Source organism: Stegodyphus dumicola, chromosome 5 (assembly GCF_044657685.1).
Source record: "Stegodyphus dumicola isolate Sdum_Otavi_A_Nest chromosome 5, ASM4465768v1".
Classification (NCBI taxonomy): Eukaryota; Metazoa; Arthropoda; class Arachnida; order Araneae; family Eresidae; genus Stegodyphus; species Stegodyphus dumicola.
Window position 1 is genome coordinate 113,669,298 of NC_140772.1, and position 288,358 is coordinate 113,957,655.

Below are 288,358 nucleotides of genomic sequence, written 5' to 3' on the forward strand. Positions count from 1 at the left end.
AAATTAGCATAACAACAATAAATTTAAAAGAATACCATGTACACAGCACCCTGTTTAAACTTACAAAAACATCTACGAATTGCACAATCTAGGCAACGAACGAACTACGCACACCTCGCTTTGACAAATTAGCATAACAACAATAAATTTAAAAGAATACCATGTACACAGCACCCCTGTTTAAACTTACAAAAACATCTACGAATTGCACAATCTAGGCAACGAACGAACTACGCACACCTCGCTTTGACAAATTAGCATAACAACAATAAATTTAAAAGAATACCATGTACACAGCACCCTGTTTAAACTTACAAAAACATCTACGAATTGCACAATCTAGGCAACGAACGAACTACGCACACCTCGCTTTGACAAATTAGCATAACAACAATAAATTTAAAAAGAATACCATGTACACAGCAGCACCTGTTTAAACTTACAAAAACATCTACGAATTGCACAATCTAGGCAACGAACGAACTACGCACACCTCGCTTTGACAAATTAGCATAACAACAATAAATTTAAAAGAATACCATGTACACAGCACCCTGTTTAAACTTACAAAAACATCTACGAATTGCACAATCTAGGCAACGAACGAACTACGCACACCTCGCTTTGACAAATTAGCATAACAACAATAAATTTAAAAGAATACCATGTACAGCAGCACCCTGTTTAAACTTACAAAAACATCTACGAATTGCACAATCTAGGCAACGAACGAACTACGCACACCTCGCTTTGACAAATTAGCATAACAACAATAAATTTAAAAGAATACCATGTACACAGCACCCTGTTTAAACTTACAAAAACATCTACGAATTGCACAATCTAGGCAACGAACGAACTACGCACACCTCGCTTTGACAAATTAGCATAACAACAATAAATTTAAAAGAATACCATGTACACAGCACCCTGTTTAAACTTACAAAAACATCTACGAATTGCACAATCTAGGCAACGAACGAACTACGCACACCTCGCTTTGACAAATTAGCATAACAACAATAAATTTAAAAGAATACCATGTACACAGCACCCTGTTTAAACTTACAAAAACATCTACGAATTGCACAATCTAGGCAACGAACGAACTACGCACACCTCGCTTTGACAAATTAGCATAACAACAATAAATTTAAAAGAATACCATGTACACAGCACCCTGTTTAAACTTACAAAAACATCTACGAATTGCACAATCTAGGCAACGAACGAACTACGCACACCTCGCTTTGACAAATTAGCATAACAACAATAAATTTAAAAGAATACCATGTACACAGCACCCTGTTTAAACTTACAAAAACATCTACGAATTGCACAATCTAGGCAACGAACGAACTACGCACACCTCGCTTTGACAAATTAGCATAACAACAATAAATTTAAAAGAATACCATGTACACAGCACCCTGTTTTAAACTTACAAAAACATCTACGAATTGCACAATCTAGGCAACGAACGAACTACGCACACCTCGCTTTGACAAATTAGCATAACAACAATAAATTTAAAAGAATACCATGTACACAGCACCCTGTTTAAACTTACAAAAACATCTACGAATTGCACAATCTAGGCAACGAACGAACTACGCACACCTCGCTTTGACAAATTAGCATAACAACAATAAATTTAAAAGAATACCATGTACACAGCACCCCTGTTTAAACTTACAAAAACATCTACGAATTGCACAATCTAGGCAACGAACGAACTACGCACACCTCGCTTTGACAAATTAGCATAACAACAATAAATTTAAAAGAATACCATGTACACAGCACCCTGTTTAAACTTACAAAAACATCTACGAATTGCACAATCTAGGCAACGAACGAACTACGCACACCTCGCTTTGACAAATTAGCATAACAACAATAAATTTAAAAGAATACCATGTACACAGCACCCTGTTTAAACTTACAAAAACATCTACGAATTGCACAATCTAGGCAACGAACGAACTACGCACACCTCGCTTTGACAAATTAGCATAACAACAATAAATTTAAAAGAATACCATGTACACAGCACCCTGTTTAAACTTACAAAAACATCTACGAATTGCACAATCTAGGCAACGAACGAACTACGCACACCTCGCTTTGACAAATTAGCATAACAACAATAAATTTAAAAGAATACCATGTACACAGCACCCTGTTTAAACTTACAAAAACATCTACGAATTGCACAATCTAGGCAACGAACGAACTACGCACACCTCGCTTTGACAAATTAGCATAACAACAATAAATTTAAAAGAATACCATGTACACAGCACCCTGTTTAAACTTACAAAAACATCTACGAATTGCACAATCTAGGCAACGAACGAACTACGCACACCTCGCTTTGACAATTAGCATAACAACAATAAATTTAAAAGAATACCATGTACACAGCACCCTGTTTAAACTTACAAAAACATCTACGAATTGCACAATCTAGGCAACGAACGAACTACGCACACCTCGCTTTGACAAATTAGCATAACAACAATAAATTTAAAAGAATACCATGTACACAGCACCCTGTTTAAACTTACAAAAACATCTACGAATTGCACAATCTAGGCAACGAACGAACTACGCACACCTCGCTTTGACAAATTAGCATAACAACAATAAATTTAAAAGAATACCATGTACACAGCACCCTGTTTAAACTTACAAAAACATCTACGAATTGCACAATCAGGCAACGAACGAACTACGCACACCTCGCTTTGACAAATTAGCATAACAACAATAAATTTAAAAGAATACCATGTACACAGCACCCTGTTTTAAACTTACAAAAACATCTACGAATTGCACAATCTAGGCAACGAACGAACTACGCACACCTCGCTTTGACAAATTAGCATAACAACAATAAATTTAAAAGAATACCATGTACACAGCACCCTGTTTAAACTTACAAAAACATCTACGAATTGCACAATCTAGGCAACGAACGAACTACGCACACCTCGCTTTGACAAATTAGCATAACAACAATAAATTTAAAAGAATACCATGTACACAGCACCCTGTTTAAACTTACAAAAACATCTACGAATTGCACAATCTAGGCAACGAACGAACTACGCACACCTCGCTTTGACAAATTAGCATAACAACAATAAATTTAAAAGAATACCATGTACACAGCACCCTGTTTAAACTTACAAAAACATCTACGAATTGCACAATCTAGGCAACGAACGAACTACGCACACCTCGCTTTGACAAATTAGCATAACAACAATAAATTTAAAAGAATACCATGTACACAGCAGCACCCTGTTTAAACTTACAAAAACATCTACGAATTGCACAATCTAGGCAACGAACGAACTACGCACACCTCGCTTTGACAAATTAGCATAACAACAATAAATTTAAAAGAATACCATGTACACAGCACCCTGTTTAAACTTACAAAAACATCTACGAATTGCACAATCTAGGCAACGAACGAACTACGCACACCTCGCTTTGACAAATTAGCATAACAACAATAAATTTAAAAGAATACCATGTACACAGCACCCTGTTTAAACTTACAAAAACATCTACGAATTGCACAATCTAGGCAACGAACGAACTACGCACACCTCGCTTTGACAAATTAGCATAACAACAATAAATTTAAAAGAATACCATGTACACAGCACCCTGTTTTAAACTTACAAAAACATCTACGAATTGCACAATCTAGGCAACGAACGAACTACGCACACCTCGCTTTGACAAATTAGCATAACAACAATAAATTTAAAAGAATACCATGTACACAGCACCCTGTTTAAACTTACAAAAACATCTACGAATTGCACAATCTAGGCAACGAACGAACTACGCACAACTCGCTTTGACAAATTAGCATAACAACAATAAATTTAAAAGAATACCATGTACACAGCACCCTGTTTAAACTTACAAAAACATCTACGAATTGCACAATCTAGGCAACGAACGAACTACGCACACCTCGCTTTGACAAATTAGCATAACAACAATAAATTTAAAAGAATACCATGTACACAGCACCCTGTTTAAACTTACAAAAACATCTACGAATTGCACAATCTAGGCAACGAACGAACTACGCACACCTCGCTTTGACAAATTAGCATAACAACAATAAATTTAAAAGAATACCATGTACACAGCACCCCTGTTTAAACTTACAAAAACATCTACGAATTGCACAATCTAGGCAACGAACGAACTACGCACACCTCGCTTTGACAAATTAGCATAACAACAATAAATTTAAAAGAATACCATGTACACAGCACCCTGTTTAAACTTACAAAAACATCTACGAATTGCACAATCTAGGCAACGAACGAACTACGCACACCTCGCTTTGACAAATTAGCATAACAACAATAAATTTAAAAGAATACCATGTACACAGCACCCTGTTTAAACTTACAAAAACATCTACGAATTGCACAATCTAGGCAACGAACGAACTACGCACACCTCGCTTTGACAAATTAGCATAACAACAATAAATTTAAAAGAATACCATGTACACAGCACCCTGTTTTAAACTTACAAAAACATCTACGAATTGCACAATCTAGGCAACGAACGAACTACGCACACCTCGCTTTGACAAATTAGCATAACAACAATACATTTAAAAGAATACCATGTACACAGCACCCTGTTTAAACTTACAAAAACATCTACGAATTGCACAATCTAGGCAACGAACGAACTACGCACACCTCGCTTTGACAAATTAGCATAACAACAATAAATTTAAAAGAATACCATGTACACAGCACCCTGTTTAAACTTACAAAAACATCTACGAATTGCACAATCTAGGCAACGAACGAACTACGCACACCTCGCTTTGACAAATTAGCATAACAACAATAAATTTAAAAGAATACCATGTACACAGCACCCTGTTTAAACTTACAAAAATATCTACGAATTGCACAATCTAGGCAACGAACGAACTATGCACACCTCGCTTTGACAAATTAGCATAACAACAATAAATTTAAAAGAATACCATGTACACAGCACAGCACCCTGTTTAAACTTACAAAAACATCTACGAATTGCACAATCTAGGCAACGAACGAACTACGCACACCTCGCTTTGACAAATTAGCATAACAACAATAAATTTAAAAGAATACCATGTACACAGCACCCTGTTTAAACTTACAAAAACATCTACGAATTGCACAATCTAGGCAACGAACGAACTACGCACACCTCGCTTTGACAAATTAGCATAACAACAATAAATTTAAAAGAATACCATGTACACAGCACCCTGTTTAAACTTACAAAAACATCTACGAATTGCACAATCTAGGCAACGAACGAACTACGCACACCTCGCTTTGACAAATTAGCATAACAACAATAAATTTAAAAGAATACCATGTACACAGCACCCTGTTTAAACTTACAAAAACATCTACGAATTGCACAATCTAGGCAACGAACGAACTACGCACACCTCGCTTTGACAAATTAGCATAACAACAATAAATTTAAAAGAATACCATGTACACAGCACCCTGTTTAAACTTACAAAAACATCTACGAATTGCACAATCTAGGCAACGAACGAACTACGCACACCTCGCTTTGACAAATTAGCATAACAACAATAAATTTAAAAGAATACCATGTACACAGCACCCTGTTTAAACTTACAAAAACATCTACGAATTGCACAATCTAGGCAACGAACGAACTACGCACACCTCGCTTTGACAAATTAGCATAACAACAATAAATTTAAAAGAATACCATGTACACAGCACCCTGTTTAAACTTACAAAAACATCTACGAATTGCACAATCTAGGCAACGAACGAACTACGCACACCTCGCTTTGACAAATTAGCATAACAACAATAAATTTAAAAGAATACCATGTACACAGCACCCTGTTTAAACTTACAAAAACATCTACGAATTGCACAATCTAGGCAACGAACGAACTACGCACACCTCGCTTTGACAAATTAGCATAACAACAATAAATTTAAAAGAATACCATGTACACAGCACCCTGTTTAAACTTACAAAAACATCTACGAATTGCACAATCTAGGCAACGAACGAACTACGCACACCTCGCTTTGACAAATTAGCATAACAACAATAAATTTTAAAAGAATACCATGTACACAGCACCCTGTTTAAACTTACAAAAACATCTACGAATTGCACAATCTAGGCAACGAACGAACTACGCACACCTCGCTTTGACAAATTAGCATAACAACAATAAATTTAAAAGAATACCATGTACACAGCACCCTGTTTAAACTTACAAAAACATCTACGAATTGCACAATCTAGGCAACGAACGAACTACGCACACCTCGCTTTGACAAATTAGCATAACAACAATAAATTTAAAAGAATACCATGTACACAGCACCCTGTTTAAACTTACAAAAACATCTACGAATTGCACAATCTAGGCAACGAACGAACTACGCACACCTCGCTTTGACAAATTAGCATAACAACAATAAATTTAAAAGAATACCATGTACACAGCACCCTGTTTAAACTTACAAAAACATCTACGAATTGCACAATCCAGGCAACGAACGAACTACGCACACCTCGCTTTGACAAATTAGCATAACAACAATAAATTTAAAAGAATACCATGTACACAGCACCCTGTTTTAAACTTACAAAAACATCTACGAATTGCACAATCTAGGCAACGAACGAACTACGCACACCTCGCTTTGACAAATTAGCATAACAACAATAAATTTAAAAGAATACCATGTACACAGCACCCTGTTTAAACTTACAAAAACATCTACGAATTGCACAATCTAGGCAACGAACGAACTACGCACACCTCGCTTTGACAAATTAGCATAACAACAATAAATTTAAAAGAATACCATGTACACAGCACCCTGTTTTAAACTTACAAAAACATCTACGAATTGCACAATCTAGGCAGCGAACGAACTACGCACACCTCGCTTTGACAAATTAGCATAACAACAATAAATTTAAAAGAATACCATGTACACAGCACCCTGTTTAAACTTACAAAAACATCTACGAATTGCACAATCTAGGCAACGAACGAACTACGCACACCTCGCTTTGACAAATTAGCATAACAACAATAAATTTAAAAGAATACCATGTACACAGCACAGCACCCTGTTTAAACTTACAAAAACATCTACGAATTGCACAATCTAGGCAACGAACGAACTACGCACACCTCGCTTTGACAAATTAGCATAACAACAATAAATTTAAAAGAATACCATGTACACGAGCACCCTGTTTAAACTTACAAAAAACATCTACGAATTGCACAATCTAGGCAACGAACGAACTACGCACACCTCGCTTTGACAAATTAGCATAACAACAATAAATTTAAAAGAATACCATGTACACAGCACCCTGTTTAAACTTACAAAAACATCTACGAATTGCACAATCTAGGCAACGAACGAACTACGCACACCTCGCTTTGACAAATTAGCATAACAACAATAAATTTAAAAGAATACCATGTACACAGCACCCTGTTTTAAACTTACAAAAAACATCTACGAATTGCACAATCTAGGCAACGAACGAACTACGCACACCTCGCTTTGACAAATTAGTATAACAACAATAAATTTAAAAGAATACCATGTACACAGCACCCTGTTTAAACTTACAAAAACATCTACGAATTGCACAATCTAGGCAACGAACGAACTACGCACAACTCGCTTTGACAAATTAGCATAACAACAATAAATTTAAAAGAATACCATGTACACAGCACCCTGTTTAAACTTACAAAAACATCTACGAATTGCACAATCTAGGCAACGAACGAACTACGCACACCTCGCTTTGACAAATTAGCATAACAACAATAAATTTAAAAGAATACCATGTACACAGCACCCTGTTTAAACTTACAAAAACATCTACGAATTGCACAATCTAGGCAACGAACGAACTACGCACACCTCGCTTTGACAAATTAGCATAACAACAATAAATTTAAAAGAATACCATGTACACAGCACCCTGTTTAAACTTACAAAAACATCTACGAATTGCACAATCTAGGCAACGAACGAACTACGCACACCTCGCTTTGACAAATTAGCATAACAACAATAAATTTAAAAGAATACCATGTACACAGCACCCTGTTTTAAACTTACAAAAACATCTACGAATTGCACAATCTAGGCAACGAACGAACTACGCACACCTCGCCTTTGACAAATTAGCATAACAACAATAAATTTAAAAGAATACCATGTACACAGCACCCTGTTTAAACTTACAAAAACATCTACGAATTGCACAATCTAGGCAACGAACGAACTACGCACACCTCGCTTTGACAAATTAGCATAACAACAATAAATTTAAAAGAATACCATGTACACAGCACCCTGTTTAAACTTACAAAAACATCTACGAATTGCACAATCTAGGCAACGAACGAACTACGCACACCTCGCTTTGACAAATTAGCATAACAACAATAAATTTAAAAGAATACCATGTACACAGCACCCTGTTTAAACTTACAAAAACATCTACGAATTGCACAATCTAGGCATCGGGCACAAATCAACAAAATAAAATAACTAAAATTACAAACAATTCAAAAAACAACAATAACAACAGAAATTCATAGTAAAAAAAAACAATGAACATAACATTCTACAAAATAAAAACAGTAAAATAAAATGCACTTACCATAATACATTCGCTAATAAAATTTCGCCAGTCACACAACGTCTGTGAACAAAAGTGCCCCGATTTTGCTATATCACATGTCTTTCTGCAATTCAAAATTTCGAAAGTAACGATAAAAACTTCCTCCAAAGTTAACTTACTACACGAAAACCACGATCCAAATCTTAAACTCCGCTGACAGCCACATACTTTACCAGTAAGCATTTAACTGAAATCCACACAAGAACTATCAGAAACGCTCTTCTTCATCCGCTTTCTCATAGCTGCTCCCCATTTCGGACTCCATTTTAAAAGTCCCACAGATATTCCAAAAATACACTTCGATCCTCATAAACACACCGTGAACAAAAGTCTCGTTAACAACTCCAACATCGTACCTTTTAATACTAAATTTATTTCCACACAATCTAAAATATGCGACTTAAATCTTGCCCTCACGCCTATCATTGCAACATAGGCCATTTGAAAACACGCACGACACGAACCAATCAACAATTAAACCACTCCAGCAAAAGAGTTTTCAACGTCAAAAGGGTTGCCATACAATACGCAATCGCGCCAAAAACCAGCGCAGAACACATATTGCCACAGGGCGCATATAATAGTAGAGCCCTAAAAACATTAATTATAAATTAAATTTGAAAGCCCTTTAAATATTCCACTGCATTTTAAATAGTATATTAAATTTTTATTTCTCTGTTTATAAATATACCTTTTTTGGCTAAAATATATTTGTAAGCACATGGTATATATTTTTGTAAGAAATGTCCTAGATGCTGAAGAACAAACTCTGGTGAATTTGTTAGACGATAGCACACTAAAATAGGACCAAAAAATTTAGTTCTAAGAATTCATTTACTTGCTGATGTATATAAGCCAAAATTGCATACCATGGCTAGAGTAGACTTTAAGGTACCCCTTGTATTATGGCAAAGTTGTTGTTTGATTTATCGCCAAGTTGTTGTTTCATTTATGGTAGCCTGAGTAGTTGAATGTTATGGAAACCTTATTGTGACGTAATCGGGTGCGTGATTCTGGGAAATTTTGAATCATGGGATGTTTTGTAAGCGTTTTGTGGTGTGTGTTAAAACCGTTTAGATGGGTTTGAATGGGTTTGTAGGAAGAAAAGTTCAGATGGTCACTATGTGAAGCGTTCGGTCAGAAAGAGTACCTGGTTTGAAAAAAGTCATTTGAGTATGATTGATATTTTGATTTTTACTTGGCTCTGGCTGTGCGAAGCGAATTCGAAAATCATGGTAAGTGAATATTTGCTTTTGGTTGTGCTTAAATGTATAACATGTTTTTCCTTTTTTATGTTATTTTATTGTTTGGTTTAAAATGTATTTTATTGAGATTATGTATTTTTTGTTTGCCTATATTGTAGACTTTGGTGCTCCCTTGACTTTTTAAGTGAAAATATATCGATGTGTACATGGACAAAGTAAAGGGAGTGCGCAATGCAAGTTTGTGCAATTCTGGGATTTTTTTTTAAGTGAAAATAGGTCGACGTGTACATGGATAAAGTTAAAAGAGTGCGCAATGCCATTTTTGTGCAATTCGGTTTTTTTTAAGTGAAAATAAGTCGATGTGTACATGGATACCGAGTTTGTGCAATTGTTTGTCTTGTTAGTTTGGCTTTGAGTAGCGGAAATCGCCAAGTTTCGCCAAGGGGTACCCTAAACTATACTTTTACCCATACCATAACCGTATGATGATAGCTTAGTGGTAAAATTGACGGTAACATGGTTTAACTTTTGGGGTCGTGAGTTCGAATCCCATATGCTTTTTCCACCCTGTCTGCAACTTTCTTAGCTTCTTGTTCCAATTTGATCTATGTTTGTGTTTCCTAATTTATTTCTATTATTATTTGCATTAAATATGTTTCATTTATGCTCTTAGTTATTTAATTTTTCCCCGCAATAAATTATTTTGAAAATTATATAATACGAATTTAAAGCATGCTCCATGTACATATATTAATGTAATATATAATATTCATGTATAATATTCATTTCATATGTATAATATTCATTTCACTTTTATGTGAATCAGGCACAAAAGATATAATTCCAAGTGCTGAGACTTTGGTATGTTTCCAGCTCTAAACTTTTACTATCAATTAACAGGTAACAATATAATGCCCTAAACATTTTTTTTTTTAAATCTTACTATAATAATTGCTTTTAAATTCAGTCCTCTCTAGCAGAAGCGCAGGAATTAATCAATTAAATATTGCCATTTTCTCTACCTAAAGTGTGTGTATATATAGTATAAAGAGAAAAAGCTTATTTTTATAACTTCTTCTATAAAAAAAGATTTTAATTAAAAATATTTTAATTAAAGATAATATTTTATGGATTATGCACAAAATATAACTGCGCATAGTACATTTACAAACGAGATTTCTAATAAATTATCCAGCTATGACCCTGAAGAAATTAAAAATGAAGAAATCGATGCTAAAATTTTATATATTACCTGCTTTCTTCCCAAATTTGGGCATATTTTAAAAATATACAATCTCACATGGCAGTCAGCGGTATTACAAGCATAGCAGATTTTGTGTAAATATTGTGAACCTTTCTCTATAGTTGCTACGTATTTTTAAAGTACCAACTATTTTTTAATTCGTTTAACTTTGCTATTTTATTTATTTATTTTCTCAGTAACAGTACATTTTAGTTTTAATAATATACATATATACTATTTCATTAATATTTAAGGCTTCTGGAAACGCAAAGAAATTTTTTTAATTTACTTCAGCTTCTATGCATTTAGTGATGTTCATAATATGCATTATAACCTTACTTATCTAAAAATTGCTAGCGTACTTTAATTTCACAGTTAATAAGCAGAAGTAAAAATTTTCAATAACATGGAATTTAAATATCTTAAGTGTCCAAATCCCGTAAGTTAAATACAGAGTCATCTGGTGGCAATAAATGCAATCGACCACCGAATATCCGTACGCGTAAATCCAACGCAATAGTGTAAACAATCTTCCGTCTGGGTATGCTTTTCTCCCGTTCGCAACGCAATAATGGAAACAGGCCTTTAAGGTCAGGCTGCCATTACTTGCAGCAAATATGCTCATTTTCCAAGTAATCATCGACCAGCAGAGCCCTATAAGAACGAGAGTAGTCGTCATTAACAGGAACCCAGGACTAACGGAACCCCTGAAAAGTAGAATATACAACCCTAAGATCTCCTCTTTATGGTTACAGCCGAAAACATCGCGGCGAAAACATCGCAGACGAAAACGTCGCGGAGAAAACAACGCAAGGCGAAAACGTCGTGCTACAAAACATCGTGGGAGAAAACATCGCAAAGAGAAAACATCGCAGCTCTAAAACATCGTCGTCGAAAATAAAGCGGTTCAAAAATTTCGTAGTTTAAAAACATCGTCGTCAAAAATATCGCGGTAAAAAATAAAGTATCTACAAATCATCGCATGACGATAACATCGTAGACATGCTTTTTTCAGGCTTTGATAACTGTAAATGGATATTCCCGTAATGATTTGTGTGGGCAAGATGGAAAGAAGGATAATATTTACTTTTATATTTTTTATTAATCAATAAATTTTTTGCTGAGGAAATAAAAAGGAAACTTAAACATAGAAAATTAGTGCAACTTATAGTACTTAATAAAATTTTAAACAGACATCGTTAACTAACAAAGGCCATTAATAAATAATTTTTTATAAAGTTTTTACTGGCAATTTTTCATGAGAAGTATAATCTATAAGTTACATTTAATTTTCTATGCTTAATTATTTTTCTATGCTTCTTAAGTTTCCTTCTTACGTTTTCAGCAAAAATTTATTAGTTAATAAAAAAATGTGAAAGTAAAAATTATCCTTCTTTACATCTTGCGCTCACAAATCATTATGAGAATATCCATTTACAATTATTAAAACCTGAAAAAACATGTCTGCGATGTTATCGGTATGCGATGATTTGTAGATACTTTATTTTTTACCACGATATTTTCGACGACGATGTTTTTAAACTGCGAAGTTTTTGAACCGCTTTATTTTCGACGACGATATTTTGTACCGCGATGTTTTAGAACTGCGATGTTTTCTCCCACGATGTTTTGTAGCACGATGTTTTCGCCTTACGTTGTTTTCTCCGCGACGTTTTCGTCCGCGATGTTTTTGCCGCGATGTTATCGGCGGACACCCCTCTTTATACCTTTAGCAGTCAGGGAGCCTGTATCAAACACATGAAGGGATTTGCGGCCTTCCACCATAAACCCTGTTCGAACCACTACAGTTTCATCACCGTAATCATGCTTTTCCAAGGTGAAGAAAGAAAGGTGTCATGTTCCAAACTCTCTCAAGATATAGGTACGCCCAAATAAGGGTCCAGGTTGAATTTCGACTCATCTGTATAAACCACGGTACTCCACTGAAGTCTGGATCACAGCAAATGTTGACTGCATCATGCTGAAAGCGCTCCCTTGAGTGTTGCAGTGAACGGCACGCAAATAATGGGTCTTCTGGAATACAGTCTTATCTCGTGAAGGCTTTGGGTAACCGTAGACCGTGAACTTCTGGATCCTGTGGTAGTATACTGCTCACCTGAAAGCTGTGAAGCTGTAACAGTTCTGCGTCGCAGCACTGAAGGTGCCAAATAACAATCTTCATTCATTGTTGTGGGTTTTATTCGAACTGGTCTAGGTCTTCTTGACATTGATCCAATTACCTGAAAGTGATTTCACAAATTGCAGACGACACTGGAAGCCATATTCTACAGCCACCTGCTCTTGTGACTGGCCCTGCCTCCAATCTACGATAATTCTTCATCTCATTCCGTCATCCATACGTTCGAGGTTACTCATTTTATACCTTATAAAATTACCGATACCTTATAAAATTTACCCAGCTCTTGCGAAAACTATGATGAATGTCGCGAAGAAGTACGAGCACACCAATCGCCGGAGAACCCAGGTGTGCTTATATCGCCTCCACAATCACTGCTTTGCAGACACGCACGTGCGCGCTTAAGTATTCGACTCTTGGATAAATGCATAATTCTTCGGCGGCATAAAGTGTCATGAACAAATTGAGAATTTTAAACTTAGCTATATGTAGTATATAAGTATATAATAATCACTTAGAAACTGAGCGTGAGGTGGAAGGGCAAACCGATTATTTTAAATTTATTATTATTTTTATTATTTTAAATTTTATAATTTTTTTAAATTTTAGCGTATAGATATCACATCTTTGCTACAAGGCAGAAGGTCTAGATTTTATTGCATTATTTAATTATGAAGCAACATGTCATGGATATTTGCTTTTATAAGACCTTAAAAAAAATGCGTTCATGATACAGTAAGGTAACATTTTGTATTAACTTTGGAAGCCTCAGCAGCATCAATCTATTTAGTTTTATTATAATCATGAAACATTATTAGAAAAAAGCATTAACATTTACTCAAATCGAAGACCTTAGAATAATTTTATAAGACCTTAGAAAAAATGCGTTCATGATACAGTAAGGTAACATTTTGTATTAACTTTGGAAGCCTCAGCAGCATCAATCTATTTAGTTTTATTATAATCATGAAACATTATTAGAAAAAAGCATTAACATTTACTCAAATCGTGCCTCACTAGCGTAGTATAACTATCATATGAAAACCATTAATTAAATAATGACGTATTTCAGAAAAATTAGTTATAAACATATTATTTTTTAATGCAGGAAAGAAAATATACAAAATTAAAGCGATTATTGTAGGATTTATTAAAAACTAAAGTTAATACTCAATCTTACGTGTATTATATTTAATTTGCTTCATAGTTATATCATGTGCGTTTCATCAAATTCATGTCTTTAGAATTCATAACATAAAAATTTATAATGTAGTGGATTTTTTACATCTCTCTGAGGAAGAAAAATAATTTAATAAGAATTCTAAAACTAAAATTATTCTGGAAATTCTGAAAATCGACAATGCTTAATTAGTTCTTTATGTGCTTTTAATACCCTAATTTATCTTTTTTATTATTAATGACATCAGATTGCCATTTTCACAATAAATAGATTTCTGTCATTTTTAAAGCTTCATAACACAATCAATATGACTTCAGAAATAACAATTAGTAAACATGTATTTCAAATTGTTAAAAGTATATTTCTTCCCAGTTTGGTCCTTGTTGAAATTCATTAGGTATTTTACAGCAAAGAGAGATTTTTTAATTATAATTACTTAAATGCGAAATTCATTTGTCAGTTGATGAATTTTCCATCTTAGAGAGATTTTTAATTATAATTACTTAAATGCGAAATTCATTTGTCAGTTGATGAATTTTCCAATTTTAATGGCGCCCACCAGCGGCCAAGCGGTAAAGTCGCTGAACACTGGTAGTTCGGTCCGAGGCTCGAATCCCGCGAACGGGCTAGCTGCATGGGCGCTTTCGTGGTTTTCCCCATGTGTAATCTGTACACGAGCCAGTTTTCTTTAGAAAGTCCTCCACGAAGGCATCCCTCCCCTTAGGCAGATAACCCTAGTGTGTTTTGCCGTAATCTCAATATACCATACCATACCATACTATCTTTAAGTAAGAGCTTTAATATGAAAATTCATGCCTTTCGACTTTTGTGTTTATTTTGTTCTAAAGGCAAAAATAATCAAATGAATCAATCTACTTCAGATCTTAACTATTTTATTTTTCATAATGAACTTTTTTTAAAAGATGAGTGCTAGTCTTTCAAATATTTTTTTAATACCGAATAAGCATTCTTTTTTATTATTTTTTGTCAGAAAGGGACAAGTGCAAATTTTTTTCTCTTCATAACAGAAACGCTTAAAAAGTGTGATGGCTTAAATGCAAAAGAAACCAGTTTCGAAGTGAAGTGAATTGATTTTTTAAAAAAGAAGAACTAGCGGCGAAGCTATCATCCTATAAAACTTCATTATTTACATAACTTCTCATCTTCTATTTCTGAGAGAGTTTGCACGATCCGAAGTTAAGGGAAAAGATTCCAATTAAAAGAATAAAAATTAACAATTAAAAGGAATTGTTCGGTGCGACATTTTATTCGAGGAAGCAGCGGCGAAAAAGAAAAGGCTTGGACAGAAAAAATAAAAGAACTTTTTGAAAAGGAAAGAAAAAAATATTTCCTATTAAATGTTTGAATAGATTGGAGCTGTGCAAACGATTTTGTAACAGGGAAAGGAAAACGGAACTTTTACTGCAGACGATAATCTTCATTTCCAGCTCAGTCGCTTTTCAAAGAATTAATTCTTAGAAAGAAGGTAAAAAAATATATTAAGCAAATAAGTTCAACATTCGGAAAGTATTTGAGCTTCTAGAATAAAATATAAGTTTATACCACTATAGTTTTATAAAAGTTTGAAAAGTATATTTACGATGACAACCGTTATTCTGAAATATTTCACGTGGAAGAATAGTTTCTAAACTTTATGTTTCTAAACTGTACCTTTTTTTAAATATCAGCGCATGCTATTATTTTTTCAAATCGAGTTTGTAATACATTCCATTTACCTTTTGTTGCCGAGGAAAGTACGAATTTTATCTTTAAATCTCAAGAGATTTTAAACTTAGCAACCATTTGAAATTAATACGTTTTTGAACTTTACTTTAGTTTCGATGCTGTAAATATTTTACTAATCAGATACATTTAATTCTTATTTCAATTTGACAACGACATAACACTCTTTTCAACCTAGTATGCAGCAGTTTATTTTCAATCAGCATCAATCTCCTACGTGTCTAAAAATGAAGTTTAAAATTTCCTAGCAAGATTTAAAATTTTTATCTTTTACTTTTTGCATAATGTAATAGTTAAATATCAAAAACTAAAAAAGTTAATATAGGGATAAGCATTATCTTTATCAGGATTCTTTGAGCGTATGACGTCACTGTGTCATATAACCTGCTTTAAAACAAGTACTACCTAAGAGAACTAAATTTAATTGTGTCTTCGTATCTTCCACTTCCTGTTCTTCTAAGCAAAATGACGTCATACATCATAACGTTCGGAAGAGCCTAACTTTGCCTGTTCTACCAGTTTTGGTCAGTATTGTCAAAAACCCAAGCTCAGAGTCTATTTACTAGTCCTGTTGTACATCGACTCGTTTACGGATATTATTCAGCTGCTATCAAATTCATATTAGCTGGCATATATTCTGTTCGGCGTAATGGCTTATATTGGAGGTATGCATATTGACAAAAGAGAAAAAAAGATCAGAGGAAAAGAAAGGTAGTATTTTAACTCACCAATTTAACTTGTAAGCTGTTCATTTGTTTCACAGAAGAAATTCGGTTATCACTTTACTAATATTTACAATTAGAAGACTATGATTTTATTGTTACTAGGTATACATTCCGAAACAATCATATAATTGTGTTTTTACTATAAGTGTGAATTCTAAAGTACTAGTAGAAAAGGTGAGCAATTTATGCACATTAAGAGAATAAATTAAAATGTGTACCAGCTCCGAGAAGGCGCACAATATTCCCCTTTTAGCCAATACATCCTGAAAATAGGCGAGTACATACGTATACTCTATATGCTCAGTGTCCATGTCTTCCCACGGCCTTTATTTTCGCAAGCGTTGGTGGTAGAGTATGAACTTCCGGTTAAAAAATTTCTAAATGATACACATTTTCATATTATGGAATTTTTTTTATGTAAAAAGTGAGCTTTTTGTAAAAATTATGAAATATAACGTTTTTTACACTCCCACGATCTCTACAACTATATTTAATAAAAGCGTTTAGTTTGTTGTGTTGCGCGGCCCCAACCTACACGCAACAATAATAGTGACTGCTATGAACTGTAAAGTACGCAAAACTCTTAAGAAGGGTTTAACTCCCTTTTTACTCTACTTTAGAAGTTACAGATGCGTGCACTTGACGCTCACAAACTACGCCGACCCGGCGGTAAAATAAAAATAAGAAACTAAAAATGAATAATAACAAGTTACTATCTACGAGGCTCTCTAAACGTAACTAACCTAACCGCGTTCTAAGATACAGCTGATATTTCAGCAAACTTCTGATAATTAAGTTGAAAGATTCAACTATCTGCCGAGGCAAGCACACAGTCCGAAACGCGCGGTTCTTCAAATTCTACCTAGCCACCTTCACGCTCGTGAAGCAAGAAAGCACACATTCGAACTCGTTTCCCTTCTATTTAACTCAAATTTACTTCCGCTGAAAATCTGAATACTTTGCGCGTTCTACTAAAATTTACATACTCTGGCATTGGCAATTCCAGGGGAAAGTAAGGCTTGACAGGAAAGATAGTTTAAACTTAAAATAAATGTTAGTTAAAATAAATATAAACCCTACAAGTTATTCTGTTAAATAAAGCCTAAAAATGTTTGAATAAGCTAGTGTTTTTTATTGACAGGGATAATTAATTAACGATGCATATATGTAAATTGTAAAATAATAAAGTGATAAAAATATGAAATAATAAAGTGATAAAATTATGAAATAATAAAGTGATTTTATAGTAGCATCCTTAAGTTCCGCTATTTGCAACATTTCTACAGTAAGAACCAGAAAAGTTAATCGCCGGCTGAAAGGCAAGCTAAATGTCTGTGTCAGTTGGTAAGTCTCTCAGTTCATTAAATTAAACAAAGTGTAAAGAAATATATAAAAATGAAATAAATTAATTTTATGACAAACAGTTAAATAATAAATTAAATAGAATGTAAAGAAATGTAAACAAAATGAAATAAATTAGGTTAAATTTATGAAAAATAGTATAAAGATAAATCAAAATACCTGAGATCGTTTTATTTAGGGATTCGGCCGGAATTACAGTTTTACTTTTAAGTTAGAGAATTACCGAAGTCGGTCTCCGCTTGGCTTCGGTTGAATTTAAGCCCTGTTCTTACTCTGTTTCTCATATCAAGTAAATTTTTTCCAAGGCCTCTTTATTAAAGATTTCTATCTTTGTATCAAAGGCGGGATTTATAAATTATGAATATAGCGCTATAATTGTAATGTCGCTTCGGTCACATCGATTTATTGTGTCATCATCAAGTTTTTGATTGAGAGGAGTGGTAACATTTAGCCACCGTGAAAAACCAAGGATCAATGGCCGATTTTCTGTATGTGAGATTCGGCATGATTAAATGTTAATAAATATTAATCTTACCGGAATCAGGGAAGTGTCATTAGCATATCCTTACATATTAGACACTTCACTGGTTTACCAGTTCTACCTATGAAGTGTAAGATGGAAGAAGGACGGACGATATTTCTGTAAAATAATGAGATAATATTGATATACGTTTGTTGTAAATAGTACATCTGTTATTAAATATGTGTTTTGAATAGTGAAGTAGTTACTTGCCAATGGTAGAATCCCATAATTTTGAGAGCTCGACGGTGGATTGAGTAATAGTTTCGGGATGTAGGCAGTTTCGAATTCGCAGTGCTTCCCTGTTTGCATGGATTGCAATAAGAATTGTTGGTTCGATTGTTTTTATTCATCTGAAAAGTATTTTTTATGTAATGGCGGACATTTGCCTATTAAGCATTGGCCACTCCTAAGGCCAGAAGTAGTAGCCATTTTATTGTGAAAGCACCTAATAGGAGGGCACTGTTGTCTTCAAAGGGAGGACAGTTACAACTATGCCTTCTCCTGGATTCAAACCCGGACCCTTTGGCAACACAGTAGACTCTCCCAATCACTATACCGTATGGGCGGCCATCTGAAAAGTAACGAAGGACTGAAATATTCGTGAAATAGGAAATTTAATCTTAAAACTTTAAATTTTGTTCTGTATTGCAGCATAAAGTAATTACTGTGTCTTTGTTGGTTAATGGGTTGATAAATTCAATGAAAACTTTGAGGATGTGTCAAATTTGTTAACACTAAACGAATTGAAAAACTAGTGTTGCGTGCTTTCAGGTTCGTAATGGACTGAATGCACACGGTACCAATGATAGTTTGATAAAATTTAGGGTTTACCAAACACTTTGCAGTTCTGGAACACTCCACAAAAATACTCGAACAGCTCTTCTCTGTATCACACAGCACAATCAGTAGTTACACTTCAAACTATTAAGAGCGTTAAACACAATGCTATGCAAAGCGTATTTAGAGCGAATACTACATAGAGTTATTTCAGTACTTCGGAGTCTGATAAGAAAACGGATGCCCTTCCCTGTCTTATGTATAATTTTCCCCCACTTCAAGCCGCGAAATCTCTAGTACCTTCCACTTTTCGAAATTACTGACAGGCATTTGAGGGCCGGGTACGGCTACAGTTACATATAGGGATGGATTTATTATTCATATACAGTTACCAATTACAGACGTGCCCTGTAATCTTAATTTTTCGGCAAAGCTTCGTCTCTTTCAAGCATTTCATGTTACATTCTACCAAAAATACTACAATTTTGGATGTATATTTGCTAAATTATTTACATACATGCAATATTAGTAACACTAGTTTAACTGGAAAAACTAAGTTATTCACTGAAAGCAAAACTAAAGTAAATGCGTTGAATGTACGTCGATATTTACTATTAAATGGATATGGTATTCAATCAATTCTGTTGAGTAAGACGAATTATTATCTAAACATAAAAATGCAAGAAAAAGAAACTGCGTGAATGTTTTCTAGTAATTAAAAATCTGCGTTCTATATGTAATATTAAAAATACTGCTTTACTAGAATATGCTATTAGTAAATGTAAATGATATTGCATAAAATAAGTCACTTCTTTATGGTTGTAAATCTTTAGAAGAATTTCAAGAAAAGCTTAAGTAACACAAAAAAAAAAAAAGCTGGATAACGATAACTGTAAATCCGTTAAGCCCAATTCTAAAGCCAACGTTAAGCCCTAATTCTAAAATGACGATAGTGAATGTAAAGAAACTGAAGCTAATGCAATAACCGTGGCTATAGCCAATAAGTGTCAAAGTTCCTTCCCTTTGGAAAAACCAGGTCCGAATACATTGTTCCTTCAAGCACAATTTAGAAATGCAAAAGTAACTGTAGACCAAATAAAGTGTGATTATGTGATAAGTTCCGTGGAACATGATATTTTATTACAAGTATCAGATATTTTGCTTAGTTCGTCACAAGACAGCAACTATCAGGAAATTAAGGACAGGTTAATTTCGTTGTATGCAGATTGGGAGACTTAAAAACCCAAAACTTACTGACTGAACTAAACCTAGCTGATAAAAGCCATCTCAGCTGTTGTGCGAAAGGCGTAATTTGACAGGAGACAAAGTAGCAGACACCATCCTAAAGAAATTATGGCTCCAGCATCTGCCTATTAATATGTCGAGAGTTATATCTGTTAGTGGCGAAGATTTGTCGATGGTACTCCCAAATAGCCTTTGCTTCGACCATAACCGTAAAGAGGGAGCTCACTGAAAGCTTACAAAAACAGGTTATTGACCTTAGCTTACAAGTTTCTACTTTTTCCAGACAACGGTACAATCTATCACCGTTACCGATCCAAATCAAGAGACAGGAGTTACTGCGGTAACAGGTTCAGAAATATCTATTACTATCATAAAATTTCGGCGACAAGTCGTTTAAATGTATATAACCGTGTAACGTCTCATCAGGATCACTGACAAACAAATCGAAGAACCAGGCTCGAGGCTCTCATCAACAACAAAGAGACAAAGGGTGTCGCTGATATCTTTTGATCAGCAACAGAGAATCGACCAACCAATTTTTTAATAGATACAGGAGCAGAACTATCCGTTATTCCACCATTACCTGCAGATAAGAGGAAATCGTCCCAAAATTAGAACTCTTTGCTGCAAATGGCACGAAAATCAAACATATGGCTCAAAACTACTCAAGCTTGATCTTGGACTCAGACGATCGTTCAAATGGCCCTTCGTAATTGCGGATCGATAAAAGGTATGGATTTTCTTGCAAAATTTAAACTTTTGGTAGATTCCAAAAATAGCATGTTGATTGATGGCACTACACTGTTAACAATTAATGGACTCCCTCTTTTCAAGATAAAAATAATATTCCAATTTTAAATGCCGTACATGATCCCTGTAAAATTATTATTAACGATTTTGCGGATTTGCTGAAAGAGCAAATCTATAAACGGAGTAGTTTAGTATACAGTTAGAAATCATAACATCGAGCCCTACATCGAAATCAGAGGCCCAGCTGTTTTTGCTAAGGCTAGAAAGCTATCGGCTGAAAAAATCAAAGCAGCTAAAAAAGAGTTTGAATTTATGTTCCAAATGGGTTTACGAAGACCATCCAAGAGTAACTGGTTGAGCTCGCTACATTTTGCTGTGAAGAAATCAAGTGACTGGAGACCTTGCGAGGTTTATAGAGCATTAAACAACGTCACGATTCCTGATAGATGTTCTTTTCCATTTTTAATACTGCAATTACATTTTAGCTGGAACGAAATTAGCGAGTATAGCATTTTAGAGAGAAACACTCTTTCTTCTCCATAGACCACATTACAGCGTACCAACAAATTCCAAAACTCTTTCTTCTCCATAGACTGCATTACAGCGTACCAACAAATTCCAGCTCAGGAGGAAGAAAAACCGAAAACAACTCTTACACCCTTCGGCTTGTTTGAGTTCTCATTCATCACTTTCGTCCTGTGGAATGCTCCTAAACGCTCCAGCGTTTCATGAACAAGGTGTTGAATAAACTAGAATTCGTATTTTGCTTTTAGCTTTTAATTAGATGACATTTTAATAGCCTCCCCTGATGAAAAAACTCATTGGCGACATGGATCAGCAGTTCCTTGAGAGGCTAAACGAATATGATCTGCGTATTAATGTGGCAAAATATAAATTCGATCGAACTAAACTTGCATTGCTGGGATATAAAGTGTCAGCTGGGACTTACACTTCTTTCAACGAGAGTTGATGCAATCAGTAATTTTCCGGAGACAAAGTCATTAACTATTTTAACACGATTTTTAGGTATGATGAACTTTTATCACAGATTCATACCAAATTGTAAAACCAAATTGTAAGAAACTACAACAACCTTTAACAGCATTGCTCAGTGGTATGAAAAAAATTGCAGAAAGCATATAAATTGGACGGAGAAAGAAGAAACGGCTTCCGAGCTTTAAAAGATGCACTTAGTCATGCCACTGTTAACTGATGTCTCCGACGCTGCCACTGGAGCTGTTTTACATCAGATTGCGAGCAATGAAAAAGACACCCTTGAGTTTCTTTTCCCGAACTTTGACACCGACACAATAAAACTATAGTGCTATGACAGAGAACTATTAGCCATTTATAGAGCAGTGAAACATTTCAAATACATCTTAGAAGGCTGATTTTTTACAATATAAATGGATTATAAAGCAATAACATTTGCCTTAGAAAAAGATTTTGAAAAAGCCTCGCCACGGCAAGCTAGACAAGTGTCATGCATTGGCCAGTTCTCATTGAAATCCAATTCATCCAAGGGCATGAAAATCAATGAATTATAAACGTTCAACGTTTGAACGTTTTTCAGCGTCGAACGATATTTGGATTTAATGAATGAAAAGTCGTTTCAGGTATGTACGCGGTGCTAAATAACACTTAATGCCATTTCATAAATTGTGAGAAAATTCAGTTCTAACTTCGGTTCAAAATTCAATCATGGGTTTTTGTGAAAACTCAAGTTTTAAGTTGATTCACTCGATAGCTCAACAAATTCCTTTTGGGCTTAATAATGACAGATGATTAATCTCATTAATATCAATTAATATAATTCCTTTAAAAGTATCATTAATGTAATTTCTTTAAATTCATGTATCTGAATTAAATACTCGCGATCATTACATTTAACTCTGCGAAGCCATTTGGGGTCCCAAAGTTTAAGAAACGCTGATGAATACGGATCGAAATATAAAATATCTTTAATAATTCTGTGTTATTATCGTTCAAAAAGTGTATATATTATTTTGGGACAATTTGTATCTGTGTGTTGGTGTGTACCTTCTTTGTTAAAAATTTAATAATATATTTATTAATATCTGATATTAAATTATTTCTTTCAAATAATAGTTTTTGCTAGCTGAAAAATCGTTAAAATATTTCAATCATTACCAATAAATATATGCAAGCTGAGATCTTATAGTTATGTTTTTAAGAAATAAAATATTTTAAAAACATACAATATTATTCTTGCAAATACTGGTATTTTTATAGAAGGAAAAAAATACAGCACAGGCAAATGCATTTTCTTGAATCAAAAGAAAACATTTCATTTCAATTCTTAACACAAAATAAATTGACATTTTCTAAAGTCCCTGTGACCTTAAAACCAGTTTCTCCATCTATTATTACAAACAACCGAGCCAGGAAGGAAAGCGCTTGCATAATTGCTTTCCAATTTTTTTTTTTTTTTTTTTTTTTTTTTTTTTTTTTGCTTTATCTTTTTTGGCCTTTAGAAGCAAGAAATGAATAATTATAAATTTATTTTTTTGTGTGTGTTTTTCTCATTAGACAAAATCTATTGAATTATTGAACTCCCCCCCCCAGTTCCAAACACTAGAGTTGTCTTTTTTATTTTATTCCTAGAGCAACAATGAAAATTCAGCTTTGGGTTATAATTGAATTTGTCTTTGTGTTATGTGTTTACATAACGTAATTCCCAGATGAAATATATTTTTTAAAGAATTAACGGGATAAATGTAAAAAGCAAGAAAAAATCATTGTTAAAATATAAAGGCATATAAAATACATGTTAAGGTTTTATGTGTTATAAATATTTACTACATACATATATGTATGCACAGTTTTCTTTGTTTTATCAATACAAGATCAAATACTTTTTTGAGTAAATTGCTTTCAGGTTTCCAGAAAATTCATATATATAATTATATATATATATATATATTCATATATATATAATTTCTTTATAAAGTGTTACAATTTTGAAATTTTAAATAAGTTATACTTCAAAACTAGGAAAAGAAAATGTTTTGCTATACAGTATAGTTGTACTTTTATGTAAATAGTTATATTCATTTCATTTCTGAAGCGCTATGTGTTGTTTTTGTTTGTTTGTTGCTATCATGTTGTAGATATTGTTATTCTGATTGAACTTTAAATTTGGATGATATATATAGAAACTCTTCTGATGGACTTGGTGACAGTTTATGTTACCATATTGGCGTTATTTAACTATTTTTCTCCAACCTTGTGACATTCTGGAAGTCTCTGAAGAACGAATTTTCCAAATCTGATTTTTTTTTATGTATATAAAAATGTTGAATAGCCTTACAAATAAAACCGCGTTTGAGCTGTGGGAGCTAGTTCAAGGAGTTAAGATCAGAATTGTGCAACTGCAACAGCTTGTTTCCAGTAAGTTTCCTTGCCTGCGATATTCTCCGCATTTTAAGGAGAATTTTCCTAGTTCTGTTTTTCTCTCCTTAGCTATTTAAAGTTGCTTATGTAGTGCGAGATATTATTTATTTCAATAATGTGTCTGATGTTCATCTGGATTTATCATTAAAATTATCTGTAAGGACATGTAGCTGGTACACAGTATTATTCTGTGCCAAAGGATTTTTAGTAAGTAACTTTGCCCCGTGAGAATTGTAAGAACTGCAAGTTCCCTTCAGCCCACCCGGACAGTGTCCCTATAATTCAATAAAAGGGGGCCCCGCCTTCCCACAAATCAGGGCAGTCAGCAACCTAGCCGCCCCCAAACAATAAAGAAAAAAATTAAAAATAAGTAAGCACATCTAACACAAAATTACAAACAAAAACCACAAACACAAAATCACAACACTGAATACCACATATATCGAAAACCCCAAAAAATACAGAATTCAGTTTTAACAGAAGATTCCAAAAAGCGCCCTATTTTCATTAATAAACTTAATTAGAGCAGTGGTATATGATTTAAAAACTTTAAAATTAATGATACTTACATTAAAAAAACAGTAATGTTAAAAATCTGTATAGTAGGAGCTGTTAAACCACAAAATGCCTAGCATCACTCTCAACCTGACAACTATTGCATAGTTTAAATCGATTGAAACAGAACGGAAAGCTACCATGTCCAGTTAAAATCTGATTAACGTCAATATTTTTCACGCATTTAATCTTGTTCGTGATTATAATTAGTTCTATAAATCCTTTGTTTTTAGGTTAAAAAAAACCACTGTGGTTTCCATTTGTTAACGTAAAACTCTTTCATTCTTCTAATAACAATTTTCTTCAAACCTGTTACTTCAATATCAATTGCATTGACATTTGAGACCGCCTGCTTGGCCAGGTTGTCGGCCCTCTCATTATCAATAAAGCCTACATGGGTATTAACCCAATGTAGCTTAATACTTAAATATGAACTCAAAGTTTCTAAATTGCTCTTAATTTCGACAATTAATGGATTTATTTGGGCGGGAAAGCGCATGGAGAAGTGACAGGCAGTCAGTGTAAATATTTAAAGACGTGGGTATAAATAAGGTATTTTAATCAATAATAAGGCTTGTTTGAACGCTTTACTTTCTGCTTGGAAAACTGAATTATATGTATCCAACTTAAACATTCTACAGTCCACAATTCCATAGTAAAAAACAACAACAAAGGCAGCAGCTATGCTCCCCTTCGACCTCAGAACCATTTGTATATATATATCAAATACATCAACAGTTGGATTACTTTTATCAAACTCAAGATCAAATCTGTTGCAAGGATGTATTAAATGAATATTGAATTTTCAAAAACATTCTTTTTAACTAAAAAATTTTCATATATTTAGAACTCCATTCGTCCAGTCCTGAATAAAATTTTTCATACTAAAGTTCGTATAAGACTGAGAGAGGCGGAAGCCCAGCCAACACAAAGACGGTTTCGGTAGGCACCGTTCTAAAACATCGGGTTAAAGCTAAACCCCAAGCTCTCTGAATAGTGTTTAACTTCATCCGTAATCTAACCTGTTCCCCTGCTCTGGAACCCCAAGCTCCAATTCCCTACATGATGACTGGGAGCAACTGTGCACCGTAAAGCATGTGAGCATAGCTAAAAAGAAATTTAATTGGTTGCAGATTAAAAAATACTCGTTTTAAGCCCATTCGGGAGGTCGCATCTATGTTCAAAGGATTTTTATATACAGGAGGGATAATTAATGTCTTGGGAGCCACGAACAGTGCACTAACCAATATTCAGGAATACCTTTTACTTTTCATCGATTTGGTTCAAAACTTTCCCGGAATTTTTTTTTTTTTCATGCATGAAACTTGTAATAGTTGAATATGGATATTAAAAGGCGTCAACTTTCTTTTTGAAGAAGATATGCACGTCATGATATCCCCCAGAGCAACCTAATTTATTCTGTAGAGCAAACGAAATAAAGTACCTTTTGGCCATTTTGCGCAGTGTCACATTTTGAGCAAACATGCTGAGCAAGGAAGCGTGGATTTCTTGGTTAGAAACAGATACCTGTCGTATCCCAAAAACTCTATTTGTCAATTGTCTCCCCTTTCGATTTCTCCTTCTAGTTTACCGTCCTGATCCATCTTGAGATGGATCTAAATGTGAACAGTTCCTCACAATTTAAGACATTCGAAATCAGGTGACCACCAGCCTGCAACAGATGATAAAGGCGGCATTCTATCAGTACTTCCAAGAATGGAAAGTACAGAAGCAAGTGTTCCATGTTCTTTTGTGTGTCATCCACTTTCTACTCCAATATGAGCTCTACAATAGGCTTTACTTCAAAACTGACTAATGTTTTGCATTTCAAGTAAACTTTCTTAAGTATTTCCCGCAAACAATTTGAACATAGCAGTACTACATATGCCATTATTCATAATATTATTAGAAGTCTTAGGTTAAGTTTTCTACGATTGAAGTGCTTGGAGCTTTTATTAATTTTTCGAAGCAGAACCTGAATACAAGCCATATCACTGTACAAATTGTAATTGAAGGCATTCATTACTGGGTTGACAGACCTTGAACATTCTGATATAGTTTATATCTGTGTTATTTAAACTATGGGTTGTGAAAATTTATAGTGGGGTCTCAAGGTAAACAAAAGTCCTAAAAATTCTGAATCGATGGTATATAACTAAATGTCGACGCTCTGATAGGGGACACGAAATTAATTTTGGGGTTCTTTGCATTTTTTGCACATTGCAAACTCAGTGTGCTGTCATTTGAAAACGCGTAAGATTTTTGTTTTTCAAATTTAATCAGAATCTCAGCCATTTAAAAGAAATGTGTTGCTACTGCCCCAAAATAATGTTTTATCTTCGTTACGTCAGTATGCTGTTCTTAGGCAAAGTATAAGATGTTTTTTGTATAGTTTCTTAGTCTTTTTCTTTTCTTTCAAAGTATAAGATAATTTTTCTTTCAAATATAAACTGCCCTTGATTAATAAATTAAAGGGTCGAAAAGCTCGTTCTTTATATCTGTTGTTAGTGATTAGCACCTTCACCCAAGAAATTACACTAGCTAGGCTGATTAAAACAATTGTACATTGTTCCTTTTCTATAATAACAGTTTTATTCGGTTTAAAAAATCAGTAGCAGTTTTTGTAGAATATAGTTGATTTTAATAATTTTTAATAGTAAAATATACTTTCTTATTGCGTTAACTATAATTTGGGTAAGATATTTACAGAGATATTACATATTACAGATATACGATTCCATTTTTTATCTATGAAAATGATTATAAATATCCTTTAAAAACATTATTTCACAAATTGTGAAGTTACTATTTGTAAACTTACTTATGAGAAATACGTAATTAATATTATTTTGTCATTCGTTGAACTAACTAAATTCTTTTAAATATACTAAGAGTTTTGATAGTAGGAAGCAGAATTTTAATATAAAATCATTACACTTTTTTTAAGTATCTACATGGATGCGCAACTGCTATCTGCACACATTATATTTTAAAGTAATCGCTTACTGTCATTTAGAGTCTAAAAGTCGGAAAAACACACAGTTGTCTAACTGTCAGTGAGCGCCAATGTCTCGACGTTAAAAAGGTCTTATCTAGGCGAAGCAAAATACAGGGGAAAAGAAAAAGGACAAAAAAGGTCCCTCGAATTCGAGATTTCTTCTTTGCTGCTCCTAAATAAGTTACTACCGAGAAATCTCTTTCGATCTCGATCTCTGTGTTACGCTGCTTTGATTCGAGACTCGTATTTTTATCTCGTATTTTCCATTACCTCGGCAAGACCAATAACCATTTTTAATGGGGGTGGTAACAAATTGCAAGCTGTAAAAAAGAATAATTATAATTTGTACACAAGGTTTTAAGATTCCTTGAAATATAAATGCGTTCAATGTACCTTAAATGTAAGTTATTTCTTACACAAATATCTTTTAACATCTGTCTTATGGTATACGTCTTTAAAACGTTTAATTAAAAATAGGCATGTACAGCAGCACAAAAACAAAATAATTATATTTGGAAAAGATATTATTATTATATCATGCAAAATCATACGATATAAAATGATATTAATTATATTTTCTATTTCTAAATTCCACTTAGAATGAAAAATTCCGGTGTAGCAGCAATCATTTGTCTGCTGGGTCAGAAAATTCAGTATTTTGTCTTGAATTCCGTTCTCGCTAATTTTTTAGTATGCTAGGTGAAATTTTCGTAATATTTCCATAACTATCGCAAATATGACCAAGTATGCTTAGACAACCCTATACGAAATCATCCCTTCTTTCTCAGTGCAGAAATGTTTTAATTGATTTGATAAATCGCAGTATAGTTATTGCCATTTATAACCCTGCATGCTCAGCTGGTGCCAAAACTGTGAAAGAAAGAAATTCAAACTCAAAACCTTGAACATAATGAAGAGCAAACAGTAATTGTCCTTCAACTTTAACCACTTGGTCACTAATCTTAAGAAACGTAATATATTTGCTACCAAGGAGTTAACTATAACATGTAGCAATGAAATATTGTGATCATTCAACACAATTATACTGTTGTGTTTAAAAAATTTATATTTCTTAGAATATATAAAAATAAAGTCATTAAGTGGAAGTAAGTTATTATTGCCATCATTGTCACACCCGGTGGATCTAATTAAAATTATATTAATTCTGGTGTTGTATTTAATTATGACAAAGCACACTAGGGCTATCTGCCTAAGAGGAGAGATACCTTCGTGGAGGACTTTCTAAGGGAAACTGGCTCGTATACACGTTACACATGGGGAAAACCACGAAAACGCCCATGCAGCCAGCCCGTTCGCGGGATTCGAACCTCGAACCGAACTACCAGTGTTCAGCGACTTTATCGCTCGGCCGCTGGTGGGCCATATTAATTCTGGAAAAGCATATTAAGGCCATATTTTCAAGGGAGGTAATGCCTTCATGGAGACCTTCATGGAGATGTAACGGACGACAGTGGCTCATATCTACATTACACATGGAAAAATCTGCTAAATATCTGGGCTGTCAGCCCTTTAAACTGCAGGTAGAGTACTCGTGGCAAACTGCAATGTTTCATGGCTTTAATCGTTAGACCACTTATAGGAAATAAAGGATCTGAAATCTAAACTCAGTAAAGTACTTTAACATATAACACAGAAATAATTCTATAAATATTTTCTCATATTTTTATTAGTTAACAGTGCATTATCATTTTGATCAGTTCTAGGGTAGGAAGACCTCGAAACTGAATTCAAAATGATTCATAATATTAGAATTATTCGTCGAAAAAGCTACATCATTGACATTAATGTTTTTCATTTATTCGAAGTATTTTAATTCCGGCCGATAAAATAATTGTTAACTAATTTTCTGCCATCCGATGATGACGTAGAAATGAGGAAACGTAGTGATTCTAACCAATTTTATAAAGTGAATACTTATAAATGAATTTTGCTTCAAAGAATGATAGTTTTTACCAAAGCCTGAAAAGAAAAACATACTGATCTGATCTGATACTGATCTGCGTGTGTATCTGAATTGAAAACTCGATATTGTGCTTCATTTCGGTTTCTTAATGCTACTATAACAATTACGTTTATAAAAATTTCCAATCAAATACATTCCTTTAGCTAAGGATTACCTAAAGATTTATGTGATCTAAATTTTACTCGAATGTTCCTTTAAAACACATGGGAAAAAAAGAAAGAAAAAAAAAGAAAAAAATAAAGAAAGAAAAAAAGGGACTGGATAAAATTCTGAATTATGGCAAAGTACATAACGGGAAACCATTTTCCTCTACAAATTGCGCCATACTTTTAGTGGAAAACTTTCTGAGGGAAACTGACTGCTGTTAGTATCACATAAGAAGAAAACCTTGAAATTTTCATGCAGCCATTCTATTAAACCAACAGGAATAAAGCCCAGAAATCTATTAATGTTTCACGATTTCAGCCACTCGGTTATTGGTGAGTCAAGAAAAAGATAGAAAAATTATCATTATTTATCAAAAAGAGTAATTCTAACTTAATGAAATTAGTAGTTTACGAACAGATGACTTAAAGTGCAATTGTCACAAAGGGAAAAATGCGTTAATACTTTACATTAAGATATAATTAATAAAATTCTAATTTTTTATAATATAAAATATGCTAATAAATAAAAATTAATATCGTTCCTTATAAAACTTTTTGAAAATAATTTTCTCAGTATACGCATTTAACCACGTTTCTGGAATTAAGAGTAATGGCTTGTATCCGAAATATTCACCGAATATTACCATAAAAATTGTTCGCTGCAGAGAAAAGCAATAAAAATATCGCCATTTACTTCAATTTAAAGAGTATGAATAAATACTTGGTCTCATTACGAGCATTAATGTTATCCGAATAACGGCACGAAAATCAAATAATTCGAGTTTTATCATTAATTTATCTGATATCGAATGCAATGCTCAATAAAAGGCAACTGCAGTCTTTAGTGTGTTGAGCAAGAAATTTTGGATTCATCCCGCAATCTTTACAATCATGGAGTATTGAGATAACGTCCTTGCGAACCTACGTCCTTACTCTTTTTATAGTCACAGTTCCATATTGAAGAAAAATATAATTAGAACCCGCAGTGTTAGACTTTGTTGTTAAAATATTAACAGCACGCATCAGCCAAATTTTATCCTGTAAGCAAAATTACCTGATGTCATAGAGCTAGAAGTTGCAGGGTTCTTGCTTCAGAAATGAACAATGGCAGGTCGACTACTAGTCGGTTGCCCAAATATTTAAAAAATTAATCAAAGCATAAATTAAAGAATCAAAGGCAAATCAGTTGTTCCTCCTCTTTTTAACTAAAGCTGAAAAGACACCGGTACAGTCGGCTCAGACGGTATAGTGGTTAGGGTAGCTTACTACGGTTCCGAAGGGTCCGGGTTCGAATCCCGGGGAAGACTTGAATGTTTGTACATGTATAGTGTCGGTGCGGCATGGCGGCACTTTAAATATGCGGCGAGCCGAATGTCCTCTCCCTCAAAATTGGGGGTGGAAAATAGAATTCCAACCTGTCTTGAGTAGGTTCTGGCAAACATTGTTCCATGTAACATGGAAATGGCAACAACAACAGAGCAACGGTAATAAAATCAAATGCAAATATGCATTTAAAACCAAGAGAGAAAAGAAACACGTCAAAATAATACATAAAATTAGGCAAAACAACAATCTTGTGTTTGACGTAGATCTATGACAAACACAAAGTTGTTGTTTTGCCTAATTGTATGCATTTAAAATATTAAGAATATGGGGGAAGGATTAGTAGGCAGGGGGAGAGAATGAATGGAATGACTTCTAAATCTAAAGCAGACAGAGAAAATATATTAACTGGGGAAGTACAAAGGCGTGTTTCTAGTAAACTCATTCGATACAGTGATTAGTGCTTTTGGCTGCTGTGTGATCGAAGGGCCTTCAGTTCGAATCCCGGATAAGGCATGGAAGTTTGCAAGTGTGTTATGTCTCTGCTGCTTAGGAGCCGAAAGTTCTCTCATGTAGTGTAATTTAGTTGAGAGAGCCTCGGACCATTCTCTGTATATTCTCCATCAAAACTGGGGAGGAGCTTAGTAGCTAGCACAGCGAGACCAATGGCGCATGACCAATGATGAATTTCTAGTGTCTCGTCTCATTTACACCTATATCTATATACCTATACCTGGTGAACGGTTTTCTAGCAATGCAACAAATTGTTACAGCTCTAAATAAAAATAATTATTCCTTAGATAAATTATCTGAGTAGTAAAGGCATCTTTAAAAATTTTGACACTTTTATTATGTCATGTAATCTGAATTTTCCTGTTCTCACAAGCTGTATCTCACTGTATCAACATTTATGAGACACAACCTCATTTTTCAAATTGGTTAGTGTCAAAAAGCTTAAAATATTATTCAGCTAAATAAGCGCAGACTGTAATTCATTACATTTACATAATAACAAGTGATAGCAGTGTCATAAAGTGTCAAAACACATGGCGGAGAGAAGAAACACAAGTATAACAAATGAACGCATTTTCATTTTAAAACGCTTATTTTAAGAAGCTTTATATTGCCCTAACTTACATATATATGTACTTGTGAAATGCCAGTTTTCGCATTTAGCAATTACTACTATATAAGAAACTACTACTTACTAGAACTGCTATAAGAAAGCAATCAAATGTATATGGAAATAAAAACAGGGGTCGACATCAGATTATTACAGAAATCAGGATAAGCAGGTTGCCTTAGCGGAATGTATTTCAACACGCCTTTAAATAAAACTCTAGTTAATTAGTTTTATCGCAAAGCCATAAATGTCGCCTGCCTGTTATTAATTTCCTTTAATTAAAATTAATTATAACTAATGGAAGCCGCAACAAATTTGGCTGTACTATGTTCATGAACCATTTTATGACAGATTATTTAATTCCAAAAACATTAAAACCTTGTTTAATGGTTAGTAATGGACATGGCAAAAGGATGCAGAAGCAATCTGAAACTCAGCTTAAACATAAGGGTCATAATGAGGCAGTAAAGGGTAATAATTTTAATTTTTCCAGAAGAAATCATTCTATCTGGTAACAAATTTCACATCTTGTAAAATTGCTTGTAAAATTCTCTCTTTATAGAGTACTGAACAAAATAAAAACTGAATTAAATTTACTTTGTAAGGAAATTGCACTCTCCTAACCGCCGCTTTCATGGTATGATTGGAAGCACGTCCAGATAGCGACTGGAATGTCAAGATATCAAATCCCGGTTGTTGATTTCATGTTTATCGGCTTCAAAAATTCTAAATGATTATTACAATTGGCGTCTGAATTAAATTATGACAGATAATAATTCGTTACCATCTCGATTTGGCGACTGGATCTCATCTAACCCAGTCTTCTTTTAATTCAGCGAGAATGTAAAGATTTTTCTCTCCTTTCTATGTACCTTCGTGGTGTAATTGGAACCACGTCCGGCTGGCAGTCAGGACCTCAGGATTTCGAATCCTCGCAAGAGTATTGATGCTTTTTATTTATTTGCTTCTTGACCTAACAAACACTAAATTGTAAATTGTCTGCTTCCGTTTTTTCGATTTAGTACTTTTATCATTTACTAATTTAAAAATCGATTAAAATGATGCAAGTTATTTTAAACTGAAATATAAGGTACGAATTTTTGATTTTTATACTAATTCCTTAGTACTGCTTATTTTAAAGCTCTAAAACTGATTTTATTCTATACATGTACTTTATTTCCTTGCAACAGATGTGCTTTAAAATTTATAATTCCAACTCTACGTTAAGTGTATTCATGAGACACCGATCATCAGATCGATATATTACTAGCTATAGTGCAGATTCTTCTCTTCTGCACTGAAATACGGGTATCTTTGTAATTTATTATTCTTTTACACGACTACATGGTTTAATAAATTTATATACTGGATTCTTCTTTATTTTAAAGCGATCATTAGGACTTTTATTACAAAAAATCCCTTAAAATTAAAAATATCAATTTAAATATAAATACTAATCTATTTACGACTTTATAAAAATAATATTTCATAGTCTAGTTAAAGAAATTGAAAAGATAAGACTCTCGAAAATAGCTTGGAAAAATGCTTAACTTATAAACAAATAAGAATCTAATTTGATTTAATAAGAGTTTCCACAATGTAACATTTCAATCGCATATAAATAGTGCTATATGTTAACTTTATCGTCTAATGTAAATTTGGATGAAAATATTTAAGGTACAGAGGATAAGAAATTATAATGGCAACGCAGATAAAACACAATATATGACAACATGCATCGAAATTCTATCTAAAGTTTCGATGCAACAATAATAATAACAATATTAATAATTAAATAGTCCACGTGATAATGTTAAAAATGATAATTTTTGTTAAACTCTAATATTATATATGGTATTGAATAATTATAGAAATTATAAAAGTCCGCCCCACTTAATTTGTTCCAAGTGGCAAAATGCATTATTATATTAAGAGGAATCGCAAATGTATTTATTTGTAATGCTAAAAAAAGAGTAACATTTACTCTTTCATACAAGAGAAGTTCGCCTTTAATCGATAAATGAATTTAAAAAAGAGTGATAAAATATTTTGGGGATTCATTTATATATATAATAATTTATTTACTAAGGGATTATTTAGTATAGTATCTCCTTTGATAAAGGTAGATAGAATTCGATTGAAATGAAGTAACATATAAGCATATTAAAGAAATGAATCTTGAAAAATTTTTAAATGAAAACATCAAAAAATGAATCAAGAATAAACACAAAATGGAAACTTTTAAAATGGCATAATTAAAATTATTAGAAGAAATCTATATTAGCCTCCTTGATCTGCCCAAATTCTTTCCTGCTATGCTTATAGTTATAGACTTTATAGAAGAAAAACTCGCCTTAAATGCAGTATATATAATAACTGCATTAAATTTCACAATCAACTTTTTAATCAAGTCAAAAGAATCCCAAAGGGAGCGCACACAAGTACATCCGTTTGTAATATCTGTTTTTATTCATTAAAGAATTTACCTTCCAAAACGATTTAATTTATTATGGCCTACTTAATTTATTATGGCCTTATTATGGCCTACGATTTAATTTATTATGGCAACACGATTTAATTTATTATGGCCTACTTACAGATATATAGATGATCTTATTACATTTAATAATATTAACAAGATTGAAAATACTGTTAATAAACTTACTGTTAATAAAACTGCCTTACTGTTAATAAAACTAACACTTCACAAAATGTAGTCGACTATCAAATCTTCAATTAATTATCTACAAAACGTTTCTATTGTATGACAGACCAAGAAACTTTTAATACTAACAAATTAATAAATTGATCTTCCAACATTTACAAGAAAGTTTAATACTATAGTAAATAAAATGCAACACATTACAAGTGCTAGTACAGATATAATAAATCTACAACACGAAATTCTACTAATTAAAATTCTTAAAAATAATCAAGTATACCTAATAACTTCATTAATCATTGTCTTAAAAGAGCAGGCGCTAAGTACCAATTTAAATCCTTTGGCTGATAGGGATATAATAATTTATTCCTAAACCTTAAAAGGCGGTGCATGTTGGATAACTATCAGTTAAAAGATTTGTAAACTGTATAATTACCGAAGTTATTGTATATAATGTAAAAATCATTATTTCTGGCATTTTCTTTATTACTGTTACTAAAAAGATGGGCCTTTTTCCAAACTTTCTAAGTCTGCTTAAAAGCTCTTGAGCTGTGAAGATTACTAGCACTTTTTTGCTCTTTCCGCTATGACAATTAGCCAGAAATTAGATTTTTTTTTTTTTTTTTTTTGTTTGTTTGGTCAGTTTGAAGTCAAAATTTCAAAAGAAGCCTCTTATGCTCGAGTGATCCACGACCTCATCTTTCCCGCATTCTAAAACTAGATTTCAAAAGTCCCCGCCTACAGAGTAACTCATTCTTTCTGTCCCTCCATTCACTATTCTGGTTCGTATTCCAAATTTCACTCTGCGTAGAAGAAAGTAACGGATTTGTCTCGTTTTAAACACAAACAAACGCATAAGTTAATTAATTCATCTTCTGGCCATTTATGTATATTATGTACATTTCCTTTTTATACATTATAACTAACATTAATTATAACTTTTTGTCTTATGTGAATATAATTTTTCATCTTCTCTTACTTGTTTAATTGCTTTTGCAAAGATTGCATTATGTTCATTATTTTTACAGTTTACATTAAGTTAACATGATTAAAGGCGAAGTTGTCGGGGGGCATTTTTCTCAAGTAAGGGAAATACTGCTACTCACGCTTACAATAATATCTTACAATTTTGAAATTTATTTTTAAACTTGATGGAACAGACATTTTTTTCGAATTCTATCCAGTGCTTTTACTTAAGTTCATCTTACTTAAGCTCTACTTACTTAGCTTAGACTCATTTTACTAAAATACCTTTTTGGCTTAATATTTCTTACTTGAGAAAACGACGAAAAACCTTCTCATTTATCAATTATTGTTAATTGAATAGAAGTTGTTTGTTCATCTTGAAAGGTAAACTAATTTCCGGTCAATGACGATAATTACTTGGTTTTTTATTGATTACATTTTCAATTTTAATTATGCCTTTTTAAGAGTTTCCATTTTCAATTTATTCTTCATTGATTTTTGATATTTCCATATTAAAATATTTCAAGATTCATTTTTTAACTATGCTTATAAGTAACTGCATTTCAATAGAATTCTAACTACCTTTCTCAAAGGAGATAAAATATACTAAATAACCCATTAGTAAATAAATTATTATTATACTACTTTGCAGCTCTTGCGCAAGTTTAGACAATTTATTACGATTAATTAAAATGTTTACTTAAATCTTTATATATATAAACGTGTAAGGCTCTTAAGTTTTACTAACGTTTATTTTGTTTTAAAATTATACTGTCTTCTTTTATTTTCCGCTTCCGGCCAGAATTAAATGCGTTAACATGTTTATGCAAATTTGTACTTGCTAATGCTTAAGTATTTAAGTTGTGGCTTTTCGCCAAGAACAGAGTTGGAGATAAAGTGAGCCGCCTTGCCACTGTATTTCACGCGATTTTCAATCAGTTGCTGTCCGCCTTAAAGGCCAGAGGTTTAGTCCTCTCAATATTTAAAACGTATTGTAGTTTTCAGCAGTTTGCGTACTGCGTGCGTAATAATTTAAAAGGCCAGTCGGGAGCACTTGTAATATTGTGGAAAATAAAGGCTAACCCTTTCTGCTTGTATCGTCCATTCCACACATATTTGAACATAGCTTGAGTAAGCTCCCTGTTCTCATTCAGAACACGCCATGTTCCCAAAGCAGATCAAGAGACATACGAGTTCTGATAAACTGTACACATAAAATATTACTCGAGATTCTAAATTATATTATTTAAGAAATCTATGTGTCATAAAATTTAAAAATAAGAGGAAATTTACTTATATTCTGAATTATACCTATGCCTATATCTATATCCATATATCGTGTAAGGTTTCTCCTAAATTTATAACAGTTATTTTTAAGTTTATGCACCTTTCCTATTTCTTCTAACTTCAGTTTACAATTCCTTACCAGAATGAATTTTTTGAATCGCGTTAAATGCAAATGAGAAGGTGTGGTATTTAAGTTCAAGTTCCGCCGACTTCAGGAGAGGGAATAAGAATTTCCGAACAGCGCGCGTCTGCCTTTTGGCTACGTCTCTCTAAGCTGTTATTAGGCTCGGCCGCATTGCGTGCCCTAGATAGCTTCGCTAGATAATTCGATATTTAGGGACCAACTAGTTTAGATTTGTGCTAGCTTCGACTAAATCTCTTTAGTTAGTCATTAGTTAGTTTTTCTTCCTTATACTTGTGAGTTTAACTGAAGGTTTTGCTGTACTCCCTGAGAAAGGGGCCTATTGTATATTTTTATTTTGAGCAATTAAGACAGTTTACCTCTGTCTACCTGTACCTGAGTTTACCTCTCTATTCCTGAACCTCTCTATTCGCTTAGCTGTTAACTAAGTTCCTCAACATTCAGTTCATACGTAAAAGGAAGGGACTCTACAATCTGTTAATACATATATGTATGCAAACACAAACATGCAATACGTACTTGAATAAAGATTTACATTGATTGGGAAATATCTAAAAATGTGTCAAATGTGATGCTAAGTATCAAAGTATTAATTATCCAAATATTTTCCAATTCGAAATATTCCAGATGATGTCAGAAGCAGATATCGATCGAAAATATTAGGATAATTAATACTACCATATAGGAAGTACCATTTTCAATACAGCTAACTGGTCGTTTCACAGCCAGGATCTTCCTTATACCGTACAGCCCACCAGCGGCCGAGCGGTAAAGTCGCTGAACCACTGGTAGTTCGGTCCGAGGTTCGAATCCCGTGAACGGGCTGGCTGCATGGGCGTTTTCGTGGTTTTCCTCATGCGAAACGTGTATACGAGCCAGTTTCCCTTAGAAAGTCCTCCACGAAGGCATCCCTCCCCTTAGGCAGATAGCCCTCGAGGCTTTGCCATAATCACACACACACACACCTTATACCGTACAGATTCGTAAAGTGGTTATTTCTGGGTAATGTTAATAATATTGTAAATCACATAATATTCATGATGGAAGGTACTTTAACAGCAGTTTGCATAAGTCATAATTAAATATATTCTGATATATGTGCTATCGAACTCGGTGATGACGAGAATAAATATAATGAAAACATGGCTGTAACAAACAAAAGGGCATAAAATAATATAATGCTATCGTTTTCTCGTATGCATTTAACTAGTCACAGTTACTTTTATATAAACATTGCTTTTATTACATTTACATTATTTTGAACTCTTTATATTACTGTTTCACATTTAGTTAAAAATTATACTTATTAACTTGAAACAGCATCTAAAAATAGTAAAGTAAAAATGGATAACAGGGATGATAAAATAAAGGAAATAAATCTAATACCGGGATAATCTAAAATAAGCTGTTTTACTGAATTTTGATTTAAAACGTTTGACCTCCTGGATATAGCTAATTTATGAAACAGATTTTCTGATATCCTTGAAGTTTAAAATCAACGATATAACTCAGGAAACTTCTTTGAAATGGCTGTTTTATAAACGAAATCGTATTTTACTGGATTACAGTTTCTAAACAATTAATATATACGATATTTGTAGAGTTAGAATAGTATACATCCATCTCAATTCTGATCGGCAGTTATGTTATATTATATTATTTTAATCAGATTGGTTTTCATTCCACCAGGGAAAAAGTGTCGTTAGTATATGAGATAAACGATTTTAATATAACTTCAATATAGCATGGCGAATACGCATTTCGCAGAGTACTGTTGTTCGTTACGGCAAGAAGTATTTAAAATATCATTCAATTATTGCAACAAATTAAGCGATTATTAAAAGATAAATATGTATTTAATAATTTATAGCTTTATTTAATTTTAATAAGACCCGCGATGTAATTTATAATACTTAATATCAATATGGGTTATAAATTTATATCACAGTTATCAATTCAAAATATTATAAATTAACTGTCTAAGTTATTTTTAATATATCCATCTGATAAAATTTATGAATATTTATTATTATTCTTGTAATCAATAAAATATATTTCGTGCTTTATACACCTCGGCGCAGAATAACCCTTTTCTTTCTTCATATGCTAAAAACTTTAATTATTTAATTTATACAGAAACAAATTTTCTTGGGGATATAAGAGAATATATCTTGCACAAAACTGTATGTATAAATCAACTTTTCAACACCTAGGAAAAAATTTTAGACTGAAACTGAAAACGAAAGTAATGGTTATAAGACAAATAAAATTTGAGGAAAATCTGATCCTCATATGGTAAATTATTGGAGCTGTTAACAAGGCGTTACTTGGACGTTTATTACATAAATTAAAAATTGAGTTTATAAAGTATACAAATCTGAAAAAATATATTTTTTTAAATTTTTCTTGAAAAAGCGATAAAATCCTGAATTACCATACTTTGAATCATATCAAAAACACAGACCCTCATTATGCTATATATAAAATTTTCTACTTAATTTTCTTAAAGCATGCACCACATAGAGGGTACGACAAGAATGTGTGTGAATAGGCAGTCCACAACAGTATGATAAAAGTTTTTAAACGTAGAGCAATCGCATCTGATTATAAAAATCCTCAGACATATTTAAATTAAAACCCTGTTTGAGGCAGCGGGGGGGGGGAAGATTTTATACACACTATATACATACATAAAACGTTAATGCATGCAACGTTAGCAATAATGTTGTTACAAATCAAAATTCATAAAATATATCAATAACCAGATCCATAATGTCGATAAATTCCATTATAAATGGCTTTATAAATATTCAAGTATTAGACACAATATTAATTGAAGTTATGCATGAAATAATACATCGTGGTTGACTTCAAAAAATTCCTTTGCAAATAATACTTATAGTATTAACAAAAACATTTCGTTTTCATTTACAAATATTTTATGCTTTAGCCACATTTACACAAGTTTTCGCAGTTATCATTGTCATTTCGGGCATAATTAGAATCACTGTTTAGCAAAGTTTCTCTTTGTGGCCCTGACGGTTTTAGGAAGTTTGAATTAAAATTGCTCATTTTTCTTTGCAAAACATGAGCAGAAATTTATCCTTAACAAAAGATTACTTGGGTGCTCTCATAAAATAGTGAGTTTTTTTAAACTTGTTTTTAATGATTATTTCAGAAGCAACTTTTATTTGTAGCTTTCCTTATGTGATTCGGCTCTTATCATTACTTTCACTTAATACGAAACTTAATACACACTGGTTTTCTTGAATAATTGAATCGGCAGAGGTAATTTTTGTAAAGGTAAACCATTCAACAGCGGAGTAGCGGTCAAAACGCTGAACATCGGTAATTCAGTGGGGTTCCTATCCAGTGAAAGGATTGCCTGTAAGAGAGTTTTGTTGCTTAACCATGTTTAACGTAAATACGAACTAGATTTCTTAAAGACTTCTTTATAAACACGTCCTTTCCTTTAGACAGGACGCGTTTTTGTCGACATTGGCTGAAGTTACTCCTGTTTTGGCTTTAAGGTGCACTTCACGTCAATTATTGACATTTGTGGTCCATTGATTGTTGACAGTGTTTGAGGTTATTTGAACAAAAGAGTAAAATAGTAAAATGAGAAAAAAGAAATGTGACATAGTTGTGATACTGTGAGGGATGACTGGAATATTGCAACTATTTAATGTACTCATCAAAGTTTCTTATAATGCTTATTGGAAGTCGAGTGCTACGAAGACGCCACATAGTTGAAGGCTACGAAAAACGTTTCTTCCTCATATGGGTGAATCTATTATGGCTTTACAGTACCAGAAAATTTTAAGTCCAAAAGGTTTAAAATCCCATTCATTTTTAATTCGATGGACAAGAAGACATCACAGTGTATGTCATATTATCTGGGCGTGATGACAATCAATTATCTAGTGATGTTAATAGCGGTAGTGAAACTTCAAGTGAAGTATAAAAGCAACAACTTTTAGTTTCAATTGAAAAGACACTTATTACCGTTTCACCATTTGAAACTAACACTTTTAACACCGTAAAGGTAATTAACGATAATAAATTACTTTAAAATTATTCATTGTCTCAAATATAGGCTTCATATTAATTTGGCTTAAAATTTCAAACCAAACAAATGGTGCCAAGACACATATATATACGGTAATTTTAGTTTTATAAAATAAGTAATTATATCGTTTCAATTATTTTAATCTGACCTAGATTTTTTCCTGTTCCAGTTGAACTATCATGTAGTTAATAAAAAAGTAACTTGTCGTATTTTGTGTATGACAGATTTATAGCTTTAGGCAATATTTCGCTACTGTGATTACGAAACATAGTATAAAATGCTGAGGAATACTTCGAAAGATTAAATAAAAATTATTTGGTTAATGAGTTAAGAAAATATAGTTTATAAATATTTGTTTATCTATAGCTCAGAAGTTTCTTCTTAAAAATTACTTAACCGTTGCTGGAGTTTTGCCCTTCAAAAGTAATTTAGCTTTCAAATGCGATAAAGAAGCTTTTGTTAAAAAATAGGAAATTTACCTTATTTGTTAGGAAATCTTCTGGTGCGTGTATGTTTGTTGTAGTAACACCTGAAAAGAGTCAAATCATTTTCTAAATAATTAAACCAAAAAAAAAATCAATTTTCACTAACATTAGTATTTTAAACAAGTACTCGTATATGACAATTAAAATTATTTCCCTGCTCTGAAGATTCATGAAAATATACTTACACTGCCACAGAGTATCAACGATTTGATCCGGTCACAAATATCACAATTCTGGACTTAAAGTCCCGTAGTATCTACTTAATTACGTGAAATTTTAATTAATTTCAGAGCTGTGATAGCTCTTTCAATTTTATAAACATTTTCTAAGCTTCAACGAGGTTTCTAAATTCCAGTAACAAAGATATCCAAAATAAGTCAAATCTAATCTGCTAATCTGTGGATCACAAGCGCATGTGACGCAGAGTCATCAAAACATCAAACGTATATTACAGTTTCCTACTCAAAATGTGAGAAATACTCGGACCATTTATGAAATATCAAAATCTATCATGATAATATGTTTCAAAGCACAATGCAGTAGCAGATATTTAGAAGTACATGATGAAATACAGAAATACTTTCCATCAGGAAACAATGCAAAAGATGCAACAGATATCAACTAAAACATTAAAATCATACTAGTTTGTGTAACAAATATCTTAATAGAGTTAGCTAGGCGTGAGAACTAATTCCATGATTATTTGCGATTAATTCTTATGTATCGAAACTGGTTCTTAAAAAGACCAATTATAAATTATGTAAATTACATTGTTAATGTAGCATAAATAATACAGGATTATTTAGTTAAATCATTAACACGAAATATTTTAAATGAAACTCGAAGTCCATTTCCTTTCAGATATTAAGGAAAAGAAACAAAATAAAAGATATGAGTGAGGTGGCTAATATTACTAATTCAACTTTAATGTTATTTCTGAAGTTAAGGTAACTTAACTTTGCTTTAGGTCAAAGCTTATCTTGCTTTAGTTATCTTTGCTCAGTTAGTGCAACGTTACTTCGAAATTTTCAATACAAGTTATTATTCTGCTTTTGCGTCGTTAGTTTGTTATTTGAATAGACATTGAGCGGAAAGGATCAAATAACTGTCAATCTAATCAACAGGATGGCAGAAGAGACAACATTAATTGTAATGCTAAGACAGTTTACAAGAAGTGATTACAAGAGGTTTTAAGTATTAGTAAATTATGCATGTAATTACATTACTAATTAGCTATTGGTAGTCGAAACACTTTAAAACTATTTTTAAGTATATTTAATTTTTAAAGTAGATCTAATTTAAAACCTTTTATAGATTCAGATATTTTTTTCATTTTATCAAGAATTGAGTTTTATCACAGCAAACGTTTCCAAGAAATAGAAAATATATCTATGTTCTTGAGACATATTAGGTTTTTGGAGGCCAGGAAATTTAAAAGATCAACTGTGCTCTCGCTGGGATTCAAGTGCATATCTTCCGCTTATCATCTGATTATGCTAAGTTGCCATTACGAAAGCATAAACCAAGGAATTGCTCCCTCCTTAAAAGGCAGATGCACGAGGTTCAGTCGACCACATCCAGATTTTGACAATTTATCGTTCATCATATTATAAATTATGCATTAGTATAGAGAATATTAAGTTGTTCGAAGCCAGAAAGCATGAAAATCAGCTGCGTTCTCTCCGAGATTAGAACTACGAATCTTCATTTGCAGTTTAAATTTGTTAATCACTCAGACTACGCAGTAGACAGATAAAAAGCAGACAGCTTTATCTGTCATTTTTTAGTACAAAGTTTTAATTACTATTTGAGGTTTGTTCGAATTTTGAATGATTCTGTGGATTTGTCAAGATTGTTTAATTTTTGAAACTATTATTGCCACTTAAAAGAGTGTATTATGCGCTTTAATATTTCGCAAAAATCATTATCATTCTTTATCATTCTATATGCTCTATTATTATTATGTTAATAGGATTATTATTGTTTTGTTAATAGTATTAATTTTTTTAAATGTGCAAGCGATAGCGTAAAACGTTAGATAAAAGCAATCTCCAAGCATTTTTCTTTAAATTTGCATTGTTTTTATTTACAAAAAAGACCGTTATCTAAACACACCAATATCTTAAGAGTTTTAAAAATTATTTATTGGTTTCTCGTGAAGTCAGAATTCTTAGCCTTAAAAGACGCCTTTTATTGTAAACCGAAATCAGAAATTAAAGATTCTTCATACTCAAAAGCATTTTCAAACTTATAAATTGAACCCTCGTCCCCCCAATGGCTCTTTAGAATTTCTAAATACTGAAAAATCAATGTTCTGTTTTACATTTTATACTTTTCCATTTATGTACTTATTTACTATCGGTCAGACTATCTTTAAAAGTGTTCTGTGTTACTAGCCGCATCTTAAAGTGAAGTCTCCGGAAATGAAGCTATTTCGTATTTTGGTTTTCCTATGAGTCTTCCCTCTCAAACTGTATTGATTTCCGAATAAGATTATGGAGGAGGCGCCTATAAAATTGTAATTCCACCGTAAAAGATTAATAAAATTGGTGATAGCACATTCAAAATTTTAATGCAACGGATCCAGATAAAACCCAGATGTCATAAAATATTGATATTACCGAGTTCGAGGGACTATCAAAAAATTAAATGTGAGCTACCGTTAGAAAATGAATAAACGTACATTCTGCGGCATTAGCGAATTTATACTGTTTAAGGATTTAGATCATATTCAACGGAACTTTATATACTGATGAAAAAGATTCGGGAAATTATTTGCAGATAGTTTACTTTAGCAGAATAAAATAAAACCTTTTCTCGTTATCATTTGATTTTTCTCTATTTGCATTCTTCTTTATGGCAGACAGTGGGTTATGAAATTTGCCAGCAGACGTAAAATAAAATGAGATCAAAGAATAGTGTCTGAAGTTTTATCGTTCCAGATATCTCTTATGAATGAAATTTTGATATAGAAATAAACTAATCCAATCAATACTTTGTGGAAGCTTTTATACAGCAAAGTATTATATGTTATAGGTCCCTATTATGTATGGATTTGTAATGTATGATTAGCAAAATTGCATGCGCCTAGATCTCTTATCTACAAACTAAGGTTTACTTAAAAGTGCAATGGGCATTCGTTGCATAAAAATATCAGTAGCTTATAGTGGGCTGTTACCTGTCATAATGCGGGAATAACATTTCTTCCAAATGAACAGGAAAGTTGGTAATAGCTGTATAAATGGGAACTTATAATGAACTACTATCTGTAAAACAAATTTAGCAACAAAGTTTTGTATACATTTGATCCTCACTGTAGAATTCTGTATTAAATACCGACTATGTACACGGAACACAGGCTGTTACAGAAATTCATCCTATGTAGTAAAGCACTCATATTATATTAACATATACGTGAAGATCTCCTATTAGCCCCTGCTTACTAGATTAGGAAGTGTCCACCATTGGCATGAATGCTTTACTGGAGTATTTCTGTGCAGAAATTTGGAAACGGTGATGTAATGGTGGTTTGAAAGGGGAAATTTTCGTTTTATCAATTACATGCAATTTCATGCTAAGTAGCTATTTATTCTCTACTTATATTACAGACCCTATTTGTGAATGTATTTTGAAACTTTTATGTGACATACTATAATGCTGTAATAAAACAGTAGTTCCTCTTAAATATCAATATGTTTCACAGCAAATCGTAAATACATGATGTGATGCAAACACTATTAAGATATTCCAATGGCTTAAGGAAGAGGTCAAAATGTTTTCTTAATTTGTCAATCGTACCAAAAATAGGGGAATACGATGCAAAACCCTGAAAGATTTAAATAAAGCGTAATATATAGTACCAGTAATCTTAAATCCCAATTTCTAACTATAAAAATAAACAAATTTTAAAGATGCAGAGACACCCTTAATGATATAACTACTTCTATATAACTGCTTCCAATAAGTATTTTAAATAGACTACTTTTCAGACCTATTAGAGAAGCTTTGAACCATTATTATATATTTTACTTTAGATTTTTCACCGTTGCAAACTTCAGTGCAGCAGTAAAATTTTAAATCAATTCATTCATTTATCTGTTTTTCGAATGGTTAGATTTGCGATATCATTTTCATTCCCTTTTATTGTCACCATTTCGCGTATTTTACTCTCTGTACTTTGGATGATATTTTAGCTAAATGCTAAGAAACATATTTTTCAAATTATTTACATATGCTGTATTAAAGCTAAAGGAATATATTTACTTTAATAAGATCTTAAATTCTAAACCTTCTTCTTCAATTAAGTTACAGTTCTTTAAAGCATAACTGCTGGTAACGCCTAATTTGTAACGTATGGTTGTGATATATTAATCATTTCTCATTCTGTTAATAGTTAGGGATAACGCTATCCTAAATTCAAAAGCTGCAAAGAAACATAAACACAAATTTCCATCAATTTACTTGTCTCAGCAATTTAAGGCGGAAAGAACCATAGAAAGTGAAGTATGTTGAGGATACTACAATAATATCTACTGTAATACAATATTATACGATACCTCAATAATCTTAATAAACAGTCTTTCAAGCAAGTTATCAGTTATTTTAAGTACATTTAAATTAAAATTATATTTCTTGAAAAGGTATTAGAGAATAATATTACGGATATTTCCTGCTTTTACCGAAAATTCCCTTTCAGTCACTTCGTTTTTAAGGAGTAAGTGTTATTATGGCAAAGCCTCGAGGGCTATCTGCCTAAGAGGGGGGATGCCTTCGTGGAGGACTTTCTAAGGGAAACTGGCTCGTATACACGTCACACATGGGGAAAACCACGAAAACGCCCATGCAGCCAGCCCGTTCGCGGGATTCGAACCTCGGACAGAACTACCAGTGTTCAGCGACTTTACCGCTCGGCCACTGGTGGGCCTCGTTTTTAAGGAAGGCATCTAGTTACTAACATGTTTTTTTTTTTTTTTTTTTTTTTTTTATCGAACAGCTCTTAAATTCCGCATCTTAAAATGGAAACTGCATCCAGCCCCCATTACGGGTGTCAACCCGGTGGAATTTGGTTCGCGGAACTTCCAACCGGATGGTCCAGGCGTTGGGTTTGGGCGCCCTGTGCAAGCCTCCCATGTAGCCTCTCTGGCTTTACTCTGTATAAGGGCGGACGTGGCCCTATATGCTAATTAACTTAATAGTAAAGGGGTGATGGCCACGTCCTCCGTCACTATCACTATCACTATCCAGCCCCCATTCACCTTTTGTTTGGTACAGTGATTAAAGAAAATAAAAATTTTAAGATGTGCATAGTAGATTTCCAGTATATATTGAAAGTGCACAAAGAACCATCTTTTGGAAAAATGGTTCATCTAAGTCTGTTTATCACACCAACTAAGAAAAATGACAAATTTCGCTATTGAACCTGACCCGCATTGAGAATATTATAGAGATTAGCGACGTCCATATCATAAAATAGCATAAAATATTAATGAATAATGATTTATCTATTTTTGTCTCCAAGATAGTGTATGCCTTGTACAAACTCCACCGACAGCACACCATCATCATTACTTCGACATTTGAACATAACATTCTGTTCATTATAATTTGGTTCAAAAAGGCGACACGAACAATACAGTTACTTTATACAAGCAGTAAATTTACCGCTCCTCCAGTTTTACAGTAAGCTGAAGTTAACTTTAAGATCAAGAAATGAAACGACCACACCGAATGAATTAAACCACATTTTCACTTTTTATCTTTCAGTTAACTAATTCCTATAAAAGGATTTAGAATCGTATTTAGAATGGAAAGCATATTACCAAATATTCCTAGTTAAAACATTCCCAGTATTCATTTGGTATACATACGTTCATACATTATTTAAATATTAATACTATATGATAAAAAATTATTTTTCAAAAATTATTGTTAAGAATTAAGAGATGAATGTTAAAATTAAAACATTTATTTCTCCAAACAAAGGAATAACCATTTTATAAAAATACATTGAAAAACAGCTTTTTGACGACAAAGGCGTATTTTGAAAACTTTGACGATCTCTTTTCCTTCCTTTATGATCATGATATTACTCTGCTAAATACATCCAACAATAATTCGACTTCTTAAAAACTGCACTTTCTCACAACCATAAAATACCAGCCAGAAGTACTAAAGCTAAAGAATGTAGACGCGTAAAACAAAGAAAAACCGGCGGTGAAAACATTAAACAACAGCTCTTAAAATAAAGCAAGGAATTAAAAAAAAGGAGTGAAAATGTACGAGCATAAATCTCTAAAACATAATCTATGTTGGGGGTTAAAGAGTGTTAGTTCTTTAAACATCGTCCGAAACGTTAAGCCCTGCGAAAAATATTTTTTTAATATTATTTATCCTTTTCAGAGCTTTTCAATATGAGTCGCCGAAAACTAGAAAACTGCGGATATATTTTATTTTATTTGATTTTCTCTCACTCGCGTGCGCTAAAGAGTTTAAATGCTGTCTTCACAGGCGCCGCGGGAGTTTTTAAGAACTTGAGGCGGAGAAAGGAGGGAAGGAGCAATTTTTGTCTTCGTTTTATCAACGGCCTGTGATTTAGTCCCGTGATCGAGTTTAATTTTCCCTGGAAAATTCTCTTTTTTATTTATATGCGCGTATGTTGTAAGAAAGGAAAGGAAGAGAGAATTCAAAGGCTTAATGCGTCTGTTATTGTTGCCATTCTGTGAATCATAATGAATACATTTATATCTATATATGCAGAAAGAGAGAGAGAGAAAGCTGCCTTAGCGAGTAAATTGTTCTAATGGGGGGGGGGAATGTATCAAAAGTAACGGAGACCACGTTTTCAAATCTTAAAGTTCGCGTAAGGTAAAAAGGAAAAGGAAGTGTTAATGCAGTTTAAGAAATGAGTTTAAACCAGCACTTCAACGGAAGACGTAGATTACACAGATCCTTTTTATTTATGCAATGGTTCTCTCTGACTGGAAATAAACCCTGAAGTAAAATTTAAAGAGTATCATATTATGTATTTCTAATACTAGCAGAATAAATAACGAAATAAATAAGAAGTTGCTGCAGTTTTAGGTTGCTGCACAATTAACATCTGAGAAAAACTCGAAACTGTTTCCTCTTCATCATCAGAGTGTGTAAATGAAGGAATTTAAATATGTAACAAGAATCAAATTTTATAAGAAACAGTTGACGGTCTCATCCTGCAATGTTGAAACATCTCCATCGATAGTGAAAGAGCTATATAAAAGTTTACCTTAAACGATACTGTTAGGGACCGATGAATTTGTCTTTGACTGAAATTATATTAGAAATAGTAAAATAGCGGAACCGTGTTGTTAGGCTTTAAATTTAAACTTTGATTTGCAATTGAATCGATAATGTATGTCTAGCCGCAAGAAGCAGATATTAATTTTATATTCATTTTGTTTATATCTTCGTTACTGATAGGCCTGGGTTCGAATATTGAAGAAGGCAAGAACATCTGTGAGTCATGTGGACACTCAAAATACACGATGAGTTGAAAGTTCTCTCTAGTGTTTTGTAGTAGGGGAAGAGTGGTGGGAGACTCTCGGATCTCCTCCCCTCGGGGCATTCTCTATCAAAATTGAGCCGGGGCTAACAGTTAGCGACATCGGCGATACCAAATATACCTTTGGGAATACACAGGAACTGTCCTTGTCTGTAATATTTTAGTTTCTGTAACTTCAAGCTGAATTTCAAATAATATTTTTATTTATTTTGCATTTTTCTAATTATTTAGTATTCTGATACCGAAAGGCAAAGCTAAGAGGATAATTCGTCCCGTAGTCTGAGAAAATTACACTGGCGTTTAAATTAATCCAAATTGAGTGTTACCTTATACTCTAAGATTGTCTAAGTAACGCGACTACATATAACAGTAACAGAAGTGATTTTATCGTATTCTCCTAATCAAAAATGATTTAATTTCTTTCTAAATCCTAATTCTTCATTACTTTCTTCAGTTGCAACGAGTAAACAACAAACCAATACTTTTACCAGCTATAAAGCAGTCAAAAGAGTACCAAAGCGTGTTTCAAAAGTAAATAAGTTAGAAAGTTCTAGTTATCTCTTTCATTTCTCTTTAAACTCCCTCAGTTTATATTTTTACTATATGCATATGTAATTTTCATCTTCTGGGCAAAGTTGAAGTGAAATAAGAAACAAAGGAAAACCAAATTGAAGTGGATTGTTAATCAGAGATGCCATTGCAATTAGTTACCTAAATGTCCTACAATAAGCTTCTAAATAGGTTAAGTTTTTTTCCCTCTTCGTGTTCCATAAAGTATACTACGAGGTTTGCACAGGTAAATTATAACACTAACAAAATAAACAAATATGCAATATCACTGCAAATGGAGAAAATGATAAAAAGTTATAAAGAAATAAAAGAATATTTAATAGTAATAAAAATAAAATCTGAAGACTTTCAGATTTTACATTACGCCTAAAGGGGCGTTTTATTAACGTTCTGAGAGTTACCTTTATTAATTATCATTTTCTTCGCACTTAAACCATAAAATTCAATTCAACACCAATATCGTAAAATAATTTTTAAATGAGCATTTCTTTAAAATTTTTGATACCCAGTCCCGCGCACAGGAGATAAAAATGTTTTTTTTTTCGTACAGTGTTACCATTCCTCGCTTTGAAATCGTTGAGTTTGTTAATCAAAAATTCTTTAATGTCTGACAAAATATGAAATAGAGGATAAAACAAATTCCAAATTTCAAATTAAGGCTTTCAGATGTCCATATTCTATGGAAGGTTACGTTATTCAAAATTGGATGTCTCTAGGTACCGTTGTTTTACCACAATGCTAGAAATATACATACATTTATACAGATTCAACATTATTTTATTTCTTTACATATAATACAGGACTGTAATATTTGGTGGCAACGGTTTGAAAAGTGAATGGACGCAAAATGCCAAAACGAAATTAATAGCCCTTCTGCGCCAACTCCTTTGGGCTAATAATAATAAATAAAAAATAAGTAAAGAAAAAATAGTAATAATCTAAACTTGGAATGAAATTTTGAAAAGCAGAAGTTGCCTCTTCTCCTTTTCGAAAAATTCAGAAAAATTTGATGACCAAGATACAGACAGGTGCTTTCAAGTTTCCTGAAGAAGCTTCCTCTTTTGGGCATGATGAATGTGCTTAACAACTTGATCGCCACTATCGCAGCTTCCCAAAGCACTTGAAGCAAGTCCAAATCGCTTTAAATAAATTACTATGTCCATTCAAAAATTGAGTTACTTTAAAATGTGTTAAAAACTGAAAAAATTTTATTCTGCGAAAAATTGTAGGAAAAAAACTATTGGTATTTTAGGTGAGGGCAGATATTATTCACTGTTCTAAATACCGATAATACCATTTCTATAAAATCACTTCCAGTGAGAAACACGAACATGGAGATATATTCAATGTGACGTTTCGTGGCTAGCTTTCTAAGAACCATCAGCTCTCTTATTTCAAGAATTTACACAATGCCCAGGAACGTAAGCAAAATGAATGTCGATATCAAGGTCTTTCAAGGTCTTAATAATAACCTGAATTTCAACAGCAAGTTTCTCTGAAACACTAATTTTCTGTAATAATTGTAGCGATGAAAGAGACAAGTTAGGTTTTTTGAAGATGGCAACGCACACGAGGACGGCCTGCTTAAAAAAGGTGATGACTTCGTGGACTACTTTCTGAGGATAAATGGTTTGTATTCATGTTACATATGGGAAAACACGAAAACAACCATGCAGCCGGCCGTTCGCCAACGTTCAAAACCGGGTAGAACACCTACCATTCAGTTATATTTAAGCATTCGACAACTAGTGAGACTTCTGTAGAGAACGAAGACTTGGGGAAATTTACTTTAACGCTTAACAAATTTTATCCAGAATAATTATGAGAAAGTCAGACACATACACTTAAAGATGTAAACTAGAAAAGTTTTATGAAGGGCTTTATAGAGTCCACTTGATTAACTCCTGTGTGAGAACTGTAAGAGAAGTAACTTTACAGAAGATGGGTTGAAAATACCCTTTATTAACTCTTTAAAACATACAATGCATCACCTCGACGCTAACAAACTACGCCTCTGCTTGAGCGGTAACTGGAATCAAAGAACTATCTAAATATCTGAAGATATGTACAAGTCATAGAACTAAACTACAGAGCCCAACTAATTCCCGTTTCTTAAACCCGCGTCGGAACTAGTGGGAGCAAGTAAATGTAGATATACCACGAAAACCCGCAATAATTCTGAGAGCAGACGGCTTACACAACAGAGGTGACGGTAATAGAATAACTCTCTTTCCTACTGAAACCTCGGTTTTTAAACTCTTTCTTCAAGATAGAATTTGCATTCCTTCACGCGCGCTACCAAATTTAAATATTCTGGCATTGACATTAGGGGAATGAAGGCTTATAGGAAAGAATAACAAATTAAATAAAATTGGTTATTTAAAATAAATATATATCCCTACAGAGTTAATACAACTTTAGAAAAGTGCAAAATAGATTCCATTTCAATAGCAATATTTAGCACTAAAAACAAATCAGTATTAACTAAATTTCAAGATATTAAACCAAAGTAAATTAGCTGATTTGTTAAAATATAGAAAGCGCTTTTATTTTTAATCATCAGCATTATTACTAGTTATCTTTCCATTGTGCTAGAGATGGAGTGTTGTTTTACTTTAAAGAGTTCTTAATGCATCTACATTTTTATAATACATGCTTACATGCTACCAAGTATTACTTAAAAGTGATATTTTATTTCCATTAAAAGTATGTCATACAAAAGGTTTTTATGAAATTTTCCAATACTTGGTTTCTATTGCTGAGGTCAAGATCTTCCACCATTAAGAATTACACTTACTGTAATCGGTGTGTTTACCAGACTTTTTAATGTGTTCCCATCTGTTTCTAGAAGAAACAGATAAGATTGGTAAAACTAATGGCATTCTAAAAGAAGCATTGGCATTTGCCAACAAAACATATGAAGGAAATTCGATATAACATTTCCCTACATATTGCTGAAGTCGCCTAAAACTTCTCTTCTTCTGGTAAAAAAATATTTCTTCAATGTGACATTTTTTATCTTGCTAATTAAATTTATATAGCCATATATAGTAATTATATATGCAGTTATGAGCATTTGATGTAATATTTATCAAAATTGCCTCGGTATGAATAACTAACACATTACTATTACAAATGACGTTTCATGTTTTTAGTTAATAAAATACAGATATCTTGAATAATAGTGTATTTGCGGTACTATCATTCTCACATGAGATTTTCTACTATGAAATCGCTGCTAATGGATGTGAGTCAGTATAACCACTGATGTTAGAGCGTACAGTTTCCAATCAGCATAAGTCATACAGCACACTCATTACGCCTATCAACGATTTCATTTCTTTAAAACATGTTTTCTGTCAAATTTTTCACTTTTAAGATTAAATGGCACAAAAAATAAAAAACGTCATGAATTCTGAATTGAACTAGTCCTTCAAACATTTTTAATAATGAAATACAAGTATTTCTGGTATACTCCAAATAATGATTAAGTAAACTAACGAGCTCTAGAAGACTGTATGTGGAACTACCCCCAGGCCTTAGTACAACAGAATTGCCAGAAGAAGAGTTTAAAAAACCCTTTATTCAATCAAATATAGTTGAAAAGATGTCCCCACGTGGACTTACATAAAGGCAACACTGCTCGCTTAACTCAAACAAGTAACATTGAAAAAATAAAATGTAATTAAATTAGCCTAACGGCTCACAGGATAATTTAACGCGCAGGAAGGCTCTGAATTTTAGAAGCTGGCGGAAACAAGCACTCAACGCCATAGAATCAAATCGTTAGGCATAACACGTTCTAAAATCACCTTCCAAAACCTTCGCTTCAATAGAACTTATTTTTACCTTAATTTTAAAAAACGCGCGCTAGCTAATTAGCATTTTTGCTAGGTTCTATTGAAGCTAATCTGGTTTTCTGCTTCTGGAAGCTAGTATTGAGTCTGGTTGTTACCTAGACTGAAAGGAAAGTTGCTTTAACTCAAAATTAATTGTTAGCCAAACTAAATAAATCTCCACAATCAATTTTAATTCATAAAGAGCAGAAAAATTGCATAATCACACCATCAAATTAAATTATTGTTAAAGAAAACTATGATATTGAAATAATTTATAGTAATAATAGATACTTCTGCCAACCAAAGAATATTCAAATTTATACGCGATTTCATGGAACGGATCATATATCGAAGCGTGTAATAACAGCGTGTTTTCGCTATTATTGAAAGGTGAATACAACTCTAAAATTATCTTTTTTTCGTATCATCTTTTGAGGATCATTTTAGGGTCAAAATAACATACTGACATTTTTGTATCTAGAATATAAAACTAGATATACGATAGAACTATCTAACTGGAGAAACAAACAAAAAAAAAATATTCAAAGAAGAGAAAAGCATGTAATACCTATGATTCCTAGAAGCTTAACTATTCTCTTACGCTACTTGAGTTCACAGTTATTTAGTGTTTTATAGTTGAAGCTCAAAGATTTTACAGGGCGAGTGTAGTTTAGAATCAATTGCAGCTTGACGTACAGAGGTACAAGTCAACAGCCGAGTCTGATTATGATTACTAAATGGATCATCGATATACGAATAACAGTGTCAGCAAAAATATCTAAAAAGAATTTTAAGAACATCGAAATTTTTGATAGATGGTTTTAATATTGATATTGTATGGCAAAATGCTGAAAATGACAACATCCATGATTCTAAAATATCAAGCAGCTAGAATGATTAAAAACATAAAAATTTGAATTCTTTTAATATTTTGAGTTAGTATTCCAGATAACAGAGTTAAACTGAAATGTTAATGAATTTATAATTTTATTTGTTCCAATTTCAGTTTTATTCTTGCTCGTATGTGCGATAAATTAAGATTATTTTCAATTTTTATTGATAAAGTTTAAATTTGTTTGGAATACGTATGTTTAAGTTTAAAACATTGAGCCTGAGTTAAAAAAACGTGGAACTATAAGGGTATTTACTTAATTAAAATAAATACTCTTATAGTTCCACGTTTCAAACATAATTGTGTATCTTTAGCACCTAGATTTTCTGTTATAACAAAATGGTCAAAAGGGGTAAAAAACAAGCAAAGAAATAAGATAAATTTGCGCTTATAAAACATTAAATCACCTGAAATAGATACCTATGCAGTATACTCATTTATTTAAACCTTCATCGAATTCTCTGAAGTATTTCATACCAGTGTTTGTTTACTGGCACGTTACACTTCTTATTAAACAAGATTTCATTACGTCATTCACTTTACCATTAAACAATTACGAATAGATCGTATTTAAACATTTGCTTTGCTTTTAAAAATAGATTAATCATAATAGAACACTCTAAATATGACCAATATTTACATCAGATTATTAGTAACTTATTAAATTTGAAAAGTGACATTTATTATTCCTATTTAGGAGAATTTAGAGCATTTATCAGAAGGACTGATTATTGATGCAAAATGCAGATGAGTCTTACGTATGTCGTGTATTTCTAGTAGAAATGAAGCAGAAAGACTCTCAGCAAGACTTCATAGTCAATAAATTACTCTAGAAATGCATACTTATTTTAACAGCCTAAATTAAAGTGCATAACGATTTCGAGCTATGCTGGAAATGTAAACATCTCTGTTTACTTTAATTTCTTGGAGAAAATTATTTTCCCGCAGTTAAATGAGGAGGTAATGTCACGTATCGGCATAGTTAATATCGATTTATCATTATCTGTTCCAGGAAAGGCTTATATATCCCTATGTACTGATGTTTCTAGAAATTTAATATTCAGTAATAAAACTGCTGTTGAAAATATGCCGTGTTACTCTCCTATTTCCCTATCTTTTCCTACTAATTCTACCGCTTGAAAACTAGGAAAGGAACTTACGTGTTGTATACCTAATAATAGTAAAATAGTAATAATAACTATTTTAAACTAGAAAATTTCGGATCTCTTTGAAACACTTCAAATTTAGAAAGTGCTTTTAAAATGCATATTTTTGATATATTAATACTTAAGTATGTAGCATGCCACAACGAAAACAAAACTTCAAAACGTTTCAGCCACAAACTCTTTTATTCGAAACTGGTCATGAAAATTTCAGGTTCAGTGTATAATCTACAAATCATTATAATCAGTTTTTGTTACTAATTTAATTAATTTTCCTGCGAGTTATTGTTTGCGACAAGAGTGTAGAAAATGTAACAGTTATGGATCCCATGAAAGTGATTTGACATATTTAGCTTTAGAATTGTCATAAATTTTAAATGCATTTAACTGAATAATTGTTTTAAGGCTTGAATTTACTTTTATTCCCTCTTACAATAATATTTGTTTTCAAATAACATATTATTGACCTCAAAATTAATGTTTTATAGTATTTTTTTGGAATTTCATTAGCATATAAAACATTATTTTATCTTTCAGATGAGGATTAACTTTTTAATTTTTTTATTTACTTTCTCTGGTTTAATTTTTATCGACTTGTTTTGAATTACTAATTTTATTTGTTATTTAAAAGAATTATTTGGTTTGCTTTTAAAATTTTATATCCGATTTCGTTGCATACATGGTAAAATGGAATTCGATCTAGACGTTGAAGGGTTTTTTTCATGTATTTCAAGACAGTTCAAAAGCAGCCGAAGGTAACAAAATTGAGAATTATTTTTCAGTTCTTTTCTTCACTTTCATTGGCGGAAGACCCACCAGTGGATAAGTAAATAATAACCTGAACACAAGAAATGTAGAAATTCATCATGGGTTCACATTTCGAAATACGAGCTGTTTTTGAGGCACCGTTTTCACTGGTTTTTTTTTTTTTTTTTTTTTTTTTTTTTTTTTTTTTTTCTGCAGCCGAATACGAGCCAATTTCCATGGAAATATCTCAATAAAACATTCCATTTCTTAGCATTCCATTCCACTTTGCCATTCACTTTTATACAATGTATCCATTTCAATATTTTGCTAACGAAGAATTTCTCCCTTACTCAGCAATTATACTGGGCATATTTTATTATTATTTAAATAGACTTTGAGTTAACACACATCCTATATAGCGGTACGAAAGCCGTCACAGTATCATAACTTTGGACACGGTTTTAAATCTCGTAGAAGTCATAAATATTTGTATTTTTATGGCACGAAGACACTTAAAATATTGTGGAAAGTCCTCTCGAGAGGTTAGTGATAGGATAGGAAGGATCTAGAAGACCTTCAGATCCCTCCGGGATATTCTAAAACTGAAACAGAGTATCACATTCTCTCGGTTGTAATTCAATCGTCCTCTATGTATTCTCGTTAGTGAGATGGTAGAATGACCAATGGGTCTTGTTCAGTTCTGATGAATGCATCAAGTGTTTGGACGTTATAAATATGAACAACATCAAACCCTCTACATGACTGATACTATTCTGCACGTTTGAGAACATTATGCATTCAATTATTTTAATATTTGACATTATTGCATCTGATACCAAGTAACAGCATTTTAAAGTCTTTGCATTTTGAATTTTTTTGTTCATTGAATGGCGATTTCTTTGAATGGTTCATTTAATGATACCCGAAACTGTTAAATGTTTCAATTTCTTCAATAATAACTGATCACCACACTTTTAATTGATTTTTCTTCTTTCAAATGCAAATCAAAAACAAATTTATGAAACTGAGCTTTTGATTTCTTGAAGCAGACGCGATAACAAACCGTTGAAATAAAACAGGTTCTTTGAAAATGTTATATTTAAGGACACAATTTTTAATAAATCTGTTTCTTCTATGCTTTATCATAAATTTATACACTGTGTTTATTGCAAAAGACTTTCTGTTTACTTTTAGTAGTATCCGAAATTTTTCTAGCAGAATTTGCCTTTTCTAAGCGGATGGTACTTATATTAAAACTGAATATTACATTTTGAAAGAATATTTTCTTGCTATTTTGAACTATTTAAACTAAATTTACAGTTTGGGTTCAGCTAAGTTTTACGTTCTCAGTTAAAATTATAATACATACATAGTCGGCTCCACTCAAAAGTTCATGAAGCTGCACTATTTGTTGTTTTCACTAGTTATTTTATTGTTCAATGTTTTAGACCATGTTTAAAAAACATATTATAGTAGATTAATGTATGGAAATCATTATAAGAAGTCTTCACCTGATGAGCGTTTAAAACTCGTTTTTCTCGAAGCAGTAGTTTTACAGATTCGTAATTTTGATTATATCCTAAACCGTCCTTATAATGAAACCCAATTTCTTCAAAACGCCAACTAAAATTTAATCACAAAGGTTACGTTTTTGCTGTTTGTTGTTTGACTCATATTTTAGGAGTTAATAAACACTGACACAGTCTAAGGATTTTTGCTCATACGTTTTATCATGAGGCTCTTTTCCTAACATTTATCTGATGCATTTCAAATGATAATAAATATGGTCTGTTCTAAGATAGCTTAAGCATTCCAGGCAGACACGGCTTCAAAAATATTGCAATATTCTTGTAAAAGGGAAGTGCATAATGTTTTTACATACTCAAAATATGCGCATATTTCCAGAATTATATTGTTTGTATAAAGGTTTGTTAATTTAAAAACTATATATAATAATTCAATATAATGAAAGTAACTTTGGTGGCGTAAATTTAAGTTATTGAAAAGCATTTAAAGTTCTTCGTAATTGTATTTTTAGGTATAATTAAATGTTGTTTGAATGAATTATAGCCTTAAACAGTGGCTTTGACTCGAAGATTTTGACAGAAATTACCTCGTTGTAAAATCCACAGCGAAATTAATAAATAAATAGCGTATAAAAATTTAGTTTTGTATCTGTTTACTTCTACCGACTTCAAAGTTACTGAGAAAATTTTTAGAAAGAGGAAATAATAAATATGTTAACAGATATCTACAAACTTCGTGTATCTGCAAAATTGTTAAACAAAAAAGAAGTAACAAGATCACAAATGGCTTCCAAATAGTGATGTTAAAAATAAGGTCAGGATTAATACTTCCTGGTGGAATTCATTACGTTCAGTTTCACGCTGTGACATTTTGTTCACAACTTTATGCTTGCTTTCATTAATTGCTATTTTTAACAAAATTACTCACTATGAACCACACAAAACTTCTGAACTATTTTACCGGTCGATAAATAGCTTCCGGTAAAAGTGAAAAAAAAAAGGGGGGTTTTATGTGAAGAGATAAAATTTGCACAACTTGTTCTGCAGAAGGCGCGATAAACAGGAGATCAGACGTATCTCCAGGGTAGACAGAATCCAAACCCGAAGGGAGAGAACGTGTTCGCACAATGCCATGTAAAAACCCACCGCTCTGGCATGAAAACTGGCGACTCATCAAGTTTCTGAGAGAAGAAGAGGGTGATACATAATAGATATCCGACAACCATCCACTCTTATCCTAAAGAGTTTTATCCGCGAGAGAGAGAGGAAGAGGCGGATACGGTCGCGGATAAAGGGAGTGATGGGTGCTGGAAGGGGTGGAAGAGAGAGCGAGACTGGGTGGATGCTACTAGGAGAACAAGACGGATATGCTAAAAGGAATTCTGCTGAGTTGTATGAAAAGTCACTTTGGATGGGGGAGGGAAGGCGCTGAGGAACGTTCGGGAAAACAGGAGTGTGCGTGTGGCATGCATGTGTGTGCGCAGGGAGTTCGCGGAATGAAGAAGAAATGCTGATGAGAGCGAAAAAAAGCCAAAATTGCAAGAAAAGATATTTCAGATTGAGTTTGCATTTAAGTGCTTTTAGATTGAGACTGAAGGAGTACGGAGGGGAGGGACACTAATTGTGACAGTTTATTTGACTGGATTGCTGTTGGGGGGTAGAGAAGTATTTATTCATATATGTATGTACTTTCGAGTACCAGCGTTGTGGGGTGGGTAGTCTTATTGTTATGCAGAATTTATGTATATCGAGCTCTTAAGGGAGAGATCTCTATGTTTGTGCAAGTTTCTTAGAGTGAACCAAAGTGGCTTATGTACACCTTATAAAAAATATTTTTAATCGATATGAAATAAGAAACTAGAAAAATAAATGCATGCTTTCACGGGAACAATGTGATGGAAGAAAGAGAAATAAAAAATGTCTCAAATTCTTTGAGCTATATTGAACAGACGTATCTCCACATACAGGGAGTAAAACGTTAAAACTGTATATTTTTATAAATGCATTATATTTTTACAAACTTGAGTAAGTACATAAATTTCCTTTTGCAAATTAGAAATAGACTAATCTAATAATAAATAAAATTTTATCAAATTGAAAGATTTCATTTATAATAATTAAAGAGAATTTACTGAACTATCATGCTCATTTGTTTAAGTTGAAGAACGTAAACTGCGTTTTACCATGAGAGGAAAAACATTAGTGACGAAATAGTTCGAATACTTTTTTTCTATTGCTTACGTAATTTTTATTTTAGTTTTGCTTTTCATGCATGCTTTCTTGCTTTTCGTAATTTATTTTTAATTCACATTTATTTATTGTACCATCCTTTTCCTAAATAAAGTAAGAATAGCTAAAATACTTCCGGTCTTAGTAGTGCTAATGCTTATAAACGGCTAGAGCCCGCCTAACACGCACACACACACACACACACACACACACACACACAAAAAAAAAAAAAAAAAAAAAAAAAAAAAAAAAAAAGAGCTTACAAATTTACAATATTCTAAAGAATGAAGAGTCCTTTGAATTGCTTAACGACTATCGGCAACTTTATTGCGCCACACTATTTGATCAGATGCAAAAGACATCTACTGGATGACAGGTAACTGCATGCAATTCTCTTTTTTTAAGATCAGTTGATTTCAGTATAAAATATGTAGTTACCTTCTAGAGACATTAGGTTATTTCGAGGCCGGATATATGAAAAATGAGCAACGCCTTTGCCAGGAATCGAACCACAAACCTCTGGAATACGCGCCTAGCGTACAGGCCACTACACCACAAAGGCATGCGAAGAAGGCGGGCGAAATACCTTATATATCCCCCTTTTAAAAGACGATTGGGGTTTTAGGTTTAGTTCAGACGCCACAGTAGAGACATTAGATTGTTTCGAGGCCAGAGAGATGAAAAATGAGCAACGCCTTCGCCGGGAATCGAACCACAAAACTTTGGAATACGTACCCAGCGCGCAAACCATCACACCATGAAGGCATGCGAAGAAGGTGTGAGAAATACCTTATAACCTCTAAATATAAGACATCAGAAAAACATTCGATTTAAAAACTTGGTTACTGTTTATTTTCAGGATGCAGTGATCCGATGTCGGTTTATCCATAGTACACCTTTTAAGTGTTTTATTTCTGTATTTTTATCTCTGAAATGCTTTTGTATCGAAATAAAAAGAGAGAGAGAGAAATAAAACTTTTTGCATTTACTTCTACTATATTTAACTTACATTTAGTTAATTTTGTAATTTAATTAACATTGAGCCATAAAGCTTATAAACAAATCGATTTCATTTACAACCTATCAACCTGTAGTGATAGTTTACTTCAAGCTCATTGCTATTGTGCTGATTCTGGGCTGGCTACAGGTAATTATTTCTTTTGAAATACACTAAAATAGACTTTCTTTTTTTGGGTATACTTGGCTAAGGTACATATTTAAGAAATGACTTACTAATCCATGTCTATATATTTATTTACAATTTACATACAAAGTAATTCAGACCTACGGTTACAAATTTGAGGTAAGTGTAATGTGTAACTGCGTACTGTGAAGGTAAAGGGTGAATGGCTTAAAAAGATTGAATTTGCTTTTAATAACAAGTTCCAAATAACATTCATCTGTCCCAGCTTGCATCAGTAGATAAGATGAAGCTAAATATGAAGCAGCATGTTATTGTTACATCGTAGACAATTTCATACCAGAATGATCATAATGGCCTAAGGCTGGAAAGACACGATTTACCAGAAGAGAGGATATACCTAAGAAACCCTCCGAAAGGATTAACAATAGACCGATGTGTGGACATCAGTAAGGGTTACAGGAGTGTTTCAAACACCCTTTGTGTGGTCCAACGGTATCAATCTGGTTGACTTTGTTTTGTATTGATCCGCCGTTTGAAGACTTAAGTTACAGTCACATTATCTAACTTCCCTTACGGCCATATTACTATCCTCTCACGACGGGAACAAACGTAAAGCCATGTTTCTGTGTAAACTAATTTATTTCAAACTCTGAATTCTTTCAATTAATTCGCTTGGGAAAGAACACAGTTTTGATTATTATTAAATATTACTACTTTCATTTGAAATTCACAGAAACTTTTTTCAATGAATATTAAAACACTGATTTTTTATTTATGTACAAAAGCATTAAATAAAGAAATTTTCAGTTATTTTATTTATTATTATTTTTGATTTTCTATGGAAAAACATTATGTTGTTCAAGAAATTAGGTTTGGTTTAGTTCATTATGACAAAGCACATTAGGGATATTTACCTAAGCAGAGAAATAGCCTTCGTGGAGGACCTTTTAAAGGTAAATTGGCTCGTATACACATTACGCACGGGGAAATTCACGAAAACGCCCGTGCAGCCAGCACGTTTGCCTGGAATGGAACCCAAGTCAGCGCTATTAGTGTTCAGCGACTTTACCGCTCTGCCGCTGGTGGTCGTTGTTCAAGTAAAACTTATCTCGTATATTAGTTACATGAAATATACGAATATATGAACAGTATTGTATCAAATTAATTAGGCCCTTTCGCTTGCCGTTTAATAGCTGTTTCAGTCTACAGAAATTTCACCTTATAACTTCACCTTATAAAAGCATTTATTACTTTGATTAACATTTATATTACCATTTGTTTCTTTGATTAACTTACTTTCTTATTATTTCTTTGATTATAAATATTACCATTAACATAAAAATACAACCTCATTTTCCTGCAATACAATAACATAAAAGTATTTCATTTATTTTCCCTGCTGTTTTAGTTTTTATTAGTTCATACACTTTTTACTTATTTAAAGAACCTATAACAAACTTCTTAAGAAATTCCTTGATTTATCTCCTTTAGTTAGCTTTATCAAAAATAAAATTAGACGAATTATCTTACAGAAAGGGATAATTTACTTATAATTAATTCGATGAATCATAATACATATTACGAAGAAATCAAGTGAAAGTAAGTAAAATAAATTGTAGTTACCCTGTATCCTTTTTCCCTGAAATAAATAACGGAAAAAGTGATTTAAAGCAACGTAATTTTTAAAGTTCTAATACCACGCCTTTTCCCGCGCATCTCTTTTCTTACAAACGATATACCTAAAACGATTACCATCGCCCCCACCTCCTCTTCCTACTTTTCTTTTCGGAAACCCCATTCTGAACAGCTTTTCCCAAACTCTATTAAAAATTCTAATGCGCAAGAAAAATATCTCAATATAGTATTATCGAATTTGTATGTAAATCGGGAAGTTTCCTCAAAGTTGCTTTTTACCCATTTGCATACCGGAGTGACGTATTGTTTTAATAAATGAGATTATATCCCCTTGCATTAATGGAGGAATTATTCATGGCATAACAGTCCTAGGCAGAAGAAGAGAGAAAAAATTAGGAATAGATTAATTTTATAAGAAAAGAGACTTTGAAGCAGTCTTCAACGGAAAAACGTAATTTTATAAAAGGTAGTGAGTGGTAGGTAAAAAAAAGCATATAACATATCGTCGTTAATCACTTCTGAATGACCTCTTGAAAAAGAAAACTTTATTTAAATAAAAATACAGTGTAACACACTATGAAGTAAAGAAAGGAGAATTTGGGTGTTAGTGGCAGTGACACTACTAGAATTTCAAACGAGATAAAAATGCTATTTGGGCAGATGCTAGAAGACAACCATAGTAGCACTCATTGTTAAAAAAATGGTTAGGATTTTTATTTCCACTGTGATTAATGATATAATTATTTCCGAAGTTCTCAAGCAGCTATTTAGAAGTAAAAATCTTCAGACAGAAGCAAGCTTTCCAAAGCTTAAAAGAAATTTTTAAAACCATTTCAATGCCAATAAATTTTTGAAAATGAACTTAAACGCTACTTAACCAACATTAAGGATTAGTGATTTCAGTAAAAAATATTAGAAATAAAAATTTATTTTCCACCTTTTTAAATGTATCCAAATAAATGTGCAAATCTTTGTAAAAATGTAAAAGACATGGGACTGCAAAAATATAGTAAAATATATATTACGACTTGTTGCTTTGTCGTGTGAAATTTCATTCTTTGAAAGCCACTGGGATAAAGAAATGAAATTTATTCTAAAAATAGCGTGTAGAGACATTAGGTAATTTCGAAGCGGGAGAGATGAAAAATGAGTAATGCCCTCGCCGGGGCTCGAACCACGGACCTCTCCAGAACGTGCCGAGCGTGCTGACCACTACACCACGAAAGTATGCTAAGAAGGCGAGAGAAATACGTTATAAGTGGACGTAAAACATTTCTCTTGACAGTATGTTAAGTTTATTTTATTTTTTTCCATTCTTCTTTCTCTTATTTCCCATGCGAAGAGAATCCTGCAACAATTATAAACTCCTTTACGAAAACCTTGACAGTATCTGTCAATTGATATTACTAATGGGAGGGGAGAAACAGTTGGTAAAAATTTAAAGAAGTAGAAATAATAACTTCGGCAATGAAAACTGTCAAACACGGTTATTTTAGCTATAGAACACAATTTAAGTAATTAAGCAGATTTTGGGGGGAAAATATTGATGATTTTGTAGACATGCCTATGCTGCATTATTATAATTTTTATATTATTATTTTACTATAATTTTTATATGACTAAATTACAAATAACAATATTTGCCGTTTTCTCTATCTTTAATATAAATCATTATATGCATTACTTTCTTGGATATGAAGAACTACTATTGAAAATACTTTAAACAGGTATAGAAGTATCTCCCAAAATTTATTAAACAAAAACGTACACGATGTGTTTAATTTCATTATTTACAAGGAATCATAGTTTTCTTTTTGCCTCCGGTTAAGAAACATCTAAGCGTAACATCAACCGGCGGACTTCCTGAATAGATTACGTATGTTCTATTAACAAATAATAATATGCATCTTGTGTAAGGTGCAGCAGTTTTTCTAGAGCTAGCAGAATTTTAAAAGATTACTTAAGCTAAATTCAGATTTATGAAAAAGAATAAATATTCCACGTGCTTGTCTTTCTTTATCTTTTTTGAGAGAGTTGGTTTACATTGATCAGTTAAAATACTTTTATTAAAAAACCTTACTCATTTCAAGGAACCCTTATCATTGCCTCTATATACTAACATTCGTCTAAAGCTGAACTTCGTTTATAAAAGTGAAATTGGTGCGATTTTTCGCTTATTAGTTTTCGATCATGTAAAATAATTTCGCCTCAGGTTTAAGTTTATAATTTTTAATACATGTAATAACAATTGCTCCATGGATATATTGTTGGTCAAATGATTAGATTAATATTAATCTAAATTAAACACAAGAATTAATTGGTGCAATAACAACACTCATTTTTAATGAAAGAAAATATATTAGATTACACTTCGAAATTTAATATCATGTATTTCATAACGTTTTGAATTCTGAAATAAGAATATTTCTCTCCGGAAAACACAAAAATATATCTTTCAGTCTCCAGCATATTTTTAATTAATTTTTCCTAACCAGACTGAATAAATATTTACTAAACGAGATGTTTCAATATTTTTAAAGGACATGACTTATCTCAAAGAAATAAAATATGTGATTATATAATATTCTGTCCCTCTACGTATGTATATATATTTATTCAAGATTTTCGAAAAGATAGCTACATTCTATATTTCCTTATTGTGATCTCAGTAAGAAACAGGATCTTATGAAAACAATTTCAACATTTAGTCTAAGGTCTTGTGTAAATGGAAACTACTCGTATAACTTCTTTATGTCGACTCTTAGAACAAAATTACGAAATTAAATTCAAAATCTTTTGTTCTTTTGCGTACACAATTTATAAAGATAGGAGTAGTTAAATTTCAAAGCAATTACAGATTTAATAACCAGCCATACTTTATTCAAAATATGAATAAGTGCCAAGTTTATGTAGTTCTTTCTTTAACTTGGTCAAAAATATGAAATTTCGAATGATAAAAGGAAGTGAATAGTACATTCGTTGTCAAATATTTCTAAAATTTTTAAGGTAATTTGGTACTATTTTATTTTTCTTCCGAAAACATTAGACAAAATTCATCCTCATAATGACTTCATAAAACTTATTATAAGGATGTCTTCATACTGTTTCATACAAGAAGTCTGAAACAGTTCGCTGCTGTTTTGATTTCCTTAACTATTGATGCTAGATTTGTGTATTCGTTTTCAAAATTTCTCAAAATAAGATAGAGAATTTGTATGTGTGTCTCTCTTCATGAGTCATAAATTCAAAGATCGTTTCGTTTCAGGAGTCAAGGTTGGGAGAGCATTAGAATTTCAAAGCAAAACTTCAAGATTTCTTAGAACATAGAAATAACATTTATTAACGATAAACTTATATTACTTATATTACTTCCGCCTATAGCGGCCATGAAACATAATCAAGCATCAAATAAATATGACATGCGTCATTGTTCATGTTCAAGCATCAAGTGATATATTTTTCATCGGCGCGCATCAAGAGCGCCACCTATCTACCAAAAAGACGGAACATACTCCGCCCCGATGAACATTGGTTCATTACAACATTATTATAAAAATCTTCAATTTTAGATTCAAACAATTTTTCCTAAGTTCAACAGTATATCATATAAAATAAAAATGCATAATGACAAATTTAAATTGAATAACAACATTAAATTTAGCACAAAATTTTACAAATAAAACATACTTACAATCTCTAGAAGGAAAACAAAATAATGAAACTGCTAAATTACCATAATCCACAATTGTGGTCCATTCTCTGAATCTGAAACATAATTGAATTAATAATAATAATAAAGACACAAATTATGAATATACAATTAATGGTTTTTTTTTTAGAGTCTTATTCACTCAATGGTAAGCGGGAAAGTTTATGTATAGGACGCTTCATTTCGCCCAATAAAGTTTTTAGTTTCACAACACGAACTTTTCCATCAGCACCAGGATATAGTTCAATTACTCGTCCAAGTCGCCACTTTAATGGAAGCACATTTTCGTCCTTTATCAAGACTAAGTCATTGAGGGCTAAATTTGGTTTATCCCTCAACCATTTGGTACGCCCTTGTAATTGTGAAAGATAATCTCTAGACCAACGTTTCCAAAAGCTCTGGAAAATTTGCTGTGTCAATTTCCATCTTTCAGCAGGGGTTAGCTTATTATTTGTAAGATCAGGTTCAGGAATTGCTGTTAATGTAGTCCCAATTAGGAAATGTCCAGGTGTTAAAGGATTAAAATCTTCAGGGTCAGATGAGATGGAAACTATTGGCCTGGAATTCAAACACGCCTCGATCTGTGTAATTAAGGTGTGAAATTCTTCGTATGTCAGAACCTGGGTACCAATAGTCCGCTTTAAGTGAATCTTCATTTGTTTCACTCCAGCCTCCCAAAGGCCTCCAAAGTGAGGGGCAGCAGGAGGATTGAAGAATATTTTCACCGCTCAGGTAGTTTTGAAATGCTTCGTCAGAGGAAAGTGTAGCTATGTATCTTCTTAATTCTCGATCAGCCCCAACAAAGTTGGTTCCTCTATCTGAAAAGATTTTCTTGGGTTTTCCTCTGCGTGACACAAATCTTTTAAGAGATGCTAGGAATGCTTCAGTTGTTAGATCACTGACTACTTCTAGGTGAATGGCCTTTGTGGTGAAGCATATGTAAAGGCAAACGTAACATTTATATCTCGTTCCTCCTCTTCCTTTCCTAGCTTTAATTAAAAAGGGGCCTGCAAAATTCGAGAATGTTCTATCCGGCAATACGCGAGAAGCAGGTAGGTCGCCCATTCTCTGATTGGATGTGCTTGTTCGATTTTTAAAACATTTTATACATTTCCAAATTATTTTTCTTACAATTTCTCGGCCATTAACGATCCAATATTTCTGTCGCAGAGCAGATAATGTTAATGTGGCTCCTCCGTGAAGGTTCACTTCGTGAAAGTGTTTGACTATCAATTCAGTAACTTGGTGACTTTTGGGAAGAATGATTGGATACTTTGTGTTTTCTGAAAGATTCGAGTTACAGAGTCTACCACCGACTCTAAGGATTTCTTCTCTATCAAGAAAAGGATTTAATTTCAGGATTTTACTGCTGAGATTCAATTTCTTCCCTGCTTTCAAAAGTCTAATTTCTTCTCTAAATTCGGAATTTTGCATGATTTTAAAAATCAAATTGCTTGCCTTATCCAATTCTTGAACTGTTAAAAAACCCTTGAGTTTTAAAGATGTAGGTTTAATATTGCGGCAGAATCTTAAACACCATGCAGTTACGCGTTTCAATTTTTTCCAGGATGAAAATCTGGATGTCAATTCAAATTCAGCCTCTTGGCTAATAACAGAACATACAGTAGTTTGACGCTGTTCTACCTGTACCTCTTCCACCATAGGCTCAATCAAAGGATCAAAAGATGATGAAGGTACATTTTTCTCTTTTAACCACACTGGTCCATTGAACCAAAGTTTATTTTCCACTAGATCAGAAGCTCTTAATCCACGTGAAACTATGTCAGCCGGATTGTCATTTCCCTTACAGTATTTCCATTGCGAAGGTGATACAACATCTTGTATTTCCCGTACACGATTAGCAACAAAGGGTTTCCATTTATCAGCGGAACCCCTGATCCAGTGAAGAACAATTTTAGAGTCACTAAAACAAAATACATTATCTTCTTGGATATTAAATAATTTCCTTAAATATTTAACTATTCTTGCGGCAATAATAGCTCCCATAAGTTCTAAACGAGGCAAGGTTAATTTTTTAAGTGGGGATACACGGCTCTTTGAAAGAACAAAAGACGTACAGCAAGAATCAGGATCACGAAAATATGCAACAGCTCCATATCCCTTGAGGCTGGCGTCACAAAAGACAAAAAGCTCTATTTTATCGAAATTTACACATTCATCATTTAATATGTATTTTCTAGGAATACACAAGTTGAGAATAACTTCAATTTCAAAGTACCAAGTTTTAAATTTTTCACTCAAATAGCTGGGCAAAATTGTGTCCCAATCAATACCCAATTCCCATAACTCTTGTAATAAGAATTTTATTCTGATAACAAAGGGTGCAATGAATCCAACTGGGTCATAAATTTTTGCCACAATTTGTAATACCTTTCGCTTCGTAACGTGTTTCCAGTCAACTGGTTGTAAAAGTTCTTGTACATCTAATTTCAATGTGTCCTCATCCAAATCCCAAATTATTCCCAGCACCTTCTTTAACGTTTTCTTATCCAAATTATCTTCCTTATTAATTAAACCAATATCTTGCCAATGATTTTTTAAAGATACGGAATTTGATTCAAATTTTCTTAAGTTCATACCAGCGTCTTGAAGAATTTTAACTGCATCAGTTGATAATGAGAAAACTTCTTCAACGGAGTCTGCTCCATGGATAAGGTCATCAACATATAAGGACTTATTTAACATGTCAACAGCTTTGCTATATTTCTTTTCATAACCCTTAATATGATGTTTGATAGTGGCGGACAAAATAAACGGACTTGTTGTCATTCCAAACGGCACTCGGCACATTCGGAAAACCTTAAAGCCTAAACTATTGTCACTATTGTCGTAAGAATGATCAAACCATAAGAACCTTAAAAAATTTCTATCTTCACTATCAATTTGAATTTGGTGAAAAGCCTTCTCTATGTCTGCACAAAATGCAACTTTATGTACGCGAAATTTTAAAATTATATCCAACAAGTTAGGATTTAAATTAGGACCTGTTATCAAACATTCATTTAACGATTTAGCTCCTTCAGACTTAGAAGAGGCATCATAAACTATTCTTATTCTTGTTGTTACTTTTCCTTCACGTATAACGGGCCTATGAGGCATATAATAACAGTTAGGTTCATTTTCAACAAACTTACATTGTTCAACAATCCCCCTTTCAACTTGTTCTCTAATTATATTATCATATTCATTATATAGGAAATCATTTCCCTTTAATTTATGCTTTAGTCCTAGAAATCGTTGTTTAGCAACGAAAAAATTATCAGCGAGTTGTGATTTATTGTCCTTCCAAAAGAGTTTTGTTTCGTATCTGCCGTTATTAAATTTTAAAGTGTCGTTAAAATGCTTAATAGTATCCAAATCAGTTTCCGAAAATGTTTTGTTTTCATTTTCAATTCCTATCGAATCCAATTTCCAAAATGACTGCAAATCAAATGTGTTTCCTTCAACGGCAGATAAAAACAACGCATTAATTCGAGTATTATTATTTTTTACTTTACCCATCACTGTGTATCCAAATATGGTCGGTACTATAAACAAACCATCATTTATCATTGAATTACTTCCTGTTTGTATATACCAGAAATGCTCCGCGCCAAGCAGAATATTTATGTTCTCATTAACGGGACTTGTATCCGAAAGTTCCAAACCCTTTTTAGTCATAAATTCTTTAATGTTTTGACATGTTGATGGCGCCTGGAATTCTATTGATGATATTAATTCTATCCCTATATACAACAAGGCAGCGATCATCGTTTTTATTTTTTATTTTTAGACTATATACATCAAATTCTTGCGAGTTACCGCGCTGATTTCCAAACGAATAAATTGTTAGAAATTCTTTTCTAATGACTTGCAATTCTAAATCGCGCGCTAACTTGTGGGTGATGAAGTTTCGTTCACTACCTGAATCAATTAATAATCTTACGATTCTCGATTTATTTTTGCTTTGAGCAATAACAGAACATGTCTGTAAAAGCACACTATTTTCAGGTTTTAGAGTGTTACAGTGGGAAGTAGATACTAAAGTTTTATTTTGCGTATCTGCGGAGTTAACATCTTCCATTTCTTTCGATTTCAAACGGCAGAAAAGTTTATTATGATTTTTGTCGTTACAATTTTCGCATGGTTGTATTTTTGAATGACAAAACGCCGACAAATGTTTTAGAAAGCATCTATAACAGCGACCTTCATGTTTTAATTTCTTTCGTTTTTGTTCGTCGGAAAATTTCAAACATCCGGCAGATGTATGTTCGTTTGATTTGCAGAATATGCAAAACATTTTTACCGATGTGTTAAAAGCAGAAGCTTGTGATTTGACTTTATAATTTTTTAACCCTTGTTTAGGATTAACCCCTGTGTATTTATTACCTTTTGTGCTATTAATCAAATTACTTGCTTCTCGGCATTCAGTTTCTATTTTAATGAACTCTATTAATTCACTTACTTCTATATTTTTGTTAGATGTTCTTTTTCTATGGAATTCAAGAGCTAAATCTTCAGGTAACAATTTAAGAATTATTGGGTTCAATAACTGTCCGTATGAACCGCTAGTAACATCTAAACTACTTAAATTTCTAACGCAGATTTGTAACTGATCATAGAGCTTTCTTAACCCAAAAACATTTGAAGAACTTTTAACTGGTTCTAACTGTAACAACATCTGCATGAATTTTGATATAATAACATCTTTACGACCAAACCTCTCTTCTAAACTTTTAATACATAGATCATAATTTTCTTCAGATAAAGCATAACCAGAAACACAATTATATGCTGAACGAGATAATAAACTTTTCAAATATGTAAACTTATCTATTTTAGATAAACTTGGATTAGAATGAATAGCATTATCATACGAATTAAAGAATTCGAGCCATTTACTGGGATCACCAGCAAATTTTTCAATACTTAATTTAGGTAACTTTACTGAAGCACTACTTGTAACAACATTATTACCATTCAGAGTACTACTAATACCATTACTAGTTGCAATTATACTTCTTTCAACAACTTCATTACTGTTAATTTTCTTTACTTTACTAACAGTCTTAGCTTTAAACGTTATAATTTTTTCATCATACTCTTCACATACAAGTAGTTCGTTATCATATTCTTTTTCATCAATTATGAGAGCATCGATCTTTGAGTCAAGAGTTTTAAGTTTCTCATGGTATTCAATTAACAATTCATATGATGAATTTAAATCTTCTAGATGTTCTTTACTTAATTCTTCCGATAATAATTTCTCAAGTTTATTTAGAAGTGTAGTAACTTTACTACGTACAATAGCACGTTTCTTTTTCTCTTTTGCTAAATCATCCATCATGCTTCGTTTTCAAAGATCGATACTAAGAACAAATGAATCAAATTTCTTACCTTTCAAAAGGTAATTCCCCTTGTCGCGGGTTTCAGACACCAGAAAATGTATGTGTGTCTCTCTTCATGAGTCATAAATTCAAAGATCGTTTCGTTTCAGGAGTCAAGGTTGGGAGAGCATTAGAATTTCAAAGCAAAACTTCAAGATTTCTTAGAACATAGAAATAACATTTATTAACGATAAACTTATATTACTTCCGCCTATAGCGGCCATGAAACATAATCAAGCATCAAATAAATATGACATGCGTCATTGTTCATGTTCAAGCATCAAGTGATATATTTTTCATCGGCGCGCATCAAGAGCGCCACCTATCTACCAAAAAGACGGAACAGAATTTGATGTAAACAGCTCTACAACATGGAATGTTTTTCTAACTCAAATTATACTGAGATTGCGTAGTTATAGTCTTATGAAGACAGTTTCAAATTTAATATCGATTGCTATCTTACTGCATGTGAAAGACTAACCAAAAAATTGCGACTTTTATTTTTTAGTCATTCTTTAAGTGTGGTTGAGAAATCTCATATTTTTATCGGTAATTAACTTTAAAAATTCAGTAAATTATCAAATTTTTAAAATTTATTAAAGACCAATGAATAGTTATAGTGTTTAGTCTTCTTTGCTTGCATAAACCAAGTCCAAATTCCCAACAGACTGGGCGCGAATTCTCGCTTGGTCTGAAAAGAGCTACCAAGTTTTAAGAAGGCTTTAAAAGAGACCATTTTATAAAATCAGAACTGGAATAAATGAACGTCTCCTGCTGACAAATCATCCAAACACTTCTGACGATGTAACTTAGAACAGTAGTCGAATTTCAAATTTAAGTTTACTAGCCAAAGGCTACACAAATGAACTTACACGAAGTAGGCTGAAACTTCTCACCGGCGTAACAACTTCAATGTCGGCAACTATAATACAAGGCCGAAGAATACATTCCTATCTGAGTTAGCAGAAACCTAGTAACTTGACTTTAAACAGCAGAAACACGTTGTGTCTTACAATTCGAAAAATCTCCCCTAATATGCCCTCAAACTAATTTGCATTTTGGTAAGAAAACAGAAGAAAGAACTGTTAGAAAATATCTAAATTATAATAGCTAGTTAGATTAGCATAATAGAATGCTATAATTTGAATAACGAAAATGGTTTTTCTAAAAGGACCATATGAAATCCTGCCTTTTATGTTTGACTTCCTCTCACTTACAGTTAGTTTTGAAACTGATTTCATAAAATTCTCCAACTCATTTTAAGAAACATTGCATTTACGAAAATTGGCATCAGTAGAAGGAAAAAAGACTTGCTACCATCTACTCCAAAAAATTAATGTATGGGTAAATCCTGGGTGTGGAGAGTTCTGGCGCCACTGTAAATACATTAGTTTAATTGGAAAAGCCAGAGAGATGAAAAATTAGCAACGCCTTCACCGGGAATCGAACCACGGACCTCTGAAATACCGGCTCAGTGTGAAGACCACCACACCATGAACGCACGCTAGGAAGGTGGGCGAAATACCTTACAAATGTTCTCTCTACATATAATGAGTTTAAAGGTCTTCTCGAGCATTTTGGCTGCAGGCGAAGAAAGGTGGGTGATCCTCGGAACCATCTCCGTAGGCGCTACCCCTTAAAATTGGAGCGGAACTGGGCGATATCCTACTGTCACTTGATGCTGCTCAAGGCTCATGCCGTCGGCAGTCCTAGTTTCGTACTCCTTGTCATGATGAAATTTGTGGGTTTGTTATAATTACGTCAAAGTGAGATTAGAAACAAAAAAAATTAACAAATTTATGAAGATATTAGAATAATTTTAATTAGTAAGTATAATTATTTTCTTACCTATACGAATACTTGTAATTAATGCGAAGAAGAAAAGAAAAACAAAGTGAGGTAAATATAATCCCTAGCGAATGCCTTTCCATAACAAGCATATACAAACTGGCTACAAACTGGCTTACATACTGGCTGCTAACCTACAAAGTTTGACTTGTTTTAGTATTATAAACTAGTATCAAACTCCTAACAGACACTAATTGTTTGATATAGTTTTATGTTTGATAAATGAACGAAGAACAATGTTATGAATGCCTTATTTAAAAAGACAAATAAACAAAAAGAAGAACTGATAATTCAACGATTTTTCTACTCTAACGTTCATTCCATTCTTCGATATAAATGAGGTATTCAACAGGAATTAAAAGAATATCTGCAGTTATTGTAAAAACTTAGAAGATAATTCTATAACACAAACAAATTTTATTTTTCTCAATTTAAAAAATTATTTCCATTAGTTTTCTTCTATTTTTCCCTTTAAAACAAAGTAACATTATTTATGATTTTGTGAAGCGCTACTGTTTTCTTTTGTTTTATTATTTCCCCTGTTCTCAAAGACATTTTTCAACGTCTTAGCCTTCGTTAAAATTTTGTGATCTTAAGAATTTTGCAATAGATTTCTGCAGATGCATTTCATTCATTTAACTTCCCAATTCTAATAAATCAGTAGGAAGAATTCAAACTGAATTGAGTACTGCAGTTAATAATCCTTAGAAATGTGAATAATAGCTAATTTCCCGTTTACGTTGCTTCTTTTCCTTTAATTACTGTTTAATTTAGAAGTAATTGCATTGCATCTGTCAAATAAGTTATAAAAATTGAGAAATAAATTTCGTGATTGTTTCACATCACTATCCGCTATCTCACAAATGTGGAGAAAGTCCGATTCAATTTAAAGCTTTTCTACATCATAACAATTTATTTGAGCTAAACCATTAGCGCAATATTTATTCCCGTAATTACTTGTCTCCTAGAAATTTATTTGATTTCGGTAATTACTAATTAATTTAAAAATCAATAACAATTTGTAGAAAATAGTAGGAAAGCTTATTTGATTAAGTAATTTAATTGTGGGGAAAATAAACCCAATGAATAAAATACGAATATTAAAATGTCTAATTTGGACATCACATGACTTCTTCGTACGGCCTATTAAATAAAGCATATTTTTTGCTGCACTTCATTTGAACTTATTTCATCGAATTTCGTTAGAGATATATTTCTCATTCAATCCTTTCAGCACTCAGTTCGCAGCAAGGAAAAATACATAAAAACTCAATCCTCATTAAAATTTGTATAGAAACACCTAAAGTACGAAATACAGTTAAAAAAACCTTTCACAGTTAAATTTATAATTTCTACCCAAAAACAAGCAGTTCGGCGAGCGGAGAGGAATGCAAAATTTTCAGTGCACAAAATTGAAAATTAATAATTATTGGTCACACTGGGCAAAATGACACTGGAGATTGTGCGTCAAACTGACTTAATTTACTGTTCTACAGTTTCAAATGTAAACAAATGGCATCATCTTTTAGGCTTAGCGGCAATTCAATTTTTAAATTATTGATAATTCTATAATTATTGCATGCAGATTAACTAAAGGCATAAAATCCTTAACCAGAATATAGGAACAATATAATTGAATCACTATTAAAGCAAAAAACGCACAATTTAAAAACATATAAGAAAAAAATACTGGACTAATCGAGCCGGATAACAAAGTGAAAATATATATATATATATGTGTGTGTTTGGTGCGGCCGATTGCAACGAAACGCAAAGGTGCATAACTACATATTATAGCAGTGCCGTATGCAAAATATCAATAGTCTACGGCTGCTATTTTTGAGTTATGCCGGATACATACATACGTAAGTACAGACGTCACAAAACAAATCTCTTCTGCATCCCAACGAAATCCATTTTACAATCCGTTTTGGGTAAAAGAATCCTTTATTCTGTCTATATCTACATATGTCACGCAAAAGTATTCTTCAAACGGATTCGAGAGCAGTCAGAATGGATATTTTCCTTGAAATATAATACCCAAATTTTTTCGCGATTACAATACTTCGTACAAGGAAGTAAGAAATAATAATATTGAATGGTAATATATTCAAATTAAAATAAGTAGGGTAATAAATATATAGATAACTGAAATCATTTTCGGTGTATCCGTATACCATATTCGCTTTTGTTTTGCTTACTGAATATTTTCCTCCACAGCGTTTTGAGCCTCTGATTTAGGAGTTTTTATTGAGTCAATGATTTTTCTTTCTTCCGTGAACTTAAGAAACCAATTCTTCCTTTTTCTATCCTTAGATTATTTTAAAATTTATTACTGTAGGTGTTAATCTTTCTTAGCAATTTTAATTTCTGAAACTAAGTTACAACATGAGTCGGAAATATAGTCACGCAGTCATGATGAACATTTACATTAGGGCAAGTGAGACAGTGCTATTGTAATTAAACAGCAATGCACAAGAATAAAATTCAGAGTTGTATTATTGAATCGTATTATTCGCCTTTGCGAATTCATATACAATCTTCACCGAGAGTACTGCATCGGTGCAAAAGTGAAAACAACAACGTTTCAGAAGGTTTCCTTCCATAGATGTTTTCCGTTATAAGCCATCATATTCTTCACTTTCATGCAACAGACCGCAATAATGCTGCATTAGAATCTCACCTCTGCAAATTTACGGTCTCATTATTATTTTTTTTTGGTATGCAATCGCCCACGCTGTATTTCTTGCAACATCTTGGTTAATGATATAAGCATATGACTTATTTAAAATGAAGATAATAACTAAATTTTGTTTTGCGTTTGGCACAATATTTACTATATCCTTTCGTACTACACTACTACATTGTTTCGTAATACGCAGTAACATACTACATTTACTTCAGACCTATAACTATAATTCTAATATACCCTGTGGACAGCCTAATAGGGAATTTTTTTATGCACTTTTCTATGGAAGAAGTAGCAATGAACCCTGTAGAGGTTAAAAATTTAATGTTGATGACGACACCCATAATTTATACCTTTGAAATGTTAACAGAATAATGCAATCAATATGTGCATGCTAAAAAAGACTTTTGGATCACTTAATCTCTTGTTCTGTAAGGTTTAACGTCCCAAGTAGTACACGACATTGCAAACTGGTCCGAAAGGTTGCAAAGTGGTCGTGGTAACTTTTACGACGTCTTTACAACGTTGCGAAGACGCAAAATATTTGACGTTGCATCTTGGCAATTTGTCGACGTCGCTGAAACGTCATGATATGACCGCTTTTAAACTTGGTCGTTTTAGCAATTTTTGAGTTCATCAGCATTATTTTTAGAATGAAAAGAGACTAAATCTGCTCTTTCAAGAATCTGAAGTCCGGATAAGATTTACTTTGCAATGTTTCATTACTTTATTTCATCTAAATATAGTAATCTAAGGTAGATTCATCTAATGAAATATATATATAAATCTAATTCATATCCTAAGTCTCGCTTTCGAAATATGAAAAACGCAATACGAATTTCGTCAATCCGCTTAGTAGAAAGGGAGATATAAAACTGCCTTCCCTTTTTTTTCGAAGTGTACATAAAAACTACTAAAAACGTGTAAAAGCAAATTTTTAAATATGTATCCCTGTTCTTCTGAAGTAGAAACTGTAAAGCAATTAGCCTTTACTTTTCTAACTCTTCACTTTCTCTGTCTTTATTTATGTATATACAATAACAACAAATTTAGAACTACTGATGTAGAAATACTGAGATGTAGAAATGCAGAAATACTGATGGCACAGAGAGTAGATGGTATGCAAAGTAGATCCATATTGAAGAGGAAGAATTCTGATTGCGTAGATTGTTAAAATGTTGAATCAATGACTAGGAAACGTAACAGCCGAGTAAGATTCACTTTTATTTCAATTGGCATTTGTAGTCACTTGGCACTCTAATCGTGCCTATTTGTAGATTTTTTACATTGCTGCGATCGAACAGAACAGAACAAAATAGCATCCAAGAGGTAGAAGCAAAAGTACACACTTATCCAGTATGGAATTTCAGCAACAGCAGTTTTAAGTTTAGGTTAGGAAGTTTTCAGTTCTAAAAAATTTGAGTTCATTTTCCGAATCAGCTACGTCGTCAGCGTTAAGCAAGCCATGTGACATAGATTAATTTAGAAATTGCGCAGTCCAGAAAATTCTCATTACTTTTAGATTACAAAAAGGAAATACCAAAATTAAAAATAACGAATTAAGAGACTATTGCTAAATTAAATTATTGGGTCTATTTACATATTTTTATCTTACATATTCCCATTACATTTGGCATTTGTGGCCACAATTCACTTGGCACTCAAATCGTGACTATTGCGGAATATTTAAATTTTTGCTAGTCTTGTGATAGAAAGACAATAGAAAGAAATAGCGTCCAAGTGGCACAGAAGTAGAAGTAAAAGTGCGTAATTTTTTAGTATGGAGGTTCACCAAAAGAAGGTTTTGGTTTAGGTTAGAAAGGTTTCAGTTCTGAAACTTTTGAGTTCAAGTTCCGTATAAGCTACGCCATTACGCAAACTATGGGACTTAGATTAATATAGAAATGGTTCTGTAAAGAAAAGTTATTTCTACTTTTAGAATGCAAAGAAGAAAAACACAAATAATTAAAACTAAGGAATTAAGATACTATTGCTAAATAAAATTTTATCTCACATACACACACATATATATATGTTCCATTATTGTGATAAAACTGAGTTATTATTGAAATAAGATGACTTGGTGAGAGTTGCAACGGATTGGTATTGGAGAAGACCGCATCATAACTTGAAGACTTCGCTGCGTAGTTAGAACGATAGCTGCATAAAACAACAACGGGAAGGAAAAAAAAAACTTGCAGACATGGCCTAAATTCCACAAATAATTTTATTTTTGGATAATGCACATTATCACTGTGGGTGTGCTATGCGCCCCCAATTTTATACAGCTTGCATCTTCTTAAAGGACGAAAATTAAGAAAGTAAACTCTACGGCAAAGCGACTCAAGCGTCTGGAAGCAGAAGGGAATACAGAAAAGGAAGAGTTTCACACAGAATCACAGATCATCACTCGTGTAAAAGGCATGCGGCCAAGTTGAGTCCTTTATTAGTCTATGTTAAGTTCCTAATTACATAAAGATGAGAATAAAATATCCGAACAAGCGGAAAGTTTTAAAGCACTGGGTACGGATCTGATAAGAGAAAGAAATACGACGTCTTTATGGCGCAATATGATGTCATGGGATAAAACATAAGCAATGGCATATCTATGGCTTAACTTTGAAGAAGTAGATTTTTCTTGAGATAGTTTCTTGAGACAAATTCTATTTGGCATAGATACAGTGAAGAACATAAAAATAAGTTGCAAAAAAAAAGAAACAGTTTTGTACAAGTATATCTGCGTAAACAATTCTGTCGGGACTCGAACCCGTCATGGAAAGTTTCCAATCCCTTGTCTTATCTACTACGTCACAGAGATGTCGTGTGCAGGATATAATATAATATATACAAATATAGTCCACAAAAACCTGCTGTAGGGAGAGTTGCAAAGCAGTTGAACTTTTTATACGAATTCCATTTCAAATCAAATGGCAGTTTAATGTACAGGTGTTGGGTTCAGACTTCATCGATAAGTGCGCAATACAGTACAGATTAGATGACGGATCTTTTTCGTTTAGTTAGAATATTCATTGCTCTGTTATTTTTAGAAAGAAGACAGGATTTAAAGGGCTATTAATTTATTATTTTAAACCTAGATTTTTATATTTTACACACACACACATATATATGTATATATATATATACAGACAGAGAGAGCTCCCGTAAGTTACTTGGTTACTTTATATTTAGTCTTTTACGTATTTAAAAAGTTACTCTGGTTTTCTTCATTCTGTCATTTTTCATGCACAGTTAATACAGATTTGATATTGTGCTTTTTATGTTTTTGGTGATTCATGGTGATTTGGTATTCTGGAAAAACTCAGAAATTAATTAATTTGAATAATTGTGACCACATATATACATAGAAAAAAGAGAGAGAAATTCAATTTAAGATTTTAAGGCAATAAATCAGTAATAAATTTATTTTTAGTTTATTCTTTTGAAAACAGAAAAATATTATAAAAGGTTATTAATTAGTTAACAAAAATGAAGATAAATTTCACTTTTGTTTGTTTTACTTTCTTTTATTCGTCATCTAATGCATTTCGTAATATTTCGGGAACAATGCTACATATAACAATGGCATTCTATAGCGGGGTAATCCGATTTCCCGATTCAAAGTATTTTATGGAGATTCATTATAGATTATTGAAGAAAAAAAAATGTTTTTTTGAACTAACTATATCCTAAGTTTTTATATTTAACTATGTAAAATCGTTTATCATGAAAATTGTTTTTTCTGTGTGCCTTGAATGAGAAAGTTATTTTTTATGCAATTATTAATTTACGATTTTAAAATTGATTCTCAATTAGTGTTCGAGATTTTTGCTCGTTTTATTATTTTCCTCTCTTAAATACTTTGTTGTATTTAAATAATTTAAACTAATCTGGCAATTAATTTTTACTCATTTTAATTTACTGTCAATATATTCAGATTGAATTTCACATAGAAGTACATGATTACAAAAATGATTATAATTTGTACGTAAATTTATTCACTCATTGCGAAGAAGTATTTTAATATCCTGTATGTTTCTCTGCTAAAATACTGATAATTTATATCCACACTTTAGTAATTATGTAAAATTTAGCGTTTAATTCCACTTCTAAAATGCGAAGAAAGATAAATAGTTAATGTGACGCATTTAACCAAAGCACGCGAAAGTAGTCAACATTTGGAAAGATCCGTTCATGAAACAATTTCAAGCACATCACGTAGTCTCATATTTGTTATACGCAGAAGCAAAAAAAGCACGAAACCAGCCATGCAAAGACCCTGTTTAGCGACAAATCGCATCCAGGCTGAAAATTAAACATTGAATGACTTAACATACGCAAGCTTCGATATGAACAAAGAATCATATATATTAAATTAGAAGTAATAAAAGAACTGTTCGCCAAATAACTTAACATCATATGTCATTCTAATAAGAATTTATCCTAAATTAAGACCTAAAAAATTTCAATCGTGATAAAGCGATGCAAATAGAAGCATTTATTAGCACTTACCGCAAATAATTCTTAATTTGAGCACCAAACCACTCGATCTTTCGGCGTCGAGAATAATTAGTCTTAATTACTTATCCCACAAGTAAACTCAGTGTCGTCAAGGTTAAAAACTTAACATTCATCATATCAGCAAAATATAATGATACTTTAATAAATGCCAAATAAACAGCGGGATATTAGAGTTCGACGTGGCAACAGCGTTGTAATCCGATGCCAACAAGTAACCGAACGCTATCAAATATTCATAAAAGATTAGAAGAGGAGCTCTGTTGTCAAAAACATTCTCTTTTCGTGTAAATTGAATGCAACGAGGAGGAACTATTGGACGTGATGTTGGCGCGTTGCATACAGGGCATGCATACATACATGCATTTATTTTAATGGATCGTAGCGCGTTATTGTTTTGCATCCGACACATGATGAGAAATTCGATAAAAAGCCAATGTATTTGGAGTTTCTTCTGTGTAAAAGTGGCTTAATCCTTTTTAAAGAATAATGCGTATTATCTGCATATTTGCATTTTCTGGCGCCGGACCTCGATCGAAGAATTTCTGCTGCCTCAAAACTCCGGACTGTTTAAGAATTAAGGAATTCCTCCAACTGAATACTAAGTAGAAGACTGTGATTAATTAATTAATTATAAATAATTATGTCTCTTGCAGCTCTGGCCTTAATTAATAAAGTTACGTATCTTTAATAAAAAGCTTTTATTATTTATCTGAATATGTTATTAAATACTCAGAATAAAATTGGATTACGGAGACCTTCGTTTGGTTTCAAATTTTTTAAACCGTATAAGTTAACTAATTTCACTTTGTGAATGAATTTACTATAAAAATATTAACAGTCATATTTGTTTACTCATACTGAGCAAATATATAAATTAATACATACTACGGTGGAATAACAACACATCTGTAGAGTTTGATTCACTCGTTCGACACAATGTTCCTAAATATTAGCACCAGATATAAGCACGCTGACCATATGAATAAAATGTTCAGTCATTTTTGGCATTATAGTAAAACTTTGGTTCACTAATTTAATTCATTCCTGAAAGCGGTACGTCAGCCGAAATTTTCGCTAACCGAAATAACTTTCCCCGTGAGAATTTACGTAAATGTTGATCTAAACTTGTTCATTTTCGAACCACGGATGATTGATTGCTTATTGAAAGTTTAGAAAGTAACTTTCAACATAAGATTATAAAGCAAAACAATGCAAATCAGTAAATAAAATCAAAAACGGTTAGCACAATATTGAACAGATACAATAAACGAAAATTTAACGTAATTTTGCTGTAGCTGTACGAAGCAGGAAAAACGATATAAACAGAAAATTATGTGAAAGATATGACTGGATGCGAAATTCCCTTCCATAAAAGCATTAGGGAACCGGTTTAGGCGAATCTCTTTCTTACCTTTTCTTTGTCTCTTAGCACCACTCGTGTCTTAATTACTCACTAAAAAATTGCCCAATGTGATTTGTACTTGTCTACGGTTACGATGCTTTTACCTGACATTGTCACTTAAAATGCTTACGCTATTGCTGCTTGCAGGTTTGTTAGGATGACATCGTTGAAAACTTTGCATATTACCCCATTTTGCATACACTTAGCGGATCAGAGAACTAAGCTATTTTCCCCTTCTTTTATGAAGATACTTTTTTAGTAATCATCTTTTGTTATTGCTTCTGAAACTGTTTTAAATCATTCTTGTTAGAGTAATTTCTTATAACCTATTCATATCTTCATTTTTAACTTCCTAACCCAAGGGTTTGCCTAGAAACACAATGTTACGGGCAATGAAAAATGCCCTAAAAGCTCTAAAAGCTTAAAATCTTTGCCCTTAACATAGTTTGGCCATATTTTCCACAGGCTGAGTTTATAATCCCCTAAGTTACTTTCTGTCAAGTGTTTTTTAAGGTACAGAAAATACTAAAATGATATTTCAATAACCCTTTGAATGTTATTTTTTTGGGATAAGCTATGATAAAACATCTTTGAAAATCATATGTGTCAGATTTGAATGTTCGTAACGCGAGACACCGTTAATCATCCGAGATTTTTTTTATTCACATAATTTATTCATGACCCATATAATTGTTTGTGAAGTGAAAATTTCGTGATCCGAAGTTCCAATGTATTTATGTAAGACAATTGTTAATAAATGCTTGGATATTATGATGGATTACAACTGTGGTTAAAACATTGCTTACACGCGTCAAGGATTGTGTAGAATTCATAAATTATATTCACTTTCAAAAGTCATTCGAGTATTATTGTGGGAACCAAAAGGAGTTGGGGGACAATCTGTTTAAAAAACTGATGCGGACACCACATGACTTCTTTGTACCGCCTATTAAAGTATACATACATTTTTTGGCTGCATTTGATCTAAACTTGTTGCTTCGAATTTCATTAAAGATATATCCTTCATTCAATTAATTCAGTTCTCACTTTGCGGCAAAGCAAAAATACATAAAAACTCAAAACATCTTAATTAAAAATTGAAAAATATAGAAAAGCATTTAAACACTAAAAATAGTTAAAACATTAAAAAACCTACAGTTACAAAATTAGAGTTTCCACCCAAAAACAAGCAATTCTGCCAGCGGGCCAGAAAGCAGAGTTTTCGGTACACAAAACCGAAAGTTTACTTTTGGTCCCACTCGGCAAAAAGACAGTGCAAGCGCAGAAACTGATTTAATTCACTATTCAGCTAAGTTTCAAATGCAAACAAAGGGCTGCTTCTTTAGTCTTAGTCACACTTAAACAAATTTTAAATTGTTGATAATTCTAAAACTATTGCACGCAGATTAGCTAAAGGAATAAAAACCTTAACTGGAACATAAGAACATAATTCAATCACTTTTAAATAAAAAGTGAACAGTTTACGAACATATAAGAATAAAAACCTCAGCTCACCGACCTGAGTAATAGAGTGGGTATGTATATATATATATATATGTACTCGCTCTCCATGAGTCATATTACCGCAGAATTTAAATAACGAAGTAAAAGCAAATAACGGTTCTAGTATAGCCAGCTGGCTAATACAGAACTTGGCTACTAAAATGCGAAATGTCGATGGATACCGAAAAGCTCTTTAAAGAAGTTGCCGCATTCCTCCTTTTAATAATATGATGCATCCATAAATATATGTATTGCGTAAAGAATGGTAGATACTGTATAGAACCGCGTCTGTTTTTTTTTCTTCCTGATGAAATTATATTAACTTCAAGAATTATAGCAAAAGGTTTTTCAAATGTGACGCTCTGGTAAGTTATTTTTCTAACACTCTCGAGGAAAAAATGGAGGTCACGACAATTGTCACAAAAATGACAGTTGGTGCCACTGCTTTCTTCGGAACTACCTGGACATCTTCACTGAAAGTTATCCGAAGTTTATTGACAAAAGATGTTATGTCAATAAATGATAATAATAATATAATAATAATATGTTATGTATGTTATATGTTATAATAATAATATGTCAATAAAGATGTTATGAAGTTGACTTAACAAAGATTCCAAAACTCTCTTAACTTGATGATGTAAATGAATGGCTTAAACGTGTGTAAGGGAAACAAAACATTTTGCTGTTATAAGGAAATTGTTCATGAACATTTTCACAAACAATATTCTCTGATTTATGAATGATCGATAAAAACTGTTGGTCTGTACCTTTTCACATATTCAAGATTCAGACAAATATAAAGGTCACTTTTACGTTTTCCTTCTATGAGACCGAATATAGAGGGTCTATCAGAAAAATGCGTATACACTTTAATGAAAGAAATACTGAATGTCGTTATAACGAAAAAATATTGCATGTTATTTACAGGTTACTAAATATAATCTTTCTGTACCTTTATTGTACTGGCTGAATATAATCTTTCTGCACCTTTATCTGTACTATTTAAATATAATTTTTCTGTACCTTTATCTATACTGGTTAAACATAAACTTTCTGTACCTTCATCTGTACAATTACTTAGAGTACTCATAGTAATAGAATAGTGGCCATTAGTGACCAGACACAGCGGAATGAGGAGCGATTGCTTAAAACACATTAGTCAGATTGCCTGTGGAGACTACTGCAATTTCTTGACGAAAGGCCTCCAACGTAACGATTTTCTGCACTATCTTTCAGTGTTCCACAAGGCTATTTTCACTCACTGTCATATGTCATACGCCGCAAATTACATTCATAAAAGTGCCAACATGTGTAACATACTTTATACCTAACTTTACATACCCAAACATAATGATATTCCATGAAATATGCAATTGATGCAATCCATTTTTTGCTGGAAATATGTGAAAGACAAACCTAATTAGCAACATTAAATTCCATGAAATATGCAAGTGATGCAACCCATTTTTTGCTGGAAATATGTGAAAGGAAAACCTAATTAGCATCATTTAATTTTTCTGGCATCATCCAATCAAAAATGATCAAACAATTTTTATATGCAAATCAATATGTCGTAATTTTTTATATGTCGTATCGCAGTGGATCAAGCTCTTTGCCCAAAGTGCATATCTGAGTGAATTTCTGCAATACACGTTGAATTTAGCGTGTAAAGACTCAAAACGATTTGCTATATCTCCGAAGAATCATTTAGAAGAATAGATGAAATGGCCAATCAATCGCCGGCCAATTAGAAGCAGAGAAACCAATCATGGAAGCAGTGAGATATGCGAATATTTCAAGATAGACAGTCTCTATGCTACTTACGGAAACCATTTCAAAACTCTGAAACTGCTATAAGGAGACCTAAATGAATGACAACTGCTTCTCACGCTCGATATCTGGTAAGTTCTTATCGTAACAGGAATTCTATTGTTCAACAGTTAAATTCAGAACTTTAAGTCGTGATTGAAACCCATTGTATCACACTGTATATACAAGGTTTAATGAAAAAGACTTTTATTCCAGAAATTCAAGTATATATGTTTCATTTTCTTCACAACTAAAAAGGGATTGCTTCAATTGGTGGAAAAAAACATGAGAATCGAAGTGAACAACCATTGGTCCCATGTTTATTGTTAAGATCCAGAGAGAATGATGAACATGAAATCTTCCTTCAAATATTATGGAACGTGAAGATTTCGGTAATACAAGTGTGATGGTGAAGGGAAGAATAATGATCAATGGATGTAAAATGCTACACGTTTTCAACAGTGGATCTGCAACTGGCCAGAGACACAAGAGTGAAGTATTAGAACCTTATGTAAAACTTTTCAGAGGTGCATACGGGCCAGACCTTTTGTTTATGGAAAGCTAATGCTTGTCACATCGCGTTAACCGCATTGACAAATTCCTTGAAAGTAAAGGCATTGAACGAATACCGTGGAAAGCAAAAATGCTAGCTTAGTGTCATTAAACTATATGCTATGAACTTAGCGTGGAATGCAAAATCTCTGATCCTAACCCGATTGAGAACTTACAGGACTACCTTGAATAAAGCAGCTGCACAGAGAAATAATCTTCCTAAGACATGGAAATGCTTTAAGATCGCGCTTCTAAATGAGTTTTGTACCATGTGCAATGCTCTTAATTTTTTTCATCGTATTTATATGTTATGATGTTATCGATCATTACACACAAATTGGTCAATTTATAGCTCACAGTTCCTGAGAAATTCTTGATTTCATTCACGCCAAGATAATTTTAGGTATGAGTGTACTTATTTCTAAATTAATACCAAGTGAAGACGTGAACGCTTATTTAATATAGGAGACTTAATTACTAAGGGCAGAGCAGTACATTTATTTCACTTAGGCAGAGCCGCGTATGAAGTTTGCAACAAATATTTCCCTTAGATGGCAACATGTTTTGCAAGGAAGCGAAATCCGTGAACTGAGTACAACGAAGCCCCTCAAAGAAAGTTGCTTCGAAAATTTTTAATTAACTCATGAATTTTATGAGTTTGTTTTCTTAATTGTAGCATTGAAAGGAATGAAAAAAGGATTAACTAAATATATTCTATGAATTTATTTTCTACAATTCAACTTAAATTAGTTTTGCAATTATGAATTCATCCGGTATGACCATTTAGGTTTTTCCACATTGATAATGGCAACGGTCCAAAATATTTTACAAACGTGTTTCTTGACTAAGAGAGTGAATTTATGGCCGTTCCAGAGCCGCCATACATGAATAAAAAACACAACCGAATCTACAGCAATACATACACAAGTATTTATTTTTAAGATTTAAAAACGGAGTTGTATATGTCAAAAAGTTATATATCACCTGTCCCTTTAAAAGGAGTGGATCCGGAAAAATAAATCTGAGATTTTATTCTTGGCACGGCTGCCGTGCTTCTTTACCATGCAAATATGACAACTAAAAATCAGTCTCTTTCCCCCAAAAAAACACGACTTATACCGATCTTCTCCGAATCGAACCTTCGAATCGAAAGACAGAGGCCATCAGCAGAAAAGAAAAATGCTGCCATACAAAGAAATGACAGTTGCTCGATTCCTTGCTGCTGTTGCTATGGTTACACGGACAGTAGCTGTGTATATAATGTCAGGTCAATTCTCGATCCATATATTGGGCATAAATAGAGGTAGTTTTCAGACTAAGAGCTTCCGCTGTGCAAGTGGATAAACATTATATTGATAGCCATAGATGGCGAAATACCTAAGTATTTATACAGGAAAAGGAAGGAAGAAAAAAAAAATTGTCCATTGTGAAGCGAATGCAAGACTTATGAACTAGAAAAGGAAGATTATGGATTAAGATGTTGTTGTAGCGGCAGTTACGTTCGAAGAATAGAAATTGTCGATATAGCAATTTGGAAGATGGTGTACTTTATTTGTGTGATTTCCTTTTATGGTAGCTCAAATTTAGAATATTTTATTGGGAATTTTTCTTCTTTCGACATTGCTATTTTATTTTAACTTTTACAAACCTCAGTGTTTAATATTTCGTGTTTGCATAATAACAGACATATAACTATAACTAATCCTACTAAAACTAATTCAGATAAATAACACACCAAATAAATTTTTAACTTGTAAATAAGATTAACTGTGCCACCAAACCGGGATAGTGATTAGTGACTCTAACTACAGTACCGAAGGGCCCAGGCTCTAAACCAGGAGAAGGCATACGTTTTTGTAAATATATAGTGTTTGTGCGACATGGAGGCACTCAAAATGTAAATCCAGCCGAAAGTTCTCGCGACAGGTTAGTGGTAAGTTAAGTTTCCTAGACTTTCGAACCCGTCTCTCGGGTTTCAAGAAGAATGCGTAAAAGGAAAGGTAAAAGTTTTTTAACTGTTGAGGGAAAATTATAACGTACGTCTATATTCTACCTAAATTAATGTAATTTGCTTGCAGAATCACATACATGTATCATGGCATGGCCACATATAAGCAAAATGCAAACTCATATGTCGTACATATTCATGCTAAACTTACTTTTTTACATGATAATCGATATTTTGTTCTATGATTTGTAAATTCAAATTTTGTTTTTGGATTGCCGCTCGCTGAACTTCATGGAAATCAATTTAAAGGATTAGAATTGCTTATAGAAAAAGGATAATGAGAAAAAATTCTTCCCTATTACATAAAACAGTCCTTTGAGATATCTTATGCCTTTGCCAATTCGAAACTAAGACTCTATATAGCTATTCTAAGTGATCATAAACTCTGCCGAAACTGAAGCTATCTTTTGTCTTGTAACGGCTTTTCTGAGACTTGTCTATAGAATTCAGTAGCTTCTTTTCACGACACATAGTTGAAATAGAATGGACGGAAAAAGCTGAGGAAAAAAATATATAGGAAATAAAGCTAAAAGTAAAAATAATCCAGTCCTCTTTCCGAACACTTTTGTGCAAAAAAACTCCCAAAGCACCTTGGCGCCGTATCCAATCGGAAAATTTAATTTCTGCCCGAAGTCTCCGAGGAGTTATTTCTAACAGAGAGAAAAAATAGATATAAAAGGTGCATGGGAAACGGAGGTGGCTCGAATTTAAGGGACAACTGAGTGTTCGCAACCGTAAAAGTATCGCCTCGTAGTATAAGATTCACCAAGGGATTTCGACACTGAAGATATAAGTTGGTATCGCAACCAAAGGCTCAGATTGGGGATGGGGTTACCAGAACGGCGCACTGATCGTCGCGATTCAGGTTTTCCCTGTTTCGAAATCTCATTTGATGCAAGTCCCAAGTGGAAAACCGATAAATAAAACATGCATCTATTAAAACGCATGCTTTCTATTAAAACGCTAGAAATATTTTACGGAGTACACCTTCTGGTGATTTTTTCTGGTAAAAGAGTCTGCTGAACCGTTTTGCAGAACACTAAATCACTGTAGTATTTCTTAGCTATGCTCTATTTTCTAGCCTAGAAATGTTATTTGAATACTTATTCTTAGTATTAACAGGAAATAACATAAAAATATCATGACATGGTAACAACTGAAACACTGCAAGTTTATATGTTCTACATATTAATACTAAATTAACTTTATACATACGATAGTTGATAATTTATTCTTGAACTGCATAAATCTTGCCTTTTGAATCAAGACTTCCAGGCAATATGAAAATCAATTTAAAGGATTAAAATTGTTCATAGGAAAAATACAGTAACCTCTCCATAAAATAATCCTTTACCTGCCTTCATCCTTTGCATTTAGAAATTCGCATCTAAAAATGTATATAGATATTCCAAGTGATCATAAACTATGCCAAAACGGAACCTATAAACCTGCACCAACTTTCCTGAGACAACAGATTTAATGAATGAGGAAAGAACTTATTTCAGTTGCATACGCATAAGTAAAATTCTTAAAATATTATTCAATATTTACTTGAAATTTGGAACATACCTATTTTGATAACTGGAACATCTCGAATTCCAACCATTTTTTTTTTTTTTTTTTTTCGCTACATTACCTTACTGGGCGTTTGCGATTCCCATTGTTTGCAAAAATTGTCATTCTGCAATGTTGCAAAATGTTATCATGCATGCAATTCGAACAACCATGAAATCTATACAATATTGCCGTTCGCTATACTATAATATCATAAACGTGTCAAATTTTAATTTTATCTGCTTCACAAACTGGATTAATTAATATCTTTGTTCTTGACGTCGAAAAAATAAAGTTATCTCATCTTATTACATCTGCTTTTTAATCGAAAGATTTATATCTTGCATATGTTATTTAATTATATTTCTTAAAATCCTATACAATTAAAATAAAAGCTCCAAATATGTTAATATTTAAGGTTAGTAATAATGATTATGTTTACATAATTTAAATTATTTCCGTACCATAATGAAATAAAACTTTAAAATTTAAATATGAGTGGCTATTACATCTATTTATTACATTCTATTGCCATATTTATGTAAAAGATTTTAAGACATTCAAAAAGGTTTCAAAACCAAGGTAATAAGGTAGTAAGATAATAAGATAAAATTGAAAACTAAGGTAAAAAAAGTAATAAAACATTCAGTGAGGTTTCGCAAAATTCTGACATACTTTTTGCCCGTTTAAAGTTTGAAGTAGAACGTTCTGTTTCAGCGTATCAAGTATACTGATATGGTGGGCCACCAGTAGGTGTTTCCGTAATAAATTGGCTTCCGGCCCTTGTAGTGGTGCAAAGCTAATGACTATTAAATAAAGCGCCCGGCCATTGGGGGAGGGGAATAACATCCTTTAAGATTAGGTACAAAGAGCAGATTACCGGAAGTAATCCAATCCCCTAGGAGTTTTATATATTTTATGATGCAACGCGATAAGAACAATATAAATTAAAGAAAAAGAAATCTAACTAAATGTTTCTATATTAGTTTTATAAAACGAGCCATATAATTTACAGTTGTTAGCTTACCAAGAGAAAAAAAAACTCTTTTGATAACTCAAAAGCATATCGACTAAACTACGACACAGGCACTATCTAGTGACTTGGAATTTTTCAAATAAATGGAATAGAAGTGAGGTCTCTAGATCCATTGATCAGTCCGAAGTGCAAATCCTGGCTTATACATAAATGAGAAGGAAGTCCACTATTCTTGGGGATAACTGATAAGAACACTGCCCAATTTAATTCTCTGTCCTACACTGAAGGTTGTCACTGCAGACAAATGGTCTCTTAGGATAAATGTCCCCCTTCTCAAACCTCCATCAGACGATAGCAACCATTACTAACATTTTCAGTATGCTGTTTAAAATCAAACATCAAATATAGCAACACAGTGAGCCATCTATTAGGGATAAAAATCAAAATCATCACTTGCCGAGCGTTTGAATACTGTTGAAATTACTTTCTAATCTTCCCTAGCTTTCAAGAAAGATTTGGTAATACATAAAAGGAGAATCGAGTAAATATACTTTCTGTAGAATTTCTTCAAAGTAATACTCATACAGAAAATTCTTAGTAATTTCCTGACACATCAGTTACTTAAAACATTGTAGTAGTTTTAACGTATTCTCATGACCATAATGGTAGTCATTAAGTGTGTGAAAAACTTTCAGATGTTAAATTTTAAATCATTACATAAGAACTAGTTATACTGCATCTAATCCTATCATAGTAGTTTCACTATTGACATCCTATTTTCAATATAAGAAGACAAAATAAAACAATGAACTGATTATCAATTTAAACCATAAATAAGAAGATCATTTAGTATTATGATTTCAGTATTCTATTCTTTTCTTTTCTGTCTTTTGTCTTATTTGAAGCATGTTCAATTAGTGCTACTTGCTCTACAGATAATATATTGCTTAAGATCGTTTTTAATAAAGATAGTACGTAAATAATTCTTTCTAATTTATTATAGATCAGGCGTCGGCAACCTATGGCACGCGTTACAAATCTCAGTGGCACTCTATAACTCTCTACAAAGTTATCATATAAAGATAAGTCGCCCTGTCTTTTCTATTTGCGCGTCAGGAAAGTTCATTTGTCAAAATTTCGTTACTGCGCTTAGTTTTGGTAATGAACACTTGTTAAAATGTTAATTTCATAGTGTCTCGTACTTCATTGGTTCAGAGGCAATATAAATCTCTTCTAGAAGAAAGGGAAAAGCGAATATGTGAATTTCCCCTTATACAGCCATGTTCATTGGCTTAGTTGAGAAAATACCTTGAATAATTTTGTGTCACGCATGGAACACGTTAAAGTGTTTCTTAATAACAAGATCAACATTTTCGCGAACTGAACGATGCAGACTGGTTATGCAAACTAATATTTCTGATTGATATAACTTAACATTTAAATGAACTAAGGACTGCAAGGAAAGGGCCAAACGGTGCTTGAGCGTTTTGAATATTGGAAAGGCTTTACTACAAATATTAAATATATTTTTCAGTGATATTAATACTTGTACCTATAAATACTTCCCAAATGTAAAGCGCTTGCAAATACATCGACTTTATACAAAGATGGAAAACCTACTTTGAAACACTGGAGGAGGAATTTTCCAAAAGCTGCAAAGACTTTGAAGCTTCTATGCCTATATTTTCCTTCTTAACCAAACCAGATTTAATAGATACATGAATAATCTCATCCGATTTGTCAATTTTTGAGTGGATGGAAGTTGGTAATTTTGAAATGGAATTTACTGAACTAACATCTTCAGAATTATGGAAAGCAAAATTTATGGAATAACGAAACAATTTGGAAGGTACCTCTAACGATAAATTCGCAGCTATTTTAATTACTGGATGCCATTACCGGAGAGATTTAATTATTTTACGAAACCAGCACTATTTAACAATTGAATATTCAGAATGATGTGTCAAAGTCACAAACTATACTCCTGATGTTGCGATATGACAGAGCGGTACAAGGAGAAGATTTGCTTTTAAATTTTTTATTTATACTGAACTGAAAGAATGCTTATATTTTATGTCGTTTAATTTTTATTTTAATAAACATGTCTAAAAGATACATAATTCATAATATATGTGAAATTTTAATTTTTTTATTTATGTTGAAGGAATAATTATATTTTATGTTCTTAATTTTTATGTTAATAAATATCTTTAAACGATGCCTAATTAATATATAATAAAACTCCAAATCTATATTCTTGTTCTCTGTTCCCTAACTCTGCATGCATTGCCGCAGGAATCAAATTGTTTAAAATATTTCCTACTGTGCGGCATCCTGAATCATGTTGGTACATTGGTTTGGCACATCATAGCTACAAGGTTGTCGACCCTTGTTATAGACTATTAATTAGTTATATAATGCAGAATCACTTCTCAATCATGATAAATAAAAATGTTACTTATTTAATTGAATGGAAACCATTAAGTGATCTTATTACTTAAGGGTAGCTTTGCTGAAAACAGAAACGGAATACAATCATATAAATTTTAAAATGTATGATTATATTTCTTATACTGTTTAAAATAAAGAAATATTCATTATTTATTCATGACATTGCCAATAAATATATCCCGACCCGTCTAATACTTAAACATAATGCAATAACTTTTTTTTTTTTTTTTTTTTTTGCAGATGCAATTTCTTGTTTAAATTTTTAATACTTCTCAAGCTTTTTAATGCTTTAATTCTTCTTAAATAAAATATCTAGCGACTGATTTTTCTAGGTATAATAAAAACTAGAAAGCCCGGCGGTCATACGAAATGACCGCTGTTCTAGATATTATAAATTGTAATTAAAATGATTTGTGCAAAGGTGTCTGCTAATTCAAAATGAATTAATCTGAATTAGTTTATTTACTGCACAAAATGAATCTTTGTTTAAAATGCAAAGTGTAAATACTTGATCCCACTCTGGCAAGAATACTAAATAACAGAACAGATTCCGAATAAAGGTATATTTACAATTGTAAACCATTTCAAAAACAGATGATTGCCAATGCAAACAAATGTTCAAACAATGTTCAATTCAAACAATGTCCTGACACGCTCAATTTGCGTTCAGCTGAAAATTCAGTTTAAAATACAAAAACAGATTTAATAATTTTAAAGGAAAATTCATTTATTGGCAACATTGTATTTCATATCTAGTTTTGACAACAGTAAAAGAAAATTCTGAACTTGGATTTGAAAACCAAATGTATGAGAAATCATTGGCTAATACAGTTACGCAAGCAACCAATAAACTATCGGGGACAGACACTTAAGCCGCATATATATATATAAGATTTGTACTCTTGCTTTTATACTACGGGTCCATACTGTTTTATACTGCATGGAATCTGTATCCCAGCATCCAGGGCCGGATTTGAGATATGGCGCCCTTAATAAGTCCAAATATTCTATGTCAGTGCCACATATGATTTTCGGATACAGACAGGGGTTTTTTGAGTGCCCGCAAGAAAGCGGGGGCCCTAAGCTATAGCTTGTGTAGCTTATACGTTAAATTCTACACCTCCAGCATTGTTAATGAAAAAATCTGATCTGTACACCACATGACTTTCTTGTACAGAATATTAAATTATACGCATTTTTTCTTGCATTTTGTTTAAACTTATTGGATTTAATTATATCTACTTCGCCGACAGCGCATACACCACAATAGAATAAGTGCATTCTTTAAAATTCACTCTATTTGCTTATCATAGCGACACTCTGGCGCTAGGTTCACTTAACAGTATTATATATCGTTCATATTATAACTCAGAATGCACAAAATTTGTATCATTTAAAGAATTATCTAATCGTTGCCACATGTTCTATTCAATTACTATAATAAAGCTAGAACGATGTATAAAAGAAATTAAGCAAACAAAACAAAAAAGAAACAGTTTTTCACAGACCATTGAATATTTCTCGTTCAATTAATTCAGTTCTCACTTCGCGACAAGGCAAAAATACATAAAAACTCAAAATATCTCTACTAAAAATTACAAATTATTAAAAATTAAATTATTAAAAATTAAGTAAATCTTAACACTTATTTCCTCGAAAAAATTCCAGAAAGGATTAAGCATGATATAAATCACAATAATAAATGAAGGCGTTAATCTTTGTTGTTGCGAAGCTACATTTCTCTAGATTGGCAACAAATTCACTACTCAGCTGTTTCAAATGTAAACAAGCAATGGCCGCCATCAAAATAGGGTTAGCGGCACTTAAACAACTTTTAAATTGTTGATAATTTTGAAAATATTGCATACAGATTTACTAAAGGCATAAAACCCTTAACCGGAAGATAACAACACCATAATTCAATCATTTTTAAAGAAAACAATTTATAATTTACAAACATATAAGAGTAAAGAAACTGAGATCACTGAGCCAGGTAACAGAGTGGATATATTTATAAATATATTTATATACGTTTGGCGCAGCCGATTGAAACCAAAATATGAGGTGCCCATCTACATGTTATAGTAGTCCTATATACAAAATTTCAACGTTCTGAGGCTACTCGTTTTTGAGTTATGCGAGATACGTACGTTCGTACAGTCGCCAAGATAAATTCTCTTCAGAATTCATTTTAAAGCAGTTTTTTAGTTTTTTTGGAGGAAACGAGTCTTTTATTCTGTCCTTACGTACAGTTGTCACGCAAAAACATCGTTAAATAGCATTCGAAAGCGGTCAAAGTGGATATTTTCGTTGAAATATGCTGCCTGAAGCTTTTCGCGATTACAATACTTCCTTTTTACTTCGTACAAGGAAGTAAAAACGTTATTCGTTATTCGCGAGGGCAAAGGGGAAAAGTGATCCCTCTCCTCCCGCAACGTGTTTAGCACTGAATTTAGCGATATTTTATATTACGTTTTTAGAGATTACCATTATGCAAAACCGAGTGTTTTGCTTGGAAATTTGCACTCAAGTTTAAAGTTGGCTTATTTTACAGATGTTTATTCTTATTTCTTGGCTTCTTTCAAAATTCCATAGGATAATGCATTAAGTAATGTATATTAAATGAACCATCGTTTTTTAGAAATTTGAAGCATAGCTGAAAATAAAACAGAGCAGCTTTTAGAGGATTTGATTCAATCGATATTTCGATTTTGATCATGCTCTGATAAATAAAAATTATTTAAAAATGATAAAACTAAATAAAAATATAAACGTAAAAATACGAGACATATTTACACTATACAGTGCAAGAAAATTAATTAATAGTTAATCTAGTAAAGAAAGGTTTCCTTTTGCCATGATCATTTGTTTTTTTTATGAATTTAACAAGTTCAGTGTGAAATTTGTACCGATTTTAAGAAATGAAAAAATTCGATCAGATCAAGATTTGAATTCAGCCAATGTCTGGATCCAGAGTTTCTAAGTTTTTTGACTGAAACCAATAATTCTAGCCAGAGTGCTCTGGAGCTTCAAATAAGACAAACTCTATTGTACACGTGAATTATAATATTAACGGGAATACTGTTAGCGGAAAATATTAATTCCATATTTTATTTAAAAATTAGTAAAACTGATATTTGTACTAGAAACAGAATAAACGACTGAGTTTCGATGGGAAGACCATATGTGTCGGAAAACTTCCACTGCAGCTTCCACGCATAGAGTCAGTCTTGTCAAAATACGAACCCAAAAAAGAAATTTTTATGGGATGTAGTCATTTGTTCAGAATATGTTTACATGGATTAGAAGCCAAAATAAAAATATACATATATCTTAGTACGAAGAACAATATTTTTCTTCCCACTGAGATAAAAGTGCATTTATATTTTTCTCTGAACTGATATTTGTTTTCATTTTATCGTTCCCCTGAACTGTACAGCGGTTAGGAGGCTGAATGCTAGTTTGAATGACAAGGAAAGGGTTTGAATCTCATGTAAGTATTAGTTGTTTAGACGTTCCTATACCTTCTCGCAAACGTAATGGAGACCATCCTTAGTGGCGTACCCTGTATAACGTTCTCGATGATGAGACGATTATATAGCTGATTGTTTCGGCTTTTCTCAACAAATGCGTGAGAAGTATGTGTCCAGAGATTTGAAAAATAAATAGAGAAAGAAAAAACTTCTAGCTTTTATCCTCTATATCGTGTCTTATTACTATAAACTCACTTACCTTTCGTTGCTTTAGTTATTTCACTTAATACTGTTGAATTTATGTTAATTTATTATTAAGTTACTCCTTTTAATTTAATTTTTATGATTTTTTAATTCGTTATTTACTTCATTTTTATTAACTTTATTTATTAATACTTATATCTCTTTATATTTTATTTAATCCTTCATTATTACTTACTTTACCTATAATTTTATTTACTTATTTTTTTCTCGATTTTTTCGGCATTTTATAGAATTCCAGCACTTTTAATTTTAGAAATTAAGTCCTGGCTGTAATATTAGAACATAGAGCTTTTCATATGGAAGAGAAAAAGAATAGATCTATAGTAAATTAAGCAAATGAAAATATCTATAAGGATACGATAATGAAAGCAAAAGAATCAAAGATTAAATCGATTGATATATTCATATAGGTAAAACGTCATAGAACAAGAGCTATTTTAATCAGCCTGCTGATTACACAGATTAAAATTAAATAAAATTGATAAATAAAAGCAGAAAATGTAGGCCCAATTTAGCATAAATACCTCATATTGCTTGATTAGAAGAATTTCTTAAATTTCATTTAAAAATCATATGACTATCATGTAAGGGAATACCGATTTCTTGGTTTACTTCAATCAAACAACGCTATCACAGGTCACAAAAAAGCAATATATAAACGAAATAATCCCCCCCTCTAAAAGAATGTGTATTGAAAAATGTGAAGTCAATACCTGTATTATGAAATTATAATACGTCCAAGAAAAAAGGTTGATTCTAATCTACGAGCCGAAGCAAAATCTGCGAACTTGCTTCAACGCAAAAGAATTTCTTTCTTCAAATTCCAGTTTATCCGAAATTTTATTAAATATATCAACACTAGTCTTATAAATTATTTGAACAGATTGTTCTCAATTTTTTCGTAAGATTGAAAATAAACTTGCAGTTAAATTTATATCATGCGTAAATACCGTCAGTATTCGTAGCATAATAAGTGAAATTTAAAAGACTGAATAACTGATTTTGTCAATATCACCATTAACTGCTGTACACAATTTTTATCTGGCCCTAGGCTGAATTAATAATGAATTAATATAATTTATTTACTGATCATACTTGTAAATAAATTGTTCTGTGATAAGCATCAATAAAGTGAAATTAAATTATATTCGCAAACTTTAACTGAAAAAATATTCTATATCAGCATTTCAGACCTTAAATCTGATGAATTTTTATTTTTTATTTTGTGAATTTCATTACTTTACTCGTTACTATTATTTAACTATATGTTAATACATAAATATTTATAGGCAACTTATATTTATAACCGAATACATGTAGTAATTTTGACATATAGTCAAAAATTCAAATTTTTAGAATTTGGTGTTCAGCAGCATACCCTTTAGGAAAATACAGGATACGTTATTGCACCAACTATATATCATTTTACTTTAGTTTTAATTTATGATAAAGTGAATATGAACAAATCCTTTCCTACAAATAAGAAATAAAACTTAGCAACATTAGGATAATTTTAAAACGCTTTTTAGTAATTAGCACTATATCAATATCTATACTGTTCCCCACCTTAATGCATAATAAACTTTGAAAGTTTAACTGTTTTTTACTATAGCAAATAATCTATGCTAAACATATTTATGAACTGACTGATTATTCTAAACGTCTGAGGACCGTTAATTTTAACACAGGTAGAATTTCAATTCGGTGTTAAAACAGTAATAAAATTTATTCTGAAATCCAGTTTTCATTCTTTTTTTATATTTTTACAGGCAATTATTTTATCAAATATATCTGTAAATTTCAGAAAGAGAAATATTCAAAGTTCAATTTAATTTACTTCTTTTAGAGTCAGAAAAAGTGCTTCGACATGTCTGTAGCCTACAATAAATAAATTAATAAAATATAATTAAAAAAAAACTGAAAGCTTTCAGGTTTTACATTACGCCCAACGGGACTTTTTTTAACCTTTTATGTGTTACATTTATTTATTAAATATTCATAAAATACAGTTCAACAACAGAATTTATTAAATGTTCATAAAATACAGTTCAACAGCAAAATTTCATAATAATTTTAAAATGAGCATATCTTTAGAATTTTCGATGCACATTCTCTCGCCCTGGAGATAACAGTTTTTTTTACCCGTAAAGTTTTGCTATTGCTCGTTTTGAAATCGTTGAGTTGGTTAATCAAAAATTCGTTGAAGTGTTACAAAATCTGAAACCGATAATAAAACAAATTTCAAATTAGGGCTTCCAGATAAGCATTGTTCGGTGGAAAATTACGTTATTTAAAATTGGATGGCTCTAGGTACTGTTGTTTTATCACAATGCGAGAAGCATATATACATTTATGCAGATTCTTTATTATTTAATTTCTTTAAATATAACACACAGCGATAAAATTTGGTGGCAACAATTTGAAAAATGAACCAGCATTTAAAGTTTTCAACGCAAAATGCAGAAACGAAATTAATAGCCCTTCTGAGTTAACGTCTATTAGGCTAACAATTCAATTAAATCTGGATGTTCAGACCTTTTACAAAGTTGGAGTTGTTAAGGAATGTTTCAAACTTCAGGTGCGTCATGCATAATCTATTTATTCAAGTCAAGGGCTCGGATACATTTCTGATGGCATTTTTTCAAGATAATCCATCGAAACCGAAAATAAGGTTACTAGTAATGGCTCCCTGCCTGTAGTTTCAATTCCGGAAAAGTTATGGAATGAGCTTTCGCAATAAAGCAACAAATAAGTATTGCATTACATTTACGCAGTTGTATTTCTTAAAATTTTATATGATTAAGATATTTATTTTTTAAGTTTCCTTTCCACAGTTTCAAATAATTATGTCATCACAATGCTTAATATATAATTCACGACGGATCATTATAAATAATTTAATTACCTAATTCACACTGTGACCACTCAATGATGGCTTAAAACTATGATGTGAATTATTGTCTGTAGCTTAAATTACTATACAAGAATAAACACACAAGCAAGTAAAACCTTAACTGTAATTTAATCTCTCATATATATTTAATTAAAATATTAGAAAAGAAAGTAATTCTCCTTGACTTTTCAGAAAATTAGCTGGGCGTGTTATTCAGCTGGATGAATTACAGGTATTACTCACTCAAAGGTGAGACAACCAGAAATCTAAAATCCAAATTTACTTACCATCCGGATTTATATCTCAATCGAGCAACCGCTTCCGGATGCAAGGCAATCGTTATGCAGACAAAAACCTATTTGCTATAAGTCATGCGTTTTTTATTTTATTCGTCCTTTTATTATATGCCGCTTGCCAATTTAATCTGTACAAATCTTTGGACTGAGTTAGCACGTGATGAAATGAGGCATATAGGATGAATGCAAATTAAAGTTTTAAATCTTAGTTAAACTCAAATGAAATGCCAAAAGGGGGGAATATACCTGAAAATCCTCCCCAATTGAGGTTACATTGTTCATTGTTTTCAAATCGCTATATATTCGAGTCATGTACTTTCATTTTAAAATGTGTAATTATTATCATTAAAAATAAAACATTAAAGAATTTCAAATTAAAAAAAAATTAGAGACTGTATTTTTTTCGGATTTATTGAATATTATAATTCTTATTTATTTCGATTCATTTATTTGAGTTTCAGGGATAATTTACCATTCCAATAACCTTCTGTACAAAAATTTAAATTAAGACGAATACGAATTATATTTTGCTCTCTTATGAGGTATGCGATAAAAGAAATCTCTTAAACATTATTACTACTTTTACTTCCTTGTACGAAGTAAAAGGAAGTATTGTAATCGCGAAAAATTTCGGGTATCATATTTCAACGAAAATATCGATTTTGACCGCTATGCAATGAAATTCAATGATGTTTTTAAGTGACATCCGCAAGTAAGGACAGAATAAAGGACTCTTTTCCCCAAAAAAAGTTATAAAACTGATTTAAAATGAATTCTAAAGAGAATTTTTCTTGGCGTCTGTGCATACGTAGTCAAAGTACCTACTAAGTCAATTAAACTTTTACATCAAATTGTGTTTGGAACTTTGGGTGATCGAAAAAATAGAGCTAGATTGCGTAACTTTTGTGGTTTTCCATCTGATTTTAATATTGAAGAAACAAAACAAAAATTACTTAAAACTTTTACTGCAAATGATTTTATTTCTGTGTGTAATTTGTTACATCTTAATTATGACTCAAATCCTGATAAAAACTGTGATTTAATATTGAATAGTCTTTGTGATTGTAAGCTTTTAAAATCCGAAAGTGATGACGATGAGGAGTTATCTGAACACGAAAGTGTTTATGATTCTGATAGAAATGATGATATTAAGTCTGTTCTGTCAGAATCACCTCCCATAAAAAACTCAGTGAATGAAAACATTATAATGCCTAGCAATATTTCCTTACATTTTCGTGATATCTTAGAAACTGTTTCTGAATTTAATGGCACTGATACATATCCAGTTGAATCCTTCATTGGTGATTTAGAAGAATCTTTTAAATTATTTAAGTTATCGGAATTACAGAAAATTGTGTTTGCTAAAAAATTGCTTACTGGTTCTGCTAAAGTATTTATTAGGTCTTTGAAAGGTATAATATCATGGAAAAAATTAAAAGAAAATCTTTTATCTGAATTTGGTTCTAAAATAAACAGTGCACAACTTCATAATTTGTTACAGAAACGACACGACGGAACAAAAGAAACTAAAGAAGGTGAGAACAAAGAAGCGGAAATGCAGATTCAGAAGATATAGGAAGAAACCCAAAAGGTTTTGACAATGAAATACCGATTTTGATGATTTCTGATTATAGACGTTTTTTCCGACTAGACAAATTTCTCCCGATTTAACTAATGGACTATTGTTTTAAAGACGTGAACTAATTTAAGAAGACTGAAGATGATGTCTAAGGATGAAATGTATGAAGGAAGACGGCTTAAAGAAGATGATTTTGAGAAGACGCATTCGAATGACGGATCTTGAAGATATCTAAGACGCATTCAGAAGACGTATCCAGACGGTATCTAAAAAGACGCATTCAGAAGACGTATTCAGATGATGTTTAAGAAAACGTAAATACGAAGATGAATTGTTCCAGACAACATCAAAGGAAGACGTGTTTGTAAAATACATGTATTCAGATAGACTGTTAAAGATGAACGAACACTGAAAGAGCATTTAAAAAGAGCTAACGCCGTTATTTCTGAGGATGTTAAGATGATGAGAAAAGATGGCTGAAATAAACCATTTAAGACGACTTTTCCATCAATAGTAACTAAAAATCTCTTTTTTTTTTTTTTTTTTAATTTTATTTTTCAGATCCCTAGATGTAGACAGTGGTGCTACGAGAATGCGAGGCCGCATTCCATCAGGATGGACGAGCAGTTGTGGGTTGGCATCGTTCATTTATAATCGGATGACGCGACAAGCTGTGAAAGGAAATCTTTCACTTTTTCGATGACGAAGGCAGACGATTCCGCCATTAGGACGATGACGCTATTCAAAGATGTTTGCTTGTAAAATGCGATTCCTTCTCTTCGTTTGTAAATAATCTCATCTATTTCCTTCTGTATGTAATTACATACAGAAGTAATGTTCGTATGTAATTACTTTGTAGTTTGTAGCAACTATTCATGTTTAATTAAATATTCAAGTTATTTGTAAATCGGACTAGTTTATTAGCCCCTAGACAGCCACATCGGAAGTAAGTTTACGAACATCATATTCCTAGACAGTAAGTACCGATTCTACATATAAGTGCAACTTTCAAATTTTGCGATGGCGGACATGTTTGTTTACATTTTAAACTTGGCAAAACAGCGGATTTGTGGCCAATCCAGAGAAACTAACTTCGCAACAACAAAGATAACGCCTTCTTTTATTATTTCGAATTAAATCATGCTTAATCCATTCTAGAATTTATTCGAGGAAATAAGTGTTTCTGATTTACTTCGTAATTTTTAATATAGATATTGAGTGTTTATGTATTTTTGCCTTGCCGGGAAGTAAGAACTGAATTAATTGAATTAGAAATACTGAATCGTCTATGAAAAACTGTTTCTTTTTTGTTTTGTTTGCTTAATTTCTTTTATACATAGTTCTAGCTTTATTATAGTATTTGAATAGAACATGTGGCAACGATTAGATAATTCTTTAAATGATATACATTTTGTGCATTCTGAGTTATAATATGAATGAAATATAATACTGTTAAGTAAACCTAGCGCCAGAGTGTCGCTATGTTAAACAAAGTGAATTTTAAAGAATGCATTTATTCTATTATGATTTATGCGCCTGTCGGCGAAGTAGGTTTAATTCAATCTAATAAGTTTAAATGAAATGCAAGAAAAATTGCGTATAATTTAATATTCCGTGCAAGGAAGTCATGTAGTGTACACATCAGATTTTTAATATAAATATCTACCGTAATACTATATGTATTAGTAATAGTTACCATATCATTATTAAAACTACCTTTCATTTTAGTCGCTTCACACTGAAGGAAAATGCACTCAGTACGCCAGTATTGTTAGCCATAATGCATCTTCCGGAGCTAAACGAATTCCCTAAGCCATCGTATATCATTGAAACTTAACGATGTCTTGAGTTATCATCCAATTAACTCTGATGGGACAAAAGCTGCCACTCACGCGTTATTAATCAAACACTAATTATCAGCTTTAACTCATTATGCTTTTCATTTCTTGTCATTTAAACTCCAGCCAAAGAACGTAAAAGCTGTTCTGATGACGCATTAAAGCTTTTTGACAGAAAATTGAAGAAAAGTGTATAATTTAGTTTAAGGAAACGTACTTTGATGGAAAAATCATCGAAAATTAAATGTGAACAACTAATGCTTATTTTAAATAAAATTCATTAATTTAGACGCTCCTGCAAAAAATGTTAAGTCATGTCATACGTTTATGGTCGGGGAGAAAAAAAAAACTATGAATTTTATTCGTCTGCTGAGGAAAAAAAGAATTAGTGAGCAAGATTGTAACGACTTATCAATGCGATTATTCCATTAAGCGTTTTTAAGGAAATGAAGCAAAGACCATTTTAGGAGGGAAAAAAATATTCTTCGATTAAATAGCAAGCGAAAAAAATCATAAAAGTAATAAAACCTTAATCAACATATAAGAGGAAAAAATATTGTAATCAGTGTCTGATGAAAATGGCAAAGCACCCTTTTTTATTCACGAATCTTATTAATAAAAGTAAAAACAAATATATAATCTAGTATTATAATTCTTCATATATTACAAAAGTTCCTACCCATTCATTACTACTTTTCAAAATTTTATGTGAATACCACATGACTTCTTTGTAAGGCCTATTAAATTAAACACATTTTTTATTGCAGTTCATTTAATCTTATTTCATTATAGATATATCTCTCACACAATCAGATCAGTTCTCATTCCGTGGCAAAGCAGAATTACATCAAATTCAAAACGTCGTCGTTAAAAACTGTAAATTTCAGAAAAACCTAAAACACCAAATACAGATAACAAAATTATTTTAACGAAAATTAGAATTTTTTGCAAAAACAAGTAATCTCGTTACGGGCAGAAAGACAAAATTATCGGTGCTTAAAAGTTTAAAGTTAACTCTCGATTACATTGGACAAAAAGACACTGAAGTTGGAGCCCTAACTGCTACTACTATGAGTTTTGCTATACTACTATGAGTTTCAAATGTAAACAAGTAGCCGCCATGTTAGACGCCACTTTTAAATTGTTGATAATTCTATAATTATTGCATGCAGAGCAACTAAAGCTATAAAAACTTTAAGCGGAATATAAGAACAACATAATTCAATCACTTTTAAAGCAAAAAAATGCACAATTTACCAGAACATAAGAAAAACAAAAAGAGCTCACTGATCGGGGTAATATGGTATATATATATATATATATATATATAAAATTTATTTCCTAAACAATATTGATTAATTGATTATATTATCTCCTAAGTTTAATTAAAGTAGAATTATTTTAAAAGAGTGAATCCCTACTGGTAAGTTATATTTTGAAAGATGTTTTGAAGTAATTTGAAAGCAAAAATGTTAATAATGTTTTAACGGGGACTGGAATTAAATCATCATGAAGAACGAAATTTCAATTGCAAAAGGAAAAATTAAAAACGTGTAATCATTGTCATTGATCGGAAATTAGTTGACTTTCAAGGGGAACAAACCAACTCCCGTTCAATGAACAATAATTAATAAAAATACGTAAATACAAAGGTGTTTCGTCTTTACTCGAGTTATAAGGTAAAGCCAAACCGGCAATTCTAGTCAAGCCAAATATTTCCGCGAATAGAAGGGATTACGAATCAATGCTGATACTCAAAGAACTTATTCTCATGAAGCATTTTAGCCAATTCAATTTGGAGTGAAAAGCAATTTCTGTAGAGAAATCCGAAAAAACTCGAGTAACCGTCCCCGACACTCTCATGTTTATGCATTTGAGTTCTATATTATTTGTAAAAATTAAACATTGGAAATTGTCATTATGAAATAGAATTTAAAGTAAAGTTGAAATAAACATAGAAGATTACAAAAGATAAATAATGCAAACTTTGTAAAAACAAATCAAAAATAATATAAAAATAATATAAAAAATATAATAAGAACAGTTAATGTACATGAAGATATAAAGGCCAGAAAAGGTATTAAGTAACTTACATTCTTTCTAGTGGGGAGTTGGCAAAGTGTTCTCTTCGTGTCTGACTCATAAGTGTAGGGTGTCCGAAAATTCTTAGCGGCAGTGGGGGCTCTGAATAATATCAGTCGGTAAGACTTGGGTGAAGTAATTTATGGTAGTGGTTGGGACTCGGAATTCTTGAGGGATGAATTATGTGGAGTGTTTAGGAAATAAATTATTATTAACTAACTTTGCAGCAATTGCGCAAGTAGTAGTAACTTGTTTTCGCACTAAATGAATTTAAGATCATACAACATTATATATATATATATATATATATATTATACATATATATATATATAATTAAATAAAGGAGAACAAACTAAAAAATACTTTTGTGGTCTGGATCGTTTGCGCATTGAGCTGCAAAATTTAGAAAACAAGTTAAAAGAATATTCTTAGTGCTTCCGCTAAAAAGTAGCTTAGTTGTGTTGTGGTTCCGGTGAAAAATGTTTTTAACATAATATATATATATATATATATATATTTAAATTTTTAAAATAATATAAAACTCAAATGCATAAACATGAGGGTGTCGTGGACGGTTACTCGAGTTTTTTCGGATTTCTCTACTGAAATTGCTTTTTACTCCAAATTGAATTGGCTAAAATGCTTCACAAGAATAAGTTCTTTGAGTATCAGCATTGATTCGTAATCCCTTCTATTCGTGGAAATATTTGGCTTGACTAGAATTGCCGGTTTGGCTTTACCTTATAACTCGAGTAAAGACGAAACACCTTCGTATTTACGTATTTTTATTAATTATTGTTCATTGAACGGGAGTTGGTTTGTTCCCCTTGAAAAGTCAACTAATTTCCGATCAATGACAATGATTACACGTTTTTAAATTTTCCTTTTGCAATTGAAATTTCGTTCTTCATGATGATTTAATTCCAGTCCCCGCTAAAACATTATTAACATTTTTGCTTTCACGTTACTTCAAAACATCTTTCAAAATATAACTTACCAGTATGGATTCACTCTTTTAAAATAATTCTACTTTTATTATTTAAACTTAGGAGATAATATAATCAATTAATCAATATTGTTTCAGAAATAAATTATTAACTAACTTTGCAGCAATTGCGCAAGTAGTAGTAACTTGTTTTCGCACTAAATGAATTTAAGATCATACAACATATATATATATATATATATATGTATATATATATATATATACATACACACACACACACATATATATATATATATATATATATATGGTGTATATATATATATATATGTGTATATTTGGTGTATATATATATATATGTGTGTATATTTGGTGCTGCCGATTTCAACAAAAGATGGAGGTGCACAAATAAATGTTATAGCAGTCCCATGTACAAAATTCCAACGCTCTATGGTAATCTGTTTTTGAGTTATACGGGATACATACATACGTACGTACACTGCGCAAAAAATTCTGTATCTTCCGGTCTACTGGGTCGATTGACGAAATTCAAGTTGCGTTTTTCATGTATGGAAAGCGCAACTTAGGATAAGTATTAAATTTATATATAACCATTGTTGTAATATAGGTATTTTGATACAAAATCGGACTTTTTCTGAAATGACATGCCAATGTTTTTCCATATTTTGATTCTACGACTCAAATTATGCACCAAAATTTTGTAATTGTTGGTGAGAAATGTATGGAGAAATTTAACAATTTATCTTGCCATATTTTTTTTTTTTTTTTTTTTTGTTTTTTGTCCAAAGGGATTTGAATCCCGAAGGACTATTAGTTTCGTTTTGGCATTTTGCGTCGGACTCATAAATGTCGGTTCACTTTTCAAACTGCTGCCACAAAATGTTAGAGTCCTGCATTATATTTGAAGAAATTAAATAATGAAAAATCTGCATAAATGTATGTATATTTCTCGTATTGTGATAAAACAACGGTACATAGAGTCATCGAATTTTGAATAACGTAATCCTCCAACGAATATGAGCATGTGGAAGACCAAATTTGAAATTTGTTTTATGATCGATTTCCTATTTTTTAAAACTTTGACGAATTTTTGATTAACAAACTCAAGGATTTGAAAGCGAGCAATGGCAACGTTGTGCAGAAAAAAACATTTTTATCTCCAGCGCGTGAGTCTCTGTATCGGAAATTCTATAAATACGCTCGTTTTAAAACTATTTTGCGATATTGCTGTTGCACTGGATCTTATGGTTTAAGTGCGAGGAACATGATATTTAATAAAGAAAGGTAACACACAAAATGTTAAAAAACGCCCCTTTGGACGTAATTTAAAATCTGAAACATTTCAGATTTTTTTTTTTTTTTTTTTTTTTTTTTTAAGTTTGCGCCAAGAATAAATCACTTGGTGGAATTCTTAATTTATAGTAACTTAGTTACTTTAATTTGTTTTTTTCATTTATGCACGAAAGGAAGAAAGGTTCGTTGTTCATTCTTTCAAATAATCTTAACAAAGTGAGTAAACCACATTTTTGTTATTATCACTTATAGTATTAAATACGCCAAATTTTAAAACGTGTCAAAATGTAAATTCACATATATCTTTGGAAATTTTGAATAAAAAAACTCTGATTTTTTTCCCAAATATGCTTAAAAATACATGTACTTTAAAACAATGTTAAAAATTTTATAAGTTATTATACAAAAACAATTTTTCGAAAAATTTATAATAATTATTTTAAAAAAAGTCATAAAAAATGTGAGAATTATATTCTGATTAAGCATAAATTTCGAATTCCTGAAGAAGGAATCAAGTAAGTTTAATAAAAAAGCGATATTAGTAAATATATATCAAACTCAATTAACACTAAGGAGTTAAAATTTTGAGAGCTAATTTTTAAAAAAAATTACTCGTGCGAGTTTTACAAAACATGGCAGTTTTGGCATAACTTGAGTAGTAGAATCGAAATATGGAAAACCATTGGCATGTCATTTCAGAAAAAGTCCGATTTTGTGTCGAAATGCCTATATTGAAACAATGCTATATATAAATTTAATACATATCCTAATTTCTAGACATGAAAAACACAAGTTGAATTTCGTCAATATATAACCCTTCATGTAGAACGGGACATATAGAACTGTCTCTTACCCCCCCCCCCCGCAGTGTGCGTACATATATACAGACGTCTTTTTCTGCTCGTAACGAATTCCAAAGCGGTCAAAATCGATACTTTCGTTGAAATATAATACCCGAAATTTTTCGTGTACCAGCACGGATGACCACTGACTTGCCATTTAAGTAAATGTCTTCCAGTTTATCGTCATTTTGGCAGATCGAAAAGCTGAGCGTGAAAATGGGCGGAGTTAATTATTGTGAATAATCAAGATTTAAGGAATACAAGGCCTACGTAAATATAGAAGCTTCATAACATATATATATATACAAGGTTCACTACATGAACATAGAAGATTCTGTGGAGTACACTCATTGTATAAACTTGTTTTCATGCGTTATTTATTTGTTATTTACTTGAGCTTTAATGCTTTCGATGTGCGTTCATATACCCAATATTCCTGATTAACAGAATTTTCTTTTAGAATGGGGTGTATTGTAAGTGCACTGTGTGCTACAATTCCGACTCTCTCGGGTGACCCAACATGAAAGGGATCTTTTCTCTGCTTGTGAAACAGGGTTATTTCGGCTAATTTCATGCCTTTCGAAAAGTGACCCATTCGCAAGTAGACTCTGTATAATTTTGGAAATAACTCTGTGGATCACTTTAATCATGATATTATATAACCCTTTAGGACCTTGCACGTTTTTATTTGCTAGGGCATTGATGATGTTACGCACTTCATGATCCGTAGAAGCATGGAAATCTCAGTTATGTTCTAACTTTTCCCATTAAATTTATGCCTTTTTTTTTCAAGTATTATAATCTTAGTCTATTCGCACCTCATGTTTAGCAAAGGTTACATCTAGAATTGTATTTAGCACTTCTGCTGTGTTTTTTACCTCCTGTTTTACTTTCGCGGTTATTAAATGATACTGGTAAATACGACTAAACCATGAATAACATCTTATCTTCGAGTTTGACTTCTTATCTGACACACCGAGGACATTATGCTTTTGTAGTTTTTTTGTTAGTGCCGTCGTAGTTTTCCAGAAGACTATGACATAAAGGTTATGTTGAATCTTACATTGATGACGTGACTTAATGACATGATTATATTTTCCAGCGACTAAAATATGACTGAAAGTCAATAACTTTTGAAACGTTATGAACATTTTCGTTATTTCATTTGAATAGTTTTAAGAGCTAAAATGCCAGACTTTGAAATTTTTCGAAATTTATGGGATGTAATTAATATTCAGCCATGGTTTGATAACGTATTAATGTTGATTTGCATTATTAAGTGTTTAAGATAATTTTAAAGATTTAGGTTAGCTGAATGTTAGAACTTTTTAATGATTAAGATTAATAAATTTATGTTGAAATAATTTTAACTAAAATTAGTAAGCTCGAAAATGTTATGATTATTAGAATTTTTTTCCTTTGTTTCAGAAATGTTTGACAGGCCACTGAAAGACGCAATCAAATCATTTTAAGGGGAAGGCTTCAGGATTCTTTTAGGAAGGAGGTCGTCTCTTTGCTATGCTATAAGGTCAGAACAGACACCACAATAAGAGGATGCCATGAAGAAGGCTTATGTATGTTACTCTGTAAATGAGAAGGAACATTATATTATTAGCATTAAGGGAATTACATCTGTTTTATTTCTTCTTATTGCCAGTGAAATATTATTCTGTACTCCGTACGCATGATTCATGAATTGCTTACATCATGTACTGTTAATACCCTGAGAACCCACGATAAAATCTCACACAGGGTTTTCTTTTTTCCTTACTTTTTTAGCTCAGCTCAGCAGTTTTTTTTATAAATTATTATCAGCCAATTTTCCTATGCCTTTTCAGAAAAATGGAAATTATTTCTGACAGACACGAACAGAAAGAGAAAACAGAATTAAAAGGATTAATTTCCTGACAGTAGCATTAATACACATCGAGCTGCAACAAACATTAAACTCTTCTTAAATATAAAATTAATTAAAATAGCCCTATATTAACTAAATAAAGCTATTTATATACTAAAACAAATGGTTAAAAGAAGGGAAAAAATCACATGTGCTACCGGGCAGTTTTAAATAAAATTTTCTACGTGTATTCAAATTTCAAGTTATGCTTTTTGAAAAACGCAGATTAAGCAACAAATGACTACTATTAATATTAATTATTAATGTTTTAGAAAAATATTATAATTAAATTATATATTAGAATTGGTTTGAACATGTTTTACAAAACAAAAACAGGTAAATGGAAATTTACATATTATGATTTTTCTTGCAACATTTTCGTTCAGATAAGGCTTCAGATTAAAACTTGTAATTTTTTCTTATGGTCACCTATAAAGCAGAAATAGGTTTGATTTTATATATATATATATATATATATATATATAAGAAAAATAAAGACTATGTAAAAGATAAAATTAATAACGTAAATTTCCCTTCTCAAGTCTAAAACTAGTAACATCTCTCTGCACTGCGTCATTTCTATATTAATCCATGTCATATGACTCAAATAATTCTGATGATGTAAATGGAACTAAAACTCAGACAACCAATAATAATTTTACAGCAATATTAACTATATAATCAAAATGCATTGAGAACTAAAACTAACTCAGTCTAAATTGAAGATTTTACCCTGAACATTACGCACTTGCTCTCTACGCTTTTGTTTAGTTGCACTGCAGCCTGTCTGCTCCTTCTTTATTACTGAAAATTTATCCAAAATGCAAATTTCTTGGAATAGGCACAATTAATGTGCCAACTTAATTGTGGCCACAACATGTTTGCTGAAATAAAAAATGAAGATTTAATCTGCCTTCCCCTCCAATCTCTTAATTATTATGCATCAACACTTCTGCGCCATCAAAATTATACTCGCCATTACTTCTAAGTTTGTTTTTATCACACACAAATATACATATATAAATTTGATTTATATATATATATATATGACACTGAATTTGAAAAATATAAATAATTGTAATTGTTTTTAATGAGCATTTTAAGACTACATCACGAAGGTATGCTAAGAAGGCGTAAAAAATATATTAAAAAAAAACACTGAAAATTGTAGAAGATATTTTAATTTTTAGATTTTGCTTCAAATAACTTTGAGTACTTTTCCGTTTCGCCTGCGCAAATCTCGCCAAGCAGACTTTATTGGTGACAACACACAGTAAAACATAAAAGCAATGTTAGCAAATGTTAGTTCTCAGAAATTTTTATTTTGAAGGCATAAACATTTTAATACCGTTTAAAATTTTGTAAAAAGACAATAAATAATAAGACAATAAATTTGTAAAAAGACATTAATATGAGAATTTACTATGCTTTCATGGCACAACATACTGATTCGCCGTTTCATATCACGTGACCCCAAGTGATCTCATTTCACGTAAACTACGCTACAAAAATCTAATTGTCTCAGTAATTATCTACAATAATTTGAAGTTAAATTTTAATTTGCAATACAAGTTTAAATGCAAGAATTATTTCAAATTTTACGAATAGATTATCAGAAGTTATGTAAAACTGCAGTGCTTTACTTCCCTAGTGAATTCTCATTAGAATTGATGAATTTAACCCTTGACTTTGCTTTTCCTATATTTTAGCCTTCGGATGAGCGGTGTGATTGCATTCTAATTGACTTAATTACCGCGAATGGCCTTTAGGCATAAAATTGAACTATCTGGCAAAAATTCTATGTAATTGCATGCCAGCATTGAGAGAAACAATCAATCTGATAAGAAATGGCTGCGACTTGTTTTCAAAATGAGACGTAAAATGTTACCAGAGAGGATATTCCGTTTGACATCGGTTGTACCATTTTTGGCGACTTTATCGTTTTCGCCGGCAAAATGAAAAAGTACCTAATTTTGATTTACTTATGGTAACACTTGACATTTCATAGAGAATTCTAAGAATCGGCTGTTTTCAAATATTTTGTGATGTTGCTATTGAATTCTATGTGGTTTACTTATAGAGGAAATGATGTTTAATAAATAAAGTTAATAAAAAAAGGACAGAAAAATGTTGTGTAAGATAGCTTACTAAGAAAACTAAATATTGTTATGAGATCTGAGAAAAGACTGTTGTTGGGCTACAGGGGCCCTGAATGAGAGAAGACTGAAAAAATATAGGAAAACCCGTGGCAACAATCAACATTCTATCGGAAATTCTAAAAATATGTTGTTTTATGCTTTTACTATTGAATTTTATGCGCGTCTCGCTTTGAATTGAGATTCAATAACTATTACTACAATTTACAGTCAATGGGTCCAGATGGATCATATAGAGCTATGTTAAAAATCGCAATGTACCCCACTCTCTAATGCTCGAAACGAGGGAGATCTTGTCCACATTGCATTTAGTGATTATCCTGCCAAATCACTAACTCTGACTACAAAAAACGTAGTGTGTTGCACAACACTAATTATCCGCAAATTCGGTGCGTCGACATCTAAAAAAAACCACATATTGTCAGCAAGGCGACCAACTTCTTTTAATCTTAAACAGAAATCAATGCCTATAATGGGACATTCAGCAACGTACGCGGACTAATTAATAACGTAAACGTCGTGGTTACTGATGAGTCACGCTTTTTCTTACAGTAACGTGATGGTCATATCTTTGAATAGTGGCACTAAGAAGTCTGAACACTGGAAGCTTGGACATAAGTTTAACAGCTTGGACATCAGCGGATACACACTCCGTTGACCTGTAATCCCGTATCCTGTGCTCTTAAGAGACACCGTTACATTACCTCTGTCTACGCCTGTGCCTTATCCTCAAGTTTTCTGTCGTCTCACATTTCAAAGAATAATATGCCTACATTGTCTTGTCACACAGTCCATATCTCTTAGCAACTGAAAACGTCTGATTAATAGTTGAAGAGAGATTGGCACTACAATATCCCTCAACCAGTGTAAGGAATGAACGCTGGCGCACAATTAACAGAATCTGCAATACTTGTAAATGTGACCCAAAACTTGTTCGCTCCGTACCCAGCAGTAAGCGCTATCTCTCCCAGCGACGAATGCTTGGAGTACTGACTTCTGAACTTTCCGTAACTTGGAATTATATGAAGTTTCACCTTTACAGTATAATATATCTGCAGTCTAAATTTCATTCTATTGTAACTTTTCTTTCATGAAAACAATTTTAATGGCATGCTGTGTACTTCGCCGTGCCTACGATTCTTTATGATGGAGCATACTGATAACATAGGTTTTTCGTAGCTTTCGTCAAGTATAACAGCAGTCAACAACACCAATTGTATTCCATGCACGAGATAGCTTTCTTTTGCTTAGTGTAATAAATTATGTACTCTTACTAACTAAAGAAGCAAATAATTATGACTAGTGACCTAATATGATGTTGACCTCCACATAATGCCAAAATTTTTAAAGTATGAACGTTATGAACGTTATGCGGTTTCAGATGGTTTCTCTGAGATGATATAAACTCATGACCAGTAAATCGTTCATATTTCTAAGCTGTATAACTGACCGTTCTCAAATCTGATTTCTTATTCAATTTATCATTCAGGAATTCAATTTGCTTTATGTTTACGTAATCTGTATTCCAAAAATATTGGATAAAGACCCTTCTGTAAAAAAACACTATTTAAAGGAACGGATTATCTCCAATGAAATTTATGCAAATAATCAGCAATGTTTTCTGAAGACCAGTCTACGTAAGATTTTTAACGTTCATTTGCGTTTATGGAATTGTTGGCATACTGTGGTGCTGATATTTCTTAAATCAATAACATTTCACCCCCTGCTGAGTTTGTATGCGTGGTAAATTAGTTCCAGTTTTTAACTCCTTAAATGGTAGCTTAACGAAATGAACTTTGCTCTACATTGGAAAAGCACAGTAAACAATGCTCTGAAAATTTTTGTCGTCCGCTTCAAATTTATTTAGGTTCCCTGTCTGACACCGCATTTCTCCTCACTTCGAAATAGGGAGCCTATTGTGTTAAAGCTCAAGCCTGTGGTCTCGACATCCAAATAATTTCTAAAGCACCGCAAGCATCCGAAATAGAGAGAGGCAATTTTGTTCTTCAATAGAACTTCCTGAAGTTGAAAATTTCTGTGGATACTTATTTTGTAGGACTGATTGATCGCGGTCATTTTGATAGGCGGAAGGAAAATCTGATTTACAAAGGTAAAAGAAGGTATTACCTTTCTAGCTCTGAGATTAATCATAAGCTAAACGTGTAAGTTCACCGAAAATACTCTAGGGAATCACCGTGTGTTGGTTTTCTTAACCGTCAGTAAATTGGGGGAATCAGTGAAAGGGTTAAGGAGAAAATATGTAATGGTGTAACGTATTTTTAAAGACAGCTATAACACATAACAGACGCTTATTCTCTACTGTTTATGTTAGGTAAGTGAAGAGCCCTCCAGATCTTCGCAAGGACGTGAGAGTTAAAATCACAGTCGGTGCAAGGTGTACAATTCTATGGTGAAGAACGGGCATTGCTAGAAAGTTGAGAAAAGTAGAAATGCAACAATGAACCACAAAAATCATTAAACGCTGCAACTATAAATTGACAAAAATTTCTGTTATGAATTTACCACGTTCCGGTTGACCACCGCCTTCACTCTTTGAAAAAAAAATATTGTCCAAATACTAGCTATAATTCAAAGAAACCTTTCTAAGACCATAATACCTCAGGCATCCAAAGAAAACAGGCTATCACGCCATAACTTTACTCTGGGTTAAAGAAAAAAACTGAAATTTCATTCCTTGGAAGCCAAATGACGTCCAGCAACTCATCCCCGAGGACTGTAATAGCCGTATTAAATTTCAAAAATCATACTAGCAATGTAACCGTGATCTGTTTGAAAATATTTTGTGTGGTGATGAAGCAAGCAGTTACTTGAATAAATCGAATTCAAGTTCTATTATTGAAAAACAATGCAGTTCAGCCCTGCCGTTACAGTATAGTATGGATGACCGCCACCCAAATAATATAATCTTATTTGAACACAATGAACTTGAATATGCTTAGGAAGGTGCACTCTCCTTCACGCTGCTGTTGTTGTTCGCAAGTAACTGGGCAATTATTACCCTGACAGATGAATTGGTCATAGTGGACCAAAAACGTTGCCTCTTAGAAGTACACACTTCACACGTTGAGACTTTTCCCTGTAAGTCTGGATCATAGAAAAAGCATACACAGGACTAGTACCAAAAATTCTGATTGAGTTTCAGAAAAGATTTCATGCCGTTCCCTTGATTTCTTAAGGAAAACTGTGGATTATGTACCCGCACGTTTACAGAAGTATTGATAGTACTGGTGGTTCTGTTAAATTGCAAGGACATCTTTTAGTGGTAACAAATGCAGAGAAGCGTCCATATTAAAATTTCATGTTATTTTTACGTTCCCATCGTCTACGATGCTCTAATAGGCAGCGACTTTTCAGACACTTTGTATCTATAAAGTTCTGGATATTATTTATTACTTAGGTTGTTATGTTTGAAGCATGTAACCAAAATACCTGATCTGTAGAGCTAAAATGTATAGTTTCTATTCGCAATTTTTACAAGCAAATGTAAGAGGAAAAGTATTTTCCAAACTTTTACAAGATTATATTCTTTTCATTAGAATACAAATTGGTTTTTACGAATCATTTCTAAAAGTTTTCCTGATGCAGATTTTGAAATTTTCTAGCTATAATACTATTTAGAAAAAAGGTTCTATTCGATCAAAGATGTTTTTAAAGTATCTCAAATTGAGTCTTGTCACAATATAAATATCTTATTATTTATTCATTGCAATTATTGAATGCATTATTTTAGGTAGTTCCCGATTAAGTTGCCTCTGTAATACATGACCTTCTTATGTGGATAAGTGAATGATTGATCCTATCGATAAAGCATATAAATTTGCAATATGGATTGCAAATTAGATTAAAAAGAATATATATTTCTTGCACATAATGAAATGTAAATGATATATTTACATTTCATTATGTGCAAGAATTATAAATATTTGCAATATGGATTGCAAATTAGATTAAAAAGAATATATATTTCTTGCACATAATGAAATGTAAATGATATTCATTTATTTCTCAATCATGTACCGCATTTTCTCTGGCATTCAACTCATTTATATATCTGATTTACAAGTACTTTATTATCAATACGTCGTCTAAGTGTAGCGATGATTAAAATAGAAACAAAACGTTTCTCAACAATGCAAAAAATCGCTTTTATCTTCAGCTTCTCCCCCTTCTCCCGATATCATTTATACGTTCATCCTGCGTGCTAAACACACTTCTGTCAAATTTGATACAGCAGCCTTGCTTCGACACGTCTTTGGACATAATACGCTCGCCAGTTCCTCTCGCAGTGTGTTGAAACGTGAACGTTAAGAACCGTTTCCTGACTATAAATAACCTCACTTTGCTTCGACGAATTTTTGTTAAGGAAAAAAAGGGAGAAATAAGAGCCACACACTAAAACTGCTTTATCTCTTTTTTTCTTCCCCTCCCCCTTGTTTTGTTTCTTTCCTGATCTTCGAACCAACTAGAATATATATAAAAAAGGAAATTTAAGAAAGTTAAAGCTATATCTCATTCCAGCAATCTCTTGATTCAACAAGAAAGCCAAGGACGAAAATTTTTAGGGACAGAATGGAAAAACTAGAAACTGGATAAACACGGAAAACTAAAAGAGAAACTTACACAAGCGTAAAAATGAAAGTAAGGGTGGGATGAGCAGGGTTCACTCGCGATAGGGTGAACGGATAATTTTATTTCACTTTTTTTTATTCATTTAGGGAAGTAATATTTTAAAGTAGGAGAAAGAAGACTGTGCAGCCGGATTAAGGAAGGCTTTTAAAAAGTTTTAAATTTATTTTGTTCTTCAGATTTTCTTTTACTTTAACCCAGCCTAACTCCTCTTCAAATTCATTTTAAGCAAATGTGCATGAACCTGCATTGTGTCACAGATATATTAGTTTACGCTCCGTTCGTTTCTTACGTAGATGACTTAACTCTACTCTTTTAATTGAAAAAAGAGAGCGATTGTGAGTGGAACAGTGCAATAAGGAAATAATAATGATCTCTTGACAACCCTCAATGGATTCGTAATGCGTGATATTTTAGATGGAAAATGTTCTTTTTCTTCCCTCTTCCCTCATTCACCCTGCTATCAAAAAAGAGAAAACAAAAAGAAAAAAATTAGAAATTTCCTGCATACTTCAGAGTTTAATATTTTGCAATTCTACGTCAATAATTCTCCATCAAACAGCGTGATTTTTAGTTTGTTCCCTTTATTAGAAACCCTTGAAAACAATATTGGAAAATCCAAAAATGGGCCAATGGTAAGTTGAGTAATTTACAAAGCCTAGATGGTGCTAAATACATTACCCGACACTGAAAATGCAACACCAAAAATGAGTAGCCCGAGAACTTAGCAAATTTCAGGGTAGACGCATGTTACCGAGTTATGCGAATAATATGAAATGCGCAGCTCTCCAGAGCGCGTTGAAGAAGTTATAAGGAAAAGAACCTGCAGAATGTCCAATTTTAGTGCCGTTATTTCTGATAAGTAACTCATCGTACAAAAGTTTTTCTAGTCTCAGAGGATGTGTGAAACAGCAGAGAATGCCGTTATCAAAGGAGACAGTTTTAGCAGACAGACAATTTTACGAGGGGCATGGTGATCAGACTGAGAAGGGCTGTTTGGTCCCTACGGCAAATCTCAGCGGACATACACATAAACAGTAATAAAAAATTTACTAAATTATGTGATTCAAATCTTATTTATTGCAACAGACGCGTGCATAGTGCCCCGCTGTGGCGACAATGGATGGAACAAGAAAATGTGTGCAAGTTCAAGGGATGCCGGTGCAGCCACAGTGACGTCAGCGCCAGCAGATCGACGCATCCGCTGACAAGCGGTGGCGCACACGCAAGCCACTTCTACCTCCATTCTGCTGCATGTTCAAGACACTCTGGATGTTCCCGCATCGACCAGAACCACTTGCGATCGATTGGTGGCTAGTGGCCTGCACTCATGGCGTCCGTTAAAGAGACTGCCATTGACTCTACATCAGAGACGCCAACATCTGAAATGGTGCCGGTCTCGAGCGATGTGGACGACGAAATGACACAAGGTCGTGTTCTCAGGTGAGTTACGCTTCTGTCGATAGTCTTCGGGTACAAGTGTGTCGTTTATGTGGAGAGAGGTCCAATCCGGCAGCAATTGTGGAACACCTCACCTCTCGGCATCACGGTTTGGGGCGCAACTGCGTACGATTCTAGTTTGTATCAGGGCAGGATAACGTCCAACTACACACTGCTCGCCTCAGCCAATGTGTTCTGTGAGGTGTACAGATGATTCCCTGGCCACCGTGTGCTCTTGATCTCTCACTAATCGAACACATTTGGGATGTGATTGGATGTTATTTGCAGACCTGCCATTGCGGCTTTCAGAAGACGAACTGTGGCAAATGGTTGACAGGGAATGGAGAGCTATTCCTCAGGACATCATCCGTAGTCTCAAAGACTCTGCACGTAGACGTATTGCTTCGTGTATCGCCCTCCATTGTGGTCTTATAACCTACTGAGCCGACGCTTTTGTCGTTATGTATTACGCATATCATTTTGAAATAAAGTCGCTCATTGTTCGCTACTGTCTCTCTCTGTTTGCCGAGTTTAGAATCATAAACTTCTGGTTCTAGTCCACGTTCTGGTTCTGGTTCTAGTACCAGTACTAGTACGGATAAAAGTATGGAAAGTGATATTTATCTAAGGATATACCGGGTGATCAAAAAGTCAGTATAAATTTGAAAACTTAATAAATCATGGAATAACGTAGATAGAGAGGTAAAAATTCACACACATACTTAGAATGACATGGGGTTTTATTAGAACAAAAAAAAAAAAAAATACTGTTATCGGGCCTTTTTTCTTCGAGGAAACGCGTGATTCTGGTTTTGTAACTGCTACCGTGACGGGTGAGAGGTACGCCGATATGTTACAGAATCGCATCGTCCTCAGCCTGGCTGATAAACACCTGCTGGAACGTACGATTTTTATGTAGGATGGCGCTCCACCCCATATTGCTAGACGCGTGAAAGATCTCTTGCGAGCGTCGTTTGGTGATGATAGTGTGCTCAGCCACTTTCGTCATGCTTGGCCTCCTAGGTCCCCAGACGTCAGTCCGTGCGATTATTGGCTTTGGGGTTACCTGAAGTCGCAAGTGTATCGTGATCGACCGACATCTCTAGGGATGCTGAAAGACAACATCCGACGCCAATGCCTCACCATAACTCCGGACATGCTTTACAGTGCTGTTCACAACATTATTTCTCGACTACAGCTATTGTTGAGGAATGATGGTGAACATATTGAGCATTTCCTGTAAAGAACATCATCTTTGCTTTATCTTAATTTGTTATGCTAATTATTGCTTTTCTGATCAGATTATTGCTTTTCTAATTATTGCTTTTCTAATAAAACCCCATGTCATTCTAAGTATGTGTGTCAATTTTTACCTCTCTATCTACATTATTCCGTGATTTATTAAGTTTTCAAATTTATACTGACTTTTTGATCACCCTGTATTATGCATTGATAGTTATGTTTGTTAGTAACATAATCTTATCGTGGAAAATTGTCCTTCGCAAGCAAGTTCAGACAGTGTTTTCCAAACGCTTTGTTTTTTAATACAGTATTAAATATACTAGCTTTGCATATGATACGCATCATTGTATTTAACGAGTTAATTGAATTATTCATAACAATATTCAGTGCGCGGCTTTATAAAATAAAATAAGGTCATACCAGGCAAAAGAATATATTACCAGCTCTTGTTAAACAATAAATTTAAGACACATGATGATTCAGAACGGTACTAAAAACTAACCTAGAAAGAAAATGTACAGTATAGGGAAGATTTAATGTTACCGACAATCTGAGATAAAATTTATGTTAAATGTGACAAACTATATACTTAAAATATCGACGAAAAGAGCAGATATGAATCGGAGATAAACTTCTGGAACATCTTCTGGATATTACAATGCCACTTTGAATTTGTTTTCGAGTTTATTCCAGTTAATTGAAATTTTGGCTAGGTTGAACCAAAGGCCTTTGGGATACACAGTATGATAAATATCACTAACTGTCGGTGTTTACGTTAAAAAATATAAGGAAAATGTCCATGCAAATTATTAGCTGAAATATAGTGTATTGTCTATTACATAATTACATTTAGGTAACGTAATTAAAGTAATGATGCCTAGTAGAGTTTCATAATGTGAAATATTAAATAAGAGTTTCATAATTCTGCAATACAATATTAATATTCACCAGTAAGTTCGCGCTGCCTAAAATGCTCCTGCAAAAGTAGATAAGAGACGAAGAATGTTGTAGTATGAATTATTACTAAATATGTCCGTACACGGCAAATGGTTCATTTCTGCCTTGAAAGAAAACAGCTAGAATTATTAATTTAAAATGCTTAGAAGTAGGATATTAAGCATGCCTTACAATAGACGAAATATTTTAATAGAAAAAATTTGTATTATTTATTCTCGAGTAAAGAGAACACTATCGCGGGGCGGGGAATGGCTCACGCAGAAATATTTCTTTTCAAACGTCATTCATTTACTATTGCACATAATGATTTTGAGATAGTGCATGCATAGTGAACAATAAATTATTTATTTCATAACACTTTTAACTCTCTGAGACATTTATTTAATAAGATAAAAACATGTTTAGAGTTTATATATAAATATTAACTTAGTAGTTAGCCGGCTAACTGATAATCCAAACTCCAAGGTGCAGATTCAGTTTCAGCGTAAATCTTGGTTGTTTGTATGTACTGTTTCCCCCTTCTAGCGGATACAATATCGATTATCAGATATAGTGCACCGTGGGAAAAGGTTTTGAAGAAGAGACGGCTAAATGACCGATAGATTTGGTTACTTCAGACCAATGCTTTAGAAGTAACTATCTGATAATTAGACATTAATAATAATAATAATAATAATAATAAAGAAAAAATAAGATGAAAAAATAGGCTTAATATGGAATATAACTGGTGGGATGTTACTTGCTTATCTTTCTGTAGCTTTAGTAAATTATAGATTAACTTAGTAAATCAATCTCAATTCTTGTTCCAGTACAAAGTTCATTATTTAGGGCATTTTTTACCAACTGTACTTCCTCGAAGTTTAAATAAACTGAAGTGATGAAGAAGAACATTTTAGTTAAACACTTCAAACGTTAATGAGAGTTATGCTACTCAAGATAAAATACTTCAAAATTATATACCTAATTTATTCAACTAGGTTGGAGAAAGCTAAGTGCTTTTATATAAAGACAAGTTCCTTACTTTGTTTTGAAGACAGAAAATATAAAAAAGTAATAAAAAAGGGAGTACCGAGAGAGTAAAACTGGACTTTGCTGAGACTGGTTATTTTCCTATGCTTTTATAAATCCTGAATATTTTATAAATTAAGTAGAATTACATACTTTGATTAAAAATAAGGCTTTAATTTAATATTTAATTTTTTTCACCAAAATTACAAAAGTGCTAATAAAATTTTGTTTTCAAAAACACCTATTTTCCCTCATTTTTTGCGTTTCACTCTGAAAGATTTGCTTGGAATTTCTACTAAAAGCTGTTAACGAATAAGACAGAAAATGAAAATAAAAATACGACGTACACATTTTGTTAGTAAGTATAAAAAAGTAAATAAAAAGAAATTAAAAATATCTAATTGACTTGTGAAAGAAATAATTGTAAAAAATAAGCAACTAGGTACCGTCTGTAAAATCCTTTGATTTAGTGAAAGAGTCTCCAGACAATTAAACAAAAAAATCCTATGCAATGCTGCTCAAAAAACTTCAATTAACTTGCAATAATAAATGTGTCATAGATTAAGGAAAATCTGCTGTACAATATAGTATAACATTGGTAGATACTCACCCTTCCGAATAACACAAACTGATAATTGTTTATGCATTGCGGGGTGATAATTGGGTAAGAGCCTTCAGATATTAAACATAGTAGTACGTAAAAGAGGATAGAATGCAAAATAAATGGACTTCCATCTATTAAACTTTCAAGTTGCTCTCTTCAGTTAGTTGTTGGACAAATGTTTCGTTAAGGTATCTGACTACGTTCTAATTGTCAATTTTGATGAAATTTTGAAAACATTTTATTACTTTTATTAAAGCTTATACATTAAACTTGCTAAAACTACTTTTAAGTTTCTTTCTCCGGTATTTATAACAAGAATTATGGCTGTTATTTTCCTACGCCGTAAATCGTAAGTTTCTGTTTAAACACCTAGAAACTAAAAGTACACCCACTACTCTAAAACACTTTAAAATGAGAATTCTTTACTCGAATACATTTATTTAGTGATATTCAAAAGATAATTTTGAACCTTCCTATTCATTATTAAGTGCTCGGGAACAAGATTAGTTTTCTAATTTAATTTTCGTACTTGGCAACATTTTCTTTTCCTTTTGTTTGTGTTTGCATTACATTATGCTTACTTTTTGAAAGACTTGATTTATTCAAATTTTCTGTAAAGAAAAACATTTAACTTAAAATAATACTACAGTACTTTTATGAAACTTTCCGCAAATATTCTATGATATACTGTGAATTAAATGGACTAAAAGTTTAGGTTTACGTTATTATCTAAATCTTTTTCAGACAATTTTGAAAACGAAAAGAGAGAAATTTCTCGAAAAATAGCTAGTGGGTATACTAGCTATTTTTCGAGAACATGTATATTTAAATTTAACAGAAGTTTTACTTTATCACTTAGATTTTTAGTCCATTTAATTTCTTAATGAATGTAAATGACGAAATAAAAGTAAAATATTGATAAATATGTTTAGGAGAACATAACTAGTAATCCTGAAATTTAACAATTTTTTCAACCTAAAATGTCAGAAAAAAATATACTCTGATAATGTGCACCTATTTCTATCATTTTAAATAGTACTTTTCTAAATAACACCATTTAATAGATTTAATCGCACTATTTTCCAAATTATGGATGTCGAACGTAGTCGGTTACCTTAAGAAAGCAATTGCTATTACTTCAAGCAGTGATCAATAACTAAGATCACATAGTTCGAATGTTCTGGAGTAATGTTTATATACGCGAACAAAATTCATTCAAATCGTCTTACCTCTAAAATAATTTGATATTTTATCTTGAATGCCCATCTTCATTTCGAATTCTTTCAGATATCAACATGCCTGAAAGATAGGAAATGATATATCTTAAAATTTACATAAACGATTTAAATATTTAAAAAGGAAATATTTTATCACTACATAAAAGTAGTTTTTTCATCTTTTCTACATCATAATAAGATACGATTCATTTTCCCATACTTGAATAAATTGACAAAATATTGAAATAAAGTAAAACCTAGGTTTTTCTTAATAAAATCCATTTCTGATAACATTATTAAATTTTATTTAGATTTTTGAAGGCATAAACAGGAAACTACTCCATCTGAAAGAAAATTCCTCGTACAATTTTTTAATCCAAACCTTACAACATTTAATGTTGCCATTCTGGAAATGCACGGGCAGACGATAAAAGATATCGCCTGCGAAATTAATTTTAATTTTAAATTCACAGAACTGTATCATAACTTTTATCTGCATCAAAGGATATTTTTATTGAAAACTTTAATGTTTTCAAAAACAATAAAATTTAAATGAAAATTTTCTATTTAAATTATAATTTACCATCTATTTTCAGATAAATGACATGCTGTGATTTTCTGTGAAAATTTATCTTAAGTAATACTGTGAAATTATCTTAGGAGTAACACAGCGTTTTGTAAATCAAGACTTTAATCTCTTCTTAGTGCCTTTTAGAGGCTTTGATTAATCTTTTAGGTTTAATTTGGGGAATTTTTATTTTGGATATTTAATAAAGTAATTAGGCGAAAATTATTTACGCATCTAACAGACTCATAGTTAGCAAGTGGCGCCATCTGTTGGTGAAATCAGAACTAAAACATAATTTCTTTAAAGGCCGAAGGCAAATTTGGATTGGAATTAGCATCGTTTACTAGAACAGAAAGATTTTTATGAATGTGAAATGTCTCTAGAAATGTTGGTCCGAAAATCACACTTTCAATTTTTCTGCTGCCAAAATTATTCAAAAACATCTTCCATTGGAGAAATGGATTTTCTAGAGGCATTTCACATTCATCAAAATCTTTCTGTTCTAGTTAACGATCCTAATTCCAATCCAAATTTGCCTTCGGCCTTTAAAGAAATTATGTTTTAGTTCTGGCTTCACCAACAGATGGCGCCACTTGCTTATTCTTGTCCAGGCTTTCTTATCTTATCTAATCATTATTTCCTATCTTGTTCATTTGCGGTTTTGCAGCTGAGGATGGTGGTTCGGTAAAACCATTGAAACTAGTCCTGTGAAAATTTTGTAAATATAACGCTGATTTTTGTTGTTTGAATTCTGAATAAGTAATATTAGATAATTTAAAATAATTAATTTCAGGGTAAAAGTTCGATTATTTAAATAGTACAACTAAAATATTTAAATGACATATAGATCTTCTACGATTTACACGTTTCTCAATAATATTCTGTCGACTGGTTATTTTGATGATGTACAAAAAGTGAAACTTAATCTTAAACATGCGTGTGTGATTTTTACTTGAAAATCGTTATTTTAAAGTTTGAATAGTGAATTAACCAGCCCCATAATCTATAGAGAGAGTTGTCAAGATATTAGGAAGAAAATTTAAGAAGATATTTTCTTTGATAAAAAATAAAATGGTTCCTTTTGATTTGCGAGAAAAAATTATACGAAATTAAGTGAGTTACTCATGAATATGCACACTATTGAACAGCGTTTCTCAACCTGTGGTATGCGTATTCCTAGAGGTACATGAAATGGTCTCAAGTAGTACGTGGAAGAAAAAATGTAATGGTAGATATTGATAAATAGATTGAATATAAGAAAAAAGATATAAATCTGTTTTAACAACCGGCATTTCCAATCCAAAATATATTGTATTATGGAAAAAATAATAAAATTGTGTCTGAAATGATTTTACTTCAGAAAGATGCAAATGTTTTAAATTCAGTTTAGGCATATATTTTATCTGCAGGACTAGTGTCTATCGAAGGGGGGTAAGACTACCGGCCTACGCCTGACAATAATAGTGCAGGCAATTTGGCATTGTCTTTTTGTAATGTCTTAAGTTTTATTTCTGTGGAGAATTTGATAGAATCCCAGTGTCAACCAAGGCAGCCTAGTTGGTTGTAATTTGTCCATTTTTTGTCACAGTGTTGCCAAAAGTACTCTCTAGATATTAGTTTCTGTATGATAATTAAAACTTTATGTACTATAAAATTTCGAAGTGGATGTAGTACGTACATTGTATTATAACTTTATATTATCAAAATGCAAACTCAGAATATTTGCAAATTAGAATAACATATAGCTTTCTATAAAATGTCACCGTAATGTTACAACTTAAGGAACTAACCGCACCGCCATTTAGCAATTAATAGTCAAAGTGGTGTACAATACATCTCAATAAGTTTGGCAACACTGCTTTGTCTATATCTCCGTTTTAATTACCATAATATTGTTTCTAATCAGTTCCTAGGTTGCTTTCAAAATTATCAAAGCTCTAGTTTTATAATTATTTTGACTTGTATTTTTTCATCATGGAGCAATGATTAAAATTTTGTACTAAGAAAAGAAATATTAATAAATTAGTAAGTGATCCCATTCCATCATCGCGTACTGATTCTTGCAAAGAGCAACCTAAGAAATTGCCTTATATTTATGAAATGAAGCTTATAATTTCAGCTTTCCAACTGGGAAAATACAAAAAATATTGCGAAGAATAATTGTCATAAAAATTTTCATTCATAAATATTGAGAACGTCCCTAGACCTGAATATGTGTTATTTGAGAAGTGTTGTCTAATACGAAGCTGTCTTAACGAAACCTACTGTACTTACTCGCCATTTACAAACTAACCACTCAGATTTCAAAGACAAACATCTGACTTTTATAAAAGTTTGCTCGAAAATAAAAATAAATGCAATATAGTTATGCATTTGTCTTCCGTTTTTATTAATGAAGATACTGTTGAAGCCTCCTATTGTATCGCCATAAATAGTGAAAAATCACAGGTTTGGTAAAAATTTGATTTAACCGAGAATTAAGGATGCAGTTTGTGTATGTTCGGTAATGAGTATGTTCACAAAGTTAATGCTATCCCTCTTTGCAATAACATAGCCTCTCGAAGAATTAAATTAGTTTCTGATAATATGGAGGTGATGACGAAAAAACAAATCAGTAACAGTAAATATTTTGCGAGTTGTTGAGAATACCGATGCAATTTGTTGTAAGTTATTTCAAAGCAAATGGACGTGCAGAAAGACTTTTATTTAGCTATTTTCCTTTTGAATCTACTACAGGTGAAGATATTTGTCATGCCATTTACTCCTTTACTCAAAAGGAAATAAAGTGGTCAATGTGTTGTGGTTTAAGTACTGACAATGGCAAATTTATGTCAAGTTGTTACACTGGTCTCTTCGAATGTGTCAAAGCAGTAGCCCTTTCGGTAAAGTGCACATATTGTTGCATCCGTCGACAAGCTCTAGCAACGAAGCCCTTCCTACTGGTATGAAAAATATTTCACATGGTTCTGTAAAAGTAGTCAATATCATTAAATCCTACCACAGGAATTCGAGGTTGTTCTTAACATTGTGTCAAAAAATGGGCAATATTCACAAAACCCTACTTGTTAATATTGAGGTTCGACGGCTGTCTCAAAGGAAAGTTCTCACATGTTTATTTGAGCTTAGACATATTGTCTAAGCTCAAAGTGTTCTTCAGAAACACCCTTTTCGACTATCATTTAAATCTTATGATCAGGAATGTCTTTAAGACTTACATACATACCCGATATCTTTTTGAAATTAAACCAGCTAAATTTATCCACTCCTCTCAGTAAATATACACCAAGTTACCGACAAAATAGAGCCTTTCATTAAAAAAATAATTTAAAGTTCTTTACTAGAACAAGAAACTGAAGTGTTAAAAATGCGCTATTTTCTGTCTGAAACCTATCTTTACGTATCTCAAGAAATTAAGGAAAACATTATGCAGTATCTGAATGGACTAAAAGCAGATTTCGAAAAATATTATTACCGATTTTTTATATTTTATACGGATAATTTTAGTGATATTATATGTAATGTTGTATTTTTCTGTTTAATGTAACATGAAAATCTTTATAGAGGATACTCTGCAGGAAAAATAAGAATACAAAGGCACGTCTATTTAACATCGAGTAAATGGCTTATACAATTTTTAGTAAAACGTAATTAACCTTAAAAATATTACGTTATTATTATAGATATTGCTGAAAATGTGGTTCTTAGAATCTTCTTAACAACTTTTTAAATATCTTAAAACCAAAACAAGGTCAAATTAGGAAATATTTCATTTAAAGAGCAAATTCGAAACTTTTTCACAAGAAGTATGAAATTTATACAAGTAAAAATTATTCACAGTTATTAAACGTACAATAAATCATTTCTAAAAACGTCTTCTTTATAGGCTATTTATATCTTCTTATTCATAAGCAATGAAGTCCCTTACTCTTTCTGCACAATAAACTAATAAGTTATTTCTAGTTAATGACTCACCCACCGCTAAGCCAAAAAAGCGTAAACAAAGCTATTGCACATAAAAAGGAAGTTCCTTCATACGTAGAGATTCATATTTTATAAATTTTCTTATTTTATAAATGCGTATTTTTACGACGTATGTCCCTATCTATCTATATATATACATATATATATCTAATAGTATTAACCCTTATTCTATTATAGAACGAAGGAGTCAAAGTCCGGCCAAGTGTCAAACTAGAAAAGAGCCAAACCATCATCGCTGATGTTCTATTATTGGACTAGGACAGACATGCAGGTAACTCATTACTCACGCGAGTGAAATAGATGAGGACACAATTCTCTGAAGGACCACACCCAGGATCGGGCATTAAGGATAAAGTGACATTGAAGGACGCAGAGGACTAACGGTGGAAGGATTGTTATAAATGTGCAAGAGCTTCCTGGGGAGAGGGCGGATCCAGTACTGGAACTGCAAGAGAAAAATATTCCTTTTGTATTCTGCAACAACGCAAAACTATATAAAAACATATCGGTGTAGGTACTTGGAAGCTTCAGTTCCTCAGAATATATTGCATTTTTTTACACTTATATAAGAAAACATTCTCGTTGTTTGATCTAAGAAAATATTTCGAATCATAAGAATATGAATTATTATCTGGCACAATAATACGTTTTATTAACAATAGTATATTTTGTTAAAATTTACAATCGTAATTCTAAAACAATTGCTGTTTATCTCTAAAACAGGGGCATCTTTCGTATATGTACGTATGTCCTTTATTTTCTCTTCATATGTATTTAATACAATTAATAATTTAATTTTAGAATTTAAATGAAAATTATATGTTACAAATTATTTCTTGTTAAAGAATATTGGATTTAGACGTTGTACTATTCCATATTTAAGAAGCGGGCAGCGTTTCTTTTTTCTATTTGAATTGCTTTTCTAGTGTTGGATTTACATTAAAAGAAAGTAAGAATAAATAAGGAGAATTTAATCAATCGGGGAAAAATCATGTACGAGCTAAGAAAGAAAAATAAGTATTATTATTTTCGTCATTTAAATTTTTAGCTGCTAATAACAGGCAATTAAAATCTCCGAATCTTTTTTAATCTCTTTAGGTCTTCATATAAGCCTAAGACGAATTACTTATCTTTTGATGAAAATTATTGATAAAATGTACTTGATAAAAATTTTTTATTCGATAAAAATTTTAAAGCAATGTAAATAATTCAAAATCAATTAAAAATAGTTTTTTTTAAAAAGCTTCAATTGTTACTTGGTTATTTAAATATGGCAAAGCCCCAAAGACTATCTGCCTAAGAGGAGGAATGTTTTCGTGGTGAAGCCTTTGAGGAACATTTTCATGTTACACATGGAGGAAATCACGAAAACCAATTATGCAGCCCGATCGTTCCCCTGGGATCTAACCCAAATTCCGTCGATCACCCAGTATTCAGCGGTCCCAATGGACTACTAGTCGGCACCTATAATTTTTAAGAAACAAAGGAAATTTAGACAGTGAAGCACAAAACTAAAACTCTAGAAACCTTAAGTTTCATTTTCGCAGCATAGTTAAAAATATATGTATATATAGTTGTTTTAGAGTGACAGTTAAAATGTTTTATATTTTTCCAACTTTTTAAAGAAAAAAAAGTTTAAAAAAGAAGAGCATTATTTCAAGAGTTAACGTAAGTAAACTTAAATATGTCCAGATAACTTAAGAGTCATCAAATTTTTTTTAACTTGAACAATTAATGAAAATACTGAACAGATTCTAATGATCCAAGTATCAATGACATTGCAGTTTTAATGCATAAGGTATTTTCTCCCCCCTTTCCGCATGCCTTCACGATAAAATTGGAAGCATACTCGACGCGTAATCGAGAGGTCCAGAGTTCGAGTCCCGTCGTATAATAATTTAAATAACTTCTGTTTCAAGAAAAACCTAATGACTCTACAGATGAGTTCTTTAATTGTAGAATAATACAATTATCTTTTCAGAATTTTGAATTAAAATTGTGAACAGTTTTTAGATTAGAATTCTAAAAATCACAATGATAGAGAAAAGAGCGAAAATTTGAGTTTTCGAAACTCGAGTCTTTTCTTAAATTCACCGGGCTGTGTATTTCGAATGTTTTAGTCTAACTGTAATAATATAAGAGAAAACAAGGTAATAAGACCAAATGTATATTGATTGGCCAGCTGACTGCCTAATTATATTAAAACACACGAGGGTTATCTGCTTAAGAACAGAATGTCTTCATGCAAAATACTCTAATTAAAACTAGCTCGTGTTCACTTTAAACGTGACTAAAACTATGAAACACAATGCAGCAAGGAATTAACTAAAAATGGAACCTGTTAGGAAAATCGAATTAATTCTGCGATTTGTGACAAATTTTTGTTAATATTAATATCTATAACGTACCTGTGTAATCAGTCGTGGGGTTTTTCCAACATATAAGAGGTTTTGCGAATCTAACAAATTAATTGGAAAGTATACAAATTATACCTACACCTTGCACAATAAAATGGAACATTTCTATACCTCCTGTTCTACTGGGCCGATTGACGAAATTTAATTTACGTTTTTCATGTCTCGAAAGCGTGGTTTAAAATACATATTAGATTCATACTCTGCATTGTTCTAACCTAGGTATTTTGACTCAAAATTGGATTGTTTTTCTGGAATGATTTTTGCATTTATTAGTAATATTTGTGAAATTTTCAAAATCATTTTTGAATTACAATCTATAAAATATTTACCATCATTTTTAAATAGATGTATTTCTAGGCATACTGCTCAACATTTGAGTTCTTTATTCAAAACTTCAAAAGATATACGAGTGATATATTTGTTATGACTAAATAATAATGCCAAACGCGCTTTACGTACTTTGTTAAATTTATTGGAAAAAATGAAAGATGCAAATTTTTTCTGCTCATGCACAGTGCAAAAAAGGGAAGGGAAAATGGGTTGATATAAATTAAGAACTTTGCCAAGTCTCGACGCAAATTGAAAGAGGTGCTCCAAGATTAGATGTAGAGACATTAGGTATTTTTGAAAGCAGGAGAGGTGAAAAATGAGCAGTGCCCTTGCCGGGACTCGAACCACGAACCTCTCGAATTCGCGTCGAGCGTGCTGACCACTACATCACGAAGGCATGCTAACAAGACGGGAGAAATATCTTATATACTCCCCCAAAGGGCGACTGGGGTTTAGGGAACCCAATCGCCAAATCCTCGTGTGAAGAATCATCATTCACCAACTTTTTAGTTCGGGCGCCACTGTAGAGACATTAAGTATTTTTTGAAAGAAGGAGAGACGAAAATGAGCATTGCCCTCGCCGGGGCTCGAACCACGGACCTCTTGAATTCGCGTCGAGCGTACTAACCACTGCACCACGAAGGCATGTTAAGAAGGCGGGAGAAATATACGTTTTAAAGTTCTTAAATTTCTCGGTAAATGTCCCAAGAAAGTTTACAAAATTTAATGAGTTAAATTTTGTTAACCGGCCCAGTAGAACGGAAAGTATAGAATGGTCCCCCCTTTTTTGTGAGGGTGTGCGTTTTGCGTTTGTATGCATTAGGAAAGATATTTCAAATAACCCGGTAAGCATGTGCATCCACATTTATGCAGATTTTCTGTTTAGAGCAATATTCCATTTTATGTTTGCTTTGGATTTTAACGAAATGTGATAACTGTCTTTGTCACTGTTTTCAGGCAGTTGCTGATTAGGTATTCCTACAAGCTGACCGAATCCATGAGTAATTTCAATATCTCAACAAAAAGAACACATGTAATGATGTACCGAAACGGTAGGCCATTTTCGAAGAGAAATTAAGAAGTTCTTTATTTCTGTGCTATTCAAAATACGAATCTGAGTCCACCGGTAGTTTCTCCTTCCCCATCTAACTGCAATAATGATCTCAAATAATACATATTGACTTTTCAAAAGCAAATATTTCGCTGGACATGAATTCAAAAGAATGGATGATTTTAATTAAGAAGTTTGATGGAGAAAAAGATATATATTCTGTAATTAATACGGATGAGCAACAACAACCATCCTGTCTGCCAAAAAACAATTTTATTCACTGATACGTGAAGATCCTTCTTAAAAAAGTTTTAAACTACATTCGATAGCTATTTCAATTTACAACTAGGTGACATGTTCGGAAATCCGAAGTGCTCGTCGTTAGTTAAGATAGTTAGAAACCTTCAGTAACGTAAACGACGTTACAATTCTACTTAAACAGATTTTCGCTAGACTAATTTCGGGAGAGAATTTCGATGTATATATGCTAATTAATGCCAGGAGAAATTAGTTGAACTTGTCTGCACCTCAGGTATTTCTACAAGACTCGTAATATCTATGGTAGACGTAGATTCGCTGTCTCTTATATAAATCTTGCATATTGTGAATGCTTCCCTGAACGTAGCTGCTTATAGTGATAAAGTGGATGTTAAGGCCTGCTTATTTATGCTTCTATAAACTACATTGCATTCAAAGCTGCTTTATAGTAACACGTTAATTCTTCAGACGAATTAAGTTTGAAGTCGAATGTTGAACTAAAAAGTTTCAGAAATGTTTTTAAAAATCTTCATTAATGTCATATTGTCGCTGACAGAAATCTTAGAACTAATAATTGAGTTTAATGTACTCTTTAAAACAGTAAATGTAATTTATGTATTATTTGTGTATTTACTAACTTTTTAATAATTATAAAAAGTAAGTTAAAGTAGTACTAAAGAAATTAAAAGTAAATTAAAAAGCGTATAACTTGCGCTAAAGCTTCAAAGTAATAAATTAATAATTCACAATAATTTATAATATGAAAATTTTCCATATACCATCTCCAAGGAACACAAAATCAAATTAAAAGCAAGAATGAAAAAAAAAAAACTTTTAATTTCTTTATTTTGAATTTATATTCTAACTAATAATAGCTTTTAACGTTTTTTTTTTTTTTGGTAACAGCCTACTCTCTATGTATTATCTCCAAGAAGAATTCGAATTTTCTCGCCAATTTAGGCTAAACTTTCTTGAATAGAAACTACACTTTACGACAACACTTTTCCTTCCATTACTTAATACTTGCATTTCGAGACATTTGGTCTTAAAATTTTGAAGGTAAGTTTGTTAATTTTACTTACTAGTTTGATCTTTAAAATTTGTAATGAACTAAATGTTTAAAATTGTTTTTAACTTTAATTTCGAGGTCTTATGGTTTGGAATTAACTTTTAATGTTCTAATATGTTTACTTCTGTTTTTGAAACTGAAATGAGAGTGTAGGGGATATGTCTTCTAAAGTAAGCATCTCGTTCAGATTAATTGTTTTCCTTAATAGACACATTAATTTTAAGATTATTTGCTATTTTGTTTTGTTTAACAAGATTCTCGGCTTAAATGGACTAATGCCTTTATTAGGATTGAGTATTAATTTTGACTTATGGTTTGAATCTAGCAAATAATTTCATGCTTACTTGGAAGCAGATGAAACACTCTCTTAATTAAGTTATTGTTAATTGATGGTAGGTTAGTTTATCCCCTTGATAAGTCGATTAATCTTCGGTCAATGACAATAACTACTTTTCAATATTTAGAATTTACTTTTGGTTTTGGGATTTTTTGCGATTTAAGATTTTTCTTTGATTTTGAAACAAGAAGTTGAAATTACTATTTAAAAAGTCATTAAATTCTACTATATTTTTTTTCATTCTTGCTTTTAAATTGATTTTGTGTTCCTTAATATATGGAAAATTTAATTATAAATTATTATGAATTAAAGTAGTATTATATAGCCCAGAAATGTTTAATTAAAATAAGAAGCATTTACTTTCAAAATTATTTATTGCATGTTCAAAATGAACAACATATTTAACAATTACATTATTTGAAATAATTAAATAATAAAATAATATTTTTAATAATACTAAACAAACCTTTAGACGCCAATGCCTTTAATTCTGGGCGGGTACAAATTTTTCAGGGTCTTGAAATTAAGAGATAATGCATTATGAAGCTTCGCAGTAAAGCAAAAATGAGTTACATTAGTATATATATTTTCTGATTTATCATCGCAATTGTTTTTACGCATATAAATAATAGTTTACTTCTATTGATATCAAAGTTTTACTCTTGAAAGTGTGTTTAATTGTAACGAAACTTTGATAAGACTGTAACAAATGTTACGGCAAACTAGAAGTTTAGTTTATTGATTACGGCAAAGCACTCAAGGGCTATCTTCCTTAAGGGAGGGATGCCTTCGTGGAGGACTTTTTAAGGAAAACTGGCTCGTATACACGTTACACATGGGGAAAACCACAAAAACACCCATGCAGCCAGCCCGTTCGCGGGATTCGAACCTCGCAAACTAGAAGTTTTTATGTTTATTATCTATATCTGCCTTGAACTACAACAATTTGTAATTTTTACACATTATAATTTTCGTATTTCGTACCCTCAAGGGAATTATATATTGCAACTACTGCATTTTCATTCCCGCAAGTGTAATATTGAATCATTCCCGTAATAAATTCCACCCCGCAAATTCCGCGATTGATCAGACTCTTGTGTATTTTTAATTGCATCCAAATATTTAATACACGACTATGCGGTGATGATATTTAATTAAAAGAAAAATTCAGTTTTTATACAGTATCGTTTTCACGTATAACGGCCAAGTATCATTTAAGGGACAAACGAAAGGTATTCTTCAGGGAAAAAAATCAGTTTCAGATACTTTGCATTTTGCATTTCACTCTTTGCGTTCTTTCTCGGTGACATGATGGGCTGAATATGGTTCTCGGAACTTATCCTAGATGTAAAGTGAATGGGCGCCAGCGTGTTTTGCATAGAAAGGTTTTCCATGAAGACAACACTCCATGCATAAGTCCCGCAAGTTCCTCGCGTGATCAGATTCATTTTTACAGTGGCTGGAAGTGAGCCATCAGTATTAGTTTGATTTAAAAAGTGCTGATAGCTTAAGAACTCAAATTCAGACTTAATAATAGATGCAGCTACTACTAACAATTGTAAACACAGAAATATCCTATATTTTAGGAGCGAGTATCGTCTGCTTATACTTGTACATAAATAGTTGAGCCAACACCTATTCAATTTTACCAGTTATTTATATATCAATCGGATTTTTAAGTAAATACACCTTGCAAGTGCTAAATACATTTGAAAAATCTATTACGAACGCAACAGAATTTCCTAGCAGCATATAAACTGAGGCGAGAATATCAGAATATCCAGTGGTATTTGAGCAGAAATTTCAAGCTTATATAAATGAAGAACCGTTATTTCTTTTATATGCGAATTTTAAGTTTTGATGCATTAAAATGAAGTCTTTAATAACAATTTACCTTTACTTCTTAATATAAAAGCCCTTGAATGGTTTAATAGACATATTATTGAGCAGGAATATTTACTAGAATAAATTCTAAAGTACTTAAATTTACAAGTAAAATTACTGATTGTATTTTCATCAAAAATTGTAAAAAATAATATTGTCTTGAGAAGTTGACACGATTTCATATGCAGTTTGTTTCAAAGTTTTCGACCTCCTACTTTTTTTTTAAAGTGTACATTAAATACGTAAATATCCTAATAATTAACACTCTTTATTATTTAAAGCTTGTCTTCTTAGAAATTATATATCTCTGAGAAGATATGCGTTAGACTGTTATGAATATGATGTTTGCCATCATTTAAGAATTTCTGTAAGAAAAATTGAAATATGTAGTTGCATCAAATACTGTTAAAATTGCCGCCCAACCGGAATAGTGATTAGTGACGCTGATTACCATACCAAAAAGCACGGACTTGAAACCCGGAGAAGGCATGGATATTTGTAAATGTATAGTGCCTGTGCGGCATGGAGACACTCTAAATATGCTTCGAGCAGAAAGTCCTTCAGTATTAGGGGAGGGACTGAGCAAAGTCGTAACTGTTACCTGTATAAGATCTTATCAACGACAGACGCAATCTTGAGTCCATAGCAAGCTGAATTGCGTGGGTTCTCTGTGAGATAGACAAGCGAGATTGGTAACAACAACAGAACTGTTAAAACTAAGAATTAAGCTAATATGTTAGTAAAGGACAGCTTCCGTTCATCTTTTATGCTTCTTTCCTGAAATTACGTTTCCTACTTTTATGCGTGAAGCTACTGTGCAATTTAATAACAAACACATATTATTACATTGTATCATAGTTTCCTGTTAAAAATTAACAATAAACAATTCGAAATTCTAACAATTCTAATCAGAAACTAGTAAATTATATTACAAAGAATGAAAACGTTTCTTTCAGCATCCTTGTGGTGCAAACGGTGCTAACAGTGGTTATTAAGAGACACGGTGTTCGGATTTGGGAGAGGGCGGCATATAGAGTGCTTTAACTACTCATGGCCTAATATTATTCACAACTGCAACTTCAATTAAAGTGCTGGACGATAATTTGCTACAGATTTCGATTAATTGAAGAAGTTCCTTGTGATTTCCGTTAATCGATTTAAAGAGGGCGGCAAGGAATTAGATGGAAATATTTATTTGCCGAAAATAATAAAGCCAATAATTTGTAGAGAGTTTCAGTGACCTTTTGTTTACACTATTCGTATGCTTAATGTACTTCAGTTGTCATCTTTTTTAGATGAATTATTTGCTTCCGCTGCAAAATAATAAAATAATAACTTATTTTCTAGTAGATTCTTTAATATATTATCTTCTTTGAAACCAATAGTTAGAATTCTATTCAACTTCGAAGGCCTATAAAATGAAGAAAAAGTCGTATCATCAGTTAAAGAAGTGCTATAAGCCTGTAGTCTATCAGCCTTTGATTATTATTCTAAGTCTATTTTGGTTTACTTCCTTTTAAGTTTTAGTCATATTTATCTTTTACCTACACTTATTCTGAGGCTAGCGAGCTTTCGCTTTCAAAACAGAATTCAAAGTTGAAAGTTACTAGTATACAGACGAAAAGAAAAATCAGCTCAAATTACGTCTTATGCATTGTCTACGCCCCAACTGCAAGTTTTTGTTCTCCTTTATGTTAGTATACATATATATACATATATGAATGACTCATTAGTATATATATATGTTAGCGTTTTACGTATAAAAGTTGTAATTCTGAATAATAAACTACGCCAAGACAAAATATATAGCAAGCATATCTTGGAATACACACGCGTGGACACACATACCCGTGTATGTATTGTAGAGACATTAGGTATTTTGGAAACAGGAAAGATGAAAAATATGCAACACCTTCGCCGTGAATCGAACAGCGGACCTCTGGAATAAGCGTACAACGTGCAGACCACCACACCACGAAGGCATAACAATAAGGGGGAAGAAATACCTTATATACTCCCCCTTTTAAAGCGCGACTGGGTTTTAGGGGACCCAATCACCAAATCCTGGGTGAGGAGAAATACCAAACTCAACCCTTTTAGTTCGGGCGCCGCTGTAGAGACATTAGGTATTTGCTTATAGCACGCTTTCAACTGATGATATGATTCGTCATTTTATAGGATTTGAACTTGACGCTTTATCATTTATAGCTCTTATATGATATTGCGAACGATGTTATAAGCATCAGACATGCCATAAATGCAAACTAATGTATGCATTACATAACCTTCTGTAACATAATTAGCACATATCATAAAATATAAAAAGATTATTAGAAGATACCTATCTTTTTCTTGTAATTTGATCCAAACCTTTTTACAAATTATGTATAAAAGAGCCAATAACTGCTTGGAATTTTAATCGTAATTTACATAATTTTCTAATTAAAAAATTTATGTAAGCTGTATAAGTGTTCAGGCGCTCAAATATTTCATAATTTTTATTCTATCGTTCTCTCTAAATAATCTATAATGTCATGTATCATTTTTTGATTTAAATTTACTTACTGAGCACAACCTATTGCTTTTTCCTGGCGAAGAAATAGATTTAACTAAGTGCCTTTCATATAAATGAATATAGAATTACTTATTTATTTTATCATACTTTTTAATAATTTAATTTAGAATTTCTGATGCGTTTGTCAAAAGTCTCCCTTTTTTAATATTGAAAGCTTACATACAAATATGCATTGCGATCAAAAATGTGTTTTCGAAAGATTCCCTTTATAGTTCCAGAAACTTTAGAAAATTCACTTAATAGGGTCGTCACAGCAATTGGCAGGCAAATGCCCATTCTACGTTCTCCTTTTTCATAGAGTCAAAGCAATGCTGAAAGAGTAGAAAAAGACATAGAGAAAAATTCAATATTAAGTCAAAACCGGACAGTAAGTTTTTTTTATACATAATATCAACTTTTGCTTCATCCATCAATGTCGTACACAGAAACTCTCAAAGAGTTTTTCCACAACTTTCCTAACTTTTAGCTGAGTTAGCTCTTAGACAACGTTAAGTAAAACCGAAAGTATCACTGCAATCATTTAATACAACATTGACGACAAAAATCGCTAGAAAACTAACTCAACTGTAAACTCTATTTAAAATATATAACACTGCTTATGATATCCTTTAAAATAATTAAATCCTTATTTATAATTACGATTGCAATGATAATTGAATTACATTTTCAACACTGATAAGGAACTTACCAATTTCTACTGAGTTTAACATCTTCGATGCACAAACACATTTAACGCCAAAATGTGTTTATAAATCGTGCATTCATTATAATGCGATTGTCTGTAAAAATAAGAATTTAGACTGTCTTCCGAAAATAAAGTAAAAATCTAATAGCATATTTCACTTATAATTAGTGTGATGGAGTAAATTATTATCAGTATTGTATCCTTTCAGATTCAGCCAGAATTAAATGAAGGTTACCATTTCATGATCATTTCACTCAAATGCTGTCAGGTTGTATGAGAGGAACTTGACTACCGCTTTGATATTTATTGTGCGATTGTCAAGTAAAATGTCACACATAGGACATTTATAACATAGCCACATAAATTTCAGGACATATTCTTCTATCTGTGTATGTATATTTAACACGCGTTATTAAAACTTTTTGTTTCTATAAGCTTTGAATGTACACATTGTTTTAGGCTTACCTTATATTTTAAAGATTTTTACTGCTACAAAATATTGAGTTAACAATCAATACTGAATTCAAATATAACTCACGAATAATATACTTTCATTATTCAAAATACTTACGTAAAAGAAATACACTCATGTCCATAAATTAAGGATAATTCGGAGTCACGAGGAAATCGAACTCTAAAATAAATATATCACCTGTAAAATCACTACACACATCTTCAAGAAGCATATGCAAATTTCAGGAAGTAACCAGATGACACCGATGGTACGTCACAATGACGAGAGTGTAAGAGAGTGATATAGAAGGAATACAGTCAAAGAAGTAGAATTGTTCGCAGGCGCTTTATAAGCATTTCAGTGCAATAACCGAATAGTTATGACACAAAGGACGCATTTGGATGATTTTTTATGTGGTAGAATTATCGGGCGTCTGGAATTTGGGCGTACCCAACTGGAAGTATCAGACGAACTTGGAATTGCCCAGAGTGTCATCTCCAGGCTTTGGCAACGATTCCAAGATGATGGTAATGTGAGTAGACGTTACAGCACAGGCCGCCCCAGAGTTACAACGCCGAATGAGGACCGGTATTTGGCAGTTACTGCCAAAAGAAACAGGCGGAGCACAGCCTCAAACCTGTCTCGTCAGCTCTCTTCAGCCACTGGTACGACAATTTCAAGGCAGACCGTGTACAGACGCTTAGGGGAGATTGGTCTATATGCTCGTAGACCTGTCAGATGCGTTCCACTTACTGCAACTCACTGTCGCCTGCGGTTAGCCTGGAGTAGAGACCATGCATTGTGTACACCGCAGCAGTGAGCTTGTGTGATGTTTTCCGACAAGTCCAGGTTTAACTTGCAGTCTGATTCTCGCCGGACTTTCACATGGAGAGCTTCAGGTACTCGTTACCACCAAGAAAACATCATTGAACGACACCGTTACGGTGGTGCAGGAGTGCTCGTTTGGGGTGGAATTATTCTGGGTTCCAGAACTGACCTGCATGTTTAAATTGGAACCATGACAAGCCAAATCTATCGGGACGTCATTCTGGAACAACATGTACGTTTGTTTCGGGGCGCCATGGGCGCACAATTTGTGTTTATGGATGACAACGCCCGTCCTCACCGTGTAAACATCGTAAGCGAATGCCTTCAATCGGAGGATAACGCCCGTATGGACTGGCCAGCATTCTCACCGGACTTGAATCCAGTAGAGCACGTGTGGGACATGCTTGGCCGACAAGTGGCAGCCCCTCAACCTCCTCCTACATGTCTACCGGAACTTCAGAGAGCATTGCTTTTTGAGTGGTGTAATATCCCCCAAGATCAAATCGATAATTTGATACTCGGCATGCCTAGGCGTTGTGCGGACTGTATTGCATCGTCTGGGAGACATACAATGTATTAACAATCATACCAACCATGTAATATTGTTTTTTTGTAAATAGGGTTTTTTTTTTGTAATTTGCTCCAGGAAGAAAAAATCGCTAATTTTTTAATAATATCAAACATATAGCATCTTTTTTTGCTCTTTACCTTTTGTTTAATAAATAAGCTTTACAAATAAGTCAAATTTGTTTTGCTTCTAACTCTTCCTTTACCTGATTTTGCATTACCCTTAATTTATGGACATGAGTGTAATTACGCAAATTGATTTACAAAAATTACGAAGATTAGATTCTAAAATTCTTCTCATACGCACTTGCAGTTTAAAAGCAGATTGCACGATTTCAGGGGCTGAGATTTGCATTATTTATTTTACAGCTGTACATATCGTACTTATTTTGTATTCTTTGTACTAAAATGAGCAGAGTACTGAATACAGGATGCTTTCATTTTCGGTCTTTAGTTCGGCGCAATCAATGAAATATGCGTGTGAACCCACTTTGAAAAGTGTTTATTTAATTGTTATGCTAACCAGATCATTATCATTTCATTTTCCTATGTGATGTTTGTTTTGACGTAAATGTAATGCAAATTAGCAAAACATACGAATTTTATGCCATTATGAGAAGAATATATAATAGTTAATGTTACTTGAACCATGACTATGCTTGATTCAGTGACAAGCTCCTAAACTACTCTTTAGAAGATTAACTACATTATTCATTTTAACTGCTTCATGTAATGTAGTTGCATTTTCTATAGCTTGTGCATATGTAATGCAAATATTTATCTATTTCTTTTCCATTAATTAAATTTGGATTTTCAACAGTGTTTTAGAGATAAAACTTTACATGCGCATTTCATATCAGAAAGATAAGCGTTATTTAATCATTATTTTAGTTTAATCATTTATTACCGAGATGAGCACATTACGAGTTTCAAATAAGCTTTCCCAGGATAGAATGAACATTTTATTTGACTACAAAAGCCTCTTTATCTTATTGCCAATCCGTAGAGAGAAATATTATTTTTATAATTAAAAAAAAAAGAAAACCCTAAAATTAATGAAATAATAAACTCAATAAAACTTTAGTTTGCTTTTCAGATACTTTGGATATTTTTCTCAATGAGGTCTCTCTGAAAACCCAAAGCTTTTCAATGGCCAAGTAATTAAAATCACTGCATATTGGTAATTCCATTTAATGCTTGTTTCTTTGGAAAGCGATATTTTTTCGTTCCACTTTGCGTAAGCACCATAGCGTAAGCATCATGCAACTTCGTGTATATAACGTTCTTTCTGGAAGTAATATCCCTAAAGCTGCAAACTATGTGAGGTAACATTGCTAACAAGCAAAATTGTATGTCTAAAGTTTCTTTTCTTACTTCTTTTTAAAAGTAAAACTTTAAACTGAAAATTTTCATACAATGATTTAAGTAAAAAGGCTAAAACTGATTGGTTAATTTATTATGGAAAACCTCTTGAGAGTCAGTTGCCCAGGGACTGAATTGCGTTATTTAATTTTCTAAGCTTCATCCCTGTTTTTTCCCCAAAATCTGCTGTACGTGATGAATGCTTTCATATAAATCGATTTTAAGCGAAAATGCCTGTAGTATATTCTATCGAAGTAAGAATGGCAGAAAAAAAAATTAGCGTTATTAGCTTCACAAATAAAATTTTTAGCTTCATTAAAATTCAAAATTATTATGAATAATCAGTTAGATATTAATGCATTGTATACTAAATTCATTCATGCTTTACTAAAATTAGTTTAATGGCTTTATTTAATTTTTAATTTGTTTGATTTCATTCTAACGATTTAAAATTTACAGAGCTTATATTCAAAATATATTTCATGACTTCTACCTACAGTATTACCTGTACCTATGAAGTTATGTGAAATAAAAATTGTACAGTTCAGACGAGAACTTTTCACCTCTGGTGTTCCGGTTTAGATCTTTAGTAATTAGATCTCTGTTAGTATATTATATCTCTGTTAAAGACATACAAAATATTAATTGATCTCATTCTAAATAAGCTGTATGTAAGGAGTTAATTCTGCGCATGGTTATCATTCAATTAAGTGCTTCTCTCCATGCGTACTATAAATATAATACTAGAGTCATTAGTGTCATTTCGCTTTAGAATATTCTTCAGATAGACGGAGTGTCTTTGCGCAATTAGTTAAGTAATCCTATCAATTAGTCATTAAATGAAATGTATCTATCAACATTCTTTCAATAGTGAATTATATTATTTACCGCTTTAACTTTAGGAAATGCTGTGCTACACACATTTGTCTATCATACACTGTCAAGACGTCAGCTAGAATGATGTTATTTTCCATTATAGTTCATTTTTAAATATGCTGCAACTATAGTTACTGTGAAATAATATTTTTTGCATTAGCTGAAACAATTTTTACAAAACTAACTTCCTTAACTTTTACACATAATTAATTTTAGGATTATTCAGAACTGCCTTCTAGATATTTATGAATAAGATATTTGAACAATGAAAGCGAACAGTATATTTAAGTGCTTAAAAAGGTATTCATCTAGAATGCGGCATTGACAAAAATGGGGTAAAATAGTTAAAATGGCAAATGAATGCTTCAGAAATTCAGTAACTGTTCATTTCCAAAGTAAATCTTTAACGTTATGCAAATAACTTTTATTGAGAATTTTCTAATCCTCTTAGACATTACAGTATAGCTGATGGTAGCTTTCTTAAACCTATGTCTTCCAGAAGCTTATATCTACGTACAATGTGGCTTAATATGAATAATAACGCAGCTTATGTTTCTAAGGATAGAATTAGTAATCCGCTTTAAAAGTTTCTTGCGAATTAATACAGTTTTTAGCCTTCTCAATTGAAAGGGGGCCCACCAGCGGCCGAGCGGTAAAGTCGCTGAACACTGGTAGTTCGGTCCGAGGTTCGAATCCCGCGAACGGGCTGGCTGCATGGGCGCTTTCGTGGTTTTCCCCATGTGTAACGTGTATACGAGCCAGTTTCCCTTAGAAAGTCCTCCACGAAAGGCATCCCTCCCCTTAGGCAGATAGCCCTCGTGTGCTTTGCCATAATTAAATACACCAACACCAATTGAAAGGAATTCTTAGACAGCGATAATAAAAGGGCAAGATATTATTTCTGCACGCAAAAATGTCTAATTAATTTACGTTCCGAAATATAAAAATTCATTTTGCGATATTTAATCGATAGTACTTTAGATGAAACCTAGAAAAATGAAATTAATTTATAAATATTTTCTTTTAATGGGCTACATCAAATATTTAAATACTATCTAAGCCAGCTTTTTTAACTTTTCGGTACTTGAGAGCAAATCAATTTTCAATCACAATTTTCATCACGTCTTCCTCAGACAATAACAATGCAATTCCTCAGACAATAACGTGTTTTTATTACTTTGACATTGAAGTTATATTACAACCTTAATTACAAATTTTACAAATTACCAAGAATAAGTAAATTTATTGCTGCATGATAACACCGATCTGCTGCATTCACAAAACCAGAATTGATATCTTTCTATTGCTCTCTGTCTTACGTACACCATATCGGACATTTTCCTCATATCGGCCTCGCAAGAAGTGTCGATTTATCGAATGTTCTCGAACGTCTGCGCGACAGCGATGCTGCTGCCTATAAATGCTACATCACGTTTAGGTCCAACCGTCTCAAGAGTGTCGATCCTACTACCGCTATTGTATTTATCATGAATCTGTATATTGTAAATTACATGTTAATTGCAATTCAAGGTATTAAATATTACAGAAAATAGATTTACCCAGGATCACGGATAGATTTTAAAGTGTGCATTAGGCGATATTGAAGTATCAACAAATGCACAGACGAGCGTAGTTCCCAAAATAAAAACAAGAAAATATTCTCAAGAATACTTAAATGCTTGGTTTCCCATCGTTGAAGCAAATGAAGAAGAAAGGCGCCCTGTCTCTCATTTGCTCAAACATTTTGGCAGCAGATTACATGAAATCCAATAAACTTAAACGGTATTTTTAAGGGGCATAGAAATGGAGAAAGATATGAAACTTTTTTAGTTTAGTATTGATAAGTTAATTAATGAAAACATTTTGCAGCACTCATACAATGCTATTTATACGTATATTATATCAGCGTAAAGTGTGTATTTTATTTTCTATTATGTCAGAATTTCTTTTGTTCTGCTTTCCTTTCAGTAAATTAATAATAATTTTTTTAATAATATTTTCTCTTCGATATGCTCGCCCCCCCCATTAGTGTTATCACGCTCTCCTAGAAAGGTCGCGCCCACAGGTAGAAAATCTCTGACCTAGCAGAAATATGCCTTTATGAAAGACTTTTCAAGGGAAAACAGGCCGTATTCATGTTATACATAGCGAAACGACAAAAACACTCATGCAACCAGATTTGATCTCACATCAAACTACCAATTGTCAACTATCATAGAACTTTCCACTTTGCCGCCCAGTCGGTATGGTGGTGAAGGAAGCTGACTGCGATGCCGAAGGGCCTGGGATCGAATCCCAGAGAAAGCATGGTTGTAAACTGTCCGTCCCTTCATAGGAAAGGCGATGGTGGCCCACCTATTGGGTGCCTCCATAATAAAGAGACCACCACAACTGGCTTTGTATAGATTAATGGACTGGGTTATATTTGTAATTGTTCACAATCTGCCATTGGAAAAAAATAGAACTTTCCAAACATTTCACCGTCGATCCCTATGCATACAGTTACATAATTTATGTATTATATAATTTAAAACTATCCGCATATTCGAAAAAGTAAAAAAGGCACCCTTTAGGATAGATAAGAAAAAAGATAACGTTAGGGAAAAGATAACCTTAGGGCTGAAAATAAGCCATTAATAAAATAATATGTGTATATAAACATTTCAATTTACATTATGAATAAATATACAGTTATATAACCCCCCCCAAAAAAACAACTTCATAATTTTCGTCGACTCAACAAAACTTCGATTTTGAGATAATTAAGTGTAACTAAATAAGAGGGATAGTTTGTTAATTTGTTTAAAAGCTTTTTAGTTAAATTTTATTACGAATGGTGCAACATTAAGTTCAAAATTCAATTTGTAAGATAACGATGCTTCATTAATTATGAGTCAATTTATGTACCGCTATAAATGAAAAATATTGAATTTCTTGAGAGTTCAATTGTTTCCTTCTTGTTCTGTCCCCTTTCAGATGTACCTCTACGGGAGAAAATTACTCTACAGAATCACAACCGTCAGGTCCAACTTGGGATACATCAAGGAACTGGCAAGAGCAGGCTAATACATCGCCTGTTGAAAACCAGTATAACCGCAAAGCTCCAAAGTTCCTTCTTATTCTGATTTGTTGCTGTACTGTAACTTCTCTACTCTAGAACTGTGGTCTAAAATTGCAGTTGTGTACTCATGAAGCCATGTTATCTGTCTCATGAAGCCATGTTATCTTCTGCTTAACATCGAGCATGCTACTGCGTTTAATCTTTCTTGCAGCAAAATACGCATTAGCCTTTTCATAAATCATATTCATAAATTAGCGTCAAACATTATTGTCAGTTTCACAAATCAGTGTCAAACATTAAATGTGATAAAGTAGAAATTCAGTATACAATAATGTTGAAGCTCGACAAAGGAGGCTGCTTTTAACTTACATGAGAAATCTACGATGGATGCATTAACAGGATTCAAACCTGGTTTCGGAGGTGGAAGCTAAAGAACAGGATATTCGAAATTTCTTCACGGGAAAGCTTGCCTTCATATCCATACGGTAATATCTTATAAACAGGATTTTTGACCGTTGAACAAAAAGGCTTAAAGCTATAATCTATTTTCTGTCACTTCGGTGACAAGAATGTGGGCTGTTATTGCGTCGCATCACATTCTATGACAAAAAGAATTCCTGTCTAACATAATGTCACATTCATATCAGCAGAAATCACAACATGAGCCGCTATGGAAAATATCGAACAAGCATTGCATACATGAAAGGATTCTTGACATTTTGACATTGAAGTGTATGTTTTGTACTGCTGGACCGAGGCCAAAATATTCCTACAGTTATTGGGCTCAGAGTTCCACTCTAATCAGCATATCCACTTGACATCTTTGCAAAGGGTTCTTATAGTGCCCAGAAATTGCAAATGGAGTACGACAACAGCGTGTCTATAACCCAATGATCTTGGCAGGAGGCCTCGCTTTATTTTAAGGTTATGGCGACTTAGATGAAAAAGCATCTATAACCTCTTTTCAAGTTAACAAAAAGGTTGACCGATTTAATATTTCCAATTTTAATAAGAACACAACACATGCAATTTTTTTCACCAACAGAAAAATATAACAGAACTTTCCAGATACTTGATAACCATTTAGAATTACAAATAAAGCACTCAGGTGTAAAAGGAAGGAAATATTCTATGTAAATTTTACAGAAGATTTTAGTTAAATAATCAAAATCTGGGAGATATTCATATTTAAATAGTTATTGCTATAATTATTTCCGTATGGAAAGTGGAGAAATTTCTGTACAAAAATTGTAAAACCTTCTTTTATTTTCCAAATTTATTCTGAAATAATGACGATTAAATGATAAACAAGCTGCTTAATATAGCAGCAACTGTTCGTTGTTGATTTTATTGTTACTGAACATTAAATTAATTCATTTATCCAACATTTATTTTTTCTACAATACGGGACAGTTATTTTGTATAGTCCTTCAAGACTGTCTTCCTGGAAAAGGTACTTTAACGGAAACTTCTCGAAGAAAAATTAAGTCATATTTGCTTAAACAAAACTTGCTAACTAAACAGCACTTTCATCTGAGAATCGCCCCCCAGACTGAACTACAAATGTGGATTTTAATAGCTCAGTTACTGGTGGGCTTGTTTTTATCACATTTCTTACATCAAATACATTATACGTTGAGAAAAACAAAACGTTTTGCCTCGACTGATGATTTGAAACACAGAAAGTTAATATATTATGTTCATTACAATATTTTTCAGTATTGACTTGCATATGTATTGCAAGTGCCCATATAATTATTCAAAAAAATATTCCCATAACCGTATGATTATTTGACATCTCTAATGTATTCTCAACGAATTTTAAGCACAAAATTATCAGTAATAAACTTAAGAAATTACATGAAATAATAGTAACACGGAAAAGTATCAAAGAAAAACGAAAACTCGATTATTAATTTTGGTTGAGTTACAGAAAGTGCCACGGGAATTTCCTAGAAATAAGAATAAATAAAAGTAGGAAATTCCAGTTACTTCATTTTATCATCTAAGGAATTATGGATACGTTCCAAAACATATGTCCTTCCGACGAAAGGCAGTCGAGCGTGTGATGCAGTCTTAAATGATTTTTCAACTTTGTACGTCATAAAAGTCGTTTAATACAGCCTTGGCCGTCAAGAACATTCAAAAATTCAAAATATGGATTTTGCTTTTAAAAGCTGAGATTACATTTTTATTACAAAAAATGGTACTTAATTTTTCTGAAAAAAAAAAAAGATTTCAGTCATATCAAAGGAATATTTTCATATATTCAAACATGCATTTATCCCTCCCCCCTTTCAGTTTATCAGCTTATTCCAGAAAGTTCAGTTTTAATTTCTGTTTTCCTTTTTATAATTCAGTAAAATGTAAACAGAGTGCCTGTAGATTTATTAAGAAACAAAAACAAAAATATATCCTCCTTAAATTTATGTTCATTAGAAATCATCATTTTACTATACTTTAATTATACATTAAAAAAAATAAATAAAATTTCTAAAATGTATGTTCCAGACTGAGCAGCAATAGTTTGAGGTATTATTTGCCATTTATGTCACAGTTTTATCAGCAATAGCTTGAGGTATTATTTGTCACGCAATTGTGTTGCAACAATTAATTACACGAAAACTGAATAACAGACCGTTAAATTTTATGAATAAAACCTGGAGGTAAATTGGCAAAATTTCGCTATTGTGTAAATCTAAAATCAATTCATTATTTTCACTTTCTAATACACATCTTTTTCAGTACTTCCTTTTCATTGCTAAAATATTTCTTTTGTGAGATATAAAAAATTTTGTTCTACATTCATTATAATTAAAAAGCAAGTTTCTTTATTATTAAACATAATTTATAAAAATATCTTTTTATAATTACAAAGAATTAAAACACATATGTTTCATTATTTCGTTCTGTTTTAACATTATTCGGTGTAAAAAATTATAAATACATTCATTTTATCATTACACATAATAAGGTATAACTAATACAAATATTTCATATTTCCGCTGGATTCTTAGATTTGGATTATTTTATTGGCATAATAAACTCGATGGTCATTAGCATTCTCAACCTGGTTGGCTGAATCGTTGACCAATTATATAGTTTAGGCATAATCGACTGACCACTGTACTGAGTTCGTTCTGTAATGAAATTTGTATTTCCCGGTAGCTGATGTTTTGGTTATTGCAGCAGAGACATTCTAGTAATGCACTTACCTGCTGCGATTTCCGATTAAAACAAAAGACAACAATTGACGCCAAATTCAAAATTAGGTCCATGTCCTAGGTATAGTGTCGAAAGTTGAAAATAAATTTCGCAATCCATCGCAATTATAATCAGCGCTATTCAAGCCTTTTTATTTACTTGAACTAAGTAAAGGCAATATTATAATCACGAAAAATTTCGGGTACGCTATTTTAAAAAATATATATACTTTTTGACCTCTCTCGAGTCCATTTGAAAGATTTTTGCGTGATATCTTCGGGTACAGACAAAATAAAGAACTGTTTATTCCAAAAGTCATTGTAAAATGGATTCTAAATCGATTTTTTCGTAACGTCGGTGCATTAGTACGTTTGTATATATCTCGCATAACTCAACAACAATTAGTCGTAAAGTTCTGAAATTTTGTATATCAGACTGCTATAACATCTAATTATGCACCTCTCTTTTTTGTTGCAATCGACCGCACCTCAAACGTGTATATATATGTATACCCTCTTACTCACCAGGTGAAATCTGTGTTTTTATTCTTATGTGTTGGTAAATTGTACATTTTTTTGCTTTAAAAGTGATTGAATTATATTGTTTTTGCTTTCCGGGTAAGGTTTTTATGCCTTTTGTTAATCTGCACGCAATAGTTGAAGAATCATCAACAATTTAAATGTGTTTGGCAGCGACCAGCCCTAACCTGGTGGCTGTTTGTTTACATTTGAAACTCTCCGCAGTGTAGAGAAGTAAGTAAGTTTGTGCCTCAACTTCATTTTTTGTTTGCCCAACGGCACAAGAAATTAACTTACGTCGTTAAAATTTATGTGCGTTACGTTAAAATTTATGTGCACCAAAATATTTCTGCCCATTGCTCAAATTGCTTGTTTCGCGTAGTAACTGTAATTTCAACTGAAAAAAAAAAAAAAAAAAAAAAAGTTTTTAACTGTTTTTAACTGTATTTTGTGTTTTAAGTTTGATTATATTTTAAAGTATTTTAACGAAGATATTTTAAGTTTTTACGTATTCGAGGAAATAAGTTAACATGTACTGCAGCAAAAAGTGTGCATAATTTAATATCTTCATTTGAGAGGGTTTCAAAGTTTGTAAAACCAAGTAAATTTATGCAACATTTTACACTTAGAAAACTTGAAAAATAAGAATAAAATGTTTTGTAACGGAAATCCAAGTCATATTACAACATATTCCAGCTTTTTATTTATGAGCAAATTCAGTTCAAAGAAAAAGAAAGAGATTTTTAAATATTACCACAATTATATACTAAGTGTATTTAAAGGATATACACCTCTGAATCAAATGGTTGCACAATGGGCTACGAAAGAAAGTCTAAAATTCGAAACTGAAATTAAATGCTTACTTATGTGAATTTATAATGTTCATTTATTTTATTTTTATAAATCTAAATAAATTATGCAGCTGTTCATTCATGATTAGAGCCGTTCAAGTTACAAAATTGTAATTAATACCTACGCAAGGGATTTTCCCCCTTCCGTACTGCGTACCTTCGTTGCTAAGTTAACACGTTGAGTGCCACGTCAGTCACCGGTAACTGACACTGAACTTTTCCTTCTGGCCACGTCAGTCACCGGTGACTAACACTGAACTTTCCGTTCAGATCGCGTCAGTCGCCGGTGATTGACAGTGACAAACACGATATAAAACTTTAAAAAAATATTATTTTAATTACATGATTTTTAATGGATTTTATTGAAATAGAGCAAAAACGATTTTCTCCGCAGGTATCACAAAATGTGGCAACATGATTAGTCACTGTTCTGGACATTTCGCTACCACACTGAGCCGTATTTTCTTCATACCATAATTTACAATATCTTCGTGCAGTTAGTAATGCATATTTTTGGAGTTTGTGTCGTATATTTTTAGCAGAAAATGCAATACCGCTAGATGGAATGTCTTCGTCTCGACATTTTGTGAGGTGACATTCAACTGATACAACTGACACTTTCACGCTGTAGGTTAAAGAAAGATTTTTGCCTACCCTGGACAAAGCATCGAAGCGAACTAAACGCATATAAACATAAGGAATTTCTGATCTTTACTAACAAGTTTAGAAAAGCACTTGGCATTGTGATATAGAAATAACAATCATGCTTCTAAGCAGCGTGCGTGGCCTGGTGAAAATTTTCTGAGGAATTCGCATCTGTAAAGTGTATACGAGTTAGTCTTTGTTAGCAATCCCTCCATGATGGCATTCTTTTCCTGAGGCAGATAGCCCTCGCGTGCTTTACGTAATGAACTAAAACCCCCAAATCAAACCTTATAAATTCGCGTGGCACTCAAAGTCCTATTGCATGGCTGGCTGAAATTGGGAGATTTGGAGTTCGACGACGAGAATATTGCTGGTTTTCATGCTTCCTCCTCCAATAATTACCCAATAATTATCGAAGTGACACCTGAACTGAAATTTGGAGGACGATAATTCATTAATACTTTGATTTGGAAAATGGATCTCCTCCTTCCCAACTGCTTTTTAAGTGGGGTAAAATGTAAGGAATTTTCTCCTTTCTTGCTATGTGCCATCGTAATGTACATAATTAAAAGCCCACTCGGCTAGTATTCGGGAGATCTGGAGTCTGAATCCTAGAGAAGGCATTGCTCATTTTTCATATATAATACTTCGAAATAACTCTGATGTTTCTACAACTGAAGTTAAACGAGTTTTCCTAATACACTCCTAAATGCTTATCTAAATGCATAGTTATATCTTTAAAAGAAATATTGCACAGAAAATAATTTCTTATTTTAAATGAATTAATAAAATAAAACATCGAATTATAGATTGTAATTGAATACTGATACATTCACTGAGAGTAACTGAGGACATTACTGCTATTTAAATAGCTTTCTTTGCGTTTCACTACAAAACCGTTCTGACTTTTCAACACTTACATGTGTTTAGTAATTATCAGTTCAAGGAAAAGAGAACATAAATTTATATAAACAAAAATAATTAATATTACTTTACAACTATTTCGTATTTGTAGATTAATACGACACAAATTGGCGCACTTTGCTCGAAGTTAAATACTTAGAACAGAGATTTAATCCTGTTCGCAGTAGCTGTAGAGAAACTAAATCTAACAGCTGAAAGACAGCATTTTAAAGTTTTTCGCATTACTTAACATTCCAAATGAAATAGTTTCAATATAAATTTATGTATGAGGTATTTGATGTCTTATAAGACGTCTTTTAGCATAAACTATTCAATACCGTTTAAGCTAAATATCTTTCTCATACAATTGACAGGTCACTTGACAGCCAAGCGTAGCAAAAGGAATAGATCATCATTAAGAATGAATGCTATCATAAGATATAACTGCATTTTCCCTCCTGTTCATTTTTTATTTAAACAATCATTATCGCATTTTCACATTTTTCTGGAACAAACGCTCCTAGAAGAAAGAGAAATTTTGAAAGGACAGAAATTCAAACTCACAATTGTTTTTGAAGAGCTAAAATAATTCCTAGTATTGAAATTATGCAAAATTCAGAACATTTCTTCTAGAGAACGAATTAAGACTGAAAGAGTAATTTTCGGATTGGCATGCTTTTGGTTTCGTTTGTTAACCTCTGAATTCTTTTTAAAATCTGCTTGTAGTTGCAATTTTGTAAAAATTAGTTCTTTTAGAATAAGAAATTGAAGAGAATGATGCATGAGCCAGTCTCAGGTTTGATAATGATTAATTCTAAAGTTCAGATTCATAAGCGTTTTTGTGCATATTAACATTCGACCATTTTCAAAATCATTCTGATTTTGTGATTTTGTAAAAATAAGTCTGCTGCCTTTTCATATCACACAACTACCACTTCGACACTAACTTCGGTACCACATGCATTCAGAAATATCGTCGCCCGGCAAATTTTCAAAATTCTGAGAACGGTTCTTAGTGTCATGGAAAAAGATCTTACATTTAACTTTCAAATTATAATAGAATATTGCATATCAGTGGAAGAAACTAGGCTGAAGAACGTACGTACTTGGTAATTTTTATATTTATTATAACTTACCTAATTTATATCGTACTAGTAATATGCTGAATTAATAATTTTATTATTAGTAGCTTTTAAAAAACTTGGCATCATTAATATAATCAACAAAATATTCTTCTGAAACTATTTATTATTCACATAGCCTACAGGGGAAAAAATCCTATTTATGCATCACTTCAGAAGAGGATTTGCTTGATTCCTTGTATGTTCCTCTAAACATACACGCTTTATCTTCAAGCAAATAGCCCTCAATATTTTTAATTAAAATCATTCATTTATAACTGTTTAAAAACAATTAAATTTCAGAAAATTATGCAAGCTTAATCTTCAAGCAAAGAGCCTTCAATATTTACTTTTGTTTTGATTAAAATCGTTAATTTATAAGTTTGAAAAAAAAATTAAATTTCAGAAAGAATATTCATTTATCCCTTATAATTATTTCCTTATCACTCCAAAATATGACAGCACGTCTTTCAAAATTCAAAACACAAATTCTCGAAAGTAATTCCACATAAGGAAAGCTTTGCTTTCTTTACAGACCAGCTTTACATTAGAACTTAACCAGAACTAGACAGGAAATGTCGTTCCAAGTCTTCGGGATTAGTGTCGGCTGAATACACTTACCAATCCACGTCACGCGCATCGAATGCTCTATTTTATCACTTTTAAAGAACGATTTGATTTGACACTCCCTAATTCCCCATTACGGTTTGCCCTCGCTAGACAAAGGAAGAATGTTTTTGGAAAAAAGCCAGTTTGGAAAAACAGTTTTTGAAAGATACGACCGAAATTCTGCTGAAGATAAACGTCGGACTACAATTATTATTACCCATTATTTCAAATAAACACACAGTGTAGGTTCATAAGTGATATGGGATGGGTTCGCAGGTGATATTCTTCATGATAAGTCGATTCTTCAATTTCTTAGCATTTTATGTGGTTTATGTGAGTCATTCATCCTTGAGAAAAATTATTTAAATTATAATGGAGGCATTTATTTTAAAACTAAAACAGCTGGTTTTTGCTTATTTTTAGCAGAGAGGAAAATATCACCCTTGCTCAAGGCTTGATTCCTTGTAATGTCCTGAAATGTCTGGTACGACTTGTCGAAATAATGGTTCTTTTATCTTTTAAAATATACAGGCAATAAAATCTGTCGTCTTATTTTTGAAAATTTTTGAGACAACCACGAAATTATTCTTTGAAAACATGTATATTATAAAACTCACCGTAAAAAGAATATAAGCTAATAAATTTCATCTAAAACCATCCCCTTTAAGAAAGCTCCAAAATTTCTAATTTAAAAATCACTTTTTTTAGTTTATTTAATGTTTAAAAACGCTTTTTACTTTGTATTGTCATTATTTTTGCTTCATACCATTTTGCAAATTTCCTTCCACTTAATTTTCTGTTTGCATTAAACATCCACGTGGTCTAGGAAATTTCCAATTTTTAGAGTGTTAGAATTGCTAGAATTGTTGTGTCAGATATTTGATTTATCTTTCAAATTATTCTTTGAAACATAGTGTATCATTGTAACAAGCGTCTAGAAAAAAAGTGTTTAGTTTGAAATTAAACATGATGAGGACAAAATACTTCTCAGAGTTTAGCTTGTGATTACTGGCCAGATATATAGCTCATTATATTACAAGAGTAAATTATGAGAGGCATGTCTTAATTCATAAGAAACTAAATTATTTAAGGTGATGCAGATTTTTCTTAGCAATTATAAGGTATTTTCTTCCCCCTTTCTGTGTGCCTTCTTATAATATTCAATATAATTTTAAGGAGGCTCATACACCTTAAACCCCTTATGTGCTTCGAATTATGTGACTGTTGCAAGAATTGAGATATTTTATTTATTTTAAAAGTAATTACCTCCAACTTTTTACAGCTGACTACAATGACGAATATTTTTTAAATTTAATCAGGTTTGTGACACAATTTTTCGTCATGTTTCCACCTTGCGCGCATGATATTTTAAAAATGGCTCATGGTACATACTTGAAATTTGATGGAATTCTTTATATGGGCACTATTTTCTAACTTAACCAAAACTCTGACGAATATTTTAATATTAAAAAATTTTATGCACGAAAACATTACATATTTTTTTAATAAAACACATTTTATAAACTCAACTCCAAATAAAATAAAAATGTAACATGAAATTCTCAGTTTTTTTTGGTTTACAGTAGTTTCCAAATGTTATAAAAGCTATATATAAACTATGGAATGAAATAATGCAACAAATAATTTTAAACTGTGCGCTCAAGGTGGAAACATAACGAAACTTTTTGTCACAAAGCGGATTAAATTATAAAAATATTTGTGGCAACACAAACGTTTTGATTACGATTTCAGAAAGCAGCTATATTATGTTGTCAGCCATAAAAAGTTGGAAGTAATTGCTTTTAAAATAAATAAGTTACCTCCATTCTTGCGACAGTCACGTATTCGAAGATCATAAGAGGTTTAAGGTGTATGAGCCCCTTTAAAGCAACTTTTGAAAACCAATAGAAATATCATCAAATTTTTTGTTAGTTCTTGTTGGAAAACTTCCATTTTTGCTACTATACTAAAACAAGCCGAAGTAGTTCTCTTCTTAAAGGAAAACAAGCCTTAGGATAATCCTCAATCATATAGACCAATATGCCTGCTACCTGCTTTTGGAAAGCTTCTAGAAAAATTAATACTATCATACAATATCACCTGCATATTAACAAAATCATTCACCCATATCAGTTTGCTTCATTATTAATAAATCAGTAAGTCATGCTTTCCAGAAATTACATCAAATATTACAAATAAACAGTAATCAAAATAAGCATTCTTTAATAATATCATTAGACATTTAAGCAGCTTTTGACTCTAAACGTTGGCCAGATGCAACACAAATCCTTAAATTCATCCATTGTCCAAATAAATAATTTCTGTCATTAAACACTTACTTCTATAACAGATTTCTACAATATACATCAAATAGTGGAATCAAATTATATAAAATTACATGAGGATGCCCACAAGGATCTTGTTTGAGTCCAGTTATTTGGAATTTATAGCAAATGAAATATTGAAACATTTTGACAATATCCTTCATACGCACGCACAAGCATATGCAGATGATTTCCTACTAATAGTACAAGGCAATAGTCGCAAGGATATAGAAGATAACTCCAAACAATTCCTACAAATCTTTAAACAATGGGCAAATAAATTCCAGTTAAAAATATCAATTCTGAAGAGTAAAGCTCTTTATATACCAAAACAGGGCACTAAGATAAGGAACCTTCGAAACCCAATTATCAAAATAGCACAAGATAAAATAGCAACAGTAAATTCACTACTTTACCTAGGTATCATGCTTGATAATAGACTTTCATGGCGTCAAAATATCAAATATATCAAAAATATCAAAAATAAACTTCTAATATTATCAACCTCAATAAAAATAATCACAGCAAGAAACTGGGGAATTTCTTCTCAATATCAGAAAATTTGGTATACAGCAGTAATAGATAAGATTCTTCTCCATGGCGCTTCTGCTTGGGGCACAGATCTAAACCAACATGCAAAAAGACAACTAACTTCAATACAACGGCTTTTTCTGCTATCAACAACAAAAGCATATAGAACAACACCTACCAGTTCTCTACAAATCATTTCAGGTATTCCACCAATTACTCTGACTTTACAGAAAGAAGCCGTTAAAACAAAAGTTGCAGGCCTACGACAAACAAGTACCTATAATTCTAATATCTATCATTTAATAGGATATGAAGAACTCAAACAAAATATAAACTTACATCCAAATCAATTATATTTAGAAAATTCAACAGTAAATTTAAACATTGATCATTTTCAAATTCAAATTTTTACAGATGGATGAAAAACAGAGTTAGGAGTAGGAAATACTTATTGCGTTTTCAGAAACAATAATCTTATACAAACCTGGAAAACAAAATTGAATCATACAAATTCGGTATTTCAAGCAGAACTATTGGCTATAAGAGAAGCAATAACATAGTATGCAAAGCAATTCTCAGTAACCTGTGACCAATAATTTCTGACAGTGCCTCAAGTATTCAAGCATAAGTAGCTGGTCATAATCGCTCTCCTTTAGTTCAAGATATATAATCTTTACTCACATATTTTCCAACTGGACAAAAACCTTAACTACATTGGACAAGTGCCCATGTAGGAACATTGGGCAACGAAATGGCAGATAGCTTGACAAAAGAGGCAGCAAATGGTACTACAACAACAATAACCTATTTACCAAATCCATTATCACTTTTAAAATCAAGACTCGAACAAAACTTAATTTCTCAATGGAAACTCATGTGGTCACAAGATAATACGGGCAGACGAACTTTTATGTTTCTACCAAAACCAACACGAAACTTAGTAACAAAAAATAATGTAATAACATATCTTCTAACAGCACATGGACCCTTCATTTCATATCTTTTTCGTTTCGGCTTGTATCATATAGACAACTGCATATGCGGATCAACATAAATAACAGATCAATACCTGTTTGAATGTACAATCACTAAAGACCTCCACTTTTGTCCTTTCATAAGTGAAAATGCCTAAGGATGGTTCAAATAACTCCTCAGAAGTAAACCTCTCCGAAAAAGCGTCAAAATTTAATGGAATATCTCATAGAAAATTGTGGTAATCTAAAGGCAGCATAAATTAAGGCATCACAATTCCACATCAGCATTATTTCGACATAATTAGCATCACTTCAAGGCAGCACAACTTCAATCAACGAATATGAAGCTTACTCCAGACTATAAAATTTATCAGAGCTTTATCAGAACTTACTTCAGACTAAGTACAACAGATAAATAAACTTTAACAGACTTATGAACTGTGAACGTTTATAAATAGTGAACTATTTATGAATTATAAACTATTTATCAACTGTGAACTATTATTACATTTTAACAAATCATAAAATCCTGTATTATTTATTATGTATATAACCAAAATTTTATTGTATCCTAAACCTTTATTTGTATTCTACATTATGCATTTTATATTCTATGTACGTACCATCAAAATTTCTGTTAATAATTATATGAATCCTGTCAATGTATGTCAAAATTAAGTATACATCAAAATCAAATTTTTATTGTAATATAACATTTTAAATAAACGTGCTTCCACTGAGTGAGCAATAAAGCTGAAAATCCTCATGGCGGCACAGCTGCTCACCCAGTGGTCTCCGGTCTCCTGTATGTCTTCTTGGTGTAACGGTAGCACACTCGGCGTGTATTGCAGAGGTTCAGGTTCGAGTTCCGGGGACAGAATTCTCATATTTCATGTCTCCTGCTTCAAAATAACCTAATAATTCTACAACCGGACGAATAATAAACAAATAATTTTAATAAAGCTATATATATATTAAGTACTTTCGACAGGGAATCTTTTAGACGGATTTAGGTAATATGAGATTTTCTGAAGCTAGAAACGCGAGCATTCATCTATATCGATGGCTGGGTTTGCTTGTCCTTTACACCACCAAATTACGCTAATTTTTAAAAATTTTATCCTCGTCTGATAAGCAATGAAATATTACACAATAATTTAGAAATAGATAACACATATCATGGCTCTTGAATCAGCATAACTAGCATTTTATAGTAGCATTTTCTAGGGTACATTTTATTTAATTAAAGTCTTTTATTAATTTACTTCTTATATAAAATCATAACGTTTTCTTTAAATTGTTTGTATACACATGTCCTTTCCCTTTCAAAATGAATCTGGGGGAAAAACAAAATTGCAAATGAAGTCAAGAGCTTTTGTCACTCTGAGCTTCCGTTTGTCATTTTAGGTTAACAAACACTTTAGTTATAAATGCAAAATGAATACAGAAAAAATATTGAAGAAATATACTTAAATAAAATACTTTTTTTGCCATCATTATTTTTCCTTCAAAGGACGTAATTATTCTTGTTAAAATGAAAGAAGGCTTTTGGTAAAAAAATACGAATATTTCTTTAAATTTTATTCAGAATGCTTTAAATAAGCATTAGCAATATATTTAAAAATTAAATTTATTAAAATTAAATTTTATATTTAATTAATTAATTTCACCAATCTCGTTAAGCATTAACATAAATTTATTTCAAAATTTTCTTCTTTTATTGGTTATATTTTATTTATTATAATATTATTTTTATTTTATCAGTATAAACGATAAAATGTTTTGTAATCACCCTAATTAAAAAAATATTAATAACATCTTAAGTGACTTTCCTTAATTAGTCAAAATCGAATTATTTCTAGACTCGATAATTTTTTATCCCAAGTCTTATTATAATAAAGTAGTTTCTCTATAAATCTTAATAAGTAATAAATAATTAACAAATATGTATATAAAAGCGTCTAAGTAGTAGTTAATTACTAACTAGGGGATTAGTAAATACTTTGCTGTAATTATTACAACACTAATTTTTAACTAATTATAGCACTAATTTCATTCATAAGCGTTTCCTTACGAACTTCATTCGACATGTTACTTGTAACCGAGCTTCTAATTTTTTCTCACAATGCTCACTTATATCAGTTCCTTTGGATGGCTGGTATAAATTATTTCTTTTGAGATTAATTAAAAAACCACAGGCAGCCGAAAAAACTAATATTACTTCCATGTAAACTATAAAAGCACTTTAGATAGCGAAATTAGAAGAAATAAATTTGGAAGCGTAAAGATCACTTCGAAACAACGGATTTACGAAACATGATAATCGATCTGAAGTCATATGCTAAAATTAAAAATTATAATATTCAGTTCGCGGCTACAAAAATAAATTCTAAAATTGCTAATTATTTTTAATCTGAAAAATGCAAAATATATATTCTTTATTTCAATTAAAAGACATAAAGGAGAGCATTCGATTTGCTATAAGTAATTTCATTAACAGACTATGCATACTAATGCGCATAAAAATGCATACTATGCATAACAATGTATACTAACAATTATGAATTCTAACACTTGTATAAAAGCGGTAGTTTGAAAAATATACTTTTGTGTGTGTGTGTGTGTATCCGACGTTATGGTGCTCATTTTAGGGTAAATGAAAATCCGTAGGAAAGCATTGAGAAAATGCCTATGCTGTTATTTCCATTTATATAAATGTTGTTATTTTCAAATAATCAAGTATATGCACGGATTATACAATACTGCGACCCTCCTTCCCTTGCCACTAAATACCTCTAGAGGATTTTAGGTTCGCTATTATTTTACACGACTCCCTGCCGCACAGACACTTGCAAACATTCGAGCCTTCTCCGGGATTCGAACCCGGGCCCAACAATAGAAAATCATATAACGATAGGGCTGGCCCGTATTAATTATCTCAGTAAGTACGTCTATTCACACGTGCGTATATGTCACACTAATGGCGTATAGTACGCATATGTCACACTAATAGTAATTTTTTTCCAGGTTTGATATAAAGTAAAGAACTCCTCTTATGTAGATAGCCTTCGAGTGCTTTGCCATAATCAAATACACAAAAAACAAAAACAAAACAAACAAAAAAAAAAAAAAAAAAACCTCACCTCACCAAAGAGAGGTCGAATGCAAAGAATTTACGAATGATGGAGATCATAGTTTTACGTACATAAAGGACTTTTAATTTACTTGAATTAAGAATAATCGAAAAGTAAATGAAATAACCAAGGCCTATTGTTTTCTGTTAATTTGTTCGGCTAATATAATAAGAAATCTCAATGGAGTCTGTGCATTGACTTCAGTGTACTTTTGTCGTATGCATACCCATACGAGATTGGCTTTTATACTCTTTTGTACGTATTGTGTATACGTATAGGAGATATATGCTTATAGGTGCGATTGCATTAAAACGTTGTCAACTGAATATTTATAAAACATGAAGAATTAACGGAGAAGATGACTTTTTAAGATTAACCTTTATTCGGGAATGATGACAATTTAACCGTATCTTTTATGTCATTCATAGCTTATATAATACGAGATCTTGAAATAGTTTATTTAATATAATTTGAGCTGCATTGTTGTTATAGCTCAAAATATACAAATAAACTGCACAACTTCTCATCGAAAGGGACCACCAGCGGCCGAGCGGGGATGTCGCTGAACACTGATAGTTCGGTCAAGGATTCGAATCGCAGAGAACGGGTTGGCTGCATAGGCGTTATCATGGTTTTCCCCATGCGTAACGTGTATACGATCTACTTTTAATTAGAAAGTCCTCCATAAAGGCATACCTCCTCTTAAGCAGATAGCCTTCGAGTGCTTTGCCATAATCAAATACACAAAAAAAAAAAAAAAAAAAAAAAAAAAAAACCTCACCGAAGAGAGGTCGAATCCAAAGAATTTACGAATGATGGAGATCATAGTTTTACGTACATAAAGGACTTTTGAAATCAACTGCATTAAAGCTCTCACGAGGTCCCGATAGTAGAAAGTAAGATATGAATCCACTGAACTCCAACCCAGGGCAGCTCCCGCTAAAAATTGGACTGAAGCAATGATATATATGCTCTTTCCCACAGTCGTGATTATTCGTGAGTTTTTCAGTTACTGACAAGCAAAAACAGAGTTTTAATTTTTTTTACTATGCATACCTTGTTTGTTCCAGAAAGATGATTATACAACGGTACTTCGGTGTGCCTTCACTTTAGAATACGTTTAATTTGATATACATCTTGTTTTGACGCGATAATATTTATTTGAAATACGATATATGTCGGGAATACAACTCGAGTTTTATGACTCACGACTGCGTGCACTACCTTTGTTTACATTTTCGAGACAATGCTACGACAGCCAATGAGTGTTAGTATGCTTGTTGCTACTCAAATAAATAACCTGAACTATAACTATGTTTTTCCGTCATTTTTATTTTTTCGCGTAAATGTTTTAGAAATTTGTTAACAGTGAATTTTAAATAAGTTAATGAAAAGAGTTAAGCAATGAAGAAAATGATTATCATTATGAAGTTGAAAAAAGGGATTATTCAAAACTATGATGATGGCATACGTACCCAGAACTTGGCTCTTACATACAGTATTTCGAGAACAGCTGTACCTGATGCGATTATGAAAAACAAGGATTTTTTTAAATCGGGCAACGTACGGAATGAATGAAATCGATTACCAAACAAACATCAAAGAAAATAAAGCATAATGAGAAATTGTTTTGGATTTGGATAACCATCAATATTTTAATATAATACCGTATTTCCTCGCATAATTCCCTCCTTAGCGTTTTAGCGCTAAGTTCTGAAAGTTTTTAAAAAAATCGCTTGCTCTTTCTTAATATGTTTAGAGAGCAAGCTCTCCTAAATTTTAAAATGGATTTGTCCACGTAGTGATTCGTCTACGCATTTTTGCTGAGAAAAACCCTTGCAAGCTACCTGCTAAGATCACGCCGAACCTTTCCCGAGAATTTTATGCAATCTAATATATGAACCAGCTAATGACAGCGAAACAAGCATAAACTGACATTCAGTTTAGGCTTTAGTTGAGTAAGCTACACATCCACCTTCTCTAACTGTTTATGCATAATTTGAGACATTAGACGATTAGCAGAGACAACAGTAAGAAAGGACATGATTCAAATTACAGGGAAGTAGAAATGAGAATATCTTATTAGATATTGCAATCTTAATATTACTCTGTATACTTATTACAACGTAGGTTTCTTTTAAAGGAACAATATAGTGATAGTTATCTGTAGTTTATCCGTCACTCCCTTTTATTATTTATGTTTTTACTATACCTGTGTCCTTCAGAAATTAAATTACTCGCAAAATTTTTCCCTCTTGAATTTGGGCAATAAGGTTAGTAAAAAATAAGGGGAAAATACGCGAAGAAATACGGTATTTCATTTATATACAGTATTTTATTTATGCACAGTATATATTTGTCTTTTAGTACCAAACAGTGTTATAATAACAGAAGCAATTTTTATAAAAACGGATTAATTATTTTCTTTTTATTTCTTATAGGAAAACTTGATTTGTTATACGTCCAGTTTAGTCTATGTCCAAGGATTTGGAGCGGATTACTGATGTATACTGAGGTACCACTGTATTTAGATCTACATCTTTATAATGGATTCTTAGTTTTGAATCCAGGAGCTGTTGAATAAGATAACAAAGCCGCGATATTCTCCCATTTTTGAAAGGCGAAAGCATGATTCGGTATACAACTTGATGACAGCATTCAGTATTTTCCAGTACATATGTTATGAAATATCACTCTTGCGCATCCTTTGAGATACTTATCCCCCTAATTTGTAATTTTTATTTTCTGTGTTACTGACCTCGCCGTGACATTAATTACGAGTTATTCATGCATGTCATAATTCCAACTAACACATTCCCAGCACAACGCCCTAATACTCCCACAGTGCTATGTATATACGACGGATGCTCATGATACCGGCGAAAGTTATGATAAAAGAGACAGATGAGTGGGTGGTGTCGCTTTTCCCCTACTTTCCTCCCTATCCCCCTCAGTTACCAGATAGCATCAACGTTCAGGGAAAAATGGAACAGCTTCAACATCCTGGTACCCGGGGTGTGATTCATCCTTATTGGATAACTTGCCAATCACGTCAGTTTGATAGCGACAAAATGATGTCATTCATGTCTGTGATCCTGATATGGCGATGTTGTGAGCTAAAGAAGATAAAGATCGTCCGAGACAAATATATTTTCTATGATTTCCCAATTCCCTTCTACGATTCAAGAATCTAAAACTTATCTGAAGTGGAAATTTGCGCGGTTTCTATTGTTCTCATTTGCATAAAATACTTTGTCACCATTTCTACAGTAACAGTATTTATTGAACTGTTTTATGAAATATTTTGGCATAAAGCACTTTCTTCTAATGCATTATTATTTAAATGCGCAATAAAGGATGAGTGTGTTTAAAAAAAAGACAGGAAAAAGAATTTCATCCCAGTATCCTCCTGTAATAAATACAACTTAAAACAACGCAGCAAATAACGATATGATAAACAGAAAGTACACATTGCTCGCTTTAAAATCGTTAAGTTTGCTGATTAAAAATTCGTTAAGGTTTTACAAAATTTGAAATACACAATAAAATATTTAAAAACAGCATACCTTTACAATTTTCGATAGACATCTCGCGCGCTGGAGATAAAAATGTTTTTTTCCCATACAGTGATGCTATTGCTCGCTTTGAAATCACTTAGTTTATTAATCAAAAATTCATTATTGTTTTACAAAATACGAAATACACAATAAAAAATTTTGAAATTTAAAATTCGGGCTTTCAGGTGTTCATATTCGGTTGGGGGGCTAAGATATTTAAAATTTGATGGTTGTAGGTACCGTTTTTTTTTCAATGCCAAAAACATGCATACTTTAATGCAAATTCTTCATTATTTAATTTCTTTAAATATAATGCACGGCGATAATATTTGGTAACAAAATTTGAAAAGTGATTCAGACGTTTATAGTGATTCAACGATAAATCCTGTTTCGAGAAAAATAGCATTCTGAGCTAACGCTCCTTTGGGCTGAAAAGAAGCTTGGCAACGATAAAGACTATGCATGCAATCCTTAACGCTGCATCGGGAATTCTAGCTGTACACAACTATATTGCTTTTAAAAGTTTGTAATTTTGCTGCTGAATTCTATGTGGAGTAAGTGAGAAGAAAATGATGCTTAATAATAAAGCTTAAAAAACAAAAAAGGGGCGTAGTAGGAGTGAACGTATCAGCAAACTGATAGACGGTGATCTCAGCGACAGCTTAAGAAAATTTAACAAAGCTTTTGGGCGACCATTAAAATCTGAAACCTTTCAGATTTTTTTAATGTCATTAATTTTTGCATTTAAATTCAAAAATGGCTTCTGTTTTGATTGTTTCAAACTCAAGCATTATTATAATATTTTTAAATTATGAACAAAAATCTTATATATTCAAAATTACAATTTTTAACTTAATTGCAGTTTTCTAAATTCTAAACTACTTTGAGTAATATCTTAATTTATACTAAATAAACACTTTAAAGTGAAAATATATAAACATGAATTAATTATTTACGTTTAGTGATTCTTTTCGCATGCAAATATTATGTCAAGTCATAATTTCAGAATGATATTACATCCGCTCATAATTTGAAAATTTCTGATAAATGATCTTGATATTGAGATTAGTAAAACAAATTCAGAAAGTCAAATATTAGGTTCTATTTCAGAATTCATGCATATTTTATGAAGTATTTTAAGGCATCTTAAGTAACTTAAAGTTGCGTGTTCCTTTGAGTTTCCTTATTGCTGTCTTCTCAAGTTACACGCTAGTTTTCCCATACGTGACCGGACTAGAAAGATTCACTCTTGCACATTTTCTTGTAGGTGTCACATTTTTCTCATCACACACGCAAATTTCACGCAAGAAATGACGTGATTTATTTTTGTGTCTCTCTGTGACTTCGGATGAAACGCATTTGTCAGAAAATTATTCTGTCCCTTCGTCAAATACAGAAGCCTCTCTTCACACATCAGTGTCCTTTTTAAATGAATGCATTTTCTAAATTAAACATGTCTTTTAACAAATTATAAAATTAAAAAGGTAAATTTTAAATAAATAAATGGGTAAGATATTAAAATGTTGAAATAGTAACATTTATATTGCAAATCTTAACCTCTATGACGGTGATGCTTACAGGAAACAAACATCCAATCACATGATGGATATATACTATGTGCAGAGTTATTTGCAAACAATTCATACACTGAAATTATGAAAATAGAGTTACTATAACTTTTTTTCATTCATGAACTTTTCTAATCAGATGATAATTTTTCACAAATTCAATATTCTACTTCCGCTACCTTTTTCATTTTGACAACATCTTTTTAATTGAAAAAAAAGTAATGTGTAATAATAGGATTTATAGGGTTTGTTGAAAATCTATTAATGTTCTTAAAAAAACGTTACCAGAGCTAACATTTAAAACAACAAAGAAGTTAGAATTAACCAATTTTTCTGGGTCGATTGAGAAATGTGTGTGTGTGTGATTATGGCAAAGCCTCGAGGGCTATCTGCCTAAGGGGAGGGATGCCTTCGTGGAGGACTTTCTAAGGGAAACTGGCTCGTATACACGTTACACATGGGGAAAGCCACGAAAACACCCATGCAGCCAGCCTGTTCGCGGGATTCGAACCTCGGACCGAACTACCAGTGTTCAGCGACGTTACCGCTCGGCCGCTGGTGGGCCGATTGAGAAATGAAACTTGAGTTTTTCATGCCTTTACATAAAGGTCTTAATTCTTCAGATTTCTATAAATTCCAGTAACGCTTTGCAGTTTAAGGCCGTTTATTCAATCCTTCAAAATCCTACTCAATAGTTCTCCTTCCTCAATAGTCTTTAAGAAAGAAAAAGGAATAAATAGAAATTGTTTCTTCAGAGGAGTCGACCTCCAGGAGTTTCTTAAACGAGATTATAAGAAATATATTAACTTTCAGGAATATTTTCACAGCTCCGGAAACCGTGAAATAATTATGAAGGTGTCCGCGGAAAACACTGCGGCCAAAACATCACAGACGAAAACGTCGAGGAGAAAACAAAGCAAGGTAAAAACATCGTTGTACAAAACATCGTGGGAGAAAAGAAAGCAAGGAGTAAACATTGCAGCTACAAAACATACTGGTACAAAGTAAGGTTCTCGAAAATAAAGCATTTCAAAAACATCGAAAAACATAATTGTACAAACTATGGTAGCAAAAAATAAACCAACTGCAAACTGTAACTCATGTCTTCGATGTTATCGCGTGGCGATTAGAAACTCATGCCTGCGATGTTATCGGGTGGCGATAACATCGCAGGTATGAGTTTCTAGACTTTAAATGTTGTAAATGCATGTTTGCATAATATCTGGTTGCAATGAAAATTCTACGTCAAAAAAAGTTCTTAATAAAGTTAGAAAAAAAAAATACACGAAAGCTACAGCGGAGCACAAACTCAATTCTACACTGGCCATGGTCCCTTTCCACATTATCTTAAGAGATTCGGCATACGAGCATCAGATTTCTGTGAATGTGGTGCGGTAGGTGATGTAGATCACTTTCTCTTCAACTGCCCACAAACCGATAAACTGCATTTAAAAATGCCAATCAGTGAATACTGGCCGCAGTGGGCGGAGAATACTTGCGGCAACAAGCAGACGAAAACTAAAATAGATGAGGTAATCAGGCTATGCTCAGCAAGATACTCTCCCTCTCCCTTGAGAATTCGCAGCATAATTTTAATAGCAATTCAAAATACTACAACGAATGAATATCAACACTAGGAAAATAGGTCACCCCGTAGAATAATAACAGGACTGTAAGAACAAAACTATTGTAATGTAAGCATATTACTATCCAGTTTGTATGTATTTAATAAAAATAATATTGCAAAGCAGTTTAAATGATATTGAAAATCCAGTCAATGTGTAAATGAATTTCAAGTTTAATGTGATTATCTCAGTAAAAGTATTGTAAATATGAATTCATATAATGTTTAAATGTACACATAGCTGTCATGATTTTATGTATCTATCATATGTAACTTGTACAAGACAATGATTGTAATCAACATATCTATGCTTATACACAGGCCTTGTATGCCCATGTAATATTTATATATATATTTTTACACGGAGGAAATTTTCCCATCCGCTAGCATGGCTATTAACACTGTAAGACTTTTACAACAAAGTCAGGTCAGTGGTTATCTCAGGCGGCGCTCAGTACCTTTAGTGCAGGTACTACCTCACAGGTAGTACCTCAGTACCTTTAGTGCATAACCCAAACCTGTGATTTTTCTGCCAACGTTTTTGTAGGTTTTCAAAGCTTTCGTCTCAGAAACTTGATGGCCGCAAGTCCAAAAACAGATCAACCTCATTTCGGACGCCCTGTGCAAAATGAAAGATAGCACAAGCAGCATGTATAGCTGCAAGTGTGAAAAAGGTAGAAGTCCGAAGAAACGATTTCGAGGCTATATGGTGGGTGTGGAAAAAATACCATTCGAGTCCACACAGACTCCAACCGGTGAATGCAGACACATATAGTCTTGCACTATCTTGCTGGAAAATTACCTTTTTGTGCCGGAACTTAGTTCCGCGTTTTTCCTTGAAAGTATAATCAACACGGACTAGCACCTCGCTGTACACCTTGCTGTCGAGAGTTTTACCTTTTTCAGCTACTCTTTGTGAATAATGCCACGGCCAACACACTGAATACAAAGCGTAATCTTTTGTTAGTCAAATTGCTCTTTGTGGCGCTGCCAACGGGTTTACCTGGTGCAGACCAACTCCCGTTTCGGCCTGTGTTGTTGAAGTGAATCCACATTTCATCCCAAGTGATGATCCGGTACAGAATTTTCTCCTTGCGTTGATATTCGAGCAGATTAATGCAGGTTCGAACAGATCTTTCCTTATGTGCTAGTGTTAGCTCATGCCTTTGATTGCCTCTGTTTGAATCAGCGCACTGCCTTTGGCTCCAGTACATGGATGATGTGGACCAGTTTTTGACGCCGCCATACTCTGCCAATTGCTGCTGAAAAGTCCAAGAACGCAACCAATGTTTTACAATAAGGCTTTTCCTGAAAACTATTTATTATCGACCGCCTCAGATAGAACAGTAGATCCATAAGGCTGTGTTGCGCCCGATATGTTGTTTCATAAAACTGGAGTTTGTTGTTTCCTATGAGCCTATGGAAAAGTCTGCGGTGGATTACATTTTCCATAACTTGCAAAGAGTGCTGGTAAGTGAAATAGGGTCATAGTTATTACACTCTCATGTGTTTTTGTTTAGTTTTAGAATTCGAATTACGATGGAATTTTTCCAGATTTTTGGCAATTTGCCTGAAGTCAAGGGGAGGTTAAATATTTCCAAAAGTTTTCCTTCGCTCCTTCTCCGAAGTGCCGCACGGTGCGGTTTAGGTTTAGGTCTGCTCCGACAGCTCTGCTGTGATCTATTTTGTCAATGGCGAATTCCAGCTTTTCTACTGAGATCCGCAAATTGAAAATATGTTCATGGTGATAGGTTATGATTCTTCTAATAGCTCTCTTGTAGTCCCTATGCAGTTTTTTATCATTTGTATTTAACTTTAATTTGCCTTTATTTTCATAGTGCGCTGCAAACATTGATGCAGATTTTTATCATTTGTATTTAAGTTTAATTTACCTTTATTTTCATAACGCTGTGCAAGCACTGATGCAGTTTTTTATTTGTTGCGGCACTTCTTCCAGAAAATGAAACAATGTTTGGCTGGGTGTTTACATTTTCAAGTATTGTTTCATTATTTAAAATTTCATGACTTTCTAATGTTGCGATATCTTTCGAGGATCCAACTTTTCACAGAAATCTGTCCGTTTTTTACGCTTAGCAGACGAAATCTCTTTTTCTATCACAAATCTTGATGAATCTAATTCTTAACGTTTTGGTGTTATTTTTCTGAAATTCCACACAAAGGTTACCCCGTTTATCAATTAGAGCACCGATACTGGCATTCTGCAACTTCATAAAATATATTAATTATTAGTAATAAATTAATAATTATTAAAATAATAAAGATGTTAATTAAAAATGCAACTTTATTAAAGATATTAATTAAATAAAGGTCTTTAACAGTTAACTACATAAGTTTAAAATTCTATTAACTGTTGTGGATAGCATTAATTTTCTACTCCTTTCCAGTTTTTGAATGGTTAAGTTTCCTTCTTGCTTTTTTAGTAAAGATTTGTTAGTTAATTCACAAATATGAAATTATGCAGATAAAAATATTCCTCATTCCTTCTAGCACTCACAAATCACTATAAGAAGGCACAATTATAACTTTTAAAGCCTAAAGAACACAGGTCTGAGATGTCATCATCACGCAATGATTTGTAGCTGCTTTATTTTTTACGACGATACGATACTTGCGTTTTAAAACTGCGATGTTTTTTAGCCACCGGCGACGGTTTTTAGCGACGGTGTTTAAGAATACCAATGTTTTATCCTTGCTTTCTTTTTTCCGGCGATGTTTTTGCCTTGTGTTTGCTTTCTCCGCGACGTTTTCGTCTTCAGTGTTTTCGCCTATAACTTTTAAACGTCATCTCACTGTTTTTGACTTTGTAGTACATCTCTAGCGGCTAGTTGCAACAGAATTTCACGTAAATTGAAGATGGTGTCTACAATTTTACCCTTGTTAGTTCTACTCGACATTTATTATTATACGCTTTTCCCGGTAATAGGAATCTCTCAGAAAATCTATATATATCGCAAAATACCTCCTTTTTGAGTTTCAAGGAATCGAGTTGCTTACAAAAGGGAGGGAATTATGTGAGCTAATGCTGTATATTTAGAGCCCATCTTTGCAAGAATATATTTCTGAAACAGGAATGCATCATTAATGATTAAAAATTCTAAAATTTGACAAGACAAGAAATTTTTAAAACAATATGGCCATAGGCTTGTCGAAACGTTATTACACCTTTTCGACCTTTTTACGTTTATTTTTGATAAGAAATGGCGAATTTCAGATAAGGAAGCAAGCATTATTCCCATCACACAGCGTGCGATAAACAAAAGGGTTTCAAAATTATAAATTTAGAAAACGTAAATTCTTAACTAACGAAAATAATATTCTTTGAGAGAAAATATCGTATCTTCCGATGGCCCAAATGATAAAATCTTAGTTTTCTAATATGTTGAATATTAATCTTGCGTAACTTATTTACATGCACGCTGCATAATAATTACTAATGACCTTCCTCCTCCCCATAGAAAGGAATACAAAAATCAAACAATACGGCTTTATTGTATCGATAGAAAAGACAGTTGTGACCAAAAATAGAGAGATTCCGTCTTAAGAATTATCATAAATTCAAGAGAAAGTTTTTCATTACTCGCTAAAAAACAGGAAAATTAAAAGTATTAGAATTATCATAAATTTAAAAATTTTTAAAAAGAGGAAATGGCTCATTACAATCGCTTTTATGAAAACTATTTTTATGTTCATGTAAAGAAGTTAAAATACAGGAAAATTAGAATTTTCAGTTATCAGAAGGATCCTGAGAATAACCTTTTATATCTTAATTATCTGAATAATTACTATGTTTATTAAAATCTGGTTATTAATTTCAGTTACCAAAGATTTGTTTTTCATAGACTCTCAGCATCGTTCTGTTTTTATACACATGTAACACTTTTTTACAGTCACATTTAAGTAACTCTTAAGGTTAGCTTATTGTTATTAAGACAATTTCAGGTTATTATGATCTTCACATTAATAGAGAGCAGTTGTATTCACATCACCTGCAGTTTTTATTAATGTCATTCAATTATTAGTTTGAATAGGATACGAATTAATCTCTTAGGCATGATGCGCTACTATACTGGCTCATTTTAGTGAGTAACCTTTTGAATTGAATGATGGCTTTCATAGGTTCTATTCCACACTTCTTTTGTCTTTACAACGTGATGTAACACTGTTAATAGTATGCGGACAGAATTATCCAGTTTGTTTTTGATATGCCGGTGTTAGTTATGAATGTTGCATTTCATACATTGTACTGCTGTATCGTTTACATGTAATTCGCGTTGAAGTCTGCCGTACAACGAAACACCCCGCGCAAAATTCAGCTGTGCCTGAGAATCTAAGTAAAAGGTTTTATTTAGAACAATTACCTGGGCGAAACATGATATAGTGTGAGGCGTAAAGAAATGGCAATGGAATTAAATGATTCCACTTTAATTTCAATGTATAAAAGGAATTCATGGAATTTGCCCAGGAAAGCACTCCTGTAATAAGTGCGAATAAAAAATATTTTTGTTGGTAAAAATTACTTTTCCTACAATAATTAAACTATAACAATTTCTATTATTCTCCCCACAAAAGATAACTGCCCATTTTACTCCACATTTTTAGCATATATACAAGAAAATTCTTCCACACTCAAACGATTAACGATGATTTTCCACAATTAAGATCCACCAGCGGCCGATCAGTAAAATCGGTGAACACTGGTAATTCGACCAGGGTTCGAAACGGGCATGAACCGGTCAGCTGGATAGGCATCAGCTTTCGTGTGCTTTGTCATAATTAAATAAACCAAACCTTCAGTAGTTATTCATAATGATTAACGTTATCGTTCTGTTTTAAGGGAGATTTATTTTTATATATTTGTTAAAATTTTCTCTTGTCTAGTTTCTTAGTGCAGCATTATAACCTTACTAATGTTGTTGCGTCACTTATAGTAAGTAAATTACCTCAGTTAATACTTTGTTTGAAAAAGAGTAGCAACGCCTCGGTTTATCGCGAGACGTTCTAATCACAGTCTCGCGTTGTTAAAATGTTTTGAAAGAAATGAGTTTGAAATGAAGCGGTTTTGTTGCAAATATTTGAAATAAAATATTTATGTCTAAAAAGAAATTTCTTGTTTGTCAATTTCAAGTGAGCCGTCTCATTTATCTGATTTAATGAGTATCTTTAGTTTAAAGTAACCGAAAAATGTTATTACTCTAAGTAATGTAATACTAACTATTTTTTACTAATGCAATTACGCACTCCTGCACTGACACTTTCCAGATCTACGATAACAGGTGAATTTTTCTTTCAGTCCTCGAAGTTTAAAGACTTTAGCTATGATGTTGCGAGTTAAGTGAAAAATCTCTAAGAAATTAACAACAAATAATATCGTACTAAAACCCTAAAATTATAGATTAAATTAGAATTCTCTTCAAATTATCTAATAGTAAAACAACATTTTGCCCAATGTTATCTGTGTTATGTATCGATTATACTTATTAAAAATTATACGTGAGAAATGGACAAAATCAGATTTTAGTAATGCAGTTCATTCACTTTCGAAAACCAAAATGCAGCTGAATACTGTTGACCGATTATAAAACTATATTTCTTCGTCCTATCGAAAATAGTCCTAAATGCCATATGAGTTTCAGATAACTGCGTTTAATTTCAAAGTAATGTACATTAATTCAAGACTTTGCAAGTAAAGTTCGAAATAGTTGTTTTCTTTATGAAACAACATAACGGGCTCATATATTTTAACTGAAAATTCAGTTAATAATTAGAATTTAAAATAATTTCATTTTGATTCAAGTAACGATTCTAAAAACAAGGTGTCGCGATAATATTAACATTATACACATAATCCTCTGTTGAAAATGTTCGCAGAAAAGTTGTGTCGTGCATAAAACTTGCAGCACACGAATTTGGCTGTAAGAGAACTTTAGAGTGCTTTTTGCAGAAGAAATGTATGCAAAGATATCATGCTGGATATTTTAGTACCAACAGAAATAAAGCTTGTTATGCTCATTCGGCACGAAGTCACATTCTTAGCAAAGGAATCTGAATTTCTTTGATCAGCAAACCAACCCTTATCATGTCATAACCACTTACTGTACATCTGAGCCTTCAGTTTTCCCTTATCCACATAGTCCATGGGGTCAACTTTTCAAAACAATTCATTCTATCCAAATCAATGTAAAGCCCAGTCTGTGACAAATAAATAAATGGGTGTTATACTTCCATAAATATTCAGAAATATATATATATATTTGGATGAATAACACATTCGAAGATGACTAGATAATAATTTTTATATTTGAAAAAGTATTCTACAACTATTTTCAACGAAACTTCTGAACACAGGAATATTCCTAATTAAGGGAATTTATTAGATATGAATTATAAGTGAAGAATGTTAATTTGTATTTAAATATAATATTGCTGTTTCTTCAAAGAAAGGAAAAACGCCTTTCCCTTTTTCATTAATGTAATAAATTAAACTTTGTAAAATGATTTAGTTTCTTCTTTTTTTTTTTTTTTTTTTTTTTTTTTAGTCCAAAAGGGTGTTAGCTTAAATGGGCTATTAGTCTCGAAACGGGATTTGTGTAAACTGTAAACGGCGAATCACTATTCTCATTTTTGCTACCAAATATTATCGTCCTGTATTATTTAAAAAAAACTTAATAATGAATATTCTTCATGAATGTGTGTATGTTCCTGGCAGTGTGAAAATATGACGGGACATAGCACCATCAAATTATTTTGAATAACGTAGTCCACTACCCGGACATGTGCACCTGAAAACCCGAATTTTGAATTTTATATTTCATGTTTTGTAGAAATTTAATGTATATTAACGAATTCAACGGTTTGAAAACGATTAGTGGTGACACTGTACGGATTAAAACATTGCTGTCTCGAGCACGCTAGATTGTACATTGGAAATCCTAAAAATATGCTGTTTACAAATATTTCTAATATAACATAACTATTCAACTGAATTTTATATGGAGTAAGTGCGATGAACATGATATTTAACTAATAAATTTAACACACAAAGCTTTAATAATGAAAAGAAAAAAAAAGTTTTACAAGTCATCTTACTAAATAAACAGTAAACTGAGAAAAAACTGGGGGGGGAGAATGTCTTAACACTGCATCAGGAATTCTAAATGTATACCGCTATGACTCTTTTAAAATTATATTCAATGATATATGGCATAAGTGCTAAAAAATGATGCATAATAATGAAGCTAAAAATACAAAAGGAGACGGGTTAGGAGTGAGTGCAACAACAAACTGGTAGACTGCAAGCTCATCGAGAGTGTAGAAAAACTTTAACAAACCCATCTGGGCGACCGTTAAATTCTGAGTCCTTTCAGATTTTATTTTTTAAGAAAATCAATATTGAACAGAGGAAACAAAAGAAAACTGCAACATTGCAGGGAGATTCCAGAGTTATTCTAATATGAGAAAATTTAGTAAAATCATAACATCTGTTTTTTTTGAAACAAGAAGAAATGATGTCCAATTAGCCCTAAGTTTAAAGTTTCCAGCCCCGTTTATTAATAAATATTAATTTATACACTTTAAACTAATGAAATCGGGATTCATTAAAGTGGCTCTTGTCAAAAAATCTTTGTCTTCGCAAAAGAGAATTAAATTAAATATTTAGTTATTAGAAGAATTACCATAATTACCAGGTTTTCAATACCTTAATTATCTGGTTGATTACTAAGAATTTGCGATTTAATTCTAGATAATAAAGATTTCTCTGTCTTCTATTCGTAACAGGTATATCTCTTTCTCTTTTATAACAAAACTATCGCTTTAAAAATATTAATCAAAAATTATTTTTGAAACTTAATAAAAGTGAAATAATTACTTTTTTTTTAACTGAAAATATTTTTATCGCGGGAAACAATCCTACTAAAACCTAACTTGCTAACTAATTTCTGAATTAATTAATTAACTGAATAAATATTTACAAACCTTGTTAAATTTAAATTTTAAACACAGCAGCAGTATTTCTTTTATAGACTTTTAGTAAGAAAGAAAAATTAATATTTTGAACAAGGCGTTGTTTAAACTTTAATGCTAACACAATTCCCTCTTTATGCGAAATCAGTTTCACTCTTCTGCGCAATTTTAAAAGAAAGGAAGGAAAGAGAACAACAATACAGAAAAGTAGTTGCCTATTTAAAATTAGTGATTGTTCGCAGATTCAAAGCTGCTTTCTGTTTCTTCAGTCTGATTAAATAGCTTGTGGATTATAAAAGACATCCGTTTGAGCAATATATGCTTTAATCAATCCAAATTATAACGTTAAACATTCATACATCATTGTTTCCCTTGTGTGCTATACAATTCAAATCATAAACTTTACGTAAACCTCACACATACATTACTGCACATATACGTTTATACATATATATATATATATATATATATATATATATATACATATGCCCAGATATCTCTACCTTAATTCTAGATCTCGATATTTATTCAACTTTAATGGGTTGAATAGTTTTGTTTCAAATAACAATGATTAAATTTCCCTATTGAAATTTCCACTGATTTGAATCTCTATTATGCAGATTCAAATATACGCACAAGTGGAAAGTTCTCTGTCTTTCGCTATATTCCTACACAGTTTCCAAATTGAGATTCTGAACTCCTTTGCGTAAATAGAATTAATAGATATTATTATTTGGCTAGCATAAATTTCCTGATATTAAATTTCAAATCGATGTTTCGGATTCGGTGAATAGAATGAGATAAACGCGTGTACCGCACAATACTCTTTTTATTATGTTTTAATCATTTGCATTCGTTAAAGTTTAAACGGCATTCTTTATTACTTAGAACAATATTTTCGTTTGTTTATGTCTACACTAGAGAAACTGGTTGTATTATTTAGTTACAGCAAAACGTACGAAGATTGTCTGCGTTATTATAGAACTCGGTAAAATAGAAATTAATAGCATATTTTGTTGCTTATTTGTATGTTATACTGTTTCATTATACAAAATAAGATCTGCTTTACATAATTTAAACGTAGCATACTAATTTATATGAACACGTAAATTATAAGAAATTGCACTGATATAGACTATTAATTATTAGATTTTCAGGATGATAATCATATTATTATGGCAGTATTTACAAATAGCAAATTACAGTGGCGGTATTGCAATGGTGATCAGATTTACGATATAGATAAAGTAAAACTAAATAATGCATTACGAAGTGCTAATTATACGCTATTCAGGAGAACACATCTTTTTTTTGTTGTTGTTTGTGTGTGTGTATGTGTGTATTTACAAGTTTATTAGTGTGCCATAGGCATTTTCGCCTTCGTGCAGATATCATCTTTGGCGCTACCGAACAGAGTATTAAAGCAAAGAAACTTGTTTATACTAATTCCCGATGCTTCGTTAACTCAGTAAGCTCACCACGCCTTGAGCGACTGCCCGTATAATAGCGGGAAATGGTTGGAATTGTGAAAAAACTGACAATGTTTTTGTCATTTGTCTTCGCAAAATTTAGATTACCTACATAATGAGTATTTGCGTGAAGTATAATGAATTGAGTGCGCAACTACTAGCTGCTACAGATATTGGTGGCAGGCGAAATACATGTAGGTGATTTTGCCGACTCGTCGAAGGTTCTACTGAAACCGAAAGCATCAAAATAGAAAATTCATGCTTAATTAGAAATTATAAATGAGTTAAGTGTTTGCATTTGGCAAAAAGAAAGGGACGAGTATAAAAACTGAAATTAATGCATTATGTATGTATGAACATAAATGATAAACATAAATGATGAAACAAATTTTAAGTAATTTTTTAAAAATGCAGCTCTACATTAAAATTAGGGATAAAGTGAATTTGCTTCGGTTCCGAAGAATCTGCCGACGCTATTTGCTGAATTCCTATACAGTCAAAAGACAGTTTGATATAGATGATAATCTGGGGCCGAAGGACTCATAAATGAGTTTTTAAATGTTTTAGCAGTTTTTTTTTTATTTTAACATCACGCTATGATAGTTGTATCATCACATTAACTCAAAAGTAAATATATTTGATAGATAAGCTTTAAGCTTTATTTTACGAGCAAATATCTATATTTCCTCTTTGTACCGTTTTAGTTAAATTTCTAAAAAGTATTTGCTTGTAACTGTATATCACTTAAATTATGATACTAGAACGAAAGTACAAATTCTTTGCAGTAGAGTAGTAAATCATAATTATTTTACTGTTTTCCCATCCTTATGAAATTAAAGTTATATATATATATATATACTGAATCAATTCAGTCACAAGTAATCTAATGCCAAGATATATTTTAATGTGTCGTTAACATTCATATAACAGTAAAATTAAGCATAGTATAATTCCAGTTATCCGAATTATACAATATAAGAGTACAGCCCATACAGATTTCCGAAAATTTGGATAAATGAATTGTTCTTTAATAATAGACTAAACAAAAATTCATTATATTATACGTGAGGAAATTTTATTTATCCTGCATTATTTTGATAGAACTTATATAGCACAAAAATGAGATGTTTTTAGCCCTTAAAACAAAATATAAAACAAGTGGTTTTCGAAAATTTTAGAATGAAATTATTTTTATATGCACAACCATTTATAATTCAACTGAAATAAGTACTAAAATACATTCTGAAAATTAAATTAAATTTTATTCAATATACTTCAAAACTAAACGCGCATTTTTGGTTTCATTTTTATTGTTAAACAAAAATCATTTTTGATTGCATAAAAAGCAAAATATTTCTGCTCTGTAGCTATCTGCTCGAATGAAACATAAGACATTACTTTTATGGGAGTTAGTTACGATATAATAAACGTAAAATTCATATTACTATGTTATATTTTCTTTTGCAGTTAGTTACAAATTTACAATTTTAATGAAACACGAAAGCAGAAAAAAAAAAAAACTCGTTAAAATGTCTAAGTAAATTCTTCATTCATTTAATTTTATTTAGGCATTATTATTCATTCTAGGCATTTAAAGAAGAGAACTTTCTGAATCAAGTTTTGTATAGAACCCAGGTAATTAGAATGCCACTTTGTTCAGTATTGTTTATTGCTACTATGTTTCTGCCCACGTATTATCTGTATCTATGCTAATATATGAAATTCTTACGTCTGACGTGGATAAGCGAGTACATTCGAGTTTGGCGAAAAAATTATTAGAGCTATTAAAATTTTTACGAAGAGCAAAATAAAGAGCACAAACACAGGTTTTATAAACGCTGCATTGTTTTGTATTCATCTCAGATGAATACTGTTACAGATGATCTGTAAAGCAATGTGAACTTCGCAGCTGTGCATTTAGTTAGCCAACTAGTGATTGACAAAAGGATAATAGAAATACCAACTCTATTAAAACAACCTGAAGCCACCAGAATACTGAAGAACCAGTAACCGTTGGCTGGCGAACTAAATGTACTAATTTTTACGAAGAGCAAAATAAAGAGCACAAACACAGGTTTTATAAACGCTGCATTGTTTTGTATTCATCTCAGATGAATACTGTTACAGATGATCTGTAAAGCAATGTGAACTTCGCAGCTGTGCATTTAGTTAGCCAACTAGTGATTGACAAAAGGATAATAGAAATACCAACTCTATTAAAACAACCTGAAGCCACCAGAATACTGAAGAACCAGTAACCGTTGGCTGGCGAACTAAATGTACTAATTTTTACGAAGAGCAAAATAAAGAGCACAAACACAGGTTTTATAAACGCTGCATTGTTTTGTATTCATCTCAGATGAATACTGTTACAGATGATCTGTAAAGCAATGTGAACTTCGCAGCTGTGCATTTAGTTAGCCAACTAGTGATTGACAAAAGGATAATAGAAATACCAACTCTATTAAAACAACCTGAAGCCACCAGAATACTGAAGAACCAGTAACCGTTGGCTGGCGAACTAAATGTACTAATTTTTACGAAGAGCAAAATAAAGAGCACAAACACAGGTTTTATAAACGCTGCATTGTTTTGTATTCATCTCAGATGAATACTGTTACAGATGATCTGTAAAGCAATGTGAACTTCGCAGCTGTGCATTTAGTTAGCCAACTAGTGATTGACAAAAGGATAATAGAAATACCAACTCTATTAAAACAACCTGAATACTGAAGAACCAGTAACCGTTGGCTGGCGAACTAAATGTACTAATTTTACCGACGTAGCAATTCCCCCCAAGTAACTCCAGCCACGTGGCCTAGCATGCAAGTGTACAGTGACAAAGCCCTTACCTATTTATTTTCTCCTTTTTTCCCTCAGTAGAAGATCACGCAGTTCAGTAGATGTCAAACAAGCTGCTTTTATCTATTACTTCCTTAATTTCTAATTCAGTTTCATTCAAATTATACCTTATGTTTTCATTAATAAAAATTTCTAGACATTTTAAAAGTGACGCAATTTTAATAACCTGTGCAGTCAATAGATTGTATAGATTTACTTGTGCATTGACTCTCTACAAATTATTCCATCGGACTGCCATTACAGTAATTTCACAATCATGAATTTTGTTAAGCAATGGTTTTACATTAATAATTTTATGCATTTCTTTTAGTAATGATTTAAATAATGATTTTAAATATAATTTCAACAAGAATTAATTTTATTTTAAGAATTTCAACTGACTTGAATATATATTCATACGCGCAAACTATTTTAAACCATAAATGAAACAAGCAATAATAATAATTGACATTCCCTACGTATTGGCGAATATCGTAAGTTTGTTCACCGGAAGAACCTTTGCAAGTACAAAGTCGTAGGCAGCGCAGCCCAGTGCGGGGCTTTTGCAGCATAGTAAAATGATGATGAAAATAAGCGAATATAAACACATTATCAGGCTTTAAAGTCAATTTTAAACTCGTACGTAATTAAAATTTCACATATGAAATCGAGTTTGGTCACACTAGAAAATATGTAAAGCGGGGGGTTTTGCAGGGTTCTTTGGCTCACCGTTAAATTCACCTCTCATACTGAAGTACTCATACTTCACTCATACTCATACTTCACTCTCTCCCTGAAGGAGTTAACATGTTGCATTTAGTTTCAGCGTTCATTCTGCAATGTTCTTCCTAAAGATTATATTTTGTTTCATATTAGTTCAAATATTTTTACATTTCAAGCTTTCTCTTCCCCCTTGATTAAATAATATGCTTGTAATATTTTGAAACTTTTTAACACTATTAGTTTTCGGTATTCTACTGTTTAACAAAAAGCTTAAAAAATGTTTAAATTTTAAAATTTGTGAGCTTATGAACAACTTACATTTGTTAGCAATTTTAACATTTTTATGAAACGCCCAAAGTGGGAGAATGGTTCCGCATATTTTGTCACCATGAATATAAGAAATTGAGATTAAAATTATAAAAATGGCAATTACAAATTATGGTACTTTACAGAGGTAACTTCACTCACCTATATGGGCTAAATAAATTGAAGAAAAATATTTAAATATTTCTTTAAAATCATTCGCAATACTTTCAGTAACATAAATAAAAAAAAATGAATGAAGAAAAACTCTACGCGAGACACAACAACAACAACAAAACAAAAACAAAAACAAAAAAAAAAAAAAAAAAAAAAGCATTTTAATCCTCTTCCCGAATAATGATTTTCAGATTTAAACCTAAAACAGTTTTCACTATTGCATTCTACAGAGCCTCTTTTACTTTTTGCACTAGCGTAGCGATTTTAAGTCTGTGACAGAGAACCCACACGCTGTCTGCGAAGCTTGCTCTTATGGTGGGTTCTCCGAACTTCCAAAGAAGACAAAAATAAAATTCAACTTAACTGTGTATGCTACAGAATAGCTGAAACTCTCAGAGTTTGAAAATGGCAGTCGTCTAACTCTTTTTTTTCTCTTAAGACTCATATTTTTTTTTAATTTATTAACGGTTTTCTTGCTTACGAACTTCCCACTCTAGTCTAAGTCACTCCTGGCAAGAAAAGACAGATTTAAAACAATACTCCTAACTAACATATATCCAAACACAGAATATATGTGCAAGAATCAGCAATTTTTAGTTAATAAAAAGATAAATATAATCAAATCTCTAATAGCCTTAAATTATTATAAAAAATATACATTTTTTCTTCTGTTAACTTAATACCAATTTAAAATTAAAGGAATTTTGATTAATTATATTTTAAAAATACAAGATTACAGTAAAAATCTTAAAAAATGACTTTGGAAGAGTCAAGGGGTTCTCAGTACATCCAATTGATAAAAGCAGCCCCCACTTGAAATATGTTTGAAAAACACTGCATTAACCCACTTGCGGTTAATGATTACTGTTCCAGATTCTGTTCTATAAGCAGGGGTTTCCAATTCTTTAAATTATTTATGAGTAATGCGAAATTCAGATAAAGTCATCCAGACAAAACTATAAATCGTGTGCTTAAATATTAACTCTCTCATTAATATTAATATGATCTTATAAATATTAATAGGCTACATTGATATTACTGAGACTCATTTAAACATAGAACTGATCAAAATTTATTCACGACTTGTTCTTTCATGGGGATGCTCTGTGAAAATTTCGCACTTGCGTTTATTATGTATGTTTCAATGTGAATGACTAATTTTTAACAGATGATGACAAAAGGCTATGTGGCTACAACTGTTGGAGTTTCTCACAGTTTTTGTGGTTCGTGAAAATTTTTTTGAAACTTATAAAAAGGAAATTGCAAGCCATCCACCACACACTTAAAATAAGTAGAAATTTAGAAATAACGTTAAGCCGGCTTAAATAGCTAGCATCTTAAAGCACACGACTAATAAAAGATATAAGACCCCCTAGTCGAAGCCATAAGCTTTGACGAAATTTCATCCAAGTACTCACTGTATATTATCATCTACAATATAACAAATTCACTCTCTGTATTCTTGTAAACATAATATTTTCAAGCGTTTGAAATTTTCTATTAGTTATAAATATGTTATTTAAACTTCAAATTGATGGAACATCCTCAAGTAAAGTAAACCTTGATGTTCTAAATCTTGTTTCTCAAGGGATTTAAAAATGTTCTTTATTTTATAGCACATTTTCTTTTAATAGTCGTCTTTAAATAGCTGATAATATATTTAATGCTTCGGGTTTATAGCAGATAGAAGTTGCTTTTTATATCGCTAAGCGAGCTCAGAATTTTTATCTCTATTTATTATCCGGAGACTGAAAAATACTTTGCTCTATTTTATCTCTCCTATTAATCATTTCCTAGCTTTTTAAAACGTACAACAGATATTTCAACCGCATGTTATAAGAGATACCCAGTTAATGGAGTTTTGCGCAAGTAATAATAACTTGTATTCGCACTAAATGGATTTAAGTTCTTACAACATTATATATAAACATAGATATATATAAAGCATTTTGAGCTTGATGCTTTTATAGTATCTGCTATCAAACCTTCAAAAATATTGTTCACATTCATGTTTTCTGTTTATTTTGCTTCGCCCTAAGAATATATTGCATTTCTTTTGGCAACGTATTTAAATTTCAGTTAGCTGAGTAATCTCAAGTATACGAGTATACGAATTTTTACTTATTTCATAATATGAAGAAACTATGTCATGTATATATTTTATTCCTTTCGACTTATTTTGCATTTTGTTTTCTCATGTTTGCTTCCGTAAAACCGGATACTTCTATTACAGAAATGTTCGAATATGTGCGATTGAATTAGCTTGGCAACTATTCTTTTTAAGCCAGCTTTAAATAATTTCTTTATTTTGCTTATTTTAAAAGATCTTTGTTAATATTACTTGGCCATTATGTTCATTAAATTACTGCCTCAGAAATATACTCTCGCAGTTATCGGAGATCCATTGGGTTTATCAAGATGCATATTTGCTTCTCATAACATTTTTAGTCAATTAATTAACATTATTACAACAAATTTAAAATAAAAGCATTTTATGTTTTATATAAACCGGTTTTTATTCCATATCCTTTCCAGTTTGCTTTTTTTAAATTAAATATATTAAATGTAAAATGGTACAAAAAATATTGAAATACCGGGAAGTCCATCTTTTTGTCTTGGTTTTTCAAATTTTGATAATTCACTTGAAGAGAAATACGCATCGTTTTTCCTCTTCCACAAAAGTCAGATTCTGTTTTCGGATTCTAAAATACAAATCTAATTTTTGATTGAATTGAAAATTTGTGATTGTTCCACTAGAGTATCCTCATGGGTACCTAACTGTACATCTATAAATAGTATTGTTACTTACCTCGTAAAAGAGTGGAATATATTCCTATAATTAAAAAAAAAAAAAAAGCCGTAGCTTTTAACCACGTGGTACGAAGTTCGAAGGGAAAACCAAGTTCCATCACCATTTTCTCCAAAACTGTGTCCTCTGATCGAACTGCAGTTACATGGACATCTGCTTTCTCTGACGTCAACCAGCATTTATTGGTTGGCTGTCATTCAGATGGGCGTGGCCGGAAAAGACCATGAGGTTTCCCAGAAGGCATGTGCGTTCTTTATACACAGCTTCTTCTATTTTTACCATTTATTGGCTGCGATGAGATGCGTAGCAGGTGAAACAAATGGAGGACAGATGATCGGTTTTCGGTCCATTTATGCCTGCTTTTTTTTTATTATTTCTACATACCCGCTCTCTTTTTCACTGTGTTTTTGAATCCATTTCTCCCTTTTCAGCGGCTGGAAGCAGAACAAACAAGAGTGAGCGGCTACATGTGGGCTAGGAAAAGGATTTTTGCTTACAGAACAGCATAAATTTAGACCAAATGGAACGGAAATCGATGTAGCGATGATATTTCTAGCCTTTTTATGTCTTTTTACGTTGCTCGGGGATTCTAAGCAAGTGATTTAGCATGACGACAACGGACGATATTTCCGAAAAGACTCAAGTGTTTAAAACTAGCTAAACAGTTACATATATATTACAAATACAATATACATACAATGCTTAAAATTTAATTGATTGGTTTAGTCGGTAATAAAAATAGTTTGCAGCGTTCCTTAGTATTGATAAGTACCTCTTATTCAGTTTGGATTAATCAAAATTTTAATTTTCTCTTCTTCTGTATGTTTCCAAAAATTTAATACAACTTAAATGTAAATTAACTCGCACGCAGAATTGTCTTAATTTTCCACATTTTTCTTCTTTCGATTAACCGATATTATGAAGAGAAAACTACTATGCGCGATCCAATTTGAAGTGAATTAGTATGGCCTCGGAATCAAAATATATTACTGTGTTTTGACTTCAGTTTTAATATGCATAATTTGGGATGGGGTTCTTCTTCGACCACATATATTGTTTTTCTATAAGAACAATAAACATTGATTTGATTTTAGAAAAATATTACGTATTTTATTTTACTCTAAAAATCCTTCACACTGCAAAATTTATTTTTGTTGATTCCATGGTAACGTTACAATACTAAAAATGTACGAAAAAAATTATTTTTTATTTTTATTCGTCTTATATGTAACTTATAAATACTACGGATGGGAAAGTTCTAATTATTTACAGGTATAGACTTAAGCAAGACCCGCATGTGTTTTCTAAGTAGGCATATTAGGCATTGCCGGGCATTGATAACTGGTAAACTTGCACCTCGAGTGCAATTTTGAGGAAAAACACCCTGGTTGTAGTCCTAGGGTTCCGTGCCACAAGCTTCCCGCGAAGGTTTCGACTCGCCATGCATTTTGACTACTCCTTTGTCACACAGACACTGTACGCTTGCAAAAATCCATGCCTTCTCGGAGATTCGAGCCTAGGACCTTCGATAAGACAGTCGGAGTCGCTAATCACTACACCGTCCGGGCCGCTCTCATTGTTTAGAATCAGATGTGGTCCTAAATAAGGTTAATTTCAGTGATTTTAAACAGATTCATACTTACTGCAAAATTAAACATATCGTAGACAATGGCTAATCGATAAAGTTAGAAAACACTTTTATATTTACAGAAATAACAATTCATTTAGTTTTCATTTCTCTTCTAATGCATTGTTGTTAAAATAACTGATGAGGCTTAAAAAATTACCGTAAGTTATATTTTAGTTTATACTAATAAATTTAATATTAAACAGTAAGTCCGTTAAAAGTCAATTTAAAGGTTTCTTTTTATGGAATGCAAGGATATGCTTAATAATATGTTCTTTATTACATTCTGTTAGAAATGCTGTATTGAAAAATAATAATTTCATCTAGGATTCATTAAAATAATTTTGATTAGCTAAAACTTCCTAAATTGTATTTTGTAGTCGTCTGTTCCTTATTTTTTACTTTCTTGTACGAAGTAAAAAAGGAAGTATTGTAATCGCGAAAAGTTTCAGGCAGCATATTTCAACGAAAATATCCATTTTGACCGCTATCGAATGCAATTTAACGATGTTTTTGCGTGATATCTGTACGTAAGGGCAGAATAAAATACTCTTTTCCTTCAAAAAAATTCTAAAACTGCTTTAAAATTAATTCTGAAGAGAATTTTTCGTGGCGTCTGTACGAACGTATGTACGACGTACGTACGTATCTCGCATAACTCAAAAACGAGTAGCCTCAGAACGTTGAAATTTTGTATATAGGACTGCTATAACATGTAGATGTGCACCTCGTATTTTGGTTGCAATCGGCCGCACCAAACGTATATAAATATATTTATATATATATCCACTCTGTTACCCGGCTCAGTGATCTCAGTTTCTTTACTCTTATATGTTTGTAAATTGTACATTTTTTGCTTTAAAAATGATTGTATTATGTTGTTTTTATCTTCCGGTTAAGGTTCTTATGCCTTTAGTAAATCTGTATGCAATATTTTGAGAATTATCAACAATTTTAAAGTTGTCTAAGTGCCGCTAAGCCTTTTTTATATGGCGGCCATTGATGTTTACATTTGAAACAGAGACTAGTGGATTTGTTGCCAATCTAGAGAAACTTAGCTTCGGAACAACAAAGATAACGCCTTCATTTATTATTGCCAATTAAATTATGCTTAATTCTTTCTGGAATTTTTTCGAGGAAATACTTCGTAATTTTTAACATAGATATTTTGAATTTTTATGCATTTTTGCCTTCTCGCGAAATGAGAACTGAATTAATTAAATGAGAAATACTCAATCGTCTGTGAAAAACTGTTTCTTTTTTGTTTTGTTTGCTTAATTTCTTTTATACATCATTGTAGCTTTATTATAGTATTTGAATAGAACATGTGGCAACGATTAGATAATTCTATTCTTTAAATGATATAAATTTTGTGAATTATGAGTTATAATATGAACGAAATATATAAGTTAACTGTTATATAATTATTGAATTATATAACAGTTAACTTAGTTTCCGTTATATAATTATTATATAATTTAACTGTTATATAATTATTAATACTGTTAAGTGAATCTAGCGCCAGAGTGTCGCTATGGTAAACAAATACTAGAGTGAATTTTAAAGAGTGCATTTATTCTATTGTGGTTTATGCGCTGTCGGCGAAGTAGATTTAATTCAATCCAATAAGTTTAAATGAAATGCAAGAAAAATTGCGTATAATTTAATATTCCGTACAAGGAAGTCATGTGGTGTACACATCAGATTTTTATTATTTTTTTTCCAATATGAAAGATTACCAATGCACTTCGGAGCAAGTAGTGCAGATGAAAATCTCGAATGAAATCCTGGCATACCAGTTCACAAGATATTATTAGCACCCGTAATTTTTATTTTTTTTTCATAGGACCTACAATTTATACCTATTTTTCTTAGTGGGTGCGACTTACGCAACCTTACCTTAAATATATAATAACATCTTTTGTTGTTAACTGTAAAATATTGTTTGGAAAGTGCTCATTGAAAAAAAAATCGAATTAACACTAAAAATAGAACTGCCAAAAAATGAGAAATAAAAAATAAAGATCTAGGACTAAAGGTTTCAAAAGTATTGTAGATAATAACAGTACGTTTCCCAGAAAGTATTACACGATAGAAATGTTATTCGCTGAATGCACCATACATCACAGCATATACCCTCTTTAGAATGCATGTTAAGGGATAACATCCTGAAATTGCCGTATCTCTATTAATTAATGCATGAATCTTCCCTCAGCATTTGATAACTGAATAGTTTTAGAATCGCAGATACACTGTTAAATATGCTTGAAGCATTTATCAGAATTTCCAAATAAAAGCGCCAGATAGATTATAAGTACTGTTTAAAATCTCTAATAATCTAATTGTACACATAGTATATACTTGCAATTTCCGTGGATAAGGTCGGAACAAAACATAGCTTACATATTTTAAGCTCGGCTTCTGATCTGTTAGCGAATGATGATGTGATGTGAGATTTGATATCAAATTGAATGCACCAAATGTGTGATAATTCTGCTTTGCAGCATTACAAAGCACGCCAGTTGAATAATAAGCATCTTATACGTCAAATTCCTAATTAACGTTTTGGATCAAGAATAGGAAATAATTTGAAAGGAATTTAAATACTTTGAAGAAAACATTTTTATGAAGATTTTTACGATTTGCTTTTTATAATAAATGGGAATCGGTATCTCTGTCTTTATAATAAGCTTTCAAGCAGGATATCTACTTTTCAAAAATTTAGACTGAAACATTTAATGGTAAATTTATTTGAATACTTATTAGCAACTTTAATTATGTAAGTATGTAAAACTTCATTTTTTACCAGGATGTAATGACGATAAAATAACATTACCTTATGTAATGGTGAAAACTTATAAAATACCTATTAACTCTAATAAGCTTACAAAATTGACGTAAAATCATATCGTGAATGCAAAATGAATTCATTTTGATTGTTTTCCCTCTTCTTGGTAATTTTTTAAAGCTTTTTTTTTTTTTTTTTTTTTTTTTATAATTTGGCTTTATTCCAATTTTAGTTAAAAACTCCGTTCCTCCCAAAATGTATTTTCTCTTGCCTTTCCTCATACCTTCGTGGTGTAAGTGGAAGCACGCTCGATGTATTCGGAAGTCCAGAGTTTAAATCTCAGCGAGGGCATTGCGGAATTTTTCTATTTCCTGACATCAAAAAATTCTTAAAGACTCTACAAGTAACGCTCGAGCTAAAAGGTGGTAGACGATAATTCGGCATATCATGATTTGGCGACTTGATCTCCTAATGCCCAGTCTCCCTTTAAAAGGGGAAGTATATAAATTAGCTTCCCCTGCCTTTGTAGCACAACTGGGAGCACTCTCGGCGAGTATTCGGGAAGCCCAGAGTTCGAATCGCGGCGAGGACATTACAGATTTCTTCACATTTCTACATAGATATGACTTAATAGCACTACAATATATACATTTAAGGAAAGTGTGATAAATATTGTAATGTAGTAGCATGTAAGATAGGAATTTTCAAATTAGCATCATTTTACTAGTGTCCGCGATCGTTTACAAACACATATCTTTTGCATGTGTCATTTTATGTTTTACTGTAAAGGCATGGAGATTAATCACTAATACGGATTTGCTACAAAGGGCAGATGTGGTCAAAATATTGCGGAATGATAAAATTCTATTCTACTGCTCATGAAGATGACACTTAAGAGTTCTAGTCTTCACTATCTCCGATACTGTCCTTTGAAAAGAGATTTTTGTAGCGATAAATATATCCCATCTTTTTCTCTCCGCGAAACCGCCTACAGGAGGAAATGTATAAAAGTACAGGTGACAGGTGACGGAGGACGGGGACGCCTGAAGTTTAACAGAGGTTAACAGGCATATGTCCCGCGTCCTCCCCTGGAGTTTATTTAATAGTTATAAGTGTGGATACATGGCCATACAGGGGCAACTGTTTAACATCTGGCATTTGAAGTACATTTGAATTAACATACAGGCACGGTTAAAAAAAATAATAATAGGTTATAACAAAAGAAGAAAATTAAACACCTAAAAATGGTGTTCAATTTTCTTCTGCTCCCTATGCAGTCAGAGATTAGATGGTAGAGCATTAGAGTGCATATATGTCAGTGCAAGTAATGCATGTAAGCCCTATTACTCTGGTTGACAGAGGTCCTGGCCATATGCTGCAATGGTGGTTATTATTTTGCAGATTTTATTTATGGCCGCTCTGTTTTTTGGCTAGGAACTTGTGAAATGCTGAGATATTGGCTGGTATCGGGAAGTGGAACTGTTCCGTGAGTGGGCACTGAAAGATATAATGGTCCGGTGACCCCTCACCCCCGCAAACACAGCGATCCGTGGTTGAGATGGTGCGGCGGTAGAAGTAATCCTGGAAGGGACCATGACCAGTAATGAAGTTGGTAAGGGGAGCAATTGCCATAAGGCGCTCGGTGGTTACTTTTGGCAAGCAGCTATGCGCTCTCCTTCCCGTGTCGCCCTGATCCCATTCTCTTTGCCACTACTGGATAGCGGCATTTCGCAGTTGACTTTTGAGGAAAGATGGTGGTGCTGATACTGATATCGGTCTGGCATTTTGGTTCGAAGCAGCCTCTTTAGCGAGTTCATTCGCTGTCTCATTACCCATGTTACCTGCATGGGCTTTAATCCATACTAGGTCAACATGTGCGTGCCGATTATCTTTTAGGATATGCTGCAGTCGTATGATCAGCGGGGAGGCGTGACTATGTTTGTCAAGAGCAAGCAGTGTCAACACTGTCTGTATAAAGCTGCACATGTGTGATGTTGTTGAGCGCCACGTATTCAATGGCAGCTGTTATGGCAACTACTTCTGCTTGAAAAATGCTATTATTTGGATTGAGGTACCCTTTCCAATGGTGTGCAGCATGGCCATGCCTGTAGTATATAAAGGCACTACCTACACCCTCAGCAGTTTTCGAGCCATCTGTGTAGAACGCGTGCATATTAGGGTTTCCTTCTGGTTGACTTCGTGACGGTTTGAGGATAGTGTAAATGCCAAGTCCCTTGTGTGCTGGGTGCGTGTGGAGAGGAGTACATGGATGTTCGTAATTTGCAGGGCTATGTAAGGTGCCTGCTAAGGTTGCGTCTTTCTGTAGTATTTTTTCTCTTTTCTTCTTCTATTTCTCTTTTAGTATATGTGGCCTCTAGCTCCGCTTGGATATGAAGTGGTATGATGCCTGCCAAGGTGAGTGCTGCATAAGTTGCAGTGGTGCGGTAGGCTCTGCATAAGCCTATGGCGAATGGGCGCTGTAGTGATAGGAGTTGCTTAACCTTGCGTGCGATCATGGGTTGTGCCCATATAGTTGCCGCATAGAGTGCCACCTTCTCAGCTACAGTTTTATAAAGTACCTTTTGAATGTGGGTATTCTGTCTCCAGTTCCGGCCTTGGAATTGTCGTGATCTCCTGGCAATTGCAGATGTTTTAATCTTTTGTGCCTGGATATGCGGAAGCCAAGTCATATTAACCCAAGGTATCTTAAAGTTTTTACGACTTTAATATTCCGGCCTTGTAGTTTGATACATGGGCTACGTGTTGGATTTGTACCCTTTCTTGGAAAGATGATAGCAGTGGACTTTGTGGTGGATATTTTGAGTTTTAGCTCTTCGCAGAGGTTGGCAAAGATAGTGCATGACTCACTGCCATGGGCTTCAAGCTCAGCGCGTGTGCGGCCTCTGACCAGTAATGCCGCGTCGTCCGCGTATGCAACTAACACAGTATGTTGTGGCCACCTTGCCTCTAAGACTTTATTAAAGGTGAGGTTCCATAGCAGAGGCCCTGCACAGGACCCCTGTGGACATCCTCTCACTTGTGTTATTGAAACAGTACTACTGTTGTTAGAGATCATCAGTTGCCGGTCTGCCAGATAGTTGTCCAGAACTTGAAAGATATTTCTTGGGCATCTTGCCTCTCTGAGGTATAAAAGTACATTAAGAAGTTCATAAGGCATCAAAATACAGCATTCAATTCATAACTCATTCATCGTTGTTTAAGAAAAAGAAAGATTCGCCAACCGCGGTTTCATATCAAATCCAAAATTCTGTCACATGTACGTAAAAATACAGGGTGTTTCAGCACACCGATTACAAACTTTCAGGAATGACAGATTACACGTACATTATGTGACAGATGATTATGTAAATTAGATTAGATTATGAAAAATCACATAGCAATGCATGGTCGGAAATGCTTTCTTGGCACGGTAGTGACAACACAGAACAAAAGAAGGGAAGAACACGATCAAGGAGAGAAAACATGTTTATTATGCTCAGTATAGCAAAAACCAAGAAATAAGTACAAAAAAGACAGCCGTCATCATAAAAGAAGGCTTTCGGAGTTAGACCGTGATGCAGGCCTCACATCTCCGGCGCATGGAAGATCTGATGTTCTGGAAAGAACTTCCTCAGGAGCTGCCATGATGCTTGCAGCAAGTTCCTCAGCACTATTAGCAAGGATTTCGTACACTAGTGCAGGGCCCGATTTAGACTTAATGAGGCCCTAAGCTATTTGAGATATGGGGCCCTTTATAAGTCTGTTATACTATATTTTAAATTTTTTGTGGAGGGGGAGGTTCCTAATCTATAGCTTGTGTAGCGCATACGTAAATCCTGCACTGCACCAGTGTCTTCACGTACCCAAGAGGAAGTAGTCAATGCAAGTGAGGGGTGCGATCATGATGGGCAATGCATTGGACCATCCTGCCGATATAGTGTTAAGGAAACGCTGTCTTTTTCCTTATTTCTTGGTTTCTCCTATACTAAGCATAATAAACATGTTTTCTTACCCTTCTCGTGTCCTCCTTTCTAATGTTTTGTATTATCACTATCGTGCTAGGATAGCACGATAGTGATGGTATATCGTGCTAGGGTAGCACGATATACCATCGATATACCACGATAGCCTAGCACGATGGTATATCGTGCTAGGCTATCGTGCTAGGATAGCACGATAGTTCTGGAAAGAACTTCCTCAGGAGCTGCCATGATGCTTGCAGCAAGTTCCACAGCACTATTAGCAAGGATTTCGTACACTAGTGCAGGGCCCGATTTAGACTTAATGAGGCCCTAAGCTATTTGAGATATGGGGCCCTTTATAAGTCTGTTATACTATATTTTAAATTTTTTGTGGAGGGGGAGGTTCCTAATCTATAGCTTGTGTAGCGCATACGTAAATCCTGCACTGCACCAGTGTCTTCACGTACCCAAGAGGAAGTAGTCAATGCAAGTGAGGGGTGCGATCATGATGGGCAATGCATTGGACCATCCTGCCGATATAGTGTTAAGGAAACGCTGTCTTTTTCCTTATTTCTTGGTTTCTCCTATACTAAGCATAATAAACATGTTTTCTTACCCTTCTCGTGTCCTCCTTTCTAATGTTTTGTATTATCACTATCGTGCTAGGATAGCATTTCCGACCATGCATTGCTGTGTGATTTCCCATCCTTTAGATGCACTCTGTCTCTCCTGAAAGTTTGTCATTGCTGTGACGAAACATCCTGTATGTTTTCAAAATATTGTTTGCGTATCCTGTGAACCCTGCTTTCACAGTATAATTTGGTACAAGAAATAAGGAGCTACAACAAATGAATAATTTTATCCTTCATATTCTCTAACGAATGCATGCATTGCGTGTATGCAAAATTAATGAAGGTGACCACAATTTATCCCCTTAAAGAAAGCAAGCAAAGGCAAGAATTTAAAAACCAAAAGTGTAAAAAAGACAGAAATGAAATAGACATGAAAAATGAATTATTTTCCTTAAATTAATATTATATATGAGTCCCAATATCCATTATAAGAGTCCCAATATCCATTATGAGTATCCATTATAAGAAAATGCAAGGAAAATTTATGAAAATAGTAAATTCGCAACGGTTAGTTGACAAGTAATAGATAAAAACTGAAAACAGAATTTAAAGATTAAACCTTTTACATATTAGAATGGAAACAAGAATGCTACAATGCTTTAATTAATAACGTGTGTGTGATTATGGCAAAGCCTCGAGGGCTATCTGCCTAAAGGAAGGGATGCCTTCGTGGAGGACTTTCTAAGGGAAACTGGCTCGTATACACGTTACAAATGGGGAAAACCACGAAAACGCCCATGCAGCCACCCCGTTCGCGGGATTCGAACCTCAGTGTTCAGCGACTTTACCGCTCGGCCGCTAGTCTTTAATTAATAAGAATGACAAAATGTGAAGCTTTTATAACAAACCTACTTATGAAGAAAGAGAAAGGTTTGAGAATGGATACAGTGGATTTCGGAACGTACAGCAAATTACTTGATTTAAAGCTATGAGAAATTTAGAAGTGTTAGTATAAATAAAAAACATTTCAGATTTTCTGCTGTATTATATAAATATGATTTTCTTTACATCTCATGCTTGAAAATACTAAGATGCTAAGATTTATAGTCATCCTTAGTTAGGTGACATTTACATCTTTAAACACTTTTATGAAATTATTGAAAGGAAATTTTGGATCCAGATGTCCATGATATTTTAATTAAAATAAAATGAACTTTTCTTTGCAATCATTTTGGGCATATTTCTCTTTTTCCAACATATATATTATTGTGTAAAACGGAATAAGTCAAATTGGCTAATTTTAAAAAGAATTTATTTTTATAACTAACAACGTATCACTTTTAAAATAGTGGATATCTGTATAAATTTACAAAATCATAAAAAAGTTTAAGCTAAAAAGCGCTTTGCTGTGTACCTTACGTTTAATTTCCTTTTTAAAGTGTTCAGCAAATATCTTTTATTTTGAAGAGAATTTCATTATCAATAAAATTCATATTCAGAATTTAAGGAAAACATCAGTATTTTTAGGTATGAAATATTTTGCAAATTATGATTTTCTGAAAGCAAAATCCAAAAGTATTTCCTTGGCTTTAATTACCAAAAAAAATTCGATTGTTTTTTTTAAAGTACTATAAGGAGCAACATAAAATAATATAAGGAGCAGGCACAAACTGCTAAATTAAAAATTTGTGTTTTACTAAGATAGCATTGATTTCACAATAGTAATACAGTAACATAAAATTAAACCTTTAAAAAATGTACTATAACTTTATAATAATTTATTTTTTAAGTATAAATATAGTTTAGCTTAAAAACTTAGTTCCAGGAATATGTTTATAAATTTAACAAACCGATTTAAAAATTTTCCGAAAGAATCAAAATAACACGTATAAATTTAAATAACTACATGTTCAACAAAATATACGGAAAGTAGCACAAACACACCTAATTTAAAATGGCGAATCAGTTTGGATGTATGACATTAACATAATTTCTGATTTATAAAATCAAAAGAATACGTTTGACATTGTCAAATTTTCTTTAAGTGATATTATTTAAATGCCCTTTTCAACTTTAAAACTCAGCTAAAAGTTAAGACTGCTTTTAATCATCGATTCCAATAGTTAAAAATTAAATGTACTTGAAACTGATATCAATTCATGACAGAAGGAACAAATTTTGTAAAAGAGTCTATTATATATATGACAGTAAAAAATGTAAAGAAAAAGGCTTGTGTGTCTTTGCCATGCCTAAATTTTATTATTTGATTCTGCCTTTATATTTCTTGTAACATTTTTCTAGCTACTTTTAAGGACATAAACACTATATTTGCAACATGGAGTGTTAATAATGTGAGATATGTAATGTGAATTACATTTATTGAAGTAATAGAGCATTACATTTATTACTGAGAGTGGCATTCTCAAATCATCTGAAGTTTCTCCTCTTGCTCAGTATTCTCTTGCTCCTCTGTAACTTCCTTTATTCCACCAATGCTTTACTGATGCTACCAACAACGCGCCCCAGAGCAGTTCTTTCTCAATACCATTTTCAAACATCATTCTGAATGAAGGCATTAATTATCCTTTTGGAGCCACCAACTAAAACATTACTTGCAATCGTTGGTGGTAATCTGGCCCAGTGGAGCAACATTCAATAAATGCTTCACAATTCTATTAATACATGCACTAACTTCATTATTATTGCCATTACTATCACCACTGAGGTCCCTCTTTCTCTAATCGCTGGGAAGCCATTTTTACGCGAACCTTCCTCTGTAAGAAAGAGAGGGGGTTAACGGCAAGGGCCCATTAGCCCGTTAATGATATTACTGGTCGCGTTAACCTCCATTAAGAAGCAATAAATATCTTTTCCTTTTAATGGCGTCGTAAGAATATTTCGTCGGGCTCTTCCCTGATTATCCGCGCGCCAACTCTGGAATTAGTGGATAAATGCATGCCTGTTTCCCAAAGTAAAAGAAAAAAGTAAACTTTACCCGAGGAACCCAAAAGAATCCGAAAGTTTGTGAAGAAACAGACGAAAGGCTTCCCCTGTATGCTAATAATCCATTAAACCATTTCTCGCCTAAGAGATGAGTGTAGAACCAAGAATCTTTTTCTGCATTAAATTTATTTGCCTGAAGAATTGGCAGTTTTATTAAGTAATACTTATAATTTCAGTCCAATGCATTTAGTTTACTGATTTCTTTAAGAAAGAAATGAAGTATTCTTGTTTTTTCTAGCCGTAATTCGGAGAAAGTTCGCAGAAAATATAAGTGAAAGAAATATTGGTTTTCTCTAAAAAGAGCTATGCTTTTAAGTGCTTTAATCCAATTGTTCTTAATTTGATTTATAGTTCTTAGATGACTTAAGTTCTGTGAAGCTCGTGAATTTGAAACAGACAAGAACTTATTGCTTACCATTAAAAATTACAACACATCATCTACAGAGATTTGAAAATCGCTGAGACCCTCACGTAAAACAACTTCATTTGTAAAATAATGATTTTTAGCTCAAACGGACTATTAGTCTGTAAACCGTATTTTTCTTTGTTTCACTTTAATGTGTTATTTCATTTCTCACTCAAGTCTGTAGGCATTCGGGAAAATGTAAAATTATTCTTTCATATTTAATCTGTCTGATATTAATAACAAACTGAACTATTTAAAAACAATAGATGCTGTTCTTAACTATATATTTTTTTTTACTTTTTAAATATACAGAAGATATATAACGTTCCCATGTTAGTCTAATATCCTATAAAATGTTTCACTAATTTACCTGGGGCATCTCTGTAGATAATATCTACTGATAAACACAACTAAACTTTAAAATAGCACTTTTGAGTGATCGCTAATATCAGAACTCTTTCAGTTTTTTTAATGTACTTTTATTATCCACGTACCCAGTAACAGCAAGTAGCAATATTCTCAGTTCTGATTAGTGGTTATCAAGGTAGCTAATCAGTTGGTGCCACTATGAAAACATGTCACACAGTAAATTATAGAGGCTGTAATATCCGGCCTCATTTATTTGGAATAGTATATCGTTTGACGTGAAAAGTTCCCCGCCAGAAAAATATTCTACTTCGGATATCTGATGCTCCCAGATCATACAAGTTACAATGTTAATTATGATAAAAATTATATATTTAACACAGGTTAAGTAGGTTTCTAACATTCATTTCTTTATTTCATTTCATTTAATTTCTGATGTTTTGCTTTTCTACATTAGGAGAGGATTATGTGAATGCCAATGGATAACTACAAAGGATGCAGTGCTTATTAATAAAGTGGGACTAAATTTTATTAAGAAAACGCTGACTGCAGTTTATTTTAGAGAATAGATTTTCATTATCCGTTTGTTTCCATTATCCATAGCAGCATAAGTTCAACAGACGAGGATCATCTGTTGGACCTATGCTGCTGTTTGTTTATTCATTTGATGATACATGAATGAACAAATAAACGAAACATGTTAAAATTACTTTAGCTATAGAGTTATGAACATTAGCTGTGAAGTTCAAATTTTGTACACACACTTTATAAATCACAATACAATGTGGTGAAGCGACGTTTTCAAAATTCGATTTAGAATTTTTAACATAATTTCTGATGTTTTAGCAGAATCGATCAATATTTCCGACCGCATGACGTAACAGAATTGATGGAATTGAAAAAGAGATTATTCGTTGCAGAAAAAATTATTTTTCAAATGAATAATGAAATAACATAAAGTTTTTTTTTTAAACAAGTTTCTATTTAAAACTCATAGAATAATTAGTTAACTAAGAGAAAAATAATTTATCATATAGTTTAATAAGATGAAAGAAGATTAAATATTTTTTTACAAAATACGTTTGTAAATTTATATTTGTAATAATAAAAGCCTGGCCTAAATAATGATATCTGTTAATCGAATTGCACTGATAAGTACAAGCCATTATCTACAGCGTACCACGTGTTTATTATTCGTGATATAAAACAGTAGATGGATTTTTTTAAAAATAAATATTTAATCTCTTGCTCCCATTAAACAATATGATAAAATATCTTTCTCTTCTAGTTTATTAATTATTTTATGAATTTCAAATAAACGCTTGTTTTATGAAAACGGTTTTTCATTTATTTCCTTTAATACTTTAATTTTCTATGAACTCCTTTTAAAATAAAAACAGTAAGATTATTTTAAAACCTACTAGTAAGTAATTAGTTAGAAAATCAAATAAAGAATTTAAGTAGCAGTTTAAAAGAAAGCTAATTAGTAATACACTGTTAATAATAAAACAAAACATAACATAATAAGTACTCACTACACAATATATTAATATCTTTATGCTAGCAAATGTTTTAATTAGTCCTTCGTTAGAACAGAATTTTAGGGAAAAAGTTCAAATTCAGAAATGAAAAGAAAAAAAACTTTGTTAATATTCTGACAAAACAAATTATTACTTGGGAGAAAAATAAAAGTAATCATTAACTTACTATAATATACTTCATCACCATTTAAGAAATTTAACACATAGTTATCATTTACCTGTTCAATGATAAAATGAGTACTTTCCACTTATCTTATAGAATATTCTTCTTTAAAGAGCGGGAGATATTTAAAATCCAGTCAGTAACTCTAAATCAGTTCTGCTGACTGATTCTGAACACTTAACATTTGGTTAATGAGAGAAACTAATTATTTCTCAGAAATGATATCATGTATTTAACTGAGTCATCAAACCAATAATATGATTACTTTTAAGTATTTCTATCGTATTATTACGCCGCATTTAAGCATTGCACGAATTCAAGAGCCGTTCGCTACAAAGAGATTTTAATTGATCTTTGCCAGGAAGTTCAGGATCTTAATATATTAATCAAGTAACTGTTCGACTTGTTACAACTTTAATCATAATATTTACTTTTAGTAGAGGACCTTGTTTTGATTTTCGTTAAGGCACAGGAGTATATTTTGTTATTCTTACTGCTCTTAAATATTGATTCCAAATATATAATTGAAGGTGTACTTGTTCAGGTTTTAAATCAATAATAACCTAATGCATATTTTGGTTATATATATATAATTTTACAATGCGTAGATGAAAACATTGGAACTTTGAACTGTTTTCGATATTGCGTCATGGCCGTGATGGCTGAAGTTACGGCTAAGTGGAAAAGCTTGATGATGCATTTAGCACAACTGAGCTTGAAAAATCACAGTCTTTAATTTTTAAATTCCTACTATTAGCTCACACTCGCCCTATATCTTGTGAAAATTTTCAATCGTTAATAAAATACTTTTGTTCACCCACTCAAGTTCAAAATCAGTGGATGACACTTGAGTTTAATACAGTTTTTTTCACATATTAAAGTCAATTCCTACTTATGTATTCCTGTTTATCGGAACTAAAAATATGCTGTTTCTTAGGCCAATTGTTAGATCAGATGACCAGCTGTTAGATGCCACACGCACACGTAACATCGAAGCATTAGATATGAGTAAAATAATACCAACTAACATCAATAAAACTGCTGGTCTTCCAGCAGAATTAGAGATATTCGTCGGAGCTAAAGTGATGTCAAGATCAAATACTGATGGGAAGAAGGGTTTGGTTAATGGTGTGATTAGATTCATCACCGAAATCCATTGGCCTAATTTCCACCGGGCGCAAATGTAGGAACAAGACATTCCACCAGTCACTGTGAACTTTGGAAATAATGGTGTTCACAAGAATCGAGCCAATATCAGTGCAATTTCCCCCAAACGCAGCTACGGTACCGCTGAACGAAAAATGCTACCATTAACACTATCATAAACAACAACAGTGCATAAGATGCAAGGCAGCACTGTAGATTATTCAGTAATGTATCTAGGAAGAAAACTCTTAAGAGTAGGTCAAGCAAATGAGTCGCGTGAAATCATTAGATGCAAATATTAATTGAAGAACAGGACTGTTCGAAACTCACTGAAAAAGGCTCTTTGCAATAATGAAGCATTACAAGAGATGGATAGAATGAGAAATTATAGACCAGCATCAGCTTCATAAATTAGAAACGAAAAACGTTTAATAATGTTAATAAAAAGTAACTAAAATAACATTTTGCTTTGTTGACCTAAGTAAGAATTAACTTTATTTTTTTTTGTATATTACTTGTTTTTACGTGTATCAAATCATTCTTTTTCAGACAAGATATTTCTTAATTATACTTGAATACAATAGGTTCCATTTTAAAGCACGACGTCGTCTCAGGCAGACAAGCGGTAGCGTGGAACAACAGCGTCTTGCCAGCAGGGAAGCGTAAGCGAAAGAGAACGCTGCAACTCAGAGGAAGAAGGGTAAGCGGAGTCAATAGTTTCGAGTTAGAGAAAGTTTTGGTTTACAGTTAATTTTATTGAACGAGAGGTATCTGCATTAAAACGTTACGTAACATAGAAAGATCTCGAATCCGCGAGAAAAATGAATTATTTTGTTATATCTTACATAACCCCTCCTTCAAAAGAAAGGTTGGGAGAGCAGGTTGGCCGAAAATAAGCATTAGAGGAGCAAAATATGAGAGATATAATTTTGAAAATACAAAACATAAAATTAACTTTCGAAAAATTAAAAAAATTATAAGTCACAAAATTTTGACTGAATTTAACATTTCTCTGAAAGTCGCAGAACTTTGAACTCAATAATAATTTTAAGCGCTATATTCTATTAAAACAACTGCACATTTTAGAGGCCTGAAGTTGATGAAAATAGTTCCACAAAGTAAATGCTCAAATTTTTTTCACAAAGTAAATGTTCAAATTTTTCTTGATGAAAATATTTCCATTATAATATAGATTATACATGACAAATAATATTATATTTTCATGTATTAATATAGATTAAGATTAACTTTCATGTAGAAATATAAGACAGAATTTATCATTACTTATCTTTGCATTTTAGATACAGAAATTTAATGGAATAGAAAATTCTCTAATGTTTTTTCTCTAAAAAAGGTTTCTCTATCACTTCGCTTTTTTCGTTTTCAAGAGGGAAGTGTGTAAAATAAAAAAAAATATAAAATAAAGCTTCTAGTTTTAATTAGCTATAACCTCTTTTTTGTTTATTTAATTTGGAGACTTCCTCTCTCTGTCTTAGAAATAACGCCAAAAGTCTAAACTGCGACATTCAAATTAATCATGCGATCTTACGTAACGCTTAATGCAGATATCTTTCGCCCAATCAAAGTACTTATAAACCAAAACTTTTTCCTCTCTCCCTTCTTCTGCATTACTATTGCGACACTCTCTCTCTTTTCGCTTACGCTTTCATCCTGTAAACTTTAAAAATAAAAAAACATAATGAAAGCACACCATATTTAAAACCCGATGATATCAAATTTTTAGAATGATGAACTTGCAGATACTATTTTACAGAAATCCAGCTGAGGAATAAATGTTCCATTGAGGTTAGTAGAACGTAATCCAATCCTGTCGAGCTAAATATGTAATAAAAGCACAATTTTGGAAGCACTGATGTAAGAACACCGAGATGTAGATGCGCACAAACGCTGATTGCGTAGATACTTGATGCTTAGAGCATTGACCCATACTGAAGAGGAACAAGTCGAGCTGGATTATATTCCTTTTTTTATTTAAATTGACATTTGTGGCCACAATTCACTTTGCACTCCAACTGTTCCTATTTCCAGAACATTCATAATTTTGATATTATGGTGATAGAAGCGAACAAAGTTGATTGCAACAGCGTCTTAACAGAATAAAAGCATAAGCGGAAAAAAGAGATAGTGTCGCAGTAGTAATGCAGAAGAAGAAGAATGAGAGTCAAAAGGTTTTTGGTTTACAATTACTTTGATTGGGCAAGAGATATCTGCATTAAGCGTTACGTAAGATCGCATGATTAATTTAAATGACGCAGTTTAGACTTATGGCGCTATTCCTAAGACAGAGCTATTTAATAATAAATAACTTTCCTAACTTTTCTATTTAATAATAGAGAAGAATTTTGAAATAAGTATACAGTCTAGTAAACATTTTTGTTTAAACATGTAAATAACCGTACTAAATAATCCACAGAAAATAATTTTACTAAATGAAAATAATCTATTCCTGCAAAATTATTCTTTAACGGCCAAAAACTTAAAATTCTCTAAATTTTAAGCTAGATAATCAAAGGATGGGAAAAACATGTCAGCTCAGGCACAAGTACATTCTTCTTTTTTCTTCCCATTTAATTTCTAAACTGCAATGCGTCAGACATTATCTTCTAAGGCAGTATTTTCCTCTACTCTTATTTTTTGTAATCTTCCCAAGGTGAGTTTTATTCAACTAGTGGGGCCCTTTCTCATTACACATGCATGGATTTTGCCTCACATTTTGCTTCTGAGACTTCCGACTATTGATAATGTATTTTACTTTTTGGTTACTGCTATTTTTATTTATTTATTTAACCTTCTTTTACTTATTTTTGTATTTTTGCGGGAACTTTAATGCGGTTCCTTTGGCCCGAAAAAAGGGTATTATTATACGTTTTATTTATTTCTTTATTTATTCCAGGGATTATTTCTTTCGGTAGCAATTTTCCAACTTTGAAAAACTTAGAAAACTAAGAACTTTAAGTCTTCTTCTGCTTCTGATGCCAAAACAAGAAAGAAGGTGGACTTAAAATGAATGCATTTTATTTCTCTCTTTATATTATATATCATGAAACCATGTGACTGCAAAAAGAGATAACTCTTTTGGCAATAATATTCTCTATTCTGCTTGGATTCACGTACACACAAACGCTTTCAAATGAATTTCATATTGCTCATTTTAAAATTTCTGTTTATACATTGCCTTTATATACTTTATTCATATATTTTATTTGCATATGCTATTTGATGTTTAATTAGACAAATAAATTTAAAAAAATTCGAATCGCGATGATTGTGTAACAAATTAAAATATAAGTGATTATGAATTTTATAACTAATTAGAAAACTAAATGTAAAAAACGAAAATAAAGTATAAAAAAAAAACAAATAAATAAAAATAAAAATTCACGCAGTTTGCTGTCCTTTAAACTTCTCACGTAGTTTTTTTCTCCTTGAAAAGATGTCTTTTAAGCCATCAGTGGCTAAATTGTAAAATCGATAAACACTGGTGTTTCGACCGGATTCAGGTTTTGGTGAATAGTCTGACTGCATGGGATCTTTCGGAGTTTTCTCTATGCGTAACGTGGATACGAGTCAGTTTCCCTTAAATCTTTCTCCACGAAGATTTTCATTCTCCTAAGCAGATAAACCTCGCCTTGCTTGTCATAACCTAATCCAATCCATACAGCATATCATTGTCTTTTTGATGTTTGAAAAGTTTCTGGTTTTACCCTTTTTACGTTTACTAGCATCAAGCAATCACGTGTATTACAAAATACCGTTACAAGTTTTAACCTTTCAGGTTATCAAAGTAAACTTCATGAAACAGCGTATTAAACTTTGAGATTTTTTATGAATGCTTTTTAATAAATTTACACAATTCAAACAAGCATTAAAATTACTAACAGAATTTCGTAAACACTTTAAGTTACCGATGATAGCGTGTTTACTCTTTTCTGTTCTCATGCATAAAATGTTTCATTTATCTCCAAGCTTTTAAACATCAAATTCCTTTTGATTTGACATCAACTTATTTAACAGTAAATGTTTAGTTATATTAGTTGGCAAAGTTGGGTATTGCTTAATGTTAAGTTTTCTTTCTCCTATTTTTTCAAATTCTTTTTGTTGTTAACGATTATTCTACTGCTAGACAGGGTAAATAATTGCTTTTTTCTTCAGTATATTTCGAACTAGAATCTCGTTTGTCTTTATCAATCCTTGAAAAGTTAAAATAATATCTTTGACAAAATTACGCGGTTTTAATTCAAACTGTATTTTGCGCTTCATTTCTTTTAACAAAAACAAACTGTCATCTAATTTTTTATTTCACTTTTTAAGCATTTAAGCTTTTCTCATACTCTTTCACATTGTAACGAAATATTCTGAAGTGATTCTCATAAAATATTAAATAAATAATTTTTCAAGATTTGGTGAATAAATTTCCAAAACGAGAACCTAAAAATGGTTTAAAAATTTTATAACGATAAAGCATTAATTTTTTCTTTAATGTGAGAATATTTGTAAATTATTATGCCTAAATCCTTCAAAGTATCAAATTATAATCTAGAGTTTTCAGATTGCAAGATTTTTCTTTATGCTTCTTTTATAATTAAGAAAGTTTTAATGCATAGTTTTCATCGGAGTATTAAATATAGTTTGAAGGTCTCAGAATGCAAATTGTCTTTAAAGCAAATTTTAATAGTGTTACGAAATGTACAGATGCGGTAAGATGGTTTCCTCGCAAAACAGGTTTAGGGTTGCCATAAAATATCAAGGGAAGGCTGAATTGCCACATTTGGCCAGAAATCGCCCATTTGGCGACAAAATTGGCGATATGTCATGGACGGATGGAGAACCTTCTGTAACGAATTCTTACCGGTTTAGCCCAGAATATTCTCGAACACAAGCCGAAAGCTATATAACCTCTGCTGGTCCTCAGTCAGGGGGTGTGCCTCGTCGAGAGGGAGAGTGTGTGTGCCTTGTCTAGCGAGCTGATAGTCATTGAGCGAGTGTCTGGAAGTCTAGCGTCGAGTTGGTCGTCGAGTGCATCGAGAGAGTCTTTTAGTGCATCGCGAATTAGTGCATCGTCGAGTTTTGTCTTAGACTGTGCTGAGTCGAGAGCTGTACTTTTGTGTATCGTCGAGCGAGCTGATAGTCATTGAGCGAGTGTCTGGAAGTCTAGCGCCGAGTTGGTCGTCGAGTGCATCGAGAGAGTCTTTTAGTGCATCGCGAATTAGTGCATCGTCGAGTTTTGTCTTAGACTGTGCTGAGTCGAGAGCTGTACTTTTGTGTATCGTCGAGTGCATCACGTGAAAAGTCTCGAGAGTACGTGGAGTTCCGAGAACGACCAGAGTCGGAAGCTGTACTCCGGTGCTTTGCGGTGAAGTTGTGTCCACTGTTATTGCCTGACAGTGTGAAGGCTGTGTCACTGAACGTGTCAGTGTGTTTATAACAGTTCGACAACTGAAAAAGTGATTTTGAAGCTGTCCTGAGAATATTCGTAAATAAAGTGTGTTTCGATACTTCATCGAGTGTCGTCGTTATTGACTTCAAATCCATACGAACCCCGTGCGAACGTGAACGAAGAAAACAGCGTAACAATATTTTCGAATTGAGGAAACTCATAGCATATTTAATTCAAGGTATTATCATTTTATTTTTATTTTCTGTTTTATTTTAAAATGTTGTTAAGTAATCCTATTAAAGCATATCATAAATTGTATTAAATATGCTTACTTAATACAGCTTATGATATATTTCATTGACAGTATTTATAAAATTTTAAACTACTAAAATAACTGTGAAATGACGTTTTTGACATTATGAATTGTACTTTCGATTACGTAATAATCGTTTGATCATACGTAGGAACTAATATTAAAAATTTAAGCAGAAAATAAAAAGTTAAAAATGAAGATAGCATAAAAATAATTGAGCTATCTTGCTTAGTTTAGAGATATATTATATGAATAATTGTTATGCAGCGTAAAATTATGACTTAATGGTTCGTTAAAGGTAACTTAAGAATAGCAAGATTTATCGCAATTGAGACTCCCAAGGAATATAAATTAAAGATATCCTACACCAAGATTGGCAACAGTTTATCAGATCCTATCTTCTCTCTCAGGTGTGTAATTAATGCTGTAGTAAGGCAGTATAAAGTGAATGAGAAAAAAAGTCTATACACGTTTCTAACCTCAATATCTTGTTTATAAAAATTACTAGTTTAATTGTTTCTTACTACTAATTTAAAAGACAACATCAAATAATTCTCTCCTAGGTACAGTACAATTCCAATTATCCGAACTCCGACTATCCAAATCTCTGATTATCCGAATCGCTTTCAGAATTTAAGAAAAAAAAAAAAGACTAAAAAAATTAAGATCGTAGCCACATGCAGCTTCTCATAGTCAAGCGGATGAGAAAATTGGCTACCCGAAAACGGATGAAGAAAGTCAAACAGGTTACTTTGACCGAGATGTTCAGCAAGCAATGTAAGTACTCTGCAGTATGCTATATAACATGTACATGACAGTGTTGCCTTTTCATTTTAATTAATTAAAGCCACTTTTTCATTAAAATTAGTTTTTTTCTCCAATTTCCAACATACAGTAATTCATTAAGTGTACGTAGACCATTCCTTCGGAAAAAATCCAATTATCCGAAGTGTTGATTATCCCAATGGGATCCGGTCTCAATTGATTCGGATAATTGGAGTTCTACTGTGTATAATATATAACACTGAAAGCATATTATTAAATCACAATAATGTTACAATTGTTCAAAACGTCATCAGTTGGATATATTGTGAACTAAATGAGTAAGATATATTAGTTTTTGTTTAAAAAATATAAATTATTAGGAAGAACTTTTAACTTACTAAAGCGCATTTAAATTAATAATTAAGCGCTTTTAAATTATTAAATTTGTTAAGCATGCATAATCATAATTTAAAGAATATGCTAAAGTATTCAAAATGTGCGAAATGCTAGCTATGCAGCTTTAGAGCATTTATTGTGCATGGTAAATGTCAGAACTTCCTGTTAGAGTACGAAAAATGTTCAAGATCAATCTAATTTTCAACCTATTTTGAATTCGATCCTGTGATCGACTCTCTATCTATTATATACAACATTAAACATTTTGCAACATACACTTAGCAAAGTTTTTGTAAACTTCAAGTTGTTGCTTCTAAAATGAGTCACCGTAGTTTCCAACAAAACAAAAGGTTTCCGACGTCAACGTATTTGTGCATATAAGCATTAAAAATATGTTCACGTATACAAAAAAAAAGATTGACTTCTCAGAAACTATTAAATAAAACTGAATGAGTTTATTTGCGTCACACAGAGCATCTGAATCAATAAACAGGAACTAAAACATCGGATACGAATGTGTGCGAAAGAAAATGGTATTACCAAATGAAATTAATGAAATATGTGAAAACGAAACTCTGATTAAAAAAAAGGAATACTTCGGTAACGAAGACTAAATTTGGGCCTCAACAGGGACTGCCATCCTCCCAATTCCTACACGCATATTACAATATGAAATAATGTTCTCAGAGAGGTGGTTAATTGGATTTTGGCTACAAATTTTCACTTCTCCATCCATGTGGACTTCAAGGCATTGAGTTATCCAGGAGAGAAACTGTTTAAGAAGAAACTGTTACAACTGTTAGGTAGTTTATTTTTTCAGAACTTCTATATTCATAAAATTCATCAATGGAATCTGAACAGCCCTTATCTCATATAAAAGGCAATACTTAACCACACGCAGATATAAAAGACCTGAAGTAATGCTATGGGATTCCATCTCAGTATCGCTAAGCATACACAAGCCATTTGTGGTCGATAGACATACATCCATTGATTGCTGTCTTTTTCGGTATCATCAAACCCACATCACGGTATTTTTAATACGTCCTAACAATGGTATTGTAATTTCGTCCTAACAATGGTTTTGTAATTCGGCAACTTACCTTGAGTCCTGGTGAGGGCATTGCTCATTTTTCATGTGTCCGGCATCAAAATAACCTACTAACTCTACAATATGTAAACGCGCTTAGAATCAGTATTAAAATTAATTTCTGTTCGCTAGTCGAAGAGAACCCAAGCCGACTGCTGTAGAATCCTAATGCTTGTTGAACCAAACCAAGAAAGTTTTTTTTTTTCTAATGCTATGTAAATAACACAAATTGTTATTATTTTTTAACAAAGTCATTCCTCTTTCAGTCCTTTTGTTAAAACTTTTGTTGAGGTTCAAAAGGCGATTGTAAGATCTAAACTCAGTTGCTTTACTATTTTTTTGATTTATTACGTACTCCGAAATTTGGCACTACACGGAGAGGAAGGGATGCTTCGTAGAGGGAAATTTAAGGGCAACTGGCTCGTATCCATGTTACGCATGAGAAAACCACGGTGCCCATGCAGCCAGCCCATTCGCCGAGGCTCGAACCCCGGACCGAACTAACAGTGTTCAGTGACTTTTTGAGATTTGGTCGCTGGGGGGGGGGGCAAACTGAGTTGCTTGAAAATAAAATTCTTTTGCGGTCATGAAAAGTTAAGGACAGAAATTGATCTTGAAAAGTAGTTATTTTTCTTTTAATATTTTGTGCTGTAGCCCGTGTATCAGTTGTTTGAATGGTCTCAAGTACTGATAAACCATGAGTATCAGATTTTAAATAGCATTTTAAACAGCTGCAAAGCACTTGAAACACACAAATAATATAGCGAAAGGAAATAACAGGAAAATTGTTATATGGTGGGCGATCTCACAATTTATTCAGTGATTCACTATACAGATCTTGTAGATTTTGTTCTGTTGTTATTTTTAGGGGAAATATGCCATATACTAATTTTGTATAGATGCGTATTTATCTATCATTCAGAATGCAAAGACAAATAATTATGAATGAATCTTTTATGAGTTGCTGAATTCCGTTATCAAAATCTTTTGATTGAATGATAATCAATGCTCCATATTTTTTGCTTCCATAATGTTTAATCAGACAGAGTCCATAAGTTAATTAAATTATTGCTTTTAATGGGAGATAATTAAATTTTCAATTTAACTTCAAACACTGTCATTCTTTGAATATAATTTATGTAAATTTCATAATTGACCCATGCTCTATTTAAGTAGTCAGATCCATTAAACTGCAAACAAACTGCGTTATTCTAAAAGATATCATGCGGCTCGCAATCTCCTTATATATGCTAGAAATTAATATGAATGAAACCCAAAGCAAATACGGGTAAAATAATACACAAACTTATAATGAACAAAAAAAATTATATGATAAATTAAAACGGACCATCAGAAGTTACAATGAGTTACAATGAGAGGCAGATATTATGTTTTTATTTGGTTTAATTTTTGCACTGTTTTCCGATAACTATTGTAATTCGTAACATATAAACGCAAAAGTACTTTTTAGTTGTTACAAGAATCATCGATCATTATAAGTGCAGGACCTCAAAATGTATAGTCTTTTATTTGTTAATATATTTCATAACTTTTCCATTAATAAAAGTCAGTTTCCATGAAATTAGTAAAGTGACATCCAGTGAGCTCTATGATTTGTTTCAGACACAACCAGTGTGAGAAGTGTAGAGCAAATTTCAACTGAAAATTTTCTTTTAAAATAAATCTTAAATTTTGGCTCAGAGTTCAGTAAAATAAATGGAATTTTTTATGAATCGATTTGACCTCTTCAAAAGTTCTTGGTGAATTTTAGTATTAAGTTTAGACACCGAACCAGAGCATTTAAATTTATTAAATATTTCAACAGGCTCCCAGAATTGCCAAACGTTCACTGAAGCATAAAATTATTTGGAAAATGATAATTATTAAAGATAGTTTAGCGAGTAATGGAGAGACATCTTTATACAGTGTGACAATTATTCAGCTATATGAAAAAAAAAAACACTTAATAATTTGTGTACCCTTGGCCAGATTCATTTGAAACTTGGCAGTTAAATGCATGGCATGTTGGGAATTTGTTTGACCATGCGCACTGGTATTGTTATTGTTCATTTTTTCATTTAAATGTAGAAATACAGCGTTTCTGAGCATATGTCTATCGTCATCGTCGAGCAAGGGTGGAAACCCGAACTGTATTTAAAAATAGCCCAAGCTTCGATCAAATGAGCTTCACGACAGGTCGGAATCAACCAGGAGACTTAGCAATAAATTATTCAAGACCTGTAGCTTTTTCCATACAAAATTCAAATACGTCAGCCATTGAGCGCCACTGCAATTGAACAGCGTTTGTTTGCAATTGAACAGCCAACAGTAATGTCGGTATGATCGACAAACAAGAATTTGATGTGAATATGGTTTGGTTAGCCACGAAGTCCACTTTCATTTGAATGAATACATCAAGAAGCAGAATTGCCGCAATTTGAGGACTGAAAATCCCCATTTCGTGAGCAAGAAATCTCCAGTCCAAACGGGTAAACGTTTGGTATGAAGTGTCAAGTCGTGGAATAATCAATGCGATATTGTTGCAGGTGAGTGCTAAACGTTATATCAGACTTTTAGAAAATGATGTCATCCTTCAAATGCAAGGTGCCTCGGATTTCGAAACTATGAGATTCATGTAGGACGGAGTGTTTGAAGCCCTATCTGACCGACAGAGTGTTTGAAGGGTACTTTGGAAAGCGGATTCTGGCTCTGAGGTACCCTGAAGGCCACTGGAATGGGAATCGCTTGGCAGTCATATTCTCCTGATCTCAACTCTTGAGTCTTATTTTTGTGGGGCAATATTAAAGACAATATTTACGCAAATAAAACTTCACTGAACTCAAAGCTGCCATTCAGGAGGTAGTCGAAAGTATCAATGTCTCGACACTTCAGCGAGATTTGCAGAATTTTGCTCTTTGTTTGCGTCGCGTCATAGTCATTGATGCAAGCATATCAAATATGTGATAAACTAATTCCAAATATCTGTAGCTACGTTTCAAATTTGAATAAAATATTTTAACTCAGTAGTTTTTGAAAATTTGATTTTTTTTTTTTTTTTTTTTAAATTTCACATTGTACATTCTTAGGTTAAAGACAATAGCCTTTAAAGACATTTGCCTAGAATTTTACGACATTTGAGAGAGGAAGGACAAAGAACAGACATAGATACATATATAAATACGAGTATATAGCTATTCTTTGTTTAAATTAATGAACATTTGAAAAAAAGATTTACATGAAATGTCTTATGCAGTAAGAAACATTTCTGATATTCCGAAAACTACATCTTTCATCATAAACCGAAATTTAATTTCAGTACTAAAATTGCTGAAGTCAAAATATTAAATTAGTATTAGTTATCTCAATTTATGAAGTCCGTTTTTATCAAATACATCGTAAACTGTCCAAGGTTATTTGAAACTATAGCTGCACGATCTTTTATTCCTTAATTGCTGGTTCCCAACAAACAATATAATTACAGATTTTCAGGAAACTAATCAGTGAATAACCTTATCTATGGAAGGGCTCACCAGCGGCCGAGCGGAAAAGTCGCTGAACACTGGTAGTTCGGTCTGAGGTTCGAATCCCGCGAACGGGCTGGCTGCATGGAGGTTTTCGTGGTTTTCCCCATGTGTAACGTGTATACGAGCCAGTTTCCCTAAGAAAGTCCTCCACGAAGGCATCCCTCCCCTTAGGCAGATAGCCCTCGAGGCTTTGCCATAATCACACACAACACACCTTATTTATGGAAGAATTTTCTAAATATGAAATTTAACATTTTCGGGGACATCCGCTAAACGAAATGACGAACAGTTGAAATTCCCATATACTATAAGAAATGAAATATGGAAAGTTTCTCACTTTTAAGAAAATTCATGGGGACACACGAAAATGAATTAGATAATTCTTCACTGCCCTTTTTTGGCTTAATCTTCTTTTTTACCACAAAGTTTAGGGAACAATAATAAAACAAAGATTGCACGTTTTAAAGATTGTGACTCCATAGCGCTTACATGCGCTCCATGCTAACCATATGAAAATATTAGTTACGCATATCTCGGTAAAATTTTGTTCCCATTTAAGATGAGCTTATTGTATGAAAATTTAAATTAATTTATAAAAACAAAATGAACTATTTAACTAACTGAAAATTATACTTTTTGATGATAGAAAAATACAGAAAGTTATATTTTATATCTAGACAACCTTCCTTTCAAGGGACTTAATAATGCTTTCAACAAATTCTATAAAAATATAAAATATAATAAATCTATAAAAATAAATTTTGAGAAGTTTTGTATCTGGACGTAGGCTTCTAGTACTAATACAAGTAAATCTTATAACCTCCTTTTTACAAACACCCGTATATCAGTCATTATACACTAAGTAGTAATAATAGTTTATTTGCGAGTAAAAAAATAGCTCCTTCTGCTGAATTACTAAGTATAAATTGGTATAATTTATAAACGGTATAATCATCTTATGTTGACATAAACGTAGAGCAGCATTTAATCAAGAAAGTAGCAAATACCAAATACTTAGAGTGTAGTTCCTCATAATTAAAGATTCAGATAAGTTGTTCCTTTTTAAGAAATTTATTGTTTAACTCTGTTTAGTGTGCGTTTGCAAAACATTAAAAAAGACTGGATCACAGTAAAACGTAATGTATTTTGATCCATTGGCGCAGGCACAAAAACTGCGCATCAGCGAGCGAGCGGTAAAGTTGCTGAATACTAATAGTTCGGTTTGAGGTTCTAAATCCCGCGAACGAGCTGGCTGCGTGAATGTTTTTGTGGTTTTCTCCATGTGTAACGAATATATACGTTTCCCCAGTTTCCCTTAGAAAATGCTCCCTCTCTTTAGGGAGATATCTCTCGTGCTCTTTGTCATAATAAAATAAACCAAGCCAAACCAAACCAACCATTGAAACTCGCGAAAGAGAGTTGAATATTTCTGGTTAGTTAGTCAGAATTACTTTAATGAATGAACAGCATAGTCAGTTTTAAGCAAGTAATGAAATGCTACCTGCCGGAAGATTTTAATTCATCAACTATTTCAATCTGACATATAGTTAACAGTAGGTTTGATAGCAGTTAAAAATAACATTAAAACATTTAAGAGCTCTTGAATATTTAACTTAATGAATTAATTATATGGCAACAAAGAGTTACTGCTACATAATTCATCACATATCAAAAGTACATCAATGAACATTTAAAAAAAAAGTTCCAGAAAAGTAATGAACAATTCCAACAACTTTTCTTCAAAGAAGTAAAAAAAAAAAAAAAAAATCGATTCTTACTCTGTATTTTGCTGACTTGCTTAACGAATTTTCACATACGTGATTACAAAGTGAAAAAATGGTCACTGAAAAAACTAAAATTTTAATTGCTCTACATAAGAGCAAAAGGCACATTATTTTATCACGTATACTGAGTTAATTGCATATGTATATATTTAAATTAATTTTTACGAAGAACGATTTTTTCAAATATACTAGTTTAATTTTTCTTTAAGAAATAACAACAGCTTGCATGTTGAACGTGAAATGCCTCGCTGCATTTACTTTTCAATTATTCCAAAATTACCAATTTAAGATTCTTATATATTCAACAACACTATAAATGTAAATAAAATATAAATATTTTAGATAACTGATTATATCAATAATAACTATTTAACTCTGCTTTTTAAGATATCTTTCAGACAGTAGCATAAAATATGACTTTCAAGACACGGAAAAAAAAAAAAAAAAAAAGTCATGTAATGCTCAAACAAAATTATTTAATAATATTGCTCACGTATTCTGGCAGTTCCAATCATCGTGGCAAAGTGTGAAATTAAAATAAATTTTAAAAAAAAAATCTATGAGATTTCAGATTTTATATTACACCCAAAGAAGCGTTTTTTAACGTTTTTGTGTGTTACCTCAATTTATTAAATATCACGTTCTTCGCACTTGAACCATAAAATTGAGCTCAACAGCAATATCGCAAAATAATTTTAAAATGAGCCTATCTTTAGAATTTCCGATACACAGTCTCGTGCGCTTGAGATAATTTTGTTTTCGGTACAGTATTGCCATTGCTAGCTCTGAAATCGTTGAGTTTGTTAATCAAAAATTTGTTAAAGTGTTACAAAATATGAAATCGATTATGAAAAAAATTTCAAATTCAGGCTTCGAGATGCCCATATTCAGCGGAAGGTTACGTTGTTCAAAATTTGATGGTTCTAGCTACCGTTGTTTTATCACAATGCGAGAAACATGCATACATTTATGCAGATTCTTCATTATTTAATTTCTTTAAATATTGCACAGGGGTCTAATATTTGGTGGCAACAATTTGAAAAGTGAACCGATATTTATAGTGAACCAACGCAAAATGCCAAAATGAAATTAATATCTCGTCTGGGCTAACGTCGTTTGGGCTAAAAACAATATTTCCAGCGCGCAAGACTGTCTATCGGAAATTCTAATGATGTGCTGCTTTTACATATTTCGTGATCTTGCTGTTGAGTCGAATATTATGTGGCGTAAGCGCGAAGAACGTGATATTTAATAAAAAAATAAACACAGAAAACGTTAATAATAAAAAAACGGAAGTAAAGTTTTGTAATGTAAAACAGAAATATGTATGTCAACACTTAACGTTACGCTGCATCGGGGATTCTAAACGTATACTGCAATGCTGCTTTTAAAATTCTTCTAATTTTGCTGTTGAATTGCGAATAAAATTGTGCTTAATGGTAAAGATAACAAATAAAATAGGGTTTAACAGGAGTGAGTATAACAGCAGACTGGTAGACTGCGAGCTCAGCGACAGCGTAAATACCTTAACATATCCTTTTGGGGGACAATTAAAATCTGAAATTTTTGAGATTTTTTAAAATTTTCTGATTGATTTAAATCATATGGTCTTGCAGGAACAGTATCTTGTAAATTTTAATACTAGTACCGTCTTGTTAATATTTTCTTTTTTTTTCCCACTTAAATGTGTTCTACTTTCGATAGTAGAAAGTTGACCAGAAATAATAATTTGTTCTAGAATAATTTTAAGATTTTTAATTCTGCAATAATTTTAAGAAATTAACTGCAATGAAGATCTAGGATTTTATATTCATTAACCACTTATTGTGGTTTAAAACTTTACTTTAATTTTGCTTATCGTAGTTCTTGCTAGAATGGAAATTAGTTGTTGTACATTTAAGACGAAGTTTGAATGATTTAGAAGTTCTGGTAGCCTTGCATTGCAGTTTTGTCCTATCGCCAGCTCTGCCAAAATGTTATTCTGCTTTTAGCATCTCACTAGCCGACTTTTAAATACGGGTTATTAATTTCTTGGGCCAGTTTAAGCAGTCTATTTTGTATGGATTCTCAGACTGCGTTACCTACATTTGAGCTTAACTTCATCTTATGTTATTTTAAATACCCGCAAGTAGCGGAGATTTATCTGTAGTACAGTAGGAAGGATTTAAATGGAATTTTTAGGAGTTAAATGAAGAGGGAGTGAAAAGGTGTTAAATAGAAGGTTATTTTAGCCTTTTTCATCAATTGATTCAGATTAAGGGGACTCATACACCTTAAACCCCTTATGATCTTCGAATTATGTGACTGTTGCAAGAATTGATATATTTTATTTATTTTAAAAGCAATTACTTCCAACTTTTTACAGCTGACTACATAATATAGCTGCTTTGGAAACTAGTAACCAGAAAGTTTGTGTTGCCACATATATTTTTGTAATTTAAATTGCTTTGTGACAAAAGTTTTCGTCATGTTTCCACCTTGCGCGCATGATATTTTAAAAATGGCTGATGGTACATATTTGAAATTTGATGGAATTCTTTATATGGGCACTATTTACTAACTGAACCAAAAATCTGATGAATATTATAATATTAAAAACTTTTATGCCAGAAAACATTACAGATTTTTTTTAAAAAAATGCATTTTATAAACTCAACTCCAAATTAAGTAAAACTTTAACATGAAATTCTCAGTATCTTTAGTTTACGGTAGTTTCCTGATGTTATAAAAGCTATATATTAAATATGGAATTAAATTATGCAACAGAATGTTTTAAACTGTGCGTGCAAGATGAAAACATGACGAAACATTTTGTCACACAGCGGATTAAATTATAAAATATTTGTGGCAACAAAAACTTTCCGATTACCTATTTCAGAAAGCAGCTATATTATGTAGTCAGCCATAAAAAGTTGGAAGTAATTGCTTTTAAAATAAATGTTATCCCAATTCTTGCAACAGTCACATATTCGAAGATCTTATGAGTTTTAAGGTGTATGAGTCCCCTTAAATTGATGATTCGATTTTCAGTCAGCAGGTTCTATAAAACATTGATAAAAACTGTAAGGATCCTAAGTTTTACTAACGTTTATTTTATTTTAAATCTTTACTATCACTTCTTATTTTCTACTTCCGGCCAGAATTAAAAGCTTTAACTTATTTATGCAAATTTGTCTTGCTGACGCCAAGTACTTAAGTTGTGGCTTTTTGCCAAGCAAGAGAGAGGAAGGAGTGATCGGAAGCAAGCCGCTTGCCATAGTAGTTTTACTCGGTTGCTGATTGTCTTCAAGGACAGAGGTTTAGTCCTCTTGATAATTTCAAACGTATCGTAGTTTTAGCAGCTCTCTGTACTACATACGGATTTTGTTAAATAACGGCCAATCTTAAAGCTAGGCACTTGTATATTAATCCAAAGTTAGTTTTAGTTAGAGTTTTAGTTAGTAGTTTTATATTCTTACGTTCAGACCACAAGTGGTTGGTCTCTGTATTCCGAAGTTCCGGAAATCTCTGTAAAGATAGAAAAATAAAGGGTTTCGTATACCCTTCCTGTGTGTATTGTCTCCTTCACAATTTATTGAACATAGCTTGAGTAAGCTCCCTGTTCCGAGTCAGGACAGTTCATGTTTCCAAAGCAAGTTAAGAGGAACACAAGTCCTGATACAACTTCTAAGACACAGCAGAACCCTACAAGCACAAATGTTTTATTGCGGAAGGGGACAGATTTTCGTTGATGTCTGTTTTTTTTTTTCACTATTTATTATCATAGGCACTTCAAATTACTTCAAAATATTAAATATTTTCTCTTTCGTGGCTCATGAGATATTACTGAAAAATATTCTACCTTTAATATAAAGAGAAAAAGCATTTTAAAATTTATATTATGTAAATTGTCTTTAATACGAAAATACAATGACGTAAACATTATCAAAACGAAATTAATTTAAAGAACTGGATGTTTAACCTTATCCTATGCTGCAAAAATCTAGAAAATCTCAGTCACATTACTGCTTATGCAACTCCTGAGGACTTGAAGCATTTTTAGTATTCTTATTTTAACGTTTGTCTCTTTTAAAGAGTTTATTGTATAACTGCTTAAATTAATTTTAATAAATATATAGTGAGTAAAATCATAGTAATTTACTCATGGTTTCTTTTGATGTAAAATCATTATTCTCCAATGTCCCAGTGGAGGGTGCATTAAGATGTCTAGAAACCAGACTTCGCGAATTTCATTTCTCTTGCATCGAAATTGATGAGCTAATTTTTCTCACTCAACTCTGTTTGAAACAAACACATTTTGTTTTCCAAAATAAATATTACAAGCAAACTGAGGGATTAGCCATGGGAAGCCCCCTCAGTCCCATCCTGGCTGATATCTACATGCATTATTATGAATCAAAATTGTTTGAAACTTTAAACTTCCCGGCATGGTTCCGCTACGTAGACGATACTTTTACCCTGTTAGAAGGTAATAAAGATGATTTAAATAAAGTTCTTTCAACAATGAATTCTATTGATCCTGCTATTCAGTTCACTTTTGAACTTGAGACTTGCAATTCTCTTCCGTTTCTCGACATTCTGGTCACACGTAACACATCCAACTTCAGTATTAAGGTTTACCGTAAACCTTCATCGGTTTGCCTTCCACCACACTTTAAATCATGTCATCCGACGAAACAAAAGTTAGCTTCATTTTATTCCTATGTTTTCCGTGCTCTTCAAGTTTGCTCCTCCAAACTAGCCCTTGATGAAGAACTAAATTATTTAAAAGCAGTAGCTATTGACAGGGGCTTTTCACCCAACATTATTAATCAAGCAGTTAAAAAATTCTCATCTCAACACACTAAAAGGCACACTCTTGTTTTAGGAGATTATAAAAATTCTGTTGTCATTCCATTCTTTCCATCAATTAGGTATAAAGTTGCACATATTTTGCAAAAATTTAACTTTCGGGTTGTTTATTCTCCCATCAATAAAATTCGGAGTTCCATACTTAAGGACCCCATTCCGGATATGAATTCCTGGGGTATTTATAGGATTCCTTGCGAGTGTGGTTTAATTTACATTGGCCAAACTAAGAGAGCCTTAAAATTTCGCGTCAAAAAACATGAGGCATATGTTAGAAAAAAGGAAACACAGAGGTCTTCTGTTGCTCAACATTGTTGGTTCGAAAATCACACTTTCAATTTTTCTGCTGCCAAAATTATTCAAAAAACATCTTCCATTGGAGAACTGGGTTTTCTAGAGGCATTTCACATTCATAAAAATCTTTCTGTTCTAGTTAACGATCCTAATTCCAATCCAAATTTGCCTTCGGCCTTTAGAGAAATTATGTTTTAGTTCTGGTTTCACCAACAGATGGCGCCACTTGCTTATTCTTGTCCAGGTTTTCCTATCTTATCTAATCATTTTTTCCTATCTTGTTCATTTGCAGTTTTGCAGCTGAGGATGGTGGTTCGGTAAAACCATCTAAACTAGTCCTGTGAAAATTTGGAAATATAACGCTGATTTTTGTTGTTTGACTTCTGAATTAAATATATAGTTATTAAAATAAATGCTGGAAATTCTGTTCTGTGGAAAAAGAAGAGTAGCAAGCAAAAAATCTGTTTTATTTTACTTGTTGAATAAGAGGAACCACTTTCATCTCCTTTGAAATGCATATATTTTTATACAGTTATAAGCTTTTTAAGATTGGATTTTTCTAATTTTTAAAAATTTAAGTGATTATTGTCTAAACCTATAATAATATATCATTTTGCTTTAAAAAACACGAGGCTTTGATCAGCGTAAGGAAATAGTTACCGTAGCATTTTTTTTTTTTTTTTTTTTTTGAATGGACAAGTCTTGTGGCATATTTTGTTAAATTTTGCCTCATCGTTTTGCACATCATAATTAAATCTGTACTATTATAATAATTATTTTTAAACAACATAACTTTTTTTTTTCATTTTCTTTGTTCATTATATGATCTTAATCATAAGAATGCTGAGATAATTAGTCAAAAATAATGCCTGACAAGCATTTACCTAGTGTGTAGGTACATTTTACCTAGTGTATTATACTGCATAATAATAGTGATTTGTTTACCTTTAATTTCTTTTAAATTTATAGTTCAAATAAATTAAAATAAGTAAAATTTCAGAATAAATATAATAAATGCAAATAATTTTTGCGAACAGAACTAAACGATCTGTAGACAATTTTTTTATGTATTATAAAGATGAGTATTCTTTCAATACGAAAGTGTATGAACGGAATATTTAGCTTTTCATGATTTGTAGGTGCATATTTAATGCATTATAATTTAAGTCTAAACCAAATTCCATGATTTAGTTTACAAGCACAAGATTTAATCCACGGGAAAGCCACACCTGCATTCAAATATCCAACTGCATATTATTATGTCACCGTCTAAATGACTGTAGCTCAGATGAATATGAGAACGCTAACATTGCGGCTTAATTATTATGGATTCTAAATCGTAGATTAAACAATTATTATGCAACTCGTACATTCCTAAAAGAGAGGTGTTTTCATTGCCTTTTAGAAGATATTTAAGTAAGAACGTATTGTTGCGTTCTACGGATTTGTGGATTTGGAGTGACTGATGATAACACTTGATAAAGAATCAAAACACAATTTATTCGTCAGTATAAATTGTGAAAGAGACGTGTTACAGTCGTCGAAAAACTACGACAAATACGCTAGAACAATCAGCAGCACAGACTTCAGAGTATCAGGTTATAACGGTGAACAGCTGCCGACTCAATCAATCGTTCTCGGAGCTCAAAACACTACTACTGAGCTCAACGTACTCCACGAAAAACTCAAAATACACTGCAACTCCGCGTATAAGCAGAGTTTACCTAGCTTTTGACCTGCCTTCGAGAACATTCTGGAGGAAACCGGTAAGAATTCGTTCTAGAATGTTCTCGCTCCGTCTATGGCATATCGCTAATTTTGTTGCGAAACGGACGATTTCGTAATAAATATATCAACCCTTCCTCTCCTTGCCATTTTCTGGCAACCCTAGAACATCTTTGCGCGAAAGCTATCTTACCGCAACTGGGCGTTTCGCAACAGCATGATAAATAAATAAATTCCTTTAATACTCTAAGTTACTACAGGAGGATTTATTCAAAAATATAACAAGTCATTCAAAGGCACTTCATTCCAAGATGTTATTAAAAGTTGTTGCTGAAAATATTCTGATTACAATTCTATAATTATAGCCCTTGCTAAACATAACTTGTCCAATTAACAATGCGGCAGAAACAAGGAGAAAATCTCTAAAATATACACTGATATCACACGAATGAACGTCATGGGAATCTTAATAATTAGTTAATTTTCTCGAAATAGCGCTAAAAGCAAAAGCAAATCCCCGTGCTACTTTATCTGGAATTTTATGATTACCCTAAATACCTCAAGCTTCTACATTTTGTTGCGTCGTAGATTTGGTTTTAAATTCCATACTGAAAGTTAATTATTCTCGCAGCACAAATATTTTTTAATTAATGAAGAAAAATATTCTTTATTTATTTTATACGTCTTTTGACTTAGCGACTGAATTATGGGGTAATTTATTGGAGAACTGAAGAAAACTTAATTTATTTACTGATGAATAGACGTACTTGCCGTTTCGTAAACATTAGACTAAAAAAAGTGCATCAACTATGTTAAATATTAAGTTGGTGTAAGTGATCGATACGGATATTAAATTTTAAGCACTTTTTTAGGTTAACGGCTTATAAATTTATAATAAATACGACAAAGGATTAAGTTTTCTTTATCATATATAAGTATTTCATTACATGAGCAAACAGTGATTGAAAAAGGTTAATTTTTATGCTCGAAGAATAGTGTTTTTTTCTCTATTAGAAAAAAAGAACTAGCCACAATATATTTTCTAAAGCAATAAGAAACGGTAAATAAGGTTTGCATGACCCTGATTTATTAATAAATATTCATAAAGGCATGAAATTAAATAATATTTTAGTAGTTAGTAGTAGTTTAGTAGTGAAGTATTAATTATTATTAATAGAAGGACAATAATGAACAAAAATAATATAAAATACAAAAACCTAAAAGGTTTCAGATTTTAACGGTTTGTTAAGCGTTTTCCGCCTTCGTTGATCTTTCATCCACGAGTCTGCTGTTACCCTCACTCATTTTTTTTTTTTTTTTTTTTTTTTTTTTTTGTCGTCTTTTTAGCTTTATTATTAAGCATTAATTTCTTAGCATTTGCAGTTCAACAGTAAAATAACAAACATTTTAAAAGCAGCAGAAAAGTATATGATAGCAGCAGAAAAGTATAAGTTCTCGATGCAATGTTAACTACTGGTATACCTTTTTCGGTTTTCTTTTCTCAGTTTAGCCTATCAATGTTCATTTTTCTTACTAGGATGCCTTTTTAAAACTTTATCTTTTTATTATAAACATTTTGTGTGTTCGCTTTTATTTATTAAATACCACATTCTTGACGCTTATGCCGCATAAAATTTGATTCAACAGGAAAATCGCAAAGTATTTAAAAATCCATATCTTTAAAATTTCTGATAGACAGTCTCGCGTGCTGAAAGTAAAGATGTTTTATTTCATGTAGTAATGCCAGTGCTCGCTTTAAAATCTTCTAATTTGTTAATCTAAAATTTGTTCAAGTTTTACAAATATGAAGTATATAATGAAACAAATTCGAAGTTCAAAATTCATGTTTCCAATTGCCCATGTTCGGGTGGAGGAATACGTTATTCAGAACTGGATGTCTCTAGGTAACGTTGTTTTTCACAATACACATGCATTCATATGCATATATTCATGCATATTCTTCATTATTTAATTTCCTTAAATGCAATACAGGGCGATAATATTTGGTGGCAACAATCTGAAAAGTAATACGCCATTTATAGTGATTCAAAATAAAATGTCTTTTCGAAACTAACGTGTCTTTTGTGCTAAAAAGGAAAACCGCTTGAAAAAGAATAAGCCAGAGTAATTTGGCCATCAGCTATAAGAGATAATTAAGTGATTCTTAAAAGAAATCAAAAGATATACAAATGAATATTTTTCTGTAATTGATTGTAAAGTATTGAATAAAACCATGAATCAATACCAAGCGTCTCGCCTTAATTCATATCAGTTTATTTCACGTTCTAGCCAAAAATCACGGAATATATAATATTATAATAAGGCAAAGGAGAACTTTATAATTAGGTATTTATAATCGAGGTTATAAGATATTTCTCCCGCCTTCTTAGCCAAATGTCCCATCCAAGTACCCGGAAATGTCTCATCCGAATACAAGACGTGGTGTAGTGGTCAGCACATTCCACGAGTATCGAGAGGTTCGTGGTTCGAGTCCCGGCGAGGGTATTTCCCGTTTTTCATGTCTCCTGCTTCAAAAATAACCTACTCTATAGTGGCCACCGAACTAAAAAAAAGGTGGTGGATGTTGATTCTCCACCACCAGGATTTGGCGAATGGGTCCCCTAATCCCCAGTCACCCGTTAAAAATGGGGAATATATAAGGTATTTCTCCCGCTTTCTTAGCATACCTTCGTGGTGCGGTAGTCAGCACACTCGGCGCATGATTCGAGAGGTCCGTGGTTCGAATCCCGGCGAGGGCATTACTCATTTTTTCTCTCTCCTGCTTTCGAAATAACCTAATGACTCTACAAGGTAACCAAAGTTTGCTTAATCTAAATCTGGTAAATCTAAACTGTAAGTAATAACATTTAATTGACAAGTTTGATAATAACCATAGTCAGCTCCTTTAAGCCCAACTTTTCTTTTTATGTCTCTTTCTTTAATTTTCTCTTTCTTGTACAGTAAAATCTATCATAGAAATCATGATAAACCCTTGAATGTGACTAGTATTTCACAGAATATAAATGAATAACAGTTTTGCTCAGCGCGCTTCTAAGGCAACCACCTTCTCTCGCAGTCGGAGGTAGTAGTCTTTAAGAGACTCGATACCTTTTGAATGCTTTTTTTTTATTATTATTTAACAACTTTCATCTATATTTTTTCACTGTTATTAAACGGTTTTGTAAGCAAAAACGATTTTAAGCTGAAAAAAAGTTTTGACGGTAATTATTTTTAATTAAAAATTTTCATCGAAAAATTTAACAGTTGTAATATTTTTCTTCTCATATAATTTTAAATGTTTTTAGACTAATTTTTATTGTAGTTATTAGAATGTTCTTAATTGTTTCATGCATTGATTTTACAATTAATGAATCGTTTCTGAGAAAAAAATAAAAGCACATTTGTACAACTTTGAATAGCTTTGAAACGAAATTGATTTCAATCATATTTTCACCTCCAATAACTTTTATTTTCAATATTTTGCAAATTGTTTGAGTATATAATTTTCAATAAGTAGCAAAAATATTTAATAATTTAATCCATGTGTTTAAGTTTTAGGATTTATCGTAAAAATTCAAACTTAGAAAACGCAGTTTAAAACATGCAAACTCTGTAAATGGTCATTAAACCATTTCACATTTCTTAAATATTTTTATTACTGAATTTCAATGCACATACATATATATACACATTAGACATATATACAGTATACCCTGTATATAGATATAAAGGGTGTTTCATAGATCATGGGACAAACTTGGAGGGGTGGTAGAGCGTACTAAAACATGCAGTTTTTGTATAGGAATGTAGGGTATAAAGTGACAAGGCAGGAACGAAAAAAAAAAAAAAAAAAAAAACACGAGAGGAAAATACGCTTATGTACAAAATCAACGAGAAGTGCTTCTTTGTAGCAACACAGTATTCACAAATAAATGTTCAAAATTGCGACCTCCAGCAGTAATACATGCTTGGTAACGTCGCAGATGGGATTGACGAACATTTTGGAAAACGACAGGCATTTCGCGCCCGCTTGCAGCTGCAATGGATAGTCGTGCAACGAGGTCCTCCAGTGAGTCAACGTGAGTCTCGTAAATGGTGCTCTTCAGATGGCCCCATAAAAAAATTCCAAGCTGGATAAATCTGGAGAATGGGGTGGTCATCGAACGGGTCCACCACAGCCAATCCATCGGCCCAAATGTCCCATCCAAGTAATTGTGGACCCGCACGTGGTTATGAACTGGTGCACCATCATGATGGAACCAAATGCGATCACGAACGACAGCCGGAACATCCTGCAGCAATTCCGTTAGCACCTCTTGCAGAAAAATATGATAACATACGTACGTGCAGGTAAGAGGTATGGGCCTATGAGGTAGTCGTTAATAATACCCGCCCACACATTCACGGAGAAGCGGGTTTGGAATGCATAAATGCAAAGGTCTACCTCCAAAACATCACTAGCTTAGCTGAACTTAAACAACGTATCCAGTTAGCATTCAGGAGATAAATTTTAAATTCTTTGGAATGCATTTTTAATGCTAAGGTTAAATTTCAGAATTGCGGAGATGTGGATGAATCATGTATTAAAAGTTTTTAAAAATCTTTTTTTGCGATTTATAAGTGTCTTTTTATTTCTTTATTTTTATATGAATCTACCCAAATATTTTATTCTCCTTTCAATGTACTAGATAGGTAACTAATCTTGGAACACACAGAAAAAAGGTTCTATAAATAGAACACAAAATAAAAACATCTTGTACATATAAAATAAAATTTAGTACACTTTTGGCTCATTAACCAAGATGAACATTAATAGACTTGTGTTGCATTTAAAAAATTCCCAGTTTTACACAAGCAGGTATCCTGTATCTGTAAAAAAGAACGAATTATGAAAAAATACCTTTTCAGAATATGACTTCAAACATATACGTTCTTTTATCGATTACATGCGATAAAATTTGTATTATACGAGAAGAATGACTTGGATGTTACATAATTACCAAAAATGAAAACATTAAGCTGAAAAAACTTACAATCCGAAAATTTTAGATTATAGTCTAGCACTTCGAAAACAGTTTATCATTTAAAATTGGTTAAAAAAAGCAAAAACAATCTCAAATCTATTTCTATCATTTTATTAACAAAGCAACTTCTATTGTTGCAGTTCAGGAATTTAAACTTTGCTGAATAAAATTAAAACTCAAAAGGAATTTCAAAGCTCTTCTATCATTTTCCGCTTTCTTTCTTTAAATGTAGTATCGTGCAAACAGAAAAAAAAAATATATCAACATACTGAGAAAGTTTTTTTTTCTTTTGTTTCAACAGATTTAAATACACATATACGTATACATACAGATATAGATAAGCAGGTTTACACTTGATATGTTATATCAGAATTCCTAAGTCCATTATAAAATTACATTTATAGACAATAATGGGAAAATTAGAGTTAGAAATTTTGCCGTTTACCTAGTTTAATGTTATGAATATATTTTATTTTTGGCTTTATGGTATAACACTTGTTGCAAAATATGCAATTGCAGAGTGACTTAAAAGTGTTTTTTAACTAATTAATTTATGTTTTACGAAGCAAACCATTTTCGTAGTATCAAATACAATGAAAGAGATTATGCAGTGTAAATTGACAGCGACATGCATTTATGATGGATAGCATTTTATCGAAAACTAAAAATATAAACAATATGTTTTAAGGTATTAAAATATTTATACTTCCAAGAGATTTTTGCCATAAAATTTGTGCAAAGGCTTTGAGATGAAGATGTGTAAAAATAGTTATAATACATACGTTTGCTCAGCATAGTTAGACTTTTAATAATCAGTGATAGTTCTCATGGACTATGAATGACGTTGTCCAGTTATTTTAGGAATATATTATGAATGACCTTCATATCCCGAATATCCCTAAATTTTACTCAAGCTATTATATCGGGAGTAAACATTCCCCCATAAAATGCAAAAACATGTGTGCCTGTGTATACATGTATAATGATTTCTTTCCTTAACAACGTCGTCTACTCAGATTTAGTATAAGAATGAAGGGAATGTTTGTAAGTAATTTTGTTTTCGAAATTTGAAGTTATTATGTCGATGAGTGCAGATCTGCTGACGCAGTTATTTCTAACTATTTCTGTTTGCTTACTTCTAGATCTAAGAAAGTTTTCAATTTTTCTATAAGTGGAATTCTTTAGAATAACATTAAGGACACTATTTGAAATGATGCAATTACCGCCATTATTATTTCCGAAACCATGACTTAATGTATTTTACCTTATAACGTTGCGCGCCTCTAACTAGCACGCAACCAAGAGGTGACTGTGAAAGCTTGTATAAACCACAGAGTCTTATAAAGGGTTTAAGTCCCTTTTTATTCAACGTAATAAATTACAATGGCGTCCTCTTGACGCTTACAGACTGTGCCCTCTAGGCAGTCAAATAAAAATAAGAACCTGAAAAGAAAGTAAAGACAATATTCTAACTACGAGGCTCTCTAAAATAACTAACTCACCGCGTTTTACAAATGCCGCAGCTAATTCAGCAGACTTGAAGCTCACTGGAACAATTGCAACTACTTCCCGCCAAGCACATAGGCCGCAACGCGGGGTTCTTCAATTCTCGATAACTACCTCCGCGCTCGCTAAGTAAGAACAACTCTCTCACCGAACTCGTTTCCTTCTATTTAAATCATACTACTTCCGCTGATAATTTGAATGCTTGCGCGTTCTACTCAAATTTACATATTCTGGCATTGGCAGTTCCAGGGGAAAGTAAGGATTGACAGGAAAGATAGTTTAAACTTAAAATAAATGTTAGTTAAAATAAATATAAACCCTACAACCTGAAATAGAAAATATGTACGATAGCAATGGTGTGCGAAATAGACTTAAAAAATCTAATTTTATTCACACCATATCTAAAGGAACTTCCTCTGTTTTTACATGACCTTTCCTCTGACCTTTCGATAACAAACGAGATATATATGCTACTAAATTACAAAATGTGTATGTTAGGTAACGCAATCAATTGATATCTTCACGTTCAAATTATTGTCCATTAGGGAGAAATATTCTTGCAAACAAGCGTCCATTAGAGAGAGTCTGGAGTTATAAAAAATCTTTTCTGTATACCTTAGAATTACAGAATTTCTTCTGTAAATAATACATATTGTTCCGTGAGTAGAAGATTAAATGCACATACAACCGATGAAAGCTTGATGAAACTTATTTTATTTTCCGAAAATACTTCATTAGTCCTGCGACTTTCCACACAAAAGTACTTCTACAGCTACTTTCAGTATGAAAAAGTACAAGTTTTGATTTCTCGAATTGCTGGAAGCATACACAGTTACAGTTACATACGGCCAGATGCAGTTATAATTGCATACAATCGAATAAAATGACAGGGATCGGACCAAAAAGCTTGGTGAAAAAAAAATAGTAAATAAAAGCGAAGATTGGTTGGAAAAAAAATAGTTTTCGAAATCATCACCAACTTGGCGTTATCTCGCCATTTACCTCAAATGTAAAATGAACTTAGTCTCGTACACCTATTTTTTCGGCCATGCTGCTGAGGCTTTTCATAATACGTTATGTAAGAGATACTACAATTTACATATAATTTCATTAAAATTATTTACATATGTACAAAATTCGTAACAATAGCGTTGTCCTTTACTAATCGTGATTACTTATAGAATTTTTGTTAATTAATCCAGATAATTTATTAGTTTTGCTTTACTTGCCATTCTACATTTGTCAACTTTCACTAGAATGCAAATTAGTTAACATCTAAACAAGAGCAGAGTTCTTGAATTTAAGTAAATAGAGCTCTTGGCAGCATATACTAATCATCACTCTGCTTAACTTCCCTGATGATTAAACTTAACATACCGCCTTAAGCTTCAGCTAGCCACTTTTGCTTCTCGAGAACTTGATAACAAGTATTAACGGAACATGTAGATTTTAGTTTCACATTCAAATAATTTGAATGTGTGCTTTCTGATTACCTGCAAGGTGTTTTATTTCATATTTGAGTTCGTGCAACTATCAGGTTAATGTGTTAATGAATAACATTTATTTTAAAACTTAGCTGTGATCCCTTTAATTAGAAGGCAGATTATAAGATATTTCTCCCACGTTCCTAGCGTCCTTCGTGGTGTAATGGTTCCGCACGCTGGGCCGGTATTCCAGAGGTCCGTGGTTCGATCCCCGGCGAAGGCGGTTGTTAATTTTTCATCTCTCTGGCTTCCAAAAAATCCTAATGACTCTACAAGATAAGATGATAAGTCGCTTAAGAGCATTTGTAGTTATTCGTGGTGATTTAGCACTTTAAGAAAGAGAGCTGCTTAAACTAGAAAACTATCGTGAATACCGAGCACGAACATGCAAAGAAAATTACATGCAAAGAACATGCAAAGAAAATGTTTCAGATTCCATCAAATAAAGTATATGGATGCTCAGTATGAAAGCTTGAACATTGATTCAACGGTGATGAGCAAATCATATTCTAAAGTTTTAGATCCATTATAACCATGCAGAAGAACGTTCAGCGTTCTCCGCTTGAAAAATTAGAAAAGGAAAACAACACATCGGTTACCTTATTTATAGTCCTTTTCATGTAGATCCTGATGAGCAGTTATCTTATTTATTCTTATGCTAACTGTTGCTGCGTCATCAGATCATGTATGAGATATGTCGAAGGTGCTTGGCAAATTTGTCTCACTAATTCCAAGAAAAATGGACCAAGAAACTCACCAAGAAAAATGAAATGAAATTTTAATCCGTTGATATGCCAAAGGACAGTTACCGCTGGACTCATCTCGGCAGTACAGAGAAATAACCCAGGTAGCTGTGCTCCGAAAATGCACGTACATTTTTGGAGAAAAAATAACACATTTATCTACAACAAAATACATGCAGATATTTTCAAACCCATCTTGCTTGGAAACGGATGCCGGATGTTGTACTAGCTGGAAATTAGCCGATCTTTACTTTCTCAATATTTAGCATTTGCAGAAATAAGAAGTCACTTCTGTATGTTTGGGATAATGATTTTGTGAGCGTTACTAAGAGCAGATATATATGTTTCCAAATTCTGTGGTTTCAAATTAATCGAAGTTTTCATAGAATATTTCATGAGTATACAATTTAAATAACCTTTACCTGATTATCCTACAATTTTGAATTTTACACATTAGTGTAAAGATTGATAAAATGCGAAAATCATATTGCATATCCTACGTTTGATTTAAAGTGATGTTAGCTAAAAACAGAGTGACTCATTAAAAATTATAATATCAGTGAACCTTATTATACTGCTGGCTTTACCTATTAATATAGGAATACTATTTCTAGTAAATGCAGCGATATCGTGGAATAGTAACTACCATGAAAGCCAGCTATTGTATTCCTGTAACTTTAAGATTTTGAGGATTCCAACATCAAAAGTTCGAACGAATGTTGTTTGGAAATTAGTGGTAAACGTTTCAACCAAACTGCCAAATTTTATAGGTTGTTGTTATTACAAACTATCAGACTATTGAAAGAAAGAAACCCGAATAAAAATTTGAACGACATGATTTAAGTAAACTTTATAGATTCTTTTACGCATAATAAATTTAATGTCGAATGATAGCATAAAAATTTTGTTAGTTTTAATATTTTATTATTTTAGTTAAAATGAACGATATTCTTGCGTGCGCACGGGTTTGCAATAGATTGAATGCACACAGAATAATGATTGCTTGATAAAATTTATTTATCAAAAGGAACACTTCACAGTTCTAGCTTTCCACAAAAATACTCGTACAACTCTTCACAGTATCACAGAGTACAATCAGAAGTTACAATTCAAATTACTAAGAATGTTAAACACAACGCAATCCAAAGCGTATCACACACAGATATCTAATACTCCGTAATCACTCTGAACTATATAACAACTACTCCGAAACGGGTTGTAACAGCTTTAAATAGTATTAAAATCTTGTAGTTTAAATAATTTAAATAGATGAACATTAAGGTATTTGTGAATGGAAATATTTGAAACCAGACTCGAGTGTCACGTGCGACTCTCGCACGAAGAATGTAATTTATTTTTAAATGTTAGTATTCTTTTTTCTTCTTGTTTGTATGTCGCCATTTTTTTCAGTGTTAAATAAAAGTTACTGCTGTGTTCCATCATTGGAGTTGCTTCATATCACCAAAGAAGTATTACAGGATGCTCTCCTCGGTCTTACATAGTTTTCTTCCGACCCGCCGAGAGATTTCTGGTACCTATCACGTCTCAAAATTACTGGAAGGCCTATGAGGACCGGTTACGGTTACAGCTACATACAGCATAAGTTACAGTTTTTCAATTACAATTTCGATTACAGTTATAAGGGACCGGGCCAAAACGTAGCCAAATGTTCGCTAAGTCTGGTAACTTTTGACGATTTTTTGCCTATTTGGCGACAAAAATTAGTCGCCAAAACCATTGCCACCTTGACGATATTTGGCCAAGGTAGAGAAGTATCCATTTAATAGACAACATTTAATATTGTTAAATAGACTTGCCTCTGTATTCTTACTTTTCCGGCAAAGTTTCGCTTCTTTAGATTTTTCATGTTACATTAAAAATATGTTACAGTTTCACATATAATTTCACTAAAATTATTTACGTATATAAACAATTGGTAGCAATATTTAAACAAAGAAATAAGTAACCTTATTACTAACTTATTGCGGTTACATAATTGCCCTCTGCTGCTAAAACATGTGACTAAAATTAATAAATTAGATGCTAAATATTTCAGTTACAAACGTTATTTAATTAATCAGTTGTATAAAATTCCTGTCATTTCTTTGGCAAATTTAATTAGTTCATTGCATATACAATACATTGAAGCTATGGTTGATAAATAAACAACCGCATATACCGTGCTTAAACATGCGGATAAAGCAAAAAACCAGACTGCTACTGCATTTTATGCTTCCCCGCAATTTAGTGAATTAAAATTTTTTGGTTATTTGTGACTGAAATGAAGGTTACATTTAACAGACATGTTTTGGAAAGCGGCCAAACTTTTAGTAGAGAGTAAGAAAAAGAAACATTTTAAACGTCAAAAGTTTGTTTCATTATTTCAAGACTTTTCACACTGAATTATAATAAAATCATATTTCACTTCCCGTATATGCTAATAGCTTCTGAAAATATTATTGCAGTTTTATGGTTATAACAGAGGAGAAGTCATATGTACATTCGTGTATATTCTGCATAGCATATATTTTATATTTTCTTACAAAGCCAAATATTTCTTGTTTTACTGCATTTTCTTTTCTATTCAAATATTCTTTATCTTAAATATTATTGGAAGCCAGCTAGTGATCGAACAGCTAGAGCCTGAAACACTGGCAACCACCACGGTTAAGTTAAGTTGAATGTATTGACTTCATGAAAATTATTTATGAATATGAATGTTCCATTTAAAAGCCCTCAATGAAAGCTTTTTTCGTAGAAGACAAATGGAAAGTTTCCTTAATCTTATTCTATCTTCAAAATTATACAGTAGTTCCTATCAGAGAAGACTTCACTTTTCATAAATTTTTGAATTTAAATCTACCATTACTTTTCTTACGAAATTAGATTCTTTTGTTTTCATAAACGAGGAACTTACGCTGTAATGAAGCTAAGGTACCGCTAATGCTATCGTATTTATATTCTTCATAACATTTGGAAAGCTCTCTTTGTTGCTGAATAATACATCTAAATTAAGTTAGTTCAATTTCTTTTTAGTTTCTATATTATTTTTTTCTTTCCTACATGCTTGAAACTTTTAATTTAATCTCATTTAAAGATCATTTCATTTGTTTTTGCTATAGTTTTGCGTTTTGGTTGTAAATATTTCTAAGCATAAAATCAAAGTTTTCAACAACCACTATTATTTCAGAATTAAAATCCAAAATCTACATAGTTTTTTAAATTTAAGTAGGCAGAAAATTCAGACTACAAATTTTATTGCTTTAAATAAAATTAATTAATATGTATTGTGAAGCAGTTATAAGGAATTAGATAAAAATCATAAATATAAGTTTTGTATTCATTTTTATGTTAAGAAAAGCATTTCATTCTTTAGTCGAACATTATACAAAGTGAGCCATGTATCAAATACATAAATAGTAGACCTAGATTTCATTGAAAGGAATGCGAACTTACAAAATTCGTAGTGTATATGGACATCTTTCAGCAATTCTGGGAGCAATTTACTCTTCATAAGCGCAGCAAATGCACTCACTTCCAAAAGTTAAGCACGAGGATGTAAAATGCAAAAACTTCAGCAAATACTGCTTTGATTGACACAAAATTCGGCAGGAAAGTAGCATATATATTTATGCATAAAACAAAATCAATAATTATATACAGAAACGAAAACAATATTAAATTTTTGTAAGTTATCAGATAATGACATACTGGAGACTTAAACAGAATTATGTATAAAGTGAAAATAAACGGCATAAAGTGAAAAATGGGCATTAATAGGGTATGTGATCCCCCCCCCCTCATCTGCATATAAAGTTTACACCTAGTGACCATGCTTTCAATTAGGTGGTTAACTTCCGCAGAATTAAGCAATCGCCATATTATTGTAGAACAGTTTCCAGCTCAATAAGAGTGGCTGGAGGTGGGAAACGCGAAGATACAGCACGGCCGATAGCATCCCAAATATTTTCAATGGGATTAAGGTCGGGCGAATGTGCTGGCCACGCCATACGCGCAATCCCGTCACTCTCCAGGTAGTCATCGACGATGTCAGCTCCATGAGATCGTGCGTTATCGTCCATTAAAACAAGAATAGGGCCAACTGCTGCAGCGTACAGTCTCACAATGGGTTCTAGGACTTCTCGATACCGGACAGCCGTCAAAGAACCCCGTTTAAAGACGTGCAGGTCGGTGCGGTATCCTAATGAAATCTCTGCTCACAGCATAATGCTTCCGCCTCGGAATGCGTGATGTTCGGTGATGTTTTGGGACTGATTGCGTGTTCGATGTTCACGCCATATCCTTATACGCTTATCATCTTATCAAAAGAAAAATTTTAATCTTGAAATCTTGGCTCCAGAGCAAATCTTGACTCATCAGTAACCATGACATTGCCCCAGTCAGACGCATCCCAATTGACATTAATTTACCGGCACCACTGTAATCGTGCCCTTCTTGATTGGACAGATAGAGGAACACAAACTCGAGGTACCTTGGCGTACAATCCACTCATATGTTATCTTCGGTGTACAGTAGTTGCAGATATCGCCTTACCAATGGACGCTGTAACCATAGATGTCACACATGTGGAGGTCGCTCTGTTATTACGCTTGGCTACAATATAAATATATCGATCTTCCGCGGGGGTTGTAACCCTTGGGCGACCGACTACTGGCCTTCGGGCAACTGTCTGTGTGGTTTGGAATTGTTTCCATAAACGTGAAATTACAGAATGATGAACGCCGAAGAAAAGAGCAACATCTGTTATTGACTGTCCTGCTTCAATGCGCCCCACAGCACGCCAGCATTCAGAATCTTTCATTCGTCTTCTGGAAGTCATAGAAACACGAATGTCTTGAAAACAAATTGTAGAAAAGTTTTAAACACCTTCTATCAGCACTTACAATCAACTTTTGTAACCCTTCATAAAGCTGGCTTCTTATAAGACTGCCTTTTTTGCATTTTTCTTGACATCAAATTATTATCAAGCGAATTGCATCCTCTTCAATTCTGATTGGCTTCCGGAAATCAGCATTTTCCTCTCCGTGCTTAACTTTTGGAAGTGAGTGTATTTCTTCCAACAGGATGAAGTGAATTTATATGCATAAATATAAGTCAATTTGGCAGCTGCAGAAAACTGCTACATGAAAAATATCATTAAAACTTCCTAGTCTTCCCAATCAATAGAATGTTATAAATGTTTAAAAACTGACGGTGTATCAGTTTGATTTAATTTAATGGACAGAACTGTATTCTTGCTTTGATATTTCCCCATTAGAAGAGCAATAAAAGTCTTTCTAAAGAAGCTGGCTAAATGGTCATTTTTTCAGAATTTCGGAGTTGTCAGTTCTTCAAAACTACATATGATGGAATTATTTCTTCTCATAAATACGTGTGACAATGTCAATAATTTGTGTCATATCGTTGTATTTCGTTTGTATAATCGTTGAATTTAAAAGAAAATTTTATATTGTGAAAACATATATTCAAAGTAGCATTTTCATTATCTTACGTACCTTTACATTTAGTATTAGTACTAACGAGGAAAATATTTAATTGAAAAAAAAATTGCAATTGAAAGTTGCATTTTCAGTATTTTACACACATCGAGAAAAAGTATATTTAAATTAGGATTTTCAATATCTTGTTATATATTAATATATTTAATCGTAAGGTCACTGATATTTGGTAACTGCTGCTAAAGCTATTTTCTATTAAGATAACTTATGTCCTATTAATAAATATTGGCTAAATAAATCTTACCAGGAAGAACGACTTGAAAAACGCAGAATTACATTAGCTTTGATTTATATAAATGTAGACATACTCTTATTTAAACGAATAAATTCTGAAACATTTAATAATTTAATTTTATCGTCTCGGTTAATTGTCTGATTTAATTTAACATTTTAATTCTATTGTTTCAGTTTAATTCTTTATTATTAATTAAATGAATACAGTTTAATTTTTTTAATTATTTATTTTCTGAGCACTGGCTATTTTTCATTTCTATGTTTTTAATAAATGCATTGCAAATAACTGCAGCATCAAAAGAAAAATTTTAATCTTGAAATGCATTATTTTAAATAATGGAATTTTTAGAGCTATATTTTCGTCGAATAATAATTTAAGTAATTAACAGTTATTTGTATTTTTAATTCATCTTAGTAATTTAATTTATTAATGTAATTAATCGCTGTAACGCACGCATGATGTTCGCTTAACGCCATGCTATATTTTTTTAATTTCATCAGTTGTTTTCAATTAATGAATTTTACGGATTCTAATCAGAATTTTACTAATCCATGCAGGGAAATTCATTATAAATCTGACATTTTTAGTAAATTGTACTATTAGTATTTTTTGCTAAAAATAGTAGGCTATGCGGAGTTAGCTTTCATTTTGCCACTTTCAACGATTTTATCAATTTCTCTAATGCATGCGGACTTTGCATTACATCACGCGGATTTCATAATGTTAGATAGTCTTTCCATGGATGCACTATGTATGTCCAGAGCAAAAACTTATGCTACGCAGTTCACACAACCCCTAAGAAACGAAAGTGTCTGTAGTATTTGCTCACAAGAAGTCGAGCAGAAAAGACCACTGATTATTGATATTTCGATTCGGGTTGAAAGCTTGACGAACGGTCTAACTGCATAGAATTTATTGTGGTTTTCTTCAGACGTAAAGTGAGTGCGAGTTTTTCTTACAAATTCATAGACGATTACGAAGATATTCATCTCTCAATCAGATAGTCCTCCCGTGCTTTTCTATAAAATAAATAACCTAGTCCAAAGCTATCTCTAATATTAATTTTTATTTTTCTTGCCATTCTTGATTAAAGCTCTTCTTTAGGAATATTTAGCACCACGTATCTTTGCATAGAAAATATTTATGTTAATATTTAAGTCTTTTTAAAAGCGAGAATGGGATATAAGTGGGTTTTTTTTTTTCAAGATAGATGAAACAAAAATCTAAAAGATGAGTGGCACATAAAAATTAAAGAGTAGACTTCTATTCAAAACGCTCGGCATAGTCAAGACCGGACCGAGTTGGTAAACCGGCTTGATCGTTTGCCGAAGAGTAAAACCGTGGAGAATATTTCAGCAACGCTAATACGTGTTGCATGCGCTAAAAAATGGAAAAAAAAAAAAAAAAAAAAAAAAACATGGGAAAAAAATTGAAAACTTTCAAATTTTATATTACGCCTAAATGGGCACTTTTTCTTAACGTGTTGTACATTGCCTTTATTTATTATATATCACGTTCTGCGTACTTAAACCATAAAATTCAATTCAACGGCAGTATCACAAAATATTTAAAAGGGCATATCTTTAGAATTTCCGATACGGTCTCGCCCGCTGGAGATAAAAATGTTTCTCTTTCCGTGCAGTGCTGCCACTGCTCGCTTTGAAATCCTTGAGTTTGTTGATAAAAAATTAGTTAAAGTTTCACAAAATATGAAATAGATAAAAAAAATCAAATACCAAATTCTGCTTCCAGAAGACTAAATTCGGGTGGAAACGTACTTTATTCTAAATTTGATAACTCTAGATATCGTTGTTTTAGCGCAATGCGAAAAACATACATACATTTGCGCAGATTCTTCATTATATAATTTCTTTAAATATAATAGAGGGCTCTAATATTTGGTGGCAACAATTTAAAAAGGGATTTGCTGTTTATAGTGAATAGCCCTTCTGGGCGAATTGCCCCCTTGAGGTAAAAAAAAAAGTAAGAAATAAAAAAAGGAAGAACTTAAGGCTGAATTTTGCTAGCTTTTGGACCGAGTTCTTTCAGAGTAATTTAATATAGTTTCAGAGTAATTTCAAGTAATTTAGTGAATAACCAGAATTTTTGTCATATAGTAGAGAAAAGAGAAGAGTTCTCCCTGTTCGTTAGGAAAGGAAAGTAGACTTATTCTTTCCATACGGTCTGAAAACCTATTTTTAGATCCTGCAGTAGAGAATTACGAATCCAAATATCCCAATCTGGTGATGTTGATATTTTGATCAGCAGAGTATTATTTCAGAGATGGAAAGTGTTGATGAGAGCTTTATATTTTTATTAATTCGATTACAATTAATTAAAAGTAAATTAATTCAATTGAATTTGAATTCCAAATTGTATTCGTAGGTGCATTGGTGTTGAGCTTGCTCCTGGTACTACAATTTTTGTACACCTTTGTGAGTTCAAATTCTGTATAGTATCAATGTTTTCACCAAAAGCACTTTGAATGTATACTAGAAGTACTCATTTTCTGTAATTGGAAACAATAAATGCTTTTATCAGACTTTACAATAACAAATACTTTTTTTCATTGCATGAATTAATTTAGGAAATTATATGAGGGTGCAGACCTTGAAGTTGTGTAAAAATGAACGGACATTGTCCAAATTTGAATCATTAAAGATGTTTAATAGCTCAGATCCTGCTTTTCGGATACCTCTGTTTGAGTAAAAATGCTTTAATTTGGTGAACGAATATTTCTGAGTTAATACCGTAAATTAAAATTAACAAAACTTTTGAATTTTCTGTGAAATGCATGGTGCTTTTTCTTGAAGTCCTTAGTCTTCCATTTCTTCCTGGCTTCATCTCTCTCTGCTCCAAAGACTCTTTTTCTTCCCAACTTGTTGCAACCGCAATGCAGCTGCAGCAGCATCTCTACGATAGGGAGACTGTACTGAGAAGGCGCCAGCCGCCAGCATGGCTAGACGCAAGAGTCACTCTGGTCTCCAATTTATTGACGGTCTTAAAACCACTTTTCCGCCATCGCCTCCGCCACACAGCCCTTTCCTCGGTCTCGATATAAATATATCAGCCACACTTTGGACCCTCATATATTTTCCAACTTTCTCTTCTTCTTCGTTTTTCTCCTTTTTTTATCTTTCACATTTTTTATTGTTTTCTATTTCCACGCTTAGAGTTTTCAGACTTTCCATACATTCTTTTTTCTTCAGTGTCCTTTTATTTTTTGATTTCTAAGAGGCCTTTTGAAAAGAATGGTTTTTGAAGGAGATTGGAGATTCGGATATGATGATTTTATTTTCACTATATTTTTTTCCCTTTTTTTATTTTAAAGAAGAGATAGAGTTGGAGATAAATGCGAGTTGTTTTGTAGTGAGATATGCAGAGACTATGCGAGAGTTAGTTTTCACTTTTCCATTTTCAAGAGTTTTATCAATTTCTTCAATGTATATGCTTAGTGCTTCCGCGTTGACGAAAATATTTTCAAGGTGTCAAAATTTCACAGTTCTGAGTAACTGTTAAATTGGTCCAGCATGTAACATAAACTTAACAGCATTGCATGCTACTGATATTAAATTAAATGCAAGTAGATAATAACAGAAATAAAACTTGAGAGCTTTTAGAATATTTTCCTAGAGTTCTCTTAATTAAAAAACACTTTTACTATTTTTGATAAATAGCAAATATATATAAATAGCCTAAGTGTTCCGTATTCAGCGCTACATAGCTTTAGAGGTAATATATGACATTATTATGGTATCAAATTAATTCGAACTGGTTTTTGACTTCATTAGGGATTTTTTACTGTGCTATGTAAACACCCCCAAACGTTTCTTTAATTTTATTATAATTATTTTAACTTTTGACAAGGGATTATATCAATATATTGCTAATACTTCAACTGTAATATTTCTTTCATAAAATAATATTTATTTTAATATTTTGGAAAACAATTAAAATTTTCATGAATCTAATTCATTCCTACTAATAATTTTAACGCTATGAATTTCTTTCAGTTCTTTTATTAAAAAAAAACTATTGCTAATTCAAAACTGCTAAATTTACGAAACTAAGGAAAATAATCCTCTCAACGAATTCACCTCTGTCAAACCATAATTTGAAAAAAATATTTCGAACTATTATTACTTTATTTATTTTAAAATTCATTTGCACTGAATGATAATGAATAAATATTTATACGAAATGACTGAGAAAAGACTTGAATAGTTTTTTTTTATTAACATTATTAGAATAAAAAATGGGGTTTCATATAAATCAAAAATGAAAATTAGATAGCATTGTGATTGTTTACATTAAATATTTAATTAAAATCTTCCTTCCTGCAATCCTGACAAGTCTGACTTTGAGATTGTTCGCCTTAATCTTGTATTCTCCTTCCGAATATTCTTCTACTTTCCTTCGAGTATTTACAAGTGTCGGTATTTCTGTATGATTGTTTATGCTGATTTTGTTTCTTTCGAACTAGAAAACGTCTGCTCAAATTTTCAGTTTTCATAACAAAAATACTGCAGAAAAGATAATATTCGAGCTGAGCCCTCTTCCTGCATGCAGAAGAATCTATTGAAGAGAGATTCCTTGCATAGAAGTATGTGGAAAAGGGGTCGTGCTCTGTAATAAATCGCATTATCTGTCTTGGATGATGAATCGGAGGAGTGTCAATTTTGGGGAAGAGGATGTAAACTCTTCTTCCTGTACCGGCAGCGTCCCACCATTGTTGCCATAATTCTTTGGTTGTATTTTGCAGTTTTTGTTTCAGGTGTGAAGCTGACCAGGGAATGTTTTTTTTCATGGACATTATTCCCTGGGCGGCCTTTTGGCTATTAAGTAAACCTCTTCGTGCCCCTTGTGGCTTTAATCAAAGTTATAACTAAAGGTTGGCTTTAGGCACTGGAGTATTTGCTGATAACTTACTGAGCTAGCGGCTATTTATTATTTGTTTCGCGAATGCATGCATTGCCAATTTGTATAGATGTATGTGCTTGAGAAATGCTGATGTACGTTTCCATTGACTGTACGCAGTTGTACGTTCGTTCGCGAATATTTTCGTTTGAAATACGCTATTCCTTATATCGAGCTGAAATTTGAAGTCTTTTGTATCATGATCATTGAAATCGCATCCTTCTTCGTTGTTTATGTTGAAGCCATTTGTCTAAATCTTTGGAAAGAATTTTTGATATCTGTTCTACCTTATGGAGAGTGTGATATTACTTCTGCTAGCTAGCTATCTTTCATTTGGGCCAGTGAGATACAGAAGCTGGCAGCTACTATCTCATTTTTAATTCTGCAATCTTTTCTTAACTGAAGAACTGAAGTTTTTGCATGTTCCTGAACCGCAACCAAAAACAGAGGAATGCTGCTGGTAAGCTGATAAAGTGTACCATTTGAGGTTGCGCTATAAGTTTGAGAATACCTTATTTGCCGCACTTTTTTTTTCTTTGAAAATAGCAGGTCTGAAAAACGGGGTGCGTCTTACACGTCGATACTCAGTTTTTGATTACATTCATTTCTAAAAATTTCCTGTCTCCCGAGTTATGCAATTTTTTTCTTGTTTCCTTGCGGAGTGTGGGAATATTACAGTTACGTAAAGTTCAGTGAAAGCGCATGCGCTATCATCGACTAACACAGCTGAGTTCGTTTAAACTTTCCAATTTTCGTGAACGATTTTTAAGTGTGTGAAAATTCTACTGCTCAATTTTCTTAAATTTGTTGGCAAGGTCATGGCTCAAAACCAACGCCGGTATTGCGATAACATAGCATACAAGTTACGAGTGATTGCGTATGCTAAAGAACATGGGAACAAGGCTGCAAAGAAACATTTCAGCCACCCTCAGCTAAGAAAATTATAAGAACTTGGTGGAATCAGGAAGAGGATCTAAAAAAAAAGCAACTCATTGAGTGTTTGCAGAAAGTACTACTTTGTATTTATATTACTTTATATTTAAAATCTGTAAATTTATTACAATGATCACTAATAAAGTTTTATCCTTCAAAAATGTGTAAAAAAAGGGGGCTGCGTCTTACAGTCCGGTGCGTCTTATACGCCGGCAGATACGATAATTCAAAAGGAAGTGCCCTGGAATGGACTGGAGTTGCTTTTGTTTTCTCACTGTCCTCAGGACACCCATTATACTGCAACATACAGTGCTTTTCTTTTTATAGTGTTATAGATCAATTTTTGTACTTGAGGTTCATGTCCTGCATTCTTTTTAGTTTGTTAGCTATACTGGAAGTTTTCTTCTTAATTTGCTGCAGGTACTTAATGAATTTAAATTTATTATCTATAAAAATACCCAGGTACCTTAGGGATTTGACTATTCTGATTTTGCTGTTGCGAATAGGGAATTTCGGTAATCTGGTTATTTTTCAGAGGCTTGTTTATGATGGCTTGTGGTTTTCCTGGGATATTGTTAGTTTTTTATGTTTGCGAAGTTCGTTGAATTTTCCCAGAGTGATGCTAACGTTGACTTCTAATACATGTCACTGATTACAGAGGCTTGAAGAATGACCACTGATTACAAAAGCTGCATCATCAGCAAATGCAATTCATTTTGTGTGATCCAGCCATCGATGTTGTACTACTTTTTTGAATGCTAGATTCCAGAAATCAGGGCTAAAGCAAATACCTTGCTGACAACCTCATTCTTGATGTCTTTCGATGATTTTATTGCTAGCTGTTATTATACTTTTTCTATTGGAAACGCAGCTCTGAAATACTTTAAATCGATTTTCAGGCATTTGTTTTCCTTAAATGTGCCTAGTACTTCACGCCACCAGAGGAATTCGAAGGTTTTTCTGAGGCATGGTAGAAGAGAATGTATGTTCTGAGCTTTGTTGTTAGATATTTGAACTATTAATTCATTTGATTGCATGTATTGTGCTTCTGTTGGGAGTAAATTCAATTTGGAGTAAATTATTTATAGAATGACCTTACAGGCAGATAATTTTAACATTAATTTACGTATAGGTTTAGGTTAAGTTTTCAGTGAGCTTAAAATATGCCTAATATGAAAATTCATAAGTCTGAGCAGTTACGACTTTCATATACGCTACAACACAGGACAAATAGGAACGCAATACACAAGAAAGCGACATTAATATGTTGTATATATAGAAGAAATCATTGAACACGCACCCTGAATGATGAAGCATTAAATGATAATGGCTAGATCCTCTTCTTCTCCCTACTATAATTAGTTTGTTGTATCTTACACAACTTTTTAATCTCCAACTAATATAACACACTAACTCCATTTTCATATCACAGCTTGTTTCACCATACGGTAAGTATTATTTTGGACTTTTGATCGCTGCTTTCTGGTATCTGGCAAGGTGATTTGGTTCAAGAACGTTCGTATTTTTACCGTTATAAATAATATTAATTTCTAGAGATCGAACCCCGGACCGATGCGCTAGCCACTGCGACACCGGGCCTCATATTGCTGTCTTTAATAACTGTTAAATTCCTCATTCGGCTTTTGATATATTTTAATTGTGTAATGGGCGAAAGATAAATGTAACTTCGTAACGCGAAAGATAAAGACAGCATACATCTGCTTTACATATTGTCGGCTTATAAAACATTTCATGAGAGTTTTCCACTTAGAAATAGTAACAGAGACTTACAATTATAAATCTGCTAATTTGTTGTACATTCAAACAATTGCAATAAACTATTTTATTATTATACAATTGAACAACTGAAATCCCACAGGGTAATTTTATTTTTAATTCTTCGAAATTAATCTTTTTAGTAATTAGGAATGTAAGCGCCTAGTAACTGAAAATCTCAATCCCAATGCTTAGTAAATATAGAATCAAAAATATAACCTTACTCGTCAGCTGTTTAATTTTATCTCCTTCATTTTCCTCATTATATTAAGCCTGTTTTTCTCTTCCCTCTAAACTGGGGCAAATCATACCTAACAAAGTTATAACTTATTAATTTTTATCTAGCCTTTTCTTTAGTGAAATCCTAGTTTGTGATTAGTTTTAAAGTATAGTGGCGGGCAACCGCAAAATGCAAATGCAATCTAGCTGTCATAAATTCTATGTAATTAACCTGCAAGATTTTAACATAATAAGAAGGTCCCTAAAGTACCCTAACTTTATCTTACACCCTATAAAAATCCCAGTAATTTGAGTAATTTCACAGCAATCCTAATGGCCTTTAAACCGTATATATATATATATATATATATATATATATATATATATATAACTTCGTCATTAAATTTTCTGAAATTATTTAATAAAGCTTTCTTTTTCCTTTTTTTAGTGACTTCAGTTTAAACCAAGTACAGCTTTAAAAAGATTTTCTGATTTAAAAAAACTCAGTTTATTTAATTACGGTAATACTCGGGTATTGCTTCAAATTTCTGAATTTAGAAAACTAATTACTCAGTTTGTAAAATTAATGTCGATTTTTTTTAACTTGCTCTTTAAAAGAAGTCATAAATATAATAATGGGTATATTCTTTGAATAACCTACATGTGAAAGCAGTATTGAATAAGTAGTTTGAGTTCAAAGCGGAAGAATCCAATTTAAGGTCTTAACTACAGTAAAAAATTCTTAAATTGTAATGGACTTCACATCAAATTAATAAAGTTTTATCTTCTGTAAGAATTACTAATAAAATGAAAAATCTTAAAATTATAAATACTGTTATATCATTCAAAATGATTGTCTTTCTATTTCTGCTAAAAAGATATACTTATGAAGCAGGTTTTTAGTTTATTTTCATTTGGTTTTGTCTTAAACGTTTTTGAAGGGTTTAGGTATATGTCTTCAAATAAATAATAAACATTTTCATTTTAAAGAAAAGAAGTTTTAAAAAGGATTTTTGGGATATTTTTCAACGAAAACTAATTATTTTATTAAACGTAAATCGAATACCATACACACAATCAGTTTGTTCTGCAATGGAATAAAACGAAATTTTTAATATTCACTGGTTACTTACTTTATTGGCTCAAGAAGAAATGTTATACACAATGCTTGTCCAACACGGATTAATAAAATTGAATGAATTTATTGTAGTACACAGCATCTTAATGGCTTAAATAAAAATAATACACGATAACCAAATTTTAGAAAATATTTTGTCTACACCTTGAACGCAAATGCAAACCTTTGTCATAAATAATAAATATAACTTCTCTTAGCCCTTCACAAGCATCCCAACGCAGTATTCTAGTATTTTTAGTATATTTATTATTTAATGAATTATTTAATTAGCTTGATTCGTATTACATTTTAAAAATTAAATAAATGATTTGATATAGATTTTACAGTTTTGAATAGTAACGAATTATACTTTGCATAAATTCAGGAAAGGTGTCTTTCACATTGTAGAAGTTGGAATGTGAAGGTACAAATTATCATCTTCATTTTAAATATCCTCTCCATTTTCATCATCCTCACCCTCATAACACAAATATCGTCATCCTCATTATATTCACCTCCACCCACATCCTCTTTATTATCTCATAATTCAGCGTCCAAATCTTCTTTCCTTCTTCACTTACTCATTCTGATCCTCCTCACTCTCATCATCATCTTAAACATATCTTTCTTCCACTTATCATCATCATCTCCACTCTATGGACTTTCATGACATTTAATTACAGTTTAACTGAAAAACGTTTCCTTCTTCTGCCAGTATAGACCAGTAAGACAATGACTATTCTAGTGTAAATTTCTTTTAATTTAATAAAGAATATTTATTACTGTAATAAAACCAATCCCGTTCCTGCCGATATATTTCTGAATTATTTATGATTAAAACACGATTTTTAAATAATTTTTAACTATAAATTCCACTATACTGAGATTTATATCATAATTATTAAAAAATCATAACATAAATTCCCGTAATTTAGAGTTTAATTACTCATATGTTTATTATGGATAGGGTTTAATGCAGAAACTCTTTTATTCTTATTCAAATATTTTCTAGGCACACATGCTGCTGTACTTTGCTTACTTTGGACGTTTTTAGCACTTTTTGTTACTGTTAACTTTATTCTTATTGAATGGGTTTGGTAAATTTTGTATTTTACATTATTATATGTATTATATGTGCCTCTGTGTATTGCATTCAGGGGTGCAATTTTCAGGATTTATTCTGTTAGTTTTCATTAGTGAAATACGTATGCATAATACACGTACAAAATTAAAGTTACAAGCACAAAATAGGCCATAGCTCGAAAACTAATTGTTTATTATAATGAAAGTTTGCACGCAAATGCTCAATTCTATTAGGTAGTTAATTGTTTGTTAGAGAGTGTATTGAGCAAATTCGAAATTAAAATTCGTAGGTACAATACAAATAAAAATTGAACCGCCGTAATGCTGGTCAAAATCGGAAGGAAGAAGCGAAATATATCCAACTAAAGTAATCACCCCGCTGCTACTAAGTTTCTTCTATTCTGAAAACCTCAGATATAAAACCTAGTCTTTAAACCTAGTCCTAAAACTATTAAACGCCGAAGAAGTTCATATTTAATTAATGTAGTTATATCAGCAACTAACATTTTAAAACGAAATGAGTGGCCCTTGTGTAACGTATGCACCAGGTATTTTGCATAATCTACCTAGATTATTCAAATTTTCTAATGCATACAGGACAGCAAAACCAGAATCTCTCCTATGAGCGAGCGTCGTTTGGTACTTGTTTGTGAATTTCATTTCTCCACGCTTTCCACAATTTGCGCATGAAATTTGGTTTCATTTCTTAATTAGTTTTAGACGCAAATGCCTTCAACCCGAGGAAGTCATTTTATAACCACCTTGTATATGTATGCACACAAATACATGCTAGAAGACAGAAGCACATCATCACTACTCACATTTTTTCCTACTCGCCTGTGCGCCTTCTATTGCGTCTTTTGAAACAATGGCAGCACATGGCTATTTTCACATAATAATCATCTCAATTGTTGAGATAAATTGATTTTCTCATTAAAGTTATATATTTCTGCATAAAAATTCAGAATACCTTTAACTGCGTTTGACAACACATTATGTTTTAATTGATACAATAATGAATAGACTTACGTACGCATGGAATACATAAATACAATTGAATAATCCTATAATGTAAATTTTATCTACGCTATTAAGTAATGTATGCTCTAACGTGATGGGGGAAAGCATCAGGTATAAAATGAACGAAGGCATTTGGGCGACCTGTCGATTTCTGAATACACGGACCTTTCGGGAAACTTCGCTGTGAAGGTTTAAACTTCGTTGCTCTGCCTATTTTAGTTACATTCGCTATCAGTTTTTCTCACATCAAATTCAAAATTTTTACTTTTTCTGTGCACATTTTTAACATTACTGTTAGTTTGTACCAATTATTCTTAACTTTTTCTAACCATTAGATTTGGGTGTTATCCATCTGGTTTTTGTCAGAGTTGCTGTGAAATCAGAAAGTTATCTAAATTTAGTAGCACGTGGCAATGTTTAAAAGTAGGAGGTTGATCATAAACATAAGACTATTGGAGGTTTTGCCACGTCGGCGCTGTGCTATGTCAAACCCGTGAGTAGTTTGGTTTTGGTTTGGTTTATTGAGATTACGACAAAGCGCACTAGGGGTATCTGCCTAAAGGGAGGGATGCTTTCAAGGAGGACTTTCTAAGGGAAACTGTCTCGTATACACGTTACACATGGGAAGAACCACGACAAAGCCCATGCAGCCTGCCCGTTCGTAATATTCGAACCTCGGACCGTACTACCAATGTTCAGCAACTTTACCGCTCGGCCGCTGGTGGGCCAAACACGAAAGTAGATAAAGTCAGTTAATCTGGGTGCTTCTTTACTTCAGTTTGAACTTCGGTCAAACTAAATGTTTTAATAAGGTGTTTAGTTTTGAATTTAGAGACCTGTTGTAAATTATTTGAATTTGAGCGAATAAGGTAAATATTCTTTTCATCTTGTATTTTTTTATAATGACAATCATTTTAGTTTGTGAACCACCAGAAGTGTATAAGTAGAAATTCATATGTGATATTTTGCATGACGTGCTTGTTTTGACATTTAAATAATTGTAAAAGAGACAACTAGTCAGCAAGTTAAGATAACGCTGTGGTCAGTATTGGGCTCAGTTTTCAAAATAATTTCGTCCCGTAGATATTATAAATTCATGAGTGTAGATATTGTGTTTCAGTTTCAAATCTGTATAAATCCGATATCTAAGTCATCACTTATTATACTTGCCGTGTGTTTAAATTATATTAGTTTTTAGCTAGCATATACGAAAAAGCAAGAAAAGCTATCTTGTTCGTGTTTTTATACTTTCTTCAAATTTCAGTTATAAAAGACGATAAAACATTGATAAAGTTAATATGATAATACACTTTTCAAAAGAGAGCGAATAATGTGTCAGAAATCATATGTTATAAGGAATATATTAGTTCTGAAACTCGCCCACCAGCGGCCGAGCGGTAAAGTCGCTGAACACTGGTAGTTCGGTCCGAGGTTCGAATCCCGCGAACGGGCTGGCTGCATGGGTTTTTTTCGTGGTTTTCCCCATGTGTAACGTGTATACGAGCCAGTTTCCCTTAGAAAGTCCTCCACAAAAGGCATCCCTCCTCTTAGGCAGATAGCCCTAGTGTGCTTTGCCATAATTAAATACACCACATCACAGTTCTGAAACTCTTTCGAGAAAATATGAAGATGACGGCTGCTGTTTGGATACGTTTGAATCACCAACTCAATTGAATAATGAAATTATAGTGAACAGATGGGGAATGATTCAGTCTTTCCGCCAGTATTAGTTTACCATAGCCAAAAAGAGTTATGGATGGTGAATAAAACTGAATTTTACCTCACTTGCCTAATAAGCGTTATAATTAAATGTACACATAATGAAACATCGGTTTTTTGAATTTCATTGGTTTCTGAAGGTTTTTCTTCAAGAGAAAATTTTGTGAATTGGAACAATTTTCCCTTCAGAAATTAATGGATTAGTTCGTTCCTGGATCACAGATGATTGCTTATTTAAACTTTCTAACAGTACTTTGTGCACATGTTGTATAATGTTGGTAACTTAAAATCGATGGAATTCAATGAGTATACAATACGATATTAAACAGATGAAAACTTACTTTATTTTACTATTTTACTTTATTTTACTACTTTATTTTACATATAAAGAAGAATGGAAAATGGTGAGAAAAATGCTGTTTGGATGTAAAATTCCCTGTTAAACATCACATAGCTCCCTTTAGGGAGCATCTTCGTTCATTTTTTCTTTGCTTTTCAGCCCCAGATGATTCTTTTTGACATTTACTGGGTATCTTTTAATCCAAATTTGTTCAGTGTGTTTGTTATTGCCAACGTTTTAAAATGTTTCTAAAGTTAGACATGCACTATCATTGAAAATGCTTTTGTTGTAGCTTGCTACCTTCTTTCTTGGAATGATAATTTTTCTTTCTTCTTCTTCTTATACATACATTTCTGACATTAGTCTTTGTTGCTGCTTTTGAAGTTATAATTGTTTTATATTCAACTCAATTTTACGGTCCTATAATAACTTCTCCACGCCTTCATTGTTAATTTCCTAGCCCACGGTTTTGTCTTAGAGACACAATACTATTGCTAATAAAAAAAAAAAATTCTAAGTGTCAAAGTAAATCTGCCTGAAACTGAATAGAGTCATTTATTGCTTCTATTCAGAAGCTATCTTCCTATACACCAGTTGCCACCAGGTTTTGTTAATGTGTGTTAATCAATGGAAAAAAATGAATAATTTCTCCAGAAGGTCCTAAGTGTACACTGGGTGGCATAAGTTACCTCAAAACACCTTTGAAAACCATATGTTACTGACTAGAGAGTGTTCATAACCCGAAACACCTTTCGTCATCCCAGGCATTTCGTTTTTCTGAAACTTGTTCGTGAACCGAATTGCTCGTGAAGAGAGGCGTGCGTGATCTGAGGGTTCCACTCTATTTATTAATACCTTAGTTTTATAACTTTTTATATCTTACATTGTTTGCAATCTAAAATGAAATATTATAGAGCAAAAACGAGCCCAGTAAATAGAGTTCTTTGCCCAGTAAATACAGTTTTGGCTTTCCACGATGATGTATTTTGAATGCCCAGCCATGTAATAAAAAAATATTAAATTATCCCCTTTACGTCCTATTTAGTTTGAAATTAGTCTTTAGAGTGAATTCGAATTAACCTAAAAATGCAATTTGCATTATCCTCATGATAGGGGCCAGAAATTATCGATGCAGTTGTATTACTAATTACATTCAGATTATAGTATAATTAAATTTATCTCTCTGACTTAGTGCTATGAGGGCTGATGGCAAGAATCAGTTTATTTGCATCAAAAAGCTACAAGTTGAGTGTTAGTATGAGAAAAAATGCCATTCATCTGTTGTAACGAAAACTAGACTTTTATCAGGTGAAACATTACTACTTACAGATACGTCAATAATCAATTTGATTCTAGTGAAACAAAATGTAACTGATAATAATTAATCGAAAAATGGTCATAAAATGAAATACATGCACATGAAACTCTTCGAACCCAAAGGACACATCAAATGCACCAAACAGAAAGGGCACATTTTAAAAAACAAAAAACTTCGCAATTATTTAAGTGCAAGAACTTTTCTGTCCCTGCTATTACTTGGATCAATGGCTACTTTTTGTAGTGACCGCAGTGATCCTTCAACCTGATCACGGACAAAGCGAATCATTAATAGATCTTATTTCCCACAGAGACGGGGTATATATATTCAAGACCTGCAACGAAACAACCAAGTCAGCAGCAGTCTCTTGCGCTTAGTTCTGTTTCTCCGGATTTCTTTGTTGTTTAAGCTGAAAGGTCAGGATGCGAGGGACCGTTCGCTTATTCCAGTTTGTCGCTGTGTAATGGACAAAACGTTTTTATTATAATGATAACAAATACGTTTGTTGTTCCTTCATAATCATGCTTATAGATCTCGTAATCTTAGGTAGTAAATTAAAATGATTTTAAAAAGTTTAAAATTTAAAGAAGCAGTCCTCTCAATCTAGTTAATACGTTCGACACAATTCTGAATATTAAAATTTACAAAGTTGAAATAGGAATTTAAACCTCTTTAGAAAAATACTTTGAGTGGTACTTTAGTGAGTATGTTCTTATTTACCAATTAGTTTATCAAAAAGAGCATATATTAAAATTCATTATTATTTATTATTTTATTATTCTGAGAAAGGTAGGTACTAGAAATTTCTTTGGAGGCTTGAAAAATGCTGTATAAGACCGGAGATTGCATCTATTCTCAGTATTTATTAATATATCTCCTTTGGGAATCCCTCTATATGTATTTTGTATTAAGCACCTTTAAAGCAACTTTATTATTAAGCCGGACACACTGATAAATTCGCAATATCGCAGCATAACGTTGCCATTACCAAATATACACATGTCTCAGTTGTTTAGTTCAGAGCAGACTTCGGAGTATTGAGAGATTTCCGTGCTAGCTTCGCTCTTTAGTTGATTTTGCACTGCTTTATGTTTAACGATATTAGTAATTTGAAGTGTTAACTACTGATTGTTATCTTTCATAATGAGAAGAGCTATACGTGAAACTTTCCAGAACTGTAAAAGAATTAAGAAGTGTGTAAAGCCTTTCTTTTAGAAAAATTAATTTTATAAAGCTTTCATCGGTTTAGTGTGCATTCAATTCATTACGTGGCAGTATGAACGTAATAATATTGTAAAAAAACCAGTGGCTTATAATTCTCAATAAGAAAATGTGCAAGAGCATAAATGTGGAATGCTTCTGAGGGAGGGAAATTTTAATTTTTTAATTTTTCTTTATTTAATATTTTTTCTCGCACAAAATACTATTTCCTTAAAAAATTATATTGAAAATATAGTCATTAATTTTTGTAATTATACACTTTTTTATGGGAAATTTCATTGTTTACTCAACCAACGATAAAAAGTGTCCAAATGTCAGGATAACCTGTTCATGTCAATTTTCCAATAAAGTTATTAAAAGTCCATACTTGGGAAGACAATAACATTTATTTTTAGCATTTCGTTTTATTTAAGGACTTTTTCCATCTTCCGATAACATTATGTATCTTTTTAATGGTAATTTAGAAGTCCACCAACAGAGAGCAAACAAGATCTTAAAAATATAATCATCAAATGTCTTTCTCTCTCTCTCTCTCTCTCTCTATATATATATATATATATGTATATATATTTGCCCCATTAGAAGAGGGAAAGATGAATACAAAAACGAGTAATTTAAAAGTTAAAGTTGAGACCTCGAAGTCAAGTATTCAAACATGTATATGAATTTAATTCTATCTTTTGGGTGCATTTGTTATTTCAGTTTTAAATTTAAGATTCAAATAATTATTCTAGTATAGTCTGATGTACAAAAATGTTTAAAAAGAAAATTAGTTAAGAGATCGGAAATAATCACCTAAATATGTTAAAATCACGTAAAACTGTGTTTAAAATTGTATTGTTGACCTACCAACGGCTGAACATTCGTAATTCGCTCGGGGATTGGAGTTCCGGCGAGAATGGACTGCCTGTATGAGCGTTTTTATGGACTGCCTGTATGAGCGTTTTTGTAGTGAAACCCATAAACTTTTTTACGGTGAATTGGCCTACGGGTACCCGTACAGCTCTGCGGATACCGGATACCTGAAGGCCAAATCCCCTTAGAACTAACTCGTAAAAAACAGACAAAAGCCCATACAACTGTACAGGACCCCCGTAGGCCATATCCCCATAAAAACCCATAGAAAGAAACCCATATAGCTCTACGGGTACCCGTAGACCAAATACCCTTAAAACCCACAGAAAGAAACCCGCACAGCTGTACGGGTACCAAGTAGGCCAAATCCCCGTAAAAACCCATAAACAGAAACCCGTATAACTGTACGGGTACCCATACGCCAGATACCCTTAAAAACGTATAAACATAAACCCAGACGGCTGTATGGATACGAGTAGGCCAAATCTCTGTAAAAACTTGCAGAACTTTAAGCATCACAGACGAAATTCCAGTAAAAACAAATAGCCAGAAATCAGAACTTTATGCATATCCATAGGCCAAATCTCCATTAAAAATGGATATTTCGTAGGTGTGTGCCTCGTAAAAAACCAGCACACAGAAACATGTACACCTATACAGGTACCCATAGGCCAAATCCCTGTAAAAATCAGTACACAAAAATCCACAGACAAATAAAGGTACCTCTTGGAAAAATCGCTGCAGAAAGCAGTAGCCAAAACCCATAAACAAAACCAATATAATTATACCATAGCGGAGTATCCATACATAGAATCGTACATAGAACGAGTATCCATATACAGAATCCCTATAAAAAACAATACACAAAAATAGTACTATAGATCAAATTTCCATAAAAACTAGTAAATAAAAACATAGACTAGCAGAAGTACACAATTAGCACTGATGAAATGTACAGAACTAAATGGCGGAGAAAGCATGTAATTTTAAACAAAATTCAATGCGAAAACACTTAATAACGTTTTTAAAATATCTAGAAACCTACAAGCGTCTGTCCTTCTCAATGCATGTCAATATCTATCAACATATTGCAAAATATTTGTATAAATTCTCTTTACAAAATTTTAAAATCCCTTTATATAATATTGAAAATAAAATTAATAGAAAGATAATAATCAAAGTCATGATTCACAACCATCGAATGATATATGTACATATATATATATATATATATGTAAGAAAAATAAAGAATATGTAAAAGATTAAATTAGCAGCATAACATTAATTTTCCTTCTCTGTTCTAAAAATAGTAATCTCTCTGCACTGCATCATTTCGAGATTAATCTATGTCATATGATGCCAACTTGTTTGTGGCTGCAACATATTTCCTGAAAGAAAAGTTGAATTAAATCTACCTCGACTGTCAAATTTCTTATTCATTTTGGATTGGAGTTTCAACATCTCTAAGCCACCAAATTCTTGCTGTTCATTACGGATTCAACCGCCTGATTCGACTACAGAATCTATTATTTATATCTGCGTATACTTAAAGAAAAGAGAACAAACGATAAAAAGCGGACGCGTCGGAAAATTGAAACAGAGGATTGAGACTAAAGTTTATGACGAAGTTTTTTTCAATTAATTTATAAAAGTGTTTCGTGTACAGTTTCAATTGTCTGTTTCGGCGAAACGCGATATGGAGTTAGCTGTATTCGAAAATCATTAAAAATAATTTCCCCTGAAGAGCCTTAATGAGATTCGAATTGGGCTAATCTACCATTTACCGCTTCTTTGTTTTTGTATTTTTGTTTAAGTCATTTGTCGCACTTTAATTCTAATGTTTAAAATATGCCTTACCTTGATCAGCATATTGCTTACAATTAGTATTTAATTTTATTTGTAAATATTCAAATGTTTATATTATTTATTTAATCTTTATTACACATTTCATTGCACTTTATTTTACTTATATTAATATTTTCACGGAACCACAGTATCTAAGCAGCCTTTTAGAGTACGAACTAGGAATTTTCTTTTAACTATATATATATTATATATACATCACTTGATGGTTGCAAAACATGACTTTGATTGTATATATATAATTCATTTGATTATATATATATAGTACTGTATCTTACTGCATATGTTTGTATTTCAGTTCTTTAATTGGGAAATTAAACAATGGCATTTAATCACATCAGCTTGTTTAACAATTTGATACCTAATAGAAATGTATTGCCAAGGGATGGTACTTTCTAGCATCTGCGTAAATTTTAAGTTACCTACAATGCATTGAACCAAATTTAAACAAAATTAGATGAAACCCTAATTTTCAGGAAGAGAAACACTATTAACAAGCAAGCAAAAAGAATAAGGGACTTCCAAATTAGAAACTTAACATAGAGTTCAAATTTAGCATACTTGCTATCTCCTTAAAACTCGCTTACCACTGATAGAAACACCCTGCATATTATGACACTCATACACATAGATGTTTTGCGTGGAAGAAAGGATGAATCCTAGAACATAATGTAGTGAAGAAATAATAATATACAAACACTGCGTCAACCCCCTCTTTACAATACTTTGAATGTTACCTGTATATCTCAGACGCTAAATGAAACATGAATATAAAATATAATAAACTTAACAATATTCAAAGTACAATAAATTATATTGTAAACAAAACGAAATTTAAGAAATATACAAGTCTCAACAAATACCGATTCTGAAAGCACAGTTCGGGAATTAAAGAAATATCTCATAGCGTATAACATTTTATTTCGTATTTCACTTTAAGTGCTATATAGTCTTCCACAGATTTTATACAAATAAAATCTATAACATAACAGGTATTTATACTACATGTAGTTCTTGATGTAAAAAAGATTAACTAACTTTCGTACTATAAAACTTCCATCTCTGTGAATAAGTATGAATATACTCATACTCATATACACGTAATTATAAGTATATATTTATTAAATAACTAATTTAATGAAACTAAATTCCTATGGAAAAATATATAAAAATACCATTTACCTATATATATAAATAACTTATTATTACAAAAGGTTTTTCATATATCATCTCCAAGGAACATAAGTTTAGTTCAAGCGATAAATTATTGGAATAAGTTTGAGTTAGTGTTTTAGGTATAAGTTATTTAGATTTCTATTGTAGAAAAAATACTTTAAAAAGTGTATAGAAATATTATTTTGAACCATAAAAATTCTAAATAGTAAACTTTAAAGTGCTGACAAGGTAGCGATTGTTATTGACAGTAGATTATATAATATAAAAGTAATATCTCATGCTGAGCATTTCCTGTATTTACAATGCCAAATTAAATTTATATAGTGCAGCATTTAGCAATATAAATAAATCTTCTGTACAGCCTTATATAAACGCAGTTAAAATTACTGTCATTGCAATTAAGGGGATATAGCACATATAGTTACATTTGTTTACAAAAAGTTTTATTTACGTTAATATCTATACAAACAAATAAAGTTAGTGCAGAAAATTGTAACTACCATTCCCGCAGTATAACTAATGAAAGAAAATAATGCTTAAATATTACTCTAACTATATTTGAAAGCAATGCTAAAACAGTGCCCTTACAAGACTCATGATGCGAAAGGCTTTGGTTTTAATTGTCTTGTAAAAACTTTCAATTACTTCTGCAAAATTCATATACACGTGAAAATTACTACACCTAAATCAATTGATTATACAGGGAAACTTTCCTAAAACAATCAACTCTACAATTCCAGATAATGTCAGTTTCTTGTAGCCTGACAAAACTATCAGTGATTTTAAGTACTGTTATTTAATTATGTTCCTGACAAACGTGTTACTGTCAGCGGTGCTCATTTAAGAAAATAATCACTATATGAGGTTTCACTTAATATAATTTTTTTCAAATAAATAATTCACTTTTTATAATCCCAAGACTAGTAAATTTAATATTACATAAACTCTAATAATTATTCACAAATCTATTTCTATTTCAAACGCAATTTATGAAAAAAAAAAACCATTTGAAATTTTCTTCATCAAACTAATAATAAAATTAGAGTATGCATAAAAATTATTATATGTGTTTTAACAAAATAACACAAAATATTTAATGTAAAAGTGTGGTTATAGTCTCCTACTTGTAAAGAAAAAATAGACCAAAAAGAAAAAAACAATGTAAGCTAATATGATCATCTAAACTTTCACATAATTTTAGTAATTGAAAAAAGATTCCTGCTTGTATGTCTTGTCTACCTCATTCAATAAGCGCATTAAATATTTCAATATTTACTTCATTAATAAAATGTTTACTTCTTTGCTCGCGAAATATAATTAGTACATTTTTAAGACATAAAACACATTCTTTTTGCTTGGCCACATCACATTAGTCGGAAAATTGAAAATTAAATCATGCAAGATCATTTTTAAGTAAGGTATGATCAAATTTATTAGTACATAATATTCAAATGATAAAGCATCTACATGAACAAGTTTTAAAAAGTATTTATAAACTGTAATAAAAAAAAACAAATTTTCAAAAATAGAGTTTCAGTAGAATGCAAAAACTATATATTTGTGCATTTGATGTAAACATACCGAGCCAAATTATCAAGTCTGAAATTATCACTTTTCAGTTTTTAAGCACATTGCTTCTTAGGATAAAGGTAAAGATGGAAAATCAATTTCACGCACAGAAACTCCATTTCAGAACTAGTCAGCTATCAGCAAAGTTTTCTCTAACATTAGACACGTGGTATTTGCTTTCATATTCACAGTCAGGGCTGGTATTTTATTATTTATTACTAATTTCTAATCAGTAACACATAGTATAATTTGTAATATAGTAAATCATAGTAAATTATATATTGCATTAATACATCCACGAAGGCCTTAACAAAAACATGGCGCCATATTGCTTGTTTCGGAAACTTCTGAGAGCGGGGGAGGAAGGGGAATTTTTTTCTTCACGTTAGCGTTAACACGGAGAAAATAGTTTTGCGATTGTGAATGAACTTGGTCGCGTTAAAGAGATGTTGGTTGATACCTGTGTTTATTTATAATATCAGAAAGGTAAGTGCGTATGTGTGTGTATTTAGAGAATCCAACTCGTAGCAAAAACCACCTCCCTAAGATGACCGCCTCTGGAAGAAACCAGTATTTCTGAAAACATAAGTATATTTTGTATTGAACATTTCCTCTGTAAGGCGACCATTCACAAAGAAATTTCTGCAAGTGTGTCAGGTCGCCTTACAGAGATTTATTTCGTAGATGCAACCTCCCTAAGACGACCACCTCTAAAAGATAAACGTATTTCTGAGGACGTGAGTATATACTGGTATTGAGCATCACCTCTCTCATGCGACCACTTGCAAGGATGCATTTTTATTTGCGGCTGGTCGCCTTATAGAGAGACCTCGTTGTGTGTGGTGTATATGATTACTGATATCGCTTCCGGAAAAAAAATTAAATTAAATAAATAAGCATATTTAGCAAAACCCTCTCTAAAACGACTACCTGCGTTTCCAGGTTACTCTGATGGTCTTAAAGGGATCATATTTTCATTTTATTAATTTTATTGTTTAAAAGAAGTCTATTAACGACAGATAGAAAATTAGCATAAACCCATATAAAACTACAGAAGATTTATTATTATATTGATACCAGTAATAAAACCAGTAAAAGTCAATATAAACCAATACAAACCAGTAGAAAGTTCTGACATTGATATTGGTTGTATGGGTGTCAATTGATACCAGTAAGAAAAACCCACAAAGGTCAATAGAAACCAGTAAAAGTCAGTAGGAACCAACAAAAATTCTAAAGACACCAGTAGGACGTTTTACTGGTTTCTATGGGGATTTTGAAACAGTAAAAAGAAAACCACAGAGACAAACAGAAACCAGTAAAAAGTCAATAGAAACCCATAAAATTTTATGGATACCCATAAAAAGTTTTAGTTGTTTCTATGGATCATTTTTAGCAGGGATATATATTAAATTAATACTACTACATGATTTCTTAATGACAACCAGACTTAGAAGTGAAAAATTTGAAAATGTTTTCTCAGCGACTAGTTCATTTTGTACAAAACTTAAATCTTACTCATAATACCAAAATTTGGTGAAAAAATGGAGGGAGGGACTGATATGAATTTAAAAAGTTTATAATTAAAAAAAACAGTTAATTACACATGTACAAGTAAATATTTATCTCACTGCTTTTTCCGTTTAAGGTGTATATGTAGAGTAATTTGTCAACAATTTAAAAGTTCTTTGTAAATTACTTTTTCTGTTTATAGTACTTAATATTTTATATTCCAAATACAGTTTATTTTGATACATTATTTGATACTTTGATAGGTTTTGAACAAAAACGTCTTCTTTTTGCATTATTTACTGTTATACATGTAATAAATTTTTAGAAAAAAAAATAATACCGAAAAATTGCCGATAAATAGGTTTTAATTGGCAACTTAAACGAATTACCTGTAATTGAAAAAATCAGTCGATTTACAGGCTTTAATCACAACTGAGTTAACGACAAGAGGACAGCTAAATAATGTAAATATACTGCTGGCCATTATAAATTGTAACACCAGGAAGGACTGATCTGACAAACGTCAAAATCACACGAAAGGCAGAAGTTGGGATATGCAAATGATTAGTATTTCAGCGCATTTAGACTACACAGCAGGGAGAAACGACATCTGAAGCACTGCCTAAAAGTAAGGTTGTATAGTGGATTTCTCATTCGGAAAGTGCTTTGTAAGGTTGGCGTTTGCTCAAAATATTGTGTTATGTCTCGAATAAGAAGAGGAAGTGCTTACCAGCATATTTCGAAATTCGCTGAAGGCAGGATCGTTGCCTATCGAAAGTGTAGATTATCGTTCTGTGATATTGCGGGTCGCACTGGTAGACATCCAACCACTGTCATGCGAATATGGAATCAATGGATTGCTGAGGGTCATACTGAACAGCATGCATGATCTCAACGTCCTCCCATGACAAACGCCAGAGAGGACAGCCATATTGTGAGGTCAGCCCTGCAAAACTCTACGACCACATCACGGACCATTAGTCAGGAAATGGGCATGCTTGCAGCACGTCCAGTAAGTATTAGCTCGTAAGGTGCGTCGACATTCGCAGCAGCGTGAACTATCAGAAGGGTGATCATTACTTCGGCTTACCTTAACAATGCAGTATGGAAAGTGGTGCGACAAACGACAAAGTTGGATATAGAAGTGGAATAATGTTGCTTTTTCAAACAAGTCGCGGTTCTACGTGCAATATTCTGATGGCCATATTTGTGTCTGGAGTATCCGAGGAGACCTCACGTCGCGTGCTTGCATATGATATCGGCATAGAGGCTCTGCACCTGGTACGATGGTTTTTGGGCAGCCATTGGGTACACGAAACGCACATCTCTAGCTCGGATCGACAGTAATTTGAACGCAGATGCTTACATTTCTGACATCTTACTTCCAGTGGTTGTGCCCTATCTTCGAGGCCCCCAAAGGCCATGTTTCAACAAAAAAAGCAAGACCACATATCGTGTTCTGACCTTCCTCGATACACAGAGTATTCGACTGCTGCCCTGGCCTGTACGGTCTCCAGATCTGTCCCCCTTTGAGAGCATCTGATCATGGGCTGCTGAGAGACTATCCCGCCACCCCTCTCGGTTGATAAAATGTGACACAGACTTAAAACAGCATGGAATGAGTTGACCATTTCTGTCATCCAAGCCCAGTCTGACTCCCTGCCTTAATAGGGTTAGGGCCGTTTTAGCTGCCAGGGATGGCAGCTGTTTCTACTAATTTCGCATCTCTGTAAAACTCCAAAATGCTTACAAATTCAGTCATTTTGTCTTCATTCCATACTGTTTGTGTGTAATAAATATCTTTTTTGTATTTGCTTTCCTTCATGGTGTTGCAATTTTTATGGCCAGTAGTGTAATATAAATGATTTCTTTGCAAGTAGGGATAGAATCAAATAAATTGGCGGACAATAATTCTTATTTTCTATCTTTCTGATGGAAAAGAAATATAAAAATTTTAGATAAGAGCAGTGACTGATTTTCTTCATAATGGAATTACCACAGTGAAAAAACCATTACTAGCGTTCATATGGTACCCGTTAATTCGAGAAACAGCAGCCCAAAAGCACTAGTAGGAAACAAGAGGGAAAAGACAAAAGCAACATTCAGACATAAATTAACCATAAATAAAAATATAATCCCCCTCTCCCGCAATAAACCGACTGCAGCGAAATTTTTAACATTGCTATTGCAATTAAATTTTTGTGTATGTTGAAAGAGCGAACACAAAAATTTAGTTACTGTGAGTGATGGTGGATGATGAGGAAGTACTTTTACTTCCTTGTACGAAGAAAAGGAAGTACTATCACGAAAAATTTCTTGTATCATATTTCAACGAAAATATCCATTTTGATTGGTCTCCAATCCGTTTAAACGATGCCTTTGCGAGACACCTGTACGTAGTGACTCTTGTTTTCCCAAAATGGATTGTAAAATGGATTCAGAAGAGAATTTTGCGTGACGTCATGTATGTATTTTTTATAACTCAAAAACGAGTAGCACCTCGATTTTCGGATGCAATCGGCAACACCAAACAGACATATATATTATATAAACACTGTGTTACTCATATACTGGTAAATTGTGCATTTTTTCTTTAAAAGTGACTGAATTGTGTTATTTTTGTGTTCCCGTTAAGTTTGTTACGCCTTTAGTTAACCTGGACGCAGTAGTTGTGGAATTATCAGTAATTTAAAAGTTGTTTAAGTGATACTAAGCCCAGGTTGAAACTCTTAGCAGAATAATGAATCAAGTCAGTTTCTGCACCAAATTCAGTGTCTTTTACCGAGTGGGACCAAAGATAAACTTTCAGTTTTTGCACCAAAAATCTGTCTTCATGCCTGCTGGCCGAATAAGTTGTTTTGGCATACAAGCATTAGTTTTAATTGTGAAAACTTTTTTAACTGTTTTCATTTATATCTGGTGTTTTATGTTTTTCTGTATTTTACAATTTTTAATGAAGATGCTTTGAATTTTCACATATTTTTGCATTGTCGTGAAGTGAGAACTGATTTAATTGAATGAGAAATATATCTCTAGTGAAATTCGAGGAAATAAGTTTAACTGAAATGGAGGAAAAAAATCTGTATAATTTAATTTTCCGTACTAAGAAGTTATGTGATATCTACCTCAGAGTTTTCTGTTATAGGAAGCCATCACGAATATTTTTGTTTTGGTCCCCCGCTCCTTTGAAGGTGTATTTCCACATCTTTTACTGACGTGTACTTTTGCGTGCGATCATTGCGCAGCAATGTTGACGAATTATGTTAGGCTAGATTTGTAACAGCAAAATGCTGTATGACTTTGTCTGGATGTGAAATGGGGATTCATTTGGCACGTGTTAAGCGTGTTCCGAGGGCAGTTTAGTAGCAAAATTATCTGACACCATTTTAGATTTCCGTAGACATTGTGGTCTTACCAAAGACCGAGGTCCTGCCAAAGACTGGCTAATTGCCAGAATTGTTTAATATTTTAAGCCAAAGTGTAAATGAAGAATTCAAAAAGCGAGTCTGATAAGAAAATTGCCACTCAACATCCAGAGATTCATTGTGTAATGTTATATCAATGATTGTTGCCCAACATATTCCGCTAATAATATTTCATCGCCTGCGAATATGACCTCGTGAGGCCTTTGTAATCCACGTTAATTAAATGTTTGCTTAAATGCCCAAATGAGATAGTGGTTAGTTGCTCTGAGTGCTGTACCGAAGGTCCCGGCTTCGAATCCCGGACAAGGCATGAATGTTTGCAAATTTATAGTGGACTGCGCAATGGAGACACTCTAAATATGCGGTGAGCCGAAAGTCTTTTCTAGAGGTTGGTGGAAGGGAAGAGATGGACCCTCGGAGATGGAGAATGGAGAGAAGATGGAGGATAGAGATGGAGATGGAGAATGGAAGAGATAGAGAAGAGAGAGAGGAGACCCTCGGAGCCGTCCCTCCGTTCTCAAAGTTCGGGGGGAGGGGGACAGAATGAACTGAAATCGGGCTGACGCTTGTATGGTGCTTCAGGATTTTGTCAACGACTGGAGTATATGACTTCTTGCTACGATGAATGTACGGGTTTGTAGTGACGTTTATCAGACAAGTCAGATTGGTAATAACTACAACCACAACAATCTTTGCTTCTTTTCGACTGTCGTTCACACCTCCCTCTTTTAACAGTGCTTTTTGGGTAGCGTTTTTCGATGTGCAAATGCCATTCCAATACTCTTAAATGGTTTCTTGATGTTATGATCATTTTGTAAGGGGTGAAATTAATTCCATTCGAAATTTTCGAAGCTTTTTAACTGTAACCTACAGGTTACTAAGCTCGACAGGTATTACGGGACTGCAGTCATTAGTCACGTCATGCTTTAGCTTAAACATTTCGTGTATCCCTTGCATCTTCAATTTCATTTCGATTCATTAAAGTATGTGATCGTTAAGAGTTCGTATATGTAAATTGCTTAGTGAGCTCCCTGTCTGCGCGCGCACACTGACACATATTAAAGAACTAAAAGAAAATTGGCCTAAAATAACAAATTTATAGATTCATTATACAAAATACCGTATAATTCTTCTAGCTGAGGATATGATTGTATATTCCTTATACAAAGTGAGTTAAAAATAGCTGCTTTAGATGTTCATGTGTTTCATTTTCCGAATAACGCTAACAGGTACAATGAAAAATATGAAATTAAAACTGGTAGTATCTAATTATTAATTCAGAAAAATAGTGTTCTTTGGAATATTTCTGATCGATTTCAATTGATAAAAAAGGAGAAAAGAAAACGTTTACTGTAATAGGCTAGAAACTTATTGCTAGTTTTACATTATATGATCTCGTCTTCTTTGGTAGCATACAATTAGATCAGAACTCTAAACGACAACTAGTGAATTATCACTGTATCTTATACAGACAGGGAAAGGGTGTAGAAAATCTTTATTAAACCAGATAAAGTTTAACTGACGGCATCAACTCATGCTTACAAAACCCAATAGCTTTTGCTTTCAGTCAAAGATAACGGAAGGACTAAAAATAATGAAATTTAAGTACAGCCTAACGGCTTCACAGTATAACTATCGCGCAAGCTGGCTTTGACTGAAGCTTTCGTAAACAAACCTAATGACAAGAATAACTCAACGCCGAAGGATACTGATTGCTAGAGAATCAAAGTTATCAATGTGGCCTTCAACCAGGCATAACATGCTCACCAAAGACGCTCTTCTATTCATTTAAATATTTCGTTCTTCCTACCTGATATGAATATCAAAATGTATATTCTGGTAGTGAAATGAAACCAAAGCTTGGTAGAAAAGTAAATTAACATAAAATAACTGGTTAGAAACTTAAATGATACTCTAATAACATGGTTATTGATGTGCTTGGCGGTGTAAACTGATGAATGAAAGTTTGATTATCATTACGAAAATATGCAAGAACAAAATTTAAATTACACAGAATATTTTTTATTAAGCTTTTATTATTTTGAACAGCAAATTGCACTTATATTAATTCTATTCTTGCTTTCTACTTTGTAGGTACTGTTACTATAACAATTTTTAGATGTATAGTTTCTTGTATTGCTTCGGGGGAAGACCTTTATAGGTTACTTCACATTTAATTTAATGCATTTCATTTATATATATATATCCTATTCGACGATGAAATATTAAACTATTTTGTCTGTTTAGAGAAGGATGATTTAATGTTTCATTTTAACTGCTAAATTAATGAGTTTCTGCTTCCGAACGTTTAAGTGAATTAAAGAATTTTAAAACTATAGTTTCATATTTACAATTTAAATATTTAGTGTGGAACATTAAGAATTTTATGACTGTCATTTATTATACGTAATTAAGCTTCGCAATGCACTGTAACTTAAATGTTTGCTTCTCTAACCTATCTTAGTAAAGTAACGCCATTAAATATTAACTATCGTATTATTTTGTCATCGTGTTATATTTTACGTCTTTGCCTAGCTCTATTAATGTTCATTAAAATGGATGAAATTTAAATTGTAATTAATGTTAAGCTTCATTTATAGGACCCAGAATCAATTTTTAGTGACGTATAATTATCAAAATATTGATTCAAATTAATATGCCATCTCTTCGTTTTAAAATAAAGCGCAGGAATGATTAGAATTTTGAACCATAATTTCTGCAACGATGCAATATTTTTCCTTTCCAAACATTCATTATCACATTTAAATTTATAAGGAAAATCTTCAAAAATTTAAGGCAGGTTTGTAATGTTTTTCTCCCTCTTTACCGCGACCTTTTTGGGTTTAACTGGAAAGCACATCTGGCTAGCAATCGAAAGATCCGGAGTTCGAGTCCCGCGGAGAGCACTGCACATTTTGCATGTCACTTACTCAAAAATAAAATGTCTAATGGCGTTTACAACATATAGGTTACATTTTTTTGAATATTTCAAAGTCACAAGGGCTATCAGCCTAAGAGGGGAGATATATTCGTGGAAGATTTCCTGAGGAAAACTAACTCATACTCACATTAAACTACGAAAATCAACCACGCGGATAAGCCGTTCTTACAACAGTTCGAACTACCAGTATACAGCAGTTTTAATAACTCAACCTCTGTTTAGGTTCTCTCAACTTACAAAAAGTGACCCAAACATAAATAATCATTAATGGATGTTTGCATGCTTTATTGCTTCGAAAGAAAGGTTTCTCCTTAGAAATGCAAAATCAAGTCCATAAATAAGACTAAAACTCACTGCCAGAATTAAAAGTGACAACACATTAAGTTTTAACAAAATCCAACCCTCATTTCGAACAGATGATGCGTAAGATGGAATCAAACAGAAGAAAATGAATTGGGTAAATTTCTTTAATAAAGTAGATTTCATTCATTAAAATAGAACGAAATAATAATCAAACTGCATAATTTTTTAAACGTGCATTTCATTAATAACTAAGCTAATTGTAAATAAACCAAAGGTAGACCAAAGATAAAAACCAATAGTAAAGTCTTAAAATAAAAAGAAATTTTTCATATTTTTAGAAGGATTTCAATAAAGAATTACCCCTCCCCTCCCAGAAAGAGAGAGAGAGAGAGATAAAAGAAAAAAGAAAAAAAAAAAAAAAAGAAGAAGAAGAAGAAACAGAAAAAAAGAAAATGTTTTGGAATAAATATTTCTGACAATAGGTTGCTTGTTACTTTATAAGGTATATCTTCCTCCTTTCAGCATGCCTTCATGATGTAACAGTAGCACACTCGGCGCGTATTCAAGAGGAACAGGTTCGAGTCTCGGTGAGGGCATTGCTCATTTTCCATGTCTCATGCACCAAAAAAACATACTGACTCTACAATTGGCTTCCGAACTGAAAGGCGGTGGTCAATAACTGGTCACCACCAGGATTTGGAGATTGGAGCCCCTAATCTCCAGTCATCCTTTAAAAGGGAGAGCATATAAGATATTTTCATCCAGCATCCTTCTTGGTCTAACGGTACCCCACTCGGCTCTTATTCGAAATGTTCAGGTTCGATTCCTGAAGAGGACATTGCACATTTTCCACATCTCCTTCAAAATAACCTAATGATTCTATAACATGGAATGAGAAAAGTCTTTTACTACTTTTAAACTTACTCTTCTTTTAAAACGTCGCATGTAAAGAAGTTGTGAATTGAAGGATTTTTTTTTTTTTTTTTTTTTTTTTTTTTTTTTTTTGTTATTTTCCGAAGAGAAGTATTCCTATTCCATAATGCACGGTACTCAAATTTAAAAATGTAAAATAAGCGACATTATTAAACAGAAAAGGAAAAACATTAGTTATAACTTCTACATGGAAAGAAAACTCCAAACAAATATACGAAAACGATAGTACGTACCGTTTCTAACGTCTCTGAAGTTTAATTTCTAAAAAACGAGAAATTTCTTCAACGCAGATATCAATTAAAAAGTCTTTAAATACATGTGTTGCAACAATAATTGAAATAATATGCCAAATTTTACAAATTAATAAACCTGAAAAACATCATGTTCACCAGTTTTTCCCGAGGCACGTGGCTCAATGCAGAACAATATGTACAACCCTGTTTCCGTCAATACAAAAAACGGTTCAGAAAGGAGTTTATGATTGTGGCAGGGTTGCCTTACAATGAAAAATTAAAAATAAGAATAGTGGAAAATAATTTTTAAATCTAATTAAAGTTTTGCATCAGATATTTAAAGAAGAAATTTCATTTCTTCATCTTAATGACTTTCAAAGAGTGAAGCTTCATCAAAAAAAGTAACAAGTCATACTAGGAAATGTACCTCTGAATTCCTTGGCAAAATGAAAATTTGTGCAGATGTTGTATAGTGTATATACATTTTCAATGTATTTCTGAAAGTTCCAATTATGTTTCACCTACGGATTACTGTGTGTTGTGATCAGCAGGCCCTCAGAGACCTTCATGTCCAAGAAATCTCTATCTAACAACAACTGACTGCCTGCATAATAGAAAAAGCATAGTACTCCACAACAATTCAGTCATCACAAAGCAACAAGCAAGAGGATATCCACAGGGATCGTGTATGAGGGTGGACCTCTGGAATTTCACCTTCGACCTGCCCACACAAAAATCGTAACATTTGCGGACAATGTAGCTTTCGTCATCAACTGCCGCACCAGAGAACAACTCCAGGAAAACTGCAATAGCACCCTTAAAATTTTTAACTCTCTTTGAAAAAGAATAAAACAACAGATCTCACACCAAAAATCGCAGGTACTGATTGTCCACAAACCGGGACAAACTATAACTCGAAATCCCGCATTTTAAATAGACAGCCACGGGATCTGATGCGCGAAAACGATTAACCACCTCGACCTCACCATTGATAACAATTTCAACTGGATTCAGCACTTACACAATGAACAGCTCACCACTATGAAAATAGCACACGCTCTGAAGACAATGCGTGGTTACTCATGGGGCATGAACCACCGAATTATGAAAATTTTACTTGCAACCGTGATGAACAAGATCATCACAAATGGATCCGCTATTTGGGCAATACCTATGACCACCAGAAAGGCTATAGCCAGAAACGCCATAGAAAGACCTTTCCTCATAAATATCCCCAGATCATTCTCAACTACCTCTAACAACGTCCTACAAGCACTGGCAGGTGTGCTCCTGCTCCCAATCCAAGCACAAACGGACGCAATCTTCGCAATAGTCCTTCAACTCAAGAAAATAACTAACTTTAATGATACGACATTCCACCCAACAGACTAAGTACATTCATCACCCAGCTTTGAATCTTCAAATTCTGCGCTGCATTTTCGACAAACCATCACCCACAACGGAATACACGGCTTTCACTGACGGCTCAAAATCGAACAAAAGTTTGGACGCTCTGCAACCATCCAATACAACCTGGCAAGAACGGCAAGTGCATCTTAGAGACCTAAACAGCATGCACCAAGTTGAATTGACAGCAATCCTCTACAGTGTGTAAGAGCTCCACCAACTACCAAAGGATACAGCCCATGTCGTCAGTGACAACCAGTCGCTATCTATGCTATTAAAAATCCCTACACAAATTCACCAATAGCTTGACAAATGCAAACAATTATCAACTCCAGCCAAAAGAACTTCGTTCTTACACGGACGAAAGGTCATAGCAATTGAGCCGGGAATGAAAGAGCAAAGCAGGCAGCCCTCGAACAGTCAGGCACTACCATCCAACTCCTATGGTCACGCTCCGCACTGAAGTTTACGCTAAAAGTGATCACCAAAGAAGAGTGGCAGAGACAAGGGGAAGAAGGGCCGCAAGGCAGAAGGAGGCATTCACTTCTCCCATGTGTCGATGCTGAGCGCACTATTTATAATTATTATCTCTCTCAATATATCTCTGTTCATGGACCGCACCCAAAGTACTTCTATGAACGAAACCTTTCAGAGACTGAAAAGTACGTTTGTGGCAATCCGGGTGATCCAGACCATTACTTATTCCAATGCCCAATAACAGTAGACCATCATATCTGCCATCCCAGAGCACCAGGAACAAACTTCAAACGCTTCCTGATAAAGCACTGGAAAGTCCACATTAATATTAAAAACATAATTGACACACTTCATCGTCACGACCTGGAACTGTATGCACCATAACTCATATAAATGCTTCTTCTTCTCCAACACAAACGCCAGTTCTCTAGTGGGGGGTTGTCTTTATTGTCAATGCAATAGAATAGCTTAGTATATCAAGCTCAATACTGATTTAGCACCTAGACAATACAACCACAGTTATGCACATCAAAAACAATGGCATAACTGGAACTGGTGAACTCTACTCTATATATGAACTCTGACTCAATCCATGAACTTTTCATGAACTGTGAACCATCTATGAACTGCAACTCCGTACTGACACTGCACACTGAGCAAACCTATCAACTTAAACTCACGACACCCACAATGCAATTCTCAAACATGTATTACACAGTCAAAATTTACATCACATTAATTTAACCAGGAAAATAATGTTTAATAATTTCCCATTCAATTCTATTTGTTTATCTGTGTACTTATACTTATATTTATATTTCACCATCAACTATAATGTATGGTATTGTATTGTAATGTCATTCTCATGTGTCATCAGCAACTGTATTTCCCGGCCATGCTCTGCCTTGTGGAGGTGTTCTTCTCAAGACGAATAGTGTGAAGGAGCGACACCAGTTCTGCCAATGGCGATGTGTTGGTACTTCCCACACTTAGTCCTCTCCTGTGTCTTTGATCGCTTAAAAAAGCGTAAACCACCACTATTGATGGATTTTATAAAGTACTGGAAGAGGCTTAGAAATCAATATTCCAGGAAATTTTACGAAACGCCATTCTATCATGAAGATCATGATGCAAACTTATTAGTCCAGAAAAAAAAAGCTATCAGGTCCACTGCTAAAAAAATGTGATGTGTACACCACATGACTTCCTTAAACGTAATATTACATTATACGCAATTTTCCCCGCATTTCATTTAAAATTATTGAATTGAATTAAATCTACTTCGTCGATAGCGCATAAACCACAATAGAAAAAACGCGCTTTTTAAAATTCACTATATTTATTTACCATAGCGATACTCTGGCGCTAGATTTACTTAACGAGTTACATCTCATTCATTTTATAACTCAGAATGAAAAAAAAAGCATCTGAAGAATTATCTAATCGTCGCATTCACCGCCGCTTACCTAATGCGTATGCATTACTCGTAAACATTCTCTTCGGTCCCAAACAGACTGGCGATAGTATTTTCTGCTAATCTGAAAACACTTGTTTCCTCGAATTTTATTAGAGATGTATTTCTCATTCAATTAATTCAGTTCTCACTTCGTGGCAAGGCAAAAATAATAAAAACACAAAAATACCTTCATTACAAATTTACAGATATAGAAAAACATTAAACACCAAATACAGTTAAAAAATTTTTAAAGAGCAATTTTTACAATTAAAATTATAGTTTCTATGCAAAATGAAGCTTGTTGCGAAGCTTAGTTTCTATAGATTGGCAACAAATCCACTATTCTGCTAAGTTTCAAATGTAAACAAACATGGCTGCTATAGTAAAAGTATTAGACCTATCCGCACTTAAACAACTTTTAAACTAATTAAGAAGTCAAACAACAAAAATCAGCGTTATACCTACAAAATTTTCACAGGACTAGTTTCGATGGTTTTACCGAACCATCATCATCAGCTGCAAAACCGCAAATGAACAAGATAGGAAATAATGATTAGATAAGATAAGAAAGCCTGGACAAGAATAAGCAAGTGGCGCCATCTGTTGGCGAAACCAGAACTAAAACATAATTTCTCTAAAAGCCGAAGGCAAATTTGGATTGGAATTAGGATCGTTAACTAGAACAGAAAGATTTTTATGAATGTGAAATGCCTCTAGAAAATCCAGTTCTCCAATGGAAGATGTTTTTTGAATAATTTTGGCAGCAGAAAAATTGAAAGTGTGATTTTCGGACCAACAATGTTGAGCAACAGAAGACCTCTGTGTTTCCTTTTTTCTAACATATGCCTCATGTTCTTTGACGCGAAATTTTAAGGCTCTCTTAGTTTGGCCAATGTAAATTAAACCACACTCGCAAGGAATCCTATAAATACCCCAGGAATTCATATCCGGAATGGGGTCCTTGAGTATAGAAGTTGGAATTTTATTGATGGGAGAAAAAACAACCCGAAAGTTAAATTTCTGCAAAATATGTGCAACTTTATAGCTAATTGATGGAAAGAAGGGAATGACAACAGAATTTTTATAATCTCCTAAAATAAGAGTGTGGCTTTTAGTGTGTTGAGATGAGAATTTTTTAACTGCTTGATTAATAATGTTGGGTGAAAAGCCCCTGTCAATAGCTATTGCTTTTAAATAATTTAGTTCTTTATCAAGGGCTAGTTTGGAGGAGCAAACTTGAAGAGCACGGAAAACATAGGAATAAAATGAAGCTAACTTTTGTTTAGTCGGATGACATGATTTAAAGTGTGGTGGAAGGCAAACCGATGAAGGTTTACGGTAAACTGTAGTACTGAAGTTGGATGTGTTACGTGTGACCAGAATGTCGAGAAACGGAAGAGAATTGCAAGTCTCAAGTTCAAAAGTGAACTGAATAGCAGGATCAATAGAATTCATTGTTGAAAGAACTTTATTTAAATCATCTTTATTACCTTCAAACAGGGTAAAAGTATCGTCTACGTAGCGGAACCATGCCGGGAAGTTTAAAGTTTCAAACAATTTTGATTCATAATAATGCATGTAGATATCAGCCAGGATAGGACTGAGGGGACTTCCCATGGTTAATCCCTCAGTTTGCTTGTAATATTTATTTTGGAAAACAAAATGTGTTTGTTTCAAACAGACTTGAGTGAGAGAAATTAGCTCATCAATTTCGATGCAAGAGAAATGAAATTCGCGAAGTCTGGTTTCTAGACATCTTAATGCACCCTCCACTGGGACATTGGTGAATAATGATTTTACATCAAAAGAAACCATGAGTAAATTACTAGGAGAAATGTTTTTAACCTTTTTTTACAAACTCTATTGAATTTTTTATGGTGTAAATGTTATTGTCTAATAGAGTGGAAAATCTAGAAACTAAATATTTAGCTAAAGGATACGAGGCAGTACCTAAATTTGATACAATAGGGCGGAAAGGAATACCACTTTTATGAATTTTGGGAAGAGCATATAATCTGGCACAATTCGCAACAGATGGGATAAGCGAATGTTTTAAGTTGCTTGAAATGATTTGCGAAGATTTGATCGCAGTTTTTATTTAGGATAAGTCCGAAGGTGAAGGATCTTTAGGGATCGGATTATATGGTCCTTCGTTTAAGAGTTTAGTGACACCATCGATGTAAGTGTTCTTATCCATGACGACTATCTGGCCACCTTTGTCGGCCTTTGAAATGATAATATCCGGGTTAGAATGAATTTCGCGCATTGTATTCTCGCAGTTAGATTTGGTTTCAAAGGTTTATTATTGAATTTCACATTATGAGCGATAAGATGCCTAATCATTTCTTTCTGTGAATCTGAAACTTTACTGAACTTGAAAGCTTTTTCGATAGGAGCCAAAATCTTTGGAATCGAGGGTTTACAGGTTTGTGAGAAGTTAAAATTATATTTTAGAATTCTCTCTTGTTCTTCTGAAAGATTAACATTAGAAATATTAACTATTGGCTTGATGTTTACAATGGGAAGATTTTTTGAACTACTTGAACTGGAAGAATGTAAAAGAAGTTTTTCGAATTTAACTGCAAGTGTGTTTTTATGACGGTTAACTGCATTCTCCGTTCTAGACCAAGACTTTTGCTCAAGGCCAGTGAATTTTGGATATGATTTAGCGAGTTCCAGATGAAGCTTATAGAGTTCACGTTCAACTTTGGACAATTGTTGACGTGTATCCCTTATCACGGACCGAAGTAAGGCAAGCTTGCAATTTAACAGAATTCTTGAAACGCGACTCGAAAGTTTTTGATTAGTTTTGATTTGAATAAAATTGGGGATCAATTTTTTACATTTACATTTAAGTAAAAAGTCAAGATGATTCAGGAATTTTTGCCGTTTCAGGCGTAATTTAGTGAAACGATTAACGGATGAAGGCATGATAAACAATGCAGAAAATCAAACTAAATTAACTGAGCAATAATAAAGTACACACAAAACAGCAGAAAAATCCCTCACTGAAATGAATAGAAAACAAAACGTTTGTAAGCAAAATGCATGAAATCAGACAAGCAAAGCACAATATCCAAATGTACAAAACATAAACATAACTTGAAAATTGCAAAAATGTACTCACCGAAACTCCTACAATCACAAAATGGCGGCCACACCACGTGCAAAAAAAGTTTGTAGGTATAACGCTGATTTTTGTTGTTTGACTTCTGAATTAGTATTTATTCGGCGTGTTATTGTGTCTTAACTTTTAAACTGTTGATAATTCTAAAATTATAATATGCAGGTTAACTAAAGGCAGAAAAACCTTAACCGGAAGATAAGAACAACATAATTCAATCATTTTTAAAGCATAAAATGCACAATTTACGAACATATAAGAATAAAGAAACCGAGCTCACTGAGCCGAGTAACAGAGTGGAAATGTATATATACATATATTTATATACGTTTGGTGCGGGCAATTCCAACCAAAAAGGGAGATACACATCTACGTATTATAGCAGTCCTATATATAAAATTTCGACGTTCTGAGGCTATTCGTTTTTGAGTTATGAGAAATACATACATACGTACATACGTACGTACAGATGGACCGCGAAAAGAAATCTCTTCTGAATCCATTTTAAATGAGTCCTTCTTTCTTTCCTTACGTACAGCTGTCACGCAAAAACATTGTTAAATTGCATTCGATAGCGATCAAAATGGATATTTTTGTTGAAATATTGTACACCGAATTTTTCGTGATTACGGTACTGCCTTTACAAGGGAGTAAAAATACTCTTTTTATTTGAAATATGAATTAGACGGTCCGAAATCATTCTAAAAATGTGGAAATACCCACTGTATAAAGTTTAGGGAGAGTATGTTTCCAAGTAGATAAAGGTTCCATATAAAAATTTTTAAGTGAGAACATCGTATTCATTTTGCTGGTGTATAGCAGTGGTTTCAAACTGGAGGTCTGCGGACTGCATACAGCACGCAAATACATTTCCCGTAAATTAATTAGCATGAGTATGACAAGAATTTGAAGAAAAATTTTAAGATTTTAATGATTAGGAGTCCAGTTTTACATCATTTTCATTACTAAAATCGAAATCGAAAGCGTTTTCGGAAAATCTAGAAATAGAGCAATATCTTTTAAACTGTGATCTGAATCTTATTCACAGATTTGAATATACAGATATGATCAAATTTTAATCTAATTATCTTCTATTGATACCTGGCAAAAGATAAATATCCTAAACTTCGAATTTTTGCAATGAAAACAATCGCTTTATTTTGGAGCACATTTATATGTTAACAGTTATTTATCCCATAGTTGAAAATTGATAAGAAAAGAACCAGACTGCCGATGAGTATTTGTGATGAAGATACTATCTAGCAATTTTACTCCAAGATTGCAAACTTTATGAAAATCTAAACACCAAGAGATATTATCACTAAAATGTTTAGTAATAAACGAAGAAGCTTGTAATTATTTACATACAAATAAAAGTAGGCCTCTTACAACGTAGTAGATACGTTCTTTGAAAATACGCGTTGTGGGAAATAACGTTTAGAAGACGCCAACTTAAAACTTCTAAAAAGAGAAAACCTGTCTTTTATGATGCAACATTTTCATCATTTTTTTAATTTATGTACATAAAAACATTTCACAAAAAACTTAAATAAAATTTAACATCATATAAAAACTAAAACGATTATGATTTCAAATCAACCTCAGAGAGAAATATAATGTTATGCTCGTAAATTTATTCCTCATCGTCACTTATTATAGTCGTTCGAGAACGCTTGATTTCAAGATCTCAGCTTGTTTCATATTTCCACTACACTTCCGTTAGGTTTAAGGAAAATAAGTATAAATTTGAATTTTTCTTGGAGTCATTTTTATGCTTATGTTTTGACAAATACGTAGTACAAAAATTTTAATTTAGTTAACAAATTTTGTTTGGCTTACCCCAAAAAAAAGTTCTCTTTTTTTTTTTTCTTTCTTTTTTTTTCAACTTGCGGTCTCTCAGCTACTTTCAGGTCGTGCATTTTGAGTTTGAGACCTCTGGTATATAGCATTGTCAACAGATTTCTTAAAACCGATATTTACTATCATTTAAAATTATGAATGGTAATAATATTTAAACTTTCGATTAAATTATTGAAAAGAATGCCTCATTATATTGATAAACAAATTGTTTTCTTCGGTGATAGGACGTCATCTACGATTAATACTAAAAATTTAGTTTATAAAATGAAGTTCTTTGGAGAATGATACATGTGATCAATTCTTCCGTTTTTTTTTTTTTTTTTTTTGTTTGTTTGTTTGTTTGTTTTGTTTGTTTGTTTGTTTGTTTTTGTTTTTTTTACTTTTCCTACAATGAAAAGTAAATAACGAAATTATCCGTCAAGCAAGATAAAATCTATTTTCTGCACGAAATTTGATTAAAATTTATGACGTGGCTGTTCGTAGCTCTTATATTCAAATTAAGATGCAGGCCCAGTTGATTTGAGCTCTTGACAAAAAACGTTATTGTTGGAAAAAACATAAGGAAATAAATCAAATTAGTACTTTTGATATTTAATTGAATCAACTTTCGTCTCAGATTTCAAAAGAAAAGTTTCTGTAATAATTTAAATTATAATTCTTTCCTATGTATCTATGCTTGTAATACTACTCTAAGTATATTTCACTTGCAGGAATATCTTAGTGTTTTACTGCCTTTTATAGTAGAAAATGGAGCATTTTTTGCAGTTTAATGTTTCTCATTATTAAATACTTAAGAATTTCAGCATAAAATTATATGTATAATTTATAAATAAAATTAACACCTGCTTTTGTAAATTAGGCAAAACAGCATACTTATTTTGGCGTATATTTTGAGTAAATCTAAATACCAAACAAGTCTACTGTTTTGGATAATTTTAAATTTTACTTTGATGTATTTTTTCCTTCCAGTTTACCACTTTTTTTGCTCAACAAATAATAAAGTTATGTACAAGCAGAACGGCACTACCAAAATGAGTATTTAACATGAATCACAGGAATACGAATGGAAGTTAAATTTGAAATTTCAATAGATAATAATTAAGTGATGATCTAAAATTCTGTCTCAGACAGCTCAATGTGAGAAGGCCTAGTAAATCGGGAAATTGTGTACGTCTATTGCATTAATATTAAAGCAAATATTAAACATAGTAGAAATTTAAGTGTAGAAAAACTACATTTTGAGAAATAGCTTGGTATTTTATTTTAGACAATGAAACAACGATGAACTATTTCAATAAAGTTAGTCAAAGATTACTTTACTAAAAAGGAATAGGACTTCAAAATACATTTTACATTTGACATTTTATTCAAAAAGAAGCTAGAAGATGACGAAGAACTCGATTTAAGAGTGGACCTTAAACTGACTAGTGCAGCACCCTTCAGCTCTCAAAAGAAATACATATGGACAACGCTGTTCTTAAATTGGATTGAGTGATTTGCGCTTGTGTGGAGTAAAATGCTTTCCGGAGAGGGAGTTCAAATTGCTGGAAAAAATTTTGAAAAGATGTCCGTCATGTTGAACGAGCAGTCATGTTTATTTGAAGCGCTGCAGAAAAAAGAGAACGATAGAAAGGATAGTAAAACACGACTCTCTAAGCTCATTTCGTAGGATGTAAAGCGTCAATTTTGACATGAGAAATAAAGTACTAGCTTCTGGTCTACATATTTAAGGCAAATTGCTGCTGTTTCGTCTATTTTATAAATTGGGTAATATGCATGCTGGTGCGTTTTAAGTTTATGCTTTCTGACTACAAATGCAAACCACATAGAAAGCAACATACATCACAGTACCTAAAATATATAGAAAACCAAATATTGTTTATATTAGATTTATTTCACTGCAATAAATTGTCAGGCCAAAAAAAGTCATCAATAAATAAATCTTGCTGTGCCACTTGCGTATTTAACTCATTTCATTTCCCAAATTTAATTTCCTGTATTTTCGCAGTAAATATCCTTCAAAAGTCTGTGCAGCATTCTTAAAATTCTTGAATATCCAAGTCGAAGAAGTTTTGATCCTTTATCATAGCAAATGTATTTATTAATGATAACTTCAAGACGTTTACGCCTCTGTCTTTTCATTGTTTTATCCCACTGACATTTCATTTATCTTGCTAGCATTAAAGTAAGTAACCCACACGAAACCAGGCAGGAATGACAATCCCTCTAGAGAAATCCGGCACAAGCAATTCAGTCGGATCAGTTTAGGAAGTACTCTGGGGCAGACACAATGTTTCTTTCCTTCCCTTCTTTTTCTTCACATTCGTGCAAAGGCGTTCCAACCCTCCATCTTATTTGTCGCATCTGATCCAATTTGCACTCCCAAGATGACTCCTTCCTAATACCCAAGCCAGATCACAATTAGAGAAAGCCCAGAGAGAGGTACCTCTGGATGGAGAATAGTTGGAAGTAAATCGAGGATCACACCATGTCTTGCTTGAGGGAAGTATGGTGATGCCAGTGGCTTTTCCGTCGTTTTCCCAAACGTTTAGTTAAATAAAGTTCATGTATAGGTTTACAAGGTTCTCTGTATTATAAATGCTAATAGTTATTGTTACATAAGTTTCGTCTGTCTTTTTTGAGTTTGTACAGATACTGAATCTTGTGGACGAAGTTCATGGCTAAAGCGAAATCATATTTATATTAACTACAAAAGTAAGGGATCATTACGTCAGATTTCAGGTGTTTAAACTGTATGAGGGTTCTTTAAAGCGACAGCATGGACAACTTTTAATAACAGTTAACAGCAACGAATGATTTGTATACGATGCTGCTCTGAAATCATTTTATTAATGAATAACTTGAAAATTAAGGTCTATGACCCTATAATAGTTAACTCCTAATTGAGAAAATATGAAGATTTTGTGCTCCTTATTCAGAATTTTGAAATGTAATTGTTTGCTTAATTGTATTTAATTGATACGCATTGTTATCTGATTTTCTGCGTTTCGGTTGGGCTACATCCTAGAAACTCTTTGCCATTTTCTGTACTAACTTAATTCAAATAAAAGCTGTAGTATTTCTCTTATTTATTATTAAATTATATTCTTGAATTAATTTTAAAATGTAAGCTTAGTTTCCGAAATTTTATTAATAAGGTGCTTTTTAAAGCTAAGAATTTTTGCATCATTTACATCATTTGGAATTTAAGTGTTAAGATGTAATCTGTTGATTTTAAATTACTTAAATCCAATGACATTCATTTTCCATTGGTTAGAAGCTAAAACTCGGAACACATTTTGCTCGGTTTCTATCTTCATTTCCGTTATGAATTAAAACAAACGTTACTTTAATTTCCACGGTGAAAAAATATTTTTCTCAAAAATTTGCTTTCATGTTAACTGCTGCTTGAGAAATTGCCTTTGCTTGATGAGATTGCTTGAGAAATTTCATATTAACTATGCTTAAGGAAAAAAAACCCACAATCTTCGTTTGTATTAAATTTCTGTTAATGCATATTTTTCTCTAAAGCTGAGTTTTTACACTTCTCATAACTAATTTCCTCTCATTTGCAGTTTTAAAAAAAATCTCCATTAAGCGTATGGCTTTATAGACTATTTTTGATTGCGAGGCTTTATTCTGATTCTGTATAATAATATTTATTTCTTTAAACTATAAACTAAATTTAAAAACTTTGTAAGATTTATAAATGCTTCATTTCTTTTACAATCTTTCATAAGCTGCATTAGATCAATCAGCTCAAGGGACTTTACTATGTTACATTTTACCAATATGATAGGCGTTTGCGACTAGTTTTTAATACACGTTACCCCTTAGCGTTAGTAATACACGTTACCCCTTAGCCTAACTGGTTTTAATGCTTAATTTCACTTTTTCTTTTTACTTCCTTACACGAAGTGAAAAGGAAGTATTGTAATCGCGAAAAATTTCGGGTATCATATTTCACCGGAAATATCGATTTTGATCTCTATCGAATGCAATTTAACGATGTTTTTACGTGACATCTGTATGTAAGGACAAAATAAAGGACTCGTTTTTTTGAAAAAAAGTTATAAAACTGATTTAAATGCATTGACAGAATTATGTTCTTCTATTTGAGATTTTTATGCCTTTAGTTAACCTGATTCAATAACTGTGGAATTATCAACAATTTAAAAGTTTTTTAAGTGCGGATAAGCCTAATTTTTGATAACCATAAAGCCATAGTGTTTACATTTGAAACTTAGCAGAATAGTGAATTTGTTGCCAATCTAGAGAACTAAGCTTCTCAACAACAAAGTGACGTCTTCTTTTATCATTGCGGATTAAATTATGCTTAATTCATTCTGGAATTTTCATTTAGTAGCTTGTTTTTGAGTAGAAACTGTAATTTTAATTGTAATTTTTTAATTGTTTTGTTTTTCTATATCTTTCAAATTTTAATGAAAATATTTTGAATTTTTATGTATTTTTGCCTTGCCGCGAAGTGAGAACTGAATTATTAGTAGCGCATGCGCATTAGGTAAGCGGTGCTGAATCGTCTGCAAAAACTTTCTTTTTTATTTGTTTAATTTCTTTTATACATCGTTTTAGATTTATTGTAAGTATTTGAATAGAACTTATCAGAATTTGTCTTAATTTTTATCCCAAAAAATTCAAAATTTTAAACCTCTTCTTTTATTTTTTTATACTAAACAATTCATTTCATTTTTTCATTAGAAACAACAGAAAAATTTAAATGAAAAATATTGATATGAAAATTATATAAATTCCTTCTATAGCATATTAAATTACACACATTTTTACTGCATTTTATTTGAGCTTATTTCCTCGAATTTTATTAGAGAGATATTTATTATTCAATTAATTCAGTTCTTACTTCAAGGCAAGGCAAACGTACATAAAATCTCAAAGCAGCTGCACTGAAAATTGTAAAATACAGGAAAACCTAAAACACTAAGCACAGTTTAATAGAGTTAAAAAAATTGTTTTCAAATTAAAATTATAGTTTGTTGGTTCCACAGCATAAAGGCGCTGAAGTTGGTACACAAACTGACTTCATTCGCTATTCAACTAACAATTTTAAGTGTAAACAAATGGCCGTCTCTTTAGGCTTAGAGTCACTTAAAATTCTAAATTGTGTATAATTCTACAACTATTGCATGCAGATTAACCAAAGGCATAAAAATCCTGGTGGGAACATAAGAACAACGTAATTCAATCACTTTTAAAGCAAAAAAGTGCACAATTTACTAATGTATAAAAAAAAACTGAGCTCGCCGAGCCGAGTGGATGATATAAATATGTGATATGAAAGCTACATATATATGTTATAAAAATAAATGGTATGATTATATATATATACATGTTTAGTGCGGCTGATTGTAATCAAAAAGAGAAGTACACAACTACATGTTATTGCAGTCCCATATACAAAATTCCAACGTTCTACGGTTACTCGTTTTTGAGTTTTGCAAGATGCATACATACGTACTTAACGTTCGGAACGAAAATAAAATCTCTTTTGAATCGAATTTCATCTTTTTTACATTCCGCATTGGAAAAAATAATTCTTTATTCTGTTCGTAAGTACAGATGCCCAGGGAAAAAAATTGTTCAAATGGATTCGAGAGCGGTGAAAATGGATATTTTCTTTGAAATATTATACCCAAAATTTTTCGCGATTACAATACTTTCTTTAATTTCTACAAGGACGTAAAAAAGAAAAGTCATATCCTACCTTATATGTTTTTAATTAGGCTTGAAAAAGAATGAGATAGACTAATGTGTCGATTCGTTTAGTCCCGCCCAGCAATATGCATAACTGCCTCAGAATAAACCGTAAACGAAACCAAATGTGCAGTTACGACTCAAATTAAATATGCATACAAGACAAAACGTTAGACCAAAGTGTCTCGCTCAATAATACATCTTATTCGAAGAATTAGAGCAAAATATTGGTAATACATTTATAGTTCATTTAAAACATCCTTGCTTAGTCTCACGACGCTGTTTGCAACAAAATTTAGGAATTTGCGTCGCAGCACATATTCCATTAGTGGAACCTGGTAGCTTGTTAAGACGAAGTAAGAGTTCTACTTCAAATTAAAGGAAACTGCAGGTAATTACTAATGGCGAAGACTTTATACTTTTTTATTTTAGTTTACTTTATGTGGCTCAATACATTAACGTAAAAAATGTAAATTAACTTCATTCTTTTAGTTCCAACAATAAATTTTGATGTTAGGAAACAGACATATTACTAGAATAAATTGATTTTAATAATTCTTCTCTTAGTTCAGATGTATTGTTAGAATACATTATTCTCTTTATACTTCTTGATATGTTCCAAGTTGAAAATCCCAATTTTTTAAGAAAAGTAATTTGTACTTTTTCATAGCTAATTTGGCGCCCCTTCTAGGTATTCCCACAGGCAAATGAGGAGCTTACCTCACCTTTGTCCTGGCCCTGGATATAGTGATGAATGAAAATTTGTATTGCGAAGACCAACGCTTTCTCTTATTCTATGCTTACTAACTTTTCCCACATGAATGTATGTAAAATAAAGTAGCATCTCTCTAAGTATTGTACCTTCGGTTTTGCATCTTTCACTACATATTCTCTGACTATAGTAGATCAAGTCTGAATTACGTACCAAACAAGACACATATCAGTCCACCTTTATATATCGACAACAGACATCAAAATGTATTAGTGAATGAAAACTCTATCGTCCAGTCAAAAGAATATATCATTAAATCTATGCATCTCCTTAAAATTTCGTCTATTTAAGTCGTTTACGCAATTCCAGCATAAGCAATAAAGAGAACAAAGTAAATGGATTTTCCATAAAATAAGGTTCAGTTCGTCTGTGGAAAAAAGCTAAAACTCTTGTGGTCATCAGTGTAAAATTAAGCTATACAGCCAGATAGAAGGTACAATTTTAAGATGATATCCTCTTAACTAATGGAAAAGTTATCGGAAATTATTTTGTCTCACATTAAATAAACTCCCAAATTACCTGATGCAAAAGAATAGTATCCTTTTTATAAACTTGATATACTGCAATCCGCATTCAAAACATCATTACTATATCCGAATTAATGTCATTTAGTAAATCTGAGTCATTTGACAGGACTTCAAATGGTTTTTCACTTTCACCCGAATCCAGTCATAACTTAGTAAAATTAAGTTCTACAATTAAAGATTAGTTAGAGAACTCAAATAAAGAATTTGTAAGTGCAATAGATTCTCTGTTTTTCCGTTATTACAAACTATAACTTTTATTTTCTTTAAGCTTCCTTCCTCGAAAACATTAAGCAACTCAGCATTCGCAGGTATCGAATTATCAACACATAATTTCAGTAATCGATATAATTTATGTGGTGTTATTCAATTTTAAAATTAATTTATAAGATAATATTGTAAAACACATTAATCACCTTTGAGTAAAAGATGAAATATTTGGGTATTTTCAAAAATTATCTAGGACATTAGCTAGGAAGGCTATCTAGGACATTATCATTTACCATGCTGAAAATGCGTGAGTTAAAATTTTACTATCGAATACGATTTAAAGATTAGAAATTTCTAATATTGAATTAATTTCAATATATTTTTAAGATTTTCAGTAAGAAACAAATAAAATAACGTGTATGATAGTAATCTAAATTACTATTTTTTTTTTTTTTAATTTTAGAGATATACAAGCAGTGTTTCTAAAACGGTGACATTTCATTTGAAAGTATCAGAAAGAGGAGAAAATAGTTTTAGCATACAATGAAAGAAAACTTATAACAAAAAATTAATTGGTTATTATTTGAAGCTTCAAACGATTTAAAAATATTAGTATTGATTTTATTAAGCTATGCATAACAACTTTAGGAGACAGGCTGTTAGATGCTATATTCTGATATGAGTTTTAAGTTGCTCAATTGCTAAAGCCATAACATGTAATCCATGAGACTATGTGTGGCAGTTTTCTCAGTCTCACGTGCAAAGTGTCTCCGGTGTGATTTTTTCGTAAAAGAAGAAGAATGTGTAATGTGATTATGATCACCATTCTGTGCGAGACTTGAAATATTATTAGTTCAATCTGTTCTTTCTCTTCTAATTTTCATTGCCCTTTGGAGCTTACACAAAAATCTATTAAGTCCTAATTGTTTGCCAATCCATTAGGAGAAGTTTAACCTTAATGAATGACGCGGAGGCACTTTTAAAGCTCAGCTTTCACAGGCATTGTCTCCCTCCCCGACTTCATTCCTATAATCGAACTTTTGGCCCCCAAAGCTATTTTTTACGCTTTCTCTGTGTAATTGTTATTAAGTTTCATATAGGAGAAAATCGGGATGTGCAAGGATTAAATTTGACTCAAGGACTTTTTTAAAATTGCCTTCAATGGCCTTTTTTTTAAAGTCTCACATAATATCTAAATTACAATGAAACCACCTATTTTGGCTCATTTTGATTCTTTTTCTAATCTGCGATTATTTAAAAAGCTTAGAAACATGACATCTTGTCAAATGGATCTAGAAACTAACTATGATTGGCTAATATTAGTTTTACTTGCCCTTTTCCAGTAGAATTATATAAAGTAGAAAGATCTCGAATTCGGGAGAACAGTTGAACTTAGGAGAAGAGCACCAAATGTTAATTCTGAGGTCGCCAATTATTTTTTTAAACAGCTATCGTATTTTCTAATATCTTACATACACACACACACACATATATATATTATATAATTACTATTTTCGAAGAAAACATATTTGTACTTGAAAGTAGACTTTTTTAAATTAAAATATCATAATTAAGAGTTGTATTCTTCATAAAACAGCTATTTTCGCCTTGGCTTTAAATCTGAAATAGAATTAACCAACAGAAACAAATCTCCCATAAGAAACGCAGAAGCAAGGTTAGGACAGATTGATACTGAAATGTTGAATAAGATTAGGTTTACAGATTCACAGTCAGTAGAATCAGTATCAAAAAAATGGATTGGAAAATTTCAAAGTATTTCTCTGAGTATCCATCATCTATAAAAATATTTTATTGAGCTTGCTTAACTAATCTTTTAGATAATAGATGTTTAGCAGTACAATTTTCAGGTTTCTGTCCAGTATTTCTGATGTAAAACTATCATCAACACTAAATTTTTAAAATAGTTAATTTATTTAAACCTCATTTTCGAAAACTCTCGTTCTTTCATTAACAGAAGAATGTGCAGTTCAATTTGTCCAGCACTGCAATGATTGCACTTTCTGACGAAAAAATATGTCTTGCTCATGCACAATTTTAAGTAAATTAATTACATGTCCTGAAAATTTCTTGAATTATAAGATAAAAATATTATTCAGAATTTCCTTATTTTTTTACTAAGATAAGCAGTAACACTAAAAGTAAACTCTCTGTGTCAGTTTTGTGTATACCGTTGATAACCAATTTGTATTCTATAACTCAAGAAACTTTCAGTTAATCAGAATGTTGTTGTTTTCAGTATGCAAATCTTGTTCATATTTCGCCTTCCATTGTGCAACATTAAACGAATTATAATGAATTTAAAACTATATGATAATATGTAAGGAACAGAACCCTTACATGTATGCCAAATATGTAAAAATTTTATATTTGACTTAAATGCAATATACATCGATATAGGTGTACACTTGCTTTAAGAAAAGGAAAGTAAAGTTTGCGCTTTCTGACGTCATTTAAACTTTATCTTGCAGGCTATCAACCGTTAATAAAGCTTAAATGGCGTGAAAATATACTTAGAATATATTATATTATATATGAACTTTGCTTCAGATTGTCACTATTTGAGTTAAACTTTAATTAAACAGAAATGATACTTATTATTAATTTCTAAATCATGAATATGCCAGTCATTAGGAAATATTTTTAAAATTACGTTTTTTGAAGTCAAATTTTTCTCATTGGAAAATTATTAGAATTTACAATCTTACGAGAGTAATATATCTATGTATTAGGCTGTGTATTGTATCACAGTCTAATTAGTAACATTTCCGCAATTTAGGATTTTTAATAACTTCTGCAGAATTTTTTCCTCTCCCATGTATGTTTTACAGACTGATTCTAGCTAATTTCATTCAAAAGGCTAATCTAAAATATATTAAATTTATTTGGGAAAGAGAACACGCTGTATACAATAGACTGTATTAATTATACAACATACTCTAATATTCACTTGTCATTCTATAAAAACTCTCATTGGCATTAAAGGTTTCCCAGTAATTCCCAACAGGTACAAACAGCAACTAAAAGACAAATGCATAATTGCAGTATTATAAATGAGCAGAACCTCCACATCAATTCAACATGATTACCTTCACCTCTTCCTATTTTACCCATAAACTGGATAAAAAGAAATTACGGATCCTTTTTATACATAATGATTAAGTCTTATGAATGACCGCAACCCCAAAATCCATTTTTACTCCATTCCCTCTTACTGGCGGTAGAAATTAAGCATTTAGATGAATGACTCCAAATGAAAGATATGACGTCCACGAAAGGCGAATGGCGGTTAACGTAGCACTTGAATGGAATGACTAATGATGCTGTTCAGCAGCACTTTATATGAGGTGAAACGTTAATGGCGTTTTCACAAGCCATGATATTACCTTTTTTCGTATTAAAAATCCGTATATTAGTCGTGGGAGCAAGTTTGAGTTGGTTGTAACTTCAATTTAAGATGTAATTAACCTCGCAGTCTCACCATTTGATTGTTAAATTTTAGTGTAGATTCTTTAGTAAGGCTTGGATGGTATTCATAGGGCGCTGACGAAAACAGAACAATCTACCTTTCGCTTCCGGACTTCTACAGCAATATAATGCTCAAGATACAGCCTGTAAATGGAATAATGTTGAGATATAATTGAGTTTACAGCTTTTTATTTATTTTTATTTTCCATATATATTTGTTTATTGTAATGAATTATATTTGTATTTTAGAGTTTCCGTTTTTTAGGAAATAAATACTAAAATAGGACATGGAATTATAAAGGTTCATTTATTTAGTTTTTAATTAGGTTTTAAATTACATCATTTATACATGTGCATGATATCTTCTATGCGTTTGCATGCTACCATAGAACATGTTTCGTACATGTGCATGATGTCTTCTACATATGCGCACGATACCGTAGACTGTTCTATACATGGGCATGATACGAAGAACATGCTTTATGCATGCGCTTTATACCGTAGAACATGTGCATAATAACTGCTATACATGTGCATGATACCGTAGAAAATAAATATTGTCCATCTAAAGGTGACTGTATTTAATACACATTTTTCACTAAAACCTTTTATTTTAATTCAAATAAATGAAGGGAAAGAAATAATATCTGTAATAATCAAACTTCATTAAACCCCCGACAACAATGTGGCTCTTACATTGGTGCCCAAGCATTCCATTTACTTTCTTATTTATCCATTAATTTGGTAATCAGAGCTGTGACATAAGCAGCGATGGCACTTATTTTTAATATTTATCTTAGTTGCCCTATGCCCTTTGTCGTCTGATATATAGTGCCTCTAAGAGTAACTATCAAGGATAAGTCATAAAATCATCAGTCTATTTTATGATGAAAAATGAGAAAAGAAAATTGAAGAGAGTGTAACGTTAGTAGTCCAACTCACTCTTAAAAACTACAGAATAGTCCTCTGCAAAGCTTGAACTGCTACTGTTGCGCAGCTTAAACTTGATTAACTACATCACTGCATATAAAATATATCTTATATTTATAAACGTATAAATATATAAATGAGATTTACAAGTGGGTTCACAAACTGAAAAATTCGAAACCTGAAAGTCTGTCAGATCGATATCCGAATTGATGTGTTCAATACTTACAAGACTAGACTAATTTTGCTTCAGTAAATCATTCAATAAATTCGTAAATGTAAGCAACACTTTCACATTCTTATACATAAATTAAGAAAAAGATTGAAATACACCTTTGGAATAGTTATAGAGCAGCTCTTGGGTAGCTAGCTGGTCATAAACTTTCAGAAATGAACCAAATAGTTGAGATTTAAAACTGCGACAACTTTGGTTACAACAGAGCAACTTCCAAGGAGTAAGTCACTCCCCATTCTATTAAAAACTCTTTTTTAAGAAATAAATTCTGTAAAATAAAATCTGGGCTCCAGAATTGTGGAAGATGACTCAGACCGCTTTTCTTGATAAAAATGACCTACGGAAACCGGAAGTTTTAGGGACAATATAAAAATTTTATAACTTTTCATAAAATATTTCTCATTTTAACATTCTTATGTGAAATTTGAAACTTAATTTTTTACATTTTTATATTATTCTGATGAAAAATTTCTGCTTAGAAATTTACATTTGTAGGATTTACTCACGCAGCTCTTTTTCGAAATTTGTAAATGGATTTTCAAAGATTGTAATGCATAATATGACGCCGATAATTTCTTTTTTTTTTTTTTTTTTTTTTTGCTAATTCGACTTCGAAAAATATTCTTCTCATTGACAACTTTTCTTAACAGGCTCGGTATGTATTTAAATTTCATGCATTTTTATTAAAAATATTTATCATGTGATCAACTTGACACAGTCTGCTTTATAAACATAAATTTTCCCACAGAGGGTTGCCTGTTTCTGTTTAATATGCATCGTATTCACAAAAGTTCTTACGTGGCCTTATTTTTGGCAACCTTTGATCGTAAATATATACTTCCAATCCCGAAAATATTTAAAATCACGTTATTTGTTTGGGCATTTTTGTTTGGGCAATGTCAAGTTATTTCTTTGGGCATTTTCAAAGATAAAAAAATCAAATTTATAACAGAAAATTTTTTATATGTTTATTTGGTCCCTATACTTAGGTTTAGAAAGATTTTGCATTCAGTATGAAAAATAAAATAAAAGCATTTGATATTAAATTCGAACATGATTATTCATCATGCACAGAGCAAAATATTTGCATTTGCACGTAACTAAAAACAAAATATGAATTTAGAAAAATGTTTCTGATTTTAAAAGATTAAGTGACAAGAGTTTCAATACAGATTATTGTGCAAATTATTAACTAGTATAATTCTTTTCCGAATGGAGAACTTATTTACAACGTTGTATAAAAGTCATGTACTTGAAAACACCGAATGGGGTTTCAGTATTAATACGTACTAACTCGTAATATTACTTGCATTCTGTTTTAATGAATATATTGTATGATCATCAGATTATGATTCTAAAGTAACAAAACGTCATGAGCATGTTAATAATATACAGGGTGTGCATAGTTTAATCACCGGATAACAAAATAAAAATGAAATGTAATTTTACGAAGTAACTGGAAATAATTTATGTCGATATAATCTTTAATGCAAGGAATTTCATTTATTCTAATGTTTGGGAATGGCAAAACGGAACTTGCCGTCACAAAATGCCGTCATTCAGTAGGAAAAGCAATGCGCGTTTTCTGGTTATGGAAAACGGAATCTCCAAAAAACAGCTCAGAGGCGATTCCGGCATGAATTTACTAAATTTCCATCAACGCAAAAATCAATTAAAAGATGGTTAAAACAGTTTCGAGAGAGCGTACATGTTTGCTATAAAGGAGGTGCAGGTAGACTAAGAATCACTAATGAAAATGTCTGCTCCATTTGAGATCTGTTTATGCGCAGTCCCAGTAAATCCATTAGCCGTGCCAGACAATAAGCAGGAATTCGCAGGTCGATTGTTCATATCGTTCATGAATGGTTGAAATTGACTGCGTATAAAATTGCAGGTTTGTTAAGGCACGCTAACTCATAACAAAGTGATTGATCCCTCATTTTTCTCCGAGTCATCAATTAATTCGGAGTTTTATATGCTGAGATTGTTCCCTGTACTGCAATTAGAAGTGCGGCCAAACCTTGTTGTTCAACAGGATGGAACGCCTGTCATTGAGCTCTCCATGTGCAG

The 288,358-nt window shown here is 32.4% G+C and overlaps 1 long non-coding RNA gene across 1 annotated transcript; it reads left to right on the forward strand.

Annotated features, from left to right (window-relative positions):
- Positions 1–16,848: 16,848 nt before the first annotated feature.
- LOC118200765 (uncharacterized) lies at positions 16,849–148,813 on the forward strand. Its single transcript, XR_015041202.1, has 4 exons — positions 16,849–17,006; positions 111,475–111,620; positions 129,941–130,273; positions 147,433–148,813. It is a non-coding gene; the product is annotated as an uncharacterized LOC118200765 (long non-coding RNA).
- Positions 148,814–288,358: the final 139,545 nt, after the last annotated feature.